This window comes from Aphelocoma coerulescens, chromosome 2 (genome assembly GCF_041296385.1).
Source record: "Aphelocoma coerulescens isolate FSJ_1873_10779 chromosome 2, UR_Acoe_1.0, whole genome shotgun sequence".
In the NCBI taxonomy this organism is placed as follows: domain Eukaryota; kingdom Metazoa; phylum Chordata; class Aves; order Passeriformes; family Corvidae; genus Aphelocoma; species Aphelocoma coerulescens.
Window position 1 is genome coordinate 48297053 of NC_091015.1, and position 288358 is coordinate 48585410.

Consider the following 288358-nt stretch of genomic DNA (forward strand, 5'->3'; position numbering starts at 1 on the left):
CTCATGAATTTTGCAACAGCAAATTAAAATTTGCATTTTTATAGTTCTTTTATCCTGGGATATTTTGCTAAACCTGGTCAAAACTTTATGTAGAAAAAGTTTCCCACACTGACTGTGTGATGACTTTACAAACAGAATCACACCTTTTCTATCCCAGATAGCAAATCAGTATGTGCTTCTTCATTTACAAATACACGGATTACAGTGAAAGTAAATATGTGATGTTTCAATCCTGGTGGCCTTGGAGATTGTGGAAGTATGTGGCAGGTAGTTCCAGAGCACCCTTACTGCTTTTTAATTTTACTGAAGCAATCTGTGCTTTTTAACATGGTACATCACTGGTGGAGGAGGAAGTTATGATCTTACTGATGTTGGTGAGAGAGTATCCAATGACATCAGTGGGTCAGGATTCTCAAGATGTGTGAAAGACATTAATTGCATTCTTTGCAGCAATTCTGCACAGCTGGAAAATGTATTTCATTGAAATAAAACTAGAAGTCAAATACTGGATATAGGAATAAAAGTAATTGTGGTTTCATGTAGATTTGGCTTCTGCACTGCATTAATGATCGGTGCATAATCAATTGGTAGCCAGCTGGCATCATCAGAGAAAGAGGTGTTTGGTTCCATGGCCCATGTACAGCAGGGCAGCAGAAGCAGCAGGGTGGAGAAGTTGTGAAGTTGTGGAACACAAGGACAGCATGGCAGGCTGTCTGCTGGGGGTCCCAGACGAGAGCTGCCTGACTCGTTAAGCATTTGCTTTCCTCATAGATCCCACTGCCTTTTCAACATTCCTTTGCCCAACACAATTAATTGCCTTATTTTCATTTGTGTAACAGTTAAAAAAAGCCTATAATCTTTTACTTGGATCTGGAGGTAAGAGGAAATATTTGTGATAATTTCTATCATATTAAGAAGAATTCTTTGTGATAATTTCTGGCCTCTTGCATAACTCAGGTCTCTTTGTCTTGTACTGTTTCGAGTGCAATGCCATGCCTTGTAGGAAATACATCTAGACTAGGAAATTTATCCTTAAGGAGAAGTCACCACAATCCTTGCCAATGACCCAGAGTACCTATAAATGATGACTTATTACTAGTGTGACCTTGCACACTTCTATCCATTCAATCACTGTGTAATTTTCTTGGCTAACCTTGAGTACCTTGTGTTCATCTGGCCCTCACACTGATGTGTGAACAACTTGCAGTTATCTAAAGGTTTTGAAATCACTGCGTGTCATGGGTTAGCAAGCATAGTCCCAGAAGTGATGTTCTTGCCAAGAGGTGCTTACAGCTTCCTCTGTGACCAGACAGAGCCTATCAGCTGGCCAGTTTGAATATGGATAATTCTTTAAGCCACTTAAAGTTGTGACCGCCTCTGTGATCCACACTCAAGAATAGGAAACTCGGAGGCAGAGCCTCTCTGTCTCGTTTCTGGCGCTGGGACAGGTGGCTGTGGGGCCCCGTGTGGGGGCCAGTGGGCCCGGCCCAGGCCCTGCTCGGGCCAGACCGGACCAGGCCACGGCCATCCTGGAGCCATGGGCCTGTTCCACCCACAGAACCCCCCCTCCACAGCAGGGCTGTGGGCAGCCAGAGCGGCCCAGCTCCCCCTCTCCAGTGCAGCCAAGATTCAGTCAAAAGTTGCCCCGATGTCCGGCAGAGATCATGTGACCAACAGCGATAAGCCACATTCCAGCTGCAAGGCCTGGGTGAGATTAACCCTTTTAGTGCTGTGAAGAGCTGAAAACCTGAGGGAAGAGAAAGCGGAGATGCTTAAAGCTGAAATTCTGTTGTAAAGCTATGATGTATCAGAGTACCCGTTGTGATTTCATGAAGGCATGGGGGGTGGAGCGTTCAACTTGTACTTGTGAGCAAAAGCACCTACGCTGAGATAGGCAGATGCTGACGCAGCTGTAATTTCATGAGAAGTTGGAACAGGGAGAGATGGAAGTGATGAGGACTTTTGCTCCAAATGGAAAAGGAGAAAACCTCAGTTCCTAGAGATGCTTCCAGAGATAGTCCTAAAGATGAAGATGAGGAGGACCCTTTGCTCCCAGGGAAGGAGAAGAGCCTCTGTTCTTAGAGATTAAATGCTCCCAGAGATGGGTGAAGAGAACTTTTGTTTCTGAATGGCTCAACCTTAAAATTGTACCCCAGTAATTCCAAGAGTGGACCCTCGAAAGCAGTTGTGGGAAAAGCTGCAAATTGGGGGAAGGGACTCACATTGTGAGCAGAGAACCAACCCGGGCGGCTGTCTCGTTGTGATAATGTTTTCATAGCATGGGCAAGAGAGACTCCTCTTCCTAAATGGACTGAACAAGGTTATTATGGAAGTGGTAAACAGACTGAATATCTCAAGGGCTGTCTTTTTACATTGTCAGTGGGAGAAGGGAGAAAGGTGGGGGGAAGGAGAAGTGTTCTGAAGGTGTGGTATGATTTTTTTTTTTTTCTTCTTTTATGTCTGTTTATAGACTCCTTTATATTCTTTCAAGTTTGGTGCCTGCTTTGCGTTTCTCCTAATTCTTTTCTCACAGGAGGTAAACAGTAAGGAGTATTTTGGACCAAACCACTACACTGTGTTTCTTCAGGCAAAGTGGACAATGGATCAAACTTGGGTTTGTTTGTGTAAGAGCACAAGCTGGGGCAAGATACCTTGCCCCACAGAATGGCTTCTGATGCAATGGAACTATCATTTAATTTTCAAGTGCATAATTATGATAAAAGTTAACATGCAAAAAAGGTGCTGAAAAATTCCAATATATTCTCACAAGGCTGAGCTTCTTAAATAAAATAAGTAATTAAAGGGTGTTGCAGTTTAACCCCAGCTTGTAACTAACCATAGTGCCATTGCTTATTCAATGCCCCATCCCCTTGGCAGGATGCAGAGGAAAACTGGAAAAAAAGGTAAAAACCCTTGGTTTGATATAAGAACAGTTAAATGATTGAAAGAAAATAAAATACACGGTACTCCATTAATGCTAATAATAGTATTACTATTTTTAATGGAAAAGAGAAAGAGAGAGCAGGGAATAAAATCCAAGAGAAATAAGTGATGCTCACTACAGTTGCTCACCACCTGCTGACTGATGCCCAGCCAGTCCCCAAGCAGTGTTCAGCAGCTCCTGGCTATCTCACCCCAGTCTGTACACCAGGCGTGGCATTCTATGGTATGGAATACCCTTTTGCCCAGTTGGATCAGCTCTCCTGGCTATGCTCCCTGCCAGTTTCTTGTGCACCTCCTCACTGGCAGAGCATAGGAGAAGTCCTGAAAAGCCCTTTAATTTGGGTAAACACTACTTAGCAAAGTCAGTGTTTTATCAACATTATTCTCATACTGAATCCAGATCACAACAGTGTACTAGCTACTAAGAAGAAAATTATGTCTATCCCAGCCAAAACTAGGACAAGATGCTTCTGAAAAGTAAATATAGTTAAGGCTTTATTGTACACAGCTTTCATTCACATTGTTGAACTGGAATGCTCAGATGGGCGTATGTGCATGTGTGGTCTGTATGTGCAGTGATATAAAATCACTATATATGGAGAGAGGGAAGGGTGTAAGAGCCAATAAGGCAAGGCAGGCAGGACTGGTGTCTGGGAGCAAGACAGACAGCTGTCCTCAGAGGTCACATGTTATGGCTCTTGTGTGCATGTGTTACAGTGCACAGGCAGCAGCACCAGGGAAACTGATTTTCTGAGCAGTGCTGAGTCTTCCTGTGGAAACACTGCCCATCTTTGTAAATAAGCATAATAGGAAGACAATGTAAAAAGCCATTTTCCCTGTTTCACCTGTGAAATGGGTCATCAGAGAATGAAAAGATGCTTGTAATACGATTCTTCAGATTTTTATGAGATGTAAGGTAGGATCTGTGCCCCACTTTCACAAGTTTTTTTAATGCTTACATGTCAAGACAAGCTGTAAATGAGCAACATAACAGAGTAAACATGATCACTCCAGACACACCACTCCTACTGCCCAAGAGATGCAATTTATGCAGCCTCAGCGCTGTATTATCAGGTGGCCAGAAGCCAGAGAAGGCAGCTTTAAGTCTATATGAAAAAAGGCATGCAAAAGAAAAGTAACATGGGATGGGGAGTAAGAAGCCCTCTGCAAACCTCTGAAAGTCCTGTTTCCTCAGTGGCAAATGGCAGGGAAGAACAGGCAGATAAACTGAAATGGAAAATAGAGAAGGGGAAGTTGGAAGTTAAAAGAAGGAACTGCCCAGCCCACTTGCTTCAGGGACTATTGAACTGAACTCAGAAGCCAGCTGAGGTGCTCGAGCACATAAGGAAATTCCACTTTCTCAAAAAGCTTTGTAGTACATTTGTTATCCTGTCTTCTGAGTGTGTATTTCATCATAACAAATCTAGATATTGTTTTATCCTCAAATATTTCATTCTTAGTTGTAAAGCTCAGTCTTGAAAACCTGATGCAAAAAAATGCCTCTCTATGGCAGCAGCAATCCTTACCAAGTTAAAATACATTGGCAGTGACCAGTACTATAATCCATTTTCTCTGAAGAGTGAGCCAAGGCGTTTCTGCTTAACTGTGCAAGTTGGCCTGAGAGCTGCTTATACAAATGTTGGGGAGGGAAATTTACCCTTTGGAAGCCAAAGTTAACAGGCACGCTGGTGGTATTAGGAAGTTTGTACCAGCATTGCCAGGAATAGCTGATGTTTCCAAGAGCTGGTACAGTTATAACAATTTACTTTTGAGGGACTCTGCCCAAAAATTCTTTTGATCTTTTAACAAGGCTATCAGCCTCACTTAGTTTTCCTATAAACACATTGTTCCATTTCCAGGTTACAAAAGGGATTTTTCTACCCTCAGCCCTTGTAGCACAGTATGGTTATTAGCCTGAAAATAAGCTGAGCCCTTGGGAAGGTAATCAGAAGGATTGAAATTAGTCAGCATGCAAAAATGAATTAATTTTTTATGAAATTACATATAAATTAAGAGTAGTCTCAGATATTTTTCCAAAGCTATGGTACACTGTAAGCCTGTTACAGCCTGTGGTTAGACAGAGACCCCTGTTAGTATCCCAAAAGGGCTGTTAATTGGAGCATTCATTTACAGGAAGAAATCCATGAATCCTTTGTGATGTGTGTGTCTCTGTGTGTGGATGGGAAAATGTTGCTTACACATTGGTCTTGTTGGCAGGATTTTAAGTGATACTAATATTTCAACTCTGGGCTTTTCCTCTTCCAGAAAATAACTAGGGAAATTAACAAGTAGAATATCAGAGCTTTTATGTAGGGATAAATATTCACCAACTGCTGCTAAGTAAATTCCAAAATAGCAAAATAAATGTGAGTCTTTCTTCCCCCCTCAAAATGACTTCAGAATGGTCTATTCAATATTATTATTTCTGCTATGGAGCACAGTTTTCTCAGGCAGTACTCTGTCTTTTTCTTGCCTACAAAAATGAGTAACTCTCTATTGTTGCCAAACAGCAGCAATTTTTTATCCATCTGAATTTTTTTTTTTTAATTAACCTTAGTGAAATGAAAAGTTCTGAACACAACAACAGCAATAAAAAAGTTTGTCAAAGTACTTCTGGCTCCAGTGAGTTTGCCTTAAGCAGTAAAAAGGCTTGAGTTTCACACGTGAAAGGGAAGGTTTGGGTTGTGGCCATAGCAAGTGACCCCTTAAAATCTACAATTTCTGTGGTGAGGCACAGATAAGAGTTAAAAGATTTAAATAAAATCTGACTTCTTGAAATAATGAAATTTCAGAGCAGCCATTAAGGAAGACTTCTTGTCTGCAACTGCTCCATGCACAAATTTGATGAGACAAAGGCTAAATTTAAGCACAGGGTGCTGGACTTTGGAGCAAGAGAAACTCTCTGGCAGGGATGGCCCAGCTCTGTGGAGTTATTTTTGCTGAGAGCAGCCTTCAGAGATTTGTAGCTCAGCTGCTGAGTAAGCAGGCCAGTAATTAAGCTTCCAGTCTCTTACTGGTTTATGTTCACACTCATCAAAATTAAAGACAGACTAATTCTTTTGAACTTTGGTAAAATAGTCTTAACCTTTCAAGCCACAACAGGAGCAGGGGTGTCTTCTCCTGTTAGTAGGAAAATGCATTTTGTTTTTTTGGCAGAACTAAATCTTGGCAATTTACTTTAGAGTGATGAAACAATGATTTTTCTGTTTCTGAACCAGTCTAATGTCCAAAACCAGAGACAGACTTACTCTGTGATTATATGGAAAACTGTGCATTACAAGCTGCAATACAGATGATTTTCCTCGTTAGTATTTATGCAATTCAGGTAAGCTGATTTTTCATCAAGTTGTGAGTACAGATGTCACCAGATATGTATGACACAAGGTAATAATTTTAAACCATTAACATGTGCTCCCTCTGCAAGATGTTGGCATTCCTTGTTAAATGTAGCTCATGGATGCATTCCAGTTTCTGAAACTCTGGTTACATTTTAAAAATCAAATATTTTTGCATTTGTTTGCTCTCCTTTGTTTTTTTCCTGTTCATGAATATTCAAAGTAAGGAGTCTACTGTCAGGAATACTGGTAAAATACCAAATTTTAAACTAACAGTAGAGGATATTGCAATGCTCCAAGAATGTGACCATGGGAGTTACCTGGGCATGGAAGAAGAACGATTTCTTGCAAGAAAACTGAAAACCAGACAAAATTTCTGGTTTGAATTTTTTTTCACAAACCTTCTTTAGGAAGAAAACCCCTACTGAATCATAAAAAACCCCCAAACTCCACATGCCTGTCCTTCAGACAATCCTTATTTTCAACTAATTCCTGCTGCTATGAATCTGACAACATCTCTGACTTATAAGTGTGACAAATTTTACACAGTTATAGAAATAATGTGAAAGCAAATGCAATGCAGCAACAATATTACATCTCCAAGGGTGGTTTCCAAGGCTGTTCCTTTGGTGTGTGGTTGAAAAGAGCAATAAAAGTTTCAGTGTTCTTTAGGCAGGGAACACATGAGAAGCAAATTCCTTTTCTTTTCCATGATCTGGCTGCACCTTTAGGAGCATTTTTGCTCCCACTGGGTCATATTCTACAACCTCCTGATGTATGATGCAAATGCTGAGGGGTTTTGGTTAGGATCTTTTTCCTCCATGCTGTCTTTTCCTCTACAGGGCCCATTTCCATTAGGTGTTTATACCAGACAGGATTAGTTTTGCTTGATTCTTTGACTCTTTTGTCCCTTTTCACTTTTCATTCTTCATGAAGCTGAATGCTATTGCTTAGCATCTCATTCTTTTTATCATCCTCGCTTCATATCTGTCCATCAGCATTAAGTACAGTCAGGTTTAAACCTTTGAATGATCAAAGCCTTTCAACATCTCTCTGTTGCATCTGGTTTCCTTTGTTAACCATTCTTTCAGTGTTTCTATCATTCATGCAAGATGCAGCTGCTTTTTTAGTCCTTTCCCTGTGCTTCATGTAACTCTTCTGAATTTTCTAGGCCATCTTTCCGTTTGTTTCATGATTCCCACACCTCAGATTTTGGTATTAACCTTGAGTATGTGATATTGTGAAAAATGCTTTCTGAAGTGAAGACCCCTTCATCACATCAGAAGGAAGTCTTCTGATACCTGTTAAAGCACATCATCTGTTTAATCCTGAGGGTGATCATGTTCATCATCTGTATATATTGACTTTCCAGAGACAACCACAGCAATCAGAGAAAAGGATGTTTGAAAATATAAATCTCAAAACTGTGAGTGTCAAATCCCTCTCCCATCCCAAGGAAGCAGAAATGCTTCTTGCCATTCTGGAAATGAGAGCCATTGTTTTAATGGTCTCACCTCTTAAAGCTCTCTTTTCCCCTGCCATCAGGTGTTAGCCCACCTTTTTGTACCTGGACAGTCCTCTCTGTGGGAATCTGCAGAGTGCTTACCTGGGCCTGGAAATCCTCAGTCGTGGAGGGAACCAGTAGGTCTGATCCATAGGATGTTTTGGCACCCAAAACAGTGCTTGAGGCCAGGTATGTCAGGGTGCAAACTGGATGTTGCTGTGGTCTTCATGGAAGCTCTGGGGCAATTGTTAGAAGAAACTTGAAAAACCCGTAGTACAGTCACTTGCTTTGCAGTGCTACATCCCCCTGGCAAGTGCTACAGAGCAGGCTGAAGAGAGACAGGCCTATTTTGCCCTTGAATACCTACTTCAGGACTGCATAATTTACATGATTTAGCCTCTAAAGGTGCAAGATGTGATTTAGTTTTGTTATTTGCTCTTAATGCATAACTGTCCTGCTATGCTTTATTTCATGGTGCTGCCTACCCACGTATGAACAGGATTTAATTTCCAAACAGCCCTGCTCCAAGCCTCAATATGTCTCTTGGCTGAGAGTGGTGCAGTAAAATCCAGTGTTCATAGCAACCTTTCTATGTTGAAACACTAAAGTTTTACATTTGTCTAATATATTTTCACTTGGACCTTAGAACTCTCATAAAGTCTTTGCTCATGTTGCCAATTTTACCTGTTCTCCTAATACAAAGAATCCCAGTTATTACTTTGTCTGACACTTCGGGCAATGAATTTCGTGGTAATTATCGTTCTTACCCTTTGCTTTCTTCCCTCATATAACATTGCCTGACACTTTCTATAATAAACCAGAAAAGCTTAAGTATTATCCATGATTCACTGCTTTCTGCCAGAGCTAAACCCTCCTCTACTTCCCATGTCTGACTGGTTAAGATGCTCAGTGCACTCCACACCAGCATGGCCAGTGTGAGCTGAAAGGGACCTGCCTTGCAGTTGGCCACGAATTTTTGTCACTCAGCACCAAAGGCACATTAAATTAACTATCTTGGACTTACGTGACTGTTTTGAACCACGCTCCTATTTTTCAGATTAATTCAGACAAACAGATGCATTCTTAATTGAAGATGGAGAGAACAAGAACCACTGCTAGATTATGTATTTACTGAGCACTATAAAATCCTCTTTGAAAATTAATCCTTGGACCATCAGTTGATGAGGTTAAACCAAACCACTGCACGCTGTCTTAACAAGACTGCATAATACAGAGGCTTTGCCATTTTGAATAGGGTTCATGGAGAAGGTCAAGATTATTATTTTGCCCTGAAGAAATTAGTATTGTTTCAATCTAGGCATACTGTCTTATCTGTCATTCCATACAGAAAAGGCAAAATTTGTGTGGTCTTAGAATAGAACAACAGGAAGTCACAGAAAATCAATATTTAAAGGGTTGCTGCTGTGGGCAGCAGTTCGTATGAGAAATGTGCTCCGTGTTGTGGGTTTGAGAGTACTTTATGGATGATTTTGTTTGCATACGTGTGGAGAAAGAGACTTGCTGAAGAGTTAGAAAATGTGTAAATTAATGTATTATGAACGTTTTACACAGCAAAAGTGAGTTAAATTTGGGAAATGATTCCTGTGGCTGTTGTTTGCCTGTTAAACAACAGTTAGTTGCTGGAGCACTCCAAAACCCTTGATGGAAAATTCCATGATTGCCTAAATAGTGATAAGAAACGTTTCTTCTTTCCTTCCCTCCCCAAACCTATGTACTCCAGAAATTACACTGGTCAGAAATATAGGATGAATTATATTTTGTATTTGATTTGTGGCAAGTTTAAGATGTAGTGTCTTCTGTAAGCTAGAAATATGACCTTTGTTTATGTAGAAAATAATCTTCATCCGTGTGAGGTACACACTTTATAAAGGATAATGGAAAAATCATTTTAGTGATCACTAAATTAACTATAAACCCTCACAGAAAGACCCTGGTGCAATACTGAGTGGTTATCAGAAAAAGCCTCCCAGCTCAATATTTTTCAGCAGCAGCATAAGCAAGAAAAAGAATAAATGGATGTAAGGAAACTGAAATAGCTGGACGATAAAGAAGAATAAGATGAGAAACAATACTGAAAATATGAGAAAGCCATAATGTAAATTGAACATGTCACTGCCAGCCTCACATAGAACAGTAGGTACAGTTCTACTGCTGTGTCTCAGAAAGGGTTCCTTTGAAATAAAAGACATTCAGGAAAGCAAACAGCCTTAGCTGCATGGGAAACTTTCATAGATTAAGAGAAAGAAAAGAGGAAAAGATTAAAAGTGAGAAATAACAATATCCCCAGGACACAATCAACAAACAATAAAGGACATGTTTCCCTTTCTGTTCACTCTCCAGAAGGTGCAGGAACAAGTAATTGTTACCCAATGAAATTAAAAAGCTGCAAATCCAAAAAGGGCTTATATTTTAACCAATATTTTGGAGAACTATTGCTGCAAAGCTCTGAAGAGATTTTTATTACAATTACCTGAATGTGAAGGGGAAAAAAAAAGAAAGAAAAAAAGAAATCCATATTTTAGTCAGAGAGGCAAAATAATTTTGGGTGGTTTTTTTTAAGGACATCCCTTCCCAGGACAACCTTTTGACACATGCTTTACTCAACATTGTGATAACGTGCAACTTGCAGGAGAGTTGAACTTGTATATACAGCTTCAGAAGTTTTCCTGAATCGTAGGTAGATGAGCCAGATATTACCAGCTACCAGTTGCCTCAGTCTAGGTTTTGTGTGCCTCAACACAAGAATCTATTTCTGGCATGGGTGGCCAGGGCGGATGTGACAAACAGTCACATTTTTATATTTTTTTCAAGTTTGTGGCTTATGAGACATGATAAACCTCCCAGCTTACCAGGCTCCTGAGCTGACTGCCAAAAGCTGGATGGTATATCTGAGCCCATACACTTGCTTCAATGCTGTGGAGAAGACACCTTTAATTAGACCCATAATGTCTGTTCTTACATTCATCTGGAACAAAACTTTTGCTTTCTGTTTATTATTACATCCTTGCATGGAAGTAGTGTGAGAGTAACTTTTGTAGTTAATGCATAATGCCTAGATTTTAAAATAATTGAGAAGGAGGCTTTGTTATTCAAAAGTAGATCTTTTAATATAGTTCTTATTGAATTAATAGTATCTTCATTTGTGGATATATTCACTATAAATAGCTTAATCATTTTTCTGATGCCAGAGTGTCTCTTATCTGATGACTTCTTATGAGCACATTAAAAAAAGAAGGTGGCATATTTGATAAGTCTCTGTGGCTTCCCTAAGGAGGGAAGAGTAGGGAGTGCTGAGGGATTAGAAGTCTGATTAGTGCATAATGAGGAACTTAACTTTCTAAAATAAAATTAGAGTAATTATAAAATGACGTGTTCACATATCAATGCAATGACTTTACTAAGGTTGCCATAGAGCTGGAGTTCATAACATGTGGAACTGCTGTAATTTCTGACACTAAAGTGAGAAATTTGCATGGGGCACAATTCTTGATTTTGCACTTGCTTTCCTTGACACTTGCTAGCTCTACTCCTTTTTCTTCCTTTAGTCTTCCTCTGACTCTTCTTGACATTCTGGTATGTTTTGAGGAGGTGTACTCCAATGACATTGCTCTTTTGCAGCGCTGGTGATCTGTTGACAGAGCCACCCACACAGACACCTGACCTAGAGATTGTGCCCTGGAAGTACTCTGAACAAGGCTGTGGGTTGGAACCATAAAGAAAATACTGGGTCAATACATTCTACCTGCATTATGACCCTGACCTCTGATTTGGATAGGGACTTCTCTTATTCCTCTTTTTTCTGGGGGGCACTGACTTTTAGGGAGACTCTGTGCACAAATAAGCTTACTGAGAGACCCTTGCTGACTTCAAGTGGAGCTGAAGACCCTCACAGACAAAGACAGCATGAAAGGCCAGTGGTGCTGTCCCCAGGAGTCCTGCCCTGATAAAGTGAATTGTTAATTAGTCATTCAGTTGAAATAAATATCGGATCTCCCCCAACATAGGAAGAATAAAATGTCTGCAGGGTCATCTTTTTTTTTTTTTTTTTTTTTTTTTTCCTTTGGCAATATTTCATCAGTTATTCTAAAGCATTAAAACATATTCAGCCTGAAACCAATAAAGGCTAGTTCTGGTTTTGTTACTTGGGTATTTTTTCAAATATTTTCAAATGGGGTTATGTTTGATATAGCAGACTCTCCTGTTTGGCATATATGTTTTGCTGTATGTTTGGCAGGTAGCAGTTTTTTCGCACCACTGTATTATTACAACCTTATTATGTCTCTATAACCTTAAAGTAGGGTTTAGATTTACCAAGGTCTTTATCAGGCAAGAAAAGAGGGGAGGTGCAAAACCTGTTTGTGCTGAGGTTTCCGTTCCTGCAGCCTATCTGCCAGAAATATTTAGAAGAATACTTTTGGAGATGTAATAGATGTTATTTTATAACTTGCAACACCAACTCTAAACCAGCTGTACAATGCAAGAATTTTCCCTGCTAACTACATCGCAAATTTACCACAAGTATAGCACAGAGTAACACACAAATAAACACATGATGAAATTTCAGTCTTGTAAGGTAGTTCTAGCCAAGGAAAAGCTTCACTTAAAAGATCCGGAGCTGTATGGTATTGTTTACGGTAAGGCATATATTCTTTTAGGATAGTTGGATTTGATTGATATTTATAGTTCTTTGCTACTGTAAGGATGATCCTTCCACATTTACTTTCTTGTTTATGCATAAAATCCCTGTATGATTCCATCTGAAAACTAAGTGTGCCAGCACTGAGGATTGGAGTGGTCCAACACCACAAGTATCTTGTAACCTTGACAAAGTCTTGCCCTATCATTTTGTCACTGGTAATTATCATTACTGGTGACATGCAGAGGTGGCATAATGCAGCAGAGGTTACTACAGACTTTGCATGAACATAAACTATAAGACCTTTCCATGATAAAAACCCCAACACATATATGTATAAAACCCACATAAATACATAAAATTAGTGCTTAAATGTATTGCAGCTTCCCATTGTCCCAGCATTTTTCTGCTTGTGCACAAAAGAAAGGTGGAAGGAGATCTTGAGCAGCAAACACTTACAGAGGTACTTCTTTTCCATCTCTCTACAGAGTTAGAAAGCTGGTATTTCTACTGAAAGCTGACAGATATTTGCCCCAGCTATTCTTCTCTTTATCATGGCACCACTTGTTCTCGCTGGGTGGACCCTCTCTGTAAGGAATCTCTGCCCTTCCAGCTTTGCATGTGGAAGAGACTGCCTCCTCCACAGCTTATTTTGCTAACTCCTTAACTCACTGTGACAACTTCCCTCCAGAAAATAATTTTCTTTTTCTTTCCTGTAGTCCATATAGGTCTTGTCTAGAGTCTGCACAGATTCGTTAGGGCAAGACTAGTTTGCACACAATTAACAAGAAGAAATACTTGTGAGTGAGCTTCAGTTGGTAGAGGACCTTCTGTTTTCAGTTATTTCCCTTTAATCCAATTCTTGACTCTGTTCTACTCTTTTGTATGTGACAGACATCCATTTTTTGTGACAGCTGCTTTTTACCCATTCCAAAGTTTATATGCTAATACTCTTGCTGCCCCATGCTAACTAAAGCAGAAGTTAGACGAACCTCCTTAATTAGGGCTTGCATGCCTCCATTTAGCTCAGCTGCTTGGAGGAAATCAGCCCTCCAGGGTGAGCTATCTCCTCTATAGGGTGCTGCCCTGCTCTTTGGATGCTGCTTCTGAGCCAGGTAGGGAAGCTGCTTTCTTTTTTATTGCCCTTTGGAGGTGAGGAGAACTGTTGTGCAGACAAAAGTGAATAGGGGCAAATCAAAGCCTGTTTTAGTTTCTTTCCTCTCCAATTTCCTTGGCTAAAAGGGAGAGGAGGAAGCATTTTCTTTCTTGAAAGTTTTTACTGAGGACTGCTTGGCATTTTCTTCTCAAGACTGAACAGAATAACTCTGTGTCTTTACTTCTTTTTGTTCTAGATGGGGGCTAAGGTTTATGAGGAATCTTCTTATTTCCCACTATGTTTTGAAATAAAACTTTAGAATGCTTTTCATTATTGTGTATTGCAGAAATATTACTTGAAAGTGGTTGTTGTATTAACTTGCATGGATCCTGTGAAGGTGGAGCAGGTTTACTCATGCTACAAATGCAATAGTGCTTGTACTAAAGACACAGCTAAAGCACACGTTAAGCTGAGTAGCACATAAAGTTGTGAAGACTGGTGGGCTAGCCTAGGTACTGTCCTGTTTTTGGCTAGGATAGAGTTAACTTTCTTCAAACAGCTGGTACAGTGCTGTGTTTTGGATTTGGTATGGGAATAATGTTGATAACATATACACAGTTAAAGCAGGCTGGTTTGGACGCAGCTCAGTTAAAATACTTACTGCTATTGCAGCAGGCTTTTCATGGAAGCCTCCTGCTTCCTGGCTCAGGAACATACTTTGCCTATGCTTGGCTTGGTGAGGAACTCCTGCTTCTTTTTCCTTCCCTCCTGTCTTGGATATAGATGTAGAAATGGGGATTCCTTTCTTCACCCCAGCCAAAAGAGAAAGAAGTGCAACCACAGAGCGCAAGAGAGAAAGAAGCGCAACCACAGATTCCTGACTCTGTTTCTGGACAGGGACACAGAAAGAAGGGAAGCAGCTGTAGGATGAGAGGTCTGTTGGGTAGGCAGTCCCTTCCAGGCTATTGATGGAATCATTCTGGGGGATGAGCAAGAAGCAAATCTTGTCTTTAAATAAGATATTGATGGATTAGTTCCCACAAGCATTTGCTTCTTGACATGTTGTATATATCTATATGCTCAATGAGTTAAAAAACAACAGCAAAGTAAGCTGTAGTTCTGAAGGAATTGGAACACAATAATGTGTCACAGAGCTGCCTAATTAACAAGACTGTGAAGTAACTGGAGTAAATTAGCAGAGACAATTAATTTACGCTGCATCAAAATACACACTGGAATGCTGCAGAGCAAATGCATAATTTTCATCTCTGATTGCTCAAAAGAACTTATGGGACCTGTTACTCAATTTATTTTCACCTGATCCCTGAAAAGCGTATGGAGGCTTCTAATGCTTTCAAATTTTAGTGTGGAATGACTGGAATTTTAAGTATTTTTTTGCTTCAAGAGCATGGAGTGTAATCCCTGAGTAGCAGTGTATCCATAACATTAACTTCTTCTCTCCAAGGCTAAGACTATAATCTAAATTTGCATGCAAAGCAGTGGTGATGGTGGGTATTCTTTGTGACCATCTCTAGGAATAAGATTCTTTTAGGTGCAGAATGTAGATAGGCCTTGAAAGTCAAATAGAAGGGTTTTTAAAAAAGGACAGGTTTGCTGTTGCAAGCAAAAATGCTCCGATCCAATGGATAGTTTGAACCCTGTCTCAGATGCCCCCTCACAACAGCAGCTGAGGCAAGTTAGTGAACAACTTGCATTATACTGATATACCACAGACTGGGCCCATGACTACTGTGTGCTAATTACACCATAAATTCCAAGTGCTGCACATCTTTAAAACACCACCTTTCTGGCCTCATAAACTAGCTCTCTGCTACCAGAGGAAGGCAAGCTATGATAATTCTGTAGAGTTCCTTGGTGGTATGCATTTAATTCTGGGTGGAGGATTTAGGAATACAAAAGCTTCTCCTGAATGAGTAATAAAGTGCATCTTAGAAGGTCTTGTAGCTGAATGCAGACCAACTTGTTCCTTCTTCTGCACCGCTTTATTCTTTATTTACAGTTCAATAATGGCAAAATGCAACAGCTTCTCTTCACATAACTCCCTGTGTTAAGAAGCCATGTCTTAAAGGCCAGTTTCAACCATCATAATGAGCAAAGTTAATCTGAAGTGGGTGTATAAGCCAAAAAATACCCACCAGAAGTAAGTGTTGGCTCTGAGGAAACCTGTCTTCAGATTAATGGCTTTGGCACTTCTGTGTACTTGCAGCATGTAATTTAAGGGGCCTGCTGTTGTAATGAGGGCTGGTAACAGGGAAGCAAAACCCCATCCCTCAGTGTATTAAGTGTTTGGTGCTGTAGTGAGTGATGAACTAAGTGCATTTAGCTAGAAGACCTGTGCTACTGTCCACTCTAATGCAAGTGTGCCTTTGAAACAGCTGCTATAAATTACATCAGGCAGCATTCGTGTACTGGTGGACTTGGGTTATTTTCTAAGTGTGAATTTGTTGATGTGAGTATAATGCTTTGTAATTGGGGACATCCTCTTTGGGCATGTCCTACTTACTATATAAATGAGGTGCTTCTGAGAAAGAAAATAAAGAAATGCCTGCTTTTCCTCACTTGAATAGCTCTGCAGAGAATCTGAATGCTGGAGCTATCACTTGCACGTTAATGAGAGGCTAGTACTTAAATTGTACCAGTCTAATCTGAAGACTCCCATGCAAATGCATGTGGGTACCAGAGGCAAGAGAAATGTTAGCTTTGAATAAGAACTCAATCATTTTCATTTCTTAACTGGTTAAAAATAAAATGCACAAAAACCTTATCTGGAAAAGTATAGCAACTGCTCTGAATAATTTTGTAGTTATGTCTTGAAATTGGTTTATTTGCTTTGAGTAAAAAAAAGAGAAAAAGAGGAGACATGCCAAGATATTTTTGCCCTTCTTATGTGACTTTTACACTGTAATGTCAACTGAGAAATGCCTGCTGAAGAGGATGATTGCTATGCTTTAGCAACACTTCTTTAGGAACTGTGAGTCTGAATTCCTTGATCTTTCATTAAGGCTTTGATTCCATCAATGAAAATTACACTTCTGATTTTTTTTCCATTTTTTCTTTTTTTTTTGCTGTGGTATACCTATTTTACAGTAAGGACCAAGCCACCAAAAGTCACAGGAGCATAAGTGGGAGAAGGATTTTGGTTTTCAGAGAGAACTCGCTGAATTTGTTTTTGAAATGGAGATCATTAAGCAGACTTTTTTTCTGGTAGGAAGGATATGGAGAAGATTCAGGATTTTGCAATCCTTGTCTAATTTAATTGATGTTCTAATTCTAAAAGTACAAAAGATTTAATCAGGATTGGCTTTAGTATAATTATTTAGTAAGCTTTGGTGCTGGAGGAATGAATTTAAGTGAGAATGAGACATTACTTCACTCAACTGCAAAACAGAACTCTTGAACTTGATGAAAGGTTTGACCTTGTTTCTTTTTATTAATCTCATTTTGACTTCTGTACTTCAAGTTATTTGGCCAAGAACAGTAGCAAAGGAACCATGATGCTGCATCAGAGGATGTTTCCTGCAGAAAACAGTGCTGAGAAACCACACTGGGTAGACAGTTAATGTTTTTGGGAGGGTGGAAATTGAGAAGCCCACATATCATTCTGTGTAGATTCTCCTAAATCAAAACCCATATTGTGACAAAAGTAGGGAAAATCTTCCAGAGTGAGTTGGCTTGCTATAACCGCCCTCTGCAGAATCTGAGTCACATTCATGGCGTGGAGTGCTGTGCTTTGAAGTGTTGCTGCCTCTGGGCTGTCCTTTGCTGGAGAGCCCATTTTTGTAATGGCTAAAGGGAATGTGTGATTTTATTTGCAGTTTTGGTGAATATGAAAGGGGGAGTTCACCAGAGCCTGTGGCTTGGTGGGCTGGGGACCAGCTGCTCAAAGTGCAGGTTGCCAACTGCTGTGCCTTGGCAATGCAGGGCACCCCAACAGCTCACCTTGGTGGCCACAGCAAGAGAAGAAAATGAGGCTTAAGTTAGATGCCAAAAAATCATAAATGATTTTATGCCTCTTGGAGGTTTTATTGAAACTTATTTAAAAAAATTTAAAAATCTGTAATATAACCACTGTATTATTTCCTCCAGGTCAAGCTGAGAACAGGTGTCATACCAGGGTACCAGAAATTAAACTCCTCTTTTGTGACATTTTCTTTTAAATTTTATTTTCTTTGTAAAATATCCCATCCCAGATGGGACTTTGAGATCCACCAGGCCGCACTTATGGATATTTTGCTTGCCCCTCTTTGTCTGGGAAAACAGGTGGACCTGGAATTAGAAGAGTGAAAAGAGAGGCTGTGTCTGGGAAACCAAGGACACGTGGCAGCCTTTCCAGGGGAAGCCTGCTTGTCAATGTGGAGTAATTCCTGGGAAACTCATTTAGCTCTAGCGAAGCCATTGTTGTAGCTGAAAAAAGAGACCGAGAGAAAAAAAAAAAAATAACAGAATCTTATTGAATATTTCAGATGGAGATGCTCACACAGGAAGCTTCCTAAAAGTCTCTTTTAACTTAAAAAGCTGAAGCCAAAAATAGATCTCAACTTTAATAATCTGAAGGAGATAAAATTGGGCAGTTACTTTTGGGGTTTAATCTTTCTGATGGTATCATCAGAAGGAAGAAGCTTAGTATAACATGAGAGTTTGTCAAGCATTTTTCAAGATGTTTGAGAGGATAGGAAAGGTAAGACAAAATCCCTCAGTGAAAGCTTCCATCATTTCCTTTGTTTGCATTCTGATGGCACCTGATTACTTAACTTACAAAGATATTCAAGTGGCTGTAAGTACTTCACCAAGCCCTTGTGTGTTATAACTGCATAAATAGTTGAGCAATAAATACTGAGCAGAGCTTTTAGGAGCTATGAGATGCTGCTCCTGCAGCAGTTGGTGGATATGTCTCAGCCAAACTGAGATTTGCCTCGATGAAGTGCAAATTTTCCTTGCTTGTGCTAATGAACCTGGGAGTTGAATGACAGGTGGTTTGGGGGAAGACTGGGCTATTTTACTTCCAGGCGTAACTGAGCTGCTTCAGCAGGTCAGAGAATTTCAGAAAGTGATCTGGGCAGCTAATGGCAACTTAGCTGTCTCTTCCAGAAGTTCATTCTAAGTCTTCTCATTCAAGCACTCATTCAGAGGCTCTGTCTAAATCGGGACGTCTGATTAGCTGCTGGTTTCCTTCCAAATATATGTATCTTTTCCGACAGTGGTGTCTGTAGACAATGAGATCTCTGCTCCTTCTCTTTGCACTGACTCAATTTCTGATGCACCCAGAGATCCAAATCGGGTAACTCAATGACGTATTTTAGAAGATTTAATGTTTATTATTATTAGTAGTGTTTCCTCTAGAAAAGCTTCATAGACTAGATTTTGGTCCTTGCTTTTCTCTAGCTCTCTTGTTGTAGTGTGACCCTGGGTGACAAATTACTCTCAATGCGCCTTTAAATTGTGATGTGCCATTGTATAAACAGGTACTTCCATTACAGGTCTTGAGTGTATCATCATCACCTGTGTTTTCTTGATTGTGCCTGAGCAAATGTTCTCCCCCTAAAGGGGTCAGCACTAAAAATAAACATTTCACATGGTGAATTACTGCAATTCAACTGGTTTATTCTATGAAGGAAATGAAAAAGAACAAAAGAAACTACACTGCTGTCCTTGGCCATTACAGGGAAGAATGAAAATCACACACTGAGGAGAGGAACAATGGGGAAAGGCAATAATGGAACATTGCATCACAAACTGAAATTACTTCAAAATAAAATAGAAATACACACTTCTATTTGTGTCTGTCATTTGTGTCTGTCATTAGCTCTATATTGGAATGCAGGAGGTCGGGGGTAAAATTTAACAGAAAATAGCTATCAGGAGAGTGATGAAACCCCTCTTGATCTTAAATTTGTTTGTTTTTCTGGAGGTTTTTTTTGGGGGGGGGGGGGGTTGGGTGGTGATTTTTTTGTGGTTTTTTTTGATTTTTGGTTTGTTGATTGGGGGTTTCGTTGGTTGGTTGGTTGGTTGGGGTTTTTTGGGGTTTCTTTTTGTTTGTTTTGTTTGTTTGTTTGCTTTTAAGTTGACAGATAACAACAACAAAAAAGAAATACCACATAATGGAAATGAACGTCAATAAGAGAAAATTTGGAATTCTGAGTCTACAACTGCCTCAATGGTATGTTCCCAGATCTTCTCCCGGGAAGTTAGCAGATCTATACTGCATCACTTGCAGATTCTGTGTGTTTCTTAAACCATCTAATGGCATGTCAAGCGTGACAAAACATTTGGACACACTTGACAGCATACCTTATTTTATTGTCATCTTTGGTTGCTGGAATAGGCACAACAAACAATAGTACTTAACAGTTACAGTTCAATAGCTGTGAAGGTTCTTCTCTTTCCCATGGGCTTCATTCATACACTTATGAAGAAAAAAGGTCCTTTGAGTTAATTGGAAATCACTCATGCTGTGCGTCAAACCCCAGAGCAAAGAAGTTTTGAAAAATCGGTGGCATGAATGATTGTTTGCACAACTCTTTCTGGTAGTTGCAGTTAAAGAACAGATTGGTAGAAGTCAGGAAAGTCAGATCTTTTAGTCTTCTCTTTTCCTGCACAGGGATAAAAAAATAATGGGTGTCTTTTAGAACTACAGCAGAAGCTATATACAAATTAGTCATGTAAAGCAAAAGTTTAGATCTATCAAAGAAACATTTGTCACTCATTCCTAATCAAAGTTGATACTGCCTGATGAAATGGAGGGGAGAAGATGGAGAGAAACAGATGACCCACTTAATGTTCTTGTTAGGCAGCAGTTTCTGAAAAGAATTCACTACAGCTGCAGTTCAGCTAAGCACTTGTTTGTATGTCCTTTTCATCTTCAGTAATAAACCCACACTATGTATACACTTATGGTCTCCTGCATGCTGAACAGCTCTGCTAAATCAAAGCCTATATTAGAAGGTCTTTCAAAGTGTGGTTTAGAAACTGACATGTAATGCTTCTCTGGATGCAAAAACATGAAGCAGTGTTTATCGGATTTTTGTAAAACTTCTAGCAGTGATCTTTGTGTTAAGATATTTTTGTACACACAAATATGATGATTTGTTCCTTTTTAAATGGACAACTGCTGATTTTTTTGGGTTTTTTTCTCTTTCTGCTTTTGGTTTGGTGTTCCCCCCATTTCATAATTCGTATTGTTTGGAGCAAATGGTTATCCCATCACTTGACACAGCTACAGGAAGAATTGTAGCACAGGATTTGTGCCACTTCATAAAAAAACAGGAAAGAACAGGACTTTCTCTCTTTGCTCATCAGCAGCTAAATAAATGTGGTTCCAAGGGAACAGTATTTGCATGATACAGGTTGTTTTTCTCTAGCTCAGGAGCTAGGAAATTATCAAAGCTGATTTTTAATTCTCAGCCATCATCAAGATTCTTTACACAGGTTGTTTTGAGTACAGTGGCAAACAGGTTATTGTGTGACAAGGCTGAATCTGAAGTGCATGAGGAAAATGCCCTCTGCTACCTACTTAAACCAATCTGCCTGTATAGAGATATTTGGGTCTATTCTGGTAAAATGCTACTGCTCAGTGATACCAAACAGGGATTTTTTTACAAAGTATTGCAGTAGCTTTTCCCCACTTCTATATTTGCATAGAAAATATTCACGTTTACATTAGCTTAAAAATTAAATTTAGAATTCTTTAAGATCTTCTTAAATATTCTGTGCAGACTGCCAGATACTGTAGTATTAGGATTCTTTTAGATCCAACAGCTGCCTTGGATAACACTGGCCATCCAGTGTTATTTATATTTGTGCTCCCTACCAGGAGCAGATGGAATCTCCTTCTAGCAGCTTTGCTGCTTTTCCACGTGGGAGGCCCAGAGAGTCACTATTGGTAGCTACTCATCTGCCCTGCATCCCATTCCATCCTTCCACCTCTCATCCGTGAGCAGGGGTGAAATGCAGGCTCTGCTGAAATCTTACCACTGAGGCCAGCTCAGTGAGGACTCTTTCCGTGATGTGCCGTCCCTTCAGCCTGCTGTTGCTGGAGGTACAGAGATGGCTTGGAACTTGCAGGGAGCTCTCAGGTGGATTGGTGAGAGCTAGGTGGCCAAGGCTCAATTCGGATATGGCTGGGAAGTAGGTGGTGCAGAACACCTTTTCTCAAACAAGCTTTGCTATCACCATACTGGGTACTTCTGCACAAGCCTAAGGGAAGCTGCAGCAGGATCACTCTCTGTGCTCCAGCTTACCTGTGTAAGCACTTCCACATCCTCCTGGATATGTTTCAGTACTGCAGGGAGCCTGGGACTACCATGGCAACACCACCAGAAGAAGCAGAGCTATCTGTTTTAGTTGGATGAAACAAGGGGAGCAACTTTCTGGGAGGGTGTTTTCTCATTTAAAGGAGGTTATATTGATGGCTGTGCCTGGGTGTACAGGTGGTTCTCCTTTTTCCCACTGTGCTTTTTGTCTCTGCAGCACCAGTGAGGCAAGACTAACTTGTTCTTGGCATGCAAGTGTTTGAAGGCACAGACTGATATGGCACAAATACATGCAGTGATTAAATAAGACTATTTTACAAGAGAAAAGTAATTCCTTGAGCTGATAAGCAGTTTGGAAATAGCTTGTGTGTAGGAAATGGCTGAAGCTGACAGTATAGTAAGAGTAAACAAATATGGCTTTTATTTTCCCCGCAATGGTGGGGTTCTTCAGGGCTCCATCTTAGGCCCAGTGCTATTCAACATCTTCAAAAACAATTTGAATGCAGGACCAGAAGAAATACTAAGTAAATTTGCTGTTGATACAAAATTGGGTGGAGCTGTTGACTCCTTCAAAGACAGAGAGGCCCTGCAGAGAAACCTCAACAAATTAGAGGGCTGGGCTATCATCAACCATGTGACACTCAACAAAGACAAGTGGGGAATTCTGCACCTGGGATGGGGCAACCTTGGATGTACGGACTGAGCGGGGAATGAGAGGCTGGAGAGCAGTACTGGGGAAAGGGACCTGAGAGTCCTGGTTGATGGCAAGTTGAGTCAGCAGTGCCCTGGCAGCCAGGAGGGCCAAGCGTTTCCTGGGGTGCATCAGGCACAGCATCACCAGCCGGGCAAGGGAGGGAATTGTCCCGCTCTGCTCTGCACTGGGGCGGCCTCACCTCCAGTGCTGGGGACAGTTTTGGGTGACACAATATAAGAAAGATACTAAGCTATTAGAGGGCATCCAAAGGAGGGCAACAAAGATGGTGAAGGGTCTGGAGGGGAAGATATATGAAGAGTGGCTGAGGACATTTGGCTTGTCCTCCTCACTTGGAGGAGACCAAGGGGAGATGTGTTGTACTTTACAGCTGTCTAATGAGGGGGAGAAGAGGGGCAGACACTGATATCTCCCCTGTAGTGACCAGTGACAGGACCTGAGGGAATGGCCTGAAGTTGTGTCAGGAAAGATTTAGGTTGGTTGTTAAAAAAAGGTTTTTCACCAGGAGGATTGTTGGGCACTGGAACAGATTCTCCAGGGAAGTGGCCACAGCACCAAGCCTGACAGAGTTCGAGAAGCATTTGCACAACACTCTCAGGCACATGGTGTGACTCCTGGGATTGTTCTGTGCAGGGCCAGGAGTTGAGCTCTATGATCCTTGTGGGTCCCTTCCAACTCAGAGTATGGTGTGATTCTAAGATAAAAGTTTACCATAAAATTTATCAGAAAATGATTAAAAGATTCTTTCTCTCTTTTTTTTTTCTTTTTTTGTTTTTACTTTTTTTTTCTTTTTTTCCCCCATGTAATTTAAAGCCTCACGTCAAAACAGTGGGATAACATTCACACTGCAAAGCTCTTGGTGGTTTATGTTTTCTGGGTTTTTTTTATATTCAGCATCCATGAAAGGGAGCTGTTCCCTGAAACCCAGCAGTGGCTAGTTACATGAGATATCATGTAACTCCTCTCTTCATGATTATTTATTGATTAGAATACAATGTACTGAATTGCAAATTACTTTTTGGACAGCTTGAATACCAGATCATTCTTTTATGGCCTTAAAACACAGCAATACATTGGAAACACAATGTTCTGAGTACATCTACCTATTCTCACCATCCATTTATAAATTATAAAGCAGTTGGTTTTGATAATAGTAGACTGCATTTGTCTTAATAGTGCAAAACCTTTACAGCTAAAAGTAAACAGGACATTTAGACTGAATTTTAATTAAATGAAGCTTTTTCTCCTAACTGGGAAACCCTTTCAGCAACAGCTTGAAAACATACAAGGGAAGCTTTCTTAATGTTCTTATTATCTATTCAAGGGTCAAAGGAGTTTTTCCATATTTTTATCCAGCATTTATGTAAACCACAGGCACTTTCAGTCTCTTACTACACTTCTGATGTTTTAATTCAGAAGCCTCTAATTAAATCCTTTTCAGATTTCTTTTCAGCCTGTTAGAAATAATATATATGTTGTCACCATAATGGATTAGGGTATTTTAAAGCTGAAATGACATGTATCCACTGGGCATACTTTACAACTAATAAGTATTTTTTCTAGGGTTCAAGAAATATGGTCTGATGATATAGAGGACCAGACACAGTAAAATAGGCTCTGTGTGTGTAAATGACTTTATGACCACTCATGGTTTAGGAATTTATTACAAGTATTTTCAACAACCTGATTTAAAGCACATTTGAGAGAATGCTGACGAAACACTAAGTAATGGTTTAACAGAGCACAAGTGCATCATTTTATAGTAATGATCTGCATTAATGAATGATTGATAAACACATTTATATGGCAGTGGCCCTGAAGCATTAATAGTAAAGATAGTAATAAATCTGTACCAAACAATGTACCTGTTTTCATAATTCAAGTGATGCTGCTTACAAAACCCTCCTACTGTAAATGCTTTTCTCCCACCAATAAGCAAAATGTAAATTTACTCGGATATTAAGATCCATCTACCCTGTATTTTCACATGACCGTGTGAACATGACCATCCTCATAGATCCTTATTCTCTGGTGATTCCTGTTGTCCCTGCACTCTAACACCCAGGCTAAGTGTTGAGGAATGCATTTAGTGCAGGTAGCTCCGTGTGCAAACTGCAGATTGAGCTCTGGGATCTTCCACTACCTATTGAATGATCATGAGGACCCATTTTCTTGACCTCGTTGATGGTTGAAATGGAAGGGGAGCCAGAAACAGAAGTGACTTGGTGAAGATCACACAGCTACCTGTGGCAGAAGTGGAAACTCAGCCCATCTCTTGATTCCCTTTTCAGTGTGTTTATACTCCAGACATTCAAATATTTTTGGGTGTTGTGGGAATCCTTGTGCATGTAGCTGAAGGCTAGCAACAACAGGAGTGTACAAAAGCAACCTTCAGGAATGATTCTCAAGTCCTGTGGGACATGGGCTGTAAGAGCAAGCTCTCTCCATAGACTGTGTTATTAGATCCCTTTGAAATGCCAGCCTGAGAATACATCTGTATTTTACTGTTATCTTACACAATTACTCTTCAGTTAAGCTACTAATTTCACCCAGGCTAATACAGTATATAAAATGTACTTTTTTCTTTATAGAGATGGAAAAAAATATTTCTCTTGATGGAAAAAATAAAAAGGCAATTTATTATGCATGACTTTTGCCTAAAATGCTCTCTACTCATTTCACCACATGGAAATCCTATCAACAAAATGAGCCATACACCACCTATGTTAATCCTGTGTAAATCTGGAGAAGCTCCATTCAGGTTCATTGCAGGCTTAAAATGCTGTAGCTGATAGCAGGATGTGTCCCATGGCTCACTTTTTGTAATGATATTCTGAACTTATCATATAAATTCACAGTTTTATGTGCTAGAAGTAGGCATTTATATGCAATGATGTTGCCCTGCCTTGACTATTTCTGAACTGAAGAAATAAAGACTTATTTATCCAGAAATATCTGGCAGAGGATGGTAAAGATTTATATTGTATAAATTTGAAGAATTCATCATTATTTTGGTTGGTTAAGGCTACTGGGGAAACAATCATTTTAGATTTTTTAAAGGACTTGTGTTAGAGACCAAATAGGTAAGAAAATAATATTTTAGCTCACTAATGTCAGCAAAGTGTGTTATTTATTTATTGCCTGTAACTATTGTGCCTGTAACTAAAGTTGTGTGGGAGATTAGTGAAAGAATCTTTTCAGTGAATATTCTGTGCTGAATAATCTGAGAGTGTGAATCACAGTGTATCACTGATACTATATTCTGGGGAAGATTGTGTGCATTGGTTACCATAGAATATCTCTTCAGGGACAGGAGGCAGTGAGGTGAAACCATCTGCTGTGTATATGTGTGTGTGTGTGTATGCATATACATATATGTTTATAAAAATAAAATCTCCTTTGACTTTTCAGAAGTTCAGTTTAATTCAGTAGAACCCTTTCTAGTGAAATGGGATTTTTTTGTTCTGGGATTGCAGATTGATTCAGTGAGTTATCAGGATGACTAACAGCATCTCCTGATTCAGATACTTCTGTGGTGATCTTTCACTGGGATAAACCCAATATAGAATCAGAGTCCTGCCTCTCATGAGGCAAAGCATGCAAGAGAAGAGACCCACAGGAAGAAGAGTAATATTCTATTCCTTTGTTAAAAGTACATAAATAATTTTATTAAATTATAACAGTACATCTATTATTTTAAAATAAAAAAAGTATTTGTTAACATGTACTTTTTTTTTTACTTTCCCTACATTTTCTTTCCCAGTTTCCCTCATTTGGTTTGGTGTGTGTCAACAGGAGCACTGTGTGTCAGCACCAGATTTCTAAAATGAATTAGCAAGTGCTTTCTCATGACACTGGTTCTGTCTGGGTTAAGATCTCTCTCATCCTTGTTAGTGGTCTGGGGGAGCTGCTGCTTAGCTTTCCTTCCCCCTCCCCTCCCTTCTAGGATAAGTTCAGAAACCCATTCTTTGTCCCCCATATTTGTGAGACAAACAGACCAGCAGATAAGCTAGTTTTCAACTTTCTGTTTTTCCTAAGCCTCAGTAAAACAGCAGAGAGAGGATAAAAAAGAGACAGCAAATTCTCTTTGGAAGGAATCACACTATTGTTCCACTTGTTTATTCAAGTCTGGCTTCATGTAATTGTAAAGACTGCTTTTTTTTTCTTTTTCCCTTCTTTTTTTTTTTAAGTAACTTTTTTTTTCACTATTACAGAAATGACATGGTGCCTTTGCCAGAAAATCCTTCACAGACATTGATTTAAATAAGCTGTAGTGCTGCATCAGGAACTCTTACTGAAGTCTGAGGTGGTTTTGCCCACCCTTTTCTGTGTTCCTGTCACAGTTTTTTTGCTTTCTCCTTCCCTAGACACTGTTGCTTTTAATTCTTTTCTCTTTTTTCCCCTTATTTTGCAAATGCTGAGCAGAGCTAAATGCAAACCCAGACACTTCTCATTCAAGGTCCTTAGGACTCTTTTTGGTGCAGGTGGGTTGATATTTTATAAGGAATAACTTACCTCCTCTTCCTTCTTTCCTACCTCACTTGAACAAGAACAAAGAAAAGATTTGTTTTAGCAGTTTGATACTGTGTCTAGGAGAGAAAACATTTGCTCAAATGTGTTTTCAAAAGCTGAGTGCATGTGCAAGTGCATTCCAATTATCTGATTCCCTCTTGATCCTAATGAACTAAGAGAAGCTTTATCCTGACAGACAGTGCTTGACTGCCTGCTGCTCTTTCCAAATTGTTGCTCTGTCTCACCTGCTAGAGCTGCCTTTAGGCTGTCTGTGAAGGTTCACAGACTATAATTGTTTGGGTCATATATTAGCCTTTGGTTTACAAAAGAGGCTAAGTATTCTGACAATTTCCATGGCACGCCTGCCAACTTTAAAAATCTATTACTAAATCTGTAAGGATTTCAGGTACTCCTTGATTTACCTTAGTTTTTCTGTGCTAATAAGAGCAAAATGTCAATCCCATGATGACTTTGCAATGGAAATTGGAGTGAATAATGTGTGGGTAAGGCAGAAGCCAGGACTGCTGCCAGAGGGAAAAATATCACCTAATATTTGAGACAATGTGACTGAGTAGCTAGAAAGATGCTTTGGGGTTAGGAAGGCTGGCTGTGCCTCCCTGGATATGCCCTACAGTACCAGCTGTCCAAACTTTGAAGGCTGAACTGTAAGAATCTTTCACCAGGCACTAAAAACTCCGGAGCCATTGGACATTAAAGTCTTGACCTGTCTGAATTAAGGTTTGTTCTCAACTTAATAGGAAGTAGTTTCACACTTTGGTTAAAATATACATAGAACAATGAATTAAGAACATCCTAACATATAGTTACTGGTTTCTTTCATTTTAAGGTGAGTAAAGTATAATCCTCATAAAGAGCTTCAAGTCAAGGGCTTCAGAAACTTTTTGGCATGTTGCTTTCCTCCAGGTCTGTGTTTGAATTCCACAGCAAATGTCTTGTTTGTGATGCCCTCACTGGCTAGGAAGAGGGCCTAGGGACAAGAGAGGTCAACCTGGGATACAGACAGCAGTGATGATGTACCACTCTGATATTTTTAAGTAGTACTGGCAGCAGGTTTGCAACTGGAAATTTTCTACTGTGAGAAGAACACCCAATGTGCCAAAAGCTTCCAAACAGACCCCTCCTGCTCACATTTGGGCAATGAATTTTTCACTGTGAACATATCAGAGATAAACACCTGTGGAAAACACGAGTGGAGAGATCAAAAAGCATCTTGTTTGGGTTTTTCAGTGCTTGAACTTTTGCCAGAATCAGCTGTAGTGAGTAATCAAAGAGCTGTTATGTAGTTGTACTGGGATTATTCAGACCAAATGAGATCAACAGTCCAGAATCCACATTTCTGCTTAACAGGTTATTTTACAATTAAGAGAAGGTCTGAGGAAATCCACCTCTGCTGTATAAATATTAATTATTTGTAATATTTTTGCCTCTCTCCTACCTCAGGACACCTTATTTCATTGTCTCACAGTCTCCCTTTCTGTCTTCCAGAGTTTTGAGTCTTGTGCAATATTTAGGAAAATGGATTTCTGCAGCTTTAGCGTTTTCTTACTGGGAGAAAAAAAAAGCAGGTGGTGTGATTGTTTGTCAAGGAGCAAAATCTTCCTGCACAAAAGTAAGCTGGATCTTAAATCCAACACTAATAATATATTCTCTATCTACTTATAATGGAAGTTTTATCCATTAAAAAGCTTTCTACTCATTACCTGAAGAGGTAAACACTGAATATTCCCTGCCTCTTTCCTTCTGTTTGTTCTAAGATGTTCCTCACAGAAAGACTTGGACCAACCTGAGCTTCACAAGAAGGGAGACAATTCAGTCAGGAGATCCAGTTTGTCCACAAATGTGGGGATGTATTTTCAAAATAATTCAACTCTATGAGTGTTCTTGGGGTTACATCTGCCTGAAAATTAGGTGCAGCTAGATAGGCAGATGTATAGCTCCAGATTTGGCACAAAAGATTATAAAATGCTTTTAAAATGCAAAATTTGTTATGAAATTAACAGAAGCATCATCAGTCATTATGACAAATTCTGAACAATGTGCTTTGAAAAGTTAACCTTTCTTACTAAAATGATTAACATAGAGTAACATGTAAGTTGTCATATTGGAGTAGACTCATTTCTCCATTTGGTTTAGCATCTTGTGTCATAGCATATCATCAGACTCTATAAACCTGTTGTGCCTGGCCTCATCTCACTAAACAAGTTTATTTAACACCCTCGAGTGTGAAGGTGTATCAAATACTTTTGGAGCCCTCTCTGAGAGGACTATAGAGTTGTCTTTGCCTGTGCTGCTTCATAACCATTGTTATACTGACTCCCTGTAAGCATTCATCCTGCAGAAATACACCAGCAGTGCTTCCCTTGATGTAACTTCCACCCCTCGACTGAGTCCTGCCCACTAAACATATGGCCCTTCAGACAGGACAGGATGCACATGTCCTGGCTGACTGGGACACATGGAGTTGCCTGTGCTTTGGAGGGGATGCTGCACAGTCAGGCATGGAATCCATCCAGCATGCAAGGCTGGCCTGAGTGACAGTCCCAGCCTTCTTTACAGGGTCCGCCATGACAACTGTTCCTACTGTGGATATTTGTATAACTATGGCAGAGTAAAAGCCCCTAAAGGTAAATATTAATGTTCTCTACAGCCTTGTACTCTCCTAGAGTTAAGGGAAGGTGCTGTCAGCATCAAACAGATACACCCAGCTCTGAAGGCTATCTATACCAAAATCCCACAGGTTTATAATGAAATTTTTCTTTCTTCCCTTATGCAAACATAGTCTGTTGCTTTCAAGGTTTTCCTTATGGAAGGGGAACACTTCTATTTCATCATAACCCTAGTGCTCTGCTGTGTGGAGAGGTGCTTGTGGCTGCTGGTGGCTCACGCCACAGCCCCTCTACGTTTGTCCTGTTTGTTGCTAGACTCCAACATGGCTGCTTGATATTTCAGGGTTGTGGCCCAAAGTTTCAGGTCTTAAATGATGCCCTGGATCTACATAATGTGAAAAGTACCAATGGCTGAGCAGTCTGTTAGGAGAGGAACAGAAAATGTAAGTGTGGCAGGGAGAAATGAATGGCTGTGCAAGGAAAAACACTGTGAGCTTTAGGTTGAGTGTGGACTTAGTTCTTTGTCGTGACCTGATTTTTGTTCTCTTTTTTTCTGTAGTATTTATAAAGCATGAAATGTTATTGGGAGATGATGCACCTAGTTCTGGGAAGTGCTGAATGCAATCTGTAAAATTCTGACAAGCCCTGACCACCCAAGCTTCTACTTCTTGCCAACACTTTTGCTTGTCATTTGTCCCAGAAACAGGGCTTTGTTACAATCAAATGAAAATACATTTGCAGGAAAGGATGTGAATGTTAGGGTTGGTTTGTGCCACAAACTTTTGATGTACGTATGTTCTGGAGGGGGTGGGAAAATGAATAGAGACTTGTATTTTTATGCTGGGATGTGTCTGCCTTCCAACTGTTTTATTTCTAGTGGTTAATTCCCCAGTATTTTTCAGGATAATGTCAAGCAGATAAGCTCATGCATAGTGTAAGAAAATGAAAGTAATTCCAAAATATCTGGAAGAGATATTTTAATCCTAATTAAAACTGAAGGAGGAAAGAGAAGGAATTAAATGCATTTTATAGTCTTGACTTATTCCCCATCAAGGAGATTCTTTCCATTCTAGAATGCCCCTGCATAATTTCTAATCAGCCTTTCAGCCTTCACCATGAGTGACAGGGAAAGGAGGAGAACGTCTGCCAGTGTCTTGGGAGAATTTATTTAAGGTTCTCCTGAGCTGTGGAAGGGATTTGTCATTGTCAATATCAGCGACGTGGCTGATCAGCACCCTGGTCAGTCTTGTCATCAGAAGAGGAAATAGAGTACGTGTATGTGACAGATAAAGGGAGAGAGAAATTGCTTCACAGAAAAGTTATACTCATTCTAGCCGTCTGTGTGTATTCTAATACACACAGACACAGATGTGTGTTCCACTAATTCTTGGGGAAATAAAAATAAGAACCACCATTCAATTTAATCTCTAATTTACTTCACTGAGCACTTGGGAGATGAACCTGTGACAGGGGAGCATACTGGCCTGGGGAGAAAGGAATGCAGTGCTCATTCCCAAGATAACCTCTTTTATACACTGTGAAATTTTGTCAGTTAATTCCAGGAGACCCCAAAGAAACTCTGATAAGTGAGCCTCTCCTGTTAAGAGGTTTGGGGTCTGCAAAGCATCCAGGATTCCAGGGGCTTATCTGAGCTTATCAGCAGTAGCTGACACTCTTTGATCTGCCAATTGAGTCAGAAATCTCTTTGAAACAGGTGTCTATGTAAGGTTTTCCATTGCATTATGATTCTGGTCAGCTTCAGGCTCTCACTGCACTTCCAATTTGATCTAAAAATACTTTTGCTGATGTGGGCTATAAAACACTCAGTTGTAGGTGAGTTGGTACTGTCTTCCCTAATTGCAAGATTCAGTTATTTGTAATTTCAAAGGTCGAGAGATACATCTCTGATAAAGCAATTCACCAACATATTTGAGCTCTTCTGACACAAGGAGGAGGTTTTCCTTCCAGATCATAGGTAAGTGCAGAAGGTATTTTTTGTACAAAGGAGATTTCTTTTGCTGAAGCCTGAGGTGCTTCAGACCCTCTGTTATTGCTTTCTTTTTCTTGGTGGAGCAGAAGAGCTGCTGCATGTTAGGGAATCATGGTCAGCCTGTACAGCAAATCCCTCCCACGCTGTTCCTATAGTCAAAAGGGTATGGCTAAAGCCAATGTGCAGACAGAGTTCCTCTTGGTTGATTCATCTTCCTTTGAAGCCATTAGCTGGCTCCAAATGGCTGAATTTTAAGTTTATTAAAGGCACGGCATAAGAGGATAGACAGAATATTAGTAGACACACTTAATTTGCCGAGTTTGGGTTCATGTCCTCCTCTCATGTCCTTGGAGTCCCAAAACTGGGGACAGAAGGTATCAGCTGCATATTATCTCTTCATACACTCATCATTCTGTGTTTAGATACTGCTTCTTTGGGTTCTTTGCATGGCATATGGGAAAGCATAACACTGTAAAGCCTTCTTGTTAGCTTGGAGAATATTCAAGGACTAGGATTTAAGTTATATCTAGATTAAAAAAAAATTAATAAGAGAACAGGCTATCAGATAACCACCATGTTTGTATTTCTTTTATTTCTGATTTTAATCACGAACCAGCTGTACACTTTACTATATCACAGGGTCTACAAATGCTCTTGAATCTTTTAGAAAATAGTAACAAAAGCTGCTCTGAAGTTCTTGACTTTAATTTCGTTGGCATATCCATCATAAGAGGCTATTAAGGAAATTAAGCAGTGATAAGAGTGTGAACTAAATTTGTATGAGGCACCAGAAAAATTCTGATGTGCAAAATTGTTTGAATAAATGGCTGGTTTCCAACATCACCAAAGTTCTGTAAAGCCCAAACAAAATTGCTAGAGCTGATGGTGGGTAGGAGAGAGGGAGGGATTTTTGCTTCTTTTTTAAAGAAGGAATTTCCAATTTTTCAGACTTAAAATTTTAATTGGAAACAATTTGATCTCATGACATTGTAATGAAATCTAGTTCTTCATTGTGCTTGCCTATCCAGGACTGCATCAATCTAGGTTTCTAGATGTTATGACTCCAAGACCACTTGGAAGGTGGATTTTCCACAGATGCAGTATTGGTTCTGTTTCAGAAGGGAAGCCATTGTTCTTGGGGCAGAATATTTCAAACAGTTTAATCTTATACTTAAGGTAGATAATGCTGGTCACTGTCTCCTGGGTTTGGCTGGGATAGTGCTAATTTTCTTCCTAGTAGCTGCTACAGTGCTGTGCTTTGGATTCAGTATGAGAATAATATTAATAACACACTGATGTTTTAGTTGTTGCTAAGCTGTTATTCTAAGTCAGGGACTTCTCAGCTTCTCCTGTCCTGCCAGCAAGAAGGCTGGAGGGGCACAAGAAACTGGGAGGGGACACAGCCAGGACAACAGACCCAAACTGGCCAAAGGAATTCCATATCATATGACATCATGCCCAGTATATAAACTGGGGAGAAAATTTGCTGGGAGCAGCTGCTTGGGAACTGGTTGGGTACCAGTTGGCAAGTGGTGAGGAATTGCATTGTGCTTCATTTGTTTTGTACGTTCTACCTTTTTTACTGTTACTATTATTATCATTATTATTATTATCTTCCCCTTCTGTCCCATTAAACTCTCTTTATCTCAACCCATAAGTTTTCTCACTTTTACTCTTCTGATTCTCTCCCTCATCCTGTTGGGAGTGTGTAGGGGGAGCGAGCAAGTGGCTGTGAGATGCTTCGTCACCAGCTGGGGTTAAATCAAGACACTTTCTCTGACTGAGACTTTTATAGAGCACTTTCCACTAAAAATATTTTTAGATCCAATCAAGAGTGCAAATTGGGTGAGGAAATTTGAATGAAACTCGCTTCTAAACTATTACTCATCATTTGGAAAACAGGCCCACAAGGGAAACCAGGCATAGGGATAAGCTAAGCCTTAACCATTAAGAATTTAGAGAAATAATGAAGCTGAATGTGGAAATGACTAATCCTTCCCTAAATTTTAAATTTTGGCCAGCTTCTGTTGAAAACGATACAGCTAATAAAATTCCCTCACTAGAGTATTCTCATTTCTTTGCCTTTTTGTTGTTTTCTCTTTACTTGTTTGGGTTTTGTCCTGTTTTGCCAACCAGCTATTTACAGTTGTGTGAAAAGACAGGTTATAACAAGTGAAAGTGAGTTTTGAGAAACAATTTTGCTGGAAAAATAACTGGATCTGCTTACATGTATTGCTGGATTCTACATTGCTTTTATCTTGGGGGAGGAAATGCAGAGAATCTCTTGGTCAGCCAGCCCAAGCCATTGCTGCTACCCATCAGAATTTATTGCTGAAGAGAATTCACGTTACTTGATTCCCAGTGCAGAGTCCATACTGCTAAATCTGGCTCCTGCTCAGAAAGGAAAATAATATCTAGGCAACAAAATGTTTTGCACAGTTTACCTCAGACATAAAAACAACTACTCAACAACAAGTAGCTTGAAGGCCGTAATCAATTGTGAGAAATTTTATCCCATAAACACTTATGAAAGACAAGAGCTCTGAAAAATAGGATCAAATAGAGGATGTCTTCTGCTATCCATAGGTGTAACATCCTGGGGGTGACTCAATATATATGGAATTTTTCTATATAAAGAAGCACAGTGGCTACATGGATGAGTGGAAGATGGTTTGTCCCCTCCCCAGAGAAGTTCAAATTACTTAGTTGTTTTTTTCTTTTCCTAAACTCCTGGATGCCTCTGATCTCTCCCTCAGAGCATCATATACACAGTGATTTGATTGTCTGCCAGGAAACTGGTGAGAAGCTAATTTACTGAAAGGAAAACAAGCAGTGATTGCAAACGAACAACAAACCTGCAAGTGTGGTCAAGGGCCCTATCATACTTGTGGATTTTTCTCTGTCATGATGGTAAGCATGCTCCACACCTGAGCAGGTGCCAAAGGGGGTCTGATGCTGCTCTCTGCTTGCTGTCATGGTTGCCAAGATATTACTTTGGTGCATTTTTTGCTGACCAGTATTATTTTTTTCTGAGCAACGTAGCTTTTGAGTGCCCCACAGGATGAACCTTATACTGCATAAATCTGCAGTGGGGTTTAATCTGGGAAAGCCTAGTTAATGTTTTCCCCCCTTCACATTTGGCATCAGAAATCAACAGTCACTGAAAATAACTTAGATGCAGGAATATTTGGATTTTTTTTATACCTGACTTCACTTTTACCTCTGGGCCACATTTACCTCATTGTTGCTTCATTTCTCTTGCAATCATGGAATATTGGATATTGTTGATTGTTGACATTGATCTTTCCTGAGTTTAAACAGTTGATTTTAACCAGCCATCCTGCATTGTTCCCAAGGCAAGTCACCCTGTTCCAAGGTGAGCAGCTTAGATGGTTTGTCTTCTGAAGGGCTTGGCTCCATGACTGGCCTTTGACTACCGAGGGAGCAAAGCAACTTGATGATTAGGCTATGCTGGATGGCTACTCTCTCAGTTGGGGACAAATTCTACCTCTCCAGGAGAAAAGCAGTTTTCATGAATGGAAAACACTGGTGATTCTGCAGCTTTAAATCTATCTATGGGGAAATATAAGGAATACTGAAAGTGAGGTATTAATTTGATTTTAATTGAAAGTATAGATCAATTATATCTAAAGCCTGGGGGAAATACACATTTATTGTATGTTTTTACCCAGTTCTGGCACACTCTGAGTCAAAAAAGGTGCAGAAGGTGACAAATTATCTTCTGTGGAAGATTCTTTTGTCCGTATGTGTGGTTAGATTTGATAAGGAATGCAGCTCTTCATGCACTTCTCACAGGAACAGAGCATTTCCCAGGGAAGGGAAAGGTCACCTTCTTTGGGCTGCAACTGTAAATAACCAGAGTGGAGTCCAGTAATTCATAACTAAATCATGTCTGACAGAACTGATAAGTCTGTTTTGTTGTGAGTGTAAATATCAGAGCTGCACTTATTAACGTATGAATTCAAAACCTTTCCAGAAAACCCACTTAAAATCAAGGTAGATGATAACATATTTATGCTTTTTCTCAAAAAGAGAATAGCAATTTGCAAATATATACACTTCTATTTGAGAAAGCATCTGTTTGTGGCAGGAGTTGGTGTTGATATTTTTAATTCCCTTTCTTTTGCTTTTTGCATTTAAATGGCCAAGTTTCAGGTGACACAATCATGACTCCATGAAGCAGGGCAGCACCATGTTAGAAATCCCCAAGCTGTCTCCAAGCAGTGAGCAGTGTCCATGTGGCACAGTGTGACGTCATGAGACCAGGCTAGCACAGGTCCCCAAAGTCGTGTACTTGCCTTACCTGTTCCACACCTGGGAGGCACCAGCACAGGGATCTTGGCACCAGGCTCCATTACTTGCTGTGTTTCTCATTCCATAATTCGGGCAAGGCTGGTGAGCTGCCCCTATCTCACAGTGCTGCACACGGTCCTGACCTGGGTGACCACTGTAGCTGAAGGCATGGACTGAAGTACGAGAATAATGATTTACTATTAAATTTTGATCCTGGATGAGCTGGATTCACAGAGTTACATGTGAGACTCTGTGAATAATGATAAAGCCGTTTGCCACATGAACGTATTACAGTGCCAGCTAAATATAGCCACCCCATTAAAGTTCTATCTATGGCTTCCCTTAGGATCTGCTTAGAGATGAATTTTATCCTGTAGACAATCACTCCCCAAAATTATGTTTAAAAACAAAATTAAATCTGAGCATGCAATTTGTTTATATGCTTTGCATTCCTAAAAGGATGTAAAATTCACTGAATGGTGCTTCTGCTGTGTGTAGCTATGTAGAGACACACAAGAAGAAACTTAATGGAAAAAAAGATGGCAAAATTTCAGTCATGTATTGAAAGGTCTATATACTGGCCTAATTTGATTAAAACAAAATCCAAATGGATGATTTTTTTTTTTTTTTTGATAAGATAGGTGTTGTTTTCCTTCTCCAAGTTTCTCTAAGAAACAAAATCCTCAGCTTTCGAAATGGTGAAGAAAAGAAATCAGGGTTAAACCAACTCTTTCATTTTGAAGCACAAAATTTCTATCACTTCCTTTAGTACATCAGCACTGCAGCTATAAAAGAAAGCAAGCATGCAGTATACTTGGAACAGCTCACAATAAATAATTCCTAGCAAATAAGATAGTTTTGTAGTAGGGCCTTAATTAGGTTTTTCAAGCCAGAAGAGGAGTTCTCCAAACCTCCTTTCCCTCCACCCCTTGTCTGTTGTAGCAGCACAGTAGAGAGGAGCCACTTAGTAGTCTGGGTTTAGTCAGGTCTTCAGGCTCAGTGCAGGGGACTTGTATGCCTTTTGCATATGGATGTAGCACTTATCAGTAACCTCAACAGAAAGACCTGAAGGCCCCCTGTAATTTGTGCCTTTTTGTCAAAGTTAATGTTGTATTCTTACTTGTGTCCTATGAAAGTGCATGGATTGGGTCGAGCTCCTTCTACTACTTCACAGAAGAGGCGCAAAGTGTGAGCAGGCACAACACATTCTTCATTTTGATGCTACATTTATTCATTTCCAGATCCATGGAGAGAATTTAGCTGAGACTCAGATTTAATTACCTCTGACAGTGAACCCCGTATCCAGACTTTAAGTCATTTGCTATTCCTGGCGGAGGGCTGAGGGTCTCACTGAAAGCACTGCTTTGGAAAAGGATATTTTTCACAGTCCCAGGAGCTCCAAGGTAATCCTTAGAATTTTGAGCAGCTAATTTTGTTTCTACTTTGGAGGCCAACAGACTGAATTCATGTCAGACAGTGGTGAAGGGAAATATCCATCTGGGAAGTGAAATGAAGGGCACTGTGAGCACAAGAAAGTAAACCAGGATAAAAAATTGGAGAGAAGAAAAAGAGAGGAAAAAGTGTAGATGTTGGTCTCTTCTTCCTCTCTCCTCCCTTTTATCCCAGGAGTCCTTCAATGCTGCCTCATAGGGAACCAGTGTAACACCTGACCAGGGAGTCAAAGGATGATCCTGTGAGAGATGATTCATCTAAGTGCAGTTAGGTACAAAACTTGAGAGGGAATGATGCCACTTGTACCAAGAATATTGCTAAGGCCAGGGAGCTGGAGGCTTCACTGCTTCACTAAACTGTGCCCCAGGGACAGATGCAGCATTTGCCTCTCATCCTTTCTTCTGTCCATTATTCTGCTATGCAAGATATGCCAGCAACAGTGGGGAGGTGACAAGCTGCAAGTATGCTTTTCCTCCACAGAAATCATATTGTGGGAGATTAGAGAGGCTTCAGCTTCTTGGTTTGTCCAAAATAAGGTAAAAATAATTGATGACAAACTAAAGACTGTTCTTTAATTAATCAGGAAAAAAGCATTGGTAATCCTTAAGATTTTGATGCTGGATATACTCAATGAGAAATTGTGTGATTTTTTTTTTTTTTTTTACTTTTCAGATGAGAAAATAGTGGTGCACCCACACAATTACTCTCATTATTAAGAATAATTATTCACCCAGTATGCCCTATTATTTCCATTATTCTTACAAAATACTTCTTACAAATCTGTCTAGCATTCCTGACTCCATTCTATCGGTCGAGGTGACATAGGTGCAGGTGATCTTGCCTTGGGTCAAGAGAAAGCACAAAATTATCTTACTTCACACTTTATTTTCTGTTTCAATTTTCTATTACTTGTTGGTTTGGAGTAGTATATTCTCATATTTTTGGAAAACAAATCTCTATGAGGCCTGTTCAAGGTAGGAGAGTGTGACCATACATGTTTTCCAATGTATGTTTTGGCTCCCATCAGGGCACTCTGACAGAGTTGCACATCTGAGATATTCTCAGGGGTCTGTTAAAATGTTTCACTGTAATGTCATGGTCATAGGGCAGAAAAACTCTGCTTTTATGGGTGGGTTTGTCAGAGTCTTGTAGCTCCATCCCTGTGAACTGAACTCAGACTTACTGCTGTACTCTACTGATTCTTCTACTTTGATCTTCTATTTTATACTCAACACAGCTACTGAAGTGAATACAAAACCCTCAGCATGAAAAATGGTTTCAGTGTGAAAATTGAGTTCTTCATTTAGAATTTAAAAATGCAGGCTCTCATATCTGCCTCCTGAGGAAGGGAGTGGAAAAAAGAGAGTGAGAGAAAAGGGGAAAAAAAGGAGAACAAATTTTTATTTTGCAAATTCAGTACTGCTGGCTAAGTCCATTGGGGTATCAGTGTTGTTAGCTGGAGTGCATGGGATTTGAAAGTAGTTGAAAAACAAAGTGTATGTTTGTATGGGGCCACTGTGGAATATAAGCACACAGCAATATATCATTTTGAGGAATGAAAAATATTTAGGAATTGGAAGTTATTGTCATCCAACATTTGCGTGCCATCACCTGTCCAAAGCATGGTACATATCAGGGAGTCAGCAGTGAGCATCATGTTTCTGCTGTCTCTGCTGGTGTTTCCATATATAAGAAAAGTAACTTTACTTTTCATCTTTAGAAATAAAAGGGGACTTTTAGAGTATTTTAAAATTGTTTTTTTAAGAGTAGCAGAGAGCTATGAAGAGGCAGGAGCTTTATATTTTTGATTTTTGCAACCTTCATGCTAAAATAGAGCAATGTTTGCCTTACTTCGACTTTTGTTTTCCACAAGTAGCTCTATGCAAGCTACCCACAGTCTGTGTGCAGTCAGCTTGGCTGAGCTCTCTGCATTCTGGTTTGGGTTCTTATTAATTGTCTTTACAGCTACCTTAAATGCATTTAATAGCATCAAGAAAAGAATGTGGAAGTTATTCTCTTGTGTTCCTATGAAAGAAACCTGTGTACTTACCTCTTTTACCTCAGCAAATTTCCTGTTCACAGCCCTGTCACAAACCTTTTTTTTTTTCTTTTGGTCACCTGCTTTCTGCAATAATGATGGGCTGACTCTCTTGAAGCGTCTCATTTCCAACAGATTGCCTGTGAATCCTTACTTTTTTCACCACCAGTTCCATCTGTGATATTACTTTGGCTCCCATAGGGGTTTAAAGCAAGCACACAACCTGGAAAGTGAACCCAAACATCCCAAACATTTAATGCAGCCAGACAATGAAACTTATTTGGGTTTTTTGATAAACAATTATTTAAAATTCTAAAATAGCCACAAAGTTTGTTTCAGTTTGCCTTGCTCTTTTCAAATTCTTATGAGTCCATAGAAGGCAGTCAGATTGAGTGTCAACTGGCTTTATCATTAATAACTATCATCAGCATCTCTCCATAAATGTGGGTGTTGTTTCTATCTTTATGGACTGATATTTACATATGTAATGTATATCTTATATACTGCTCATAATGGATCATTTTGTTCTTTTTGCCAGCTTGAAATTCAGCAGGAACTTACAAAATCTCATGAGTTTCCAGTGCACTTCCTTTAAACTGCAGAGCAACAGAAATCCTAAGTGGTAGGAATTAATGCAATATACACAAAAATTAGGGAAAAGTTTACAATAAACAGGTCAGTTCACCAAATACATCTAGATTTAGGGACATACCTGCTAGCAGCTGAGGTGCCTCATGAGAGACAGTGATCTTAATCCTTAATTAACAATTAATTTATTAAAAAATACTAAAGTTTGCTTAAGGGAAAAAAATAATGGTGAGATGCCTGTCTCATCTTTGCTTAAGACTATGCTATTTTATAGTGGAGAATGAATACTTTGCAATCTTGTTTTCTTCAGAATTTAATAAAGTTTTGTAAAATGTCCTTGGGATCTGTCAGCTCCCCCTGAAGACAGGATTGGGTATCATGTACATGTGAAAAATGGGAGTATTTACTCCAGAATGATAGTTCATTTAGTTCTGAAGTTCTCTGTATGTGTGATAATGGCAGATTTTTGAATTAATCAGCAGGACTAATTAACCAGTCTTTATTCAAACAGAGTTGTATGCTGAAACAGGAGTGATTTGAGGGATACTTGCATTTTCAACATAAAAGCCAAAGTAGATATTTTCTTGCTTTTTGCCAACCTACTTCCAAAGATGTGTATGCAACCTCTTAAAGTACTTGTGTTTTGTTTTGTTGGGTTTTGGGGTTTTTTGTTTCTTTTTAACATATGCAGAGTTGCTGGAGATTTTTACAGAAATAAAGAAGCAGATTCTTTCTTGGAGCTTATAGCTTGTATGCATTTTGTATTGTCAAAGACAATGAATCACTTAGGGTCAGCAGCAATACTGGAATAGCAGCTGATGATGTAGCCCTGCAGGCTTTTGCACTGTGGTTCCTCCAGAGCACAGCATGTTCACAAGCTCAACCTTATATGCTAGATATTAAATTAAAGCTATAGAAAGGCTAATTAGTAGGTTAGTTGTTGCCTGTGTGTTTATAATCAGAACACAACACTGGATATTGGTCTCAAACCCACTGTGTTTGAGATGGAATATGAGATGATCATCTTGGGATTGTAACAACCATGTTCACCCTGTGCTAGAGAAACAGATTCACTTGGTGCTACTTAGCTGACCAATTTTTCTTGAGAATTTGGAGATTTTGGTGAAAGGGTCTAGCTTTTGGGTACCAAGCCACATGCATGGAAGCTAAGTTTTGCCCCCGAAATGCTGCCATGAACACAAAAACAGTGATCCAGGAGACACTACCTATACGCCTAAGGAAAGATGACAATTCCTTAAGGACCCAGTGTGGGGTGAGAGAGAGGGTGATCCCAAGCTCATCCCACCTTGATCTTCTGCCTTTGTCTTCAAGTAGATGTTGCTACACCTGTGGGAGAGGAAGGCAAGTGCATGGAGGCTTACCTCATTACCCGCAAGCAACATTGTGTATGTGGGCTATGCCCATATCACCAGAAATACAGAAGACCCAAATCAAAAATAAGGCTCAGGCAGACCCAAAAGTCCCTGCCTGACCAGGGGTGCTTTGAGACTACAGCCAAACAGCTCTCAGGATTCAAAGGGGTGCCTATAGAGAGTAATTAAAAACTCGCTCCAGTCCTGTAGTACTGGTTCTTGGCTGAGTTACAAACTGCCCTTTGTGTGCTGAGACACTGACCTCAGTCAGCATTCGCAGGATTGCTCCCAGAAGTTTTTGAATCTGCAAGATAACCAATATTTTGGCAGGCATTCAAGACCTGTTTGTGTATATGTGATATTTATTTCTATATCCTGAGTTGTAGTGCTGTGTGAAACTTCTGTCAAGACATTAATATGTGTCAAATTTCAAGTTAAGCAATTTAGATTTCCATTGTACTTGTTATTCCACTGATTTATTTTTTTTTCCTCTGGGTTTCAGGAGAAAATGAAGGCCAAAAAACAGACGCAAAAATCCTCAAGTATACAGAGAAAGAAAATAAAACTCACTTCTTATCCAATTAGTTTCCAGACCTGTTCATACCCTTCACATCAGCGGAGGATTGAGTACAACTGACAGGGATGGAAGAGGAGCTTCAGACAGGCAATAGTTTAGGCTGATACAGGCAGTTCTGCAATTTGGCAGTCTGGGAGCTAAGGAGGTTTTGAGGGGAAGGATAAAAGGCTTGCCCCCATGTCAGCCCTATCAGCACCACAGCTTCCTGTAGGCCCTACACTTACGGTATTTTGCTGGTTGTGTAGCTAAGAAGGTGAAGTAAATGTGGAGTTTTTTTCTGGAGCAAGGCCAGCTCTTTCTTCCACAGAACAGCAAGGCTAATTGTATCCATGACCTTTTTCTGGCTTGGACTTCTGATCACTTTACCAGTCTTGAAGGATGTAATAAACTAAAATAAGTAGCAAGCTGAAAACAATTAAATTATTTGGAATAGGAGAGTAGAGATACGGATTTTCAAAATGTAGAGCAGTAATTAAATAAAAGCTGGCAGGCCAGGTTTGGAGGAGTTTTCAGTTCTTGAATTTGAAAGGAATCCTCTGTGCTGAAGCCAGAACCTTTGCCACCCGTAACCTAGTGTCATGTTCTGCTTTAATATGTCTGTAATGTCTTTGCAATGAATATCTATACCAGTGGGAAGGAACTATGTCCAAAATGATGCCCTGCCTCCTCTTCAGACCTGCAGTAATCTCCACTCTTGAAAGTCACAGTGACTCCCATAACTTATTCAGTGTAATATTTACCCATGGATCTCAATTCTGTTTTGCTACAAAGTTACATCAACAACAGCAAAGGTGGAAAAATCAAACATCCTTTTTCTGCTCTTCTGTTTTGCTGGTATTTTAAATTGCTGGCATCTCAGAGGTGCTCATCTCCATCTTCACTTGTTCTGGAAATTCAATTCAGAAGGTAATTCTACTGAAGAGCCTCTGGAAGTGACAGCCGGTAATGCACCTCGATGATCTCTGGATGTTTGAGCTGCTCAAGAATATTCAACCATAAGTCCTGTCTGAGTTAACAGATAAGGTCTAATTACAAAAGCTCCAGTGATAGAGCCTGTGCTTGAGAGGCAGAAGGTCTCAGGGATGTTTTAGGCAGATAAGAGATTAACCGGAAAGAGAAGATAAAATATAGGTAAAATAGCAAGATAGACAATGTAGGAGGGTGTATTAACAAACTAGTAATTGAAGAGATGTTTAAACTATTTTCTGTAAAGTTCACTATGGGGAAAAGAATAAGAAAGAGAGTGAATTATGTCAGTAACTTAGAAGTTGTGCTGGGGCTGTTCATGTGGTGAGTCCATGATAAGGACCAGAAAAACTTCAGTCAGCAGTACAGGAAAGTGAGGGCTTCACTAAAGGAAAGTCCAGAGACTGAGTCACTGGGATAGTCTAAGAACAAGTCTGCAGGATGATTTTCATTCAAATGCATGTAGCAAGCACAGGTCAGTCCCTAAGTATAACACTTGCTCCATACTCTTGTGGAAGGGCAGTCTGGTGCTAGCTCCCACTTCTCTCCTAGGGATGTCCCATGCTCTTCTGGCCTAAGATACTCATGGGGAAAGCATTGTATGTGCAGCATCTGTCCTGGTAATTTAAAGCAAATAATTGCTGTATTATTTTCTTGTGATTCTGTGTGTTATATGAGCAATACCCTATCTTGCCATCAAGACAGAATTGCTTTCTATTCTTGGAAGTGTGAGTCGGCTCTAGGGACTGTGTTAAAGTTCTGCTCTACTCTGAGACCTGACTGGGCCAGATATATCTCCCTTCCACTGCAGCTGTAAGGGTGAATAACCTTGGCAAACCCAGTCACTGCTGACATACTCTTCCTCTGTGCCTCCACAGCCCCCTACAGTTGGCAAAGTGTTTAAGGAATGCTACACTTCTGAGGGAATAATATCACCCTCTCCTTCGGGACTCCTGACTTACATGCTGAGAACTAAGCACCGGCTTTAGTCTAGTGTTTTGTCCCCTATCAGAGATTAAGGAGAAGGAGTAATGGCTCAGTGCATTACCTGGCCAACTACTCTCCTAGTTCATTCTCTCCACTTTGTTGGCAACTCCAAATGGTTGCCCTAAGCCAAGGGGGAAGCCCCTGTTCTACTTTGTTGTGTTATTAAGCATATTTCTACAACTGCAATGTTCTTACATTAAGTTTGCTCCACTGTGACCTTCTTGAAGGCTAAGTGCAACTTAGTGCAAGTAAGGGTTGCAGAATAGTTTTCAAAGACTCTTTCATGTTGTATTTTTATCTTTGTCCAAAGATAGCCTAGTCATATCTATAAAGCTGTGATTTCTCTTTGATAAACAAGGTTCCTTAAGATTCTCAAACAGCTTAATAACATCTATGACAGAACCTCCTATTTATGGTGCTAATCAAAACCCTTTGGGATCCCTACAGACCAAATACCTAAGCTGCTGTCTCTACATACTTGCTATCTTTATTCACAGCCAGGGTCCCCAAGGCATCTTATAGACATATTCTCTATGAAGTTATTTTCACTTTGTTGTATTTTGTTAGAGCTCATAAAAAGATCTATCAGTAAAAAAGTTGTTCTAACTCACCTCACATAAACATAGTGATGCCTTAGTCCTCACAGTACCCTGCCAGACTTTTAAATATTCCATTATTTATTTACTACTGATTAGATGATGGATTTTTTAAAACTAAATTATCTCTTCTTACAATTTCCATTCTACCAGTTTCCTGTTGATGATGACAGTAAAAATGTGTGTGATGTGGGGTGGAATAATGAGCCTGCTGAATAAAAAATAAGGTCAGATTTCTTCTATGCAATAATATAGCAAAGATAAGAGGTTAGATATCCTTCTTTGCTACTGTTTAAAATGTATTGCCCTCATCCAGGGATGCTAGATTACTTGGATACATGCAGATAGTTTTCAGAGATCATTTCAAAGGTACCATTCCAATAGCAACAAAATATAACTAGTACCAACAGAGTCCAAAAATCAAAATTCTTCAAGCTGTGGTGAAACGTTCAAAGCCTTTTTGCTTGCTGAATTGTCTTCTTGAGATGTGGCTAGCAAGTTACTGCTTTTTCTCCTGACAGTCAGATGGTATAATCAAAACCTACATGACATATTTGTCTGTCTTTAACATTTTATCACATCGGTCTGTTCTTTCATCTAGAAACTAGTACTTGTCCTTCCATGCAAATGTATCTATCTAGTCATTAATCTGTCAGAATGTCTATAAATATTAGATTGTTTTGAGGAGGCAGTGCCTAATTTGTCAAATGAAAATATTTTTCTCCAGCTCTAGCACATAAACTGTGATGGATGCAGTAAAACCCAGAAGTTACAGCTATTTAGCTGGTGGGTGCCTTGAAAGTGTGTCACACAAATTACCCAGCTGGAGAGAATTGAAACCACAGTGAAAATCCTGTTATTATCTTCAAAAACATATGGACAGAAAAAAAATCAACTTCATATTGCAGTTGAGGCCCCTTTTTAATGACTTTTTCAGTCACCCGTGCGTAGGAACTAAGTCGATGTATGAAGCACCCTGAATGATATTTCAATCCTTACATTTCACTAAAGATCTATTTTCTTTCTTGCCCTCATTGAAACCTCCTAGACTATTTAGTTACAAAATGTCTCAAAATATCCTCTGGCAGCCAAGTGAAAGTAGTAAAGTGGTTTTGTTTCTTTTGCCTCTTTTCCAAAGTGGAACCTTTCTGAAATCCATCAGGCAGCATAACAGCAACACGTTGTGCATACTCTGAAATAGAAGAGGTGTAAAATGATGTTGGCAACACAAGTTATTATTAAATGTGCCTGTCCTTTGTCAGATAGCTTTGGAAGAAGAGAGAGGCATTGCAAGGAATGATATTCACACCGATAGCCACATGTCCATTTGTGCTCACACATGCACATTTCAAAACACTACAGTGTGCCCTGACAGCCTGCAGAGGATCGGCTTCAAAAATTTCCTTTGAGTCATTTCTTAGCCTCCAGCAGTGCCTGGGAAAGGTGTTTGTGATCAAACTGAAATGTAAAACTGCAATACTATAAATAGTAGCAAGTTCTACTTGATGGAGAATATCCTTCTCCAATACAACATTGAGTTCTTCTTGAAGAGAGTAAAATCAGTGTTGTATTGACATTTTTTTTGTATCTATTTTGTGTTAAAGGATGTTAATAATGGCTTCCTCTAATCATTTCTGCCTCAGGTAAATAATTGGTATTGTACTGAAAGAAAAGCTTGTTTTCATATTACATTAGGTTTTTGTGTTTTTTCTCTTATATTATTTCTACTCTGATCTGTGGTGATACCACACTTGGATATTTACTGTATAAACATAGCCTTTGTTGACTTCCCTGTGAACAGTACATTGGGTGCAAGTACCCAGAGTACTCCATCCTTCAGAGGAAAAACCTGTCTTTCCTCTCTACATACATTTCCTCTTTTGTAGGTTTCCAGTACCATACCTCAATCTGGGTATCAGTTTTCAGCTCGTCCTTACCCCTTCAAGCTCTACTGCAGCAACATGAAAATAGGAATAAGGAATTAGGGATCTGAGTGAAGTTTGAAGGAGTTTGATGCCTGAATAGTCCAGAGGTCCTAGAGCTGCATTTTCAAAGTCACTTGGATGATACCCACTAACAACCTGCCCTCTTGAAAAACAGTTTGGGAGCAACCATAGCAGCCTGTATCCCACTGGTATTTGAAGTTTCCATTCCTAAGCATGGACTTCAGCTGCCTGCTCACAGGTCTCAGACACCTTTGGGCACGTACCTGGGGTTGGAGGGGCATCTTGAGTGTTGGTTCCATTCCTCTGTGTGTCTAGGATGCCACTAAGCACTTGTGAACTACCAGTAGTGTCAAGAGCTTTTTGTATCTCAGATACAACCTTGAATCCTAGACCTGAGACTTTCAGGGCCTGAATGAGAAATATGCATACTTCTTCTTTTTCAATCCATAGTTCAGTTCTTTATTTACATAAGTCAGACACTGAATTCCGTTCTAGAGTGTCACAGGTTTGCAGCAGCAGCTATCCAGCATATATCTTATTATTCTGGACTGCTTTCTTATTATAAGGCTGAAAAATAGGGAGGATTAAGAATTCTGAAATTCTGTATTCTTCCAAGAAAATTCAGTACATTATGATGGCTTTTTTATTGAAGAATTAAGGAGAATAAAGCTACTTTAAAGAGGGGAATTGGTTCCTTCACTACGGTGCTTACTAATTACCTCCACATTTTTATTGTGAATACTAGCCTTGGGATGATGGAGATATATCCTTTCTTCCTAACAGAGGCTCTGACAGTGATTTTAGGCCACATGGGGTTGCATCTCTGGAGGAAAGAATTTGAACTATGAGTGACCATTCTTCAGATTGTTTCTGATTTTGTGTTGTCAACATTGCTCTTGTTCTTATTTACATGTACAATGCCAGTTGTGCACAGGAAAAATTAGGCAATTACACATGACCACCAGATAAACTACTACTTGTAAGTGCAAATGTTATTTTCACTAACAGAGTGCATGGCTGGGGATCTGTTTGGTATTTGACCTATAAGAGGCAGCTGGTGACAAGCTATTAACAAAGGAGAGTAGCAGATTGGTTTTGTTGGGACAACAGGCTAGGCAGTTTTAGTGGTGCCATGTTTACCCACAGAAGGGAAATGACTGTTACCAGACACCAGAAATGTCTTATTGTGGGTTTTATTCACACCCATTTTCTCTTTAAGGGAGAGGGAATAAAATAGTGGCTGTAGTAACAGTTAAAATGTATTTGGAATGGAAAAGGAACTGCCTGGTGCCCCTATTACTCTTCCTTCATTGCAGTTCTTCCTAAAATCTGTGATTTCAATTTTTTTTTTTCCTTCAGATAACAAGTCTGTACAGTAATTTTCACAGCCCTGAATCCTTAGCAAGCTGGGTACATGAGCCATTTTTGGACAATCCATGATTTAAAAGAGAGTTTAAAAGTTCTAAATAAATAACACAGGCAGAAGAATTATGAATTTAACAAAAACAGCAATGTGATAGAGTAGGAGTGTTATGCATGTTGGTGGTTCCAATAAACAGTTTAAATAAGTAAATCTGTGGTAAATATGGACAAGGAGGAAATGGCAAAGCAAACAAGTTGAGAGGACAATCATTTCAGAGAACCTGAGTGTTCCACAAACTAAATGTTCAGGATAATGCTGTTTCTATATTTCTACTGGAGTAGAAAAGCTGAATTTAAAAACCAGCAAAAGGCTGTGCCAAAGCTACAGCTTAACTCGTCAAACAGCAACTTCATATATCAGCCCTAAGAGAAGACTTCAGTTGGATAAGCATGAGCTCGTCTTCAGGTCAAGATTTCTTTCATGATCATCATGTTGAACACAGCTCCTCATTTTATGGAGAAATGTTGGAGAGCTGTTTAAACAATCAAAAGTTATATGAAACACAGTAAGGTTTTTCAGGATCATCTCTTTCCAGTACAATGTTCCTCTGCCTTCTTTTTGTGGTAATGTTAAACATTCAGAAATTATAGGTGCTGTGTTAGGCTCCCTGATGCTGAGAGTGCAAATATGGAGATATCCTTCATTCACCATGAACCAACGATTTTAAGATAACCAAAAATAAAGTCTAAAGAAGGTTTCTGTAAACCAGCAGGATTTAAGCTGAAGGTGACTAGTATTCATAGGGGCAGCTATTCAAGGGTCATAACTTGAATAAGAGAAAACAAGTGGGCCACATTCAGGACCCAGAAGCCTTTTCTGTCCCTTCTGCAACTGCCCAAAAGGCTGCGGTGAATTATGAGGCTGCTGAAACAGAGGCAGCAAGAAGGCACACGTGGTCTGTACTTGGTCGGGGAAGGCAGCTGTAGGGTGCCACTGGCACTGCCTGCCCTTGTGCCTGCCCTCCCCATGCAGTGCTACAGGCTTGGGGCAGAGTGGCTGGAAAGCTGCCTGGTGGAAAAGGATCTGGGGGTGCTGGTCAAGAGCTGGCTGAGCATGAGGCAGTGTGTGCCCAGCTGCCCAAGAAGGCCAATGGCATCCTGGCCTGTATCAGCAATAGTGTGGCCAGCGGGACCAGGGCAGTGATTGTCCCCCTGTACTCGGCACTGGTGAGGGCACATTTTGAGTGCTGTGTTCAGTTCTTGAGCCCTCACTGTTAGAAAGACATTGAGGTGCTGGAGGGTGTCCAGAGAAGGGCAAAGGAGCTGGGGAAGGGTCTGGAGCACAAGTCCTGTGAGGAGCAGATGAGGGAGCTGGAGGTGTTTAGTCTGGAAAAGAAGAGGCTCAGGGACCTTATCCCTCTCTACAACTGCCTGAAAGGAGATTGTGGCAAGACAGGGCTCAGCCTCTTCTTCCAGGCAGTCACCAACAGGTCAAGAGAACATAGCACCAAGCTGAGCCAGGGGAGGTTCAGGCTGGGCAGAATTTTGTCACTGAAAGAGTGGTTAAACATTGGAATGGTCTGCCCAGGGATGTGGTGGCATCACTGGAAGCATTCAGGAAATGCCTGGATGTAGCACTTAGTGCTATGGTCTACTTGCAGTGGTGATGTTCAAAGGCTGGACTCCATGAGGAAGACTCCATCTTGGAGGTCTTTTCCAACCTTAATGATTTTATGATTCTATTCTATAATTCTACTCTATGGTTCTGAGGACACAAGCTATGCTTCCCTGAGCTGCCTCTCTAGTAACATTCCTGTGGTGCAGCACACCAGGATATCAGCACGTGTCATTCTCATGACAGAATTCCCAAGTACACCTGCCTAACTAATTCTGTTAATTCAGTTAAGACAGATTTGGTTTAGCTTAAAGCAAGACTGAACATGTCTCCAGGAGATGCACTCACAACTTTGAGGAATAAACACATAGGTCAGAATACAAAAATTCTAGAAAAGAAGTGTTCTGACACCTTGAACGCCAGTGAGTGAATGGCCCATACATGATGGTGGGAATATAAGTTAGGTGGCTGGGGAAGCTTCAAGGTGGAAAGTTCTTTTCCTGAAGGAGAGCAGGGCAAATGCAGTCTGAGGAAGAGATATGGTAGCTGCCCTTGTACAGTCAGATGTCCCATTTAGGGACATTATGAGACAACTAGAAGCAATATATTTTGTACTGAATAATACAATAATTTGGAATATAACTTATTTTATTTTATTATTTTATTTCTGAGGATTTCCAGACAAGGCTTGTCTTTTTGCACTGTAAAAGTTTCTCCTCGCAGACTACTCAAACACAATTCTCTCAAGAAATCTGCGTTACTCTTAGATAACTATGAAGTTACTTCAGCTAAACCCACATCTTTTAATATGTATATGGAAGGAATACCACACTAATTTTACTCTAAATTTGCATCTTAGTTATAGTTTTGAAGACTGGCTCATTAGTGATGTCACTGCAGTGGGTGATTCTTTGATATTCTTTACAGTTATGAGTAACAAAACCACAGAGGCTGATTTCCAAAGATAGGGTTTCATCCTCAGGATATGATCAGTCTAGGCTGGTCCTTGTTTTGCAGTTAGAGTTCAGGGTCTCACTTTTAATCCACAGCATTTCAAATAGTCTACTTGAGCCACTCTGCCATTCCCACAAACCTGAGCAATTTTACATGAAGATCTCTGTTTTAATTGAGAAGAGTTTAAATACTTAATATTCCTGTGCTTGGAGTTCTAAACAGTGATGTATGTTCATTTCTCATAATGAAAAATGCATTTAAATAATGTAGATTTTTCTTATTTTGTTATTACTATTGTAAGACTACAGATTGCTCATAATATGTGAGTGCCTATAGCTATTTGGAAGGGTGGCTACTATCATGTTGACTATAAATTAACAGAGGTACATGATTTATGTGCATATGATGTAAGCACTCAAGGGGCAGGCTGTTTGTAAGAGAAACATAATTCTTTTATTAACTTCCAAAAATACTCTGCTTACTCTTTTGGGAATTCACAGAGAACACGTGCATATTTAACAGCATAGGAGCAGTGCAAGCAGGGGTGTGATTATAGGAAACACAATTCTGTTTACTATCTATAACATCTTTCATTGTTGATTATTCTTGTCTCTGTGCCAAAAAGAGTCAGAATACTGCCAGGAGTTAGTTCAGGACAGCAGATCGTAATGAGTATGATTGTGATCCCTTCATATGGAGAAGAAATTATTTTTTTCTTTCTGTCTGCAACACTGGAATGAAATCTTAATTTGCTCTGTATGGAGCAAAATTAACTATCTACTTGCAGCAGAGCCCCTACCAACATAAAGACAGAAAAAAGAGTTCATATTAGAGGACCCTGATTCAACATATTTAGGATAAATCATTGATTTTTCCACTTGGCCTTTGACATGTTCCTTAATTTCCCTGCTGAAATTCCTCTATGAAACTGATTAATAATATTAATGTCTTTAGCTAATTTATTTAGAGAATACACAGAATCTGGAATAGTGGGGGTTAGAATATGCTGTGGGGGAACCACTTTATTACAACTAGCCTGCAATAAGAAGGACCTAGTCCAAAATCCTGCTGTGCCTTAGATTTCTGTTAGTAAACAAGAAGAATGAGGTCTCCTGATCTCCAACACACGCCAGAAAGCCCGCTGATTTAGTCAACAATGGCTCATTATCTAAAGTGTCTATTGGATTCATTAAGCACTGAAAGCTGTGGATAAAAAAGAGGGGCATGCTTTAATTTCCTCATTCCTGCTGCCACTTTTCTCGCTTTCTTCACACTGACATTCCTGCTTTAATTAAATGTTCAGCTTCTCCTTGTGATTTCTGCACACACTGTTTCAACGGCATAAAGTGATGCTTCTTTGGGGCAAAAATATGCCTGGCCTGTTACTAGATCCTCTTGTGTTTTAGAGATTACTTACTGGGAGTCTCCTCCTAAATATTCCACTTTAAGTGTATCTGTCTGACTTCCTCCTCAGAGTAAAAAAGTATTGCCTGGGAAGGGCTAGACAAGCCCACTGTGCAGAATTGATTTTCATGTTTTGTAAGGTACTGATGACTCCCATGCTTCTGTCGCAAGTCATTTGCATCTTGATGGACTCTCTTTCACATTGAAAGCCCAAGCAGCAGCAGCAAGCTGATCTACATTAGAACTTTAGCAATTACAAATACTGAAGCCTTGAAAGAGAGGACAACATAACATTTAAAATACTATTTTTAGGCATTTTAACCAGTGTTGTGTATTTGAGGGCTGATGGTAACATCTATCTTTTATGTTGCATGCCTAATTATTTGACTTAAAAAACTAACCTATAGTGGGATTGACATCCAGCAGAGGGAATATGATTTGAATACAAACCTTCTAAAGACAGATGAGCCAAATTATTTGCTCAATACCACTGAATTCAACCCAAAACAACTTCTCCATTTATTCCTGTACAGCATTTTGAAGAGGGCTGCACTTCGTAGTCAGACTAAATGAGAAAGACAGAATACTCTAGGAGCTGGCAGGAGGTTTCAGCTCAGCTGTCCCTCATCCTTTCCTTTCCTTTCCTTTCCTTTCCTTTCCTTTCCTTTCCTTTCCTTTCCTTTCCTTTCCTTTCCTTTCCTTTCCTTTCCTTTCCTTTCCTTTCCTTTCCTTTCCTTTCCTTTCCTTTCCTTTCCTTTCCTTTCCTTTCCTTTCCTTTCCTTTCCTTTCCTTTCCTTCCTTTCCTTTCCTTTCCTTTCCTTTCCTTTCCTTTCCTTTCCTTTCCTTTCCTTTCCTTTCCTTTCCTTTCCTTTCCTTTCCTTTCCTTTCCTTTCCTTTCCTTTCCTTTCCTTTCCTTTCCTTTCCTCTCCTCTCCTCTCCTCTCCTCTCCTCTCCTCTCCTCTCCTCTCCTCTCCTCTCCTCTCCTCTCCTCTCCTCTCCTCTCCTCTCCTCTCCTCTCCTCTCCTCTCCTCTCCTCTCCTCTCCTCTCCTCTCCTCTCCTCTCCTCTCCTCTCCTCTCCTCTCCTCTCCTCTCTCTCCTCTCCTCTCCTCTCCTCTCCTCTCCTCTCCTCTCCTCTCCTCTCCTCTCCTCTCCTCTCCTCTCCTCTCCTCTCCTCTCCTCTCCTCTCCTCTCCTCTCCTCTCCTCTCCTCTCCTCTCCTCTCCTCTCCTCTCCTCTCCTCTCCTCTCCTCTCCTCTCCTCTCCTCTCCTCTCCTCTCCTCTCCTCTCCTCTCCTCTCCCTCAATGTTTAACATAATTTCTTACTGTTTACTATTTTTTGGCATTCTTCTATTCTACTGCATATAATGACTTGGAGGCAGAAATTATTTGTTCAAGTTTCCCATCATTTATCATTAAAGTCAAGTTACTGGGAAATACTTGTTCTTATAACAAACAGAGAATAAGAGCATCTGGAGCAATTTTTTTTTTTTTTTCTGGAACAGTGACAAAAACGTGAGGTAACCTCACAGAGGCCTGTGATGTCATCAGTATTTTCTTTAAAGTGCAGTGGAAATGCGTATTTTCTTTCTCTTCAAACTGACTTCATAAGACTATTTTTCACAGCTTTGTACTTGTCAAGGCTCATTGAGTAAAAGTCTGAGGCAGTAAAGTGTTATAACTATCTCAGCATGTCCTTCTATCCATCCATCCTTATTTAAGATCTACAATTACTTCTTGCTGTGTTGTCTCTTTTCTTATTTTTAATTTCTTTCTGCAGTTAATTTTTATCTCTATATTCTTTGCTGTATTAGAATAGCCAGAGATCTACTGGGATGAACCACGCTTCCCATAGAGATATGATGGAACTCCATTTATTCTATTGCCAGACCCATAGTTATACCCAAGCACTCCTATTTCTCAATATTTCTCATATTTCTCATATTTCCCAATTCTCCAAGCACACATAAGCAAGCTCCATGCTATTGGGTTACAGCTACTGTTCACGTGGCCTTTAATAGCATGTGATTGGTTACAGATTAATATGCACATGACTAACTAACATAAGTCTTTCTCTTTCTATGGTCAGCATCCCCCTCCCCAACATCCTGTTGGCTTGCCACATCAGCATTGATCTTCTCTTTTTTCCCTAGTCAAGGACAGTTCACTAATATAGCTTGGATTGTGCATGTACACATGTCCCTGTTCACTCAACCATTTCTCTACATATTAGTTGCTTAGAAAGGTCTTGTTTTTATACTCTTGGTGCGTATTTTCAAAAACAGTTCATTAAACACAAGGTAATATTATTTTTAATCCTAAAATTGTCATGGGGAAAAAAATCACTTCCTGTTAATAAAGAGTATGTTTTAGTTAGCTAATGTCTAAGAGGTCCAAGTCTTATTCTCTAGTGCTGGGATTAAAATATTTATATTGTGGTATTAAGAAACCAAGTTCTTATCCCCATATTTTACACAGAAAGCAGATGATCTGTGTTGGATACCAGAAAAGAGGAACAAAAATCCAGAATGCCTTTTTGCCCCTTTTTTCTGTATTCTAGAACATCTTCTTTTCTTTTTCAGATTTTGAAGCTGTTGGCAGGAGTCACTGAGATTACATGCATCCTTTGATTTATGGCTCTTCTGAAAACTTCTGAATGGCTTAAATGTCAGCAGTTTGTCAGCCCTAGGGGAAACAAATTGATCCTCAATAAGGGAACAATAGTTTAGGAAATACTGTTTTAAATTTGGTAAGATAAATCTCTGTTCCTGAGAGTTGCACTGAACATGAGAAGTGTTGATGCTGTATCTCATTTTTAGAACTTAGTTGTTTCTTTTCCTTGTTAGTATTATGTTTCAGAATTATTATGAACTTATTTTAAATTAATATTATTAACAAAATTATTAATGTTTAAAATTCAAGTTAATTAAATTTGTTTAATTAAATTAATTAATTAAAAATTAATTAGAAAGCCTTATTAATTGAGCTCTTCTTCAGTCTTTTCATATCCCCTTGGAAGCCTTTTATTCTCAGTAAAAGCACTTCATGGTGTACGTATTGAGAAAAAGCATATGTGTCCACTTGTTTAGGGGCTTAGAAATATAAAGGTTGTATCAAAAATATGGATATTAGCAAGTTTGAGGAGGCCCCAGACTGAAGTCACTCGGTGTCCAGGAAGCTTTGTGTATTAATCCTGTATTATGTATCTTCTTAATTTGCTGGTTTTAAACTTGTTAAGAGCTTTTCACGTGCTTAAATTACAATCAGTTATGGTTAAAAAGACGATTGCATCACTCAGATGGCAATAGGCATGTGCTGTTTTGGGGTAGACATAATTTTTAAGTATCTCAGATGGGCATTTTCGCTCCTGTCTTCTTTCAGTGGTTTCAAATGTGAAATATTTTTAATGAGCAAAGAATGATGTTCCCTTTCTAAATCCTTGTGGTTTCAGAAATTATGGGCTTATCTTCATCATTTCCGGCCATTATTCTCTTTGTGGTTGTTCTATTGTTAGAAGCTATGTTTTAAAAATATCTGAACTTGCTTTATGATGGGACGAAGTATTTTGGAAGAGTGGGAGTTGATGAGGGAGGAAAGCCTTGACTTGTCTGTGAGGAAGAATGAAAGAATTGGTTCTAAGGAGAATCAAGAGCATAAAAAAAGGTGTTTGGCCTCAGACTGAGGATTAGATCTTTTTTATTTGCTCTTACCAGGAAAAGTCTGACTTTACAGGAGTGGCTGTTGGAAGCCCATTGTTTCAATTTCAGGAGTAATTCAGTAATCTGCTAGAGTGTGTATTTCAGAGTGAGATAGCAGAGATCCTTTTCTTTCACTGTTGCCGTTTTCCTCACAGTGCTTTGGAGCTGGGTTGGGATCTGGGTCTCAGTAGGGAAGACACCAGCCATGCCCAAGTCCCTTCCTGCATATAAATTCTTCCCCTAAACATAAATTTCCCCTCCTTTCTGTTCTTTCCTTGCCTGCCCCAGAGTTACAAAGGAAAGCTTTATATCTCTGTTTCCCAGGTAACTTTTTTCAGCTGTTTCTTATTGTCTTCTCTTCATGTTGGTCTCTTCAGAGGACTGGCATTTCCAGCATGTAGTACAGGTTGTCACTAGCACTGTACTTGTGCTATGTTCCCACTGAGAAGCTGAAAGTTTGCCATCAGGTGGCTATCCTAACTAGGAGATGATCACTGGAGTTGTACATTTTAGCTAGTCTTGTGCTATGCAGAAAAGTTGTTTACGTCCTCTCCTGTGGAGCTCAAGTTCTATAGAAGAGCAAAGCACAGCAGAAATAATTACCAGCTCTGCATTCAAACTGAAGACTGAAATTTCATGCAAACACCCTGAAGGACCATGCTAGGTCCTATTCATAAGCTCAAACAAATCCTCCAATGTGTTACAGAATTTTCTCTCACTCTTTTATTTTTTTTTTCTTTAAAGATGAGGTATTTTAATATTCTGAACTTAACATTTTTTAAATCTTTGTGTATTATGTTAGAAGTCACGATTAGGAAGCAATAAAAGAAAGTAATTGTGCAGTAATATGTACTCGTATTCACTTTCTTATTTCTCTTACTGTTTGCTAGTAATACTTTTTACTCTGGAAATTTGAATGATTTCTTCTATATTTCCTCTAATAATGTTTAGTTGCAATGTGTGACTTGTGTCCTTGTTTTAGACTTTTCTCAACTGCACTTTCAGCAAAATACACAGTTTAAATTGCAGAGAGACAGCCTTAAATAATGAAGTGTCATTAGAGGTTTCTTGCCTGTGTTCATTATAGCTGATATTTTTCAGCTTTCTCACTTTGTGTTGTAGTGGTAAATGTTTCCTTTATGCCTCTGACCTTTAATACATTCATTAAATTTAATGAGTTTAAAATGTAAAAGAAAAATCATCTTGCCAAACAGAATCATCAGGACTCTTACTTAATAGGAAAAAGAGGACCAGATTCACAAAGCAGGTCTATACAAAACTACTTTGTACTCTTTCTACCTGCTATGATATTCTGTTGATACAGTATGTTCAGTCTGATAAAAGCTGAAGGAAAAATAACAGCAGGCACTTGAATACCATTCTCTCTATGTGCTGTAAGAGAATTTGCTATTTTTCATAGTTAGCAAGGCACTATTTATGTCATGACCTAAGAGTCTACTACAAAATGAGAAAAGGTGTCTTGTCAGAGGAGTCAAACCTGGTTTGTCATTTGTTCACTTTTTATTTTATAGGAAGAGTTAAGCCACTGCTGTCTTAGTTGTGATTACCAGTAGTTCTTGAAAATTGTGCCAAAGTAATACACAATGAAAAATTTATTTGCTTGTCCTCCTCAGAAAGATCTCCCCATTGTATCAGGCTAGCACAGTTTGGGAGTGGGACATGCTCCCTGCACTGTGTTACGATGAGAGAAACTCCTTCTACTCCTTCTGCTGAAGAAACTTCCTTCCCAGGCACAGATTCTGCAAACTGCCATCTCTCACTTTGTTGTACTGGAGAGTCCTAAAGACCTCCTACAGACATGCCGATGTTTTGGTGGAGAGAAGAGTAGGCTCTTGCCTAGCATTTTCAGCAATTATTTACCTTTTTTCTGCTGGGCTTGTGAAGAGGTGAATAAATTCAGACTGCAAACCCCATAGCTTCTGTCATTGTTTTAGCAGTTAAAATTTTTGGTGTGTGTGCAGAAACTGCAAGAAGTCAACGAGATGTGGCACAGTATCAGCAGTGACAACGCTGACATTGCCTGGATTCTCCTGGACTAATCACACTCAACATGACACCACTTGTGCCCATGGGCTCTTTGCCCCAGCTTCTCCTCCAACCTTCATGCTTGATCTCCTACCCTCTTCCTGAACAAGGCATCCTGATACAATCATGTTGATTCATACAAGCAAAACCAGAAAAATAGCATGGAGTCGAATTATATTTGCCACTATTGGATTATTCATTCTTTGCATAAAGCATATTTTGATCTGCTTCTCTTTGCCTTGATCATTTAGACAGTAAACCCTTCTGGGACAGGGACTGGTTTGCAGAAAGAAGGATCACACTCAGCTAATTGCAAGGGTGCTCCAGCAGTTGAGATACGGATGAATTATAATCAGTAGATGTGACTAAGAGGCTGTGACTCTACTGGTTATTTCCTCATGATTTACATGCCATCTTGAGAACAACATATTTAAGCACTGCCAATGCATGATGATGAACTGTCTTTTAAAGAAGGAAGACCAGGCATATTCTTTAGATATTGTTGTATAGATTTTCAGACCATAAAAAGAGGTAAGATACAGCAATGGATAAATTAGGTTTATACAGATATTCAAAGGGTTAATTATGAAAATGTTGGCATCCTGTTGAAGCCTTCATAAGAAAATGGAAAAGCAGAGAGGAGAATTACCTCAGAGTAATGTTTTGTGTGGTTTATTTGGTATGGGAGAAATCTGAAGCAGAGCATAGAACCTATGCAAAGCTACTACATAAACATGATTCTGTTTGGTTATGACCAGAGGATAAAGATAACTGCATTGATGATCTCCTATACTTCTGCAGTGACACCTCTGGCCATTTCAAACTGTGAGAAGCCCAAGATGTCTGAACAGAATTTTCTATTACAAGGAAGTTACATAAAAGGAGGGAGACATTTTTTCATTTAACATCTTGCAAGTCCACTGCCTAGACAAATATGCATAACTGATACATCAGCTTCAGGGTCTTCTGAGGGAAAGAAGTATTTTATTTCTCTTTAATCCCACCATTCTTTAAGCTGACACTGTACCATGAGCCAGCACTTAAATTCGGGGTGCTTTTCATGGGTTTCATGCTTTAAAACTCTATTTTCCCTCACTTAAATTCGGGGTGCTTTTCATGGGTTTCATGCTTTAAAACTCTATTTTCCCTCACTTAAATTCGGGGTGCTTTTCATGGGTTTCATGCTTTAAAACTCTATTTTCCCTCTCTAATTCTTATATTCTAAACCTATGACTTCTTTTATTTTAAAACTCATATTTGGGCAAAAGTCACTCTAGCTTAATCTTACAGGAGATTTATGAAAAAGGTTTTTGTATGTATTCAGCAAGGGTGTCGTGAATTGCCTCAATAAAGCTCAAACAGCTTTACAGTAGCTATTGTCTATTCCATAATACTGCTCTGAACATAAACTATGGCATTATACTGGAATTAACCAGCTTGACAGATGACTTTAGTCTTGTTTTGAATACATTGATTGACATGTCATTTTGACCTGAAAATAATAATGGGATGCTGAAAAGAGTCTACAAATTTAAGCATCAAAGTATTGCTCGATTTACTTCAATAGTCTTCAACTTTTATAATACAACTGCAGAATACATTAAAGATTATTTTGGTACTAGATGATCATCTAACTGAAAATATTATTTTTAATAATATTAATATTAGTACAATTTTATAAATTTATATATATAATATATATTTTTATATTTATTCTATATAATATATATAATTTTTATATAATTTTATATATTGATATATAATAAAATATTATTAATTAATATTAAGAATATGAATTATTTACTATTGCCTTTACTTATGCTATTAGTAAAATCAAAGCTGAGGAAAACACTATGTTACATGGAAAATTAACCAGATTTTGTATTAATTCTTACCTCTTTCAGTTGCCCACTGTCTGAGAATGGATAGCATGAAAAGTACTTTTTCTAAAAAATTTATTTTATTAATTGGATTTTACTGAGTACATTAGCAGACAGGAAGCATTAGGATGATCTGCCCTGATTTTGGTTATGAGGTATACAATTTACTTTCCAGTACCTAATGAAATCTGACAGCTCCAGCTTGTCTGTTTCCTCCTCCTTGGAATGGTTTTAACACATGACTTTCATCTTCCTGTCTTTGAGTTGGCCCATGGTATTGTGTGCTCATATGGAATGCCACAACTTGATAGCTGTATATTGCTTTTCTAAGGAGTATGCTGTGTTTAATGTCAGCTTCCTTCTACTTAACTGCTTTGTATCAAGACTATCTTGTGTTACCATCATTATTGTCCTTTGCATTGGTTCAAAAAGCTGAAAATCTTGGAAGTACAAAGCAGATCATATGCCTTTGTCATGGATCTCCTCTGCATCCATCTCTGTTCTCCTTGGCATGGTTTAAGTAGGGGTGTTTTTGGTGTTTTTTTAAGTAGTTAGCAATTTCCTATCACTCAATTTTCTCAGTTCTATCTTTTCCACATCTGTAGCAAGCTGTTCCTTTTTGTAGCATAAGCAACCAAAAATATAGAGTGGTTGAAATTAATTTTCATTCCATTGTGTTGGTATAATTTCCTTTGGGTTACAGTACTCAAAATATACTCACAGACTGCACTGGTATATAACCTGATTTTTTTTGCTGACATTCATGTTGCTCAATAATGGCAATAGTTAGTCCTGTCTTATGGTATATTAAAATGAAGCAGCACTTACCACAACACCTCTTTAAAACAAAAATTAAACCCTTTCAGCTTTCTTATTTCATAATCTGTCCCTATTTCATTATTTAGATGTATTTAATTGCCTGACTCACTTATCTACACAATTCCATTAGTCTGGCCAGTGCATTTTGAGTTTTGTTTCTTCCCACTTCTATTTACTATTTACTGTCCATCATTCTAATTTACATCACTCTCGACCTTCCATTATTCTAAAATTAAAACTTTCATGTTTTTTCCTCACATCAGCCAGAAGTGAACACTTTATCCCATCACACTATAGCAGTTGAATCAGCCTCTGTGGCACTGAGTCCAGTCACACTTACCCATTATATGAGATATTATCACTAGTTTTTATCCTTCCATACCCAAACTTCCTAAGGTCTGATGATATTCCTCACAACGAAGTGAGCCAATGGTATTAGTAGCCATGGTTGTCCAAGGATGTCTTTTTCATTAATTTTCTGGTGGTGCTCTGAAAGTAATTCTCAATTTCCCAGGAATTCTCATTGCTCTTCTTCTCTTTCTCTGAATATTGATTATGAAGATGAAAAGCCATAAAAATTATGACTAGCATTGCCAGCACCACCATCACTAACACAGCCTGCTGGGTAGGTGGCAGTCCTAAACTCAGGCTTTATTAGAAAATTCTCAAGTATATCTGCCAGGTATCAGGGCAGACCTTTCCCATGAAGTATTGCTATGTATCCAGGAAACTGCCTCTGTGGTAGAAAATCCCCACTGCACTGGAGTTATACAATAACTTCAGGCAGGCGTTTGTGCTCCATTTTTCTATAGAGTAGTGACAAGATTATAACTATGCAGTTCAGATTTTATTTAATCACTGATGGAATTTCTTTTAACAGAATAGCGTTTGTTCTATTTGGAAAACCCTGAACAATATAAAATGATATTTTCCTTAGCAAGATGATTGCTAGTGACAGACTGGAAGGAGGACAGCTGTATTCTAGGACTTAATACTGCTCTGACAAAATGAATGGAATGATGCTGGTTGGTCCCAGGACTTGGTTCTGCTGCATGGCAGGAGGAGAGGCAAAGTGTAAAGTTCTGTGAAGGTCAGGGCATAAGTTAAGGCTCTTCAAAAGTGCAGTTGCCCCAATGTCAAGCACTGCTGTTGTAGCTTAGCACCTCTCCAACTGCATCCTCTAGAATTAATCTGGTGAGTCATTGCTGAACTTCTGAGGCAAGTGAACCCCCTGCAGGCAAACACGGGCTTGGAGGAACACAGAGTCTTGCTCCTTGTGCCAAGCCTGGTTTAAGCTGGCTCAGCTTTCCCAGGATACACCAGCCAGTCTGGCAGCAGATCACACTCCTATCCCGTGGGCTACTCTTTAGGTCTCCCCACATCAGGACTTTGTCAGGTTATTACAGAATCCTGCAGGTTACTCTCTATTTTCCTGAAAATACCTCCATACGCTAAGCTTTCGGTCTTAAGCTGTGTTACTCCAGCTGTCATTATCCCAAAGCAGACACAAGAGCAGAATTCTGCAGTGGTTGGAAGCAAAATACTACATTATCCAAAGAGCTCTGTATATTTTCCCTTCCATCTCCACAAATGTGCATCAAATTAAATTTACTCAAAATTTGACAAACTTGTCCTAGATCAAAAGTAATGAAATGGAATGCATGTTTTCAAACGCCTGTAACAGCATTGATTTGCAATTCCTCATGCAAAATAATTTTTATTGGACTTTCTGTAGTCTGTGTCTTTGTCATAGGCAAAAGTAAAAATATCCTATTGGGCTTATTCTCTCTTCTTCGGGTTGCATATGCAGTGAAATAAAGCAGCAGATAAAGCCACAATGAAGGGTTCAGACTTTCCCGACGTTTTTGACTAATAACTGTGAATGTACCATTACATTTCAGCATGATTTCAGGAGACTTCTGAATAGCATTCACTGATAACCTCTATAATTAGAATCTGCTCAGTAATGGTGGTGTTTTCAGCCTGGTGTAAGCTCTCAGAATAAGGACATCCCATCTTTAAGAGTGTCCATTGATGCCTTTTTCTGGTCTTAAAATCAAGAGTCATACATGGTTAGAAGGGAAAAAGGGGTTTTACCTTGGTATTTATTTTAAGGATCCTTAGGTGCACTACATCCAGGTCATATGCACCGAAATGCACACTGCAATGCTCATCCCCAAAAGATCTGGTATAACGTTATAGGTCTTACTAATTAGCATATCTATCAAAGGTTCCCCAATGAGAGGCTTGAATGAGCCCCCCCTTCCCCAAGGAGCCTTCTCCTGAATGGTTCTATCTTGTTTTACAGAATGTGTTCTGGAGAGCACCTTGGGGTCTGGAGCATTCTGATCCCTAGTTATGAAGCTTCTAAAATGTTTAGTCTCTCAGCTTGACAAACAAGTCCAAGAATGTCGGCTAAAAAACCACTAAGAATATAGAAGTTATAAAAAGGTATAAAAGGTGTAAAAGAAAAGGCAAAAAATCATCATGGCATCACCATGTTCATCAATTGAAAGAGAAAAAGCTAAGGTGCTGCATGAAGAAGCATGAAAGCTGCAATGAAAGCAGAGAAGTTCTCTCTTCCACCAGTTTGGTTGATTAGCATATAGTGGACACTGCAGGTAAAACAAGTCTTAAAGAAATTGAAATTGAAAGTGATAAGAGGGAGCCTGTTTTGTGAATCCAGATAAGAAAGGCTGCCAGGAGGTCTGTGTAGGATGAAGGAATGGAGATGGAAGAAAATAAAACAAACTGAATATTGACACTGACTTGGCTTTCGTTCTTCAGTTTTATCTCTAGTTTTTATTTTGCTTTGTTTTTTTTAAAGAAGGCTATAAATAATCTACCATGAAATGTAAAATAAGTGATTCCAGCATAACAGTCCCCTAAATCTTCCTCTAACCCTCCCTTCTTAGTCACTAGAAGTGTATGAAAAATGCAAATCACTGAACTCAAAAAACTTGCAGCCTCAGTAACTGAGGTAACGGGGTTTTGTTTATAAGAATAGCATAGCACTCTGCAGCATAAACCCTCAATTAATCCTTTAGTGCAACCTACGACGATAGACTGCATGGCATTATCGAATTCTGTTTTAGCTGTACCATAAGCACAGTAAGTTAAAAGTGCTTCAGGCAGCTAAAATGACACACTTGAAATTTTTTGTTGTGTTTCTCTGTTCTGCATTCAATTGTGCTAACGGGAAAAAGGTGAGGGGGAGAGAAGATCAGAGAAACCCACATAGGTTTTAAAATAGAATTTGAAAGGTAATGATCTTTATTTACGTATTTTACTGTGGTTTTTTCCATTGTGTATACATACAATCCTTTCAATCCTTGCCTTTTTACGTGGGTGTGGGTACAGATCCTTACCTAATGCAGGCAAACTAGGTGTCAGTGGGAGTGGCATGGTGCCACTCTAAATACAGGTTAGATGTAAAGTTTTGGCTGCCTAAGTTTTGGTGCTTACCCTAGATTCAGGTTAGATGCGTAGGATGCATCTGTGGGTCAGGGAGAAACCAGGCTGCATCCCTGTCTCCTCAGGCAAGGCATAGGTGTGCACCACCCTCTCTTTCCCTGTGTCCTGGCATATTGATACGGGGCAGGGGGAAGCCAGCAAACAAGTGTTCTTACTGAGACACTGAGGATGACCAGGCATGTCATGTTCTGCCCACTGTCTCCATTTGCCTTTGAGATGCAGCCATACCTGGCTCAGGTTTCCTTGATAATCCTCATAGGTGTCTGCAGAGATTAACCTTACTCTGGGAAAGCCAATGCCTTTCCTTTGACTATGAAGGAAGTTAGGACTGAATATATTTCCAACACAGACCACTCAAGAAAATGTCTAAAGTTAGTGGGAAGAAATTACTGAAAAGATCTGTCTTTGGAAAAAAACAATGTATATGGGATGTGTACAGGAAATTATTTGTAACATACCTTTCTTTGTCTGTATTCCTAGTGTGCAGCCTGAATTCTGCTAACACTGAATGGATGTTTGGCTTAAGAATGCACTTAGTGCATCTCAATATGATGGGATTAATTCCTTGTCCTCTTTTGGCCAGTCTGACAAGAAACAGAAATGTGTTTCTTCAGTTTATTTGTACATCCTGTATCTTCTCAGCCAGGTTTTCCATTCCCACCTTTCTCAAAAGCTTTTATTGTTCTGTATTATTTTCTGCCATTAGAATTTTCCTACTGGTATTCACCAGATATACAGGCACACATTTCTGTGAACTGTAATGCAAACTACCTGCTCTACCCTAACAGAAGTATTTGCATGAAAGATGACCAGAGATCTTCAAATTTAATTCTATTCTGAAAAAATCCTGAAGGCCCTGAAGAACATGTGTTAGGTGATTTCCATTCCACTACTTTGAAACAGTACTGATAATGAAATGTCCTATAGGGGTGGCTTTAGAGAGACAAGTAGTCAGTGTTGCAATGCAGTGATGGCAGTGCCTGTGGTGCTTTGGACATGTTATTGCTACTGCATTGTGTTCTGGAAGATAAGAGAAACAGGGTAGTTATGGGCTGTTTGACCAGTATTGCTGGAGGGCAGTGGTTGTGATTCCTGCAGTGTGGGCTCCTCTCAAACTATTCTGTGAATGATAGAATCTAGGAGGAAGCAGTGGCATTACCCAAGAGAAAATGAACAGATTCCTTGGAGTGTTATTTCTGGCAAACAATGTTTTTCTCTTGGATAGCTTTCATATTGCTGGAAGACCCAGCAGGCATCAAAGTGCTAAGGCATGCTATGTTTTCAGGCACCTGTGAAGATAAATTGGTTGTGAATTTTGGGTTTTTGAGTTAAGTGCCCTCAGGACAGGAGATGAAAAATTAGTCCTCCTGTTTGTGAAATGTTTTCTGTGTAGCTAAAACAAATTTTTAAAACCTGGTTTCTTCCAGTGAGGAACAAATCTACATAGATAAATAATTTCCAGATTAACCCCCATTTGTGTGTGGTTTATTTTTTCCAAACTGACGCAGTGTGCTCCAAGGCATTTCATTTTACTTTCAGTATTTCTGAAGAGGATAAACTTCAGTCTCGCATGTGTGATTTCAGGGAAGTTTTATTTTCTTTCAGCATTTTGTGTCTGTGTTAAGACAGGCTAATCAAAGGTATGGATGCACTGCTCTCTCTCTCTCTCCAGGTAGCACCAGGCAGAACAGTGTGTACACCTTACCACCTGCAGTCACAACTGCAGCTAGACGTATGCCCACTCCCTCTTTTCTCTCTCATAAATGATAATTATTTTCTCTCACCCTTTATCTTATCTCCTCAGATTATTAACACTGTGGGGCAACAATATTCCTTCGCTTTGTGTTTTTACTGCACTGAGAAAAATGGGATGCTGATCTGTTATAGTTTCTGGGAAAAATTGAACCGACTGCAATAAACTATGTATGCATATTACAAGGAAAGGATATGACTCCAGCTAGCAGGAAAACCACCACAGACACTATTTTGTCTATTTCAGGAATGGAAAGAAAAGACTCATGTTGTTTAAAAGGCTTTATCTTCCTTTTATATTACTTTTTTTCTCCTCTTATGAGTTGTTCAGCTGTTGCCTAAAGCAGCTTCTAGATTTTTAATCTAATGACCATGTTGTTAAAGGTCTTCTTCTAAGCCCCTGGCTTTTTTGTTTCTTAATCCCATTCATTTTTTCTCTGCTGTTCCCTTCCCCTGGATGACTGGCCCTGGTGGAGCTACCAGGTCACTCCTATCCCTGACAACCAAACCAGCCCAAAAAGTACCAGGGACCCCATTAGTTAGAGAGTTGTCGAGTCCCTTTGTGCTGTCTGTGTTTGGTTCTGTGGCATATACAGACTGGTTTATTTTTTAAAATCTCTTTGTTTTCTGTCCTTCTGGATTTCTTGTCCAAGGACTTCATTCATAGCAGGCAGAGAGGGCTGACAAGTGATAACCTGGAATAAGTCCTGCACCCACAGTCCTTGCAAAACTGGGAAGAGGCTACCTTTTCATTGATGATCCTCTTTTTCCCCCTGAATATGAGAAAGATGGAAAGTGTTAATGAGCTTTTTATCCTCATTGTCTGACTGGCTAGAGACAGAAGCAGGAACTGGCAGTAGGGTAGATGCCTCTTTCCCTGCACAACCCTTGGTGCTGCTGTGGTTATGTGACAGGGAAAGGACAGTAAGAGCTAAACTGGTCCACAAAACTCTCTCTCTCAAATCTGTTCCCTCCTCTTTCCTATGACAAGTGATATCCCTATTGAGAAATTACATTTGTCCTCTCTAGCTCATTTGTCCCACAGCACTGCCAGCTGTGGAAGTGGATTCATGGCTGAATGGGCATTATCAATCCATACCATATGCAGTCCTTTAAGTTTCAGCAGAAAATTAGTTATTTTGGAAGAAAAAAACTGGTTCTTTTGCTGCTACTCAGGCAGGGGTAGATGAAGGCCACAAGAAGAGGATCAGTGAAGTTGGCATGTAATGACATTACTCTCCTTTGAAAACAGCTGAGGTGTTTGAATTTGAAGCCTTTGAATTTCACAGGAAATCCTTGCTGTGGTGTCAGGTGTTGGCTGCACATTTTCATACGGTTGTTTATATTTTTTTCCGCTTGTTAAATCTGTGTACATAGCCTCAAATATTTTTTTAATATGGATATTTACATTTTTAACTTGGGATCACTGAAAAGGAAATGTAGTGATGCAGTAATGTGTACTGTTGTGCACATTTCTTCCTCTGCTGTGAGGAAAAATAGTAAACATGATATTTAAAAATATCCAGAGGTCTTGAATGTCACTTTTGCAAGAATCATTGAGTGCTGCAGATAAAGTCTTTGATCTCTGAGAGGCTCCTTCAACTAAGCTTTAATGAATGTGTTACCTAACTGTCCTTCAAGCAAGGCCATGATTATTACTTTGTTGTGTAACATTTCAGAAACTGAAATGCTGAGATTCTTCACCAGAAATGATTGTTCTCTCACGTGTCTGGCTCTGATTTGCAATGAGGCAGCATCTTCTGTGCTGCTGGAATACAAGTTTGTTAAACGTTGGTTCAGGATGGTCAGTGTACACGGATGGGCTCCCTTCAGGTGAGGTTGGTGTGCCCGCAGACCAGAAAATGTTGCTGTTCACCAGCTGCCCTGGCTGAATCACCGAGTCCCTGACCCACAGGGTGTGCTGACATGCAAAAGCTGTGGTTTTGGAAACCCTCAAAAATGAACACCCCATTTTTCCCTGGTGGATTCTGGGTGGAATGAGATGGGAATGAGGAAGCCTGTGCTGCTCCTCTGTGGCAGAAGTGCACAGGAGACCTGTGAAGCTCTCCTAAAGCAAACTTTGCTTGCAGACAAGGAAGCTCTGGAGCAGTGCAGAGTTACAACATAGCCAGTAGAAACTCATGAAACCCACAGTTCCTGTGGCTCCTGTGCTGAGCCTTGGACACCACCTGAGTGAGCTATTAATGAGAAGTAAGAAAACCTGCCCACCGATGTCAAAATCCATCAAAAGTAGAGTGATCCTCTGTAGAGTTTCTAGGTTTGGGGAATATCTTACAAATAAATGTACGAAGTTGCTTCATGAAGAAACTTCTGTCTACTCATAACATTAGGCATTAATTCCAAGCCTCTGTACTCTTCTCAGTCAATCGGCTTCACTTCTGGCTGATGTTCAGCATGCCTTACACTAAACTCAACAGAACTTTAAATTATAGTTTCTGAAATCAAAAAACAACAACAAAAAAGAAACAAGTTTGGTGGGTTTTGGGTTTTTAAAAAAATTTTCAGTGATTATTTAGTATGTCGTGGTTAGTGCTTTCCAAAATGTTTAAAAAATGTGGTTTAAAGCATCTTCAACTTCAGGGCAAACCCAGAAATGCAAAAGCTGGGCTACCTACAAGATTTATGCTTCTGTTTGCTGCCAGCCAGATGGATTATTGACTTGCAGGTGGGAGAGATTAGGAAAGAATCAATGAATCACAGGGGCAGCCTCTGGTAGAAATGCCTCCAAAAGCTCAAATGAATATCCATAATGACCATCTACTCAGGGCCTCAGTCTGCAGCACTCACTCTGCACAGCTTACTTCATCTTACTTGCTCATGAAGAACAAAGCACTTGGCTTAGCAGATTTGTCAACAGTGCCACACTGCTCACGACTAACCTCCATTTTCTTCCAAATAGGAATAAATCCTTCAAGAGAGCAACAAAATGTTCTCACACATCATATGGCAAATGATGGCCCAAAGTCAGGGTGTGATATTTACTAACCAGAAGGGAAATGTCTGTGTGCACACTCATTCATAAAGAAGAAAAATTTACTGTATTATTTCTCTTTCCTTAGTAATTAAAGACGTCCTGCACAGCCCAACCCCTGCAAAGATTTCAACAAGAACACCACTGTTATCTTCATCTAATGCTCGACAAATGCTTTAATGGTGTGATCAAGAGGAAAGCAAAATTTCATCCTAAAAACTGCATTTGGTTTATAACCCTGATTTTAAAACCAGCTGTCTCTGTCACTGCCATGAGATCTTGATGTGTGTTACCCACGTGGGAAGTCTCAGAGAGTGTCTGAGTGCATATGAGGTGCCCCTATGGATGATACTGGAGAGCTGGTGTGGGACCAGCAGCCTGGCTTTGGTGACGCTGCAGGACTGGAGCTCTTTGCTCCTCTCCTCTGCCTGCTGCTGTAGGGTCTTCATGAAAGAATGCCTTCAGGTCGGATGGCTCACTTTAAATGTCAATGAGACATCAACAAGATTATTTCTTACAAAAAAACCCCAAACACAAAACCCTCAGCATGTTATTTTCCTATAGAAAATACCACAGAGAATTACAGGACTTAAAATAAAAAATAAAAGAAGGGGGTTGGCAAAGGGGAAAAATAAGTTTCAAGGGGCTTTAGGTTATAGACTAGTTTCTCTAGATGGTGACAAAGTATGAGCTTTCAGGAGTTTCACTGACCCACTGGCAGCAGCTACTTGGGGGCTGCTCTGCCCAGGTCTGGGTCTCACCATCAGGCACCCATTAAGTGGCAGTGAGCGCACAGTCTTTACTCACAGGATCCTGCTTAGACTCTGCCCACTCATTTCCTGGAGTCTACCCTGCTGTTCTGATCCCTATTTTGATGATCCTGGACTGCATTCCCATTCATTTCACCCTTGGAATCGATGTATTTTTTTTATCTTTTTTCACTTGCTCATCTTGACCTGTCTTGATTGTGGCCTTTGTCACTTGCTTCCACCTGATTGTCAATGCAGCCTACAAAATAGATTTATTGCCTTGTCTCTGTCAAAAGGGAGAGAACCTTTCTCTCGTTGTTCAGTAATCAGGAGTTTTTGTGCCTTTCCTTGTCACAACAACCACTAGTTACTGGTCATAAGGCAATGGAGCAGGCAGACCACAGAGCTTTGATCAGTTATAGAAATGCTTTCTTTCTTGCTTTGTGTGGTTTGTAACTGCTATAATACTTGAAGTCAGATAGAACTAAAGGAATTATAACTAATATGGATATAAAGGAGATGTGTTATTTAACTAGAAATACCTTGTACTCTAAAGAGAAAGTTAGACTGTTGCAGATGGAACTAACCTGGGAGTTAGTTCCAGTGCTGAATCTGGATTAAACTGGTAGAAGGTTGAGATTACAACATGTAACTGTCTATATTCATGACCTTTTCTTGATTTTGTACTTCACATATAACATGATTCATATCTTTGTACTCCACTGTATAAAATGAATATTTGTTGTGCTGGAAACACTGATTCTCAAATATCTGACAGTCTGTTTCTCTGCCGCATTGTTCTTCTGATAAAAAACCAAGATGATAAACTCCTTTTACAAGGAATTTCTGAGAGTCTTCCTGGCATACACCTTGTTTGGAATTCAGATTTTTGTATTATTTCATGGGATCAAATCCTGCTGCCCTTATTCAGTCAAAACTGCCACAGATTTCAGCAATAGCCTAGCCTAAGTAGGGTGCGAAAATCAGGAAGGAAGGTCTAGATTTTTGCCAGTACAATATTTAAGAAGTGACAAATATCTGTGTTACTTTCTGTTTATAACATCTGTGGAGAGGATTTTTAAAATATTGGCACTGTCCTGGGTATGTGGGAACAGGGATGGAAATACATATTGTGCCATGGTGCCCAGTTTCTTACTTCAATGATGAGCTTGTAGGTCTCCAGCCTACTTCTAACCCATTGCGATTTTGTTACATTTGAAGGCAATATCCAGGTTACTGACAAAATGGGAAGTGCCAATGATCTCTAGGTCTGCTGTTTTCCAAAAAATATTGAAGAATTTTGTGATTGCAATTATTCGATAAAATTACATTAGAGATGTGAGATATTTACAAATACATTCAGAATGGGAACTTTAGCATGTTGGAGGAGGACAGCTTAAGGTTAATATGCAAGTAACCTTCATTCATTTATGTCTTGCAGTGTGCTCAGGTTAACCCACTTCTCTTGCAGTATCCAAGATACTTGTTCAATTGCTATAGGCAACTAGAAGTCTGAAATAACTAAGTATTTAATTATTTAATTTTTAGTAAACTGGTAACTATGTTAATCAGCTTTGACATTTTCTCTTTTCCTTCCGGGTTATTTTTTCATCTCAGGTTTTTGCCTTTAGGAGGAGTTAGAATGAGCAAACTAGTTGGACACCTGAAACATTATAGTTTAGCACCAACAGAATTGTTCTAGTCAAATTTCCCACTCAATCCAAATCCCCTGCCACTTTACTGAGGAATAACGTAGCACAGAAAAAGTACTCCCCGGTCTAGAAAATAGACAAAAGCTGGTTCTGCTGGAAAGAGAAGCAGAGACTGCAATAAAACTCACTGTTTCCAAGTGAAGAATATAAGTGAGAACACTCACTATTTCTGGCATTGCCAAAGAAAGATCTGGTCTTTAAAGCAAATCTGACAGTGATAATGCAGTATAAAACTACTTCAGTTTCGAGACCATTGCAATTTCCCAGCTAATGTGTGTACAGATTGCTTATGAGGCACTCCTGTGAAATGCATTTGCCTGAACATCAGGCTAGACTGCAGTGTATTAAAGGGTGCACACAAATGAATCCTTAACAAGTCATCCACCCGACACCCTCTCTTTCAGCAGTAGTGTTATAAAAAACTGAGAGTGAAGATTATCATCTTCTGGTGACCAAAAGTCCCATACACGCACAGCACTTCTGGGGCAGTTCAGTCCTGGCTAATAGCATGGGCTTTCCAGACACACAGTGCCTTTTTGTTTGCACATGCTGTCCTCATTAAGGAATCTTTTTACAGACTACCACTCTTTGTGAATTTTGCCAAGGGCAATACAACAGGGGCTTCTCATGGAACACAGTGGGGTGTCTTATGAAGACTTCTTTATTTTTTCAGGCTAGTGAGTCTTTGACTTTCATGATTTTATAAGGGTACTTCAAAATATAAACAAGAAAAAACAGAAGAGGAGGAGTGTACTTTTTGCTATCACATTGCTAGTCAGAGTCTTTAATGATTTACAGCAAGGAGCTTGTATTTTCATTATCTTCCTTTAATGAAAAACTACAGGAAACAAAATTAACAATGTTGGGCAAAAGGTCATTGTCAAATTAGCCTGAAATCTAATAATGAAGAGTGACCACAAGTTCACATCAAATAGTAATGGCTTGGTTTCTTTTGCATTAGTAAAATGTTCTATAGGTAGGTGGCTTGCTCCTCTGAGATACTTTTGGAAAGAAGAGCAAATGGGCTGTGATGTCCCCTCCTAAAAAGAGACAGGTGTGCAGTGACAGGTAGGAAAACCTGAGCAAATATATGACTCCAGATGCAAATCTGGAGTTGGGATATTTCATTACAAGCAAACCAGGAAAAAGAGAAGGGTTTGTTTGATGTCCTGCTGTATTTACCTTTTTCCTAAGACTGAAAAATAGAAGTTCTTACGCCTGTCCTGTTGTTATGCTTGGTGCTCATCTATTAACCTGGTCCAGATCCAAGTTGTGGTTTATTAAATTATAACTGCAACAATGATTCTCCCCTGTAAGAATGCAGAAAATTAGAATAAAAATAGATTTTCTTTTCAGTAGATAATCTGCATTAAAGGGAGACTTATACAGCACAGTGAGAAGCACAGTAGTAAATTATTCCACTCTGATATTTATCTGTCCAAATACACGTGTCTTGTATAAGCGAAGTTGAAAGGAAACTCTGGCGCAGTCACTGTCCATCACTGCAGCTCAGGTGCTGAGCTGTCAGCTGCAGTGTGGAGAAAATGAGAACAAACTCTTCTTCTGACCACTATAATGGCTGTTCATATATGAATGTTATGTGCACAGATGCGGTGTTCAAAGGGGACTGGTGTCTGTCCATTTGCTGGTAAATCAGCACCCATGCTGGCATTTTTTGTGGAGGGAGACGAGGGTAGGAGAGCAGGAGGCTGGACCTCAGAATTTTTCCATAGGTACTTCAGAACTCACAATGTGAGCACTGGGCTTGTGTATTTGGCACCCTACCTGTGCTAGTAAGAGATACAAGAAAACTTGCTTTGCTTACATATTTTGACCATCATGGCTGCAGCAAAATTACTACTATTACTCTGATGCACAAACACCACCTGTCACCCACACCCAGAGCTCATTTCTATAGATCACATTTGTAAAATAAGTTTTTCAAGTGTTTTCTGAGACCTAGAATCATTGCCAGGTAAATAGTAGCAAATTATAATAATGAAAACCAGTGATGAAACTCCTAGGCCAAATTTCTATAGACGTGAACTTGATCACTTTTCAGTATTCATATGAAAACAGATCCTAAAAATATAAAAGGATTTTTTGGTTTGAATTTTGGAAACACTGAGGAGCACAACAGAAATGAGATCCTTACTATGCCAATCAATAAGAAACAATTTGCAGAGCTGCCCCTCTGTTTGGAGAATAGAAAAGTGAATTAAAAGCAAAACATTCTTCCCCTCAATTTTGCTAAAGAACACAGACATGGAGCTATTAATTGGCTTGCCCGGCGTCACACAGGATTTGTGTGACTGATCAAAGAACAGAAATCAGGTCTCCTAAGTCCTGTTCTTCTGCCTTGACCACAAAATAATCCTTCATTTTAAATGCCTGCCATTTAGCTCTCCTGGATATAATGCTGGCTGAAGTGTTACCACTGCAGTATGTAAATGAAACTACTCAGTGTTCATCAAAGCTGGACGAAGAGATGAAACTCCCATTCCCCAGCCTCAGGACTTTAGGTACTGCTTTCTTAGCATTTAGAACAAAATTAAATGGGACAAACTCTGTGAAACTAAAAAATTCAATAAATCCCCCTGATGAAACTGGGCAGTCTGAATAAAACACAGCCATGAACAAGCGGATAGCCTACTTCTATATCACTCCTTCAAGAATAATTTCATTTTCAACAGCAACTGTAGATCTCTTTGATTGGGTTTTTCATAAGCCCACGGTGGAGCTGTCCAGATCTGCTCTCTTTGCTATGGTACAGCTGTTCCCAGTGCCAGAAGGACCTGCTGTAGGGAAGGGCTCTCCATGCTGCCATCTAGGATGTGAATTTGCTTATTTCATTGTGCTCAGCATCAACACACTGGTTGTGGTATGTGCAACAGCATGAGGGAGGAAAACTGCCCATGAGAAGATACAGGCTGCTCTCCAGTGTGCTGCATCTGTGTCTTCTCATGTGATTTCCTCCCTGTAGAGACCTGATAACTCGTTTAGGGGAGAAGCAGAAGAGCTTTGCATGTTTAAAAGGAGTCCACAGAGCTGAAAAGATTCACTGACTTGGCAACTGCCTGTAGTGTAAGCCAGTCCCTGTCAGCTCCTGTGTAATATGAGCTAAGAGCATCTTCCCTGCATGGGAAACCTCAGTTAATAATTCCCTGGAAGTAAGGTGTCTAGCCACAGCCTGAGCACCAGTATGATGCAACTCTTTAAGGAGACAGGAGCAAGTTAGCAAATTAAATGTAGAACTTTAAAAAAAACCCATTTCAACTATTTGTGTTAGAGTTTTTCCCTTAAAAATGAGGCCTGAGACCTGAGGCTTCAAAAATCCAGCCTTAAACCCCAAATCCTCAAAGGTCTTTGGACAGCCAATTCCCAGTGGTATAAATTGCTTTTGAAAAGATATTTTATGTGTCTAGCACACGTAAATATTTTTTTAAAAGAACTTGCAAAGGCAGCATTGCTGCGTTGATAATGGAGCTCCTGCATGTATAAATTTCAAGAAAATTATCTTTCTGAGTGAGGAAAAAATGTATTTCCTAAAAAAAGCCACCCCAAACCCTAATGTTTTGTCTTATTTATTTATTTATGCATTTATTTATGTCAATTATTGAAAAGTGAATTTCAGTCCAAGCCTACAGTATTTATCTGATTACACACATAGTTGTAGGATGGTGTCGACAAATTATAGGCTTTGGTCTGCTCACCCAAGAGTAATGATGATACATTTGGCTAGCTTACCTGGAAATATTTTATTTGAATTTTGGACTCCTTTCAGACAGCTGCACGCTTTTCCTCCTCTGGGTACCATTCACTAATAGGTAGCTTTGAACTGAAAATTAAAATTTTGCTTTCTGTGACCAAAGTTAATTTTTGAACTGTTTCTCCTTACCCAAAAAGCTCCTCCTCTGAGAGATAAATTGCATTTTATGTTAAAAAGAGACAACGAGAATCAATTTACACCAGCTCAGTGACTACAAAAGTGTGATGTGTCATGAGAGCTGGCAGTACTGCAGCTGCCTGGACTTCCCTTGCTGAAGCTGCCGCACAGAGTCACTGAAGAAACAGGAATATCTGGTCCACAGTGCTCCCGCTCCTCACCCAGGGCATGCTGCTTGTGTTCAGGAGTTGTGCATGTTGCTGCTACCCACAGGTGGTGTCACAGCAGCTCAGTCCTTCTCCTGTCAGCACTAAAACCTCGAGTGCTTTAGCCTTGAGCAACTGATGTTGAGCAAATATGTTGTTTGTGCTCATGTGCCGCTGAGCTCAGCACAATATGCTATTAGGAAACGCTGTGTGCCTTTGCAGCTAATTTCTATTGCTAAGGTAGCTGGGAGGGCAGTGAGCTGTAGACTGGTGGTTTTGCTTTTGTGGATAAAACCATGATGTATTTTTCCTACTAGATCAAGCCGACTTGGGAACCCTGGGAAGCTCAGTGAGGCATTACAGACACTGCTTGTACTGTCGTTCCTCGATTCACGATCTCTAAACCAGCAACTCAGCTTGGCATGCTGAAGTCCTGATCCCAGCTGCTGTATCTAGCAAGAATTAGTGCTGTTTCACTCTTCTGGCCCTTGATGCTGTTAAGCTCTGGAGCTAGTAGGAATCCTTTTACTACTGACTTTTATCTTTTCTAACTATATGGTACTAGAGATTGTAATGAGAAAAAGTATGTGTTATTAGTAACACCTGTATTTTCCTTAGTACTAAATACTCAATAGTATTTGATGGTCAAATATATGCTTCTCACTTCATTAAAAGGGTAATTTATTCATCTTAGAGCTAACTTTCAAGTGTGGGTTATGATATTTTTAGCTCCAGACAGTGTTTTCTCATTGCTGTATCATATTACCTCCTTGTACACCTTAGGTGCAAATGTCAGATGTAAAGGATAAATTCTAATTGATAAGAGAGTTGCTTTAATGTAACTTCATCTGTTGAAATAACTTATTACCTGAACCAATGCTTTGTCTTAAAAAACAGACTATACATGCAAGAGACAGACTATATACGCAAGAGAGTAAAACATTTTTCAAATGGTAGTCTTTGCTTCATCACATGTCAAAAGATAATGTTTGTTCCTCAGATAAAGTGAATCAAAGAATGCTACAAACTTTCTATTTCTGCCCTTTCTAGATAGCTTAAATTCATGCTAGAATTTCATGCTGCATGGTGCATTTTATTAATTGATGTTGTTAGTTTGAGATTTCATTGATAATGAGCCTGTTCAGATCACACAGGTATTTTACTCCTTGCCCTAATTGCACTGTTCCCCCAGAGTGGCAAGACTAAGCTAGCTATAATTGTTCCTCCTTTGTCTTCATACAGTACCTATGGGCACTGACCTACACCTGGGCTGAAAAACCACTTGAATCTCTGGTTACTTCATTTTTCTGTGTCATATTTCTGCATAAAAACAAAATGAAGAATCTTTTAGACAGAATTATTGTCCAATAAAATATACCGATGAGTATCATCTAGGCTTAAAAACCTTAAATCAGACCTGTTTACATGTCTTCCCTTCCTATTCCACCCTCAAAAAGACTACATAATTCCTAGTCAAAGGCTCCAGTGATGAAGATCCATCATATCTATTTCTGTGCCCCATTTTCTTAGTGACATAGAATAGTTCCTAATTTTGCCTCTGAATCTTCTTTGTTGAAATTGAGTTGCCATTATGTCACATCTAAACAGACAATAACAAGTTGTTCCTTTCCCCTTTGCAATTGTCTTGTCTGTATTTTAAGGCTTCTTTTGAGATAAACACAAATTAATCACTATTCAGGATGTGTTCAGGAGTTGTGACATTTCTTAGATTTCTGGTATTATGGTGTTCTTTCTCGTGCTCTCTAGGTGCCCAGATCATTCTCCAAATGTTTGGTCCAAAACTGGATGTACCACTCCAGTTGAGATCTTACCAATAGAGTATCTTTCAGGTTTTACTCCTCTTTTTTATAATTCAAGGTGATGTTTTCACTTTCCAATAGCCTTGACTCATGCAAACATTATAATTCATTGTAATTATTAGACATTTTTCTAGAACTTGCTGTCCAGCTCAATGTATACTCATTTGCTTAGTTGACTGTGCCTGTCTTGGTGTAGTACACTGCACTCACCCCTGCTGAGAACCATCTTGATGTTTTTCCAAAAAGCTTTTCCAATCTATTGAGAGCATTTTGTATTCTAATCATATTCACCCATCAAAAACTTGCCAAATATTTATTCACCTGACTTAGGCTCACCTTAACAATTCAAATACCTGTTTAAAAGTACCTATGTTTTAAAAATTAAAAAGTGTCTACAAGATTACATTATCAGAATGCTGGTTATATGAAATAGCACAGTTATATACCCTGCTTCCTCTTGACTTGGAGATTTTTCTCAGTTCTATCACCAGAACCATCCCTTGGGAAGAAGGAAAGTCAGAAAGCATTTCCTAAATCCACCCTGATTTGATCCCTAGACCTAAAGGCTGGTTTACACCAGTTTCTGCTGCCAGCATGACTGCCCCAGTATTTAACTCAGAGTGGGCATCTCCAGAGTGGCTGTGGATGAGAGGGCACTGGGTAGCAGTGGGAAAAGGACATGGATAAGATTTTCCTTCAGAGATGCTCTCAAGATGGTGCCACTCGTTGCAAGGGTAAAACAACATGGAGATTCCAAGGCTTTGTGCTGTAGTGCAGGTGCAGGGCACAGAAAGCTGCCATGAAGTTTTGAGCTTTTGCCGCCTCTGAGCTACAGCGCAGCTTGCTGTGTGAACTTACCCTCAGTTTATGGACTTGAGGATGAATACAGACCATTTCCCACTTGGCTAGGACATCCTCATCCTTACAGTATCCCTGGAGAAATTTCACCGATTCCAGTGGTATTATTAATTTTCTCTAGATGACTCCTCCATTCTTTATACCTGAAGGCCTGGCAGAGCGGTACTTAGCAGCTGCGTGGCTGCTGGGGGAGAGCAAGTCAGCCCCATTCCTGCCGTAGGACATGGGTCATATGCTGCATCAGCCAATGATAGCTATATTAATCTTCTCTCTTTTTCTTGCCTCTTTGACATCTTCCTCCCCCTTCTCTCCTTTCCTTTATTTTTTTTTTTTTTAATTCCTCCCCCAGATAAAGACTGTAAAAGTAAAAAGTCTAAATAATGAAAAGCCACAAGCATTTCTGGGTAAGATCTCAGGCTTGTCTCCCCTTCCTCTCACCTGTTCAGCAGGATGTTTAGATTACAGCTCTTAATATCAATTTTGTCTTCTTGCTATAGACTAATGAATTTGCTGAAAAGGTATCATAAGTAAAGCACAGGTAGAGCTTTATGAATGATGTTCAGAAGCTTCTCTTAAGCACTTCACAGCTTCCTCCTTCCCTGTCTTCTCTCACTGTGAAAACAAGCTGTGTTTATGAGCCATTCACTCAAACATTTTTCCTTTTTGCATTCATGGCAGAGAGGAGTGTGGGGACAGTGAATGTTCCACAGCTACTGTGCAAACAGCAGCTAATACTCGAGTCTGCCAGGATGGGGGTATATTGCAGCTTTGAAGCTGCTTGATGGGTTGGTTTGTACACTCACATTTTTATATGCAAATTTATTGCCTAGAAGCCCACACAGTCACTTCATTGAGGAATCTGGAAGATAAATGTTAAAATGGCACAATCTCAGCATGTCCCCATGGCAACCCTTACATGTGATGAGTTCAGTCAGTGGATTAGAGATGTTTCTCTGGAGAAACACCAGATGTGGCAGACAGGACTTTGACCCAGGCAAGAGGCTCTCCTCTTTACAGATGCTGGTCTTACTGACGCCCTAGCTAATGCTAAGGAAGTGTTTATAGGCCATTCAAAGCTGGTTTGATTTCCTACCTGAAGATGTTCTAATTTGCACCCTGATCCAGCAGTTCCTCTAGACTAAGAACAGCAAAGGACTGCCCTGTCTTCTGTTTCTGACAAGTCTCCTGGCCTGGTTTGACTCCTGTGGAGAGCCTGTGGCTATAAGCACTGTATATGACTTCTCAATTCCCTGGTTTTACTAGTATTTCTGAAGCTTACCTTGTGCTGGCCTCTGCAATGGAGCAGGGTGGCTGGGGAGCAGTGCAAAGTGCTACTGCCTATCACTGGTAGTGACTGAACTTCTAGTCATCAAATATGTACTGAAATCTGTTATTAATGTAAGACCACTCTCTTCTGCCTCCAAATTCTTCTGCTAGCAGCTGGATGAGAACAGATGCCCAGTAACATCTGTTGAATACAGAGATTTCTTGCCAGCATTGTACAAAGTGTCTGTGTTGTGTTAAATGCCCTGGTTTTGGAAAGGATAGCATGAAAGCATAGGGTGCCAAAGGAAATTATACATTACAGAACACACTCTCTGTATTCTCCTGCTGTCCTTGCCATTGCAACAGCTATAGCCAGCAGCAGTACCTGTGCTGGAGCAGTCTGAAATGTGAAAGTGTGGGCGTCTAGTGCTGTTTCCCTGCACGTCTTAAAGAAATTGTCCTCATCCTCAGGAGGTGAGCAGAGGGCAGAATGCATGAAGAGACCTGCACTGGAAAGGATTGAAAGGGGGAACATGTAAAAGTCTGACTTCACTGTTGGGTTGTTTGATCTAATTGGAACTGGCATTTTTGTCAAAGTATCTTAAAGGACAGTTGACAGTACCTGGAGTCCTCTTGTCAGGTACTTAGAAAACCTAGGGAAAAAATAATAAATAACAGCAGGACCAAGGAACACTTTAACATATATAAGAAATCTGGTCCAATCAAACCCTTTACATAAATCCAAACAGAATTCATGGGAAAACAGCACAATAGCCTGTCAGAATCAAAGGACAATTGCAGCTGCTGTGAGACAAAATAAAACAAGATGGCAAAGCCTCAGAGCACAACAGACCCCATCTGACTCTAGTTCTAGATTTAAACTGGGTATTTATGAAATTCATAGCCTTTTTCTTCTTTCCTGGAGATCTCCTTTGACGCTGAAAACTAATTTTGGTTGCTGTGAACCACATCTTTTGTTACACTTACGTACCTGCTTATAGGGAGCAGCTGTACCATATCCTGGGGTGTTCAGCCAACCAGATGAAGCAGTTAAGTAGGCCTTTATAAAATGACAAGATGTCACAGGAAGTCACTGCTCACCAGGCATCCTGGCAGCAATGAAGCAGTGGATCTGAGGAGGGTTCCCTAAGGCAGGTGACAAAGGCAAAAGTTTGGGAATTGCTCTCCAAAGTGGTTGTGTGAGGAGGAAAAAAAAGAACAGATATGCAAACCAAAGTAGAGAAATCAGAGGAAATGAAAGCAGTGATATTTAGCACAAACCCCTTTGGGAAAGCAGAATCAGGAATCTCTGAATATGGTGATTGATTCTGTTTTGCTCCTGCTGTTTTCATGGAAAAAGCACTCCCAGTGCAGTCTTTGTAAATAGAGGAGGGCACCAAAAGAAGTACTTGATTAGCATCATCCATTTATCTGACATAAAAAAAGAGAGCTAGATCCAAAATATTGTCCACAGCCTCAGGCAAAAGTATGACAAAAATACATGTGTAATTATATTCCTCACATTGGGCTTTGCTATTATCAGAGGGTATACAACTGCCTCTTCCTGCCCCCAAGCTCTTACTGAGATGAAGATAGAGATTATGTATCACTAGCACTCCTAGTTAATAGTCTTCTCATCAGACAGTTGGCATTTATGAAGGAAATGGAAAAGCTCAACAACAGCAACACTGCTCAGGAATAAAAAGTTATTGTACAAGCATAAAAAGCTTATTGTTTTCATAGAAGTTAATTTTCATGCAATTTTTCAAATTTAGCATTTTTTTAAAACAACACTTCTTAGCTCTTTTTGGTAGGTAAATACTGTGCAATATATAATTCATAGTTATTAAATAAGTAGATATTAATATTTTCATTTTGATGATAGAAGAGAGGAGCAGTTTCTTTCTTAATGTCATGTATTGAGTAATTATCTTGGAAGTGCTCAGGCATGGATGGCTGGAAAGGGAGTTAAGTTCTCGGTTGTGCCACGAACCAAACAGTCTGATTTTAGTCTTCCTGAGTAGTAGCACAGCAGCAGAGTAAACATATGTTTGTTCTCAAAATGGGAAGAACAGAAGTGAATCAGGCCTGGCCACCACTCTCCAAAACACTGGCTACCATCTGGCCTATCAAGATAAGACCACAGTGATGATATAGGCCAGCTAACAAGACTACTCCCACAACGAAGCAGAGGAGGAACTGCCCTAATCCTGGATAACAGGATCTTTCTGAGGTTCTTCTTGGTTGGTACTTTTTGGGTACATTTTCTTGGTCCTGAACCCTGCCTGATTCATAAGGTAGTCCCTAAGCAAATTGACCTAAGTCAAAACACAAGCTTGTACTGCTAAGGGCTGTAATAGGGCAGATGTGTGGCATCTGGGTTAGATGATTAGTTCTTAACTCATTAAATTAGGATATCATCACAGAAATATGTGCCTGTCTTTTTGGTGGATAGTGTAACAAGACTAGGCACCTCCACAGAAACAATTCAATGCGCCCAGGAGTGAAGAATTAGATGCTTGGTTTGCCAAAGACAAACAGCAAGACAGGTGTGTATCTTAATGGGCATCTAAATCAGGTTTTCTCATTAAATATATCTATCTTTAAATCCATCCTTTCTGTACTTAGTCTATACCAGAGGGTGGCTGTTTGCTGGAAGGAGAGGAGACCCACACCTGGGACGTGTGGGTACTTCTCAGCCTGAGGGCTTCCATGCAACAGCTCCCGTTTCTAAAAAAAAGGGAATCTTTCCCACTAGGCTGAAATGGAGTTTCTTGCCACTTCTGTGCAGATAGGCCACTGTGCAGGAAGGCAAAATGAAGCAATGAGGAAGATCCTACAGCGGCACAGGGCCAGGTAAGGGACCGGCTAGAGAACGGCAAGGAGAATATCATTATAATGGTAATTTTCTTGACCTACTTTATTCAACTATAGCACTTTGCAAGAAGGAACCCTAGCAACAGCACTACAGTCCTGAGGCTTCCTGATAGGGGCTTGGTGTTTGTTTTCAGCTGCTGTTCCACATCCTGAGCAAGGCAACTTGCCAACAGCTTAAAAAGGACATTGCCAAAGAACCTGTCTCTCTCACCCATGCTCTCTCACCCGTTCATTACTTTACAGTGTTACAGTAACCATGTTTGGGATGAAAAATCAAAGAAAACTTTATGCTGTATGAAAAAATTGGTGAGGAAAAGGATGCTGTAGGCTACTTGTGCTGATATGAAGGCTGCTCTGTGTTTCTGAGCTCATGATCCTATGGTTAGATACAGATAATGAGTCAGAGCTGAATGCTTCCCATAGACGTACATTTTCCATAGCTCAACTGCTGGGGTGGTTTTATTAAGTTAAAAGCACACACAGACATACACCAACGAATAGACAGTCTTGAGGGAATAGGGAGGGCCCTAAGAGCATTTCATGTGTTTGAGAGTCTGCTTAAGTAATGGCATTTTCCTAGCAAAAAAATTCATATATACTACTGGGATTTCTTTTATTCAGACATTTGCCTCCTTGTTACTTTTACATTTCCAGGAACTCAGAGAGAAAATAAAACATTACCAAACCTTTTACCGTGAGGATCCTGCTGGCCATCATATTGCTCACGTAACCAGATGTGGTGTCTATACTGTATAGGTTATATGAAATAAGCCCTCAGTCCAGCCTGTAATAGACTGGAGTGATACTGAATAGGGTACAGACACGCTCGTCACCATCAAGGTTTGACAGTACCTCAAAACCCTGTTAATTCAGATGCAGAAGAAAGCTGTCATCCCCATCTGCTCTCTCCCACTGCTCCATGGCCTTTCCTTCCTTTTCTAGGCAGAGACCCAGAGCAGGATTTGTACCTCTCATCCATGCTTCAATCTCTAATGGGTCTCTGCAAGCAGCAGGAGAAGCATTTCTGGCCCAGAGGGATGTTAACTCTTAAAAGAACTGGCCCCAGACCATCTCTCTTTTAATAAACCCAAACAGTTACTTAAATTTTCCTCTCTGTTAAACTGTTCCTCTGAAGCCATTTATCTAACAACCTTTTAGTACCACAAATGCATTTCTATTTTCAGTTCTATTTTCAGTTCTAGTGACTCTAATAGTTGCCAGGTCCAGAGCCAGTCTCAGAAAAAGAAGGCTTTCAGAAACCACCTTGTCCTTCCTGAGATACAAATCCATCTTACTACAGCTGGCCAGCAGCCTGAAGTATGTATTGCTGCTGCTGGAGCTAAGCACATTGTGGGTGGAAGGAAAGACAAGCAGTATTACCTGCTATGAACAGCACATGCTAGAATGTCCATCTCATAGCACTTAAGGAAACTGAATCCCAAAATATCCATATTTTATGGTTCTACATAGCATAACCCTCCCTGCCCATAACTTTGACTTGAAGCGATGAACTGAAACTTTGCAATAAAAGGTTCAAATGCCAGTGTTAAAACTTCATTTTCCAGACTTGCACAGAATCACAGAATATGCTGAGTTGGGAGGGACCAACAAGGACCATCAAGTCCAGCTCCTGTCCATACAGAACTAAAAGAGTTTGTATAGTTCATGTGGGTTCTTTGAATAGTTGTTCATAATTTGTTTACATGGATCCAAGTCAGATGCCAGGGGCACTGGGCTCTGACGCTTTCTGTGTTGTTTCAGACCTGGGGCCACTTAGTACACAGCTGGGACACAGCACAGCAGTCTATCACACTCTGTTGGCTCTTTATGGGGCGCTACGTTGCCTCCTGGGTTAGTATCCAGCTTGATTTGCTAATCCTCTGAGGCAAAGGAAGGAAAGGAAACATTGCCTGAGGCATGCAAGCCGAAGCAGCTGTGTGTGAGTGAAGACAGAAAGGTGGAGCTGGCAGCCAAGGGGTGTCACAGAGGGAGACCAGCACTGTGGTCACCTGGAGCTGGGGCTGGAGGCACACAGAGCCTGGGAGGATGCCAGCAGTAGTTACAAGCTGCAGGCCAAACAGCAGACTGAGGGGGTTACATCATTCTGTTGCTTTTGCCCAGACTGCCTTTGGAGGCTGTTTTAGAGACAGGTGGCATTTCATCCTTGCTGTGATCTATCAAAGTCACCCATCAAAATTCTGGCTACAGGGAAATTAAGGAATGAAACGTCATGAAGGGGAGTCAAGATTTCATCCATTGCTACCAGGATATCAATCTCCCTGCTTGCAGCAGCACTGTGACATTTTTTCCAGAATGTTGTGGGTGTGCTTGTAGGAATCCCCTAAAAGGGGGTAGAAGATGCTCAGCTGCCCATCTGGGTGCCCTGGTCTCACCACACAGCTGCTAAGCTCCTGATGCTACAGCAGAGCCTTAACAGGGACTGAAGCCACCCCTCTGAGTATGGGTATTTACAGAAAACTCCCCTGTCCAGAAGATACTGTGAGTTATATATTGAGTTAGTCCCTCTATATGCATATATGTAACTCCCACTAGTTTCACACAGAAGTAACAGGGATCTTGACCTACTAAGTGAGACAGGTCACAGCTACCTGTTGGTAAAAAAGATCTGGATGTGTGCTACTACCTCTTCTCTTTGCTTTATATGGTTTGAAGACGTGAAAAACCATGGCTGGCTTTGCTTGTGCATAAGGAAAGCTTTTTCTTTTTTTTCTTTCTAAATAAGAAGAAAGGAATCATAGCATTTCGGGTTTTTTTAACAGATAAACAGCTTCTTTGAATCTGTGTTTTACCTTCCAGAATTCACTTCTTTCAAATGCACCACTGAAAATGCTTTGTTATAAACCATGCAACAGTGTGAGTATTTTATTTGGGCTGATACAGATTGTGTTGCTTTATGCTACTACTACAATGTGAGCTGTGCTCTCCTTGTTGTGGGTTTTTGCATGTCCTGAGGTATTTTACCCTGTTTTAGAAGTTCATGGCAGAACCTTGATTGATTTGAAGGTGCAGAGGATTGCAGGATAATGAAAAATTACCGGAGGTTTTTGCAGAGGTCATGGGTCTATGAGCAATAACATACTCATCACTATTCATAAACTGTGAAATACAGCATACTGCTTTTCAAGGATTTAATTGCAGTTGGCATTATAGACCTATTGCTGCTGGCAGACATCTTGCTGAAATGGGGTGTTTCTGGGGATATCTGCCATGCGGTTCCTTCCCAGGAATCATTGTCATCCAGTTTCCAGCAGGGCTAAAAAGAAGCTATCTGCAGGTACAAGAAAATTTTACACTTTTCTTCTAGAGATGCATTTAAACTAGAGTATTAAATTTGAGCCTAGCTTCTGTTAGAGTGACTTTGGAGGTTCTGATGCCTGCCACTGAGGAGATGACAGCTGAAAGCTGTTTTGATGCATGAGCTTGGGTCTGGGCAAGTCTATGTACAAAAATATGTGGAAGTCATAACCCAATGTGCAGAAGATCCTCCTCTCATATTATCAGGCCTTCTGAAGGGATGGTTTCCCAACATGTTTCACTTCAGTCAATGCTAGTTTTCTTTGTTGTCTCTTTCTTTCTTTCTTTCTATTCATCTCCTTGTGAACGCTACTTGTTCAACAGATTAACCAGAGTTGTTTGTTGCTTTGAAAGTATATGAAAAACTGAAAGTCGCCTGGGGTCACCCAGTTTAAATGTAGACCTCCTTGGTATTGCTTTGATGACCCTGAAGGGTGGCATAACTAAATGCAAAGTTAGGCATGACTTGCACTCCCTCCTCTGCTGGCAGAAATGCTGCATGAACATGATGATTTGAATAGGCTGGATCAGGCAAGAGTGAGGAACAAATGCAGAACAATAACTCCACAAACAAGGTCCTGTTGGCAGAGAGATGCAGTTTGTGGTGAATCTTTGGGGAAGCATGAATATTTCCAATAAACAAATGGGCCATAATCTTTGAGAGTCGGCAGAGGAGGAAGGAAAGTGCTGTCAGCTGTAGTCATGTTCAATTAGTGTTGTAAAAGTGACATTTGCTCAGTGTATTCTTCTTAGGATCAGTGCTGAAAATACAGTTCATCTATTAGCATATCTGACAAGCCACAGTGTTTAGCCCAGTCTCCCAACATCTTGCCCAGGAGAATACGTCAGTCTGTTCACTGAGATATTTTTCAGCCTATTTTTATACCATTACTGAGAAAATGGTCATATTTCAAACAGTGAAATTTCAGAATATGCAGAGCACTGCCTGTCATGTCAGCCATGGATGGGTGGTTCACTCATCAGCTAGTGTAGGATGGCACAGCTTGTGCCACAGCTATGAAGTAACTTGTGATGGGTAGAAAGGAGAAGCTTTCTTCCTATTCAGAGGTTTATTCATAAAAAAAGAGATATAATCAAATAAGAAATCTCTTCTGTCCTTTAGAAAGTCTACTGCCACATAAACAGTTAAAATGACCTCCTTGTGCAGGACTTCTGAAGTTCTCACCCAGCTGATACACTCAAGCTTTCCTGGAAAATACATTTTTTTTTACTGCAGAATTTCTGTGTTTAGCCAGGTGAAAAATAAAAACATTGTTTGAGCTCTTTGGAAAAGTATGGTTGAGATTTGAACCAGATAGAAGGGGAAAATTGCTGAACTGCATGGTGATATGACATGAAGGCAATGGGAACATGTAAAGTTGCTGTGTCATGACTGCAGCAACAAAAGTATTTTAAGGGGGTGATTTCTGCTAATTGCCTTGAGCCCTTTGCTTGTATCTGGTGTCCCTTACCAGTGTTCCAACAAGATCTTTTCTATTTTGGATTTTGTTCTGTAGGGAGAGATTAGTGTCTTCATGTTATTTGGAAAGCACCACGCCTGGGACTGGGCAGCCAATAATGAGTAAATAACTCATGTATTTTGGGAGCCTGTAACAGTAGCTGTGTGGAAAATGGCAAGTCTCTCTGGCTTGCACTGCTGTCTGCGTGTGCTGAGAGAGTGTCTGTACACAGCACCTGTCTCTCTGGCTAATGTGACCACCAGTGACTGTGCAGATTGCGCAGAGTGAACTGTACAAAATCAGGAGTGAACTGCTGGGAAATAAGCGAGCATTTCACACAAAGCAGATCTGAGAAGACCTTGTGGCCTCTGCAGCCACCAAAGCTGGTGTGTTGTGCTTCTCTGTCCCCATTTTCAGCACTGGCCACAACAGTACAATAGCATCCTGACTTGCTGGGTCAGGATATGCTGCTCTCCTGCACAACAAGGGTTATAAAATGCTGGTTTTTCCGCCCTTTCATCATGTCTGGACAATAGTCTCCCAGTCTTCTTTCAGGGGCTCCTTTTGTGCCCCATTTCCCATTCCTTCCACTCAGGAAACCCTGATTCACCACCCATACAGCCAGCCTGAGGAAGGACATTAAGATGAAAGTATGATACCATCAACTAAGCCAAAAATCTCCTGACATAGTTTATCTAACAGAATTGTCTGTGCCTTCAACCTCCTGCTGCCAATGTCATAATTTCTTTACTTTCAGCAACGTGAGGATGCTAAAGGCAAGTGCTTAAACTGGGTCACTTGATTACCATCACCTTCAAAAATTCAAAGGTGTGGGAAGGCAGTGCTTCCAGTTCAACGCTGTACCTGGGGCAGGCAGCAGATATCTTTGTTGTACTGGGCTGTAAAACGAGTTTTTCCTTGGTTCAAACTTGTAAGGGTTATTTTGGGGTTTTTTTTAAGTTTGATTTATTTTGAATTTAAAAGTAATTCTTGACAATTTGAGGGAAAAAAAGGCACATTCCCCAAATCCCATGCTGCATTAGTTCAGCATGTATATTAAAAATTTTCCTTTTACAGAGGGCTGGAAGGTTAGGAATAGGAATAGTTCTGCTAGGATTGGCTATGGGAAATGGGAAAGGCTAAGAGGCTCATTGCCTGATATGCTTAAAAAAAGGCTGACTGCCCAGTACCAAACACTGGAATGGATGGTGAACAGCAGCCCCTGCCACCAGAGGGAAGCAGACTCTCTGATCTTTTGGCTCTTCAGCATCTCCTCCGACTTGAAGTCCATGAGAAAAATCTATGTGTAACGTGGTTTTACTGGGATATATTTTGCTTCTAACACATTGCCTACATTGCCCTAATCCCTTAATCCCAGTTTAGTTACTTAGGGGAAGGCTTCTAATTTCAGGGGCTGACAAGTCTCCTAGTACAAAAGGCACACTGCTGCTGACACATTTGTAGTCATGATCTGGCCACACAACCTTAGTTTTTTCCCTGGTCTGGTACACAAGTAGTGCCTGCTGGCCAATTGCTGTTAGCATTTAGTATTAACACTGCAGTTAGAGTGAACTTTCCCAGAGCCCATCTATGCTAGGTTCCCAGTTACAGGAATTCAGACCACTTCTGGTCCTTTAATCCTTGTACTCAGCTTTTCTCACGTCCTCTGTGGATGTTCTTCTTTCACCTTCACCACACAGAACTGCAGATAGAAACTGGTTTTCCCACCACTTTGGATATTCAGTCATCTTTTGGTGTATTAATGCTGGTTCTTACAGAAGCCTTGCTGAAGTTTTAGAAAAATCTTCCTTTTCCTTTTGAACTTCTTGATGCTTTATGTGAACTCTTACAACTAAAGCAGATTTTGATCTGTGGCACAATATTTAAATAGAAACTTGCTGCAGGGTATTATTTTGGTTTATTTTGTGCAACAACAAAAAGTATTCTGGCAATTCCCACACTGCAGAATTTGCAGGATGAGACAAAAACTAATTACTCTAAGTAATACAGCCACTGTACACATCGGTTTTATAAAAAGAAGAAATAACCATCAGATTAAGACACTGAGCTCATCTAGAGTTACTGCAGTCAGAGAATTCAATTCAACAGAGACATTTCTCATGCAGCACAACACACACTTTCTGAAAATATAAATCACAACAAATGAACTAGGGAAGGCACAGCACTGACACACATAAAATTACAGAACAAAAGAAATCTCTCTTGGTTTTCTTTGATTACAAAAAGCTGAAAGGCAAAGATTTGTTTATCTCATTGCACAGGGATACAGCAAGATTAATCTATCAGGCCTTTACGCTCAGGGCTGTTTCATGTTTGTGGTCATGGCACACTAAGATTTTAGGCACACTATTATTTCTTATAAATACTTGTTAGGGACCTATGGTTGTACTCTGGTAAGATCAACACACAAGGAACTCGGCAGTGATTGACTTGAACAGTAAATACCTGTGGGGACAACCTCAAAAAAAAAAAGTTCCCATCAGAAGCTGATTTGGAGGCTCAGAAGCTTTTGTAGCTTCTGAAGAAGTCTTGCAGAGTAAGTTTTAAAGCTTTTTTTGGTTCAAGTGGCAATAGTTAGTGGTTCAAAACATGGCTCAAGGCAGCAATTTCATTTCTCTGGATTTCAGCAGGAGAAAAATGTAATAGTTCATGTAGTTGTACTTGACTTGCAATTGAAAAGGAGCTTGCATGCTCTAAATGTATTTCAAATGCCGAGACAAAGCAGATGTGTTCTTATAAACAGCTTTGTAAAGTCAGGTAATCTGTTCTCTGTATGTATTACAACCCTCCTGGTCTCATAAGTCATGAGATATGCATAGAGAGTAGTTTATAATGTGAACATTCAGAACTTATGTGTCAGATATTTACAGGTTGGCACATTTTTTTAAAAAAATTGATGTATTAATTTCTTGTATCTGTTTCAACTCTCTTAATCTGAGAGACAGATTTTAAAGGAATTCCAGATGTAAAGCAAACAGTAAAAACTCTGAAGACTTTTAGGCACCTAACTTTTTATGGAAATGTCCAATGGTATTTCCAAAACACTAGGTCTGTTTGGCACCTAATATACATTACTTCTCAAAATTATATAGTCGTATACCCTGCATAGGCTTTTTTACAAACCTTATTTGATACTTATCTGCACCTTTAAGTATCTAAATGCCTTTGTAAATCTGGGTTCAAACACTTTAATACTATCTCAGAACTTGATAAGGAGAGTTTTGCCTAAGAAAGCATTTCAGTATTCAGCCTTGGAATTAATCAGGTGCAAGCCAGGAAGTTTAGGTTCTAAATAATCCTTCCAAAAATTAATATCTAAATGTACTCTGTGAGTGCTTAGTCCCATATACTGTAATACAACAAGGCAAAGATATACTAGACATCTTTTCAGCAACTCAGTTATTTTTTCTTTTAACAAAGGGAAATAGATCAACTTCAGCCTAAGTCAACTGAGAAACTAGTGTCAGATTTTGTTTAACTGGAGTGAAGTTCCCAAAAATGGCTACATAGAAACATACTTCAAGGAGAAATCTTTTTTATATTACATTTTCTTTCAGACACTTTAGTGAAAGTTTAATGTAAAAATCTTGTACTGCCATCCAGTTTGCTAGAAAGTGCTTTGGAGAGATACTTACTTTTTAGGACTTTTTCTTTGCTCAAAGAAGTACTTGAAAACCAGCACATCTCAAATGCAAAGCTATAGAAAAGTAACCTCAGTTTTCTAAATGAGGAAAAAGATCAGAGTTCTTGCTGTTTATCTTGCTTGCTCTGTAGCATCTAATTTTCTAGTTGATATCAGAAAAAAAGCAAAAACAAAAATCAATTTTAGAAGTGAAGGAAGACGTTGAAAGGAATACTGCAATATGTTAAGACCATAATGACCCCAGATCTCTTTGTCTTTCCAAATGCTATTATTTTCAAAACTACACAGATTGCAGCATGAATTAAAAAAATAAAGTGGGACATACACATGCCTTTATGACCTCTTGCTGTTTTCTACAGAAACAAATAAAGGTCAGAATCTTCTTTTGATACATAAGTTATGGATTAAGTGCCAGACAGGTAGCCTTTATATAATATTTACATGTTTAATGACAGAGATATCTAAAATTAGCCATCTTGCTCTTCCCTGTAGAAACCCACACACTTTCTTCCTGTCTGTAGTATTTACTCCAGTATATAGTCTAGGCTCTTGAAAGATTGCTAATAAATACAGGTGCCCAAGAACAGAAACAGAGAATAAATGAACAAGTCTAATCATGGTTGTGGTGGTGACAGCCTCTAAGTAAAACTGATTTTGCTAGCCCCCAAAAACCAGGGACAAAGAGGAGCACTGTCCAAGAAGGCGGGACCCTACCTGCGCTTAGTTGAGTTTGCATGGTCACAGTGGACAACAGGTAGTTAAAATGAGGAGTTATACCTTCTCGTTTTGTAGAAAACTAACTTGTGAAACAGTGGATTTAACTTTTGACTATGAACTTAGCTAAGGAATATTTTGACATCATACTTAGTGTCTTGAGCATGCTGAACTGGAATGTCATGCAGCTACCTGGTTGCATGTATTAAATCCACTTACCAGCCATTCTTACAGACAAAAATCTATATATATTATCTCACAAACACCACTGCTCCTGTAGAATCCATATTTCCATAGGAGCTCACTGAAATATAGGCACCCAACGACATTTCATAGAAAATAAAAAAATCATCAGGTTAAATAAAAAAACTTTTCTAGTCACTGGACCAAAGCCAGAGGCATTTGCAGTGTGTGGGATAAAATCAGAGCAGCCTGGAAGTTATTCTGTGAGAAATTTGAGGACGAAACTGAAAATGCAAGTTGACCAGCAACTGCTTGTCATGATGGGAAGGGAACTTTGGCATTGTGACATGAATTCAGTCAAAATTAGTGAAGTATTTATAGTAATGATAAAAGTGGTTGTAACTTGACTAGTTGTCTCCTAGGATCATGAAGGATAGTTTTCCCTCCCATTGTGGGTACACATTTTTTTGTTTTGTTTTCCCTGTTCCCCTTCAGGTTCTCATAAAACCTACAATATGTGAATATCAAAATCTTGTTTGTTTCAGCTGGTATAAATGATCTCATTTTTCATCTTGTTTGCTAATAGGCTAGAACTTTCTGCATATGCCACAACAGAGACAATCTTCTTTGTGAAATGAGCAACATTAATTCTGATCATTTCCTGAAGCAGCAGAGCTTTTCACAGGAGCATTATTTTTAAGTGCTGTTACTGGAATTACTCAGGAGAACTTAGTTTAAATTAGTGATGCTTAAATTAATTAAAGAGAGCGGCCTGTGAATTTTCCCATCTGAGTTAGGATTCAAGATTTTATTTGTGAAGGGGGTTTTTTTTGTGTGTTTATTTTCAGCAGCAGCAAATTTGAAGAAAATCTGATTTGAATGTTGTCTGCTGCATAGGAGATTACATTAACATTTCAATTAAAAATTACATGCAGGCAATTGCTCATTTATCCTGAGATTCCATATATCTTAGTCTTGTGTAACTCAGCATAGACCAGCTACAATCAGTGACATTGCAGTACTTGCATGGGCAAGATCCTAGAGAGGACATATTCGGTAGTGAGAAAAGGGCACGGGAAGTTTGGACACCTGCCTCCTTTTTTGAGTAGTGCCCTCATTGCACTGGGCCTTCATGGAACAAAGCAGGAGGAGATGCACTTCATGGAGCAAATGCATGACTGATGAGTCATTTGAAAGTGCATGAGCTAATTCAGCTTCCACTGACTTCAGGTGGATGGGTTAAATGCAAGAATGAAAAGTACAGCATCTATTTTGAAACATTAATTAATTTATCTAAAGTTGTCTGCTGTGTCTGGGTGCAATAGAGATCAGTGGTCTTTAGGTCTCTAGCTAGCATAGGACTTGTAGCTTGGCAGTGGACAAAGTCTTGGTGTCCCCATTGCAATGTCAGCTCTGGGTAACAAACGCAGTATCAGCTGCTTGTACGTTAAGAGAAAATTCTGGTTCCAACAGAAATGGCCATGTAGCCCTCACAGAGTCCAGCAATTGAGAGCGGGCAGAATCCCACCAAGCTTTGTTACCCCTGTTTGCTCTTTCCTTGCTTCAGGCTGTAGCCCAGCCTTGGCTTGGAGCACTCATGCTCTGCTTCCCTCAGGACAGCTGTTGGAGCCTGGGCTAGAGGAAGCTCCTGCCAGCTTGAGCTGTGCTGGCCAGGCAGAGCCACAGGCAGGCTCTTCTCTAAAGAGCACTTGGATTTGGGCTGAGCTATGTCACAGGCACCTTAAGCTCTGGATGCTACATTTATCAAGTTTTCAGCTCAGACTCCTTTGAGCCAGAGCCAGCATGGTCCAAATCTTTGCTCAGAGACCAAGGCAGACTACTGTTGAACAAAAACAAAGTCAACTACATCTCAGATAAATTGTCTTCCCAAAGCAGTAACTCATGAATAGCTTACAGCAAGTCCCGTGTCATGCCCTTTCCTAGCAGCATTTACATTGCTGGACAGGCATGAGATCAAATGGAAGTTCAGGCAGGAGCTGCTAAGGAAGAATATTACTGCAGATGACGTATGGATAGTGAGAGGCAGTTTACAAAATGTTATGGAAATGTTTCCAAACATAAGCTCATGAAATTTTGTTCTGAAATTTGTAAAGCAGCCTTCTAAAAAAAAAGTCATCTTTGCAGTGAAGGTCAAGTTGGCTCGAGCTGACATTTATTTAAATAGCATGAGTTGCTATCCCTTCTCTCTATCTCTCACTCTTTTTTTCCCCTTCTTTTTTTAAATAATCAAATCCCTTTGAGAGAAATGGAGGGGTTAAAATTTTTACTTTAGGGAAGCTGTTGGATTGACAAAGCCTACCCATTAAACCTAATTTATTTAATAGAGATCCCAAAGGCTTTGCAGAATGAAATAAATCAGAAGCTCTTCCAAAGGAATGGTGTTGGACTCCTGGGATGTATGTATGTGTATTAAACATTTTCCATTCATAAGAAACCATTCCTTCTGAAGACTTTGTTTTTTGCTTGCTGACTGTGACATAATTTTCTTTATTAACATAGGTGGTGCAAACCCCTGTGAAAATAATACAGGAATGTTGAAGATGTTAGGCTAGCATGATGAACTAAAAATGGAGTAATCCTGTTTTACGCAATCCCACTGCTCCTCTGAAAAGCAATTAGATTTCTGATTGTAACTGATTTAATGGTAAGATTGTCAGTTTTCAAGTCCAGTTTTTTTGTGATCTCTCCTCTCAGATAAGAACACAAGAAAGAGTGAAGAGGGCTTGCTTCATATAAAGTGTTATCTGTAGAAGCAAAAATAAAACCCACCTCCAACCATTACAGATGTGTTTATTCCTTTGAAATTTCTTTCAGGGGCTTGGCATCTCTGATGAATAAGAAAGGCAGTTTGAACATGTATCTCCACATTTAATTCCTCAGTGCATCCGCTTTAGCAGCAATCATTACAATGGGGTTGACACATCTCTGAACCTGAGAGGTGTTGTCAGAATACGGAGGAAAGAGCACGCAAGATGAAGTCAGAGCATTTGTTCCTTGACAGCTCAGAGACACTGGCAGCCAGATAGGGCTGGGAAAAAAGAGAAGGCACTATAGTTCCTCCTCACTGATCTGAAGCCTGCAAATAGATCTCATTTCAGACATAAACATGCCGAGCAGTATGGTTTCCTCAGAGGTTGTTGCAGGAATGAAGCATACTTATGCCTTCTCTGAAGGTTTATGTTTCATGACCCCATTTTAATGACTGTTTTTTCCTAACACTCGCTCCCTGCAAAGATTCACAGTCAAGTAACCCATTTATGTTATGAATGAGAGGGTTTTTGGGGGGATTCAAACTGAAATTTATCTCCTTATCCTTACAGCTTGAAAAAAATAAAGTTTAATGTCTGAATTGCTACTGAATAATTAGATTTTACATTCATCAAGGAAGGTAAAACCCATTTGACATGCTTACTTTTTAGATTATTAACATATATAACTTCGTGTCTGTAGGTCTTTTATACTACAGCTGAAAGTATGCCTAGATTACTTTCAAGTAACTCGCCTTGTATCAGTATCAAAAATGTCACAATAATGTCACCATCGGAAAATATTTTGAAAGCTCAATATTAGAAGCCCAGTAGTTTCTACTCTCTTTCTTTTTCTTTCTTTTTTTTTTTTTTCCTAGAAATGCAAGGTCAGTGAATTTGAATGTTATAAATATTCAAGCTGTGATGTGTTTATGCTTTTGTATCCAACTACTACAATGGCATGCACAGAGATGCATCCATTCTCAGCTGTTTTCCAAGCCAGAAAGCTTGTGCTATAGTATGACATAGTTAGTCTTTGGAAAAGAGAGATTCCAATATTCAGTGATTAAAATTTTAGAAGTCTTCTTTCTTCTCTGCTATAAACCTAAAAAGGTTGTTCAGGACTGCTCCTTCTGCAGCTGGTATCCCAGTGTCTGTTCTACTTATGGTGCTATTTATAACGAGTAATAGTGTCTTACAGAACCCTACCCCCAAGTTATTGCAGAGAAAAGCATGAAGAAGGGGCAAAGATGAAACCCAGCCACTTGTCTGCCTAATCCAGACAGAACATGTCTTTGCCTGTGAAGAGACATATCAAATAGGACATTGGCTCAGCCAAAACTGGAGAGCTGTGTTGCTGTCACTAGTACACATGGCATAACGTGGACTAAGGTTGTTTGCTGGTAGACCACAGGCTTCTGTGGGTTCAGATTTGTGAAGTGAGTCTTTTCCTTCCACCTCTGGGATGAGGCCAGCTTTTGGATGCAGTTGGTAGCAAGGAGAGATCAATTGCCTGGGTGCCAGGCACCCTGCCATACAGCTGCCCACATGCCAGAGCAATTCTTCACAGCACAGGTCTCCTGAGAGGCAATTCAGCTGGCATCACTGAAGATAGAGACAAGGTGTCCAATCACAACTCTTTGGTATTTTAATTCTGCAGTCCTCATTCTGTCTCCTAATCATACATGGGTATTATTTAGATTCACAGTTTCAAAACACATCTCTATATGTCCAGCTCCAAAAATAGGTCAAAACACCCATCCCAGCACCAGTAATATAAATTCATAGGGTAAGCATAGAAGAAAGGCACCCATAAACATACATCCTGCAGCCCATCCTGCCTGACTTGCAAGAGGGAAAGTGAGTGCAGAGCAGGATGCCTCAAACAGTAACAAAGCTCATGGCTGAGAGCAAGATCTAAACCTACGACAGAGGATTTCGAGCCAGCACCTCCCTTTATGAATCTGCTTGTCTCCCCAGTGGCACTAGGATGTGGAAGAGCAGGGCATTTCTCAAATTCCAAACCATTTAGGGCATACAAGGTTAAAGATGGCCTCTTTAGTCCCATCAAGAAGGTTGTTGGAAACAATCAGTGGTTTTGGAGCATTTGTACAAAGCATTTTCAATAGCTGCTCTGTGTAAGAAAGGGGCTAAGCATCACTTCAACTACACTGGCAAGCTCTAGCCCTGGTGCTGATGGGTGGCACTAATGACTAAAAAAAAAAAGGCTGTTCTATTTGCTCTAAGATTAAGAAAAAGAATCTTTTTGAACAACAGTTCTAAACTCCAGTCTACTTCTTAATACCATGCTCTTATGGTTGGAAGATGATTAGCTAGTATTCCCATGCATTTTATTTAACATTTATTTACTCCCAGACTTGAATAACTTAATCATAATAAAAATAGATTTATTGGTCTGTTTCTCCTTCTAGCCCAGTTAGGGAGAGCTCAGAATTTTATAGAAATTTGAGAAGCAGAAGCTGAATAATAACAGCTAATCTCTGTTCATTGTGATACAGCCCAGAACAGCTTCAAATGATGGCCAAGCTCTGTTATCATCCTAGATTGCATGAAAATTAGAGATTTCTTTGAAGTACCTCCTCTGCAGTACAGACCCATTTTCATTTCCTAGTTAGTCCTCTTCTCCCATATGATCAAACTCCCATGACTTGTTATAGATGCAGAATAGCTATTCCTGGTCCTATGTTCACTTAGAGGGAAAAATTGTGGACTATCACAACATCTCTTTTAACAGGGCCAAAAAAGTCTGAGGTTGCCACAGGTAATTCCAAGTGTTCCTTCATTTATGCTGATTTTACTAAAATGTAAGTTTAAAAAATATGGTATATACAAACCCAATATTAATGACGAGGCCATAAGTGCTTTTTGGGGTTATCTATATAACCGTGTCTATAATTATCAATGAGTCCACAGAGCACAACACGTGTTAAATATGGGGAGTGTCCAGTCTACAGGAGAAATAGTCAAAATGCAATAATCCTTGTTAAACTGGTGGAGGGTCACACTCTTTCAGCAGCCTTTGTGGACTTCATGTCATGTAAGACACTACAGCATAAGGTATTCCTTCCCAGGTCATACACTTGTCCTATGCAAGTGTATCCCCAAGCTACTGTTTCTCAATCATTCTATCTTCTCTCCAACAGTGCATTTTTCTTGTCCCACCACTATCTGCTCTCCTATTCCCAGGAAACTGAAATAAATACAGTTTGAGAGACTAAATTTCAGTAGAAACAGTGCCTGGAAAAATCTCAAGGGTGATACCACCCATCCTGCAAGCGCTGGTAGTAAGTCATGGCAATTAAAGTGTTGCTTCTTAATGAAAGTGATAGATAGTAGCCCTGGTTTTATTACATCCCTTGCTGCTTTTTGAAGGGAATTAGACAACTCTAAAAATAGATATAATTGCCAGGCAATTGCAAAGGAGCCTGTTTGTGAATGCCGAAGAGATTTAAAGGTAGGTGCATTTTGAAAACATTCAGGTGGAGTACCTGAGCTTTCCTTCATCCCACACATTGTTTGGGGGGATGCAAGAGAAGAGAGTGTCCACCCATGATGAAGTACAGTTCTGCCAGCAATCCACAGCAAAAGGGACAGTCAGATATGCAGACAGTAGAAATGGGGCTGTTTCATAAAACATATGCCACCTGTATCAATACAGAATTCTCCTCCAAAACAAAAATTGCAGTGGTTTTGTGCATGTGGTTCAGTGCTTATGAAAGTTACCAGTTGCAGATACTGGTATAGACTGTCACAGCTTTCCTGAAAGTGGCTGAACTTAGACAGTTTAATAATTGCCTATTTTTTCCAGAGAAGTGAAAGAAAATGTGCAGTCTTGCTACCTCATTTTGCTCCAACTTGATCCCAATATTGAGAAGTGACCATCTTGTTCCAAAAGACAAAATGCTTCCCTTGTCCCACTGTGCCTGCTGCCCTTACGACAATCAGCTGCTGATGACTTAGAGGCAACAGACAGGATTTGCTAGACCATGAGGATTAATGAAAGCTTGGGTGCTGCTGATGGCATGGGAGCCAGGGCAGCTCAAGTGCAAAGTCTGCCCAGGAATATTTAGGCAGTTAGCACATGCATACTTTGTAGTAGCCACAAATTATGTCATTTGAAGGGCTGCATAAAGGAGCAATGGATAAGTATGGCTTATGAGAGGGTTACCTGGTGCTCTTCACTGCTCTGCTTTTGTTGGGACTGGGAAAATGATCATGCAATATCCCCCAGATGTGACCACTCACTTGCAATGTGGGGAAGTTTACACTTGGACCCCTGGTCAGACTGGTGACTCCCCTGCAAGGCCTATTTGGTGACCTGAGACCTAGAGCAACTCTAAGCAAGTGTTTCACCACAATTGTGGCTGAGGAGTATATTACCTGTTGGTAATAACTAATGGCCTATTATTATTTTCATGAGTCATCTGCTTATTTGATCCAAAGCCTCTAAATTAAATGTTCAGTTGCAAGACTTTTAGCAGGATACCTCCCAATATACTTCCTTCTCAGTTCTGAAAATGTAGGGAGTAACTGCCACAGGGAAAGAAAAGAAAAGGGGAAAATGCATTCCCAGTCAAGTGTATGCAGTATATGATGCATCTCACATGTATACTGAAACTGCTTTCAAATTCATCTTTCTTGAAATAATTTTAGACTCAAAGTTTTTTTCTGTGACGATCTGTAACAGCCAAAATTGTTTAGTTTTGTAGTGAATTATACCTTTCTTAAACAATAACAATTACATGTAGTAAGGTGTGAAACACGAGTTCTTTGACACATCTCAAAACACCTCACAAAGGAGCACAGAGTGCAATTCATCATCATAGTCCACTATGTCACATGACCCATGTTGTTATCAACAGATATTTAAAACCAAATTCCATGAAATTTCAACTGTTTATTGCACTATCTCTGAACATTATTTTTACCCACTAGTATGTCAGACGTTATTGCAATGTTTCTTGCCTAATTTGGCATGGCTACTACCCCAAATTATGAACTCTCATCTTCTTGAGAAGTTAGCTTTTAAAAAACAAAGATGCCTTGTGCAATCTGAATACAGTTTCTAAAATCTGAAAACCTCCACATGCATTTTTGCTTGTCTTTGAGCTGGGTAAGAGTTGAGCTATTTAATTTTATCAAACTGTCCAAATAAACCATTACTCTTGTACTGGTGGTGTGTGCCAAATAGTAGCCTAGAGCAGGGCTGCTTGGCAGTGTTAAAGTCCTGAACTAATAGGCTCATAATGAAAACAATTCAAACCAACCTGTAAGAAGCATGGAAGGGCCTATGCATCCCTCATTAAAATGAATCTGTTGTTTCATTGCCACTCTGTGGTAACAGGGACCATGTTTTGACTCACCCTCCAAAGTGGACACGGTCTTCGTGCACACAGCCTCTCCACAAGGAGATTCCTCAGTGCATGTAAACATAAGGGACAGGAAACAAGGAACCAGATGTAAATTAGTGCTTGACTTAAGAAAAACAAAGATCTCACTTCAGTTCTGTCTTGAAGGCTTAAATGGCAGAAAATTGCACAGGCCTCCCTCTGCATCAGGGGTGGATGCTGTTCTAAAAGGTAGTGCAGTTTAGCATGCCCAACAGTGAACAGCGGAATGCTGCATAAAAAATCTGCTTCTTTGTAGGTCAGACACAGATACATGTCTTGGCTCATATGATGACTAATAAGAACTTCAAATTCAGCTTTTTTCTTTTCCAGTATACAGTTCCAAATGAATTAAAGGATTCCATTCCACCCTGTTTTTTACTGAATCATATTATTTCCAAGATCATGATCTTCTGATCTCATATATACACAACAATCTTATCATCAAAATGTTTTCAAGCACTCATCTCCCTCAAATTAATTTTTGCACATATTTTCATAATGCTTCTGTATGATCTAGGGAATATTTGTCCTAAAATGGAAAACAGATATACAGCTGACTCTTTCTTTACCTGTTCTCCTTGACTTTTGAAATGGATCTGTCTTTGGTTTTAGACAAACAATGCTATATCAGAAATGTCTCACTAGTAACAACAATAATGTACTTGATGTTTTTGTCCTGAAAACGCAGCATCCTAATATATCCAATATTATTGTGCTCATGCTGCATTTCTACAAGCACAAGCAATGTATCATCACTGGACAATAATTTTGCCAGATGAAGGCTGTGACTTTGTCCTCTGAGGGTTGTCTATAAGCAGATAATACTGTTGAACCAGACAGAGGGATTTACAATGGAACTCTTTTTAGTTTTCATGCATAAGTCCAGGGAGCTTTTGAAAATGGTCCCTCTTTGAGTAATTTTAAAATGTTTCTAAAAGTGATATAGGCTCAGTGTCAGAATAATATGTATGGCTATTTTTAAATGGTAGTGTAAAACCCCAGCTGCACAGCTTTGTCTGTATTCATATTTTATTAATCAGTCTGTTTTAATGCCCTCACTTCTCTCTCTCTCATTATCTTCCTCTAAGTCCCTACCCAGCTACTTCCCAGAGACCATTTTAAAATTAATTCTAATGATTTTAGTCACTTTTAATATGACTTTCATAATAAGACTGTTCTCTTAGTGAACCGAGTTGTTAGCTGGCAGCAGTATTATTTGAGGACCTTGCCTTGCTGTTTCCCCCAAGCTAACAAGAGTCAGGCCAAATCCTTGGTCTAATCTTGTTTACTTATTTACAATTTAAATCAATTTAAATGAATATGCCAAGGATAATTGACTCCCTTAAAATATAATAGGAAAATAAAGAGGGTCTAAGCTCCAGCTGTTTTTCAGAGAGGAAGACAACTCAGACAAATGCTGTGACTGGGCTCATTCCCAGCAACCAGAAAAACCCTGAGCACATGGGGCATTTCTCTAGCCTATTGGGCATCTGGGGCAATTTCTGCCCTCTGGTTAATGATCAGTATGGCTAACAGCTTCAGATACCCCACTGAGCCTGCAAGAGTTCTTGGCAGACCACTGATTTTAAGTGGGATCTAATGTTTCTTTGGGTTATACAGTGGGTGGCAACCTTTAGTGCCTTTCAAGACAATGGTTAATGAGAAGGCTAGCCACAATTTGTGCACTTGACTAGTTAAACAAGAGCAAAAATGTCTGATCTTATTGACATCCAGAAGAAATGAGACAATTATGGTTCAAAGATTTCTGGTTACTTGAACTTCTTTTCTTTTGTTTTACCCTTGTTCTTGTGGATCACTGTGTACCTATCAAGAGTCAGTAACTTCAGCTTTGGCAATTTGCCTAAGATCAGTGCCTTGGAGCAAAAAATCTTAGTGGGCTTCTTTGCAGAAAGTCATGCTTCTCCCATTTCCTAAAAACCAGAAAGACAGTGTCATTTTCTCTGGACTTCTAGTTCTTTTATGGTGCTTCTCTATCTCAGCTGTACTGGCAAAACTTAATTCACTGGCAGGGTTCACACTGGACTGTCTTCTGTGAAATTCTTCAAAAAGGAGACCATTGAAAAGTGTTAATAGGAACCACAAACTGTGTTAAATCTCCACCAGCTTCTTTTCAGAGTTTGATTTATTACTGTGGAGACATGCACATCTTTTTAAGGTTTCAATCTTGGTACTCCCTGATGTTCAGCACCAAAGAAAAATAATAACAAGGGATGGCTGATATCTGACAAGAGAGGGAAACCTTCACACACAGGACATATATATATGTTACTACAGATCATGTCATTTCCCCTGTAATACCTGTTATTACACCATAATATATTTGTCTATATCAGAACACACCTGTTATTACACCATAACATAATTTTTTTGTGAGACAATTTCAAGGAAGGTAAAAGCACTTTTTTCAATGAAGTGGCTGCAGAAGAACAATAGCGATCTCATAGTAATAACTGCTTTTATGGAGCATTTTTCATCTTGTGAGCAAGATCTACCTTGAAAGTAAATTGCACATACATTCCCATTTTATCTAGGTGCCTAAGCATGAGGTATCATTTAACCTACATAGTTTGTTCTCCCAGTGTTTCTGTAGGTATTTTTACAAGTGTCATTCAACAAGACTTAGGCACACAGTTTACTTTAAAGTCTTTAAAGGCTCAGTTGAAGTCAATATCAGTACTCTTGGTACATTATATTGAGCAGATGTGTAAATACCTGCAGGATCAGTATCTTAGGCTGGCAGCTTCTTTGGGGCATGTCATACTTCTACTAATGTACAAGCACCATGTAAATGTGTGGCAAAAGATGCATGTTCAGTAAATATGCACAATATCCTAGTAAACTTTCCATTTCTGTTCCTTTCTTTTTCTGCCTTTGTCGTGGTTCTTCTACTCAGAGTTTGGATTGAAACGCAGGAGATGCAGAGTTGTTCTTTGGACTCAGATGTTTATTATTTCTTATCTATGGCACAGCTGCATGGAATGTGTCTCTAAGTTAACAAGGTGGAAATGGCCCTCGAGTTCTAACTTCCAAGGTCTTTTAAAGCCCAATTTACCCAATTATGGAATGCCAACTAATCTATTTTTACTTATAATCCAGTAACTAATCACTCATGTTCTGCACTGCAGGTTTTTTGAACCAATACCAGATCACCCATACTTGTGGAGAAGAAGTAAAAAGAAAGAAGAGCTAACCGACACCCAAAATCCTCCATCTTGTTACATGTATATTACTATATCCCAGAACTACTTCTATATCCCTAAATTCTCTGAACCTAGGGTTCCAACAATATCCCAGTGAATTTGACTAACAGTTTTCTACATAAAAATAACAGACATAATTTAAAAAATTCAACCTAAAACCAATCAATCAAGCCAATTATTCTGAAAGATTCAAGACAGCAGATCCTGGGTACCATGTGAACTCTTCCAGAGCAATCAAGTTTTATAAATCTTCATGATATTGTACATAAAGAAAGAACTATCTTCAATATCCTCTGAACATATGTACACATCTCAGATGGCTGAACTGAATAGCTGTTATGTTATTGTTAGTTGTTGCTGAACTACATTTTAAAAATATTTTTTTTTCCATTTAAGGAAGATAATAAATCCACCAAAGTTTCTCATTTTCTGCCCAGACACCTTGCAATCTGCTTCTGGGATAGTGCTGGTTGTTTCTTCTATGTCTCATCATAAACAGCGATTCTTTATGGAAACTTCTTTTCCATCTAGCTATTAAAAATGACAGCAAAGATTATGCAATAGAGGAGTTGCTTGGGAAACATCATTTGCAGTCTGTACATACACTCAATGACACAAGCCCATTTCTTAAATAAAATTGTAGTTTAAGAGAAACCTGTGATAAATCTAAACTGAGAAGAATATCTTGAGAGCTGAGGCTATAATGTGTCCTTTTGTCCTACCCTTCAGCAACAAAAAATATCCACTTTCTGTGATGATAAGCATTATATGGAGCTATACCTACTGTGATTTTGTAGGCTTCCAGGTGCAAACATCTTGGGGATCTATAATACCTTTTTTGTTAATAAGTAATTTGCAGTGTCACACTGTTCATCACACTTACTAGTGATATGTACAACACTTATTTTACAGTTATTTTTCAGATGCAGTAAGTAATGAAGATGTGTTTCTACCTTAATTCACCAGTCTGAGTTGGTTTTCTTTCATTCCTTTTCATGACTCTCTGGGTAAGATGTTAAAAAAGTTTCTACTAATTATGTCAGTCTACACAGAGAAACAGCTAATTTATGTTTATTCAGTAATTATTTTCCTGGATGCAGCCACTCGCACCTCCCAACCACACCAAAACACCATGGTGTGTTTATAAATGTTTTGCCAGAAAAGGTGTTAAATATCCAAGTTCTCATGCAGGGATGCTGAGCACCCTCACCTGTCATGAAGACAGAACACCTCATAGTTTAGGGCTGGAAGTCTTCAGAAACCTGCTTTCAATAGGGCTTTTCAACAATCAAGCTGCCACTTTCCTGCAGTTGTGTCCTGTCAGCCCAGGCAGGTTGGGACTACTGATGGCAGAAGCTATGAGGCCAGGCCTCTTCTACAGGCAGGTACTTCTGAGAAGTTCTTCTGATGCTTGCATGGTGAAGAATGGCAAGCAATTGGCCATATTTTGTGCTCACATATTTTTAAATTTTGGTGGGAATTGCTTGGTTTTTGGATTCTCAGTGAGTTTTTCTATCTCTGACCAGTGGTACTGGAGACTATTTGGTGCTTGTGGCTCATGGTGTAACCATGTGCATTCCCGAGAGCCTGGAAATTAGAGGCTGTTGTTATGTACAAGTTTTACATTTCCTTACAATTTAAGGCCAAGAGAGATCATCAGACTGTCTAATCTGTCCTGCATATAGGTGCCTCTTAAATGTTGTACACGTAGGCCAAGCTGAGACAACTACTTTCATTAGCCCATAGTATTTTAGTCCTTGAGAAACCAAACTGTTATGTGTCTAAAACAGTACCTGAGCTTCCTATGATACTTGAGAACTGATAAGGCATGACATGCCCAGACAACCACAGAAAAAAATCCGTGCAAAATATCCACCATCCTTGCCAATCTGAGCTATTAACATTTCTACTGTTCCTGGACTGGGCTTAATTCAAACCAAAGCATCAGATGTCTAAAATAATTTTCTGCATCAGTTTAATCTCTTCCTGGCTACAGCAAGATAAATAATACATGGTTCAAGGGAAGGCAAAAAGTTCTTCTGCAGAATATATGAGACCAAATATCTCTCAGAGGAGTGGTGAAGAGATTCTTCCTCTCTGCTGTACGCAGCCAACTGGAGCTCTCAAGTATGGGATTTGATTATATTTATTACCTTAATGCCAGCCTGAAAATGTCTGAGTGGGCAGGGTGCAATTCAAGCCATCTTTTTCCAGCCATAATGGAAGAAGTTGCACAGATGCATTGTTCTAATGGATATAGGGCCAGAGGGATCACCAGGGGATCTAGCCTGATGTGACCCTCCTTCCCTCCCTGAGCCTGCTCTGTCCATTAGAAGTTCTCCCAGAAGCTGAAGTAAAGCTGTATTTAAGACAGACAGCCTTTTTTAGGACAAGATCAAGCAATGGTGAGTGCACCACCTCCTTTCATAAGTTGTTACAGAGTTTAATTACCTTTACTGCTAGGAAATTGCATCTGATTTCAAGGTTGATTACATCTAACCTTAAACTTCCAGTCACTGGATTTAGTTGTGCTTTTGTCAGCAAGAGTGAAAAACCTCACCATTGCTATCTATTCCCTGTATCCTCTCACTCTTTTCTTGAGTAAGTGGAATATGTCCAGCTCTTTAAGCCTCCCATCTCAAGACTTGCACTAGACATGCAAAATATTTGGATTTTTTCCAACATTTTCTCATCTTCTTGAAGTGCAGGCACCAGAACTGTGCTTGATATCTTGGAAACATGCAAGGACTGTGCTGAGTCCTCTCCTCACCAGTGTACTGATACCTCATGTAAGGGGTGATTAGGATAATCACTTTTTATCATTCCCCGAGTCTCTGCTCTCTGAGACAGTGTCCATTCCTACAAGCTGTTGGACTGTAGCAAAATGAATTTATTGTGCTGCTTGTTGGACAGTGATCATTTAGCCAAATCAAATTACTGCAGAAGTAATATATCTTTTTTATTTATTGTGCTAAAATGCATTGTGCTACATGCAAGCCTTTAAAGCAAACATTCTATCTCACGGTCTGAAGTGCTGAAAACAACAGAAAACAGTATCAGGTGAAGACTGTTTCTGATTCTGCTGGGAAAGATCCTCACATTGAATGAAATCTCCCCATTAAAGGGATATATTTTGAAATTTGTCAGTGAGACACTTCCTAATCCTCCCAATAGGTGACCTGTTAATTCCATGTAATGCAAGACTTGAAATCAAAATGTCATGTGGTATTAAGTTAACTGCCTTGCAGTAATCCAAGTACCTCCTATCAATACAGATGCTTTTCTCATGCAGACCTGTGTGGTGACCTATCTACCCACTGCTTTTCTGACCTCATATTCCGCCCCCCCCCCCCCCCCCCCCCGCTTTTCCTTACCTTAGTCCTGGCCACTCCCTCGGGCTTTCCCTATTGGTTTCTGTACTCCAACTCCGCCCATGTACCGCCCCTGAGCCCCTGAGAAAAAGCCCCTGCACCCGGATCACGAGGTCTCTCTGCCTCTGGGCATTGCTGGGACAAGATGTAACTATTAAAAGATCCTCTTAAACCCTCCTGAGGGGACCCTTCTTCCCTCCTTTGCCATCTCTGGTTGTAACACTGATAGCTACCAGAGCAAAACCGCAGAGCTGTCCAGAATGGACTACGGGAGGGTGACAGTGGTCGCACTGCCCTAAGCAGCTCTGCTGAACTCTCAGGGAAAGCTGCAGCTTGCCAAACTAAACCTAGCATTACAACAGGCCTGTAGTCTTTTATATAAGTCTTCGAAATATCTAAAAATTGCACAAGTGTATCTGACGAGACCTAACTTCCACTAACCTGTTTTGACGAGGATTAAATAGATCTATTCTTTTTTTTTTAATATTTAAGTATCCCAGAAAAACATGCTATTTTGTGAGAAGACCAAAACATCAGTTTCAACTAATGGATGGCAAGTAGCAGAAAAATATACTTCCCTACTTATATTGTTCTCTAAATCAGAGCTAGGTGGAGCATGAGCTGAACAAGTTGAGCTTTTTTACAACCACTGTTTTTCTCTCTCAGTTAATGAATTACTGACAGACTAAGGATCTTCTGTTATTTAAAACAGAAACTTGCACCTAAAAGTCACTTCATCTTTCCTCTATGTAGAAAAGAGACTAAGTACAAGACCAGTAAGAGCTTTCAAATGACAGAATCTGCCAAATACAGGGGCACAGAAACTACTGGTGCTTCTTGAAGAGAGTGTTTAATGCCCAGTCCTCAAAGCCTTGTGAGAGTAGCTGTGCTTAGAAATCAAGATGGTCTCTATACTGCCAGCACAGGGCTTAAGAAAGATTAAGAGACAGAAAGGATTTGTACTGTCCCTCTGTAAAGAGGACTTTGATTCATTACTAATCTTCTCAGGGCAAAACCTCATCACCTATACATGCAATAGCAGTGCCTATGGGCTAAAAGGAGAATGAAGTCTGCTGGTACCATCAAGCCTAGAGAAAGAGCAGAAACAGGTATCCAATTTAGGAATGCAGCTATAGTGTGAACATTGTGATTTGTGTTGCTTTTAGTATTCCCAGGTTGCAAAATTTCATGCTTTTTGCTGTTCTTGTGGCTCAACACAGACTACTGCTCTGGGCCCTGTCTGTGTCCTCCCTTGGAGTACGGAGTAATTCCAGGGAGAATGTGCTGCTGACATGTCTTCGCACTGCTCTCTACGAAAAATCACACTCTGGCCCATGAACAGAATACTCCCCCTAAACTCCTAAGCATGTGCTACTAGAGCTAAAAACATTGTGAGATTTAGCTCTTTAATGTACCTACATCTAGAATATTAATTTCATACTAGTGTTTGCTATGAAAATAATTGATCCTGTAATGAAAGGAATATTAGTCAATGGATAAAGAGAAGGTCACTCAATTTATCTCAGCACTGGAAGAAGTGGTATTCTTTGCTGATTTTTGTAAAAAGCTGTTAATATCTGGGAAGATCAAAGGAATAGATAGTTCCAGATGATTCTTTAATCTAGCCATTGAAATATTTTGTTAATATTTATAAAATTTTAAGGCTCTAGTCCTGTAAAGTCATGTTTATATGAATAATCCTTACTCACAAACAGTCTTGCTGAATTATGTAGGGTTTTTTGCATTAGAAAAAAATAATTTGTGTAAAGACCAGTACTACCGGGCCCTTAAATATTTACAAACACTCATCAAAATTATTTTATGAGGGAAACTGAAGAACCATCTGGTATCCCCTGTTATTTAATGCTCCCTGATTTTCCTAACCATGTGTAGAAGTCAGCAAATACTAGCATTTTCTTTCTTATCTGAGGGCAGCCAAATTACCTTCTCCTTATCCTTTAAACTTACACTCCTTCCTAACAGAGGACTAATCCTTTCACTTCTACTTATGTAAAATGGACAGGTGATGCCAGTAAGCCAGTCAGCAAATCTGCTGCCGGGCTTGTTCAAGGACCAAAGTTTCTTTCACCTAGAATAATAATATAGTCTTTCTTCTGCACACAACCACCATGACATCAGCAGTATTTCAGTCCTTAAAAATCGGCGACATTTTTAACAGCAAGTAGCTGTGCATCCTTTTACAGTAATTTTCCCCAGAAAAAGTACTTTATTCTCCTTTTCAGAGATATACTAAACACCCACTTTTCAACTGAAGTTGTAGATGCTTAGCTGCTCTCGGGAGTGAGTCTTTGAATACAAACCTGCAAACCAGCTACACATGTGCAGCTGGTCAAAAAACTTTTATGAGGTGCAATTTTACAACAAAAACACGTATTTCTGTCATTTTTGTGAGGTTCTGTTTTCCTTGGCAATTACACTTAAATCATTAGGATGAATAACATCATGGCTAATGCAGTAAGTGAAGTTATGCACGCTAAGATCAGTCTTCTCTTATATTGTTGAGATATTTAACAATCCAAATAGTTAATTCCACAAAGTACCAGTAGAGGTTGAATTTTAAAGGGAAAATACTGCATTTTTATCTAATTTTGGTTTCTTGGGTGTTTAGCCAAATGAAAATTAGATCTGCTAACTCTTTTTTTTTTTTCGTTAAAAAATATTTAACAACGGCAAATCACTCCAAGGAAGTTTGCAATGCTGGTAATGTGGTGTATTGCAGCCAATACATTCTGGGTGCTATACCCAGTTGTCAGATATCTATATGTCGAACACTAAAAATATGAACACAAGCTGTACTTGAAGAAAGGGCTGCTGCACATTAGATTTTGGGTTATCAATAATGATTGATATTTTTCTACTTCCTTAAAATGAATCTGAGTTGGTTTCAGCTAAAGGAATAAAACTCACAAAGCCTGAAAATTGTTTCCCATTGCAAATAATACAGGGCTGCAGTGCAGTCATGGCTTCTTCAGTCAGTTTCATCAGCTTTGTGACACAATCAAACACTGCAAAAAGAAATTCATGCTCATGTACTGTTTTTATTTTTAAACTGATTATTTCTTCAAAGCTGGTTGAGTCAGTGTGAGAAATGTGTAAGGAACTCATGAAAGTGATTTTTATCAAGTTTCTTTTTGTATTTGTTATTTTCTCATACTAATAAGAATATAAAATGATAGGCTTACATATAAGTGTTCATGAGCCAATTTGCAAATATTCTTAGGAGAAAAAAAGAGCAGGTTTTGATATAGCACAAAGGCCTGGTCCTGCATTATCTTGCTAATATGATCCAGACAGATTACTCAGGGAGGTAAATATTTACTAGGTAGAAACTCACAGGACTGAGGTTTAATGATGAAAAATGACATTTGGCAATGTATTAGTTGCATGCCTTTCCTTTCTTCCCTCTTCCCTCAAAAGACCACCTGTGGTCTTTTGGCACTGGTGTGTGTCTGTGGCCATGGCACTGGTCCTTCTGAGCTAGAAGGTTTATACTGACAATGGCCTATACGGAGATAAAACAGTTTTGTATAGTTAGAGGCAAAAAAAAGCAGCCCAGAGGAAATCAATGCCAATTCATTTTCTGTTCCACGCAGCATCTTAGGCAGCTTTCACCTTAAAGCAAACCAGCTAAGATGGATCTTTCTAAAACCCATCTACTCAGGTGCTCTCAACTGGAGACAGGCAGCAAAATTCTTTGCTGCATGAAATGAATAGAAAGTTTACTTTGCAGAGCCAGAGTAGAAAAGTGCACAACAGAGAATGTATGTTTGAGTGAGAGAGGCAACCAACTGGTGATGTTTCTTAAAGTCTGGGTTATGACAGTCCATGCAACTGCTGCAACACAGAACATTTTACAGAAACACCTCTTGGAGAATAAAGTCACCCTCACATGAATAATGATAAACCCGAAGCAGGATCTGAATAACTGGATCATCACAAAAGGCTGGTGAGGTTGAGCACAGCCTAAGTTCACCTATTGTAGCAAGTATCATACATTGGCAATGACAGCTGCTCACTCAGATGGGCAAAACAATTAACCTTATTCCTATTTTGCTGGGGAACCTGGTGGGCACTGGGGGGAGCAGAAGCACCCTCTGAAGGCACCCCACGGTGCTCCTGAGAGGCAGGGCTCTCTCTCTCCGTCAGCCCCGGCGCGGGCGGCCACGACCCTGCCCCTAAATCTAGCGGGTGAGAGCCACAGTGAGCCCCGGGAGGGAGACGGGCAGCATCACCTCTCTCGGGCAGCACCTCCCCGCTGTGCGGTGGGAGCGAGAGGGAGGTCTCCTCCTTCTCTCCCTCCCCGCCCCGCTCTCTCCTCCCTCCCTGCCCGCCTGCCTCCGTGCCTGCAGCCGCAGCGCAGGGGCAGGAGGAGCGGCGGCGCGGCAGGCACAGCCTCCCGGCGGGCGCCCGGCGGAGGCAGCAGGGCGGGCGGGCGTTGGCTGCTCCCGGCCCCGCCGCCCCGGCCGCGCCGCCCGCAGGCTCCGCCCGGCGCTCCCATGGCGCGGCGGCCCCGCGCCAGGTGAGCCGCGCTGCCTGTTGCGCCGAGCGGAGCGGAGCGGAGCCGCCGGGGCCACACGCCGAGAAGTTTTGCGGGAAGGCGCCGCGATGTGAGTTGCGGCGCCCCGCGGATGCGCTGGGCGGGGGGCGGCAGCGCCGGGAGGAAACTCGACGGGGAGGGAGCGGGGGGAAGGCGATCAGCGCTGCTGCCTCCGAGGGGCTAGCGCCGTGCCGTGCCACCTTGCCGGGCACCGATCGGCGAAGGCCAGCGGAGATACTCCCTCCCCCGGCCCGTGCTGGCGAACCTCCGGTGTCCGTGAGTGCTGGGGTGTGACGGGGTCGGGATTCCGCCGAGGCAGCGGGAGATGGGGAGGGAATCCGGAGGCGGAGGCTGCGGGAAGGGGGCTGACACCCCCTCGCTTGGGAGCAAACGAGGGATTTGAGACCCGCGGCCCCCGATCCCGTACCGGAGCGACATCAGAAAAGGGGGTGGAAGATAAAGCGCCCCTCCCATCCGTGTGTGTTCCCGGGGTGCGTGGCCGCTGTCCCTCCCCGGCCGTGTGCGGGCGGGCTGCCGGAGGTCGGTCGCGCTGCTCAGCGTGCGGGCGGCGGCCGGGGCGCCGAGCGGGGCTGCCGGGGAAAGGGGGCGGCGGAGGCGGGGACGGGTGGGAAAGCGCCGGGTGTGTTGCCGTGGGATTTTTCCACTTTGAGACCTACCAGAACCAGTTGCTACGGTCCGGGCGGCGGTGGCCGCGATGCGGGGGGAGGGGGGCATCTCTCTCCAAAGGCGAGCAACAAATGGCAGCGGCGGGCGGCAGCCGGGCTGCAGGGCAGCGGCGGTGCCTGCTGCGCCCAGGTGAGATGCGACGCCCCCGCTGCCCGGTGAGGCACCGGGCGGGACCGTAGCGGGTGGCGCTGGAGCTGCCCCGGGGGGGTGTGGCGGGGTGCCCCCGGCCCGGGGCAGGAACGGGGGTTCGGGGGTCCCGGGGCCGCGGGGGGTCCGTGCGACCCGGCGCTCCGAGCGGGGCACGGTAGCGACCTCAGAGCCCGCACAGAAATGTCATGATCTCTTGCAGCAAGCGGGTACTGGGTACTGTGTGTCTGTGGGAACCGCGGGCTCTTCTCTCGCCTTTCTGGCAAGCTACGCGTCCAGAATTTCCCTCGCCAAAAATTTGGAAAATGCCTCAGATGTGCCAGCGAGAATTCTTCTTTCCTTCTTGGCTTCTGCCTTCAAAAATTGGGAGGTTTTAGAGTATCAGTTAGAAAATGTGAAAGTGATTCAGGCTGCAGGTTATCATCCAGTCTTTCTGATTGTCCCTAGACAGCAGAAACGGTGTAATTACAGAATGAAAACAGCCAAATAACGTGAAAAGCATAAATAGACCAACTGCTTAAAGAGTCAGAATGAGAACCAGGCAAACAACATTTAGTGCTCTCCTCAAAAAAGTAATCCTAGAATTATTTACATAGATATGAAAATGACAGAATAAACTAAAGCTTTTGAGATTATTGGAATTATTTAAAATATAATTGCCATGTGAAAATGTTACAGATTTGGCAAGGAAAGGAAAATGACCCTTCTTCAAGCTGAAGACTCTGACTGGGGTAGCCTTTTCTGAATGTTGAAAAAGACCTGTCAAAAATTTCTTCTTGTGGTAACCTGTCTAATAATTTGTACATTTAAATTGGAAAGTGTGCGTCACGCCCTACTGAAAGTGGTAGCTTGAAGGCTTTGATATAGAGCACCACAGTGTTCATATGGCTTACCTATTGATGTTGTTCTTAGTAATTTAGTTAAAAAGGATAAGCTTCTAGTTTGGTTTAGAGGGAAGGAAAATAATCTGTAGAATGAACTAAATTTGCAAAACCTTTGCTACGTTCAGAGTCTCATTTTCTAGTTTAGTTTCTAAATAGCAAATTTGCTCAGAATTAATTATAACCGTGATTGCGGCAGCCCTTACTTGTGCAAGTTGGCTGGGTTTCTGTGGGATTACTTCCACTTCGAGATAGCAGGATCAGGCCCATGGTCAGAAAGTTCCAGTGTGCAGCACTGTGTAGGGTTGTGCCCATTGGCGCTAATGTTTTGGACTTCGGCAAGAGAAGAATGTGAGCTTGAGTCCAGATCTCTTGCATTTATTCAGCTATTGCTGGCGGGGTCATTGAACCCTGATCTTGCCTTCCCCTGAGGTCTGCTGTAAAATTTGCGCTGACTTCAGTCCAACCAAAATGAGCTTCTCCTGTGTGCTTGTAGTTTTCAATTGCCTTAGGGCAGGTTGAAGCTGCTGAGTGTCTTGGAGATCAGGGCCTGCATGAATGAGGACTGTACGTGCAACTATGAAGAATCAATGTGTTTTGCCTCAAATGTGTGATTAATTGAAAAGTATCATTTAATAGGCATATAAGTCTGTGCTCTGGATCCAGTCCTGAGCTCATGAAGTTCATGAGAGCTTTGCCATGTATAAATGGAATAGCAAGACTTAAGGGTATAGGTGTGATTTGTCTTTTCCTTGTGCTTTATGGGTCCGCATTTCAAATATTTTGGGAAGTAGGAAATTCTTCCTGCTCACACTGAAGCAGCGTTAGAGTAACTAGAGTAACAGAGCAAGTGCATGATATGTCAGCTCAAGAAATATCCTCCGGGAAGAGAACTGGAATTTATAAAATTCAGCTGTATTCAGAAGTGCTAACTCAAGTATCTAAAACCAGAGAAAATGTATTGCTTTATTTCAAAAGCACCTTTAGATGTTCAGTTAAATAATAAGGTACTTCTGAGTCTTGCTTTTAAGGATATTTCCTGTCACTTCACTAGGAATATTTATGAGAGTAACACAAGGGATACATGGCTCACTGGCAGGAAGATTTTAAACTTTTTAATGAAGTGGATGATTTAAGCAAGAAGGAATATGGGTAGAAATATTTTTTGTTGCCACTTCAGTTAATCAGAAGATGAACTAAGGAAGGTACTTCCTCTCAGAGTGGTACACTGCATTTGTGATGACTTACAGGATTTGCATGTAACTTCTGTCCTTGTTGTCATCTGCATGCCTGGTCTTTGAATCAGCACTCATTATAGAATGCAAATTAAATTAGTGTTCTGTGGCTAGCAAAATAATACCCCTAATTTTGCTTCATTCAGTAAGCTTTGTTCATAAGCTTAGAGAAAACTCTCGTGAAGCAATTTAGAAACTTACAATAATGTTAAACAGAACCTTATTTCAAAATGGTGGTGTTTTGAGCCAAGAGTAAATTATTTGAGTTCATAGAATATGTAGCATTTGCTTTGGCTTGTTTGGCCAAGCATTTTAAACTAATATTTTATTTACTAAAAGTAATCTCCAGAAAGTGCAGTTTTGATAAAGCACTTCAGTACTGGTATGAATCAAATGTCAGTATATCTACAGAAAGTACAAGCAAAAAGAATATAATAATTTCTCAGCACCTTAAGTAAGTATTTTTAAAGGGATTACAATCTGTGAATACATGCATGAACAAGGTATATCTTCTGCTCTTAAATCCAGTGTGCTGTGGGTGAAGTAGTATCAAATTTAGAGATGTTCTGGTGAATTTAATCTCTGCTTCTAGTTTCAGTCCAGCTCTTTTCATAAGTCGTTTCTGTGCTTCCGTCATTCTGGCACAGTTTGTTGGTCTGGATTTACAGCGGACTTGTGGGTGCATCCCAGAGGGAAAAAGAGTGTGATGTGCTATCGGTTTTACTCACTGCTTCATCAGAGCTCATGGTTCAGATAAACAATTGCTGTGGAACCCACTGTGGAGGAGGATCTCATTAGTTCACATTGCTTAAAGATGCATGATCCTGCTTCATGGAGATTTCTGTGGGTAACTGGTGCCTGTGTCTGTACTTGTCACTGATGACCTGCACTGCTTATCCCTACAGACTCATCAGCACCTGTATCTTGCTTTACACACTTAGTTTGAACTTGGAAATGCAAATGCAATGCTTACTGTTACCGAACAAGAAAGTACCTTTTATTCCTCTCTCCCTGGATGTTTCAATGCTCCATTGAGTATCTTCAGCAAGCAGATCTTTTTTAAAAACAGGTGTGTTTCTGACTGACTTCCACTGAGGAAGTCCTTTTACCCTTTTATCCCCATCCCTACTCCTTGGTTCTGTTTTCCATCAGCAAGGAAAAGGCAATGGTTGCCGAATTAAAATGGTATTTCTTTCTCTGGAGGGTATGAACTTTTGTAGGGATGAAAAAAAGAGGTAGACCAGTGGGAACAGATGAAGAAGGCCAGATGCCATCAAAACAGGGGAGAAGTAGAAGACAACAGGGAGAAAGTAGTGGCTGATCTGAGTAGTTTGGCTCTTGAAGCTGAGGTGATCAGGGCTGTACCATAGCCCTCTGGCTCGGCTCCGTGCTGTTCCATGGATTTGTCATGGGCCTGCCATGGGCCTTCAGAAAAGATGTGGTGGTTGGTTTCATTGTGACTAGAAGCCTTGGTGAGGAATTGAATTTGGCTTTTTTTATCTCAGCTCCACTGACAGAAAGGAGATAAAAAATGCCTCTTGAGGAAATGGTACTGGTAAAAGGCCTTTTCAAAGACACATTGAGCTGGATAATTGGACTTTTTACTTAAACAGAGATGAAAATTAGCACTACAGATCTTGATGTACTTGATTAAAGTTTACCTCTGCTTTTCAGGGTCAATTCAGTTAGCTAGTTGTGTGTGTTTTAAATTAATTTGGCACTTCATTAATAGCAGTTTCATAAAGCTGCTAACCTATCCTTTGAAAAGAAAAGTTATTGTCTGCTTGCCAAATAGCACTATAAAGATATGCTCATAAGAAAAAAATGAAAGGTGATAGAAGTGGGTGACAACACATAAATGGGATGCTACTCTGGCTTGGAAGCAGGAAAGAAAATGGAGACTATTTAATTATTTAAGGAACAATAAATGAAAAGTCCAGTTCTCAAGTGACAGTAAAAGGAGAGACAAACAGAATTTTAAAAGGTTAGGAAAGGGAAACAATGCATAAAGAAAGTAGAAGGTGGACAGGAAGGGACCAAGGGGTCAGGGGATGGACTTAAATTTTCTGTGGAGTTTTCAGCTAGAAAATATTACCTGTATATTGTGGTGCTTACATAATAGCCAGTATTTTACTCAAATTGGGGAAGTTTAACACACAGTGTTCTGGGGGGTCACTTTGTGTTCCCACTTCATCCTTTGGATGCACCACCTCAGTTACAAGGGCATGTACTTTTAAAGACGGCATGTCTTAGGTGTTGGGCTGTCGTTTATGTTGTGGATGTTGTTAGTTTTAATGGTGCTATCATTTCCTTCTGTCAAAGTTGTTTCCTCCACCAAATCATAGCATTGATTTTAAATGGAGTGTTTTTTGCAGTTTACCAAAACTGGGTTACAAACTTCTGCAACTGTACTCACTTAAGATACTTTGTATGTCAGGATCATGAGTATTCAGCATTTCATTCAAAGTGTTTAATATGCGTGCACTGGGAGTTAGTGGGACACATGAAAAGCATGTGAGGGCCATTTCCCTCATGTAGATTACAGATGTGTATTGTTTTGGCAGAATTTGCTTCATTAAAAATATTCTTGTAATACTTACAAAGTATCCATTTTTATATGCATGTGAATAATTTGCAGCGAAAGGGTGAAGCCTTTGGACATTCAAATGAATCTATGCTGTTTGCCATTGTAAAGGCATTATAATTAAAAGAGAAGGAAAAGCTCTGGGTGAACACTGTTGAGTTCCTGCAAGTACTCCCTTGCCTTTAAGAGCAGAGACAAATACTTCTTTCTCTTTAAAGAGGAACTGCAACAAAATTTTGTATGAAATTGCTTGCTAGGTCATCTATAGTTAAGCAAGCAAGGCTGGTTATACATATTAGTGATGAAAGTTCATCTTATCAACCTTAAAACCAAAATAAATTTAAGTTACTGGTGTTTTAATTCTTGGCTTTTTAACCTGTTTCTGTTCTGGGAGTGGAAATAAAAATAGGCAAAATCTCTTTAAACTTTCATTTCAATTATTTTCATTTTTAATTCTTCACATAGCACTGTTTGTACATCATTTTCAGTACACTCTTTTCTTAAAAAAAACAAAACAAAACAAAAACCAGAAAACCTTTTATTACAATTCTAAAAACACTTCTGTAATGCTTTTTTCACTCTGAAGATTTATTTGGAAATGTTGATATTCTGTTATACTTACCTCCATTTAGGCAAAAAATGGTATTTGCCAGGAACAAAAATCATAAAACCAATATGTGCAAATATAGGAGTTGTAGAAAGTCCTCAACGGCAGGAGACTGTTCACAAAACTGGAAATTGGTAAATCCAGGGGTCAGTCTTTATAGTAAATCTTGCTAGAGCTAAGTTTGGTTTTATTGTTTGGGGGTTTTTTTGCCTAGATGTACTGCAAATGCTCTTTAAAATTTATCTCGATTCTTATGTTTTATTAGATGTAATTACTGTTATTAGTGTCAAAAGAGTGACCCTTAGTTCTTTTCTCCTAAAATGAAGTTAACAGGCTAATTCTGCCATTGCAATTTCAAATAGTGATAATGTTTCTAAACGTCCTTTTTGCCCTTGTTTTCAGCTTTGTTGACACCAAGTCATTGAGATGAGAATTGGTGACTTTTGAACAGTCTATTTTTAACGAAGTTTGTAATAGAGTATTACTGCTCGTGAATGTGTGTCAGTCCCACTCTGCACAAGCACTAAAAGGGAAGGTATGTATCATAGGAGATCTGTTTCAAAGTACTCATTTGCAGGTTTTGTTGTTCTCTGGGTGTGCCTGGTCCCATTCTCTAGGTGGGAGTACCAATTTTCACTCTGCTGCTACAAGGACATCTCCTCTATTAAAGCTTAGAGATTCCAAACTAGAATCTTTTCCAGAGGAATGGTCTACATCATGTTACAAAATGAGATACAAGTGGGAAATTTTAGTTTCTAGGATCCTTTAACTTAGAGTGAAACAGCTCCTCAAACTTCAGATCACAGTATTTCTCAGACCTTTAGTTGTTACTTCTAACATACTGCATGTAACCAAAGCACACAATTCAAATAGAATAAGAACGTCTCTGCTTCGACTGAAAAGCAGCACATGGGTGACAGCATGCAATCCAGGTAATCCTTTCTTTCCCTGTATGTTTTGAGGCTGCAGAGCTGACATGTCATGTCCCTATACACCGGATTTGTGATCCCGTTCTTGGTTATAAGCAAGACTGTTGTCATTGAAAAGTTAATAATTTCTGTTCAGAAAACGTATTGGTTGTTTCCTCTTTTAGAGTCTTTCACAGGTTTTGCCCTTTGACAGAAGACACTTTATCTGCATTCTGCTCATCATTTTCATCAATTACTTGGTATGCTCGTTGGCGTCTCTGATGCATAGTGGGTGTTAGGAATAATTTCTTGACCTAAAGGGTTATGAAGCATTGGAACACGTTTGAGTCACCATCCTTGTAGGTGTTTAGAAGATGTATAGATAAGGCACTTGGGGACATGGTTTAGTGGTGGACTTGGCAGTGCTGAGTTAACAGTTGGACTCAAAGATCTTTTCCAACCTAAATGATTCTATGATTCTATAAATACTTATTTTGCTAGAGTAGGACTTGACAGGATTTAGACATGCAAGAAACCTAAATCTTTGGCTCAGGAAACAATCCTGATGGATACAAATGGTATTTCAATAACTTTCGATCCAAAAATGTTTCTTGCAAAGCGACAGGACTGTGCTTCTTGCCAGTCATGGCAGGTACTCCATCTGTACAAATACCACCTAATTTGAATGAGTCAAGCTTAAGGTATTTTTTTTGCACTACCTGCCACATTTTCAACAAATTTCTCTCTGTTCTCTAAACAAGCGTGAGGCAGCAGTGTGGAATGAAATGGACAGAGGCCAAACAATTACTTAATTATAGTAGATTTTTTTTAACACATTGAAAAACAACAGTCAGCTGTGCAGTGTCAGTAGCATTGCAACTTCCCTTGGTTGTGAGCAAAAAGGAGAAAAAATTGCATGAATCTGTTAAAAATTGAAATTTTGTATTGTCTCGTGGTGTTGTATTGTCTAATGCCATCTCAGCCCTTCCCATTGTCATGCTGCGTGAACAACTATGAACATACCAGTTGTGTGCTGTTCTTTCAGCCTGGTTTGTGCAGCAATAATTGATGTACCCTCTTGTATTCAGGCTTTGTTGTCTGAGAGCAGCCCTTTCTCACAAGCTTGCCATGAGGGATATTTGCTGTTACGCCTTTGTCACTGATTTCAGCTCACAGATGTGTATTTATTTTTTCCATGTAAAAAGCTGTCGTGCTAGGGATCTTTCTTGAGATGAAGTCTGACCATAGGTCATATCCAATAAAATACATTTTTCATTACTTTCACGATTAGTTTGTATAAAAGTACCGTTCCAGTCTGGACTTTTGGTGTGACTGTATCACCACAAACATAGTTCTACAGGCCCTGTCCGTTCTCCAAAGAACTTTCCTGAGAGAAACAATCTCTATGCAGTGTCAGCTCCGTGCACTGTCATCTTAGTATTTTTTTTCACTGTGGCATGGCATGACTTGGCAGGCAATGCTTTGATGATAAGTAAATGGATTTAAAAAGCTTATGGTCATTTGAGTTAACTGGAAAATCATTAGAAAAACATAAGGTGAGTGAGGACATTGCAGGTTGCACAGGTCCTTTATTTCCCCCATGCTGTGGGGTTGCAGAGCAGGTGTTCTGTGGGCTCCCAAAAGGAGTCTTGTTGACTGGAATTAGTGTGTCTTGGTTCTTGTTTCATTGAAGCAATTTTTAATCTGTGAGCTAAGACTGCTAGTTTTAAATTCTGATTCTTGAAGCTGTGGAGTGCAGCTTTGAATACCGAGTAAATGCTTGGGCAGCTGCAAAGGGAGACTAGAATACTATCAGGCTTGCAGAGCAGTTCTTCATTAATGTAAAGCCTTGGTGAGCTAGGAGCTGATTCTTTGACCTCATGTGTTTTTCCATTTCCATTTACTTGGAAGTAGCCTCCTCCATTTCCTATGCATCCAGTTTCCCCAAATTATTTTTTTTGAAGGTATATTGTTGCCTTTCTTCTAAAAATATTTAAGGCAAGGAGTTAGACTGTTGAATTTAACAAATAATGGTATTGTAGTAGAATTGACATTCTTGTAGATGTGATGTGTGTAGGAGGAGCTAATGTGACTCTAAAAGCATTTGATTTCAGCCCTTCCGACATTGTTTCTGCATTTTGGACCAGTCAGCTGCAGGTGAAGGGCACTGACAGGGTAACATTTTAGTGACTTTAAATACCACAGCTGACAGAGAGAGATTGAATTTTTAAGGATCAGCTCTCAGGGAAGTGCGCTTCAGTATTGCCATCTAGAAAAGAAAACCCAACATGTTTGTTTTTAATTACAGATACTGAGCTTATTGTGGTCAGTTGATGAAGAGGTAGGCTGACTGCAGAAGTGAAAAGTTTGTGGTAGTAAAAATTGGAGATTGGTGAGAGGTGGGCTTCCTGCTGTCACTGACACTACTCGGATTCACTGTTTTCTCTTACATGCCTGACTGTTCTTGGAATCACCTAGCAGCATTTTGCATGGAAGAGTTACTCCTGGAAACAGTTTCAATCTGAGAAATTAGTCATAAACTTTGACCCTTTTCTGGTATAACTTAGACTAGATGGTTTTATTTGACAACTTAATAGTTGTACCTAAGCTGCCGCTAAAAACATTTTGCACTTGAACTTTATTAGTCTTGAATATATTACTTTTTCAGATGAATTTTTATAGTTCTTACTAAAGGATGAACCTGGAAAAAGGAAATTAAAAGCGAGTGATCTGTGTCTTCATTTCCAAAACAAATACAATATAAATAATTACATTCTTTTCAACATTTTCACACCAGGATGGGAAAAAAGAAAAATCCTGTCTGTGTAAACCTTCTGAAACCTGTTTCCTGTGCCATTGCCTGTACTTCATCGGGTTGGAGAGAAACACTGTATTCCTCAGATGCTGTAAGGAGAATATCGCCATTCAGTGATTGTGGCAACAAGCAAAGAAAACACTGGGCTGAGTTCCAGGTGCCCTGCCCTGAGTCTCAGTGCCAGTGTTGCAGAAGGACATGGGTGTTCACAGGCTCTCTGTGAACCTCCTCACCACAAGGACAGGGTGTACCTATGGCTACATCAGACCACAGCTTTGGGGTACCCCTCTTTTCTTTAGGGTCTCTGCAGGACATTGCAAAGTTCACCTTGCATCCTTATGCTGTGTTGTAGTTCCCCATAATGGTGAAAGCCTTGAATTTTTCATTAGGGATATGACCCTTGGTTCATTTGAAGGGTGAACTTGATTTCCTTGCCCCTAGAGAAAAAAACCCCAAATAAACAAACTAAGCAAAAGCACCAGCCACTGTCAGTACTAATTCATCAGCTGGGATGGGGTTGGTGTTCTTCCGCTTGGTTTTGCGTGTCAGGATTTAGGGAAGATGGAATGAGAGGGAAGTGCTGTCTATAAGGAGCTGGCAGGGATGTACCAGGTAAAATACCTATATAAGAAAGCTCATCTGAAGAGATGAAAGGCAGAAAATCAGAACACACTGAAACGTTTCCTTTAAGGTTTGTACTGGTGAGAGGTAAAAGATAAAACACTCCACTAATACTACAGCATGTCCTTGCTAGGCCTGCAGCTGCTTTCTTGGCAGCCCCTATGGAGGCATTTTGCTGGGCCCTGAGAAAACAAGTGTTTTGGACATGCATAGGTCATGAGGATTTGTCAAGGCTGAGACATGAACACTGATACAAAGGGCAAGGCACGGAGCTCTTTATGCATCCAGGGAGGCATCTTAGGCAGGAGCTCACAGTCTCCGGGCTCACAGACGTGTGGTGGGCTCACAGCTGTCAGCAGTGCTGGGTGTCCCTTAAGTCTGTTCAAGAGCTGAGCTTTTCTACAAAAGTGGAGTTTCTTTGTAGGTTGTGTGGCTGGTCCAGGGTGAAAAAGGAATGATGGCAAGTTTAGTTATGCTGCTGCTGCCAAATTTAGTTATGCTTACTGCACTCTAAAATACCAGTTTGCCTGTTAACATGAATATTGTCAGCGTAAGTTGATGGTGTTTTTAATTTGTATTGTTTGATAAGGCGTTCAAGGTTGTGATTGAGGACTACAGGAGGGCTTTTCCAAAACCTTACTGAGGAAAAGTGCTCAATTCTTTTTCCTTAATCAGTGGCATGGTGTAGGGGAGGATGGTTAGGTGAGATTTCAGTGTTCTCAGCACTGGGTGGAAGGGAGTCCCCATGTGATGTTTTGCAATATGGGTTTATATTTTCTAACTTACCGGGCATTTCTCCTTTATTTTGTTTTGCTTCCTCAGTACTCTTAAAACCTTGTTCTAATTTTCCTCTGAACCAAAGTGATGTTTAAATAACAAAGTCCATGAGAGATGTTGGTACAATAAAGAAAAAAATTCTTAGAAGAGGCTTAGGAAGTCTGAAATGGGAGGTGAATAGTTCTTTTCCTTTCTCAGGGGAAAATGGTCATTCTAAGTAAGAAGGTAAAGTGTTCTCAGATGACAGAAGAGTCTTCAAAACGCTCAAACAAGTACAACATCTCTGCATTTCCCGATCACGGGAGGAAAGATGTTTTATTGTAACATAGAACTGTAGTAAGTTAATAAAAGATAAATTTTGTGTAATTTTCCTTGAAAGTATTTCAATACTAATGGAAATCCTTACAGTCTCTAAACTTTCTAGTGTTTTCTTTTTATCCTGCTGTCTTCCCTTTTCGTTGCTGCTGCTCTCAGAAAAAGCTGTTTTCTCCTCTTTTTGAGGTGTCAGCTACACAGGACTCTTCCCATGCACCAACTTGACACTTTATGTGGGCTAAGGCTTGCATGAAGCAGGACAGCAAAAATCTTTCAGTGCAGGTGCCTGGAGCTGGCCTTCCTGTACTGTTGCTGGAACTGATGGATGGGTCTGCTGGGGAAGAAGCTGGTTTTTATGAGGAGAGGAAACCACAGGAATGTGCCTAGGTTCAGTCCTGAGACTGGGGTTGTACAGAGGTTGTGATTAAATTGGTATTTGGTTTGGAAACATCAGTATTGTGGATTTATTTTTCTTTTTTTGCTTGAGAATCACTCATATTTAAATATTTCAGGTAAACCTGCATCTGAGCTTGGTGGAATTGCTTTGATTTATGTGGGTGTAAGGCATAGTAGATTTATGTCCATAATGTGTGTGCTGTCCCAGTTTTTTACAGACTTATGCAAAATCATAATGAAAACATCATGCGAATGGATGTTATTTATACTGATTTGAACACAGCATATTTCCAGATGGGAAGTGAGGTATTGTTCCTAACTTGCAATATAAAAATACTTGAAATAACTGTTTCTGGGACTTTGATATTATCTATTGAATTCACATCTACCCTTGTCATCTGACAGGCTACTAAAACAAGATTCTGCTCAAAATGATAGAAGGGACAGTCATACAATGCATTTCATTCCTGCTGAGCCCTGTTATATGGTTAGTCTGGGGAGATTTGGATCTTGCTTCAGTCATTCAAGGGCAGTCCTTTGGAAGCGATTTGCAGAATATGTAATTGTGCCCATAAATCCCTCACTGCCCCCTGCAAATAGGTAACATTTCTGTTGCATCCCTACTGTGTGGAGGAGGCAGCACTTTTCTTTGGTTTTTTTTTTTTTTTTTGGCTTGTTCCCTCCTTTTTCAAACCCCAGCAGTTGCAGTGAAGTCCCTCTGCCACTGGCTGTGCTTTCCTTCCTCTGCAGTGTTGTTATGTAGAATTGCTTCTGTGTTCTGTCAGTATTTGACCCCTTCCAGCTGGCAGTGAATTGAAGAAATCGTATGTATGGACCCAAACTCTGCCCTCAGCTACACTTGTGGAAGCCTGTGGCATTAAACGGTTGGCTTGGAAAGGCTTAAGAAATCCCCTGAGATCCACTCTGTTGAAAGTTGCTCTGTAAATGTTAGACAGGGCTGTTGTTTTTGTTCTAGTACATTTTACTTTAAAGCTGTATTTGAGCTGCAGTCGATGATACTGTTTCATAACGTTGGAAAAGAGGGACGGATTTGGAGTATGAGATGTGCTGTCAGTGGAGTTTGTCACTGAAACTGTCGTAGCTGGGCACCACGGCAGTGTCTGTGCTGCGAGGAGGACATGCTCAGTGGCCTTCTGGTTCCTGGCAGCGTTCAAGCCACTGGTCACCATGCACCCATCCTCCTCAAAAGCCCGATCTCCTTTGGGAAAGAACCAGGGCCATCTGCTAGCGGGGCTGGCAGCAGTGATGCCCAGCACCCTGAGGCATCTTGGTGGATGCTGACCTTGCGCAAGAGTGAGTCCCAGGCAGCAGAGGATGTTTCTTCTGGGCCAAGAAAACTGTGTTTAGGTCTGACATGTTCCTAGCATCATCCAGTATGGAGGCAGCACAAGGCTGAGGAACCCCTTTGGTCTTCAGGCTCTGGGGAAACTCTGGGGAGTGGCCTGTGGTGGTGTAGCTGAGCACCCTGCGACTGTGAAACACAGTGTACATGGAGATGTATGTTGGTGTATGGATGGGCCCATATGATCCTTTTGCTTCATGTTTAGTGCAGAACCACAGGAAATAATGTTCAGCCTGGAGGCAGATACTGTATGAACACAGCATCTTTGACTCATGCTGGTCTTTGCCAGTGTGGAGGATACTTCATGCAGCTGGTCCACAGATAACCAAAGAGCTTGAATAGTTGTATAATTCTTCTTTTAAAAAGTGTTACAGTGATAGACCCGAGCAGACTGAAGTTGCAGTCAAAAAAGCCCTGCCCTGAGTCTTTACTTTAATTCTTGGTTTCTGTGTCTTGGGATCCTATGGAGACAAGGAAACAAATTATGAGATGTGAGGGAGGTAAGCAGAAGATACAATGACAGATATTATACACACCTCCAGGACTGTCGTTGGGTATTTTTAATCTACTTCTAATTTTTGAGAAATTTTCAAAAAGAAGAGTTCTATGTATTTTTTTCCAGACTGAATAGAAATTTTGCCATTGGTTAATATAGAAAGGAAGTCGGAAATGTCAGAATTACATGTGAATTATTTATGTGTCCAATTTGCTGTTGTGAACAGAGGAACAAGGGTCTTAAATGCTGTTAATAAATACTTAACAGTACTTAAATACTGTGGTTTTTATTTTACTGGCTGTGGTTGTAGCTGCAGGCCACGTAGCCTCCAGAGGTGACGTGGTGCCATGCAGTTTAAGGGCACTTCTGGAAGGGTGGAGGGAATGTGCAAAATGTTCATTGCTGGGTAGTCAGGTGACATCTGGATGTTTTATCATGTTAGCAGAGAAAAGTGATATTTTTCCTTCAAGTCCTAAAGATGAACAGCTTTATTTATGTTTCCTCTGGTGTGTCCAGAACAGAAAAAATAATAGAAAAAAAGTTACAATTCTGTACTACAGCATCTTCACATTTTTATTCTGTGCTTCCTATATTCAAGGGATTTCCTAGCAAGAATAGAAACATCTGCAATAGCAGCTCCTATTTATGTTAATCTTTTCCAATCAGCATGCAGCCTGAAATAATTACAATAAATGCACTGTCTGCTCCAAACACTCACAACTTCCATTTATTTCAGGCTTCTTTGCTTCGGAAGTCTGAGAACATAATCCTTCATTCTGCTCTGCTTCATCTCCTTTTCATGAATTTATCCAACAGTATCTTTTGTGAGCTTCATTAACAATGGTCATGCCATAATAAATTACATAAATTGAGAAGTTTTTAATTAAATCAGTTAATAAAACAGCCCCACAAAGCATAATAAATTTAATTAGGTAATATTTTCCTGTAACAAGTTTGCACACAAGGTGTATAATGAAGTAGGCCAGAGTAAAATCTGTAATCTGAAGGTTTTTAGACTTCATAGCTGCAGAAATACTTTCCTTTCTTTTTAAAAAAGGTATTTTTAAAAGACCATGTGCTAAACATACCTTGTTGTGCAAAGGATTATGCAAACTTGGCAGAAAAACAGTAGTTACTGACAAAGGCATGACTAAGAGTATATTTGAACAGAAGAAGGCACATCTTCCAGTTTTTCCCCCTCTGTTTCTGCCAGAGCTGCTCCCCAAGTAAGGGTCATTTTCTCCAGCTTGGCAGTGGTGCTTTGGGTCTGTTTGGTTTGGGTCTTTTGGTGCTGGGCAGAATTGACAGGTATTTTTGGTCAAATTGGCCAATGTAATTAGTATAAAGAGCACATTCAGAGCTGAGTCTCCTTGCTGGTGCTGTGTGTGTTTAGCTGGGCTGCTTGCCTAGGTATGTGGGAAGGAAAAGTAAGATCAGCCTTGGCTCATGTGTGGAGGGCTGTCGAGCGACTTCTCAGGTGTCCTCTGCAGCTAACAGCATCTGTCTTTGCTTTCTATTTCCTGAACTTGCATCCAGAAATACTAAGATTGTTATCCCCCACCTCCTACCCTCTTACACAGCCCAGCCAGGCTGCTTTCGCTTGGGCAATGCTCTTGTCTAAGGAATTTGGTTCAGAAAGAAGAGCTTTGTTTTTCCTTTATGTCCAGGACAGCTTTGTGACAGTAAATGGTGCTCTGATTTTTGATGGTAAAACCACAAAGGAATTAAACAAAAACCAGTGGGAGAGGACATAGAAAGGAAGTATTTAAAATGATGAATATTGGTTTGCGTTTTTCCCAGACTCTTCTGTAGTCACAAAGAGCAGTGCAAAGGGAGTACACTGGTACATCACATTTACTGTTTTGGTTTGGTGATGCATGAAGTCAGAGTCATGTTTTGTAATTGTCTTTCACAAGTGCAAATGAGTGTGTATTGAAGGTTGTGAAAAATAGTTACCAGTATTTGTTATCTCTGTGAAGCATCCTTTTGATATTTTAATTTGGGGCTGATTTAGAGAGACAAGTTTGATGTCAGCAACATCAGTTTACAGTTTGGAGTGGATCTCTGGTTTTTTGAGCCCACTCATATTGTTTACCATCAAACGCTGAAACCAGGGATCAGGACTTTTGGACATTCTGTGAAAAATACATAGCACTATGTCATCTGATTTGTGTGTGCATATAGTTATTCTGCTATCTCCAAGAGATATGTAGTATTTGACCAGGTGAGGTCTTTTGTGAAGATGGAATGGCAACTTACCTGAGCTTGTGTATAACTCCTAAAACTCACCAGAAATGTCACAAAGTTGTGAGCAGGTGGATCTCTTACAGTTTTCTGACTCACAGAGTACAGTTAATTGTCCACCAGAAGACATTATAAAGCATTTCAGTGTGTCTATATATCCTATCTCTCTCTGTTCCTGCCTTTTTACAATTGAGAGTGAAGCAGCTGTAATTCTAGAGAAGGTAGGAGGGCATAAAGTTTATGTAGCAGAAGCACATCTATTTTACAGAAAATGTCACACTTAAATTTTAGGGTTCTACCTGAACAGTTTGAACAGATGCCAGACAGCACTCCTAGGCTTGTAGGGTATTGCACAGAAATCATGACTGTACTCCTTTGCAGAATTTGAGATAACTTGTAGCATATGTGGTAGTCTGGTGGTAAAGAGGGACACACAAGTCTGGAGAGCAAAACAAGGTGAAAGGAAAGAGTTACTAGGAACAAAAAGTAGAGAGGAAATTAATGCACAGAAACAGGGGGGAAATCAGTGAAGGAGTTACAGGAATTAAAATGCGAAGTGTTGGCTGAGAAAAGCAGCTCACTAGCAGTCACTTGCTAGGGTGAGAACATTGTATGTTCAAGAAGAGATTCAAGCAGATCTTCCACAGAGGTTTGTAAATCTTCCATGTGAGGGACCTCGGGATGAGCAGGAAGACACTTTGCCTCCTGAAGTGTTACAAGTTAGGTAGCTGCGGCAGAGGAATTTTCTAATAGTATCTGGAAAAGAAGATATTAGAAATTAAGGTCTTGATGACAGGAGTATGTCAAATTAATGCATGATGTATTTTTGGAATTATACAATGTGTCATAAGCCAATTTTGTTCGAGGGGAAATGTGACATCTTCTCCCTTGTGAGTGAGGTTTCCAAAGGGCTGAAAAGCAAGGAAAATGGAAAGCAAAAAGTGAAGTTGTCAGGTGGAGAAGAAAAGCATCGCCTGTGCTGTTTAAATTGTATAAATTGGTGTTGATGTATCCTGCTCCTCAACCCCTTCTGATAGCTCTGTGTGTTTCAGCTACTAGACCTGTTTTCCATTTTCGGTCTGTTTCAGGACAATAGATTTTACCTTGACCTGTGAAACCAGTCTTACCCTTTTGCATAGCAGTGACTTCCCAGGAAGCAGAAACATAAATCTGTACTGTTGCCATGAAATACATGCTGTGCCTCACAGCAGATCTGTTTTTTAACTCACAAGAATGTGTGCAAGAGGATTTTGCTGGGCTGCTGAAAATATCTGAGCTGCAGTTTTACATACTGTATTCTTGTTTCTTCTGTTTTCAGGATCTGGACTGTGTAGAAAGGAAATATAGAGTTAAAATCTGCAATCTGACATGGTCTCCCTTTTCAGAAAAACACTTTTTCTGGCATTCATGTTGGGAAAGAGGAGCCATCCTTTCCAAGACTTTCGGTATAGGTATGAAAATGTTCAAAGAGCTGACAGTTAGTAATTATTATTCATTGGTGCTCCTTTGCTTCTAGTACAGTGAACATATTTTTGAAGTAGAATTAAATCCAAGTCTCTCCAGGGGCTGTTGGTATTTTGCTAATGCTAAATTAAAGCGTGCCATGTGCTGTGCACTAGAGGTGGTCAGTGGTGGCTTGACAGAACTTAATTGTGTGTGTGTCAGGGGTGCTCTGAGTCACTGCGTGGTAGGTGTGATGCAGCCACAGTCTGGTACGAAGTCAGTCTTTCAGAGCCCCTTGTGCTGTCATGAGCAGGAAGGAGACATTCCCAAGCTGCTTTCCATCCTGCCTGCAGGTCAGGTGATCCATCTCCTGGAGTGGTTATCCTGCCTCGCCAATTTTTGTTCTTCCTGCTTGTCACTTATCCCTTTGCTTTTTCAACTCCCAAGCTGTAAATACTTAAAATGAGAAACTAATTAGAAGCCATGAAACAGAGATGGAAGCTGAGCTATCTTAAAAAATGAGTAAGTGAAGAAGCAGGTCCAGATTGGAGATGAAGGGATGTAGTCTTTATAATCTTCAAAATTATCTTCTTATTGAGATGTTGAATCATGGGTTTGGAGGTATCAATATAAAAATTTAGTAGTATTCAGTCTTTGGGACATGTTGGTATATGTTGGAAGTTCTTAAATGGCACTGCCCTTTTTTAAGCACTCAGCCCCTTAATACATTGGTAATATTTTTCTTGATGAGGTCCTCACCCTTCTCAGCCAGACACTTGGAGCATGTTCACACTGCCCAGATGATGCACTCAGTGCACAGAATGGTGCACCATGACTGGGCTGAAGTGTTAGCAGGAAGAGAACCACCACAATGAAACCTGTGAGTGGTGCACCTGAGCCAGCGGAGTCACTGTGGGGGGAAGTTTCCTGAAGAGCTGAGCTGAAGGTCCTGTGCCCAAGCTCTCCTTCTTCCCACTCTGATTTCATTCTCATTGGGGGCTAAACTAGCTCAGGCAATCTTGCAGCAGATGTGGATAAGGTTCCCTGGAGACGGTAGATACGATCTCTTGTAGCATGCAGTAACTAAAGGGGAAATAAATGGGATGCAGTGCTCAGTGAGGTACAGGTGCAGGTGAAGGACTGGGGGGAAAATCCCCCTAATGTGTACTGCACCCACAGTGATCCTCACTGGTGCCTTGGAGTAGGGAAGGAGAAGGAGCTGTGGCTGCCACTTGGTGCGGGTGCTGTGGTTGGTTAAATGGAGACAGAGCAGAAGAGTTCAGGAGGAGAAAAAACATCTGAAGATTCTTAGGGCTAGCATATTTGGGTATTGCTTTGTGGAATGGTGGCATTTTGTTAATTTATTTTGTAATCTGTGATGACAGTAAGCTGAATATTGAACAGCTTAAATCTAAGCAACTGTCATTTCATGCTTTAGTGAAGAGGGAGTGGGTGAGTGAGATAGTAGGGGTAAATTGTTAATAGGAATGAAACCAATATGTGCAGCTTTCTCTGAACCTGCCTACCTCTTTTTTTTGTGTAATATTGAGCAGCTGGGGCTGTGCTATCTCAGCTTATCATCACTAATCATGCTATAGATCTCTAGGGATATGCTTTACTCTCAGTTGATCTGGTAGAAATTTAAACTTATTACCTAGATTACTTGCATATAGACCAGAAAAACCACATAAACAGATTTTGAGCCTTTTTTGTCAGTGTGGTTCACGAGATGTACTCTCATTTTTGAGAGTGCTATCTTTAGTCAAAGAAGAAACCACTTGCACTCAAAATGAGAGAGCATTTGCACTATTGCCTTTTTTTTCTTCATCAAGAAAAATTGTACTGCTTTTATTAGAATTTAATGGAGTTCACTGGAAATTAATTAAAATTATTTACTTTGTTTAAAAATGACATTTTCCTAGTCCATAGTCTTTATGCCTACCTGTAAGAACTTAGGATACAACACTTGACCAACTCAGTTACAGAAGTGTATGCTGCTGTAATTGAATTTCTTAAGCTATTTCAAACATTTTTCAGGGAGATTTTCCCCCTTCCTTGAATTCCATGGAGTTTTTCTCTCAAGTATCCCACTGGTGACCCTATATATGCTTTATAATGCTAGGTTAGGTAGGTCTGTTTATGAGTTGCCGTTCTAGGCTGCCCTCTCCAGAGATGTAATTTAGAACCTGGTGTTTCATTCATTACTATGCTTACCTTGGTCTGAATCTATGATTCTGTCTGTTGCTTAACTTTCAGACTGATGACTCATTCCTTTGCTTCATGGGATTGCTGCATGTGATCTTACCCCAATCTGAGATGAGCTTTGGGAGTGAGCTAACAAGAAATGTTTACAGCATTCAGCATAAATCACAAATCCACAGAGAAACTTACTTTACAGGAAAAAAAATAAAAGGGTTTCTGTAACTTGGAGGTGAATCTATACCTAAGGAACTCGGTGTGTTCTCCCAGGTGGTCAGTGACAGGACCAGAGAAGATGGCTGTGGCATGCTGTGGCATGTGATGGCTTGGGGACATGCTTTAGTGGTGGACATGGATGTGGCCAGGTTAACGGTTGGACATGATGATCTTAGAGGTCTTTTCCAGCTTCAATGATTCTGGGATTTTAAACCAGTATTTTAATAATTTATCTGTTTCATTATGACTCCCTTGAGTCTTGGTATATGCTAGAAGATGCTCTCTGCCCCTTTCTAGCCTTCATGAGAAGGTGTGCAGAAGCAGACTGGTGCTTCCATTCAGGAGCAGGGTGTAGCAAAACCACCTGTGGGAATCCATGTAAAGAAAGAAATCTTAGTGGGATGTCCATTGTATTTGCAGGAGTTTTCTGCAGAAGAGCAGTTCCCTGCATGCCATGTCCCCGCATGACTTAGCAGCATCCTGTAGGTGTGAATGCCTGTCTCTTCAGAGCAGGATATGCAAAAGATGAAGAGATGGGTGGTGGAGGTAGACATGGTGACTAACTCTTTATTCCTGGAAGTGCACCCTCTGCGTGGAGGACGGCATTAAGTGTGTCCCAGATAGGCTTCTCACACTGCGTCATTGCTGGGGAGCAAGCCATTTTCCCCATGGATTCTGTACTTGGCAGAAAGCTCTGCAGGAAGTGGTAGTGTGCCTCCAGATTCAAACATATCAATGCTTGCATAATAGGTTTGTTCTTTATTATCCACCTTTTCTTTTTCTGTTCTGTGGCACGGACTTCGGATACTGCACATGATGACTTTGCTCCTGCTGCCATGTGGTCCTACCACATGGTGAAGGAAGGATGTTCAGACTTGAATTATTTTATCTCACAGAATCTGTCAGTTTTACATTGCCACTTCACTTTGGTTTCTTCCTGGTACCTCTTCTGGTATTTTTATTTCATTTTTAAAAAATCAAACACTGAGTTTAGGTTGTTACCATGAAACTGGTTGTTCTTGTTTCCTACTAAAAGATAATTAGTGAACTGAAAGAATTATCAGAGTGTAATTTTGCCTTTTTGGGGAGGCTGGAGAATTTGCTTACATCAATCTTTCTGCTTTGCTAGGTCTATGAAGACCACAAGGTTTCACTTCTCTAGGTGATTCTAGGTGATTCTAACTTGTTCATGCTGATTTTCATGCAATAAAGACTTGTCATGAAATTTGAGGAGTAAGTACCTTTATGCTCAAGGTAAATAAATAATCTCTTTCCATATTTAGGTGCAAGTCTCAGCCAGCTCTCTTCCTGATGGTATCCTTTAGAACTAACCTGGGTTATTGTATGTGCAGAGTGCAAACAATGAAATGATACCAGGCAATGTTTTTGTGGTTATCATTTTTAAGGGGTGTCATGGTAGCTAAAGGCAGCATAGAGTTTACATTGGGCACGTTCAAACTGTCTTCCAAATGCTGTGTTCATACCCCTTTGGTACCAGCCACCTGGGACCTGTTTTCACCTAGTAAATGCTTCTTGTGGCCATTTGGAGGGTCTGCATGACCACAGTCCACAAGATCTTTCTTCAGCCTGGCTGCCAAACCATCTTTGCACAAGTCAGTAGCTAGGTGCTCAGGGTCAAAACTGGGACTTCTTTAAGGTCTGTGTATTAGTTTCCTTCAGAGAACAGGAAAAACACGAAAGAGGAGCGTGGACTAATTCTGTTTAACAGCTTGTGCAAAATATATGTAGGAGTGTAAAGAGGAAACTGTCACTACTGAGTCTCAGAAGAAGTAAATGTAAGAAAAATGTTTAGAATTTAGGGAGGAAGGAGAAGATGATGTGCACAGATATAATGTGAAGCATCAAGTTCTTGTTAATGTCCTGGGGTGACGTTATGAAGCCGCTTTATTCCTTACCCGCCCGCTCAATGCCCAAGGACGCGGTGCCTCTAAGATGGACCCGGGGGCGGGGCCGGAGCCAGGGCCTGGAGGGGGCGGTTGAACGGTTCAGCCCAAGGGCTCCAGGGGCTCGGCGGGGCTCGGCAGGGAGTGCGCCGGGAGCGCTGTGCTGCTTTTTGGGTTCCTTTGTGTGCCGGATAGCTGGGAAAAGGTTCTGTTGGTTTCTTTTCTTGTTCTTTTTTCCCTTTCCTTCCCCTTGCCTCACTGCCTCCCTTCCCTCCTCGCTGGTCCGGGGAACCTGGTGGGCCTGCAGGGTGGTCCCAGCTGGTCCGAGCCCATGTGTCTGTTCCCTCTCTGGGAATTTGTTGTATTTTGAGGGGGCTTTTTAACCTGTTCTACCCTGTTTTGTTCATGTGTTAATAAACAGTTTGGTTTCTTTTTCCCACTTTCACTCCTTGTGACCCATTTGTCTCATTGACGGAGGAAAAGGGGAGGAACACTCATTCTGGAGTGTTTCCTCCTGAAGTTCTGTCTCAAAAAGCGAGACATAAATTTGGCGCCCAATGTGAGGCACGTAAAAGTGGGAAAAAAAACCCCAACAACATTTTGGTTTGAAGCGCTTCATATTGAGGTACAGCAGTTAAGACCATGCTGTTTGATTTATTAATTTTTCTGTGGAACCTAGCCATAAGTACATGTCCACAGCTATGGGCAGTCGAGTCCCTGGCTTACACTTTTTGTAAGTCAGGAATAAGAATCAGGACTGCCATTTTGATATGCCTGGTGCTAGTGATTTCTCAAAGTTTGATGGAACTAATGGAAACCATCAAGAATGTGTATGTCATGTTGTTTTTACATTTTGGCCTTGGTAGTTTCCTTTTGGAATGTATTAGCAATTATACCCAGTTTGTTAGGGGAAAAGCAGAGGATGATAATTCCCAGCCTTTCATCTCCTTCTTCCCTTCAGCTCTGGCACGTCACCTTTTGAAAGTGTCCAGTTTCCCCTGGATGTTAAAGATACCACTGTCTTACTATGTTATCTAGCAGGGTTTCTCTGTGTGGTCTTCAGCTTGTCTAAAATAAGGGCTGAGATTTCCAGAGGGGTTGCCCAGACACCTGCCCCAGTTGTAGAAAATCCTAAGTGGTGTGGGGTATGGGAGGACACAGGCCAGACCCTGAAGCAGTTTTCTGACCTAGTAGCCTGGAACTTCCCCCCTGAAGAAATTCAGAATCCAGCTGAGGTGGGGAAGTATCTGAAGGAAAACTGCAATAACAACGTGGATGAAAAGAAAAAGCTCATTGCCATGTGCTGGGTCCTGGCTAACACTTACTGCACGCTGTTAGATACTGTAGGGCAGACGATACAGCCAGAGGAGCAAGAGAATAAGCCTGCAGACACCCCAGTCACTCCAGCTGCAGAGTGGAGCCTAAACCAATAACAATTGCCCCTGTCCAGAGAAAGAAACACAAAGCCAAATCCATTCTCCCAGTGGATGATGATGGGCAGCCAAGACCTTCACAGCCAGATTGGAACCTGAAATCATTACCAAGTCCCTATCCATAGAAAGCCTTCGTACCCTGAGGAAGGATTACACCCGACAGCCTGATGAAACTATATTAAGTTGGATGGTCCCAATCTGGGACACTGCAGGCGATGGTACAATTCTGGATGGCACTGAAGGGAGGCATTTGGGATCCCTGTCACGTGATCTAAGTATTGACCAAGGGATGACAAGGGGGCCTGAAGCTCTCAGTCTCTGGACATGGCTCTTAAGAAGTGTGAAGGAAAGACACCTGTGTAGAGAAGATCTCCAGCTGCAGCTAAACCCCTGGAAAAACATGGAACAAGAGATTCAATGCCTGAGAGAACTGGCAGTGATAGAGGTCATATTCTCAGGTGACCAAGCAATTAGTATTGCTAATGACACGGTAAAATGTACACCAGTGATATGGCTGAAACTTGCACAACATACACCACCAGAATACATCCCTGCTTTAGCAATGATGACATGGAATGATGGGGACAAGACAGTGAATTCTACAGTGAGGAGGCTCTGGGTGTATGCAGACACTGTGCACGGCCCAACACAAGCAAGAATTGCAGCTGTCGAAAAGAGTCTGTCAGAGACCATAGAGAAGATGGAAGACAGGATGGACAAGACTCATCAGAAACTCAGGAAGGAGCTGAAAGAGGGCCTTCTCCAAATCACATCAGTGCAGACCAGAGCCCCTGTTACCAGAAGCAGACATCCCATGGCTAGGGAGAGAGAGTACACCCCAAGAGCTGAACTATGGTTCTTCCTGTGTGACAGTGGGGAAGACATGAGGAGGTGGGATGGAAAACCAACTTCTGTCCTGGCAGCATGGGTGCATGAATTGAAGGATGGTAATTCTGAGAGAGGGAGTTCTACCAGAAGGGAAGTAGCTCGAGTTTCAAATGATAACCAGGACTAGAGGGGCCCTGCCTCTAGCCAGGGAGAGGCCAGGGAAAATCGCGTCTTTTGAGCAGTGTGGGTCTAATGGGCTGGCACATCAGAACCACAGAAATATGAAGCCTTGGTTGACCCGGGCGTGCAGTGCACCTTGATTCAATCGAGACATGTGGGGGCAGAACCTGTTTCTATTCCTGGAGTGACAGGGGGATCGCAGCAGTTGGCACTGCTTGAAGCCAATGTGAGCCTAACTGGACAAGAGTGGAAGAAACATCCTATCGTGACTGGCCCAGAGGCCCCGTGTATTCTGGGCATAGACTTTCTCCAGAATGGGTATTTCAAAGACCCGAAGGGACTCAGGTGGGCCTTTGGAATAGCTGCTGTGGAGGCAGAGGGCATTCGGCAATTGAACACCTTGCCTGGGCTGACCGAGAATCCTTCTGCAGTTGGGCTCCTGAAAGTGGAAGAGCAGCGAGTGCCAATTGCCACCTCAACAGTGCACCACTGGCAGTATTGGACAAATCGAGATGCTGTGATTCCCATCCACACAATGATTCGTGAGCTGGAGAGCCAAGGGGTGGTCAGCAAGACCCACTCACCCTTCAACAGCCCCATTTGGCCTGTGCGCAAATCTGACGGGGAATGGAGATTGACTGTGGACTATCGTGCCTTGAATGAAGTGACTCCACCACTGAGTGCTGCTGTGCCGGACATGTTGGAGCTCCAATACGAGCTAGAGTCCAAAGCAACAAAATGGTACACCACTATTGACATTGCAAATGCATTTTTCTCCATTCCTCTGGCAGCAGAGTGCAGGCCTCAGTTTGCTTTCACCTGGAGGGGTGTGCAGTACACCTGGAACTGACTGCCCCAGGGGTGGAAGCATAGTCCCACCTTTTGTCATGGACTAATCCAGATGGCACTGGAAAAGGGTGAGGCTCCAGAACATCTCATGTACATTGATGATATCATTGTGTGGGGGACCACAGCATCGGAGGTATTTGGGAAAGGAGAGAAGATCATCCAGATTCTCCTGGAAGCTGTCTTTGCCATCAAAAAGAACAAAGTCAAGGGACTTGCCCGAGAAATTCAATTCCTGGGGGTGAAGTGGCAAGATGGACGACGTCAGATCCCCACTGAGGTCATCAATAAAATCACCGTGATGTCTCCACTGACCAACAAAAAAGAAACACAAGCTTTCCTAGGCACCATAGGCTTTTGGAGGATGCACATTCCTGAATATAGTCAAATTGTGAGCCCTCTCTATCTGGTTACCCGTAAGAAGAATGATTTCTACTGGGGCCCTGAACAGCAGCAAGCCTTCGTCCAGATCAAACAGGAAATCGCTCACGCTGTAGCCCTTGGCCCAGTCAGGACAGGACCAGAGGTAAAAAATGTGCTCTACTCTGCAGACGGGAACAATGGTCTGTCCTGGAGCCTCTGGCAGAAGATGCCTGGTGAGACTTGGGGTCGGCCACTGGGATTTCTGGAGCAGAAGCTACAGAGGGTCCAAAGACAACTACACTCCAACAGAGAAGGAAATCCTGGCAGCCTATGAAGGAATCCAAGCCAGCTCAGAGGTCATTGGCACTGAAGTCCAGCTCTTCCTTGCACCCTGACTACCGGTGCTGGGGTGGATGTTTAAAGGAAAAGTTCCCTCTGCCCACTGTGCCACTGATGCCACAGGGAGCAAGTGGATTGCCCTCATAACACAACACATCTGTATTGGAAACCCGAATCACCCTGGGATCTTAGAAATAATCACGAGTTGGCCTGAAGGTGAAAACTTTGGTTTCACTGATGAAGAGGAACAAGTGACACGTGCTGAAGAAGCTCCACCATACAACCAGCTGCCATCAGAAGACACAAGCTGTGCTCTTTTCACGAACGGTTCCTGTCGCATTGTAGGGATGAACTGGAAGTGGAAAGCAGCCGTATGGAGCCCCACTCAACAGGTTGCAGAAGCCACTGAGGGAGAAGGTGGATCAAGCCAACCTGCTGAACTCAAAGCCATCCAGTTGGCTCTAGACATTGCTGAGAGAGAGAGGTGGCCAAAGCTCTACCTTTACACCGATTCGTGGATGGTAGCCAATGCTCTGTGGGGGTGGGTGGGAAGGAGGAGAAAGGCCAACTGGCAGCGTAAGGGAAAACCAGTCTGTGCTGCTGAGGAGTGGACAGATATTGCCACTCGGGTAGAGAAGGTGCCTGTTAAAGTCCGTCATGTAGATGCCCATGTCCCCAAGAATCGGGCTGATCTGGAACACCGAAACAACGAACAGGTAGATCAGGCTGCGAAGATAGAGGTGTCAAAGATAGATTTGGATTGGCAGCACGAGGGAGAGTTGTTCCTAGCTCAATGGACCCATGATACCTCAGGCCATCGGGGCAGAGATGCCACCTACAAGTGGGCACGAGATGGAGGGGTGGATCTAATCATGGACAGTATCTCCCAGGTGGTCCATGATTGTGAGACATGCACAGCGATCAAGCAGGCCAAGCGGGTGAAGCCCCTGTGGTATGGTGGGCGATGGTCCAAATACAAGTATGGGGAGGCCTGGCAGATTGATTACATCACACTGCCTCAAACCCGCCAAGGCAAGCGCCATGTGCTCACAATGGTAGAAGCCACCACAGGATGGCTGGAGACTTACCCTGTGCCTCATGGTACAGCCTGGAACACCATCCTGGGCCTTGAAAAGCAAGTCCTTTGGAGGCATGGTACCCCTGAGAGGATTGAATCTGACAATGGGACTCATTTCAAGAACAGCCTTATCAACACTGGGGCTAGAGAACGTGGTGTTGAATGGCTTTACCATATCCCTTACCATGCACCAGCAGCGGGCAAAGTGGAATGGTGCAATGGCCTGCTCAAAACAACCTTGAAGGCACTGGGTGGGAGAGCTTTTTAAAACTGGGAGATGCATTTAGCTAAGGCCACATGGTTGGTGAACACCTGAGGCTCCACCAACCGAGCAGGGCCTGCCCAATCCAAACCCCTGCATGTAGTAGATGGACACAAAGTCCCAGCAGTGTACATCAGGGGACTCTTGGGAAAATCTGTTTGGATTACTTCTGCATCGAGTAAAGACACACCCATCCATGGGGTTGTCTTTGCTCAGGGGCCAGGTTGCACATGGTGAAGGGATGGAGAGACACGTTGTGTACCGCAGGGAGATTTGATGGTGGGTGAGCACTGCTTGTAATGTTGGAATGCCTATATATATGTTTGTTGAATGTTGCTGCCACTGTTTGTATATAGTTATGTATATATGTATAAACGTGTGTGTTTCAAGTTGAAATGTATTAATTTGGGCATTGAGCAGACAGTATGGAATAAGGGGTGGAATGTCCTGGGGTGATGTTATGAAGCCGCTTTATTCCTTACCCGCCCGCTCAATGCCCAAGGACGCGGTGCCTCTAAGATGGACCCGGGGGCGGGGCCGGAGCCAGGGCCTGGAGGGGGCGGTTGAACGGATCAGCCCAAGGGCTCCAGGGGCTCGGCGGGGCTCGGCAGGGAGTGCGCTGGGAGCGCTGTGCTGCTTTTTGGGTTTCTTTTGTGTTCTGGATAGCTGAGAAAAGGCTCTGTTGGGGTTTTTTTCTTGTTGTTTTTCCCCTTTCCTTCCCCTTGCCTCACTGCCTCCCTTCCCTCCTCGCCAGTCCGAGGAGCCTGCAGGGGCAGCCCCAGTGGGCCCGCGGGGTGGTCCCGGCTGGTCTGAGCCCATGTATCTGTTCCCTCTCTGGGAATTTGTTGTATTTTGAGGTGGGTTTTTTAAATCTGTTCTACCCTGTTTTGTTTGTGTGTTAATAAACAGTTTGGTTTATTTTTCCCACTTTCACTCCTTGTGACCCATTTGTCTCATTGACGGAGGAAAAGGGGAGGAACACTCATTCTGGAGTGTTTCCTCCTGAAGTTTTGTCTCAAAAACCACGACAGTTCAAAAAGGGAAGCTATTCAGAGGCAGTTTGGGAAATTTGGGTTGTTTTCAGTGGGCATATTCTGTTGTATCTTGCTACCAATTAACAAGTCTCTTAAATTTTGGTGCATGTTATAGTTTTACCACATACCACTGCAGCTTGCTGACTAAGGCTAGTGAAATTTGTTTTTACTGAGGATGGGTATCCTCATAGGACATGCATAAAGAGGTTGGCTGATTGTATTTTCACCTTTTGAGAGAGCTGAAATGTTCATTACAAACAACTTGTAAAAAAGCGAAGAGCATTTCATTGATAGTGTTATGTGAACACAAATTTCTTGTATGATTTTATATGAAGCAAACAGAAAAAAGCGCAGCAATTTACCCCACACATTTGGCTTCCATCAATATAGAAAAATATTTGCTTAAATGAATGCGACTTCCGTTTGGTGTTGTAAGGGAAAATATGTTTACACTTGTTCTCTTTGCCATACTGTTTACTCTTGCTTACTTAATGTAGCCATGTTTGAATATACCATATGAAGTAGTATTTTTGTGACTTATCTGGACATTTGAACTTCCTATGCATGGCCCTTTTCCACCACCAGAAAAGCTGTAAGCAGTGGTTTCCAGTGCTCAAAATTAATGACTGTGGGCAATTATGTGGTGGGCTTCCATTTTTAGGCTTAGTACCTAAGGGAGCTTCTCTTCAGTGTAAAACAGAAGTAGAAATTAAACTTGTTGTCTTGACACGTAAAACCAAATTGTTCAGGGTGTTTAAAAGGAATTTGTCTGCTATCAGTGCTATTAGTACATGAATTTCAAAAGTATTTCTGTTACCGTGAACTTGAAAATTCAGATGGTGTTTTGTTTTGTTTTGTTTTTTTTTTCCCAAGGCAGGAACTGCATGACTGTGTGATGCAGCTCCTTTGCTTATGTGTGGAGGTTATCTTCATGGATGACTCCCTCTGTGGCTTTGGAAAATATCTGGTCAGCAGAGGTGCCCCGCTTCTCACCTGCAGATTATCTGGATGTGTAGAAGTATTGAGCAGAGGTGGTATGCCTTGCTTCTCCAGTGTCTTGTGGTGCTTGAACTTTCCTCCAGAGCTTGGACTCCTGGGAGGCCCTGGGATTTCCAGGTTAAGCAAATGGCCTGATAGAGTGTTTGAGTGATACCAGGAGATGAAAACAGCAGTGCTGGCTCTGCTGGAAGATAGCAAGAGAAGAGCACACAGAATCCCTGAGTGAGTGCAGTGACAGATACCAAGCAGACCTAGGGGCTCTTTGTTTGGCAAGCTGGGGACCAGCATAATAAAAGCCTTTTTTCCTTTTAAGGCTACAAAACCCAACAGGAGGCTTCAGGGAAAACCTTGGTGGCTTGTTCCTTCAGAGCTGTTTTTTTTCTCTTGGCAAATGTCATATCCCTGTAGAGGGATGTGAATTGAACTCAGATGTTCTAAGAGAGTATTGTAAATGAAGGATGGAAAAATGTATTTCCTATTACAATCCATCTGACTGACATCCTAAAATTAATAACAAATGGTGGAATTTTAGAAAGCTTGTTCAGTGGGTTTGTTTTGTTTTGAAGCTTTCTAGCTACACTTTGAGGACTTTCTTCTGTAATTTGTGTACAGAAAACAGAATGAAAGTTTCCCCTTGTTTTCTTGCCAGCTTGACAGTCATTTTGGAGCCCAAAAGCATTTTAAAAAAAGGCTCAGACTTTTTTTTCTCTCTCTCTGTTTTTGTTTGATTTCTTTAAGGGCAGTATTTATAAAACAGCTTGTATGAGAGTAAGCACCCAAGTTAGTGTTTGATGCATTGAATTCAGTTAATCACTTAATTGGTCCATTAGGTTCTTAGGAATTTATTTACCTAAATAAATGGACTGTGCGTGACTTGTTGTCATATAAAAATCTTTGCCTTTCAAGATTTTCCAGATAAGTTTATGCATATTTATTGGGGATATTGTCATGCTATCAATTCAGTAACTCAATTTGTTGATTTCAGTTACAAAAATGAATAAATATTTGCAGTTTTGGTCCTTTGCTTTTGGATTTGATATGAGTTAAAAAAGAATACTACTTTGATTTAGTGTCACAGAGCAACACAGTAATTGTGTCTCTTGAATGTTAGCTAGCTAATATAACCATTTCTCAGGAAGTGCTCTTCTTGTGGAAAGAAACATAATTTCGATTAATGCTTTACACTACAGAACATCTGTAATTGGATCTGTTTACTTGCTGTAGTCACAGTGGAAACTATACTCAGTGGTAAGATATTTCATAAAATCTAAGGGATAGAAACATCTACAGCCAAATTCTGGTTTGGGGTATAACACATATCCCTGCTTCACATGAAGTACCCCATGAAATGCCTCTCTTCTTTACAGACAACACAGATTGTACAGTCATGTATAACATAAAGAGGGAATAAAAATGTGCTTCAGTAGGATTTAAGCATTATGCTGCAAAGCCTAGAATTACCTCTGTCTTAAGTTATGCTGCTTTCAAGTATTTTCTTCTTGAACTGTAGTTCTTTCAGCTGTTCTGTTTAACTCGATTGGAAGTAATCATGGAATGGCTGAGGCTGGAAAGCATCTCTGGATATTACTTAGTTCACTCCCATGCTCAAGCAGGTTGCTCAGTTATATTCAGCAGGCTTGGATGGAGATGCCACAACCTCTCTCAGTAACTTGTTCCAGGTGTGACCACCCTCACAGTAGGGAGAGAGTAAAAAAGAAGAAGAAATTATTTTCTTACTTTCAGATGGAATTCCCTGTATTTCAATTTGTGCCCATTGCCTCCTGTCCTTTTGCTGGGCACAACTGGGAAGAGTCTCTTCATTATTGTCTCCCATCAGTTGTTTATACATACTGGTGAGTCCTGCCCTGAGCTTTCTCCAGGCTGAACAGTCCCTGCAATCTCAGCCTCTCATAGATCAGATCTTTCACTTCTTTTATCAGCTTGTGGCCTTTGCTGACTTGTTTCAGTCCATGCTTTGTGTACACCAGGAGGCCCAGGACTAACCCAGCTCTGTGCAGGTGTGTCACCAGGGCTGAGTGGAGGGGGAGGATCACCCTTAACTTGCTCGTGATGCTCTTTCGAATGCAGCCCATGATGCTGTTACCCACCCTTTCCCCAGGGGTACACACTTTGTGTCTGTCAGGACCCTGATGTTGCTCTCTGCAAGCCTGCTTTCCAGCTGATCATGCCCCAGCATGCATGCTGCATGCATGGAGTTAACCATACTCAGGTGCAGAACTCGGAATTCACCTTTGTTGAACTTCATGAGGTTCCTGTCAGCATGTTCTCCAGCCAGTCCAGGTCCTTCTGGATGGCAGCACACCCACCTGGTCTAACAATTGCTCTTCCCAGTTTTGTATTATCAGCCAACTTGCAGAGATTCTCTCCCACCCTCCAGGTTGGTTGTGAAAATGTTAAATGATGCTCATCCCAGTACTGATGCCTGGAGTACTCGACTAGTGATGGGCCTCTAGCTGGACTTTGTGCTGCTGTGCACAGCCTTTTGAGCCAAGCAGTTCAGCCAGTGTTCTCTCCACCTCACCGTTTACTTGTTTAGTCTGTACTTCATCAGTATGTCAATGAGGATGTTATGGGAGACAGCATCAAAAGCTCTGCTGAAGTAAAGCTAAATAACATCCACTTCTCTCTCATCTCAGCAGGATGAGCCAGGCACCTCATTGCAGAAAACTCTCAGGTTGGTCAGATGTGATTTCTACCTTCATAAATCTATGCTGACTACTCCCAGTCATTGAATTTTACTCCATATGTTAAGGGAATTGTTCCCAGATTTATTTGCTCATCACCTCCCCAGGGTTGGAGGTGAAACTGACCTGCCTGTAGCTCATGGGATCCTCTTTCTTGAAAATAGGACTGGCTTTCATGCAGTCCCCAAGAAATTCCTCTGATCTCTCTGATCTTTGAAAGATAGTTTAGAGTAGCCTTCTGTAAACTTCAGCCAGCTCCCTCATGGATGCACCCCCTTTGGATCCATGGGCTTGTGTATGTCCAGTGTGGTTAAATGTCCCTTAACTGGATCCTCCTCTGCTGACAACAAGTGTTTATGGCTCCAGATTTTCTCACTGCTTTCAGGGGGCTGGGATTTCTGAGCATGGAATATTGAAGAAATAAGTAGCTTTTAAATTTATGGCCTTTTTCCTGATAGTAGTCTGTCTTTCCCAATATCAGAGGTACACTTAATGTCCTTTAGACACAAAGCAGTTCTGTGCAGAGTGTGTGTATTAAAAAAATTTAGTCTGTTGATAGACCTGTATTTAAATAAAGCTAAAATGTCTTTCCATGATTACATTAAAAAGAAGAATTCTGCACAAAGCAGTAGGAATCTACCAAAAAGGTGTGGATTTTTCCTGTGTGCTTCTTTCCTGTGTTGGCTTGGCTGAGTGCTGACTGTGCAGAGATGTGTAACAGGAGTGACTACAGACAGTGCAGGGATTTCAGAGGCTTTTCGTGTGTCAGAACAACAAGGTGAATTAGTCTGCAGTCACATTCGTGTTGCCATCGGGAGCTGTCATCTGTGCCTAAGCAAAGTTGTTTTAAGCTTGTAGGGGTGTAAGAGTCCCAATCTACAAGTGTTTATGTACAGTTGTCAAATGGGGAAAAAGAAGGAGAAAAAAAAATTGAAGCTTTTATTTCCAGCTCAGCAGGAACCTGACAGCTCCTGAGCTCAGCAGGACCATAAACTGCTGCTTCTTGGGTGGAGCCACCAGTGGGAGGCAGGATTCTGGCTCCTGGCTTCTTGTGAGCTCCAAATTCAGCAGCAGCTTGTGCTAATAGGGGTGCAAAGCACAGATCATCCCTTTCTGCTGAGCATGTGCCACTGATGGGGAGCATAGTTTAGTCAGCCCTGCCCTTGAAAGAGATATTGGACATCTGCACTGACTGAGAGCTGAGGAGCCACTCATCCTCAGCAGTGTTCATCTACCTTTCCAGCATGGCTCCATCAGATTTAAGTTCATAATAACTTTTTTAAAGCCTTTCCATTCCTTAGATTCCATAAACAGCCAGTGATTCTCAGGGGGTTGCACAGCACTTAGGGCTCAGCCTAGCATCACGTGGAGGTCTGCTGGAGTTGCTCCTCATCCTGCATGTAAGCAGGAATGGCTCTGCATGGGAACTGTGGCACTACCTCAAAGCCAGTGGGAGGCTGCAAGTGTTGCAGTAATTATTCCCAAGAGTACCTGTACCCGCTTTTGGGATGCTTTCTGCTGGCACTGTTACACAAAAAAGGTTGTTTATTTTCCTCAGCATTTCTGCTGTTGTCATCACATCTTGTGAAGTCAGAATTGCAATGTGTGTGTCTGTTCATGGTAGGCCTTTCATAACATAGCCCACATCGGGTGTCTTGTCTGAAAAACGCATTGCACGATCTCACCACCACCATTTGACCTTCTGCTTCAGATCATTGCTAAGTTCCTGAGTGTGAGCCCAGCCAAGCAGCATTCAGTGGGGCCACCTTGTTCATCTGTTCATAAGGAGCTGCAACCTTTAGTGCACTGAAGAAGTACCTTCTCTGTTTCGCAGAGAGCTGACTGAAAGCTCCAGGAAGAGGAACTGCTGAAGAAAAAGTAGTCTTTTTGGAAAGACAGAAAGATGCCAGTATTGTTTAAATTCTGTCTTTTGATTGAAATTTTTCATATTGTATAACATTTTATATACATTTTAAATTTTTTCAAGTTTTTAAAAATTCATATTTAATAAAGAAAACATGTATGTTCCAATAACACTAAAATATCCATCAAAATTTTAGTAGCAGTATTGATACAAATGCTATGAAAAATGCAGAAGAAATAAGAAACTACCTAACTGAAAGAATGCCACTGTATAGGGAAATATATTAAATTATTTTTTTCCTCTTCATCAAACTTTGAGCCATGTCCTATTTTAATGAGTAAAGGTAGGATGTAGCATTTTTCCTGGGAAATACTTGGATAACTTTAAATAAAATATGTACTAACATTAAATAGAGTCTTCTTTTCCCTCTCATTTTACTACTAAAATGGATTTTAAGAGAAGCCTAGTTATTTATTTTATTATTAATAAATGATTGCCTTACTAAGGTAGATGTTGCAGTCATTGATGGAGAACTAATCATCCATTCTTAATGGAGCTTTTTGTACAGCCATGAAAATAACTTTATAATATGAAATGATGATCTGGTGGGTTAATATTGTAGATAAACCTGTAAGAAACCTCCTGGATTGATGGTTGACTTGCCCACTCCTCCCTGTTTGCAGAGGTCTTTGCCAAAGTACACTTCTGTGTGCAACTTTGAAGAATTCTAGGGTGGTTATTGCAAAATGACAGCTTTTTGGTGGAAAGAGAAAGGACTGGTTTAATATCCTAATGAAAAGTAAAGCAGACCCATCATTGTATCTTTCAAGGGCTATTGAGGCTCGTGCCCCAAGGAACCAGTGTGTGTGGCACCACTTCATTACAGAAGCTTAATTTGTTTTGTTGTGCTTGAGCTAGTCTGTTATCCTTATTGTCCAGTGAGGAAGGGCAGGATGGAGCTGGAGGACACCTTTGCCAGACTGAAAGCAAGAAGGGAAGCAGTCAGGAGTGCAAGAGTGCTCAGATCTGAACCAGCTTATGAAGATGGCTGCCTGTTGCTGCAGCACTGTGGCACTGCATCTATGGCAACTAAGGAAAGGAGAATAAGATAATGTTTCCTGTGATGGGAAGCATGAGGAAAAAGATTTGAAAATGCTACTCTCAAGTGATACAGTTTGGTTTACTCTTTGTTTTGCTGTTCTTCATAGTATGTAGCCTGGGACAACAGCGTTGTTTAGGCCATTCGGACTTCTTTGGATGTCCTGGATTCTTGACTTGTATTTAGATGTGGGAATGGAATGCGTAAGAGGTAAAGGTGCCTTTGAAAAAAGGAGGACAGTTAACAGGGTGCTATTTATTATTGACTCCTCTGTGAAGATGTGCAAATATGGGGAAAGATGACGTTTAGTTCACCATACCACTGCATCTCTCTCTATTACGTTACTCAGTAGAACGTTGATGCTGCTGCTGGTGGGCTGTTTCATGCTTTGTCGTGTAGCTCCCAGAAAGATGGTATAATTTATAGAACTTGCTAAGGCTTGGCAGTTTCACTGGGCTCCAGGTTGTAAGGAGTTCACCCATCGGCTTGTGAGCCAATGTGGTCTCTCATGTGAAACTCCCACATCTGGCTTCCTCCCTTCATGGTGAGTGCACAGCCCTGAGAGTAACTTCTGGTTCTCTGTCTTCTTTGCTCTTCCTGCAATTCCACAGGCTCATCTGTCAGCCTTAAACTTTCCTGTAGGTACCACTGCTCTTCTAGTCTCTGTCTTTTTGTCCTTGAATTAGTAGTCCTCCCAGTGAGACAAAGACTTTCTTTGTAGCTGGGCCATCTCTATAAAGAGTCCCTAAATCCTAATGTTTGCTTCTGACAGAGGAGAAAAGTGAGTGAGTTGCTTTGAATTCATATGCTTTTATTTGGAGTAAACAAAAGGGCAAACCAAAGAAACAAACAAAAAAGAGGCAAGTGACAAATAAAGCAAACAGATAAAAAATGTCTTAATTTCAAAAGAATATCCATTATGTTTTGCCATTATGTTTCATTACTTCTCCATTACTCTTTTTTTTTTTAAGAAATTGTTTCAGGAGAGTAAATAGAAGTCTTGTTTTACCAACCAGTGCCCAGACCATTTTAGGAAAGTGTGACACAAGTGATGCTTACTGGCAGATAAAGCCACCATCATAGTTGTGCTCAACACACCTCACTGAGAGTAGCTGTTACTTCAGGAACTCGAGGAGAAGCAGGGAAGAAGGAGGGTGTATGTGTGCCATGTGCCAGGCCCAGATTCCCTTTGCTTTGATTTGACTTTTATACATTTTACTAGAAATGAGTGGGTTAGTGACTGGGCAGGGATCACAGATGACACACTGGGGCTTGGCACACCAAGGAAAACCTGAGGCCACTTGGACTCCTGTACTGAGTGAAAAAATTCAGCTTTATGGCTCTCCTGGAGTCTGACTGAAATAAGACTGGTAGTAAACAACTTATGTGCTAATAGCAGGGTGCCTTAGCGTGCAGGTGGTTTGGAACAGAAGTGAATGCCTTTAAGCATTGTTTTATGGTGTTGTGCATTTCAGACTGAAAAATGGCCACAAGCTTTATTACTTTAATATTAACACTTTTTCATTACTCTCTCCCTCCTTGCTCCTGCAAACTGCTGCACTCATCCATTATAGTGACTTTTTTCCCTTTCACCTGGTGTTTTTCACAGCGTGAGAGACATGGGTGGTAGGAGGGACAGTTGAGGACGTAATGGCACCTCATCTGTTGCCGAGTGAAGCCAAAGCCCAGGCTGCCGCCGGATAACCTGTTGAGGTAACTTGCAGAGCCCTCAACGATGACAGCATCCCTCCTGCCTTTGCTGCTGCTTTCCAGTGACCTACAAGGGGACTGCACCTCCTGTGAGACCTTTTCCCATTAGTTTTTCCATCCTCCCTCCTGCTCCTTGGTGGCAGAGCCTTTGCAGTGCAGATGTTGTTATCCATCCTTTCCCAACCCTTGCAATCAGCTATTTTCACTGCATTTGCCGCTGAGGGCTGTGTGCCAGGATGTTTTAAAATTGGGAAACAAGCAGCAGTGATTCACAGGATCGAATTTGCCCTGTTTTCTCCTGCAATGTGGAAAAATGGTGTTAAAAAGTTTTTTTAAAAATCCTATTCTTATATTCTCTTTCCCATTCCAAGTATGTCAAGTTTATCTCAGTGCCAGTACCAACTGTAACCAGAGTTAAATAAGCCTTCCTGTTAGCTCTGCTTGAGTTTCACTTTTCAACAAGCCTTAGTAAAATAAATCATGTCCCACACATCTTTAAATTTCATTATCATGACCTAACTTAATTTGCTAGAAATTATTTCTACCTGAGCTTCTTCAACTGTGAACTTGCAGCCTTGAGTGTCTTGCTTATTGGATCATTGCCCAGGTAATCAAGATTTTTTTTTCCTTCACAACTCCTGCTTTTTGTATCAGCTAGGTCTGCCAAAGTCAGCTTGGCTGTATAACCTCAGAGGGGACACACAAAGACCTGATGTGTTCAAGAACGGTTTTATTGAACCAAGTTTCGGTCTGTTCCTGTTGTGCTCTAATGCTGCTGATAAAGACCTCTTTTCCCTTAGAATAAATGTGAGACCTCAAGGGTTTGTTCTCCTCTTGGAGGTAGTCATTGCAACACTTTCTTTTGGCTCTTCCTTTTGTTTTCTGCTTGGGAAAAGCAACTGACTGACTGGAAAATCTCTGCACACTCAGTGACAAGCAGCTGTGCCTTGTTTTTTGGTTTTTTTGCACATCTGGATTCCATGTCTGATAAAGGCTGGTATTTATTTCCACTGAGAAAAGCAGATTTCTTTTTTCTTTAGAGCTGTTCCTTTCATTTAGCAATTGGTGATAACTTTCATTTCAGCACCGTGAACACTGAAGGGTTGCTTGCCTCTCAGCAAGCTGATGAGTTGCAAACAGGCTGAAGATTTTTGCTGAGTAAGGGTCAGAGAACCCTTAAAGAATTTCAGCCTGCAACCTCAAGTTGTAATAATGACTTGCTATCGTTGTATGTCCTCAGAAGAGAAACTTACACAGCAAATTTTTTATTACTTTGGAAAAGTACTACATGGTTTAAAAAAATTAAATAAATAAATTACCTGACTTCCTGGGAAGCCTTGGGGATGCTCCAGAGCACTTATTTCAAAATGAAAACATGCTGATTGTTGCTTAGATGTAACACATGTAATTTCAAAAGTTCTTTAATGGCAGCTGAGGGCCTGATGTAACTCACCAGCAGATTAGAAAATAGCCAGTTTGTCTGACTTTCATTTGGAGAAGTGGTAACATGCAACTGTTTATGATGAACAGTGGAACAGTGTCTTTCAGTATAGCCTTTCTTTTGAAAACAGACGATCTTGCTTGGTGGCTGGATCGTGGTGGAGCAGATATGTCTGCTAGAGTAGTTTGACTCTTATGGTGGATGTTGATACAGGATGGTGAAAGAACAGTGGCACAAAAGGTAATGTCCTGGGCACACAGAAGTCTTCTCAGTTCAGACTTACTTCAGTCTGACCTAAATTTTTTGGGTTCAATATGAGGTTTACTGGTAAAATGACACGTCATGTGGTAGGCAGGGGGTCAGATTAGATGATCTAATGGCTCCATCTGGCCTTAAATTCTTAATTAGGGAAGTGCTGCCAGCACAAAATGGCACTGAAGCTTTACACTGCTAGATTTTGCTTGCTCCGGAGATCCTCACCTGAAACAGGGCTAGAGAAGATGTACTTAGGGTAGTTTTTTTGCTCAGCTTCTAATGGTAGTAGCTGCCAGCAGAGCTAAAAGTGGGGGTCCTGATGGGAACCCGGTGATCTTGCTTTTCATGGAAGTACAAAAGCCCTGTGTCTTACTATTCCAGAATACCACATGTTGAGCTTTTAGAGTTATAATGATATCTAAATATAGAAAGAAAATCTATTATTAGGATTTAAAAAAAAATAAAAGAGGTAAGTTTCTCTGGCAAGCTGATGAAAAAGAAATTACAGTTATTTGAAGCTGCTCATGGATTGAAATATTAAAAGTGGGGATGTGTTTTTTGTGGTGGGTGGTTTGATACAGTAGACATTTATGATACCTTTGCTTGACACCTTTGGTGCAGAAATGGGAAGTACATTTTGTGTACGTCTGGTGTTGTAGATGTGCTCTTGGCTCTCTCATTATGCAAGTGGCAGTGTGCAGGTGTAATACCCACTGGCACAGCAAAACCAGCATCACTGATCAGCCAGTTTCTTTGGCAAGCCTAAATGGCTTGTAGTTAACTCAGTGTGTCGCTTGATTCTGGAAGGTCACTTGAATGTCTTTTAGAGTTGCTTAATTGCTTATTGATCTCATAATTATTCTATACTTGTCTCTTTTGCTATTTTCTAAATTGTGCTGATAGGTCACAATTTCATTTGTGGAAGGTTGTGGTTTTGTGGTGTTAAACATTCACTTTTAAGTTTAGAGCTTTTAATTGGAAGTTTCAAACTTGATTGGTTTCTTTTATATGCTGGTACACATTCTATTTTTCTTTCATTTTTCTAAATGAGTTCTCTACTTCTGCATGCTTCTTTAAGGTCCTGTTAATATACAGCTAGTGTATTTCAAAGCACAAGGAGCTGAATTAAAAACTGCTGAGGTACTATATTTTAACTGCTGTCCCCTTTTGCTAGTTTATTGTCAGCGATTGAATCTCCGACCCAGACCGCCAGGGAATCTGAATCGTTTATTCAAAGGAGTGAGTTGGTTTTATACACTTTTCTAAGGCACAGCATTTCCTTGTATGGCGTGACCTATCCCGTGTTGCCACATCAGCAGCACACTTTCTCAGTGTCCTTCTATGGGGTGGTCACTCGCTGCTCACCCATCTGTCAGCTCCCGGCAGGCTCCTCAAAGTAGGGCTCTGCCACATGAGACCTCCTCCCCCCAGGGTCTGGTGGAGACAAGCCTCTGTGTGCTGCCATGTGCTCCTTTGTGCTGCCATGTGCCTCTGCAGGCAGGTTTTACAGCTCACAACCCAATTCTACCTTATAATTCCCCATAGTTTATTTTGTGGGGTTTTTCTCCTCTTTAAGATTATTTCAGAGTAATTGCTCTGGAATTATGTTCTTTTTCTTTCTCATCTCATCTTGTGTATTACTATCATTCAGGTTGCTTCATTTTAGTAATAGCTTCTACTGGCGTCTTTCCTTGCAAATTCCTTGTGCAATGGATTACTGCTCTATGTTTGTGTCACTGGGCAGTTGTGCAGGGAGAGAAACAGCCTTGGTTTCCTGGGGTTTAACACAACAGGGTAATCTAGACCCACTTAAAAGCAAGAGTTTGTGAAACCGGGTGCTGAACTGTCACTGTGGCCCTTCCTCTGCTCAGATCTGTATTTTCTGTTGAACTGTCTAACCTAAGAAATGGTTTCATCTGTGGTGACCCGTTGTAGTTCCTGGGAACCTCCTCTGTGACAGAGCGTCAGCTGGATAAAGCAACTTTCAGCCATGCTCTGCTTCGTTCTCCTTCTCCCCATGTTACTTTGGAGTCTGCAGCACCTCTGTTGCAGGACTCCCTGGTGCCCAAGTGTCTGCTGCCAGCAGCTGTCTTGCTGCTGCTTTGGGCAACTGATGGCAGCTTTGCAGAGCTCCAAGTATGCTCCTTGCTGAACGGTCCCCTCAGGTTTGCATGCTTATTTCTGCCCTGCTGACTTTATTCTCAGCACAGCCTCCGCAGCCTAATTACAGCTTCTCTCCTCTACTAACTTGCAGGAGCATTTGGATGAACCTCAAATGACCCTAAGGATCACAGTACACAGAACCAAATAAGCGCCCTTAAAAGTGGAAGAAAGGTCTCTAAGTAGTCCTAATCTTGCTTATCTTTGCAAGGTGGTTCCTTAAAGGCCTATCAGTTTCTGATAACACAGTTTTGTTACCAGGGGTTAGATTTACACTTTGCAAAAATAGAATGAGATTTTCAACTGGGCAAGGACACCATCTGCAGTCACCAGATGCAGTTATCAAGATTAAATTGCAAGACTTGCCACTGATTATGCTGGTAATCATTGAGGTAATCAGTGTAATTATCTTGAGATCAAGACAACATTTTCTCTGATCTGATAGATTCTGCCAAATGAAGTTGAAGGAGCATCCATCATTAGCTACTGGAAAGAGTATGGCTCCAACTGGGCACTTGTCTGTTTCACTTTGATCATGTTATTTTATAATATGGGAGAAAAATAAATCGGCAAATATTGTGAAATTGACGTTTTATGTTGAAAACATTGTCCATTGGATTATATCCGATTTCTTGAAAATCTACTGCATTGCTTATTCATGAAAGGCTCCTAGGTATTCTCTTCATAACCAGACTTCAGAAAACACTTTAGTCTTGATCTCTTTACCCAAGGAAGATGAAGTATTTCCACTTCAGGTTATTTTAAGCTTTCAGAGTATATATTTTTTTCTACTATAGATCATATGGAGGATTGACTCAGCTGCAATTGGAAAGGATTTTCTTGCCAAACAGAATGGTTGTTGATGTTTTCTCAGAAAATGTGACTGAGACTTGGTAGAATGTAATCCCAAACTCTTAAAAATGTTTTTTACTCTAAAGCACACTATAATCTAAAAACAAATGATGTGGCTTTGGAGAACTCTTCACAAGTAGTCATTTGTGTGTGTTGGAGCATTTTCCTTTAGCATCTGTACTGTGGTTCTTCATGTTCTTATATAGTGGTAAAAAAATCTTTTTGCAGATGTGTTTGCTGAGCAGTAACTGGCATAGCTTGAGCCTTTGTTCATTTCTTCTATAGGTTGTCAAGACAATTTCCTCCAAATATAGTGATAAATGAAGTCAAAGATTATAATGTATCTTATATCTTATGCCTTTCATTTTTAACCTGCTTTATGTTGCCACTACTTATGCACTGTAAGTGTATGTAATGTTTTCTTTGCTTTTTCAAATGGCATAGATGTGCATACAAAATGCTGTTTATATTTCCCATCAGGGTATTGCTCAGGGAAGGGACGAGAACCTTCTGTAGTCTGTGTCAGATGAAGAGGATGCAGGAGATAACAAGGAAAATTAGGCAGTACTGAATACCTTCTAAAAAGCAAGTGATTCAATCTTTGTTAAGGCTCAAAAGAAGGAGGTCTAACAGCATCCCCAACAGCTGTTTCTTTAATTTCCAGCCAGTTGCCAAATTTCATTCCAAGAAATGTGTTGCCACAGAAGACTTCCAAGAGCAAAGCATCATAGGAAAGTTAGGAGATGATTGGTAATATTTTTCTGTCATTATATCTGCTAAGCTTCACACGATTATTTATCAGCTGAGAGTTATGAAATCATTCCTGACTTGACGTGAAAAGGATAAAAAGTCAAATACATTTTTTAACATGAACCCAACCCATCAGTCTTAAAGTGCTGATTCATTTGCCCACACAGTATAATTAAGATGTTAATCTGTAATAAGGAGTGATACATTCAGTGATCTCACAATCAGAAAGTAATTATAGCTTAAAATGTTCATTTGGCTCTCCTCAACCATTTTATTACTCTGTGACAGTTAAGGGAGGCCATTCATAGCTCAGGATCTATAAACCTTTACCTACACACTTTGCTTCTACAACTGGAAGTGGTTTGCCATGAGCAGTTATATATAGATGCCTATACTCGAAGTTTTTTGGGAACAAAATGTTGATTGGCATTCTGAGAATAGGGGAGGATATTATAGGTTGAGTACATTTGATGTTTTATTAGATAATGAATCCATTATGTAGTGTAAGTTCAGGCTCACACTGATTAATCACGACATTTCAATTATTCATAGAATCAGTGTTCTTTTGCACCCCTTTTTTTCAACCTCATTTGCCATTGGCTTCTATTAATTTCTCTTTTTACTGCTTTAGGATTTTTCATCTTGCCATGTTCTGAAATCCTGGAACTTTTCCACTGGTGCAGATTTTCATCTGGGAATTTAAATCAGTGGGCACCTTGCAAGCAGCTCGTGGCACCTCTCTGGTTTGGTGCTTCATAGTGTGTTAACTGCCTACCTTCAAGGTAGCTGAGCTGTGAAGCAGCCAGGCCTCCACGACTGAGGAGTGACAGGGAGAGATGCATGAAAGACACAGGTTGTCCTGGGACTCCAAACCAGGTTCTTGTTTCATCTGCTAAATGGAATTTCCTCATGTTGTCCTGGAGCCATGGAGAAGGTTGAATTGCCTGGCTCAGAGTCCGTCTGTGCAGCTAGTGAGATTGCCCTTGGCCGTGGTGTGCTGACAGTACACAAGTGGCATTGTTTTAAAGGATTGTACTGTTTGTTTGGAGGAATTCACTTGGTACCCGTGAAATTTGTTGTTCTGTAGTGCACAGACAGCACAGGGGTCAGAAGTGGCTGTTGTGTTCTCCTTTGGGTCCTGCAGCTCCTGCCCAGCTCCAGGTTGCAGGTGTCATCACTTTGCAGCTCAGTACCCACTCAGTCAGTCACATTACCGTACTGTAGTTTTATTATATATCCATAGGGAAGTGAAAAAAACCTGCAACTTCTTATTTTTACATCAATCTTCTTGAGTTTTTAAAATGTGTGGGCTGATTCAGCCTGCAGATGTTGGTGGAGCCGGCAGGATTTCGTGGAGGTTTTTCCCCAATGTGCACAGACTCTGTTGGCCTCCAGAGGTTCAGCTGCTCTCAAACCTGGCACACAGGTGCACAGGACAGTTCAGTGTGCAGCTTACTGGGAGGTCTGTGTTTACCAGTAGTGTAAGATTCATCAAGGGTAGGATATATAAAAATAGTTTTTTCTCTACATATCTTCTCTGATTTAACTCTTCTTAAATATGCCATTAGCAATTGTTTGGGAGGAGTGGTGGCAAATCTCTTTGTTCGGGTTCAGGTAAAATTGTCCTGTCCTAAGTCCTCCAGCAAACTGGATTTTTCAAGTTGGATAATCACCTGTTAATTTTAGCCTATAATCTCCATCTGATGGCCGTCTTGTCAATACTAATTGCAAGGTAATATTTTTAGAGACAAAGTAGTATGTGTTTTTTTATGACAATGGGGAAAAAAAGAGGAGTAAAAAGTCATAAAATACAGCTCTATGGATGGGGAATAGTAAGGTGGGGGGTGTGTGTGCGTTTTGTAACAAGCAGACTGGCATTACAGGAAGTGGAACTCATGGGAAACAATGTATTAGAAAGGAGCGTATTTTCTATTTCAATGGTTACTTTGCTAAACCTGATGTAAGCCAAAAATACTCAATATGGCAAAGTTAAGACCTGTTTTAATAGAAAATAGAAAACTAGATTTATCAATGAGCATCTTTTCTATAAACCAACATAGTCAATGTCTTAAAGGAGGGAAAAAAGTTATAATAATGTCAGGTCTTTCAAAACTATAAAACATCTCAGTAATTTTCTGGAAGTCAGTTAAAATAATGATCTTTTTACAGTGCTCCATTTAATGGATTTTTAGTTATAAAATTTTAATGTTTATTCAAAGTGCAAGTTTGCTTTAAAGATGTCTAAAAAAAGAGCCCTGTAGGAGTCTTATTTCCTGGACTTTTCTAATTCTGTATCAAAATTCCGATGCTGGCATGCAAGAAAGTTGTTACTCTGAAGGGTAGGACTTTACTTAGACCAGGCTTGAAAAGTTGAGCTGATTTTCAGGGATCTCTTGAGGGCTTACTGGGAGCTTATAGCTTCTTTTGAAGGCGGTAGAGCTGCTCACAGAAATAGGAGCTGTCTCTGAGTTCATATATGAGTTGTATGGGCTGTACAGGAGGAGGATGGGAGGCACCCTGACATGTGCAGTGCATCTCTGATGTGGAGGGTCAGCAGTTTTTCTGAGGAATGCCTTCAGTGTTGACGGAGGACCCAGTGATGTTTGTTGTGGACTCTGTGATTCCAAGGAGTGTGGAGCTCTGCGGTGCCATTTGGGATCCATTTTGAAATGGGGGCTTCTCTGGGTACTGTGCCTAAAGCTAGTAGCGAGGTCACTTAAGCTTTACAGTGGTACATCCTCAGAAACATGGTAGGCCTTGGCAGGTGAATTGTGCATAAGTCCCTATGATCCACATTCTTGGGAAGGTGGGTTGTACATAATTTTTTCCAATTTTTCTGGTGGTTGAAAAGTGACAGACCAGACAGATTGAGTACAGTCATGATGCAGCCAACAGCTCACCCCCTGTGGTTGATCCGTTGGCTTCTTCCTTTTCCCTGTTCTGATCTTGCCTCCTTGTTTGAGCGCATAAGCGACAATAACAAGAAATTCCTTTCTTATCATGGAGCCTTCAGTAACCTTAAGTACAAACTGTGTGTGCAGTTGCCGAGTATTAGTAGTTAGCTGTAACCCCTTTGACATTGCTGGAGTAATAGATGCAATCTTTTTCATCAGTGGATCCAGCTTTGAAGAGGAGACATTTTTCTAGTACCTTATGTTATTGGTAGGGAAAATGGAGTTGCTGTCACTGCATTTCCTTCACAGTGAGACGTCTGTGCTGTGTGCAGCCTTTTTGCACGTGCTAGAGGATGGTGTAGTTGCTCAAATGCCAGTGAAGACATAATTTATTATTATTATTAATTGTGGGATCTGCACCAGTGATCATGTATGAGATGGAAGTATCACTTGACATAAGAGATCAGCAGTAAAAACCCTTTGTAGCCAGACTTTCTGACCCTAGAAGCCACATAAAACTCTATAGGTTTATCGGCTGCTAGCTATCCTCTCTCACTTTCAGGACTGTGCTTTAGCTGCAGCTTGATGCCACAGCACCTTCAGTCTTTTTTTCCTCAGCATCCCATAATACTGTATCCCACAGAAAGAGCAAAAGAACATCTTCCAAAATATCTGCAATGTTTATCCAGTTGTTATTGCTAGGAGGGTGTGTTCTGCACAATGCCTGTACTTGTCAGCTTATGGAATGAAGATGCTTTTAGGATGAGATCTTTTTCCATTTTCCCATTTTTTCTTGTTTGTGAATTATAACTACAACTCTCTTGTCACTGAGGAATCCTTACAGCCTGTGATCCAGTGAAGGCCAGGGTGCTACTGACAGCAGAGAGCTGCTGCTTCTTCTTCCCATCAGTGTTTGACAAGCAGGCAAAACGAATGAGGATGCTGTGTGTGAGTCTGGTGGCTCTTATGCTGTTGGACCCAGTTCTACAGACTTAATTTGTGGCCTTCATTCTGTGATTTACAACAGGAATCTTCCCATAAAGACTTCCATATTAAATACTTTGGATCATGGCTTTGTCTTTATCGTGTGAGATCTCGCTTGATGAAGAGCTGTCTGGAGAAGGGTGGTGGTCTTGATTTTTCCTCAACAGAAATGTTTGGGAGTTCACCTGACACTGTCTGAGAACTCAGTTGAAATTCCACTTAGAAGCGTTGTCATATTGGAGCGACTTGAACAAAGATACTTGACTGTCACAGGTAATGTTTGTAATGCTAGAAGGTAATCTTTGAAGTACCCTAATAAAATGTAGATACACAATGTGTGGAGAGGGCATCTGATGAACAAAGAGGGAGTAAATCCCTTTCTCACACCTGAAAGATACAAATTTGCAGGAAGTGTGTCATCAACAAGTGGCTCTGCTGATGTCACCTGAGGGCTGAGGTGGTTGTGTGTGTGTTCAAAATACTATAGGCAGAAAACCTCTCAAGGCTGGTTGTAGTCTCTGCTTTTGACTCATCTGAGAGAAGTGGCTGGCCCTCAAGTGCAAGGATTTGGTAGCTGTTCCATTCTCACATTTTATGGAGGGAGGGGATGTATGAATACTTGGGTAATGACCAAAGCTGCCATGTGGACTCTGAAAGTCTCTACACCACAGTAGAAACCCCTTCCCCTAGTCAGACATCTTTAACTATACGTATGTGATCGATTCTCTTTTTATGCACCTTTTATTGTCTTAGTATTGTTCTAAACAACAAAACTTCTCAGTCTGTGTCATTTTTCAGCTGTTCTGTGTGATGGTTATAGGATTTCCTATCCTCCTATATCTTTCTCTGAAGACAAAACAGCATAAATTAATATTGCAGGCAGTCTTGTCCTGGGCTTTCTGTGTGACTTTGGGCCCGCTTTCTGTATCGGTAGTTGGAAGCACTAATGCTTCCTTCCATCACTAGTTTCTTGTGGGGAGAAGTTATTAATCAAATAGATAATTTAGTAGTGTTGCATTCAGGAGCTAAGTCTCTGCACCTTGTTTGCAGTAAAGACAAACACTTGCAAGTACCTGATACCTGAAGCTCAGTAGAAATCTCACTGTGTATTAAAAGCAATGTGCTTTCCCTGGGGATTTCAGGATTTGTACATTTTCTTACATCATTGGATGTTAGCACTGAGTGAATGGTCTTGGGGGAGCTTGAGAAGAGGAAGCCTTGGAAACCTGTTTAAATTGCAAGACTGTAAAGAGCTCTTCTGTGCAATCTTCCGTATTATTCCCCTGCAATATTTGACTTGGCGTTAGGTATTCTATGTTTGTACTTGTGTTTTAGAAATGTACACAAAAAGCCTTTTTATACCATGCTGCTACCAGTGTTCCTGGTATTGCTGTCATTTCCCTGTGCCTTCATTCACTTTTTAATTTATTTTTTTTTCTTTATTTGCAGATTTATAATTAATTCATATATTTATTTTAATTCTGTGTCTTTCATCCCTTTGTCTGTAATCATTGGTGTTTCTGTCTGGTATATCTCTCTTATGTTTGTTCCAACTTTGACACCTTCTTTATTTATTGTGTTCCAAGCAGCGGAAATTAGATACAGCTCAAGAAGCCACAGATCTTCCTATATGCATTAGAAATATGTAGATCCTAGTTTTCTTTTCTTTTTTTGCAGTCATTAGAAGTAAAGAAAGTTCTTGTTATAAGTTTATTGTTGAAACCTAAATCTCAGATATCCCTTGGATTGGATATTCTGAAGCAAACAAAGCTCTGTTTACCCTGACTGATGCTCAGTCCCATTGGGTTTCTTCTGGTTGATTTACTGGGAATTTGCTGAGCTTTGTTCTTATTCAGACAAGTTTTGTTGACTGGGTTGTTAATTACAGGTTTAAATTTGTATTTGCTCTATCTAACATCTTAAAACATTGTGAGATTTTCTCCTCTCTATGTTCATTGACTTAGTTAGGCCTTTAGAAGAGGCATTGCTTCATTACACACTATCCTGCTTAGTCTGTAATGGGTCTACTTCTTCCACTCTAAACACATTAATACACTAAATAGTTTCATTTGTCTTCAGTGGGATGAGGTTGTTCCACATTGTCTTTGGTGCTTGGGGCGTCTTTGATACATGATCTTTGGTGGCATAACAGTATTGTGGAGGACTGGGCAGAGTCCATGCTGTAATTACAGGTTGACAGGGTTTTTTAAGCCTGTAATGAAGCAAATTTGATACTTATTTGTCACACTGTGATGAGAACAGTATGAATTTTATGCTTCTATAAAATTAAGCACCCGAGACTACTTCAGGTCTTTGCTCTTCCCCCCCCCCGTCTCTTCCTGCAGTAGGACTCCAGCGTCGGTGGTGGGAAGCCACTGCGTACAAGAAGTAGGTGATGAGATGATGCTCATTCTGTGGTGATGAGCTGGACCCCTCCTCTACTCTTTTGGTGCAGCAGCACAGTAGTGAGAACACGTGAACATGAAGGGAAAAGAAAATAGGTGTCTGTTTTTCCAAGGGACAGGCTGTCCTGCCACAGCACCCAGGGCTGCTGGAGGGAGCAGCAGATTGCCAGCACCGAGTGCCAGGGGGAGCAGCTGCCAGCTCCAGCTTGGCCTCTGAATGGGCTGCACATTTTAGCAAGTACTTAGCGCTTCTGGGCAGGCTGGGAAAAAACAACTTCTGGAGCTTATCTCCTTTGATAGCCGATTTCTGTCTGGTCTGAAGAGCAGGCACTGCAATGAACAAAGAGCCAAAGGGAGAAATGGGAAGGCTGCACCCACTGCAACAGGTCTCTTTCATGTAAACCTTGTTTTTTCCAGAGGTCATGAAGGATTTTGTTGACTTTGGAGGTGCTACCTCACTTCTCTCTCCTCAAAGGGAGCTTTTCATGATCTGCTTGGTTCCCTTCTAAATAGTTTCATGTTTCCAGGATTAACTTCATAATACCTCATTGCTAACAATTACATTTCATTTTAATTTCAGAGTAGAAGTTTTATGGAATCCAAGTGTAAGCTTTCTGTTTAGGTTCTTGGGCAATCACTGATTTGAACAATAGGTAAGTTGAAGATTAGTGGTGATACACTACTCTCTGCAGTAGTTGCAGTGAGAGTATGCGGAGCTTCTGCCATTCCCAAGCCGTGGAGTAATCACAAGTAATGTACATGCTGTTAAGTCTGGTTTGAGTTGTTTTATTTTTCTTTTCCTATGGGGTTACTGACATACTGAGCCTCAGCAAAAAGGGTTAAATATAACTTGAGCTATGAGTTTGAAATTATTGCTTGACACATCTGATCTATATTATATCTGTAGTGTGTCAGCAGCTGCAGTCGGTATGTCAGTTTTGCAAGCAAAAAAGTGATTGCAATGCAATTTCTTCCTTTTCATGTAAAATCACACATATCCTCTGTGCAGAGATTTTCTTGTTCAGTGGACTACAGTGTGGATTTAGAAAAAAACATAATTCATTTATATGTAAATACAACCTGAAGGCTACACATATCTGAGCTTCTACAAAGACAGAGAGCATGTACATGAAAACAAATGGACCTGTTGTTGTTAGAAATTCATAGTTTACCATAATTGGGGGGGCGGGAAGGGTTGTCTTTGAAACCAAATAGGTCAGCATTTCAGACTTCTGTATTTGTGTTCCAGTTAAAGGAGAAAATGGAAAAGCTTCTGGATGTTTGCTATTTTAAAGCCAGCTTGAGGGGGGAGAAGCAGAAACAGTATTTTTCATGTGTGCTATTAGCCAATGACATGCCGTGAATAAGACATTTTAATGTTTGGCTCCTATATAGGTTTCATGAGTTTTACTTGTTTTGGAGGGTGGGGTATGTGAGTTTTTGGCAATTTTTCCATTTCTTTTTCTCTTTGTTACATGAAAACAAAATTTTCAAAAAAACTGGAAGTCAAAATTACATCTGTGGGTCTCACAAAATGCTGGGATGTACAAGAAATCCAGCATCCTAAAGCAAAAGAGAAGGAGGGGGAGACAGACAAGGAGATGGATGACTGTGGTGTCTTGCAGTAGCATTTGGTTTACCTGATTTTTGTTCCTTGATAGAGTAAAAATATTTCCTTGCTGAGGTACTTTGACTTGGACTTAAAATAGCATAAATTATTTTGAGAGAAATTCACATTAACCACCACAAACTCCTCACTTAACCTGTCATTGTTGCTGGAGATACAAGTCTTAGCTCCTGTCAATGCATCTTCTACTCCAGCAAGGAAAGATGCAATTTAGTTTTATAGCTGTTTTAGAAGAATCTGTGATAAAAGCAAACCAGTGCCTTCTCTAATAAGTATTAAAGACCAAACCTCTGCAATTTGTTGTAAGTGTAGTCTGTCCTCTTAAAAATGTCCTGGGGATTTATGCACTAAACTCAGATTAATGCTAATAGGAGTTACCTAAGATAATAGATCATTTAATTAGTGTGGCATTTCCCTTTAACATCTTTTTATTTCTATTTTTTTAATGAAAACAGAGTTAGGATTGGAGTTTATGGTATAAAGAACTTTTTTTCCTTCTTCTCTGTAGGCATGCTTCTAAGAAGTGTATTGACCATGAGGAAGCCCACGTGTTAGTAACCAGTTTTTACTAATCCCACCGAAGAAAATGAAGCCATGTTTCAGCTTTGCCGAGCCTTTTCCCACCCTGTTGGCTGAATGAGAAATGGTCGTGTGATTATGCTGACAGCCCAGCATGCATTTGGTAGACCTGTGGTTAACTCGTTCCCTCTCCATGTGTTTGCTCTTACAAAGTTTTGTCCTCATGATACTGTGCTTTCATTCTGCCAGTATGTGCCCAAAAGGCTGCATCTGTTCCCACTCCGGAGGTCTGAACGTCAGCTGTAGCAATGCAAGCCTCAAGGAAATACCCAGAGATCTTCCTCCAGAAACAGTCTTACTTTATTTGGACTCTAATCAGATAACATCTATCCCCAACGAAATTTTTAAGGACTTGCACCAACTGAGAGTCCTCAATTTGTCAAAAAATGGGATTGAGTTTATAGATGAACATGCCTTTAAAGGGGTGGCAGAAACCTTGCAGACTCTGGATTTGTCCGACAACCGGATTAAAAGCGTGCACAAAAACGCTTTCAACAACCTAAAGGCCAGGGCCAGAATCGCCAACAACCCCTGGCACTGTGACTGCACGCTGCAGCAGGTGCTGCGGAGCATGGCCTCCAACCACGAGACGGCCAACAACGTCATCTGCAAGACCTCTGTGCTGGACGAGCACGCGGGGAGACCCTTCCTCAACGCTGCCAACGATGCCGACCTCTGCAACCTCCCTAAAAAGACTACTGACTACGCCATGCTGGTCACCATGTTTGGCTGGTTCACCATGGTGATCTCATACGTAGTTTACTACGTCCGGCAGAACCAGGAGGATGCAAGGAGGCACCTTGAGTACTTGAAATCCCTGCCAAGCAGGCAAAAGAAACCAGACGAAGCCGATGACATTAGCACTGTGGTATAGTATTCTGAATACAATGACTGCCTTTGTGATGGAAACTAGAGTCGGATGACGCTAAAACCAGAGGTTTACTTCTAACATTCATTGTAAACATTAAGACTTTTGGGGCTTTTTTTTTCCTGTTTAACTGAATTACGCCACTGTTGAGCTTTCTGACAGAAAGTTTTGTCCAGGTGGTATACTTCAATTATTTCTCTGGTGGTACACTAAAGCAAGTGAATTAATATGTAAACATTAGTTTAGACCCATTCCACTATTTAATAACGAAATTTATTTTTTTAATTTAAAAACCAAATAAAAGCTTAAATTTGAACCATGTAAAGCAGAGTAATTTATTGATAAGAATTCTGTCCAGTGCCGAAGCACTCTTGGTTTGTTCAGTGCTCGCGATGTAGAAGAGAGGAGCGATGATGAAGTGGGCTGTGAGAGGTCCAGGAGTGGAGGGTCCCTGAAGGGCATGTCTCACCCATGGGTGCAAGGTGAGCAGCTGGTGGGCTGCCTGCCACGATGGGAAGGGGGCACAGTGTGGGCAGAGTGTAAGGGACTGATGCTTGGTTAACCTCTTGGAGGGCGTTCCGGCAGTGCTTGGGAGGAGGCAACCTGGAGGAACTACTCCTCAGGACATCGAAGAGAGGTAAGCTGGGGGCATGTGGTGGGTTTTCATCTTAACACCACTTACTGCCTTGTATGAGCTCCAGGTAGGTGACCTTGGCACTGGGGAGTACAGCAAGAAGGCACCACCAAGCTTAGTATGCTGTTCAAACTAGAGTACCAGTAGTGATAATTAATAAATAAATCTGGTGGGTTTAAGCTGTATATTAGTTCATAACTAAATGTAACATCTGTTTTTTAGGGAGCAGCCTTTAAAAAAAAGTGAAGGAAATAAATGAATGTATAGGCTAGGTATATTCTACTGTGTGTTAGGATATATGTGTTTTTTATGATTTTGTGGCTAAGCGTTTGGGAAAATAGAAAGTCCACATGTGGTTAAACTCAGCCTTGCATATGAAATGGATATTTTAAATCTCTGCTGTCTTTAAAAACACAGTGTTTTTCTCTTTTCATAGATAAAGTTTTCAAAGGGAACAAATTCACAAGAATGTATTCCTCTTGTCCTTTATTACCATAATAAAATGATGCTTGTCTCTGGGTCCCCATAAATCCAGTCTAACTGACATTGGAATATGTGTTACAGAAGGGTGGATTAAAAAATGTATAAAATGCTGCTTTGCAAGAAAAAGTGCTAAAGGTCAGCCTTAAAAAATTTTTAAAACCCTCCAGATTAATCTCTCCCATTAGTTTATCCATTATTTCTGTTACAGTTCTGTTACTAGGGCAGAAGCTTGTTTATCTTGCTTTTTTCAGCACACTGTGAAAAAATAGCTAAAATTTGTTTCAAAGCAAGTGAGAGAACAGGAAAAAAAAAAAAAGACTTTTTTTTTAAATGGACATAGAGTCAACTTTTTATGTCATCTTTGCACTTTTATGTCCTCTTTGTAGGGTGAGTCCTTGTGACCAACTTAGCTGTTTGCATATCTCCATGAGCAGTTTTTGGCCAATTGAGACAATGTTAATGTTTGTAAAGGGCACAGTCTGTCCATAAAATATCCACTGTCTGATATTTCCGTCCCTGCCACCAACTCCCTTAATAAAAGTTTTATTTTCTAAGGAGAGGCAGTTGTTGATTACACATCCTCCTTAGTTGGCACTTTGTACTTTCCTGTTTCCAAGCTCTATGTGAATACCTACCCCAGCCTCCCAAGCTCTGTATGGCCTCGTGCAGGACCCAAAAGCAGTAGGGTTAAATACACATCTGAATCTGAAGACAGCAGATAAAATGTTATACTGTACTGGCAATGTAACAAACTACTTAACAAGACATGTAGTGTCTCTGTGTAGGCTGAGCAAAATTACTTCCTGATGTAATTCCCCTAATTTCTCTAAAATTTCCTTTAGAGTAAAATTGGTCTCATTTCTATTGCTGTGTTCCCCAAGCAATACTTAGCATCCCAGTCAATATGCTGCTTTTGGAAAAAAGCAGGGGAAACTAGCTAAAAGATGGCTCTAAGCTAGAGGTACTAACAATCAAGAATTTGGTGTTGTTTATTCACAGCTGAATGCAGGAATTTTATCAGAACATTTGGACAAAATTATTTACACAACATTTAAGAAATTCTGATCAGTTTTAAAACACTTTAAAAACACTTGGCAGGTTTTAAAAATTTGATTTGAAGCAACATTTTCAAAAATAACCCCTTTTTCCAGAACTAACTAACAAAAATATAAATAATTTATCTTTAGATTTTCTGGTTTTCTATTTTATTACTTGATACATGAGACAGGATCTAGAGCTGGTGCAGTTTTACCACAGCTGAACTTCTGGCTCTACATCTTTAAATTCTGACCCAAACAAATTTAAACTAATTTAAGCATTACTCTGTAGAAATGCTTTGGAGGGATGGTTCCAAGAAGATAAGAAGATGCTTGTTTTTATTGTGTTTACTTCACACCTTTCTTTCCAAAACTACTGTCTCTAGAAAAGCCTAACTGCTGCCCTTTGAAGTCAATGGCACAAACTTTTAAACTTTGATGAACAAGGAGTTATTTCATTTACAAAACCAATTTTGCTGAGAAATGAGTAATTTGGTATATTTTTATCTGTGATACTTTAAGCATGTAAATACAGATGAGAGGAAATGGGTGTTTCCTTATTCACAGGAGATAGCATATGATAGAAAATAAAAAGGGACATACATAACAGTGATTTTTTTTTTTTCAGTTAAGATGTTTCAGGAAAAGTAGAGCTGGGGCTTAATAGCTTAAATGTGATTAATTTCTCTACCCTGATTTTCTTATAGAAAACATCCCTATTTTTGTTTCTAAGTGGTGAAGGATAACTCTCTCAACATTAGTTTTTTCTTAAAACTAAGGGTGATTTTTCTCTGCTAATTTTCTAGTGTTATTATGCTCTGTGGGTAAGAGCTGTGGTAGTGCATTTGGTCTGTGTGTATTAAGGCTTAGGCTCTATGTTTTAATTTATTCTCAGTTTGGTACACTATTAGATACAAATATCTTCACTGTTAATGTACATTATATTCTTAAGTCTTTGGTAGCAAGATTTTGCACTGCAATTTCAATAAATTTCAGGGGTTGAGTATGAAGATATGGTGATCCATTTTCCGGTCTTCCCAGGGAGAAAAGAACAGAATTTTTGTTTACCAAATAGATGCCATGCAGAAAATCTACCACATTTGTTTTTCAGCTTGAAAGGGGCAAATCGTAAGCATTAGAAAGCAAAAAAAGGAAAGGAAAAGGAGCAGCTGGAGGCCTAAACACTTGAAGGTGTCATGGAGTCTTGCAGCATGTTTAGATGTGCAGTGGAGTCTTGGAATGAATCTAAATCGATTTTAAAAAGGGTGTCCCTCTACTTCCACACCTGGAAAAAGAGTTAAACAAGCTAAACAAGAGTAAATGAGATTTGTTTTAAAAATGGTCTTTAAACTTTAGGAGGGAAGTCTAAAGAAGGAAAATATAGGAGGATATAAATTCTGGTGAGATTGCATGTAAAGCCATAGTATGGGCAAAACAAATGGGAGCATTTTTTTCCTAAGCAAGTGAGAAACAGGAGTCCCACTTTAGCAAGAGCCTAGAGTTAATAGGGATCACTGTGATTAGATAAGGCAAATGTTTTGAAAGAAACTGGGCTAGCATTTGAGAAGGGGAAAAATGCATCCTATCAATTAGTTGCTGGTTAAAAGATAAGAAACAAAAGTAAGAAGAAATCATGTGTTGGCTTGAAGGAGAATGGTTACTGAAATTTTTGAGGTGTCCCACAGAAATCAGAATGGGAGCAATGCTGTACAGTGTATTCCTGGGTGATGTACAGAAGGGAGTTGATAGTGAGCTGATAACATTTGTGGGTTATAGACAGTTATGGAGGGCAGTCCAGCCTACAGCTAACTGTGAAGAAATACAGAAGGTTCTCACATTTCTAAGTTGGCAGATGATGATATAAAAAAGTTCAGATTTGGTGTGAATAATTACAAAGTGCTGCAGATGGCACATCTGAACATGAGGATATTCTCTAAATTGGCTGTAATCAAATGGAAAAAAACATCTTGGAGGCACAGTGGGAAGCTCTTCAATGACAAACACCAAAAATTATTAGGAGGGAAATAATCACACAGCATGTTGGAATGGCATGATAAACCACTGAATAAAATCTGCAATGAACACACATCTGGAGTATTCCATTTCAGTTCAGGTTCTCCTTGTCTTCAAGAAAAATAAACTTACCTCTGAAGTACTGAATATGTAGAAGAAGATAATAAGATAATCAAGGCTATGAAGTTGTTTCCATAGGAGAAGACATATAACATCCCCAGCCATGGAGGTCAGATGCCATTAGAACTCATTATGGTAACTGGAGTAGTAAACAAAAGAGAAATTCAGAAGACCTGATCTGTGTTTCTTGCATCAGAAAACAGCAGTCTGGTTAGACAGTATCCGGCAATGAATGCTGGGGGTTTTTTAGACATTTTTGTAGAGTACATGCATTTAAATGATAAAGTACAGGTTACTGTAGAGAAGAAAACATATTCAAAGGTAAGACTGCACAAATTCTTGGAAGTTAAGCTTGTTAGCAGTTAACAGTGCTAACATTCTATAGATACAATTCTCCACAGGGAAAGTCCTTGCTCATCCCAGGAAGCAGGGGTGGTTTCCCTAGGAAAGGCTTACAGGTTTGTGGTCCTCTTACTCTCTGAGGTGCTGCTGTGGGTGTTTGTTGAGGAAGGGAAGGTGAGCTTGATTTGTATGGCACCGATGCTCTCTATATGTCCGGTGGGATGCAAATCAAGCTGCCTCCCTGAGAAGCAGGAGAAGGCATTTGTAGTGCAGAGGAGGAGATTTCCCATGCATGGAGTGGGAATGAAGTCCAGGAAAGGCAAAATCCCACTTAAATGTTGGTGTCTACTCACTGTGAATTGCAGCACTAGCTGCTGGACAAGGTTCGAGCACTCTGTGCTGAGTTGTGCCAAGACTGTGTTAACTAAAGGAGTGACAGCTTTCCACTGGGAATCTGTGGAAAAATTAATTCAAAGACCTTGCCTGACATATCAAGGCAAATTGATACTACTCTTACAGCTCACCTGGTGGTCCATCTAAAAAGGATCAGAATTTCTCTGCAGGTTCTTCATTAAAACAAGTCTAAGGACTTGTTTTTCATGAAGAAATCCCTTCATCGTTGTTTCAAGTGAAAACTGGTGTGATGTCTTCTTGAAAGTGTAAGTACTTCAACAGTGCCACTTAAGACAGGGAAATGCCCTGGAAGCTTTGGTTTTGTTTTGCCCAAGTCAATCTGAGGAGTGAAACCCACCGAAAAGCCTCAAACACAGCATATCCGTGCTGAACCATAGCAATATGTGGAGGAGGTGTTTTTTGCATGCCAGTACATCCATGAGTATGTACATGTGCCCAGCATCCATACATCTCTCAAGTTCACTCATATTTCCCTGTGGTTAGTTGTATGCATGACTGTGTCAGCTGTACATACACATGCATGCAAATAAAACAGGATCTCCCTTGGATGCTTTCATTTGCCCTATTTAATCATGAAAAAGGTTGCTTTGTTGCTTTGAAGCCATGATTCATGCTGCATTTAAGCCAAGTACACCTCCATCCTCAGCCTTTCACAATGCTTCCTGATCCCAGTACCAGCTACACAGAATGTGGAAGAAAATGAGCTGACACTGGCACAGCTCATCCTCTTTCTGAGATCCTTAGTCACATCCATTGGCTACCATATAAAGCTATTACAGACCTTTGTGAACATCCTTTTGTTTTCCTGCTGACTCAGAAAGCAATACAACTTCCTAGAGAGCAAGATATTTAGGTGGATGATGTAATGCCTTCTAGCTCATAAGGAACAGCCCCGTTTGTGAAAAACAGAGGATGCAAGTGCAGCTCATGTTCCTGGATCAGTTCTCCTCTTCTGCACTTGCAAATGAGTAGGTTCTTGGCAGTACAAGTGTGTTTGGCTGTGTTTTTCTCCTAGGAGATAGTTATGGCCCTTGGAGGAGATTCCTTGAGATGGCTGTGAGTCTGAATACAGCTGCTAATTCCAAAAGCAACTCCAGAATGAAAAATGAGATGGTTTTAAGCTTTCCCTGTTGCAAGGAAACTTGAGAAGCAGTTAAGTATTTGGGAAATCAAACATCTGTATTATTTTTAATGCTGTTGTGAGGTTTTAAAAGTACATCCTGAGCATCCTGCTGCTTTGGTGGGGCAGTCTGCAAGCATATTTCATAACAAAGCAGCAATCTCCATATCCTGTTAGTGGCAGATTAAACTGGACATTGAGGAAAAAACCCCAAAACCAAAACAACACAACAACAACACTAACCACAACAACAAAACCCAAATAAGCAAAAAAACCAACCAAACAAAAAGTCCATATGTTAAGCCATCTGTTTAGGTATCTTCATCCTTCACAATTAGTAGTCACTGCCTCATAAACAAAGAGTTTGTGATCTCCTGAATTCTTCATAGCTCCGTCTTAATTTGGAAGAATAGGTCTGCTTAAATACATCTGCCCTAACACTGGTAGTGTATGACCTGACACTACTCATATTTAAATGGAGATGGAAGTTGAACGTATTAGCTAAACCTTGTCTGCACTGAGGTCTGTTTGTATGCCTGTCTGCACATCTGTAAAAAATCCCTTTAGGTATATATTAGAAAAATACACATTTTATTTACATATATGTGGTTATAAAATTATGCTCTTTCAGATATGATTTGGAAGTCTTTAATATATAAAAGCAAGGAAAAAATTGAGAAGGAAAAACAGACTCCAGAACTTTCAGGTTGCCTTCAGACATCAAAGCTGGACAAAAAGAAGAGAAAAAAAACCCTCTCAAAACCTATTCTTTTTTTCTTCCTTTGAGGATTAGCTTTATGCTCAATGCTGCATTTCATGGTTTACCAATTTTTTTTTTTCTGTACCTAAGCCAGATTAACATTCACTTTCAGCAAAGTTTCCTATAAATGGAGTTCTTAGCTACAAAGAATACTGAGACATCATGTTGTCTGAAAAAAAAAAGCTGTGACTGCAACAAATAAGCCCTCTAGGCAATACCTGTATATCCTGTTAATTAAATTTAGTGGCAAAGAATTGTTGAATTAAGGTAATACTAGAGGGATTTCAGGTTCTCGAGTAGATGCTGGCTTTTATGTTCTTAACGTGACTGTATATGGGGCAACCAACACACCTTTTCGTTATTCTGTTTCAGAAGTGATGGGTCTGGTTGCTGTTACAGAACACAAAACCCATTGACCCTTTCTTTGTGTAGCCTCTAAGGACAAGAGCTTTGGGGAACGCCGTATCTGGGAAATGCCACCCTGAGAGCAGTTTGTTCAGAGTCTCACCTCAGCTGTGTTGGTTTAGGCCACCTGTAAAAGGAGGGATCCTGCTGTTTGGATGACATCTGTGAACCCTCTCCCTCCTGAAGTGACTTGGCTTACCGCTAGTAGCAGATACATCACAGGTCAGGATCCCAGACTGCTCATCCTTTAAAACCATAGGGAGCTTCTTTCCTTCAGAATGATACAAGTTCAGTTTGGTACATCAAACTCTCCGGTGCTATAAACTGAAAACCACCAGCACAGCCCATTTGATTTTCAAGGCAAGGGTGTCTAACCACGTTGCAGCTGTACTCAAACTAGAATATTTTACCCTGTCTTTAGTCTTTTTTTGTTTAGTATTACATTTGTGGTTGAATAAACTTCATGGCTCTTCAGACTGAATCTTCAAGCAAGCTTGTTTTCACTTATCAAAAATTACTTCCTTTTGCTATCAGTGGTCAACCTGACTGGGAAATGTATGCACGGGCCAGCAGAGATTTGTTCTTTTCTCATGTTTTTTGCAAGATTCATGAACTGATTAATATATTAGAGATTTTTACAAAGTAAATTAGATACGATATGTATGCACAAGCTTTTTGTTAAAAAAGGGGCTAATAAATAAATGAAAAAAGTTAAATTTACTGATTCTGTTCTGTGGATGCTAAAATGCTTCAGCAGCTGGAAAATTCCTCTGCTTCTGCCTTTTAGCATCCACACTGTTCTGAAGCTCTGAAGTAGAAAAAGATGATCTTTTTAGGAAAGCTGGGTAAAGTATAAAGGCATTCCTTCAAACAACAAGCCCTGAAGTACATGGAAACATCTATTTCTTTTCAAAAGCTGTGGCAACCCTGGAACAATAGTTGCACGATAGTAGATGCAGAATGCAATGCTGAAAATAATTTATTTTTAGATTATTAAAGAAAATCAATCTCTCTCTTGGGTTCTCATGTTGTAATGTACCAAAATTCCTGGCTGAACTTGAAATTGTGCTTTCTTTGTTAGCAAACTTTCTTCCCAAGTCCAGGAATGTCCTTCGGACTTTATGTGAAACAGAAGTTTTGATACTGCCTTCAGTGGGATCAGCATTTCTGCAGTCAGTGTTACTGATTCAGGGTGAACTGAGCGACCATACTGGCAATTGCTTTTGTACTTTCGAAAGGGTTAATTTGGGTTTAACATCTAAGTAATGACATCACACAGCTCTGCAGTGGTGCACCCTCAGACTTCCAGCATGGCAATGAGGAGCTAGCCTTTCCTTATCTTGGTGGCAGATAGCCATGACAATTGCCTTAATTTTTTATTGCTTATATGACAAGAGACATGTAGTGTCTTTTTGAATTTGGCTGTACACAGACCTCTGGAATTTCTTAAGTACGTATGTATGAGGACAGCCTTTTAGAGTGAAGAAAAAAAGGTATTTAAGAGGGTTGACTGCATGCTATTAGCTTCCAGTAACGAGTCACAGTTCAGGCAGCATCACCCACAAAGTTACTTTATAGCAAAATCACTGGAGTCAGCAGGCTTCTGGAAAATACCCACCACTATTGTTTAAATGCTTGTGTTCTAGTATTTTTCCACAATTAGTTTTGTTTCTGCAGCATTGTGTTCTCTGTGAACACCACTGTGGAGGTGACTGTTTTGGGAGGAACGAGCTCTGAATTTCCAAGCTGTCCTGAGGGTGTGGAAGAAAGGTCTTTCATGGAAACTACCTCAGTCAAAAATATGACAGTACATAATTGTGGACCTGAGGAGACCTGACACACATTTCATGCCTGGCCCCTGACTACCTGAGTAAATAGATGCCGTACTTAGCGCAGAGAACAAATGGTTTGGGCTGAGAAGGGTGAGTCATTCAAAGCCGAGTTGCTTTTCCTGAAAGCACACGGAAATGCAATGATTAAATAGGCTTTACATTTGGAAAATCCTGCAGGCATGTCTTTAATCAGTCTTGAAATGCTTTTCCTTGTGCTGCCAGTAGGTTTGTTTTGACACAGTGTGGTGATGACTCTAGGTATGGCAGTCAGTTTTAGCTGGTAGAGGCGTATGGGTGACGACTGCTCACGTTACGTGAGCACAGTGTTGGGTGTCTGACGAGTGTGCTCCTTCTGCTGCAGGTGCTGGATTGAGCTCAACGGAGGACCAGCTTTTCCACACAAACTGAGAAGATGCCTGTGCTGCGTGGGCTGCCTGAATTCAGGGAGAGTGAGCAGATGGCATCCTTCACTGCAGGCCTGATGATGCTATTGCTGATGAACTTAGTTTGAAACACCGGTTCTCACCCCTTGTGGAAAACCACAGTGGTTCATGACACATGGACCTCAGCAGTCCCAGCTTCCTGCTCCCATACACGTGTGTGTGCACTTGCATGGGTGCTGCAACATTTGACTCAGATAGGTCTTGCTGGTGGTAGAGCAGGAATTTCTGTGCTGGATGTTGTGGATTACTGTGTATACAGATGATGAACTTGGGTGGCAACAATATCCCAGGGAAACTATCTGCACACTTGTTGGAGAGTGGGTGGGAGAGGGTCAGGGGGTACTTGCCATGATCATGTGCTATTGCAGTATTCATATAAGTGGTTCATATTTATTTTGTTTTTTCTTACTGGTCTAATACTGGAACCTTTTCTGTAAAAATGAACGGGTAATTAAATAATTACTTATTAGTAATGCCATAATGTTTCTGCCATAATGAAGAAGTGCTTAATTACTGTGTGCTACATGTCACATCAGAGCCTGTCATGTTGCTTTTCTCTGGGAGACTCCCCGGGGAAGGAGTCAGCCAAGTTCTTGGTACATCCCTGCCTGACTGCAGGGCACACGACTCTGAGCGAAAAACACCTTGTTCACCTGGCAGCTACACTCAGGGGGGTTCTCTGTGTCTGTCAGAGGCAAACTATCTACTTGTGTCTCTAACATTGTGCAGTTCCACATGTAAACTTAATTTCTTGTTGGAGAAAATATGTCATTCAGAGGAGATGGGTGAAGGGTGATGAGAATCTTCGACTTGTGCTCCCAGGGAGAAAAGAGTGGCTGGAGTGGATGAGTGAGGACACCTGACTTGAGGCAAGGGGTTACAGGAGTGCCTGGAAAAGCCAATAAACCCCAGAAATTTGGCAATCTATGTATGGGAGAAGCCCTGAAGCCCTCTCTGCAGAGAGGGGAGGAAGAGGAGAAAGAAGCTGAGGTAAGACACCTAGCTGGAGAGGATGCTCTTCATGGAGATAGGCCTTCATTCAGACAGGTGCTGGGGAGGGAGAGGGAGATGCAGAGAGAATTCCCCTGTTCAGTTGCCCCAACCCTTGCTGGTACTGTGACTTGTTTTCCACCTTCCATGACACCACTGATCCTGCTCTCTGCTCCAGAAAGGCTGTCTGGGGGCAAAGCTGAGCTAGGAGAGAGAGGTATTAGGATGTTTATGCTTCTGATTGTCAGTTCCCCAATCCCGCCTGGGCTGGCCAGAGTGTTTCTCCCTGGCCACCTGCAGCTACTGAGACCTGGATTGGTGGAGGACATCCCACTGCTGGTGCTGCTCCTGCTGTGAGGCTGTTTCCCACTGAGTGGGGTGGGGGAGAAAAGGTTCCAGCCTCTGGTGGCTGCTGAGTTGATCTGCCTGTGCCATATTGCTACCCCACAGCTTGGCTCTTCAAGCTAGTATTTAGCTCTTCTGGGCCCAGCCCTCATCAAGGGCTGAAGAGGAAAGATATTTTTCTTTCTCGGAAGTGAATTATAAATAATGTCCATGCTCTGCTTTCCCACTGAAAGGTGTTTAACCCAGCTGCATGTGCCTTTTGAAACACAGGGAAGATGTAGTGTATATAATCAAGTCATCCCTTGCATGCTTCTATCTGCTCTGTATGTATTTTTAAAAATTTTTAAGATGGGACACCACCTATCCTGCTGTAATATTTTCCTGGGTGAAATCCAAAAATGTAGAGGATCAGAGCCTTACCTGCAGTAAGGTAAGGTAATGTAATTCCATTAAAATCAAAGGAGCAGTTCTCATTTATCACAGTGAAGGTCCTCTTGCAGAAAGGATTTTTAACTGCTGGCATCCTCACTGAGCACGAGGGAAAGAAATCCATGGTAATCTGGGGGGAATCTTTAGCCAGTCTACTTTAAAGGTTCTCCCATTTCAGTTGTGCCTATCAGAGAAAAAGATACTGATAAAGGGGATGGTTTGGCACAAGTTTAACTCAACATTGACTTAAGCTGTCAGGGCTAAGTAGATCAAGAAGAATAGCACTCAAATTACAACAGCTTCAAGGCTTTGTAGATAAGAAAGAGAATCTAATTTTAATTACGATCTTCACTGAATTTTGAAAAGATCATATTCTTTCATCAGTGCTTAGAAGGACAAGAAGCATATACATGAACTCTTCCACCTTAAGGGTAGGAGCAAACCTGTCTTTTGTTTTAGCCCAAAGCCTGTGAAGGCCAATGTAACTTTTGTTCCTTTTCCTGGAATTGTATGGTATAATATTATTGTTGCAAGGTTATTACTATACCGCAAATGTTGTTGCTATACTGCAAGGACAGTAAAGCAGACTTTGCTAAAAGCAAGTATTTTCTTTAGTTGACTCAAGACACGCCTCCTTCCCAGTTTAGAGGTACCTCCTTCACCCAGTAAGATTTTAAAAAATTAAGCTACTTTTAAAATATGTCTCAGGCTTTGTCTAAAGTGAAAAACTTATAAACCAGAGGTTTATTAAGTTTAGTGGTTATAACGCTAGTATTATGTCCCCTGCTTTTATGAGGAATTTATGAGGAAATATTTTACAAGCAGGCATCCTGCATTTAAAAATAACCTTGTTTTGCCGGTTTATATAACTCGTTTTAGATACAGTTGCTGTCTCTACCTAAGATCCTTATCATTGTCAAGGAAATGAGAATTTCTCAGGTCTATTATCACTCTTAATTCCATTAAAGATACTCAAGTATCATGAATGTAAACCCTTGTCTGCTGCCAGCCTTTTCTAGGACCTCACCATTCTTAGATGGGAATGGTATGGATGGGAGACCGATCTGCTGGGGTGCTTGATATCAACAAAGGCTGAGAAACTCCAGTTGAAATAGAGGACTAGTGTTCAACTTTTAGACAAATATACCTGGGTGAAGGTCGCCTGTGAAGGAAAGAATCTATGGAGCATGCATGGAAAGGTGTTCAGAAAACAGTTCACTTTTGAAATTGAAGTCCTACCCGGCCTGTACAATTTTACAGTGATTGGAGAAATAGCACAGTAGTGAATTGCCACAGCCAAATGAGAGGATGTTTAATAGGACAAAGGAACAGGGTTTTTTAAGTCAGATTGCCTTAGACTCTGCTAGCATGTAATTTTTTTTTTCAGTGGCTAATTAACTTCAGATAAAAGAGATTGTAAAGTCTTTAATATCAATTTCAGTTCTTCATGAAGATGCAAGAACTCAAACATCCCTGATGCGTCCTTTATCAAGCCATGGAAAGTGTGAAAGACTAAACTCTTGATCTTTCAAATAGATCTAAAGTAAAAGTAAAAGAAAACCAAGAAGGTTTTAGCTTTATTCTCTTTATCTGCCCTTCACCCAGAAGCTGTAATTTAGCCACCAAACTGATGGGGATGACAAGCTTCATACAAAATATATATGTTCTCTCATGTCAGTTACAATGGAAGGAATATTTGGTGTAGAGGTTTTAATTTCTTTTAATTTCCCAAGGTTTCAAACTGATCTGTGCAGCTCTAAGTATACAGATACTTTGAACCAAATTTGCAAAACCTCAAGCAAAAGTCTGATTGAGTTTATAAATCTGGCCTTAATGAGGAGACTTAAGGCTGGATTATTCAGATTGTTTTGAAAGTCAAGGTGATTAAAAATTTCTCCTAAAGAAGAAAGCTTCTTCAGCATCTTCTTAATGAAGACCCTAAGTTTGGAAGTGCCTGTTTAGGGAGATGGTAAAAGTCAGAAACCAAAGCATCTTTCTCTAATAAAAACAGTTCTTCATTCAAAAGTGCAGGGTAGCCTGGGAGAAAGCAGTCAAGCCCAGGACCCCTCTTTTTGGGCTGAGCTATGGTATTCACAGATGCTGAGTGAGGGTGTGTGGGGATACTGCTGCCAGTGGGGTGGGAATCAAGCGGATAAGAGCTGTTCTTTCTGGCTCTACCTGGGGCAAGGGCAGGGTGTGGCTTAGCCAGTTTGGTGGGTTGTCAACCTGGTCATCAGCAAGAGTTTGCACTGCTCCTGCCTCCATGCCTTGAACGTTCCCTGCCATGCATGGCACTGGTATGGTGCTCACCCAGATAATCTCCCATATGACCCCCCAGGTGTGGGGATGTTTGTGACAAATGTTTCTTCCCTTTCCACTTTGCTTTTTTCCCTCCTGTCAGTTACTGAAGGCAAGATTCAGTCCTCTGTGTCAATACAGAACCTGACATACCCCAGCAGGGCCTAAGGGCTGGGAAGTGATCTCCAGATATATCCAAATCCAAGCCCTGCAGAACAGTTTGTCTTCCCCACTCGTGATTCCCATAATGGGAGGAAGTGTTTTTAGAAAAGGAGTTTCATGTTTTGAGAGTGCCGTTTTCTACGTGCAGTGTGCTAACTGTATCGCTTGAGCACAGGGTTAGAGGGGCTCTGGCATTGTGAGAACAAAGCCTAAAGACCTCCTCTAAAACACATGCAGCTTACTAATAACCACTTTTAAAGAGACGTCATTGCTTTTATATCCTGTTTTCTAAGACTGTCTCCAGAGGAAAACTGCATTTACTTCAGTGTCTCGAATGAGGATGAAGGGCTCGGAGTATCCAAATTCCTGGCCACTTGTTAGAACTAAAGGTCTTGGTGTCAGACATCATATCCTAATGGAGTATGAATTAATCATCTGGCTGGGAAAGTCTGGCTTTAGAAGTACGTCACATACTGAAGTGCTTCCACTTTTACTCATCAAATTCAGCATGAAGATCAATTTGTGCATCTGTAACCTCTTCAAAAGTAGCTGACAACAGAATGGCTTGTTTGCTCAGAGACAAATTTCTGTGGCTTGTTACATGGTATGGAGTATCTGAGTTTACCCTCCTGTCTTGTTTTTGCAGTTATGCTAGAAAAAGGGGTTGGGGAAATAACAGAAAACCTTGAGGCGGAGCAGGATAAAAAATATATACTCTGTGACAGAATTTTAGGATTGAAATAAGCTATGTTTTATGTCATGCCCCCATCTGTCTAAACTATTTTTGCTCACCTGAGACCTGTTCCACTGCTGGTGTTGGATATGACATTCAGCAAAGCAGTTGGAAAATTTTATATATAGGGTAATGCAATATGTTTTCCCTGATCATCTCTATTTACCATTAAAAAACACTAAAGTTCACACAAGGATTTCCAGTTGGCTGGTTTTGAATTAAATTAACAAAGACCTTACATTTCTCTTGAATTCTCTAGCACATTTGCACTTGCTCGCCCTTGCTTAATGTACTTGTTATAAAAGTGAAAAGGTACTGTCTTTTCTTAGACTTGTGAATATAGCTGAGAAAAATGGGGGTAACCCAACAGACAAGAGCTTTTAAACTGCAGAAACTGAAAAAATTCTTGTTTGGTTTTTTTTCTCCCAATTATGTCAGTTGGCTACAAAAACATGTCAGCTTCTCCCACGTATCTTGCCAGAGGCCTTATGACAGTAAAACAATACCATTGCTGTTTAAATGGATGCAGTGTTTTCAACTGTTGAGAACAAATAATATTCATCATCCCACTAATACTGATAGAATCCATAGAAGAGACCACTGGTTTACCAATTAACTGCTTATTTTACAAGCCTGTCTCAAAACAGCCCAACACCACTGTCCACTTTCCAATATAATCTTGTTCTAGCCTGCTGACAACATTTGAGACTGAGTTTTCTGTCAAATTGGAGAAAACACGGACTGGTAAATATGGAATAAATGGGATTTCAAACAATCCAAATGTAATGATTTTCACTAGCTGATGAGAAAGAGTTTGCCTATTATTAAACAAAGTTTGGACAGATTTGCTAATCACATCTTGCATTGCTGCAGACTTGGTCTGCAATTTGTGTCACCACAGAGCCTGAGACACCCTTGTCTCTGCTGGGAGAGTGTGAACACACAGTGAGGTTTCCTTAGCATTTCAGTGCCACTGCACCATCCTAAGCATATATCTCATGACCACTTGCAAGGCTAATGTCAGAATTTCCAGTGAGGAACAAGAATACTCTTGTGCACAGAAGGCAGAGTATACTCATGTACCAAATGCACAGACTCACTCTAGAAAAGACTTGAACAAAGTCTACATTAATAGGATGTAATAAAAGAAGAGTGGTGAAACAGTGTGCGACTGGTTGCACAGTTTCTGATATTTTGGAAGTGATTAAATATAAAAATCATGAGAAAAATATAAAAACCATGAGAACTTTTTTGCTGAACAGAGCACATCAGCAACAGATTAGTATTTCAAGCAAAACAGAACTAATGAAAAAAGAGTCTTTGGGACACTTCTGGGCAAAAGAAACTACGGGGAAAATATTAAGAGAACAAGAAGAGTTATATTATCCTACTGAACTGTATTTTGTGATGTTGCAGCACAGAATTGAAGTTGGTGCCAATTCTCTTCTTGTTTCTTAGAAGAGATTTCTAAGCATTTGAGAAGAGTTGGTTCAAACTGATGTGAAAAAGTTGACTTTTTCCTTTTTTGGAAGTTGTTGACATTTTGCAAACAGGTCCCAGTAGTGTTTAAATTTTCCTGCTTTTTTTTGTTTTGTTATGTTTTGTTTTGTTGTTTTTATTCCTCTGTTTGAAAAAAGGTGTGTCTTACTTTACTACTCCATAGAAAAATTATCTTTTAACCTTGAGGCATTATTTAATTTTAGCCTATTCAGCTGCAAAGCAAGTAGAGTGAATCAAAGCTGTTGGTTTAGATGTTTTATAATTTGTTGGCTTCTATCTAAAGCCAATAACCCTAACACTTCCATAACACTTTCTGGCTGTGCTAGTTCTCAAAGAAATAACACACTCATGCTGCTTTCATTGATCTTTGGGAAGGCTGTAACGATATTCTGTTAATTTTAAAAGCTGTTAAAAGTTGTGCTATCAAATTAAGCCTTAACCTTATTGATACAGATAAGAGAGCCCTTTCTGCCAGTTGTCATTCCTCTGTTGTGTTGAGGTGCACCATTCTGAAATGGTTCATAGGAGGCTGCTCAGCTATGAATGTGTGAAATGGATGCAATGACCCAGCAGTGCGTCTGGGGAGCTGGCTCTGCTACAGGGCTTTGCATTTAGCCACCGTGGGAGAAAACCGCTTCTGGATGCAATTATCCCAGTGCTGCGTGAAGTCTCAGCAGTCAGACAGTCCTGCTTCTACAGGAGCCACAGTCTCTGGAGGTTTAAATCAGTGTAGTACCATGCTACACTGATTTACAACGACAAGGGTATCGCTCCTCACGAGCCTGGCAAGGGTACCGCTTGGCTTCCTGGAGCCCAACAGCATTGGAAGGAGGCAATCTGGCCTCAGCTCTCCAGGAATGAAGTTGTTCCTTCAGTGGATGGGAACAGTTAAGCTCACTTGCACAAAACATATGTTGCTTGCATAAGATACATTTTGGGTGAAAACTCTGCTTTTAATTATAGACGATTGCATAAAATGTCAGTGATTAAAGCCCAGATTTAGCAGTATTCTTGGCCTGAAGGATACCAGCCAGAAAGCGTGTTTCTCCTCCTGTTTACTCCTCTTGGAGCAGAATTTTTCCAACTTTATGAAAGTTTTCTATTTAAGTGAAAAAAAAAAATCAACCAAAGAGGAAAGTAGCTTTTCCTCATCTATTCTGTCTCTCAAGTTTTCTCAACAGTGAAATTTTTCAGGGGCTGAGCAGGGCGGTTTTGAAACAGGGAAGATTGGAGATCTAATATCTCATTTCAAAGCCAGAAGTCTAAAAGTCAGGTTTATGTTGTCTGAGGCAATCTCAGCCTTTGGTTTCCTTTTGTCCACAGGCTGATGGGGAATGCCCATCCTTTAAAATCACCAGTTGCCTCTGGTAAGTAAAATTCCTTCAGTAATTCTCCAGAGTCTGAGATAATTATATCCAAGGCAAAACTGGCAAGGTCTGAAATGTGATCAGATATATACCCAGCTGAGCAGGATCCACTTAAGTATTTGTTCTGACTTAGCCATTGTCATTCCAAAAATACTGCCATGGAGGAAAATATAAATATGATCCCTTCTTTTTTAGGATTGTTACCATCTGTATCATAGTTACCAAATGTTTATTGCTTAACTTGCATTTAAAATTAACTGAGTCTATGCATTGCCTGCCTTTACTGTAATCATAATATAGTAATCACAGCTCTGTTCACAGAATGTGGTCTACTTCGATAAGCATTTTGCTTCAGCTTTGAGTACTGTTTTTTGACAAGTGCTATTTTTGCCACTTCTTCTATAAATATATAGGTTATTATTATTCTGCTGTAGTGATTCACTTCTGCACTCATTTCTCTGGAAGTACATTGAATTACACCAGCTGAGATTATGGCCTCTACTGTGCTTTTCAGAATGTTTTCTTTTAGTCTCCTCTATTTTTAGGTCAATTACTGAGTTCAAATCACATTACATGACTGAAGATAGCACCTGTCCTTTTATTTATATCCTCATATTTTCTGAGTTCCTGTTGCTGCTTTTTTTGATCTCCCTTCTCCATATAACTGCTTCTCATTATGCTATTTCCTGACTTAACCTAGATTACACAATATCTGTGTAGATTCAATAATCCCTTTGAAAGAACTAATTGGGCAGAAAATGCTAACGGGAGACCTGTGGGTTAACCCCAACAAAGGCAAAATCCTCAAGCACATGAGGAGGATACTTTCCTTTTTAAATGAGGTGATTAATGCTAAGATCCTATTTTACTCTGAATGCTGCACATTAATTACTTTGACAACCTTTGCTGAGAGCAAAATCATGCTTTAAGGAGTACTTCCTGGAAAGCCAGGTTCTGGCAGATTCTAAGAAGGATCCTTATCACCAGGAGGGAACACAAAAGGCTGCCTTCCCTTCCTAACCTCCAGTTTCTGCATTTCTTGAAAAGTCTGACAGAAGTCATTTGATTCACAAGGTGGTTGCCAGCTAAGCGTTGCCAAGTGTTGGGGAAGTGGGGAAGAGCCACGCATGTGGCTCTGGTCTCTGTCTGCAGTCAGACTGGCTGCTTCTGACAAATGTGGAAAGCGAACCAAAGCAGCAACCATCTGACCCTCAAAGAGCACTCACTTAGAGTTACCAAGTTTGTACTGTCAGATGTAATGGCCAAGAGCCAAGGCTCTTCTGTGTGAAGTGCCCAATTAATAGCTGAACGACTATTTGGAGATCTTGGCATACAGTTAGGCTTTGTTATCATCTGACCTTTTCAAATCTAATTTGTTATATGTCATACATAACTTTCTTTGTGTAGTGTATTTTTTGTCTTTAATAATTATACTTTATCCTTAAAAATAAGCAGTACTGATATATTTATGGCAATAAACTAGATAAACTATGGGTGAAACTGGAATTACTCACAAGTGTGGCAGGTTTTAAGCGTATTTCCAACATGATTTATAGAGATAACTTCACATGCCCAAAGAAACTTAAATTTCAAGAAAGGACAGCCCTAACCAAAAATCTGCTCTTGCACTAGGATGGGCTGCAGTTTGATTTAGGTAATTTCAGGCTACTCAAGCATCAGAGTTCTCCACATCAGTATTCAGTCTATATTTTAAAATGATCAAAATAAGGCTATCAGTTTCTTGTGCTCTATCTTTCATTCTGCATCACTTTACATATACAATGCCATTCCTGTGGGTTTCGAGCTGAAATTTGAGCCATGCCAGACTTAGCATAACTTCTTGGATCCCACAATGAAATGGCTATTTTCCCTGAGAGGAAAATAGGAACAAAACAGTAAGTAGTAGGTGAAGAATTTATCAGTAATAGGCGAAGTATTTTTCCCAAATATGGCACTGAATTTACACATTAGGAACATTGACTCCAATTGCCTATTTCTCAACAACATTAGCAGCTACAGTTTTGGTTATGAAGATGTGTCTAACATTACACAATGAGAGTAAGGTTGGAGGGAGTTATGTGGCAAGAGTTAACAGTTCAGTATGAGTTTCTGAAGAAGTGCACTGCTCTCATTTTCCAGTCAGTTTGAACTAAAACAGCACCTGAAGAACATTTATGATTATGGTGTTTTGAGCTCCCAGCTCTGGTGTTGCTGGTACTGCTGTTAATTGCGTACTTGGGTTTCTTTTCACTTAGTGCTGATTCTTGGCCCTGGTAGACTGACTCACTGTAAATTTACTGAGAAAGAATTATTTCTTTGTCCTCAGCAAATCTGAATAATTAATTTTTATTTTAATCATTATGCTCCTTAGCCGACAGCCTCTTCGTGAAAGAAGGAAAGAAAGGGACATGTTTAATTAAAACAAGAAAGTGCTGAAGTTAAACAACATGTCAGTCACTCTGATAGTTGAATAGCATGCTATTTTTTCAGGGTTACACACTTGCCTTATCAGCACTATTTACTGTACCACTAATGCTCCCAGAACTTCTTTTTACAGCAATGATCTGCCAAAAGCTAAATAATTTGCAATTAGCAGAGAGGAGGCTTTATATTTGCACCTTGAAAATATTGGTAATAATTCCCTGGCCTGGGAAGTGCCAGGAATGGAGGCCAAGGGAACACCCAGAGCAGGGGTCAGAGCTGTGCCCTGGGCAGCCACGTTCCCCACACAGGTGTTCCCAGTGCAGGAGACTGAAATCTCCAGTTCAGCAAGGTGGTGCATTATCAGCACCTCATTAGCTGCTGTCCTGCAGGGGACCTGCAGTACTTGTGTGGGTGTTATGACCAGTGCCAAACACGATGTAGTTTGTAGTTGCTTCAAGGTGCAACAAAGGTGCGTGCAGAGGAATTCACTGTGCTGTTTATAAATGAGCATATTTTTTCTCCCTGCTTGGCATTTCCTTGGTCTAACAGTTTGGCCTTTGTGACTAAGATGCTCCAGAACATTGTCTTTATTGAAGATCTAACAAGCACGAATTTAATCTGTACTGGCTCTTCATGCTCAGTCTCAGATTTATGTAAATCTCTTTGAAAGACACAAGGAAAGATGTTTCACATCCCAGGATGTCTGCTTCAAGAGCAAAACCGGAAGTAAATAAAGGAAGCATTAAAGGGGTTCAGTTAAGCATTAAGCTAAATTGTTTAAAAGTTTCAATGTAAATTTGAATATTTATGCACTTTTAAAAAAACAACAACAAACCCCTCACCCAAAAAACCAAACCAAAACAAAACAAAAAAAACCCACCCAACCAACAAACAAAAAAAAACCCCACAAAAAAACCAAACCAAACCAAACACCAAAAACAACACTCCACATGATCTGTGCATAGAAATGGTATTTAAAATGTCTGTCCTGAGTAAACATGTTTCCTGGCCTGGTTTCATGTGAATAAAGCATTCTTTTAGACAAGTCAGTTGATGTGCTGAAAAAGAGTCTAAACACTCCTTTTCAGTGCTTAGTATTGTTACAGTGGGGATACTGCAACACATGTATAAGACAATGAGGCCCGTGCAAAAGAAATATCTATGGACCGATTCTTGCTAGATGTTTCAGAGATGTTTATTTCTCCAGCCACATGGCTGAGGATCTGCTGAGGAACTGAGGCAACCACGGGACCCGAGGGTCCTTGCCCGTGCAGGGGAACACAAACCAACCAATGGGGAACGAGGCTGACCTGGAGCAGGGAAACCCCGTGTCTCCCCCCCAGGGCCCCTCTCCCAGGACCACATGGCAGGGGGGAAGGGACCCCGACATAGTATATATGTGTTTGTATTTCCATCATGGATAACTGTACAGAGCTCATCACTCTGATCACAGAAATTACCCAAACTGGAAGCTGATCACTTTGAGCAGGTCCTGCTGCTTATGCAGAGCAATGCACATAGCAGCATCCTGTTTTCAGGTCGGCATCCACCCAGCCGGCAATGGTAGTTTGGTGTGCTTTCTCCAGTTTGGGGACAAAAAGCGGTATGTACAAAATTCTCATTGGTGCCAACATTAGATCATTTCTTCTAACTGACTGGGTAGTTAGAATGGCTGCAAAATCCATCTGTGCCAGGATAACTGGATTGGGATAGAACAGGACTTGCCTAGGGCAGAAGTGCAGGGTGCATAATGATCTGTGCCAGTGGCTGGAGAGGACGTGTTTGGTATGGACATTAATGTGATGGATAGGTTTAAAGAATACTGAGAACCTTCAGGATTTCCAAATCAGGAAACCAAATTACAGTGTGATGTGGGTGAACTTAATAAAAAAATAATGATGCCAGTGAAACCGTAGCCCTTCTTCATAGCACTCCATCAGAACTGCAAAAAAAAGATCTTAAAAGGAACAGAGGATCAGTGTAATAAACTTTAGTGCACATTTCATTAGGCTTGTGCCAGAAAAAACAGCAGGACATGCTGTAGCAGTGATTCCGTTTCAGAATGGCAGCAAGGGTGCTAGGAGCTGTGCTCCCATCTTGTACCAGTAGAAACTCTCCTATTCCACAAGTAAGGCAATAAAACCCATAACCATTAGTCTCTTGTCCAAATCTCTCTTCTGACCCTAAGCAGATTTCTGAAACAACTGTGGAGAAACCTGTATGATCAGCCCAGATTTTTCATCAAATCCAAGAGAATGCAGAGGAAGAAGACTCTGAATGGATCCTTTGGCCAAAGTGGAGTTATCTCCCAAGAGGGAGAAAAAAAGACTCTTTAGAGCAAAATTCCTCCTCTCCTGAAGGCGATGCCTAAGTGACAGATAGGCCATGCCTTGTTTTTTCCATTGACTGGAGGGAGACTTATTGTTATAAATGTCTTTGCTTTAGATGTCTAAGATTGGATGAGACCACCCTACTTGAGGACTATCCAGTAAATATGCTCAGTGAAGCCTCCTCTCTAATACCAGGATGAAGAGCCCACTATACATGCCTTGAAATATATATATTGGTTGGGTGCTTCTGCAAAGTCTGTAGAAAGAATTCTAATGAGTTTCTAAAAACTGGACCTGATGCTTTTAAAATTATGTCATGTACCTTTTGCTGTTCAGTTTCAATGCATTAAATTTTTCAGTTATTTTACACTCCTTAAAAAACAGTGAAAAAAATGGTGTAGTCATATGGTTCTTACCTACAATCAAGGGTACCTGAAGGAAATTAATTTGTGTTTGCTTGGATGCGCTGAATCTTTCCTAAAAAGACAAAATTCACAATACATTTCCTGATATCCTATACATCAACATTTATGTTACGCTCATTTTTCAGTGAAAACAGGCTTTATCAGTCCTGGTCATGCCTCTGTCTTAATTTGTAATGATGTTTTTCAAGGCACCATAATCTGAATAAATTGATGAAATGTCCCTGTGTACCTCAAAAGTACTTCTATCTTTTCATTACAATATAGGTGCTCTAGAGCATCCATCCACGCTAAATTAAGGTCCTGGATTGTAAAACTGACCTTACCATCTGCTTTGGGCATGGAGTTCAACCAAAAGCCTTCAGAGGCTACCCCCCATCAAAGAGTAGAATCTGTCTTCTAATACAGAAACTTGGCCCCCAGACTGGCACAGCAGATGAAAGCACAGGAATCAAAGCCAATTTGGGATTCAAACATATTAGCCAGAAGGAATAGATTGAAGAATACAAGAGCACATTTCTCTAAGGCTAACATGTACTCTGATTTGTATCTTGCACTTATCTCAGTGAGACTTCACAAGCAAGGTATGTGCAAGTACAGAATTTGTTGCTTTGCATTTTGAGCTGTACTTTTGATTCAGTTGGTGAGAAAGTGCGAAAATAATTAAGGAAGCAGTTGTTTGGGCTGGTGAAAAAGAACAAAGAAAATTATGGTGACAAACTAAATGCTCGCTTATGAGCAGGGACAGATAGTCTCACCCGAATGTTCTTAAAGAGCAGGCAGAGATAATTACAGAGGCATTATCAATCATTTTTGACACCTCATTAAGAGCAGATGAATTGCTAGTGGACTGAAGGACAGAAGAGCCAGAGAACAGCCAATAGTTAAGTAGGTAATAAACAGGAGAGACAGATGTGGACCTTTGAGGCAAGCTTCAATACCCAAAGAAACTATAAAAGGCTTTATTCCTATTGCTATGGCTTCCAAATGTACAGGTTTCTGTGCCTGCGGGAGGAAATACTCTTGGGTTCAAAGAGAGGCAGTAAGATGGGCAGGAATATGTCGAGCTCGTAGTTGCTGACTGAGAAGTAAGACAACCCCCCACTCTCCCCCCCGCCATTCCTCTTATGTCACCACCAAACATTACATTTTATATTTAGAATATATTTGGACAGAACACCGAACAAAGAAACAGTTATGATCAATAGAAGAATCCAAGTAAAGGATTAGACACATGGTTGCCCAGTGATGGTTAATCTAATTTAGGCAATCCTTGTACTGGGGAGTGATTTTGAATACTAGGACTGGATTTAGTTTAGTAGACAGAAGCATGCAAGCATAGAGGCTAGAGGTACAAGAATGGGCAGCCATATCCTGGCAGAAATAAATTAAACCATGCCCTGAATCTTCATTTTTCTTTCAAACAAATCCCAGGCTGAATTATTTGCATTGTTTTGGAGCCCTTGAATAGCATTCCAATATTTCTTTCCACTATGGGGTAAATTGTTCTGCTCCATTGATTTAACACAGCTCTTTTGGGGATTTCTTTGTTAGGATATGTATGAATGTCCATTAAGAAAGAACAGCAACAGAACCATTAATAAACTGGGGCAGATGTTAAACTAATATAAAGGCAATGATGCTATGCTGATATATGCAAACTAAAGATCTGTCCTACTGAATACTCTGAGAAGTCACTTGCCAAACCATATTATCTGTTCTTCATTGCCTTATTTTCTGTATGCCTGAGAAAAGCCAAAGAAAATTAGATCCTTCTTATACCACTCACAGCCAGGAAAGGATCTGTCATCATCAGTCACGAAAACACTTGAAATATGGATGCAGTGTCTTCATTGCCATGGTCTTCCATGTCTAGCTTATTACCTTGCTTTAGAGGACAGAGCATTTTTTTACTGTGCATGGGTTTCAGACATTTTTGTCAGCAGAGCACAGTGGGGTGGTGGAGAGGATAATGTATTTTACTGAAATCTCTTCTTTGATTTAGAATTTTATTTACTTCATTTATTTTCAGGTACTTGATTTTTCTATGTATGTCTCACTATTATGCATAGACCATTAATCCATTCTGAGACCTCCAACTTTCAACTTTTGGTCATTCATAGCATTTTCAGTCATCTTTTGTAGCTATTGTAGTCTTTGAACTGTATGTTACTAGATTTTTTAGAAATGTCAGGATATGACATTGGCAAGTGCCAAGTGACCCTCATTTCTTCCTCCAGAAGCCCGCAGACAACCAGGTCTGTGATATGTGAAGTCTCACTCTTAGTTAGGACTGTTTTAAGCCCTTATTTCATTACAATTGTAGCTACTGATTTCATTTTGTATCTAGGATGGGCATTAAACTAAAAAGTGCAGCTGCTTTCAATTATACTCTAATTTTCTGTTTCAAGATAGCTTTCATTTTTTTGTGGCATCACTTAGTTGCCCTGTCCCCTTCCCCTCTGTTTTCTGCATTCAGAGCTTTTAACCACTAGGGAGTTATGCAGGGATAGGAATTAACAGATGTCATTTGCCTCTGCTTCTGGTAGCAAGACCAATTTCACTTAGTGAAAAAATTATGTTCTTACAAGTCAACTAAAAACTTCTGTCTATGGGGAAATTCTGGAAGAAGTTGCTGAAATTAATAGGATGCTCTTAGGGAGGTGCCACAGAGAAACCTTTTGTAGGCCTAGTCCTCCCTTCTCCTTCTGTATCTCTCAGTCCGGGGTTGGGGTTGCCTTAAGAGAGGGGGACATTTGCTGGTGAGATGGAGGAAAGGTAGCAGACACAGACTGCACCAGCAAAGATAGCATTCCTGCATGGAAGGGAAGGGTGTCCCAGCCCCATGAAGTCAGTATTAGCAGGAGTCATGAAGACCCAAGTTAGGAGGGAGAGACAAGGACCCTGGCACCTCTGACTCAAACCTGGCAGACACTGAAGGCTTCCTATGATGCCCTCCCTTTCTGATGCCATGGTTAGGCTGAGCTTGCCTGTGGGAAGGCTGAGCTGCCTCGGGGTGAGACACCATTGCAAAGGCAGCAGGGGAAACAACACAGATCCTGGGAATCACTGGTGTAGCTATAAGTGAGTGTGCCTTTATGGCAAGCAGGAGACAGGCTTTCCCAACCTCCCTCTAGTGAGGATGATCTCTGTGCTTGTTTGATGATGGGGTTTTGTTAGCCTCCATCAAAATGAATAGAAAGAAATGAAGAGCAATATGTGAAAGGCACGCTGGTTTATTGTGTGGTGATCCAGGATGCACAGGTGAAGAACTATGAACAAGGACAGTGGGGGTGGTAGCCTCAGTCTGCTCATTCTTCATTGTTTCCTCAAATTAGTTAGAAATCATTCCTCTTTGTTAACAGGAATTTCAAAGTGAGGGCAGCCTGCTCCCATACAAAATATCCACATGAGCCAACAGGCACCCTTTTGGCAGATGAGGAGGTTTCCTCTTACTTAGCAGCTGAAAAATGGAATCTGATGAATGAAACTACCTCTTGTAATTAATCAACTGGCTTATTTATGCCTCCTAAACTCAAATTTGAAAGCTATCTGGAAACCTGAAGTACCTTGGGGATAAAATAATGGGCATTAAGGTTATTTTCTAGCAAATGAAACTTTGGGAGTCTGCCAGCAGTAGTCAGGCTTATCGGACCATACCTAATCGAAGCAGGGAAAGGCATGAGCTGAAGTCTTTGACTACCTGAAAGTTAATAGAGTGATGAGCAAGAGTGACCTCTCTCAAGATGTGAGATAAATAATAAATGGCCAGAAAAAGAGGTAAAGAGCTAAAAATAAAGTCCAACTACACTGTGGTCCCTAGTAGCAGTGGTGAGGATCATTTCACATTTCAGTGTCTCCTCCACTTCATTGCAGGGAAAAATGTGTTCACAGAGCACCTCACTAAGCAGGTTTTGTGCCCCTTGCTGTTCAGCTCCAAGCTCTCTGTAATGAATGAATCAGCATTCTAGCAGAGCCGGGAGGGGAACTTGCACATCTTGGCTGGAAGCCATATGACCCTGAGGAGTGTGGTTGGTCCTTCACATCCACACTGGGAAATTCCACTGACTCTGAGGAAGCAGTTGCCAAGCAAGGGCTGTGGTATTAGGAGGTGAAAATGTATTTGTACCATCTCCTTTTTAGAAGGGAAAAAAGAGATGTCTTCAATGAGAAATAGTCTGAAGAAGGTGTTGAAGGGGTTTATTTGACTCATGCCAACAAACTCTTGGACAAAACAAATTGGTTTTAAATGGAGGAGCTGGACACACAGTCCAACTGACCTGAAAGAAAGAAACCACAGGCAATAAGTAGGTCTGTAGAAGAATGTGGGACTTTATGAAGCCTTGTGGTGAAAAGAGAGAGATGTGGGGGCAGGTTGCTGAATCCTCTGATTGCTGCCTTCAAGCTCATACCTCAATGTGAATGGACACACACATATAGTCACATGAAAGGCATTTACTGAATTTGACCAATGTAGGGAATCCATTTTCCAGATTAAAGCAGGTGAGTTTGGTGACTGAGTGAAATGTGACAGAAATGTCCAAACCCCAGGGTCCAAAGCTGAGCTGAGAAATAAAGAGCCCACCTCAAATTGCAAAGGAAGGAGTGACTTAACAGGGAAGAAACACAGAATCACAGAATTGTTAGGGTTAGAAGAGATCTCTGGAGATCATCTAGTCCAACCCAAAAGAAAGAAAACATTCTGCACAAAGCTATTGCTTTTAAAAGAGAATAATAAGATAAAGCTGTCCCACTTGCTATGCACTGAGTAACAGCTCTGAAGGTACCTTCAGTCAAGGAGCAGGGGGAAACAGATTAGATTCATCAGAGAACTGAGACTGAGCAGCACGGAGCTATGACAGGAACTGCAAAAAGGGAACAAGTCAGAGGCAACACAGAGAGACAACGGTCTCTTCACAAATCCTCCTTCATATGAGAATTTCCTGCGAGTGGCTGTCAGGAAGAAAAGACAGACAGGATAATGTCGGGTATGATCATGCTGGGGATGTCAGAGCAATGATACTGCAAAACTTGGGGGAGAGAGAAGAACACTGAGGCAAATGGCAGAGCAGGGCTTTGGGAACATGAACTCAGAGGAAAACAATTCCAGCACAAAGGGAAGCAGTGTTGCAGATGCACAAGCATCATCTTGGCTCCAGCAAATGCATTTGGGAATAAACACAAATGGTAAAGGCCATTCACCTCGGTTGCATTAGCAATCTCCACAGTTCACAAGAGTGCAGCTTTGATTAATCAGTTGTGCTTGCATGTAACAAGGCCCAGGCCAACATCAACTTCCACTGGAACAGATCCTGCATGTCACTGCTGATTTGCCGGTGTATTCCCTCCTTTGCCTGCTGACTTGGTCTCACTTCACAGAGTGTGGGTTGAGACATACTGTGCTTGCCATACATATTTGTCCCTCTTTATTTGATACTACCACCAGGATGCTTCCCTCTGCTACTACTATTGCAGGCTTTGTTTCACTGCAGAAATAATGCATGTCCTTGGGTTCTTTCCTCTTTCCATCACACGTCTTCTGTGTCTAGTCTCTGAAGGTGTAAGCACAGTGCTCCCTCAGCATCTTCTGGCCGATGTGACATGTGAGAACAGAAAAAGGATATTTACTATTGACTCTTAATTTGGTCTTAGACAAGAGGTGAAAGCAAGAACCACAATGAAAGGCAGAAGACACATATTGGAAAGATAAAAATATTTAGTTTAGGCCATGTGTTATATGCATAGGAATCTAAGGTTCTCTTTCATGTAAAACTTCATGGCCGTCTGGGTTTTTTGAAGTTGCTCAAATAACTGCTTTTGATGTCACCTACAGCGCCATTTTTTCACATGGCCACTTGTTAGCCTATTTCAAGCATTGTTGGCATTTTAAGAGGCTTACTGGGCAGTTTCTAATTTATTTGAACTGTGTAAATCAACGAGTCAGAGGCTTCTCTTTGGTATCAGATTATTCTCTGTTAGTCTACTGCAAATTCCTCTCCTCTTTTCCATCACATTGTAACTACAGTCTTCCATTAGCAGGGAAATAATCTCACACAAGTAAAATTCTATCCAACTCCCAAAAATGCCAGGAATCTTGAACTAAGCTTTGCTTCTCTTACACTGCTTCACAGTCCATCTCTGACAGAGACAATATTTTTCCCGGTGAACGAAATAATGAGAGGCTTTCAAGTCACTTGATTAATTTTACAGCTTTCAAAGCCAGGACTGCATCCCACAGCATACAGGAAGGAAGTCCCAGAGCTCTGTGCAAATTTTCCATTGATGCTGTTTTCACCTCCTAGCACTGAGCTGCAACAGGACCCAGCCCATTGCTCCTCCTGCAGCCCTCTGATAATGCCACTGGTGACAATTTTGTTCTGGAAATGTGACAGCCCCACCTTAACTTCAGATTGTAGTTTATAATCAGAAGAGACAGAAAAACTGCGCCACCATATTTTCCATGTGTCACTGGTGCAAAGTTCAAACTGACTTTTTTGGTTTGCCCTCAGTTGGTATGTGGAATGAGCCTGTCACCTTTTGATATCAATGTTGGATCAGTCCTCATTTGTAATGAGCAGAGAAAAAACTGAGAAATCACTTTCACTCATTTATAAGCAATATCCAAAGATTGCCAAAAAAGACTGGATGAACAGAGCCTGGACTGCCTCCCTGCACTGCGTGCAATAAGTGCTCATCAGCCAGTGTGAATGTGTGTTTTGTGCATGTGAAACACAATGAAAACACATCTGCTCCTTTTCATGTACACCAGAAGTGTGACTGTGGCCCATGAGGGCCTTTTCCCAGTGCTGACAGGTGGCAGAAATTGAGTTGGTTGTAAGACCCTAAAAGTTAATGAAGGCAGACATCTGCAGCAGAGCAGTCTGTAGCTGAGCCACTTAGAAAACTCCCTGTGCAGCCAAGAAAGAGAGAAGACACTTCTGTGGAGCCTTAATTTAGATGTCTATTTTAGGATGGGCTGAATCACACTTTGATGCCCATTCAGTCCTGGCCTCCCCTGGTCACCATTCAGCCCAGGTGACCTACATTCAGGTGAGTGACTCCCACCCCTGCTTTACCCAGGCAGATGAAGTGCCACTCCTGAAGAGCACTTTGGCTAGGTGATGTCTGTAGTGGAGCCGGCTCTGCCTTCCCTCTTGTAATCATGACTGCTTGAGAGGTTATTTTGGGGCACTCAGGAGCAGTTTAAGTTTGCTCTCCCCAGTCACAGGCAGTTTCCTCTGTCTGGTTGTGAGCTCCATCAGCTACTGCTACTGGAAATGCAGTTTGCACCCCACTGCATCAATAAAGGTGAGTCAAGCACAGTAAGGGACTCTAAAGGCTCATTTCATTGATGTTTGCTATTATTGAGTACATACATAACATTCCTGCAAGCTGGAGACTGCTGTAAGAAGGCCAATCTCAATAATATGGAAAGGCACCCTTCCAGGGAGAAAACACAATGGCTCACACCTCTTTCACAAATTGTTTCTTACTTCAAAGTTTCAGAAAACAAAGTTCTGTTTGCAGGATGTTTTCCTGGTGTTTCTTCCCTGCCTGGAGGGAACCTGGGGACAGACACAGACAGCTCTTCTCAGTTCAGAAAAAGAAGACTGTGATAACTGTGATAACCAATTCAACATGCAACAAAAAGGATGAGTATGACCAGTGTTGTTAGAGCACAGACATCCCCACAGGTGGGGGTAAACCCTATAGGCATTTAAACCAAAAACATAATCTCAAGTATAAAATTACCCTCACATGCGCATGCATTGGACATCTCCAAGAGACCTAAGTGGTAACAGGAGGGAAGATCTCAGAGTGACTCTTGTCTGTTTAATCAACTTAATGCTTAAAGAGTTTTTCATCTATCACACCAAGCAACCTCTGTCTGACTAAAACCTATTTTTCAAGGCATTTTCTTCTTAACAGAGATGAAAATCAGAAACAGATTCACCATCCCTTTTTAAAAATTTGTTTCAAAGATTCATACCCCAGTGTTAAAAAAATGGTGGGTCTTCTTGTCCTACAACCCTTTCTGGCTTCCAAAATTTGAACTTGATAACCCCTGTTCTTGTTCCTTGCTGAACTCTTCTCAATAGATTAAGTATTCACTGTGCCCTACCTTCCTTTCTTCCCTACTTCAGCTGCTATCAAGCCACTTCACAATAAATAGCTCAAACCCTCTACGAATAAACCATTTTCTCAAACTCATCAGGCTTCCAATCATCTCTGCACATTTTCATTTTCCAAAATGTTTTTCAAGATGCCTGCATCAGAGCTTCATGCAATAATTCAGTTCCAGTGAAATCACTTCCCTGCTCCTACTTGTTTATCTCATGTTTATGTAGCTGGGCATTACATTTGCTTGTATTGCCAGAGCATCACAGGGGGATTCTGCTTTCCCTCTGGCAACTCTGAGACTCTTCTCAGCATTGCTCCTTCCCCAGCTCTGCAGATACAGCCTACGGCCTGTGTAACTCAGCCATATTAAAAAGCTCTGTTTAATTACACTCCCTACACCTATACTCCCTACATCATTTCATATAGTTATCACGTCCTTATCATAATTTCTATTCCAGCAGCACATGTGATATTTACAGATTTGTTTCAAATCAACAGGAAAGCTGCATTTAATTCCAGATCACTGATGAAATTGGTTGGTCAACACTGTTTCTAGTACATACCACCATGGGATGCCACTAGAAACACACTCATTCAGAGAAAATTTCATGTTAGCAACAGCTTTGCAATCTGCCATTTAGCAAATTCTAAATTCATCTTATCCAAGCTTTATTGACACTAATTGCTCATTTTTGCAACCTTGCCATGCAGTTGCTCATTTTTTAAAAACTCAGATTATCCTATGCCAGCAAATAGTACACATTAAACCATAGAATTTTTTTATGTCTATATGACAGTGTTTATCAGCCAAACAAATAATTCATAGTAAAATCAGGCTGTATTGACAAGATTTTTTTTTTAACAGCATCATATTGACTGTCTTGAAATGGTATTCACACATTTTACCTCTATTTACATCTTCCTTAATTAACTCTTGTTAATTTTTCTCTTATTTTGCAAGGGAATAAATCAGGATAGAAAGGTGATTGCCCATATTAACCCATTTTTATCTTTTTACTGTACCATCACCAAAGGATTGAAGCAATTGGCTGTATATTTTGATGCAAGTTACCCAGGTCTGATGATGTACAAACATTCTTCTTAAAGACATGCTAGAATTTTTCTTACTTTCCAGTGGACTGGAAAACATTTGAAGTGGCATAGGCTTATCACCTGCTTTTCTCCAAATACAGAATATCTATCGTCAACTTCTTTCTTTTTTTGTCTATTGAAGTTACGAACAGTCCTATTTTCACTTTGCAAAGGTGGTCTTTTATAACTTCATTTGTTTGTACTCTGATTCAAAAAGTCCTTCTTGTGCTAAACCTGGCAGACCTTTTTTTCTGTAATTTCTTTACTTTCCTTCATGTGTTTTCTACAGTGCTAAGTTCTAACTGGTAGCTGTGGTTTACCCCTCTCTAACACTTACAAAGCACCGACCCTGTGGTTTACATTTACTTCTTTACTTACATTAGGAGGTTTAAAGCAGAGAACAATTATACCCGTATAATAACAGCAACCCAGAGGGTATGAAAAGAAGATTAACACCATTTCCTCTGTCACAGTCTGGAAGAAAAGAACCTCTTAGACTTCTCCTGGTACCCCAATCTTTGACTTTGCTGGATGCCTAAGCCAGGTAGAGCACACAACACTAACTTACCCTTAAGAGGACCAATGGCCTGAGAGCAGGAGATTTCAGGCTTAATATGACACAAGCTGGGAACAAGTTTCTGAGTTGAAACCATCTTCATGCTCTCTGCAGCCCTGACCTGCTGTAACTCTACTGAAGACATTGAGGTCAACATTTTAGGTTTGTCTCCTAAGAAAATAAAAATATTGCAAGGATCCTGGAGCTTGGAGGCTTGAGCATTTTTTTCTTGTGGTTAAGAGTTCATGTAGTGGCTGTTAGTTTTGGGTGACAGCTGAGGTGTAGTGAGCTGTGCAGAGCAGCCATTGTATTTAGTGGGATGGAGGGGTTGGTAATCAGGATCACAGAGTAACTCAGGTGGGAAGGGTCAGGAGGTCTCTGGCTCAAACCCCTGTGTAAAGCAAGGTAAGCTTCAGGCCATGTTGCTTGAGGGTTTATCCAGCTGGGTCTTGAAAATCCTCCCAGAGTGGAGACTGACTGCACAGCTTCCCTGGGCAGGATGATTTGCTGCCTGACTGTCCTTGCAGTGAAAAACCTTCTCCTTAAATATAGTGAAAATCCAACTGTCTGTGGTCCACCTGTCATGCCCAAATATGAACAGCTTGGTTCCATCTTTTCAGTGACCTCCTTGTACTCACCAGGCAACTGCTGTTAAGTCATTCCAAAGCCATTGTATCCCCTGATGGAAGAAGCCCACCCCTCTCAGCCTCTCCTCACAAGGCAAGTGCTCCTGCCCTGATCACCTTGGACGTTCTCTGATGAACTTGCTCTGGGTCATCAGTGCCTTTCTTGTGTTGCAGGGGGCAAAGCTGGACACAGTACTCTAGATGTGGTCTAACAAGTGCTGAGTAAAAGATTTCTTCATCTAACAGCTGTTTTTCAGCCACAGTCCTTTTGTTTCCACAGTTTTTCCAGATCCCTTAAGTGGATTTCTCGTACCCTGCCTCCATTTTTCGTGTCATTGCCACTTCAGTACAACAATTTGTTGCCCCGCTTTTGAAACTCTCATAGCTCTGCCTTGCAGTCTGCCTGAATAATCAGTATTCAGAAACAACAGTGATATTTTGAACAGATGAGCACGGATCTGGTTTTGCTAATGCTGGCTGCTGTGGCAGACTATACAGCAGAAAGCAAAGAAAATCAAAAAGTTCTTGTGTCCCTTCCCAGAACAGAGAGTGACAATAATGGATCAGTTTCCTACAGCAGCCATGGGAGCCTTTTCTTTGCTAACAAAGTATGCCCTCTCTTCCCAGCCTACAGCAATTTGTATCAAGGAAAGCCTCTCAGCACTGCCTTGTTATTTATTCTGCCTGCATGGCCCCTCAGTGCAGTGGCTGCCGCCAAAGGCAGACTCAGGATGAGGCATTGCCAGAGAATGTTAAAAGCAGAAAAAGTCCCAGAAGCCACACAAATGGATGCAAAAAATGTACGTTCTCTTCTCACTCCAGGAAAAAAAGCAGCAACTGTTAGTTGTACACAGACTTCACGGAGCATTTAGGCTAAAGAGCCCTGAAAAGTCAGGGGAATCATTCCAGAAGTTGTGAAAATGGATGTGATTCTACACACAGAATATTGAACATTTCATTTTATGAGGGTTGCCTGCATCACTTGCTACAGTGGCCAGATAGACCCCTTCAAGATCCGACTTTTTTATTAGGCAAGGAGCGAACCTCAGCCATGGCTTCCAGGTTGGGGAGCTCTGAAGCAAATATGCACAGGAGCACCCAGTATGCTACAAAAATTGTAATTAATACAGGAATTAGGTACCCCTGCAAGGAGAGGACAGAGTACATAAAATTCAACAACTAAAGGCAAATTTTCATGGCATTCTAAACTTGTTTGTTCTTAGAATTTCAAATTACCTTACCTGCCTTATTCCACATGCTCCGTCACAATCCCTTCTCAGACCCAGCCTTCTCTGTCCTTCCCAACCGGTGATCCTGGAAATCACCTTTCTTTCCCAGGGTCTCTCAGATTCTTCCTGGTAGCGTCCATCTTGGGTCTCTCCACCTGTGTGCTCTGAATCAACAGCCACAGAGCAAACAAGGTTGAGATTCATCAAGCCAGTGGGAAGTTGTGCAAAGACGGAGGTTTTAGTGCTCTTTGACAGCGTGATTTTGAGTAGGGGAACAGAAAGTTTTCTGGGGGTAATTGGCAATCAGTTATGGCACTTAACAGCGAGACCACATATTGACCATGTTGGGGTGCCTGTGGAATAGGTGCAATAAACACACAAAAATGAACCCATGTGATCAAAATCTGCAAGATATCCTGATGTGCAAATAGGAGGACAAGCAAAATTTTGGGGTTCTTATTTCTTATGAGTATGTTTTTCCCATCCTTCAGCTCAACTCATTCAACTGTTTTCGAAAAACAACAGTCTTCTCTCATCTATGATAACTCAAGGAAGTAGAACACAAAAAATAGAGAAGCTGGTGACATGGTGATTGGGGTGCTCCATTTTAAATCAAGGCTGTTGGGCACTTTCAATACCATAATTAAGGATAATGCAAACCATTTTTGCCTACTGGTTTGCTGTGGTAGATCAGGATTTTCCTCAAAATCTGGAAGAATCAGTAATTGAAAAGATTATGTAAATCTGGTCAGCATATCACCACCTGGGAATGTATTTAATTTTAATCACTGAAACATGTATATTGACAGTTGTAGGAACAGACTGAAAGCTCATTAAGGTCTGTTCTAAACTGGAAGCTTAAAGAGGAATTTAGACCTGATCCTCATTTGCCTAAAGTAGCAATGAGGTATTTCAAGAAAATACTTTGTTGAGAACAGTGAGGTGAGAAACTCTGCTCAAATGAAATGGCTTTTTTATAAGATCTATTCCATACAATCCAGTGCACATGGAAGGTCATTCAAGCTCAGGGAAATATTTTTCCCATCACACTGTTGCTTGTATCCAATTTCTGGAATAGAGCAGTGTGTAGTGGTTGTGCCAGCCACTGGGGGAAATGTCTGCCCCAAACATGCACAGTTTGAATGCATCAGAAGGCTAATAAACAGCAGGAGGCTGTAACCCTCGTGTTACAGAGGCTGACCCAGAGACACTGAGTGACTGTACTTGCCAAAGGTGACAATAGGAATCAACAGCAGCACCAGGCACTGTCTCACGGACTGGTTTATTGTCCCTGAAACTATCAGTCTCTGAAAGGACAGCTTTCTCTCTGATTATTTTTTCTGAACATGCTTTGCTTTTTAACGGGTTGTGAAACATAATCAAAGAACATGTTCATTACTGATGTTTGTCCAAGAAGTTTCTACTAACATCAGCCTCTTTTTCTCCATACAATGCCAGTTTCACAGATCCATTTGCATAACATTGGGGAAGTCCTATTCATGCATCATTTGCAATATGAACCATCTGTTTTACTCAAAACAGAGATAACAGACAATGCTGTCTCAATACTGAAGGGATTCATTTTTTAATCTTTGTGCACATTTGTTAAAATAATCTACCTTTGAATTTCAAGCTTAAAAATACTGTCAGAACATACACTGGTCTGCAAAGATCATAGTGATTTAATTAAAAATGTATAAAATGTCAAAGTTGGCTTAATGCTCCTGTGGGAAGGAAATATGGCCAAGTTTCCACCCGTCTTGAGTGCATACTGGCTTATATGAATTGCACTGGAATGAAAACAATTTTTCAATCAGAATTAATTATAAATTAAAATTAGTTAAGCTATTTACCTTTGATGGCAACACTGGCCCATACAAAGCTATATACAATCTCTATTGTAATGCTGAAACTGTTCTGTGGTCCATTCTCAGGATTTCATGTCAGAGGAACGAGTAGCTTCCTTTTCAGCTTCAGTAGAGTATTAATATATTCACACCTACAATAGTTATTCCATCTCAGCAGAGAAGTAGCCAATTTTTCCCTAATTAAAGCCTCATTATACCATCTTAATAGAAACACATAGCTCTCTTCCACCTCAAAACACTTGCTAAGTTTTAACAGTGCCCAAGGACACTCCATAAATCAGTAGTGGCAGTACAATTAGTACTGAGGATTTCTTGGCTCTTAGGTCTATATTCAGCTGCTAAGCCAGCTCTCAGTTTCCATCCCCTGCCCATTCTTTTTGGTCTATATCAAGTTTTGTAGGTCATAAATACATGCAATGTCAAATGAAGTACCCCTTATCACAGCCTGCCCAACTCACTCAACAAAAAAAATATGCAGAAAAGAAGGTGAATGAATATTCCTTGTCAAGGAATAAACCATTGTATATTTACCAAAAGAGATAATGTGATATACTTACACCCTGAGGGTTCATGGGCTCTTTTCTTCCCCTTTCTGACAGTATATTCCTTGTGCTATTCTGACAATATAAACTACTCTAAATACAAAACAAGGAGCTAGTTGATTTTTTTTTTTATAAATGTACCATGTTTTTATTTAACATCCAAGCAACAGCTTCACAGATGGGGTTGAATTGCAAAGCAAGCTGTTCCCTAGCACCAGTGGAAAGACCTTCCCAGTAACATTAAAGGGAGATCTTCATGGACTTAAGCTTGTCCCTGGTTAACCTGGCACACAGTACAGCAGGATGGCTGCATCCCTCTTACTGTGTTGGTACTAGACAACAGGTTAAGGGATGGGAAGAACCACTCATGTCTTCTCTCTCTGCACCCAAACAGGCATAACCAGACAGATACATTTATTGGTATTAACTCCCAAGGTTTTCTTCCCTTAGATTTCTTTGCACCACCTGTTTCCACATTTTGTAAGGAACTATTTCACAAGGCAGTGTCATACAACATGCTTGGTACTTCTCTTGCTGTCTAACCTAAACCTTTCTCTTACCTATTTTCAGCTATGACTGTGCATTTCTTTATCATTCTCTTCTCCAATTCTACAGCAAAATAAACTTTCCTTAGATATTGAAAGGCTCTCCTTCATGAATGAATGGAGTGGGATGATCATGTCTCTGTCTCTGCTCATAACGTCCCTGAGCATGGAGCCCAGGATCCGATTTGCCTTTGTGACTGCAGCAGCACAATGGGGACTCGTGTTCAGCTTGTTGGCCAACAGGACCCCCACAGGAGAATCTACTTCTGCACCAGTCAACATTTCCTATAATTTTCTTCCAGGTTCAGCTACCTGATCTAACTCTAGTAATGAGCAAATCTTCTTGTAGTCTCATCTTCATGTAATTTTAGATGCTCTTTCTCAACCTCACTTTCAAATCCTGATGCTAGGAAAATGCTTATTTTTAAATCTATTTTGCATTTAAAACCCCCTATATTAGTACCTCACTCCTTCTGCCATCTCTATCAAAATTGGCATTTATTTGACTACTGCATGTTTGATCTTGTTCAGTAGTGTCCTTTGCTGTAATTTTCTTTCCAAAAGTCTTGGTGAATTCCAGGGGAGGAAATGCTCTCATCATCTGCACTGGGATTTTGTACAGAATCAAAATGAACAACTGTTCTCTCTTGTGTAGTGAAACATTAATGCCAAATTTCTCTGCTTCATCTCCACAGATCTCCTTGGTTCTCAAATGACCCATAATCTGTGGAGCAGGAAGGATGAGCTGAAAGCCCTGGTACAGCAAAACTTTCCTGAACCCTACAGATTGCAGTGTCCCACTTGTGTAATCTGAAGATGTCACTGCTACATGGATAAAAGCAGCTTAGTTTAGAAGCATAGAAATGTTCAACTCATTAGATTTACCAGGCCTTCAACTGCCTTTCAGAGGTAGTTCAAAGTGCTACCTCTAATCAATGTCTGTTGGTAATTGCTCTGATATCCAAAATTTTTACTGAACCAGATATTATTTTGAGTCAAAAGAACAATTTTCTTTTTTTTTTCCCACAGGCACAGAAATGAGACAGATGCCCACCTACCCTCTGGCTCTTTCCCTTTTATTAATTTGGTGTTTTAAGGAGTGAGAGTCAGGGTGAGGGTGTGTGTTGGGCTTCTTCTCTTCTTTGCCCATTTGGGTGTCTCACTGAGAGAAACTCTGTTTTTCTCCTCTAGTTTACAACTGAAGAAGTGTTCTACCTTCTGTATTGTTTTCTTTCAGTTCAATAAAAAGGATTGAATAAAATATGACATAAAAGTCTTATGATTATCTCATATGGTTTTTCAGACAACTAAATGACTGGTAAGACGTAGAAGTGAATGAGGAGAGAGCTCACTTTTATACCACAGCCCTCAGAAAAGTTTATTTTTCTGACAGAAGTTAAATCTGCATTTATCTGTAAGGCTACCTTAAGCATAACCATCGTAAAGGGCTTATATCATGTTGTAGCTTCTGGGTATTTCTGTATTGTTGTCAGAATAAAGGTAACTCTGATGTCATGAAATGCCAGTAGCACCATGCCCAGCATAATGCAGGTAAGCTAAAAGCAATGTAACCTTTAAAAAAACATCAAGCTGCTATTTAGCTACTGCACATATTAGCTATCTGGCACCTCAGGCTAGAAAAGTGGATGATGCAAGTGTCTAACCTTTAGTGCAAATATATTTGTTTGTGAATTATCCAAGCTTTGTGACCTGTGGCTTCCTAACCAAACTTACCTTCCAGCACAGAACAACATGGATGGGATATTTTTCAAATCACAAGGAGGAAAAAAAGAAGGAGGTTTGGCTAGAGAATGGGAAACAGAAAAACCACGTAGCAGGGAACAGGGAAAGTGATTCAGTCACTGCTTAATGAGAATGGGAGACATGCAAGGAGCTGATGCAAAGCATGACAGCAAGAAATATAAGGGAAATATAATGGAGAGTTGTTACATCAATTTAGACCTAGTCAGGCACCATGGACCTAATGCTTTTAAACAGCCTGTGAGTCCACATCCCCCTTCCTAATGTCCAGTCAGCTGTAAGTTGAATATTGCAGGTCAAATAAATACGATTGTAAATGACAGCGTTTATCTGTCTAATTACCTGTTTGTCCGTGTAATTTATTTGGCTTGCAAATCTATCTTCAGGAAGGTGGGAATAATTTAATTACTCGTCAAATGCAGGAAAACTTGGCAGGCACAGGTGCTGAAAGTGTTTTCAAGCATAGTATAATGAGGTATTTTATTCAGGTAGTATTCTGACTGGGGGCTCCTTGTTGGATTCTCAGTTGAAATTACGATATACTGTTCTGCTCCATATTTGTTCAGCTCCATATTCACACACACAACATATACTTGTTTCAGCTTTTAAAAACAACCTTTTTAACCAAAGAAGCATGCAAGATACTGCATGGTTGTTTCACTTGAATGTTTGTGCACACCGTGCTTTTTTTTTGAGTCTGAGCAGAAGGCAACAGCCTATAATTAGTAATGATGGGAGATGTATAAATATGTAAAATATTCTTTTTGTTTTCCAGGAGATTGTGTGACTTTGGGTTTTTTTTAGCAGGAGAACAGCACATGATTCTAGTAAATGATATTAATGACAGACTCAGCCCTGCTCTTCAATAGCAAGAGATACTCTCCTTAAGACAAGGTAGGATAAATAGGAAAGGCATGTAGCTATGTCCAAGGGAGATTGTGATTGTGGAAAGTCAACTGTCTTTGGGCTTTAAAGTGTTTCTTTATAGGATTGAAAAACTGAAAATATGAAAATGGAAAGTCTCTGCAGACTAGTGGGATGTAGGCAATGGTTGTTGTGCAATTTATTTAGTACTGGCAGCTGCCTTCCAGACCCTCTCCTGCCAGAACAGAGATGAGTTTATAGGGGAAAGGAACTTAATTCCCACAGTGGCATGTAGAGGTGTGGAGAAGCATTACACACACTTAACTGCATTATATCCTGCTTTCCTTATGTGTTAATCCTCACACTATGCATATACGTAAATAGGTATTTGTTTTTAGCACAGCCTTCTTATCAGAAAACTATTTTGAAAGCCCCTCTAAATAATTTTCTAACCAGCAATTTATCTTCTTTTGATATAATGATGATTATTCATGCAAATGCAACGCGAGCCGAACAGGGATATCTCTCCAGGATTAGAGCTGCTGAGTGTCCAGGCTGGGAGACACCTACAGTAATACCAACACATCCCTGAGCAGAAGGATAGCACCTGGCAATGCACAGAACACATGATAACTCTAAACCCCAGATTACAGCCTTCTACACCCTCCTTGTTCACCGTGTACACATTGGTGGCTCTCTCAAAAACAAGCCTGAAGCAACCTGACACACAGATTAGGAACCCACTACCTCCATCACAAACCTCCATTTCAGATGTAGGCAACCTGCAAGGCTTGTCCTTCTGTTCACATCTGTAGAAAAACACTTAATGGATTTGAAAAACAGAGGAGTTCTTTAAGACCTCTGTCTTAAGTATTCATAGTCCTTGGGCCATTAGTTTGGAAAAACTTCATTGCCACCAATCTAAAAACAGTTCCGCTATTTAAAAGTTTTAAGTAGTCCTTTCTGTGCCTTTGTAACTAACTGTTTATTTTATATCATTCACCTTACATCATTTCAGTTATATTTGGCAGGTGACCAGCTCACAATTGTTCCAGACTTTCTCTGCAATTTATGGAAATAAGTAAAGATTTCATTATCCACACACAGAGCCCAGTGGAGTAGCTCAGGCACGTACCAGAGAGAGGTAAAGATGCTGCAATTATCCTGCTACAAGGCACGAGGGCCAGAAATCCTGAGGTTGGGGACCTGCAGACACCCCCTCCCCCCCCCTTTCCCTGCCTGTGCTTTCAAAGCCTGCTTAGGACGGGCACCAGCTGTGCTGCCTTACACTGGGAATGGGACAGTGTCATTGAGAGCATCCAGGATGAAGCACCAAGTTTCAGCTAGTGTTGGAGTGACACCGACTGCACTCAGACACAGTTCTCTCATTGCAGCCTGTCTGGTGCCTGGCTATAACCCGTTAGAGTATCCTTTCCAGCTTGGGTCCCAGAAGGAACCTGTTCACACTGCCCTTGTGCATCCCCATGACAGATATACTCAGCATGGGCTGGGTTTTTTTAATTCCAAACTGCTTCCAAGCTGCTGTGTAAAGCTGCTATGTGTAACACAGTCTGTCTGTCACTGATACCCAAGTGCATCCTGATCCAATACTGGAGGGGGCCATGAAGCTTCAGAGAGGTTGACCAGAGAGGTTGTGGAGTCTCTCTCACCGGAGACACACAAGAAACATCTGGACACAATCCTGTGCCATCTGCTCTGGGACAACCCTACCTGAGCAGGGAGGCTGGACCAAATGACCCCACTTTGGTCCTTTCCAACCTGACCCATTCTGTGATTTTGTGATTCAGTGAAGTCAGTGTTTGTTTGAAAACAGGCCAGGCAAGGAAAAGACATCACATTACAGCTCACTTAGCATGACTATATACCATTACCATGACCAGGGACATTTTTTGCTGTGATCTCAGTGATGACCACCTGCCAGTGGGAATATGTCATGGAAGTGAGAAAGACACAGCAGAAAAAAAACATTTGAAGGAAATTACAGTAAGAGAGGAGCATAGGCTATAACATGTAGTGCATAAACATGAAGTACTTGGCACCATCTGCTTGCACACAAAGAGACTTACTGTCCCCAGTCCAGTGCAGGTCTGGCTGCTGGTGGTGGAGCAAGAATTCTCCTCCCACTGGCACTGGCTGCTGGCACCTGGTGAACTGGTCAATCTGACATCAGGAAATGGCAGTGACAGATCAGTGTTTGTGCTTGATATGCTTACAGCCACGCCAAGCCAGCTGTTTTCCACGTCTCTGATATTTGCTCTCTCCAGCTCATTAGCTGGTGGTCAACACGAACAGCAGTGGTACAGGGCACAGCTCTGTGTGACACTGCTGGTCTCATATCTCACCTGCTGAAGGTGAGGTCTCATGTCTCACCCTCCACTGCTGCCAGCCCTGCCCATAAGGGTGCTGTCCTGCCTTCCTTGGCTCCCAGGCAGAGCAAAGCCCAGGGAGGTGGGGCAGAGTTATGTCTCTCCCCATCTGTGTGAGGCTGAATACGCTTAGCCATAGCCTGAAACTTCACTCTAGGGACACCAGAAGCTGCACAACAAGCTTGTTACATGCAGATAAGGCAAAAGTCACATTTAATTGTGCATGAAATAAAAATGGACCCCCAGGTCGAGGTGGCAGGGTCAGGCAGCTGAGCCAGCCTTAGTGAGGCTCTGGCGCTGCATCCTAATGCCAGTGCAATTTCCACAGCCTCCAGCTCCACAATCACTCCTTTGATGTGACTCAGTGATCTTTTCAGGTGGGTAATTCCACAACCTGATCTGCTTTAGCACTGGGAAAGGTTTATACCTGACCTGAATCTCTGCATCTTTACACAGAGTTGATGAGCCTTCATTTTATCCCTCACAGCTTTGTGTAAGGGGAACTGCTTTTCTCTCACTTCTTTTCACATTTCAGATGTTTTTACAGCATTATTATATTCCTGTGTATTTTGGCTTTTTATTGAAGTGATATGATAGAGGGGAAGAGAGGGCATACCAAGAAAAGGATAGATAGAGATATCCGTATTAAATTATGGGGGAAACTGAGCAAATATTTAGTGTGTGAATAGGCATATGTTGAGGTAAATACTTATAGGAGGATGCTGTATTTTTGTATTCGTAACAAAATACATAAACATACATAACTAAAAATTGATTTTCATCATAAAAATGTTTTCTTAGTTAGCTGCTCTTTAAATGCTACATGAAAATTCTTCCTCCCTTAAAAAAAAGGAATTCTGAATGCCTCTAAATACAGCCAAGCTCAATTAAAACAAAGTCTCTGTGAGAGAGGACCAGGGAGAAGTTTATTCATTTACATGTCACTTACTGAGTTTTGTGAGCATTTTTTTCAGAGCAGCTGATCCCAGAGCAGGATACTGGCACAGATGCCTCAGCGGCCTGATCCTATACAGCAGGCTTTGTCTCTCTGCTTTTAATCTAATTTATAGATCATCAAGAATACAAACATTATCTGAATACGCAGTAAAGGAGTCACAGAGCACAGCAGTGTGGGCCAGTGCATGAGCAGAAGCCCTGTAATCTCCAGTGCCCATTTGTCATAATGTCTTTAGCTCATCTCTGTGCTTCTGCAGCCAGTAAAGCTGGCTATCTCTAGGCACCCTACCAGACACCAGATACCCAGTGCTTCCCACAGGCGTGGGATAAGTGATGACAGCTTTGGCAGTGGCTCATATCCTGATCACACAGAGGTAGGGGATGGCACAGCCCTGGGCTTTACTCATCCTGTCCCTGCATCTCTGCTCTGCACAGAGCACTTGTGCCCAGATACTTCTTAATGGGTGAATAGAGCTCAGACCCACACTAAAAATGGCTCAGGCATACACTGGACAGGTGCTAACGCTGCTGTGTTGGGCTTGTGCAGGCTACACATTTTGTGTGGCCAAGCAGGGCTTTGGGTCGCAGATAGCCAAAAGTCCACCACCTCCCTCGGGGGCCAGCTGCTGACCCATGAGACTGCTGACCCCTTTCCCTTCCCCTTGCAGAGTTTACCAACAGAGCCTCTCTCCAAGGCAACTCATCTCTATGCTCTTAGCTGATCTTCTCAGGGTTTACACTGCAAGAAAAGGTCACAATTGCGCCATTCCCTGGATATGAAGAAAAGCTCAGTGGTTTTCTTTCTGTGAAGCCTGAAAGGCATTTCAGATCTTGAGCTGCTGGAGAACCAACAGCCCTCCCCATGATTTAATTTACAAAGGCACTGACTTAATTCCCAGAAGGCAGTGATAATGCTGGCTTTAATCAATAGGGCTGTGCCTAAGAAGAATAAGAATTCCCCTCCAACTAATTTTTACTGCCTAGTTACATGAGAGCAGAAAGCCCTGCTGAGAGGGGGTAGGAATGGTCTCTCCCCCCCACCCCTGAGACAACCAGATCTGTCCTAGTGGGACAGATCTATGACTGCTTCCCACCAGCTTTACTTTAATGTAAATGTACTGACCAAAAGAGCTCATCTCTTCAGTCTCAATAAGCTTATTTTACCTGTACTTCCTGCAGCTAGTTCGTGTTTTAATGCTACAATGCTAAGCCTAAATGACAAAATGATCAGTAGGGAAACCTGGGGGAAAAGTAATGATTTCTAGCTACTCAGAGTCTCCATTCTGAGGGAATCATTTGCTGTGTTTGGAGGTGCAGGTTTCCCATATGGCAGGGAGATAGGGGAGAGCTGGCATTTCCAATCATCAGCTTCTGAAAGGCAAACTGAGTGCAGCCTGTCTGCTAAAATCTGGCAAGGACTGAATTATGCAGAGAAGAAAGGAGGACTGTATCATTTGCACAGCATGCTATATATTTTCTTTCTCTGTGTTCTCGTTATGCCTCAGCAGTCTTCTCCACCAAAATACTGAAATACAATCCTTCCTTCTGAGAACACAGTGAATAATTCTTTTCTAGATAAATTCAGTCCCAGGAAAGCCACTGATCTTAATGGCAGAGTAGCTGATTGAGCTAAGTCTCAATCCACTTAATGGCCAAATAATCCGAAGTCTGCTATTAAAATTTTCATCAAACGATGCTGGCAGGGAGAGACAGACTTTTTATAACAGTTATTGCATGAGACCATTCCTTTAAAAACAATGCTTTTCCATAGCCAGGATGCCTCTCTGGCTGGTTGGACCTTGCATATTGCTGCAAGTGCCCCTCCTGTTAGCACTGTGGCAAGTGAGAGCTGCTGGCAGCGCGTGGGCCGGCCAGCAGCGTGTGGTGTGTGCAGGGCAGACGGCTGCTGTTGTCAGCCACCTCCAACGCCTCTCCCACAGCAAATGTCACATAAGGGAGAACTGGAAAACACATTTGACTTACAAAACTATTCCCATTTGCCTTCTGTACAGCCTGGTGCTCTACCTCCTCTCTGCTAGTGGCCTGTATTTACTTTTTCTGCCTTCCATTCCCACCCCACACCAAGAGGAAGGTGACCATTCAGGCCTGGACTGACACTACACCTACTTTATTACCTGTTTTCTGCATTGACAAATGTATCTGTATTAAGACATCTTAAATACTATACAAATATAATACATCCATTATGTTTTGTATTTACTATTTTAAGTTTTAAATTTGTCTATATTAAATATTTATTTTCCCTAAGGTTGATATATTCCTCTGTGATTTCATCATCCTACCTGCATTTCTCTTGTTTCTTCAATAATAAAAATTGTCAGGACTGAAGGGAGAGTTTGGCCACTTAAGGAATGGCTTCAGTATTGCTAAGAGAGCTGCTGAGAAACAAATTTGTATTTGATATGATTCCATATTAACAGAAGTTGACCTTATCTGAGCACAACCTTAAAAGGAAAGTCTGTTCAGTCTCAGGCTTGAGAGTACACAGACATGTGGACCTTATGTAAGTAGTAATAAGTGTTTACAACATTGCTCAGATATCTTCATTGTTCTTAGCTGTACTTTTGCAATACTTTTGTTTGTTCAATTTCCTTTCTCTCCTGTAATCTTAATGTAGTCATAATGGGTTTGATTATATGTTGTTGTTCTTTCTTGGCTTATTACAAACTGCTGGCAAACAATCCATGGCTCAAATGGGCTCCTGCAAAATCGGCTGCTTAATAATGCCAAATAACAAACAGGTCCTTGGTGAAGAATCTGTAAACTGAACAAAAGGACACATCTCTGCAGTATGCTAAACAAGCCTCTGCCTGCAGTTAGCAGCATGACTGACAGGTGAAGATAAAGGGCAGCAGTAAAGAAAACTGTTTTTTGAAGCTTACACAAAATACCTCTTTCTACAGAGCATGCATCACAAATGTAGCAGAAATGCTAGGGACTAGCACACAGGATGCATGAAAACTTCTTTGGCATGACCTGGATATCTGATTTCAGCCCCTCTTAAGAATAACACCCTTATCCCAAACTTAAAACTATACAAAGCCTCATAGTCTGTTTGTGCTCTTCTCCTCCTGGGAGCCAACAGTCTCTACAGAAGATGCCTATTTGTGAGTCACTGGATAAAAGAGACACCAACGGGTACCAGTCTGGGATTTATAATAGCTCTGTGAAAAATCCAGATCCTCATTTCCTTTCCATTTTTTCAGGCACTTATAACAAGCTCACTCTTGGGTCAGATGCAATACTACGTTCAATCCTGAGATTTTATTTCCTTTAAAAAATGTCTTAACAAAAAAGTTAAAATAAAGCATCTATTTATTAATTTCACTTCTGAGACAAGTTTGACATCTCCATCACTTTCATCTGCCATCTCTTGCATTATGCTTAGCTTGTAAACACTTTGGGCCAAAGACAGGTTTGCTCTATAGTGTTTTCGATTGCCACAGTAATAGGAATAGAAAATAGTAATTATAATCTGCTGGTGTTTGTTCATAATAACAAATAAATGCTGAATGTTTCCTCAAGTGAAAAAAACCACCATGTCTTGCTTTATAAATCCTTAGATTTGAACTAGTCACTCATGGAGTCATTTTCTCTGCATCTATGTGATTTAGACTTGCATCCCTGTGGAGGACACCTTGCAAGCACAGACCAAAGTTTATTTGGCAAAACACAAGCATGTGTACTCCTAGTGCTGGACTGGGCCTCCAGGGAGCAAGTGATGGCTGCCCAGACACAGCTGGGTGACTCTGTGCTGATTAAATTGAGGGGTATTAATGCTAACTCTTTCTTTAATCTGCTCTCATTCATACTGAGTCTGAGCAATGGTCTGAAACATCACTGCACTCCCTGGAGCAGACAGCCCTCTGTTAAAGGACTGGGATTATAGGTCCAAAGAGGGATTTCTTCAGCCTTACCTGTCTGAACCAGCCAACACCAAATCACTCATCAACATAAAACCACAGCACACTGATTTTACAGACACTGATACATTTCCCAAACAAATCCATGCAACCTTTTCAGTTTTCTCCAAGTCTTAACTGAGTTGTGTTATTGTGGCTGTAAGCAGCACAATGTGTAAATATTAAAATGTCACCTCACAGGAAGCGGAACTCTGTGGGACACTTGGCCATCAGTAGGACAGAGCTAAAATCATAAAATGGTTTAGGTTGGAAGGAACTTTTAAGGTCATCTCATACAAACCCCCTGCAGTGAACAGGGACATCTTCAACTAGTCAGGTTGCTCAGAGCCCCATCCAACCTGACCATGAATTTTTCCACCACCTCCTGGGCAATCTGTTCCAGTGTTTTATCAACCTCATTGTAACAGACTTGTTCCTTGTAGCTAGACTAAATCGACCGTCCTTCAGTTTGAAACCATTGCCCCCTGTTCTATCACAGCAGGCCCAGCTAAAGTTTTTCACCCATCTTTCTTGCAGGCCCCCTTTAGGTACTGGAAGGGGCTGTCACATCTCCCTGGAGCTTTCCCTTCTCCATACTGAACAACACTAACTCTCTCAGCCTGTCTTCCTAGCAGAGGTGCTCCAGCCACTTGATAATCTTTGTGGTCCTCCTCTGGACCTGCTCTAACAGGCTCATGTCTTTCCCACACTGAGGCAATGTAGACATGTAGAAGGTCATTGTGACATGTAGAAGGTCAGAAGAGTCAGGTAGTTTCTTCCTATTTAAAATATTTTGGAATAGAGGTAAGGTATACAGTCACTTTGAAAAGAAAATCATCCAGATCCCGGGATCTGAGCACACTATCCACTGCCATACAATGCTGGCACAAATGCTGGCATGTTCCTATATCCCTAGAGTTTAGCACATAGAAACAGCAAATGTGCCATGACCAATGGCAGAATTTACAATACCTGATGGCAGCATTTACAATACCTGATGCTTTTTCGCCACACACAGTAATTTCTTACCAAGGCTGTCACTGGAACCTGCAGAAGCTGAGTATACCTAGCAGCTGAAAACACTGGAAACAGACCAAAAGAACCTTTTCTTCTTACAGGGATGCTGGAGACCCATCTGAAACACAGAACTTACCTTTTTAGGTGTGTCTGTCTGGATAGTGTGTTCCATCCTGCCTATGTGTGCACAGTCTTGTTCTTCACATAATCAAGGGTAGGTAGAGAGCAGATGACCCATGTGGCTGATCTTTGCCCAGCATAGCAGCTCATGGTCCTTCAGCCTGTATGGGGTAAAGTTATACTCACTGACACTCAGTGGAAAAATTTAAGCTTGTTTCCATGAGATTGTTACTCCTTCACCGTATTTTCCTAAAATCACAACCAAGAAATCGTACACAGTGTTCTACGTATATACAGCAATGCCTAAAAAAATGCAGTACTGAAAAAAAATGAAGATCTTCTGTCTCAGAAATTTTTCTGCAGACTTTGCCTGTTCTATTATTTTCAGCAACTGTCATCTGATCAGAAGTACAGCTTTACAGACTAAAATGTATAGAATTGAAGGAAGCCAGCATATGCTATTTTAGTGATTGTATTATCTAAAGTAGGACTTCCATCTGTTTCAGACCTAATTATTACATCATCTTTATGTAGCTCAATTTACAATGAGTGAATTAAATACTTATGTGAGTGGTTCATACAATGTGAAACACAGCTGTGTCATTTTTATAGACAGAATAGGGCAAAATGTTCTAGACACACTGAATTTCATTTTTCTACTGTGTATACAAAAAAACTCTTTTGTAGCAAATATTTTTCCCACTCTCTTAGCAATACACAATTGTATTTTGGAGAACCATACAGCATATACTCTTACTGCAATAAAATCCCGGATATTTTCATCTGCCAAAGAAAAGACCGTGAGCTTAGTGATCAAAACAGCAGTCTCTTTGAAAAGCATTCAGCTGGTTCTTCCTAACCTAGTTGTTGCCAAACAAAGACAGATTAAGATTAATTGCAGTAATTAAGCAAAGAGACAGGCTACAGCATTAGTAGAAGCAATGTATCACATTCATTGTTCCCAGATACTTTATTCAACAGGAAAACAGAAAATCACATGAGCTCTAGTCAACGTAATTCACATTTTCTATAAGGATTAACTCTTCAGCTGATACCAGTTACAAGGCATGTGCATGCATAGTTTCGTATAGCATGTCACTCTTCAAAAATCCCCTCAGCTAGTAAAAGTGAGCTAGATTTAGAACATTTTTTTTACTAGATTATAACCCTCTAAAATACTTTAATGGGAGCAATTTTTTTAAACTACCAATTTTTTACTTGCATTTCAAATTTCATCTGACACACTGTAGTGAAAAGAGAGGTAGAATATAGTTTAAGGTCTAGAAAAAGCCCTTGTTTCAAACCAGATAAGGAATACCCACCCTTTTATCTTTGCTTTGCTTATCCAAGATTTTTACTTGCTTTTCAGTTGGGGTTGGGTTTGGGTTTTGTTATTGCTTTTTGTGTGTTTACTTTAGAAGACATGCACTCTGCCTGAGGCCAGTTTTGGTCACATCAAGGGTTCAGGTTACAGTGTCACCAGGCTCCCAGCAGGACACTGCAAATTAGCCATATTGCATTCACAAGGCTTGGCTGTATATCCATTCTGAAAGCCAGGGTATTGGTTGTTGTTTCCTCAGAATGAAAAATGAAGGACTGCTGGATCTCTCAAATACACAACCTATCAGGGTAGAAAGCTAGATTTAGAAACTATGTTCATATTTAGGGCATTCTAAGGTATATAAATAGTCTTTGACCAATAGTTTATGCACTCAGCATAAATTCCATGTGCCTCCAAAGCTGCTCTCCCAAGACTTTTCCCATCCATTTTGTCCCCACAGATCTGGACATAAAAGCAGCCTCTGCTTAGCAAGACACAATCAGAGATTATTTCAATTAAATTTAAAAAATTCCCCTTACGTCCACTTCAGTGTGGCACAGTCACAGCCTGTTTTGCCAGGGTTGGCACAGCTTAAGGCTTAGTCATTAGTCATTAGGACAGAAATACACACGTTAAGAAATCAATAGGCAGTTTTGCAAGCAGAAAGGTAGCAGAAAATAAACAGAGCTGTACTCTAGGAAGGAATGATATGTTTTCATCATTTAAGCTTTGAATTGGAGAGTGAATCTGATGGTGGGAAGAAAACATTAAGCACAACTGAGGAGGGGAGAATGTGTCCCTTGCAAATAATTTCCCATGAATAGCTGCCTGCTCTGACATCTTTTGATTGAGCTATGCTAGAGCTAACTCTCTGCTTGTAAATACTGATGCTAATCTTGTTTCAGAAATGTTTCATCTTGGCAAGGCATTAATAAACACTGTACCAGAAATGTTTGGAGTCCAGCCAAGCACAAGGCCTTGCTACAACAGATCAATCAACAGTGGAGGTAGGTGAAGACCAGAAGGATGTTCAAATGTGGTCTTTGAGAACATTTTGATTCAGCCAAGCCCTGGCTTGGCTTTCCCTTTGCACGAGAAAATTTCAACTTGTGTAAATGCTCACAGAAAACAACTGCTAGTTCACAGGCTGAAGTTTGCTTGATGAGAAAAGAAAATTTGATTTGGTGGAGAGATCAAGACCCCTATAGTGCAGTCATCCATCAGGACAGTACAGGTAAAGCAAGGGGATACCTACTCTCACTCCAGCTACAAATTACAGGAGTAGCCATTACAGACCACTTACTAATCACATATGGAAAGGGGGTCCATTGTATAGGCCAAAAATGATTCATGTTTGCAGATTTATAAGTCTCCTTCAAGGAGTCAGGTTTTCAGGAACCAAGATCTTCAAGACAATCTCATTTTTCTATTGTTTTTGAAAGCCATAATGTATATATTACAGTCTGTTAAATAACAACTGAACTACAGGAAGCTGGCTCTTATTGCAGTGAATTATTACTACTATTACTTGCATTGCTGTTGACAAAGATTGGCAGCCTGGGCTAAACAACTGGAGACAGGTCCCCTCTTTGTAGACAAACTCAGCTCTAAATATCTTCCACTCTCAATGATGCATTAACAGGAGAGAGAGAAATAGTACTTTTCCTTATTCAGTGCATAGATACCATTGAACTTTCACCACTTATCTGAGGCTAAAGGCTGTCCTCATTTATGCCAGATGAAGGGTATTAATAGCAACAAGTGTCATTGGATGAAAGCAGTGAGTGAGTCTTTGGTACAGCCTGTTATTGATAAGACTCTGATCCCCTGCCCAGCTGAAGAACGAGACTACAGCTGCCAAACAAAATGCTTTTGTTTGATGTGGTAGCTGCAACCATGGAGGGAAAGGTGCCAAGTATGATTCTGAAGTAGCCTTTTAATAGCAGATAGCTAAAATGAGAGGTTGCTCTGAGTGGGAACACAACACACATGGGGGGAGGCAGTTTTGCTTGATGTGTGAAAGCTTACTGTTTATACAAGCTGATGCACATGGCATTACATAATTGTAATTGGATGCTTTTTTGTCTCAGAAGACATCTGAATTGGAGCCTAATCATTTGCATGTGACATCCTGCAACCCTTATTAACAAAACAAAAGTTCTGAATCGTACTAAGATATCAAAAATCCCAAAGAGAATTTAGTAGGAACCATGTTCACCTTTTCTTTCCATAGCTTTGCCTTAGACCCCTATAACCAGCAGGATGTTTACAGAAATATCCTTCAGGGTAAGTTGTTAACCATGCAGACAGTAATGTTGTGATTCTGTTTCATTCCAATAAAAAGAGAAACGTGCTGCAGGATAAAAGTCAACAACTCATTACACAAGTCACCATCTAGTGGTATGTAAGAACATGAACTACTATTCTTTAAGTTTAGATGTTAAATAAACCTTGGGGTCTTAGGGACTTAACATCTTTGGTGCTGCTCCAAATGAATTTGTGAATATATATATGATACATATGTGAGTATATATTATTTTACATACATGTGCAGTATTTTAGAGGTATGTATTAGTATAGAGAGATATTTTAAGCAAATTTGGTGTTACTCTATGGAAAGTTTAGTTGAAACAAAGTTTTATGTAATGTATTTAAAATGTTGGAGCATTACAGTTTGTAGGGTACATGTTTTTTTAGCCTTTTTCTCTTCTCTGTGTGCATTTATATGTGTGCTTTTCTTTATGTGCATCTGTAGCTGTATTCATGTGCCTGTAAGTGATGCTCCAGAGCATACCACGGAAGGGGTCTGTATTTCTTACTAGCCAGCCGAGTTGCAGTGGCAAACTTGTGGTTTACTAGTGCTATTTGATAACTGCAGGAAGAAGTGACATCTCCCCCACTGCAGCTATCTGTTCAGAGGGAAAGCTATTAGGACTGACAGAGAAGCTCATTCTTGCTCATTATATTCCCAGCCCTTACAGATGAGGCAATTTTTCACTCTTCTCAGTTGTGATAAAAGCTGAGGACAAATACAGCATTATACTCCATTCAGCCTGTATCTAAAAATGTTCTGAATTTATTTATCTCTGAAGAAAAGCTGTATGCAAGCCAGCACTTTTTCTCTCCCCCAGTCTACCTTTCCTATTTGCATTTATATTTAGCATTATTTCACTTGGGGCCAAATCTTTGAGACATTATTTGACTTTTACCAAATCTTTCTTCCTGCATTTGTCACCATATGAGGTTTGTCCAACAAGGGACTAAATTAAAAGTTTCAGAGAGAATGTCCACTAGAACTTCCTGATGAACCAAAACCACACAGCAAACACGATATGACATCAGATAACAAAGGTGCACTGATGGCGAGCCATAACATTTCTGTTCCTGGGCTTCCAAAATGTCAGAGGATACATGGGGTGGAGCTGGAGGCAGAGAAATGAGATAGGTTTTGTGTAAGGAAGGATGATCTGCAAATAAACAGCTATGATTAGTACTCGGCCATGTGCAGCACTTGTTGCTTGGACTCCCACAGAAAGAGCAGTATGACCTGTCACAGAAGCCAGTACCAGGTGCTAACAAAGGCCAACTCACCCTTTTCCCCATAAGGCTGCTAAGAGCAAGAATTTAACCATGCCATGCTATTCCAACTATCCTCTACTTTGGGGAGATATTTATTATGGAGATCTCTAAAGTTAAGGCATTGTGGTAAGAGATCTTTTACTGGTGAGCACTGCAGTAATTGAGCCAGACTTCATTAAAGACAAGAGCACAAATAAATGACATGAAACTATCTTATAAAACACCAGGTGAGCTTTGGGAATGCATCTTTCTAAACCCTAGTCTGCAAAGGAGGGACTTTTAAACACTTTTACAAGTTTTCAGTTCCTGCCTCCTTGTATAGAACTGGAATAAGGGGAAGATAGAGTATTTTCTATGTGGACTCATGCACTGGATTTGGTTCCCTCAGTGGCAGGATACTACACGTCAGCTTAGTCACAGGACCTGCCTATACCACTTATACTTCTTTAAATGCAAATAAAATATTTTACCTTAAATTGCTCCATTTAGCTAATGCATTTTAGCTCATGTTTATTTTAGCTTAGGAGCAGGCATATGGCCACTTACTTCAGCTCAGCTCAAAAGGGGTTACTGCTTAGATCTTGGTTGTCTTCTTGAATTTTAAAGTCTGCCTGTGTAGTTCTCTGTGGAGTCTGGGAAGGGGAAGAAAGCTGAAAGGATAGGGTCTTGGACTCAGTAATATCCTTGCCTCAGATATCCTAAGAGCCCTGATTCCAGTAGGAAAAATGCAGTTTCATACTTCCCCAGATTATGTACTACCCTTAAAAATTCAATTCAGTTCTCTCCTGAAGGAATTTCCTGACTTCCTGTACTATTTTCTTTTTAAAGGCATGCACCATTACAAGTGGCCAAAGGCACCTCTTGCCTGATGCCTACTTTTTACCTGTGCTTTTAAAAAATGGCTTTTAGCAGATGGTGCCTAAAAGGCAAGTTAGAACATTTGAAGTTGGGGCTTTGTAGCACAAGCATAAAAGAATTAGAAACCAAAACACTCCAGAAGAATAGGAAAGAACAAAGTGGATTTCGGAAATGCTAAGGCCCCACTTCAATTGCCGGAACAACGAGGAAGACAAGTAATGAGGATAAGCCATCAGACCTCACGTGGTGCAAACTGGCATTGCTGAGGTAAATTCAGGGGCACTACATTGGTTTTCACCACCAAGGACTGAGGACTGTTACTAGGAAGGAATGTGTAACAGCTTTGTGAGGCACAGATTTTACTTTCTGTGGAGAATATTGTTTCAGTCTCTCCCACGGTTTGTCAGTGACTTCTCCATGGTGAGAACATGAAGAAATTGTCAGGTCTATTAACCTTAACAAATGTAAATATGAACCCAAAATGTGGAAAAAATGCTTGAATCTGAGATGAATTTCATTCTAACAGACTGCACAGCTAAACAGTCACTTATGCAGCCAACCCAGCAACAGCAGCCACTGAGAAAGAAAATTGTTCACCCCGTTGCTTTCAGGTTGTCCTTCCTTCCTGTTTCTTATTTTGGTGGTACCCCATGTAAACAGCTGCACTGAAGGAGGTTGGAGTCACTCATGTGATTGATCCCAAATAAATTACCTTGCAAATACAGATCTTTCTTCTCCAGTCAAGAATGTTGCTCACAATTTTTCTATACAACTGCAAACAAATCTTACCCACCAATTCACTCACAAAGCTGCTGCTAGAAACAAGACATATGCTCAGTTCTTGCAGCATCTGACTGGAACCAGGAGCTGTATCCCCTTATTTCTGTTCCCTGAAGGAATGGCATGTCCCATGTCCCCTGTCCCCCAGGGAAAGAGGTATTCTTTTGCCTGATAGAGACTATTCCTGATCATGGGGAAGTGTACGGCATCAGACTAACACAAGTGCTGCAAGACTGTTTGGAGCATGACTTAGTTTGGGATGGAGTCCATAGTGTTTGCATTTCCCATGAAAACTGTTGCAATAAAAACAAGTAACCAGAAAGAGACTTAGCCCACATTTCCATGTCTGGACTTATACAGGAGGGCCTGAGGGATCCCCTTGTACTGGGTTGGGATGCCAGGAGCTGTGTGAAATGGCCTGTTTCTCCACATTGTGAAAAATCTTCTACAAAATTTCTTCCTGCAGAGGACCATTACCCGGGAGAGGTTGGGATGGGGCTAGAGAGAGAATTGGACTAGGGAATTCTTTACTTGGCAGATCCCTTGCATTTCCTGCCAACGTACACAGACATGCCTGCAAGAAACACAGGAAAAACTCCCACGAAGTTTCAGTCTGTGCTTTAGGATTGGGCAATACTTGCAAAGGAACTCTGCAGCCCATCTGCAGCTTAAGGAAGAGAGAAGCCAGTGTTTGGTTAATGCTCTCAGATTCCCTTCTCCAAGGTCCAAATTCATACAGAGACAGAAAGCTGTGCACTGCAATTTTTAAGGAATCAGAGGCTGGGTTCTGCTTGGTGTTCCCATGGCCCAATTATGTACTGAATAGGAGGACTCTCAGGTTCAGGCCTACAGGCTGTACAAGCTGAAAGTGTTCCAGCCCAGGGCTGTCCACCTGTGTCGCTGCATCTCCAGCTGTGCCTCTGCTGCCACATCAGCAGCATGGCACTCACTTCTGCATCTCAGCAGCTTCAGTGCCAACCTGATGTCCCAGGTTAAGCTGCTGGGCAGAGAGGATGGAGTTAATCTGAAGGACTGGGTACTTGTGCTCTCTCAGCTCTGTTAGAGAGGTAATGCCTTCCAGCCAGGGGTAAAAGTTTGTCTGTCAAACCCTCTAAGTGCTGGGGCTGTGGCTGAGAACTGGGGTCCAAACCTGGAGTCAGTAGATGCTGAAAGCAGGTAGGGGAGAGAGACTAAAATTTTGTCTTTCCCTTGCCTGGATCATCAGTTACCTGTGAAGGTGGGTTTCAGCCTCATTGAGGTCTCATTGAGGGTTCAGGCACAGGTTCTGAGCATTCAGGCACTGGCAGGAACACATCTTCCTCATAATGCAAGGTAGCAAGAGAAAACAGGATTCCCTTTGCTTAACAACTAAGTGTACTAGGATACTTGCCCAGACAGCAGACTTTGAACTTCTGAGTGAGAAAATAAAATAAATAAGAGGGAACTCAAAAGAATTAGGAGAGTTGCCTTTATATGCAAGAATATTAATAAATATTTTCCATGCCATAGTGGCACAAATCTCAATGTGCCAAAGATAAAAAACAGAACTAGATTTGTCAGAATAACTTTAAAGCATACACAGACATTTGGTTCCTCTAGCTCCATTTATATTTGGATCAAAAAAAATGCATATTTACTGTTCTTTTCTTCCCTTAAAATAAGTCATTTAAACAGCAATGGAGATTTTCTTTAGTTTTGGAGCTTTCTTGTGTTTTTCAGCTTCCAAGTCAGACGTAAAATGAGTAGCCCTTCATTTTATTCAGCATGAAATGAATTACAGGAAAGTGGGACCTCTAGGAATAAACCGTCTTCAGTCTGTATGTTCATGTAAGTGTAAAATGTATTGCAAGGCAGATTGCTTCTCCTATTTCACTACACATTTGTAATAATAAAAAAGTGGACTCTCAGGGGAAGTAAGCCATGAGCTGTGTGATTTGAACAGCTACATTAACACACAAAGCAAAAAAGGTGCAAAAGTTCAAGACAGTTCTCTATTAATAGAAAAATAAAACAGCACCCAGAAATGCATAAAAGGGCAGTAAATGAAAGATTGGATGATATACATGGTAAGAGCAAATCTAGACAGATTTCCATTTGAAAATTAATAAAGGCTCCCAGTTGCAACTAAATCAGGGGAAGGGGAGCAGAAATAAATGAGCAGAGAGAGGAAGGGAGGAGGGATCATACACATTGCAACGTGCAGTTATTGATACTTGGCTGAAATACAGCGTTGGAATGAATGAGAACCAATACCAAGGTTCTGATTTACAATACAGAGGCACAGAGAACATTCCATTGGTGTTTGGTAGGAGGGAAAACTAATGCCTGAGTCATTCAGAAAGCACTGATAGTCTGTTTATAATACCCACATCTGTCACACCACTCTCTGCTGTAATTACACTCCCCTTGATGGGAAAGAAGAAGATTATGTACATCCCCAGGGAAGGATGTACTCATGAATCTGCAGACAACATTCAAAGAACAATCTACTCAGAACTTGCCTAATTCAAGGAGCAATAGAGCATACCGAGCCACTGAGCCACATTTCATCATAATAAAGCTAAAAAAAAGAAGAGACATACTTAACACTGAGTAGACCTTTGATAGTAAAGTAAAGGAAAGGAGATGGAAACTGAAGGAAAATACCTAACTAATACGTAAATAACTCCTTCTGGGCTGTCTGCAGGTAATCAAGGCTGGGTCTTAAGGACAGAATAGAATAAAACATCTTAGAAAGAAGTCTTGCTTGTTGAATGTCTAGCAGAAAAAAACCCAAACAACTGTATATCTGTAACTCCCACTTGAAAACACCAATCTCAAAATATGTATCCAACACGGAGCAAAAAGATAACTTTTAGCACTCAAACATACTGAATATTTGCAAATATTTCCTGCTATTTACTCTACTTTGAGACAACTGAAAACAAGCTATAGCACTTCCAACTTAAACTTGATACTCAATGATTATATTATAGGTTGTCCATGTAGCTCAGCCTTAGAAAAAAGATATGGAGAACCAATAGGATTCTATGCTAATGATGAATCTGTAATAGCTCAGAGTAGCTTGTTCTCTTCCACTGATACCATCGGTGTAACAGCAGTGCCAAGGAAATGACACACAAATTATTGCAAGATAATGATCACATTTCCCCACGTTAAGGAAGAAAAAAAAGGATTAAGGACACATGGTTTTAGCAGTACAGGCAAAATATCATGTTACTAAAGCTCTACTAAAAAAAAGGCGGGGGTGTGGGAATGAAATTGGAAACAAATATTACTGCTGAACTAAAACCATGGCGATTTGGGTGATCTGTGACTTGGTCCCTTGAGACTTCCTCTGGCCCCCACACCTTCCCACAGGTACCTTTGCAAAAAACAGTTTAGAGGTGCAGCTACACGGCTCCACATTTTCTTGTTTCAAGGAGAAAATCAGACAGTACCACCTCTTTGCTGTTCCACCTTTGTCTCTCTGTGGAAGCATAAAAATCCACCACACACCAGAAACTGCCCACACATCTTCCCAAAACAGACAGGGGAGCTATGTGGATGCAAGGGCAAAGCTGGAAATCAGTATTTTCCTTTAGATGAAGGTGATGTGGCCAACTCTGCAGTGTGTGGTTAGGGCATGAGTCAAGACCTTGAAATGATGCATGTTTAGTTCCCAGTGGTAAAGTGCCAGGCCTTTCCCTATCACCACATGAACATGTAATGTGATTTTCAGAGTCCTGCACCTTGTAAAATTAGGGAATTGGCCAGCAAAATGGGGATATGCAGACAGGCACCTACCACATGTGCCTTTAGGACTGCAGGTGCACAAGTACAACATTTTACAGCATTGTTTTTAATTTTCATGCCAGATCCCCAGCATCCCATATGGAAAGGGTTCATTGTAATTAAAGGGTACTCCAGCTGTTTCCAAGTTGCAGCTTTGTGGATTTGCTCTGGTTTATGCATACTGCATCTGAATTAATGTACACTTAAACTAATAGGGGATCTTATGTGTAAAGCATCACAGAGAAGCTCATACATCCTCTTTGCACCCTGGGAGAATAACCTATTTACATCCCACAGTCTTTTTTGTTTCAGACATACCTGCACGGGAGTTTTACTTCTCTCAGGCTTCCATTTGCACTTTGGCCCTTATAGTTCCTCTTCACTCCTGCAGCTGGCAAAAGAAAGCTGTGGCATCTTTATACTTTGTGCCTTGCCTGTAAGATCTGTGACAGTGTACCATGTTTAGAGAATTTTAGGCCAGAGGGGGTCTTTAGCTCATCAGCTACTGCTCTTCAAACTGCTCTCTGAGTAACTTGCCACTGGCAAAAAATGTCACATCTTCAGAGAACATGCCTTCTCTGGAAATCAATGAAAGATGGAGAATCCATCATTTCACCAGATAGTTCATTTTAATCACTCCTACCAGAACAATCTATGTCTTGTTTTTAGTTTGAATTTGCTGTCCTTTATCTTCACATTCATGTTTTTTTCTGTACCCTTGCTAGCTATATTAAATAGACAATTGACTCATAGTATTTTCTCCCTAGTATGTGAGTATTCTGTGACCAAGGAGTTACTTTTCTTATAAATTCATTCTGTAGTTCCCAGCACCAAATCCATGATCAGCCTTTATACTGTTCCTTGGAGAGAGACAACTTAGATCACTTCTACCCTCTTTTTTTTATTCATTTAAACATGTTTGTTACCAAAATAAAATCAGCTAATTACTCCCTGGCTAACTATCCTTCTTGACTGCTTTTATAGTTTCACTGACGTGTCACAGTGTGCTGCTACCTGGAACAATATGCCAGTAGTTAAATCAAGTATTAACCAGCAGAGACTGATGTTAAATAATGTAAAAGTATTCATAATTTCAGCTACTATCAAGGAGAAGTCTGGACTGCTGGTAACAGTAGTTACCAGAAAAGTTTAAATCTGCAGGCCATTTTTAGAACTTACACTGAATGACATGCTCACTGTGATGGCTTAGTCGAAAAAAATATGTTGTCTAAAGCACAATTGTGCACTTTTGGCATAACAGCATTCCAGAGCTAGCAACTGGGTGGAAATATGAAAGCACCTACATGACCCTTTTAGGTTTCCCTGTAAAAGTCAACAGCCAGAGACAGCTTCAGAGGCATTCTCATCTCCCTGTCAAAGTCAAGGGAGTAGAAGTCTGCATGGTCTGAGTAAAGCTGAGGGTGCTGGGAATACCAGCTGTTTCCTCCATCACTGGAGCTCCAGGGACACTGGTCTATGCTGAATCTTGTCTCTCAAAACAGCCCTCAGCCTTGCCAGGTGCCTGCAGGCAGGTCTAGCTCTGGAGGGCAAGGCTGTCATTCCCCCAGAGAACATGTCTGTAGTTTGTTTTTTTTTAAACCAGCGTCATTTCATTGATCCTGCTTAAGGGCAGGTCACTACCCACAGTTACATCAAGAAAACTGGGAAGGCAGAAAAATGAAAGTGAGAATGTGGGAGCTGGTGGAAGTACCTTTAACAAAAGAGCAAAAAGTTATGTTAGATGAGACTCAGTTATCTACACAAAGTGGTCGGGTTTACCAGCTGTACCATGAGTCACTTTTAACATCAGAACACCTTAAATTCGCTGTGGGTTTATTCTAGTACGACAAATGGTTTCATTCCTGATGATAATGCTGAAAGCAAGAGTGTATACACAAAGACAACACAAAGTCATCCTGAGCAGCACTTTACATTTGAAATCTCTCTTAACTGCTGCCTGGATTCTTTGAAGAATATTACACTGTCATTCTAACTTCTAGTTCTTAGATTTCAATGATAGTTTAAAGATTTACAAAGTCCTAGCCCCAGGGGCAACCACCTGAAAAAAAAACCAAAACAAAAACAACAAAAAACCAACCCAAAAAAAGCCCCAAAAAGCCAGTAAGGAACATTTACAAAAACACTGTTTCATACCATCTAATTTTGATCCAATGTACATTTGATGCCCTCATCTAAATAATTCCATTGCCATAAAATTCAATTTTTAAATTTAAAAATTATATTTTCTTCAGTTCATTAAAATCTGTTCATGCACAATTGAAACTAACTTATTTGAAGCGCTGTCTTAAGAGAATTGATATTCAGCATCTTTTTTGTAAAATGTCCAAGTTTGTTCACAAAAGAAAAATGTTTTTTCTAGTCCTGCATTTCTGGTTGGATTGAAAAAAATAAACATCAGCGATATGAAACAACTATGAAGGAAAGGCAGAATGTTAGTTTATTCCAGAACACAGTTTTCCACACATGGCACTGAAGTGATGACAAGTTGTTCTGTTTGCAAGCAATTTGCATCTGGATTTTTCTTCGGTCTTTCAGAAATGCTTAGTATTTTCTGAACCTTATTTTAAGGAAAAAACTTTCTATATTTCATCAACTACAGCATTAAATCTTTTGTTATTCTAGTTTTAAGACATCATAAAAGTCATCATTGTAATAGAAGAGTATAGAATGAAGTATCAGTTATTCAAAATGTCTTTTCATCATCCCTATCTTAGTCAAATAAGTAGCTGAAGCCTAAAATACGAAAACAGCTTCTAATATAAGATCGAGATTTTCAGGCTCTTAATTTGTAGGGTTTTGGAGATAAACACTTTGCAGAGAAATTCCTCATTTCTGTGCACTCAAGGACAATAAAATGAAAACTGCCACGTAATTCAAAAACACATTTGGCAAAAGTGGAAGAGATAATTTAAATTTTCATCGTATACATTCAAGGCTGCATAATGAGCCATATACAGCTTCCCTTTTTGTATTATTCAGTATGTGGACTAGGAGATTATTTAGAATAATATTCATTTTCATGCTCTAATAATATGCACTGCTTTATGGCTAAATATTTTTTGTATCTTCCAACATTCCTGGTGTGATTCCACATTGCCTTCAAAGTAAGCAACAAAGTAGACAACAATTAAGGGACTGTGCACCTACATATCCAGCTAGAAACAGCTATTGGAACATTCTAATATCTCTGTGTATTGGGATATCAGTGGCCTTTTTAATTAGAAAAAATTATAAAAACCCTTTTGCGCTTACAAATTACAGCCTAATTCTAAGTGAACCTTGGAAAAATTATTCACAGTGCAATCACGATGAAGTGACCTGACATTCTGCATTTCTTTGCTTCTGAAGCAGTCACTTCATCACTTTCTGCACTCTCCTGTTTTTTAGCAATAAAAAAGTCGTTCTTATAAACTATGCTGCACTTATGTTTGTTATGGATTCCATTTTTATGGTGTTTTTACTTCTGATAATGTATGTTGAACAATTGAGGTTCTTTGCATAAACTACAATAAGCCTTATAACAATTATTGCTACCTTTACTGATCCTGCAAAATTATTTTTCCATTCATTTGGGAAATTGCAAAGCCCTTTCCACTTAGGGAGTGTATTGTGATTTACTGAAGAAATTACTACGGCCATCAGTGCCACAATTACGATCTCTATAAGAATGTAGTTCAGCCAATGAAAAATGCTATGGTAGTTAAACTCAGACTTAATCTGCCTGGTCTGTACTGAGACAGATATTAGGTACTGTGTTCTATATATAACAAGCATTTTTTGGTTATAATAAATATCAGCGATAAAATGCTCTTTATCTTCCGGGAGCTTGAATACACAGGCTAATCTTAGCAGTAATTCTTCAAGGTAGATTTCAACACTACTGAAAATACATGTCTTTTTTTTTGTGAGGGTTAAAATTCTCTTCATATAAAATAAAGATGGAAATAGATGATTCTGCAGTTTAAAAAGTTCTAAACAAATATAAAATTATTATTTGGATGGAGATAATACCTAAGAGCTATCTAGGGAGAAATGAAGCTTCATTTTCAGGTTTGACTCAGTAGTTCAGAAGGTCCCCCATGTCAGAGTGCCCTGCCATCCCCAAAGGAGGGGATGGAGTTTGCAATAAGCCCTGCTGTAATACCTGTCTGGAAGCTTCCAAGACCTGTCTGAAAAATCTGTGCTTCACAGCTCTGTTATGCACACAGTAGGTACTAAAATTCAGCAATAAAATACCCTTATGTCTCTTTGTATCAAGTATTTCATTTTTCCATAGCTATTAAAAGCACTTCACAAAAGATGGCTTTTTTTCATCTTGTGAATTGATCCTCATCTGTATTACAAGTAGAAGAAACAGCAGAAGATATTTATGCAGTGCCATATCTGTGGTTTTACTTCAAGGTAGTATTGGGAAAACTTAAAAAAAAAAAAAGTAATGTCTTTGCTTTGTAAGCTTTGTCGATAGGTTTTGTTGAAAGACCTGATTTCTGCAGGCTGAATCCTACAATGCAAATAAGGCTTTATTGAACAGTTGCTTCCTTAGTGTAGTTCTGCAGAGGTTTGATAGACTGGCATCAAGGCTTCTGCTTATGCCTGCAGAAGACCAAAATGGGAGGTGGTCTTTTAATCCAAGAAAGAGCCTTGGGAACACCACCTTGCACTACATTTCTCTCTTTTGTTCAGGAATTCACTTTCCTCATCTTTCTTGGCTCCTTACTCCATAACAAGGGGGTTTTGATAATAGAGAACTCTTTCTTAAACATTTGTCTAATTATTAACATCCCTGTCCTACTACCTCACTTTCTGGAGTTGCACTCTGAAGTATCAAGTGCAAAATGCCTCTATTGCCACTCTGGGAATGTCCTGAACTCATAGTCTAGGCATGTTCTTGAAATAGTATGTTTTCTCTGCTTAAAATGCCCTTCCTGGAGGTCAGAACCATTCTAAGACAACTTCAAGAGACAACATTCCCACAATGCTTCTTAAAGTCTATATCATAAATCATGTTCATCGCATGCATCCCTTATGCAATGCAGACATGGTGCGCTAGAAACGCAGATGACCGAGCACTTTGTCAAAACTGCCGTTCCTCTCTCACTATCTTTTCTAGATGTTCATGGCATCATGGAGACCAAACCAGACACAGCAAGATTTAGGAATTTTTTTCACACAGAAAACATGAAATTCTGTGGGGCTTGGTGAAATGTCCATTCTTCTGGTTTCGTTGCTTTTTATTTCTTTTGGAAGAATAGATGTTTTTCTACCATGTGTAAGGAATTTATATTAGTTATGTTTTCTTCTCAAAGCTGAGATATGCTTCCCTCAAGAGGATTTCCTTTGAGTAATTGCCTAACTGGTGGCCATTGAGCTGTAATTACTCCAGATGAAACCAATTGTCATCATTCCTTACAGTGCAAACTGCACTCCAAACACTCCAAATAGCATTCCCATTAGTCATATCTCCTGCACATTTTTCCTGCTGAAAACAGATATTGATTTGACACAGTGCTGAGATGATATGATGTATAACTGATTGTACATTTCTGTATAGTATTGGATTAGACTAATGCACCCAGGTTTTCAATCTAGTTACGTCTGCTTAGCAGATGGAGAAAGTTGTACCCTGTGCAATTGCCTTGGAAATTGCCAATATCACTTTATGATAATCTACTTAGAGTAAAAGAATCCTAGCAAAACAGGAATAGGCTGAGTTTCTTTCAGAGCTTTTCTAATGTCGCTTGCATTTTAAAGAAACATTAGATTTTTCTGAATTGGTAAATAAACATTTGAATCCTACACATGAAAAATCACAGAAAAAAGCAGTCAGCATTTCCATGGTCTTTGAAAGAGTGTATCACATTGGCTGTCTATCACTGTTCCATAAATGCACTCTGGTATGATTTGGTCTTGGAAATTTATGATGATAAATGCTTTAATTGTGCAGCTGGCCCTGGATGTAGACTCAAGATTTAATATAAGCTAATATATCTCTTTTTACTCCCTGAACAGTACCTGCTTGGTAAGGCATACAGTCACAGTCATCTTAAATTCGGCAGAAAAACTAGGAGGTAAACATTTCTTTAACATCCAGCTGGACAAAGAGAGGAACAAAAGCAAAATGAGCAGGAGACAAAAAGTGCAAATGGTCTTTGATCATTAGTAGCTCAATTTTTAAGAAGCGAGGAATTTCCAAAGTACCACAGAGTATTTTTTTTTATGTTTTCTGTTATCCATTAGAATGGACATCTAAGTCCTATCACTTTGCTCTGCTAGTTCTTGTCAAAAGGACACTAATATAACCTGGAGCATGTCAGGGAAACAGGCTCACTTGAGAGTCTTTTGAGTCTGTGAATGATCAGGATATGAAAAGAATGCTCAGATTCCATGAGGCAATTGCCAAGAAGCTAAACAGCACCTTAGCATCAACACACAAACCAGAAAAAATAAGAACAATTCCTCTGCTCAGACTTTTTTTTGTGGGAAACCTCATTACAAAATCTGTGTGATACTGAAGTGACTGTAAAACAATTGAGGTTTTTTTGTCCTTGAGAAAATAGACAGAAGTAGCAAATTTTCAGGATGAAGATAGTGTTCAGCCAATAGCTCAAAGAGCTCACCAATGAAATGGTTTGATTACTGAAAGTGGTGGATAAGGTTCTTAAATCTGCCTCACACACCTGAAGACGTCAGATATGATACTAATTGAAGAAAAATCAGTTTCAGGAAGGACCAATTGAAGTCCAAATATGGAATCCTGATGCCTGTCCCTGGCTTCAACAGAATGTTAATATTACAAAGAACAGACACCTGGATAAGTATGATCAACTAGGAAAGAGTCCATGTGTTTTTCTTTAAGACTATGCCTTACCTTGCAGGCTCAGTGAAGTTATTTGAAGAAGTCAGTAAGGAGTTGAATTGGGTAAACTGGCTGGTATGGTGTATCTGTCCTTCTAAATCTACCTTCCGTAGATTTCCTCACGTTTAATTTCCTGAGCATTCCTAATAAACATTAAAAAATGAGAGAAGAGTGAACAAACTTGATGGTGGGCAGAAACTAGAGGGATGTGTGCAGGAGTCTGTTCTGGTTAGAATATTGATAAATGAGCTGTCTGTGAAAAACTGCACGACTTACAAGACTGACCGCCTGTGTAGATCACAGCAGCTGATAGCTTTCAGTACAGGTAAATACAAAGGGATGAGCACTGGACAATAGTACATCTAATGTCACATCTTAAATGATGGGCTCTAAGCTAAGCACTAATATTCAGAAGTGAGATTGTTCCATGAACACATCAGTGTATTGGTCAGTAGCAGTTAGGGGGAAATAAAAGCTAAAATTGCAGGCATTAGTAAGAAAAATAGCGCAATATACAGTGTTACTGTGTATGGATTCATGATTTGCCTACAATTTGGAAAATATGCAGTTTGCATCTGCCTGTGCCAGAAAATTTATATTAGAAATAGAAAAGATCCCAAGAAAAGCTGGAAGGATAATCTGAAATGGAAAACACCTTCTATACAAGAAGAAATTGAGCAGGCTACGACTTGTGAGTTGGGAAAAATTATCCAGAAAAATGATGATTGGTATGACAATGGTAAGTAGAAAGCAACTATGAGCACTGTTGTCTACCACAAGAACTGAAGATCTCCAAATGGGGCTGGTGGGAGCCAGACTCAGAACAAACAACAAAGGGAATGGTTCTTTGTGTGTCACGTACCTGACAAGTTGAAATATTTGCCAAAGGATGCAGTGGAATTATGGAGCTTTTATATGATATCCTTTTGTTCAGCAAGCACTTAGTAAGTGAGAATTTGATCTTGGGTTAGGACAATCATATGAATCCATATGTCCAGACCTGCTTTTTGACAACTACAGGTTTGGTGTGTTGATTAGGACCTGGAAAAAGGAAACGCAAAGCCATAGCCAAATGACTATTGAGAAAGAAATAATGCTGCAGATAAATCATATACAGTATGCTATTTTTCTTTTTCTTTAATGGCACGAGTATTTTCTGAAGAGGTGGGAGTCCTATTGTCACACTCATCATCAAGACCATCAGCATCAGAGAGCTGTGTATCAGAGTACAAACCTGCAGTCTGGAAGCCAGTGAATCACTGATGTTGTGTTCCAGGTGGTTTTAAGTGGTAGAATAAGAAGTTCAGGGCCCTGGAGAATTAGTACAACCAACTGCCTGCTGTGCACTGTAAATCAGGGAAAGCAGCTTGCAATTAACAAGGAGTGTTGCAGATCTTGTCAATATACTCTGTTTTACTGATTATCAGAAAGGTCCAAAACTTCTGGATCAGATTGTTAGTGAATGTAAATCTCAGTCAGTTAAAATTAGACTTTCAAAGTTTCAGAATTTGGTATAAAAAAAGTCCTATAAAAAGGGGAAAAGCAGTCGCAAAACCCGGCTGAAAGGAACAATTCCCCCTCTACCTCTCCTGACTACCACATATGACTGCTCCAGCTTCACAGAAAGGGTGAAACCTCTCCATCCAGTGAAACAGTCATTGGCTACATAGTAATCTGCTCTACTGTCTTGCATTTTTACAAAAAAATGTCCATCGTTTTTACAAAAAAAAAAAAAAGGCATTGATCTTTTACCTTATGTCATCACATCCAAGAACTGGAACCTCATCTAAAACCCCTTGAAGTCAGTGGGGGCTGTCATTGACTTCAGCTGGCCTTGGAACAGACTCTGAGAATGTAAATCGCCTGCTAGCAAACTAAATAAATATCTGGGTTCAATTCAAGTTGAACATAGATAAATTTAATAGTACAGGCACCAGTGAAGTTATACAGGTCTACAAGCACACCAGGCTTCATTCTGGTTGCTGCTGTTTAGTTGACTTCTATAATTTATTGCATGAGGTAACACATCAAAATGGCATTTGATAATGATTTTCACTATCAGTGAAGGCATGAAGCAGAAGATTAAGTAGAAATCAAAGTTTCCAAGGGTTAGTAATAATATCTTACAAATGGGAAAGGATACTTTGCACTGATTATGCCATGCATAGCGTTTCAAAAATCAAAGCCAATCACTTTTTCTAGACAGCATGATGTCAAGACCTATCTAGAAAATGGCACATGTATTAGGATTTCAAGAAAAAGTGTTCTTGCTATTATCTCTGGGATGAGATAGACTTTGCAGGAATGACATAAAAAATACTCTTGCCTCCAGTGTTTGATTGGCATAATCTGTCCACAGCACCTACAGAATATGATACTATGTTGCAGGAATGTGGCATCAGTCTTTTCTAGGAGCAAATATTTGGAACATCTTGAAATATTTCATTGTCATATATGTGTCTGCGTGTATGATAGAAAATAAATTCCGCTGCTAGTCTCTTGGGATGTGTCTTCTTGCACACAGAAATGCTAATTGTAGTTGTCATCATAGCATAGAGACATAACTTATTGCGGCATCTGGACTGGAGAAGACAAGGAGAAGTAAAACAGAAAGGGGAAAAAATCATTGTAAGTATTTATGTCATCTGAATAATTGCTTTGAAGGGGAGAAAACAGGACCTGCTTACAAGTTTCTATTCTAATCTTTTCTATTGCTATACAACAACAGTGTCACAAATTCACACGATTTACCACTGAGTTTTGGTTGGGTTTTTTGTTGTGTTTTTTTGACTGACAACTTTTTTTTTCCCTGTATCTCAAGGAAAACCCACCAGTGTTGTTTTTTGCAAAGATTACATTAACCATGCCATATTGGTGGGAAAGAAGACAACCCTCAAGAAAACCACTTGGAACTGACCAGTTCTTGCTCAACTCTTTCATTCTTAATCACACAGTGAGAACCTCTAATGGGTTCTGAGAAGCACTCACACAGCATTGCATCTACTCACTGAGATATTTTGCATAATATCTCATGCATAAACATTCTTGGTCATGTGGGGAATCAAATCTCTCAAAGAGGATGGTCAGTTGCTGTCTGGATGGGAGTCTCCATCGCAAGCGTTCTTGCAAGAGCAGCTTCTACAGGATCAAGATGGGATACCACAATTTGTTCTGATGATTTCTTACAGTCCAGCTGCTCTGTGGTCCTACGTGATGGCTACAGTACATCAATGATCCATTTCTACTTATTATTTTAAAACCATGCACAGAACTTCTTCTAGTTTTCCTACTATGTACGAAGTGTCCTACCTATAACCACAGAACTAGAGAATGATTTAGGTTGTAAGGGACTTATGAAGGTCATCTAATCCAACCTCCCACTGCTCCCCATCCTGCCCTTAATTAGTTCAGGCTGCTTAGGTAGTTATATGTTGCTGACTAGTTAAGTCTAGAACATTTCCAAAGACATTTCTGCACCTGCATTTTGCAGACTGTTTAAATTTATCCCTGTGGAGTTTGGCCAGTTCCCTCACCTGTCACTGGAACTAACAGTGTCGCTGGGACTGCCCAGGATTCCTCCACCCAGGGACTTCACCAACACACCGAAGCCCACAAGTAGTGCCTAACTGATCTAGGCACAACATGCAATTGTCTGAAATCTCCATCTAGACTGTTGCTAGTCCATGAAACAGCACAGATACCAATCTATTGCCTGTCTCAAGCCAGTCCATTGCCACATCTACTCAGAGATCACCAGGAGACTTAATGGATCAGCCATGGAGCTGAAGACAAAATGCACTGGCTGTTTACACAGACAGAGTGCTGGTACCCATCTACATCAAACTTGAATTTAATAATTTATCACAGCTATAGCTTAAATCAAAGCTTGTCAAAAATGCTTCATTCTTGGGTCTAACCAGGCCTACCACTTCACTGAATGCAATACTAACACACACATAATTATGGGGTAGGAGAAATTTTTCCCACTTCAGCACTTCCATGCATTCAGCCATGTGATAGTCACATTTATAAAGCATGATTCTATTTATATGTTTAAGTAGCTGTCATAACAGCCTCAGCATCAAATAGTTGCCTCTGCTGGAGTGAGCAGATAGTTGCTAATGGGAAATGTTGCAGAGCTCCTGTGGACGAACCTCATGCTAAGCAGTACTGCTTACTGTAGGAGTAAATTTAGAACAATTTTGCATCCCTAAAAAATTGTCCCCACATAAATGGGTGTTTTTAGCTCAGGGTGGTGCCACCAGGGAATTATCTAGATACATGTACTTCAGCAATTAATTTTAGAGAAATTATTAGGAATGGATGTCCATCTCAGACATACAGCTACCTCACAGTTTTCACCTTGTGTTAAAATAACTAACTAACTAACTAACCACCTAACAAAACAGTCATGACACAGCACCAGTATGATCTTTTGATTCTCCCTGAGATATACTGGTGATTATTTCATCAACAAAGAAAACTGAATGTGAGACTGAAATGGGAAACCAAATCACATAAACTAATCTAGAATGTATTTGTGTGTCCCATATTTCCATTTCCACGTAATTCTAATATACTAATACAGTACTTGCTGGTACTGAGCAAAATACAGTTATATGTATTGTGCTTAGGCATTCCTCTTACACAGTTCAGAGGAGGAACCATTTTTTCAATTTCATGTGGTGTTTTTCTTTATTGCGTTCTGCTGACTTTTTATAAAAAAATTATCATTTCATTCTAGCCATGGATATTTTATTGAAAAATACTGCCTTCAGTAATCTTATAATTGACCATGATTTGGAACAGAACAGTGTTTACAATGCTTATTGTTTTGAATAGGAAATGTTTACCATCTTAAGGCAAGAGATGCAATCAGGCACGACTTTGGCTTACAGGGTCAGATCTCTACCGCCTCATGTATAATTCAGAATTAAATTAACTAAAAAATTATTAGATTTTATTCTCTATTTTTTCATAAGAAGATATAAAATATTTTATATATTTATACATATACTACATATATCAAACCCAAATTATTAATTATTAAGCGTATTTCTTTATTTTAAATTAATTAGAAATAAAAATCCATAATTTTATTATTTTGGAATGATGGCCTTATAGCCAAAAACATTAACAACTTTTAGACCAAATCTGTGAACTCACACGATCATTTGCAATAGAATTTCCATACTTCCCTTGACATTTCCCTTGAGGGAAAGGCTTCTGCAGCTGCCCAAGCAGGATGGCTCAGTGAGATGAGGGCTGAGCATGGCAGCAATTCCAGTGGAAAAGCACCACTGGTATCTTAGCCCCATATGCCCCTTTTTTAGGGTATCAGGGTACACAGAACACCAAGGCATGTTCTGTACACACATACCTGCCTCAGAGCTGCTTTCTGCTCCTTACAGATCTTGTCATCCACTCTCCTCCTCTGTCAGCACAGATTGTCCAGGAGTGCCCATGTCACTTGTAGCACTGCCAAGCTTAATCTGCCTGCAGAGGTCGCTGGAAAAACAATTTGTATACACACAAAAGTACCTGAGGAGTTTGAACACACTACATGTCTTAACACTTCTACTTCAGTTGAGGCAAGCAATATCAGCAAATACAGGGCATGGAAAGGAAGTGTATTTGGGTAGTCAAAGTTATCAAAAGAGCCCAGTCAAGATTTGAGTCTTCAGGTAGCCATGAACCCACATCCTGACTTTACCTGGAGTTCCTTGCTGAGAGTGAAGCAGTAGTTGGATGTGCCATGGGAGCCTTGGCACTGAGGATGTGCCAAGCTGTGGTCTATATCACTAGGATTTACTTGCCAAAGGGTGAGTGCTCCAGGATGTCAAATTGCCATTTGAGAAGTGATTAACTAGAGATACGTCACCATTCATCAAGAAGGAGTGGAGACTTTGGGACAAATTGAGATGCTATAAAACATTATTCATTAATTATACTGCATGAGACTCTACCTCCAACAAGGGAATGCCATGGTGGTCAGCAGATGCCTACTAGATTCTCTATTTCAGAGTCCTTTTGACTCCTTGGTCTTTCTTCACAGATTGACCTTAGGCAGGCCTTGGGACACCTTCACGGCCCTGTACCTGCACATTGCTGGCTCATGGTCTGTACTGGCTCACGAATTCACAGTGTGACCCATTTCTACCTTTCAAAGAAAACAAAGAAATAGTTCTAAAAGAAGTCTAAGGATAGAGGGGTAATTTCCTGTTGCAACTCAATGGGCAGCTCCCACCCATAACAAGCTGTCATTACAAGAGCACATTTTAGCACCCCTGAGTGAGAGAGCAGCATCTCATGGTGACACAGATAAGATATCAACAGGGGCTCTAAGGAAAGAGATCACTCTGTACTGATTAATGCCAGGAGATCATCTGCTAGTATTGCAACATGACTTTATATCCTAGCTGGAGTCCAGGCTTTGTTACAATTAGCCTATTAGCTTCAATTATGTGAGCCTGCAGCTGGCTTTTAGCTAGTATCTGTAATTTACCTGGGAAGAAGTTTGATTTTGTCTGTCTTGTTCCTGATGTAGCTTGATTGAGAGTGAATTTTATGCAGAATATTTCTTCTCTGGCTAAGATGCTGCCTATTTCTAGAAGCTTTGGAGTCAAGATCCTATTTCACATCTCAGGAAATCTGGCATGGGTTTCCCTGTGTACACAGCCTGGGTGCCAGTTGTTTGAAGATGCCCAAAACATCCAGAAAAAGCCTTAAGTTTATATCTCATTCCAAGGTAAGTTTCAGAAGGGACTCAACATAGAAGAGTCATGCCAAGCCTTTCAGTGTGCATATCCTGTTTGGGAAAAGCAGATCCCCATGAGACAAACCACTGGGAGAATTGGGAGAATGGTGTCATATTAAAGTATTGGCTGGTTACTCAGACTTGAAACAACTTCTCTGCTTGATTGTAAACTTAAGGGACATGATCTGGAAAAATTTAATTAATATTTTGCATGTTTTTATGGGGGGGGATTTAGCAGCAATGACTTACAAAGCTGACTGTAGCACAGTAAGAATAAATTCACAGGTAGTTGTGAGGCACTTAAACACTGCAGTGGAAAAAGGGCATGGATGTGCCTGGCCAAAACTGTCAGGTCTTTGCTTTATGTTAATATATTAACCTTCCCTCAGCAGAATAGAGGCCTACAGATAAATTCATTCTCTCTCCTTAAAATAGCCTAGACATAGCTGAAGCAACTGAGGAACAAAAGGCTAAAAAACAGTTGGAAAGCTGAGAGCTGTTTAAACTAAAAAGGAAATTGTTATGAAGGATTAAAAGGAAGCGTAGTGGCCCTCCTGGGCCTTCAGCTTAGCAGAGCACAACCATGATCAGCTCTTTTGATGACCCTGAGAGATTAGGAGGAGAGCAGCAGGTCTAGGATTTGTGTTCTTACATCAAGTAAGACAAAGAACATTACATTAACTCATGGCAATGTGGGAAAATGGAAGGGCAAATATTGATTGACTGCTTTTTTAAAGTGAGATATGAAATGAAACACTTATCACCAGAACAATCTCTGATAGATGAGATCAGAGAAGAGGTGCCCCAGCTAAAGAGAATTCCTGGGACTTTATCTGTGGATAATCCACATCACTCTTTTCAAAGAGCTATGATTTGATATCTAATTTTTTCACCACACTGTGTTTTTGGCAGGATGTTTTTACTATCTCACGTAAGAACCAAATTGTTTTGTAGCTTTAAGATGACAAACTCAAACTCTTCTTGGGGTAACACTAAAAAATGCAGAGATAGAAAAAGACTTCAGTGATGCACAGCCCTTATGTGTTGTTTTGTTACAAGACATGTATCATCAACTTCCCACACATTTTTTTATGCAGGAGATCTATGGGATGCTCAGCTTGGTGCTCCACAGTATGCCACCACCATCAAACAAATGACAGGAAATTGGCAGCATGCTGTGGATTTACTTTCTGCAACTGAATGGAAAACACTGTTCAGTATGGATCTAATACCCTTCCCTCTTCACCCACTCCTGCTGTGCCTCCATTCCTTCAGGTTTCCCAAACAGGTCACAAGTTGAAGAAAGCCTCAGTCCTCCACAGGCTGAGTGTAAGGTTTGACAATGTACAGCAAAAATGACACACTCCTTGGGTGTCACTTGGAAGCCGTACAGCCCCTCCCTCCCTTCCCCAACAACACTCCAGAGAACAAATATTTTTTCATAAAGGGGAAAGCTGGGAGAGAAAATACTTCATTAGGAATTTCAAGAAGAATTAGAGTGGGTGGGACATTATCACTCCATCTGTGTTTGTGTTACAATTTCATCTGGAAACTAAGCAGTCCATTGCACATGCCACTATAAATGACAGCCTGTGCCCCAGGCTGTTCACCCCACAGACAATTAGTAATTATAGCAGTGCTCTCAAGTGGCCAGCTCTGAGTCACACCTAGTACTTCTAGTGTGTACATACACCTTAAATGTTCCACAAGCTGCTAACAAGGCATTTGCCTATGTGGCTCTGAAAGGCTTTGATTTGTGCATCTTTCTTGCTTTAGATGAAGACTAATACAAGTTGAGAGGAGTGTTGTCAGTGCCGTATTCCCCTATCCCTTCATCTCCAGGGTCACCCCTCCCTGCACACAAGCTGAGTGCAGCTGGCTGACAAACTGGCCCAGCAGTACCCTGCATCCCCTTCAAGTCAAAGGCATTGGCACACAGCCTCATTGCACCTAAAGAGCTGCAAGGAGCTCCAAAGACAAAAGTGTCATACTGCTTTTAAGAGCCCTAGGCTGAACTGATTTCCTTGTGGATCAAGCTTACAAATACACAGCATGACTAGACATGACAGCAACAGTACAGAATCAGTGCTTGTATTATTTGCTGGACTATGCCTATACAGCCACAGAGAGTAGTCCTTGGTACACTCCAAGCTGAACATCCTGTCCACAGGATTTACCTGACAAAGCAAGCCATCCCCAAGGGTGGCATTGATATTTCTTGCAGGACTTTCAAGATGATTCTGCCTGCTCTTGAGCCGGGCCTGGCACTGGGCTCTGGCATAGTGTGGACACCCATCTCCATGTCTGTGGTTTAAAGACAGAATTGATAAGGCAATTTCCTTTTCCACAGTACCTTTTTCTGCTCCAAAGCCAGGTATAATTACTGGGTTACCAACCACAACTAACCCAGGGTGAATTTCAGCTCCCTAAAAGAAATCACAGAATAAGAGAATGGTTAGGGCTGGAGAGCTGTTTAACCTAGAGAAGGTTCAGGAGAGGATCAAAAAGCATCTCATTAATGTGTACAAATACCTGAAGGGAGAGTGAAAAAAAGAGGGAGACAGGTTTTTATCAGTGGTGACCAGTGACAGGACAAGAGGTGACAGGCACAGACAAAACCACAGGAAGTTCTATCAAAACATAAGCAATAACTTTTTTCTGTTTTTACACCACTGAGAGTGATTAAACTCTGCATGTTTCTTGTACTGGGAGGTTATGGATTCCCCATCCTTGGAACTATTCAGAAGCTGTCTGGACATGATCCTGGTCAACCAGCTCCAGGTAGCCCTGCCTGAGGTCCCTGGATAAAATGTGTACATGTGTTGTTTTCCCTCACAACAGATTATTGGTAGTAAGGCATGTAATTTCCATCAGAGCTAACCAGAAAAGGAAGTACAATTAAGACAGCAAAAGACAGGAAAAATCTAACCCTTATAGCAAAGAGCTGCTCAAAGCAATCCTGGTTGTTACATTTGGTAAAACACGTGAAAGGAGAAGCTTGAGGAAGGACAGATGTGACTCCTGGATCTTAAGGCAAATGCAGGGTGGCAAATCTTATGCCTACCAGATGGCCCTATGATTACACAACCTTTCAGCACAGTGATGCAGTTTGAGATTTTTTGTCTTGCAAGAAGTAGCTTCAGATGAGTTTCAGCAGAGTAAATATGCACCATTGACTTTTATTCAGTTTTAATAGACTTTTGCAATACAGTTTTTAAAACATACTTCTACTTTATGACTGCTACTTTCTCATACTCTCCTCCTTAATCCCTTTCCTCATAGATGTTTAATTGTGTAGAAGAATCATTGTGATGTATTTAACTTCCATATAATTTCCCTGTTTGGTAATAATACCCCCAATTAACTACTGCTCTCATTAACCAATTTACTCATTTATAATCAAGGGCAATGGCTTTAACAGTTCTAATAATATGCCTTGTTAATAATGTCTTAATGAGGATTACCCTTATACTTCTCTCAGAAGGTTCCCTTTTTCCCTAAAATGAGAAAAAGCATATTAATGAAAAATAACCTTGTATCTCCTGGCTAAGTGTTTTGTTGCAATGAAAAAAAAATATGGAAAAGTACTGTAGATTTTTTTACCTCCATAGGCTGCCATTTAGAAAACCAGTGAATTACAGTAGGTGGAGTACATGATGCACTAGTCCATAAATCAGTTCTGGCCTCAGCCCTCTTTCTTACTTGCTATAATTAGACACCGAAGCCTCCTTTTATATCCTCAGCTGAATCAGGATGTAGGCATTCTTATCAGCTTCACTGGACGTAGCAAAGAGAATATTGTTAATTAACTCAGGGAAAGAAGTGAAATGAAAATGAAATATCTAGTCAAGCTTTTATCAAATTAAACTAAAAGATCAAATCTAAGAAAATCTTCTCCCGTAGAACTAAGGAAACATAATAAAACTGCAATGACTGAATATATGTTCTGCTAGCTGTAGCATCAAAAATTTATTGTCTGGAATCAACAAATAATGAGACAGGTTTACCAATGATCAGCAAAAAGAATCTGGAATGATCATGTTAAAAATAGAAGCTCCCACATTTACAGGTAGAATTGAGAAGCTGCCTAAGAAAGCTTGCATTCAAAATAAAGGGGAAGAGCAGCATAAATCAATACATGGTCAGGCAACCTTGGAAGTTTAAGTGTTGGAGGAAGAAGCACTTGGTGAAAGACAGCTCTATAATACATCTAAACTTACAGAGAACTGAATGCATCTTTCCTTTTACAGTTTTGCCAACACAGAGCACCCACAGGCTGGTCTAACAGTCTCTGAGGAACAGGAACCTGCTCACTATCACCTGTGCAGTGCACATTATGCTGCATTTTGTACACATAAAGGCCCACTGACCTCGGATGTTTATGATATTTTAAGACAAAATTATAAACCCCTGAAGCCCTCCATTTTCCAGCATGTTACTCAGATGTCTGTGTATTCCCCATTCCAGCACTGTTAGTGTTTGAATCTAGTGATCAATTAGGATCTTAAGGCATATTTAGTTGAGGAAAATAGTTGAATTTCATTAGTTCTAAGCACTGAAGACATGGCAATTGATATGATAAGCACCTATGCTGAGATGGGGAGAAACTGATCTTCAGAAGTCAATATTTGCCAGCATCTGGAAATATAGATTTGCCATAATCAGTTCTTTTCTTGCCTACATTTTGGTTTTAATGGTGGAAATTAAAAAGATAAAAAGAGCAATGTCCCAGCAATATTTCTGTTCCAGAAAAGCCATTGCAGCTACAGCTTTGAAGTGTCCAAATACATTCATTCAGTTTGGGATTTAGAACAGTAAAAATGTAAATGTCACACTGTATTTCAACCTTTTGCAGAGACGTCAGATCAAGGCCTGTTCACCCTACACACCTGACTACACCTTTAACTTATATTTTTGATCAAGCACAGAAGTTGGAAGTAGCCTCAGCATTTTTAAGAAGAGAATTTTTAAGAAGGGAATTCTCTAGCAAAAATTGTATTAGTTTCCATTACTTCTTGGAAGGTTCCCATGATAACAAGAAACACACATGGATGAAAACTTGTTTGCACTAAACTAATCAGGCATTATCCAACAGACTTCATCAGAGGCAATATTTTACCTGGTATCTTATGAGGACTAGATTTTACTTTCCCTTGGGGAGTCACTGCTTTTACTGGTAGCAGGCAGTGTCCTTTATACAGCAATTCTAAGGCAGCTCATGCAAGTGATAAGAACTCACTGAACAAATTTTGATGCATTCTGAGACCATATGAGAAGGTAATTAGATAAAGTCATAGAATACAGTTTTCAAAAAAAACCAGAGATGATTTTGTTCTCTTCCTTGGGCTTCAAAACAATGTAAGTCCTCTGATTTGGTACTGAATTTAACAATGAGCTCCTTGCCCTTGACTGTGTACAAGCTACTTCTAAATCACTGGCATGCCAGTTCAATTCCATCACTTATTTATTTTTTAGGCTGGAAGAATTTAAAGCCATATTTAATTAAGCTTCTGACATTGTGAGATGGCATACAGAAAACGGTTTAAAATACGAGCCTTGTGTGACTTGATTCTTAATATCAATCCCATTTTGATTTCCTACATTATCATTGTTTGAAAACATGTCTTAAAGCTGTAGGTTTTTTTCATGGCTGGGGTTTATCATCAGTTGCACAGATCTATGCCTTCCTTCGCACCTAAAGACATGCATGTTCCTATGGAATATGTTATATGCACTTGGCTGGCTCTTGATTACATCTTGTTTCTCCCCAGATGAAAATACCTGGGGTGCAAAAATGGACAACTTCACTTTTCTGTATATTGTGAAAATCAGGCTGAAGCTAGAGGGGAAGAACTGAGGATGGAGCCAATCAGCACCTTGTCTGACATGTTTTACGGCTTACCTGACTGTTAATGAACAATGATATTTTTCTTCCTATTTTTGCAGAGCTGGCTTGACTATGACATAAATAGAGATGAGAGAGGCCATAGGAAAAAAAAAAAAAAAGATGGAAAGAAGCTTGCCCGAAGGATGGGAGTAAAAAAAATATGCACAAAACATGACAGAGTCATAAACCAGGACATTGGACAAGTAGAAACCGTGACCTCCTTGGTCTAAACTCTTCTTGTAAACTATTACTCAGCTTAGGTCACCAGCAGACTTGGCTAGCTTTGGAAAATGGAGCATTTTTTCATATCGTCTAGCTAAAATTTCAGTCCTATTAGGCTTCAGTGTTTTACAAATCACTGGGATTTCAGTGCTAATGAACTGCACTCCAACCATTTCACTTCTTCGAAAGCCTATGGTTCAGCCAAAATTACTAATTTATATAGTGGTAGCTGTTCATTCACTCAGAGAGAGAGAAAAGTCATATGAATGCAAAATAACCTTCTACTTCTACCTCCTGTCTAAGTGTTTTGTTGGAATGCAAAAAAAATACACTTAGATTTGCCATTTCATTATGGCCTGGATGTTAAATCACACTGAAGTAATGTGATAGACTGAACTTTGTTTACATAAACTGGTTGAGCCTTGTGATAAATTTCTCCCTGATAACCCAGGAAGAATGCCTTAAAACATTTACATGCCAGATGAGGGAAAAGGCAGGTAAGAAGCAGATCCTTTGGAGGTGGGGTAATGCCTTTTATCATGTCGATTTTCTCCCTCCCAATAAGGCACAACTGCATCTGACAGAGTAAAACTCCCTGCCATGGGAGATATTGGGTGTTCACAGGGAAGCCAGAAGGCTTCCTCCCTCTCAACAAGGCACAAATGGCACAAGGAAAAGTAGGGCCAAGCAGCAGTTGTGTCATTAGAAGGGGCCACAAACTTTCAAAGAGCCCCAAAGTGCTCCCCAATTTATTTCCACGGTGTTGCTTCAGACAGTGTAAAATCCCTGTGCAGGGGAGGTGTCAGGTTCCTGCTGTAGCCTAATTGTTTTAAAATAAACCTGGCTCATATGTACACAGGTCATTCACTGTCGTTTCACTCTGATCCACCGCAAGGGATCTATTAACAAGAACCTCAGTTACTCTGCCTCAGAGGTGGGCTGTAACAATTAATAAATACAAATCTAAGGAACTTGCAGGAGAGGCCAGAAGTGTCAGAAGTGGTCATATTGCCATTTTAAATCCTTAGCTGAAAAATTAAGAAATAGTCATGTTCTGTTCAAAGCATATGAACAGCATATAAATGAGGAAGATATGTTTATACGATACTGACTGCTCCGATTCAAGAATCAGTCAACCAGCTGCCCAGCTTGAAAGATGGATTGCACTTTCACACACCACAATCAAGGTCTAGACAGATCTCCACCATTTCATGGTACATAATATTTCAGACTTGAGTTTTTAATCATTGGCTTTTTAGACACAGTTACTGTAACCCATTTAGCATCAGCCTGGATGTGCTACCTGAATAATTCCAACAAGTTGTTCTGAAGGGCTGTGGCAGAGACAGGAACTTATTCCACCTCTCTTCATTGCTAAAGAAAACTCAGGTCTGTGCTAAACATATCTACTCTCAGCCTTAAGATCCATTTTCATCTGCTGAGGTAGTATCTCTGTTCTGGCCTCCTGGGCCAGATATTGCTTCTTCCATCTTGTGATGGAAAACTGGTAAACCATAACAAAAGCTAAAAGGCCATTCTTCAGTGGTCTCTGGAAAAAAAAACCAAAAAAAAACCTTGAGGAAGAGACCTAGCATAAACTACACAAATTACAGGTTAAAAGAAAGGGCTGTCCTGGTGAGATGCTGTGGCGGCTCAGTATCTGTTGGGATCTGTGCCTTTACTTATGAAAGATAAGCCCAGGACCCCCCTTCCTGAGTCAGCAATAACGTAAAAGTAATTGAACATCCTGCAAGGAGAGATCTGTCATGTTCCTGTATTTCACTGGTTCAATAACCTGATGTTATTAACATTTCTTGCAATCTTCTTGCTATTAGGCAGTGCCTTATTTGATCAGATGATTATGAAAGATGGAGGCGGCTGTTAGCTTATAGAGTTTCCTTCTGATAAAGAATTACATGGTAGGCTGATTCAACCTGTGTGTGAAAGTGAAAATAAGAATTTCTTTGTCTCCTTTCTCATTTTTCTATTTTGATTTCCTTATATGTTTTCTCCAAGAATGTCATAAACTAGTAATATTCCATGACTCCATTTCACACTTACTTAGCAATGGTATTTATGACTTACCTCTGGTAGCAATCTGCTTCTGTGAAGGTATGTAATATATCCTGGGATCAGGCAAAACCTCCTTTTCCTCTTTTTAGATGATATCCTTATACACTTTTATCTAACTGTATTACCAGACTTTCCACTACTTTTCTGCAGCTTTTCCCACCTTCACTTCTATACGAGACAAATATCAAGATGAATGTCTGCTTTTACAATGTATTCCTTGGAGGGGGAGAGCACAGGAATTTGCTTTGACATCCTCATGCTTATAATTGTCTGGCATATTCTCAAGACACATCAGTGTATCATCTTTCCTAATTTCCTTTTAATCCTCCACAACAATAACCTTCCTTTCTACACAACTCTCTAAAGAGGTGGAGTTGAATCTCTCGCTGATATCCCCTGATGTTAGGATGCTCAATGCATATTCCCTAGCAGAAACAAAACCATGCCCAGCCTCAGCCCCAGAATGCAGCATTTTTAGACCAATACATGGATAGATTTGAATGTTAGGAATATCATGTCTCTTTATAGTTATTGTTGCAATGTCCCCCCCAGCAGATGACATGGAAATGGTCTGGGCACTAAAAGAAAAAGCCCACCACTCTGTTAGAATCTAGTTTTACATCACATCAGACATTTCCATTACCTTCTCTACTATGCCATAAACATCGAACTATGTGTTTCCTCCTGTTCTCCATAAAATCCTGTGAGAACCCAGAGCATGGTCTCAGTGAACAAGCTTCTGTAGCAAAGAACAGCCAACTCACTGGCAGAAAAGAGGCTTCAGGAGGCAAAACTGTGTGACAGACATGGCAGGCCCTATTGCTCTTGACTCTGCTCAGCTTTCTTAAGCGGAGTCTCTTTGCCCCCATCTTTGCCCTGATGATGCAGAATTTGCTTGCTATGCCAAACAAATAAATTCTGATATCAACCAGAACGAAGCAGTCAATTTAGAAGCTTATTTACCAGAAAGATTTCCCCCTCTCTGTAAAAACAATTAGAGCTGTTACCATAAATCCTTTGCTGGCAGATGCTACTGCTGTGATGATATCCATCAGTCCCATTCATTCCTTGCTGGACACAGTACTCAGCATGCCCTCTGTCACATCCATGAATAATCTCTCTTCTGACATGCCATGCCAGAGCTTGGACACACTAGCTGCATCCTGAGCCTGCTGCTGGCTCTGGGAAGTCCTTCCTGGTGCTTGCACAGTTCTTCATGCTCTGTTTCACACCTTTGGAGGGAAACATTAATTTTACCTAAAGTAATTGTAGCTGTCTGAAAACCAGGTTTAGACTAAACTAATTGACTATATTGATTCTGTAGGCCATGGAGAGAAATAGGAATCTACTAAACACTGATGCTCCCCACCCATCTCAGGATGGAAGGACTGCTTTCTTCACAGGCTTCAGTAGAACAGAGAAGTGTCATCAACTGACTGGGCAACAATTTTGAAATCCTGATGCAGGCTGTGATAGGCAATATTGTACCCCTATTTTATGGATTTTAGTTTTCTAAGCAAGCAAACAAGAATTAGAAATACCACATGTGTAACTGTGATGTCCCATATATTACAATAGAGTGACATTTGTATCATTACAGGACATTGAGACGGAGTGCAACTGTTCAGAAAGCTGATATGTATAGCTGAGGTACCACAAACATAAATCCATGTTAATTCACATGGCATGGTCATAGCTGATTTTGAGTGTGTTATGATGTAGCTGACTATAGATTGACAATTCTGCCAGCTTTTGCAGGGCATTTCTTTCCCCTTTCCCAAATACATCTGCTTAAACCATGACTAGGAAACTGTCACAGGCCCTCTGTACCAGGGAATAAACTGAAATTATGAGAGTAGTAACTACATTTTCCTGTTCTTTATATTCTTCCACTAATTCATCCTTTTCCCAGCTCTCCTCTTCTGTACTGTTTTTCTGAGTCTTTATGTTCCTCCCTTCCCCTTATTCCCTTTAAATTATCTGTCCATTTAAAAATTCTAACAACACAGTAACCATTTCTCACACTTTTAATGACATCTCATAATTGCCGACAAGAAAGAGAAGCAAACCATGTGAAAATATGTATGCATAAAATTGTCATAATGTCATACACACTGCTGAGATCAGTAATGAGGAGGTTGGGCCTTAGTTAAGACAGCTAGACAGCAAATATATACCAGGAAGAAGTGGCAGAATATAAAAATGAATTAAATAGTGGCTGTGGAAAGATAAATCAATATTGTAAGGTGAAGTATGTTGGAATCAGACAGAAAGAAGCCGTTCCCTTTATGTAGCATAGATAACATGGCAAATAACTTTGGGAACAACTGGCAATGAGTGACATTTGTGGGACCTAACTGGTGCCATTCTACTCTCATTCCATAGGAGAGGTGGTAACTCCCTCAAGATTCACTGCCTTCCTTGCTGTGATCGCTGCCACTGAACACAGCACATGTTGGGCTGATGCTATGAACACAACCACAAAACTCTTCCACAAACTGCGTTCCTGGGACCATGGGTCATGCAAACACGTAAACTTGTTAGTCCACCAAAGATAATTTCTTGATTTATTTTAGCACTCCTGCTTCTCAGCCCATGCTGTTTAATTGAGGCAACTGACCAAACATTTCAGAGGCCTCGCCTTACCCAGAGGAGGACAAGGTGACAAATTCTGCCAAGGATCCTGCTGAGTGCAGCAAGAAGGGATTTTATGGGAGGGGGAGTTGGGAGTGTATCATGGTTTGTTTGTTTCTGGAGCAATGTTTACAGCTCCTGCCTCTATTGGAACCTTCTAGCAGTGTTCACTTTTAGACAGAAACATCATGAAACCAGCACTGTAATCCAGTTTATTACTGGGTTTATGGGTGGAATCGCAGTCCATCTCTGCTATAAAATGTGGCTTCAAAAAGGCCAGCTTTGCTAAGGACTTGGCAGTCAGTTCACTAAGACAATACCTTTCTGTATCTGCTGCTCACTGGAAAAGGCTTTTAGAGGAAAGAAGGTAAAAGCTGATGCAGTGAAGTTGAGAAGAATTCACCTCTTCACATTTTTATGAGAAAAAATTTCTTTGCACTTAAAAGTAGATTTAAATTTACGCCATGACAGTCAAACCCAAAAAAGTCCCAGTGCGCAATGCTGAATATCCAGTACTTACCACAAATCATCTGCTGCTGAAAACCTGATCATGTCTCCTGAGGTTTCCATAAACGGTTCCAGTAATTGGGGTTGCAATTGGCCAGCTGCCGTTTAAGTCAAGCTCCCTTAATTGGAGAGACCTGCCTGTGCTCCCCGGGGAATTGCCTCATCAGGACATCCAAATGTATTTCTGCAGACCCCCTCAAACTTTTTGCATTCAAGGTTACCTAGCAAATGTGCTTCTCAGAAACACAGAGTGATTCCTGGATCAACACAGATATTAATTTGAATGTATTCACTTTGGTTAGGATAAACTGGGGGTGGGGGAAGGGGGTAGGCAAGGGGAAATGACAAGAAACTGATAATCTACTTGTGATCTACGGAAGTCAAAGAGGGTGAGATTTTGGGTGGGTTTGTGTTAGAGCTTTCTGGTTTTCTTCATTTCTAAGGATGGATGAGCATTTTAAGGGAGAGAGGTGAATGGCCCAGGTGTGTTTTGGAGTTCAGAGGAGAAAAGGAGGTGCCAGATCTCAAATCCAATACGTTTTACACAGTAGAGGAGCTATCATGCAAACCTATTTCGGTGATCTGGGTGTGTGTGTGCAGGAGGGATTCCACAGTCCAGATTCCAAAGTCCCTTTTAAAATAGCCTGCACACAGCAGTGGAGCTTCATAGGCAAATGACCCCCTTTCATGTGACAAGCCAGTCTTAACTAACTAGCTTTTATAGTCAATCTGTAATGTAAAACATATAAAATACTAATTAAGCTTAAATTTTCCTTCTTTCTCACTTTATTCTGATCTCAGCAAATCAAGTTAGTGGCTGATTAGTCCCAGGCTTTACTTATGGAACACAAAACAGTTGTTCTCATGCAGTATTTCCCTTATTAAATTCTTGTTTGAGGCAGGAAAAAGTAATTTTCTTTCTGGAATCTCTTTGCTGAACAAGCTAAGGAATAAGTGCTCCTTGTGCTGGGAATGGAAGATAATACAAAGTGTTCAGGATGAGGAAATGACTGAGTCTCACAACTCCCTCAGTACAACTGTGTGTCTCACCAGCTTCCCATCACAGAATGCTCTGGCTGGTGCCTAAGGTACTCAGATGAGTTTCAGGTATGCATTTCTTTGCTCCAGTGTTTTTCATACTTAATGCCTATTCTCAGAAATATCCCATTAACATTCTCTTTGCTGTAAATATCCCTAGTGGCTTGACATTTGGGAATAAGCAGCTTACGTGGCCTAAGATGTCAGTTAATTTTAGCAGTGGCAAGACTTGAGATGGCTGTCCTCCCCCCACAAAAATATGGGTGGCATGCTCATAAATCCAAATGTTAGTGGTTTGAAAAGGCCGACTACTTCTCCCCCTGTTTCTTGGAAAAGAAAAAGAGGTGATTTCAATATAAAAAGAGGAAACTGCACACATTCGCCATGTGAGTTCACTGGCACATATCCTGCCAACACTGCCAGCTTTATTAGTATCTTGGTCAAATACTCAAATCTGGCATATTTTACTGCTTCATGCTCTTTGTCTTCAAATACTGTTGCTATGTCTGGAGTGCACTGCCAGGGCAAAAATAACTTACTGCACATTTCAGAGCACTGCCTTCAGTGTAGCCTGCATTCTGTCAAGCAAAATTTCACCTGGTGAAGAAAATGAGGGAAAAAGTAACCCCTTGTAGTCCTGAATTCTTAGGTCACTGGGATCTATCTTGTGACAAACTACTTATGGGCATCACCCCCACACAGAGCTGGTGGTCTGGAGGAAGCACCCACAGTGAGGCTCTGCCCTTAGGGAGAGCTGTATCCACATACACCTCTCACACCAGAATCAAAGCTGCAGAGGGTAAATCATAAGCAGTCACCATGATGGTCTTGGGGACCTGCAGCATGAACAGCCTCCCATGACAGGACTGACACAATACACTCTACTAGAGGATGCTGCTGCAAAGGAAGAAAGAGAAGAGGAAATCCTTTACCTCCTTTGGAGTTACTCTGTGCTTGAATATCTGCAGGAAAGATGTAGGTTACTGAATCCTGCAACAGAAGAAGCCTGGTTTCTGCAGGTTGAAGTCCTGAGGCTCATTGATGTTGCTTTATAGGATGGTACAAGTTACAGCTGAAAGTCTTCCTGGAGCTGGGACCGGAGTAAGGCCAAGAGCTCTGCTCTGTGGGGTCCCACTGCACTCACCAGCAGGGTGTTTGCAACAAGGTTCCTAGTCTTCCTCCTTTGCTGTCTTCCAGACCTTTTTCTCCCTCAAGCTTGGGTGATATCACAGAGTTGGTTAAAAAATTACTGTGGGGAGAGACCAAAAACTGCATATGCCCATAAGCACAGGTTTTATAGAACACCATGTGTCTGCATGAGCTCTATGATTATTCCAATAGAAAATCTTTACACTTTAAATAGAGAACTCTGAAAAAATAAAAAACCTTCTGCCTGGAAGTGACCTTTTTGTTATTCTGAGTCTCTCTGACAAATCTGGCAGCAGGTCACACTTATATCTTTGCTCAGTGCAGCCCTGTCCTCCTTGTCCCTACACCAGAGAAGTATTCCCAGAGCTGGCTGAACCAGAGTTGCCTGAGGTCTCCTTAGCAAATTCCAAATTGCATGCAGCACTCTCTTCCATTCTTATTAACACAAACCTTGTTTCAGCTCTCCAAGTTCCCCAAAACAGAGGTCAGGCCTAGAAAGAAAAATCATCTAGACCCATATTGTTAGTCCTGTTATTTATGATGTTGTGAGTTCAAAGACTGTTTGAGGTGATGCTGAAGACAATTGAGGGTGTTTTTGCTTTATCCCATAACAAAGAGAAATGTCTAAATCTAGGCATGTGGGGAGAATGTAGGCTAAGTGTATTCTTGTAAAATCTGTAAGAACTGATTTGCTAGCCAAGGACTGCATTTTCAGAGTGGGCTGCTCTCACTGGCCATACTGGGGCATTGGCTGAAACAGGTTAGCTCTCATCAGTGTTTCAGGGTTCGGTGGAAAACAGTAGCTTCCAGGGAACCTAGGTATTTCAGAGCTGGAAAAGTCTAACAGCATGTTCTACACTGCTGGAGCAAGACAGAGGGACAGAGACACTGATTTCATAAGGAGTTCAGACATAGTAAGTGGCAATAATAAAATAAAAGTTTTCATGGGTCTCCTTTAGGATCACCCATTGTTAAGTAAAACTCTCATTAAAGCAAGGCAGAAAAGAGCAAACTCTGGACAGAGTGATAGTTTTAAAAGTGGATTTTCCAGTTTTTGTTAAATTTCACTGCATTTTTCAGCCATTTATACAGCAGATAACCTGTGTCTGCTTTGCACTGTGGTGGAGGATTACAGCAGCTAAGGCGTGCTTTTTTTTGTGGACTTCTCTGCACTTCAAACATTGGTAATTAAAATGAGAAAGGCTCATTTTCCTGAAGAATTTCAATTGCAGAAGAAGTACAGGAGAATTTTATCTCCCATCCTAATGTTTCTGCTATCTTTTTTGAGATCCAAGAGGTTATTTCTGGTGACTGTAGGAACCTAGGACACTGCCAGTTTTGAGATAAATCAAGACTTGATGACTTAAAGCCTGTCCTCCAAGTTCTGGGACACAGACTGAAAGGATCAGCTTTTGGAGGAAAAATAGTCCTGTAATCCTAGGTATTGAGCACTGAAGTTTGGCTCTGATTTACAGTCCTGTTGAAAAATTATAAACCCCAAAGTATTCAGGAGATATAAAACCAGGTCTCTTAGATCACTAAGGACCTTAACATATCATATGACCACCTCCTTATTTGACATTGTGCATGTCAGAGCTCTGTCAAGTTTAGGTAGAGGCTATGCCAAAACATCTGGTGCACAATGAAATGAAGACTAGAAAGACTGGGCATGAGCCTCAAACTCTACTGGGGGACACTGGCCAGAGGGAAATTCACAGATTCATTTCACTGGGCTTTGTTGTGTCTTAGGTGGGTTTTGCAGTGTGTGCCTTAAGTCCGGCTGCTAATTCTGACTCCCTTCTCTCTCTTCTTGCTACAATCTGCTTTCTTTACTATAGGTTTATCACCTGTCTCCTGGGTAACAGCTCTCACTACTGAGGACTGGTTTCTTGCCACGGTATCCTTTCATTTCTTTTTCCTGCAAAATCATGAGGACTAATTGAAAATTACTTTCCCCATTTACTATTGACTTACTAATCTATCTGGTCTGCAATTTGATCCCTAGAACATTTCTTTCTGATCACAGATTATCATCATCATCATAGGAAATATGTCATCCTTGGCCTGAAGAGAAACTACAACTGACCTTCCCCCTTTTCACTTGTATAGCCAAACAGAGGTCTTTAACACTAAAATTCCCAAATATTACATCAGATTTGGAAGTGATGAGCCAATAATATGGAGATCAGCTATCCTTGTGGTTTCTGAGCTTAGCTTAACCTCAAAGTGATAGAATAGGGCAACACAATTTCCCTTTATTCCAAGTATGGTTCAGCCTGTAAACCCAGCTTCCTTGTGCACATCAAATAGAAGGAAAATCATACGATTATTTGGTCACAGAGTCTTGGTATAAAGTTACCAGAGCAGAACCAGAGTTCAGTGACCGTCATTATGGGCGCTATTGCCAGCTGCAGAAGAATGGAGGGGCATGGACAGACTCGAAAGTCTGTCAAGCTTTATTGCTACATTTGATTTTGAAAATTTCTCAAAGTCTCTCTTTATAAGCAAGAGACATACTGCATAATTCGAAATATAATGTCTCAGTCAGAAAGTCAATCCAGTGAAATTCCAAGTACCCTTTTCTCACCTGTTCACCCACTACATCAGCAGCCTCTTCTTGCGGTACTGTGAATCATTTCATTGACACCACTGTTGTTCCTGGGCACAGCTCCTACGGTGACATCTGTGACTTTCCAAAACCAAGGAATGGAACAAACAATTAATTTCTTCATGGCTTTACTTCTCCTCATATGCTACATTTGAATTTTCTCTCAAATCCACTGCAGTGTGAAAATAATACTGAAGAAAAAAAATCTTTATTGCATAAATTATTTGTCTGCCACATTCCACTGGTTTACTTTCATCTTAACTGTGTACTCGAAAATTCATCAGCATGTTGCTTTCTTCTTTTTTCTAATATGAACGATGGTAAGGAAGAGAGAAGCAAGAGAATAAATACCAAGGGCCAATATTTCCAATGGAACTCCAAAAAAGTCACAAATAGCATGTGCTAGTGTATTGCTTTACATGACAGTGGATATCTATTTACATATAGAAAATACATTGTTAGCCACACAGTGTTCTGTGAACATGGAATGTCCCACCGCCTGTGCAAACACAAACACTCACAGATACCCTGAACATATTTCTCCAGAATGACTCATAGTTTGCCTTGAAAAGGCAAGTGGAACTGGAAAGACTGGGCAGATATTTCTACCTAATTAAACTTTTCCAAGCACAGAACTCTCACCTGTGTTCCTTCGGTATGAAACCCAGCAAGTCTGAAGTTGTAATTGTAAGTCATTTCTTAACGACCAAAGAATCACATTCTGCAATAAGGCAAACTTTTTTTTGGGGGGGGGTGGGGAAATCAGTTTTGTTTGTTTGTTTGTTTTTAAATGTATTTCTCTCACCACCACCAAAGAGCATTGTAATACTTTGTAAAAACAAATTGCTTCTGCCAGGAGAACAGAGCATAAGGAGAACAAAACATAAGTAATTTCAGCCCAAAGGGTAATTTTTCTGGAAAGTTTTATGCATCTGAATAGAAGGCTTTGGCATGAGAGTGTTTTCTCACTCATAACTATAATGCTTTGTTATAATGAATGTTAGAAGTCAATCCTTCACTACCCAGAGAACAGAAGTTAAATAGAAACCCAGCAGATGACTTGGATTTAAGACTCAGTGACAATGTATTTCCATCAGCCCAATTTCTTTTTACTGTCAGGTCATTACCTTCTGAATGTAAATCTGGAGAGTGTCTCCACAGCCATCTTTGGGAATATTTGAAAGTGCATTAGTAGGCATCTAGACATTCCAGTTACAGTAAGGAGCATTAATCACTAATCCATATGAAAATATCTATCTGATGATAGTGTACTTAGAATCTTCTTCCTAATAGACAAAAGGAATATGGAGAGGGATCACAAAGGTCTCTTTATAATTCATAACGACATAATGAAGGGCAGAAAGCAAAGAAAAACAAACTATTTTATTTATTACATAGAAAGAGCATTACTTTTTAGAAAACCATTTTTTTTTTCATTACCATAGAGCTTATGTTCTTCTGCTTTTTATTTCCTATGGGCTTGTCTGTGCTGTATATTCCATTTTTGTGGTCCATTTTAAATACCAAACTGACACAACAAAAACCTGGTTTTTAGACCTGATCTCATGAAGGGAAACACTTTCTTTTACAAGGGATGTGGAAAGGGGAATAAGGTAACATCATTAACGTTATTCTAAATTTCACATACTTGCCAAAGCAATTAGAAGGCCCCCATTGCTATAACAGTTACACTGAGCTCTGGGCCACTGGTCTCCTGGGAAAGGGCAGCATCCAAAAACCACAGGAGAATTGCCGTGGCAGCTCTCACATTCAAAGACCTTCCTTAAAAAAGACTGTCTGTGCACTTCCTAACTGCTGCTCCCTTACGCTCCCCAAGCTCTAAGCCTGGAAGAAAACACCAAATTTTAACACCATTGAGGAAGACCTGTGTTGAGATACAGAGATTGCAAGTAGAGATAAAACTGCAAAATATTGGAAGAAAATACATTCTTTCCAAGCTTCCTAACTAATTTAGCAATTTAGCTGCAATACAACCACAGCACACTTAAGGAAAATCAGTACATGTACTCTTCAACTCTGCTTTTCATTACAGAAATGCCCAGGGCAAACATCAGGGAATCTAACAGCCTGTAACACTGAAACCTCCAAGCTACCTTTCTGGTTTTTAAAAAGTGAAGGCTTCTTTTGCTAAAATATACACAAAGATACATGTCTTTATGGACTGACTTAGCAAGAGAGATGAGCAAATCTGGAAGACAAATAGGAATTTTTACACAACAGTTTGTGTAATATTAGGCAAGCAATCATATGTGACCATAGGCATATATCTCTATAGCCTGAGTGGTTGAAGCTGATCTCTGATCTGCTGAGTGAGCCTTTTTAGTTATGAAATAAACCTTTTTTTCAAATCTATTTTCCATCTAAGTCACTTTATAAATTCAGATCAATGTTCTGTAGTAAAGACTCAGCTCCTGGTTGAAATAAACCAATTCTAAAGAGTTAGAAATGCACTTGATAGCAATCCAAACCATTAATCTATACTAAAACTGCATTTAGCAGACAGTTTTGAAATATAACAAAGAGCCTTAAAGTAAAATCAGATTTTGATTAAATATTTACAGGTCATCTACAAAACTGAAGTTTACCTAAACTGTAGCTTGGAACACAGACCTCAGCAAGTTTTAAGCATAATTTTAAAGCACAGAGAAGTCAGCTTCCTTTCAACAGAGACTGCCCAACATATGGTTTATAGCAAAACCTACTATTTGGTCTGTATTATCAGATGCTTTAAATGGGTTTACAGTGTAGCACTTAGGATCTGCAACACAGCATTCAGAATAAGCCCTGAAGACAAGTGATGCCAGCCTATGGTGGGACCCAAGCACTTTGTATCTGATCTGGGTATTCATCAAATCATCTCAAAATCAGCTGTTAGGAAAGGTACGATGGGAACAAAGGAAGACTGAAAACCAGTGACTTCTGAGCCAAAAAAATATTTTTGTGTGAATCTAACCACAAAGTCTTGTATACCTCCAGATGATGGTGTCACTTCTCCATGCTGAAATAAACTGCCAGGGGACCACTATGTTAATGAAGTATTGTCCATAAAACTGTTGTTGTGAGGAATAATAGCAAATAAGAATAATGGGGGCAAAAATGTGACTGTAAGGAAAAAAAATCTCCCTCACACTTTTCACTGCATTTACAATTTTTTTTTTCAGTTTCCCTGCACCATTTTCTTCAAACTACTCTTGTTTTGACCCCATTCAGCCTTTTCCTTCTGTAGAAGCTTAAGAGGTGTTTTAGCTGAGAGGCAATGGGAAGATACCTCAGAACTTTTATGTGCATGAGGTGGGGAAAGGGGAAGAAAAAGAGAGGTGAGACACTTGAATTTCGATCGCTTTTAACTGCAGGTTCACTACCTACAGGCTACCACCTATTCCTTGGGCATCAGGGGCATTTTGATGCTTAAAAAAGAGGGCTGAGCTTGGAGCATGCTGAGTACCAATTTTAGTCTAGCAAGGGAACAAAGAAGCATTTAACTGTTGGTCTCTCTGTGAGCAGCATCTGGGAATAGGAGCTTGGAAATACTTGTTATTTTTCAGTATTGTGATTCCACTCCCAGCACAGAGTCTCCCAAGAAAAGCAGGAGTGTGTGCTAAACAGGTGCTGTGCTATAGTTTGTCAAGAGTGCAAGATAAAGAAAAGAGCAAAACAAAGAAATCTTTGAGATCCAACTCAAAGGAGATTTATTAGGGGATTGCAAATTACACTACAAGATTGCTCTAATTAGTTGGTTCAAATAATGTCGTGATCAGATCTTAAAAAACTAAAAAATATAAAAAACAACTGAACACTTTTCTAAGACATTCCTAAATTTTCTATAGCATTTTTAAGCATTAATCCATTAATCTTTACAACTCATGTATCATTATTTGTATATAATGGGAAAAGTTAGATTCTGAAATAAAACTGAGACAGTTTTAGAGTCATAAAAGCATCCAGCTCTCCAGGTGGAATTCAGAGTGTCTGCAAGCACAACTGCTAACATTTTAGCAAATGTCCTCCCAGCTATCCCAAGACATTAAAGCTGGAATCAGGGAAAGGTCTAAAGCCAACATCAAAGCTTTGCAACACCTTCACAGAGGATAACTTAAGGACTTGCATTAATTCCAAGATGAAAAAGTTCCTTCAAGTCAGTGGCATGTCACACACATACTGCTGCCTACTGAATTGCATGGCTGCTTTTACAAAAGCCTCACTCAAGGCTAGACTAGGTCTGGAGTTCAAGTCTGCTAAATTTAGCCAACCAAGCTATTGGCCTGGCTTCCACAACCCACACATAACATAAACACCTCCAACAGGGCAGTTCATTCAGTGTTGAAGTGAGAGTTGAAAACATATTTTTCCCATGGACAAGAGTGATACAGCACTGAAAACTGCCCATCTACCTCTCAGGTGGCTGAAGGCAGGAAAATGGGTCTGACCATTAAACAAACTTATGTCATTTCTCATCATGATTTTTCCACTTCTCTGAAATCTTTCTCTCTTTCTCTTTCTACCTTTTAGTCTGTAAGTTTAACATAAATCTTCCTGCAATTTCATGCCATTTTTCACCAGCCCTTCCAGTGTTACCTATGTACAACAAGAGAAGGTTGGGGTTTTGAGAAAGTGCTACATCCAAACTGGATTTTTATTTTAAATTATATGGGGTTGCCACAGTGAAAACACATTTCTGTACCATCCAGAGTTAAGTAATTCTCATTAAAACATGAAACTAGCTGTGGGTTGATGGGACTAATGGGCGATCAAGAGATCAGTTCGGTGTAATGTGTTATTAGAGAAAAAACCCCGCCTGTTATTAAGCCTTATCTTAACTGCTATGTTTTAGCTTGATGATGAAAACTCACTTAAGCAAGTCATCTATAAGTGGCCGCTATTATTTCTTGACCAAAAATGTCTTAGCTGACGCTACTCTGCTTTTGTTCAGAGAGAAAAGATTCTCTCTCAGAACTCAGCTTGGTAAATTATACAATTACACATCCAGGGATTCATTTTTGATGCTTTTATTGCCTTCTGCCTTTGCAACTTAGAGAGCCAGAAGCAACTCGGAGCTGAAAGCTGACAGGAAAAGGTTTATAATCTTTTCACTGTAGAGAGAGTGAAAAAAAGAAACTTGAAGGAACAGTATGAACTGACTCAAGTGTTCTCCTTTCTTAGAAAGCAAGAAGAAAGAAAATGAGACCTGGAAGTCATGAAGGTTGGCTCTGCTGACTCAGGGAGAAATCAGCTGGCAAGCAGAGATGCTTTGCAGACACTCTCTCAGGGCACTCCGATCTCCAGGGAAGCACAGGCAGCCCTCAGTGTTCCACAGTATCCCTTCTCTTCAGCCTTTCCTTGTTCACCTGTGCTGGAGGCAGATGGAGCTGTGGAAGCACCTGGAGCAGATTCAGCCCCCTGACCTGACCAAGTGCAATGCCTACTGCTGCAACACAAGGACTCAGCCTAAACTGAGACCAGCATAACACAAAGAGAATGTTATCCCTACCCTAAATTCCGTGTTTCCAAATATTTCTAAGCATAAAGAAAGCCATCTGTAAGTGCTCTCATGAAGAGCTGCATGCGATGCCCTGCTCCTGTGCATTCTGTTTTAAGCTGCAAGCTCTCTGGAGGCTGTAGTTAGGCTGTAAGAAGGAGAGATTTTGCCTGAGCTCACTCCTTGGGCCCCACCACCACACAGCATGTAGCTCCTGCTTCTCAACCTGCACCTGCAATGCTCACTAGTGTCTCTAGTTCCAGGGAATAACCGTGCATTTGTAGCAAGGCACCAGATGCTCCTGGGGGTAGCTGTGAGGGCTACCTCAGTGCTGGTACTCCTGGCTTCATGCAGCCAATGTTCCAAGCACAGCCACCCCGAAAATTAATGATGACAACTGACCATGTCACTACTACACTATTACATCCCTCTACACAGTTCCTTTACACATGCAGTTACTGGCTTCCAGATGCAATATAACCAAACCATAGCCCAGCCCAAAGCAAATATCAGCAGCACAATCCCTGCTTTCCAAAATGCATCAGTCACTCAGCTGCTCTACACCCTGGCCTACCCAGGAGTAAAGCAAGACTCTTGGGTTAGTTTAGGTCATAACTGATGCTGAAGTGACTACAGAAGCAGTTGGGAAAAAATGATATAAAGAACAGTAACACATTGCCAAGACCAGATGGTAATCACTCATGAGTTTTAAAGCAATTCAAGGATGAAATAGCTGAATTGCTGGAGACTTGTATAACTTTTCATTTAAAGCAGTCTGGGTACTTAGAACTGGAGGATAACATATGTGATGCAGAGGTCCCAGTGGAGAATTACAGGAATATCAGACTGATGTCCATATTGGACGAACTAAGAGAAGCTATAAAGGGTTAGCAGACAACTGCATAAGCCTTGTACCATAAATAATACATACTGATGGAGTCAGTGAAGCTTCATATAAAAGGTCATAATCCCGGTTTTTTTGTGAAGTCAACAAGCTTATGTATGGGGCAGGGTTATCTGACCAATACAGCCTATTTTTAATTCCAGAAGGCTTTGAGAAAGGCCTTCAGCAAATGCAGCTCTTAGAGGGAAGGTCTTGCATGGTTATAAGATAGGAAAGAGAACAAATCATCAGTTCTTTAAATGGAGGGAAGAATCAAGAGGAATTTTTCAGGGGTCTGTGATGAGACCTCTACCATTCAACATATTCATAAGAAAACCTGGAACTGGTTGAATAGTGGAACAAAACAACTTGGTGACAGCACCTTTAACAGTCAGACTGCAGGCTGACTGTACAAAGTTTTAGAGAAAGACTGAGAAACAAGGATGTGTAATAAAATGACAGAAGATGTTTGGTACAGCTAAAAGAAAAGTGAGGTGCATGGAAAAAGTAATCCTTACTTCACACAAAGAATGATGGACTTTAAACTGGTTTTCACCGCTCAGGAGGTCCTGGGGCTCTTGCAAGTGGCTCCATAGAAACAACATTTTGATACCCAGCAGCAGTCAACAGAGGAACTCACATTTTTGCCATTATTAGAAAGTGAATGCAGAACAAAATGTGACACTATTTTGTGACTGTATAAATCCATGGTTTGTTACTTCAGCCTTAGAGAAGGTTGACAGAAAGGCAAAAAGGATAGATAAGCAAGGGCATGAAAGCCTTGTCATACTAAGGCTAAACACTGCAGTCTGGAAACAGGATAACTGGGAATGATGTGGTATACAAAAAATAATTGTGTCAGGGATAGATAGGGATTGATGTTCACTGTCTTTTAGTACAAGAACTGGAGAGCATCAAATAAAGATAACATCAGCCAGGTCCAATACAAACACAGCATTTTGCTTATTCACACAGTAAACAGTAAACTGGAGAATTTGTTGCTGAATTACTTAAGGGTGCTAAAAATTGGCATGGGTTCAAAGTGGGACTGCACATCTACATGGAAGAGAAATACAGTGACAATTATACATATACTGGAAAAACAGGAAGTCCCTGAAGTGGATTTGGGGCCTGAAAGAGATTTAGGAGGAAGTTTCACAAGTGATTGCTGTTTCTTATTCTTCCTAAGAAATCTGCTCAATCTGCTACTTTCAGTAGCAGGGTACTTGGGTTAGATGGATGGGTGTTCTGACCCAGGAGAGCCATTCAACTGATCTTAATATATTCATATCCCCTTCTGACCCATGGAATAAACAGATGAATTCTAAGCTTCTGGTGAATGAATCCCCTTTGAAATGCACTATCCCAAATGAACACTCCAGGGAGAAAGCCATCCCACACATCAATTGCTTTCCTTTAATCTATGTGCAGTTGACAAAGGTTTTAAGCTTCTTTGAACATGAGCCTTCGATGCTGGAGGATCAGGCTTTCTTGTGGAAATCAATAGTATTTCTGTGAATGTTGTGTCAGGTATAGGTGTCTCATCTACTCCTGCCTCAATAAAGTTAGTTTCTGGTAGCCACAGTAGAGATCAGGATGTCTCAAATTAGAATTATAGGAAATAGCCCAGCTAGAGAGGAATGTTTTGAGGTATTTCAGAGTGATCCAGGTCTCCCTGAATGTCTTGAGACTAGGTAAACTCTCTTCAACATCTCATCATTTCCTTGGAAAGGAAAAGGAGTTGGGACAAGGAGTCAAAGAATGGTAAACCTGGAGGGTAGGGCAGCACGAGGAACACAGACAACAAATGCAAAATGCAGCATGGCAGCTGGCAGAAAACAATCAGTGGTGACATAGAAAAAGACTATAAAAGCCTAATCCATTTTCAAGAGGTTTCAGTCAAGATTTTAACCTTGATACAGACCCAGATTCCAGTGCTCTTACTCACATTAATAACATTTGTTCTGTCAGATGCTATTTAGAAGATATCTCCCAGAAATCACTGAAGCCACCCAGGTGCAGAAGCCATGGAGTTGGAGATAGGGATCTCACCAAATTAACACAGGCCAGAATCAAGCTCTGTGTTGAAGCCAGTCTCTTAAGAGAATGGAAAACTGCTTATAGGCACTCATTCTTCTGAAATAAAACTGGGGGCTCAGCTAAACTCCTTGTTTAAATATCATGTCTCATTTCTTCAAAGAGCTTATAGTCTTCCATATTCAGAATAAGGAAGATTATTAATTTTTAAGGGTATTTTAAGGTAAGGGCAATGGAGCAGGGTGTGTGTATACATTGGGATGATAGGTCAGAGAAAAGGAAACTGATTAAACCTACAGGATTTCCAAGGCTTGAATGAAGTAAAATTTTGCTGAAGGAATCCTGTTCCCACCCTGCAGTCAGCTCTTCCTTGTATGTAAGTGTTTCTAGGATACCAGCCCTGGTGTGCTGTCGCTTCTTAGCCCAGATCTCTCACCTACTGAACTTTGGAGCTTTATTCCTATGGACATCTGAAATTTTTTTTAGGAAAGGATTTGAATAACTTTACAGCAAAGTCAGTGGTGATGGGACCGGGATTCCTGGAAGATGCAATGCATTTCCAAGATCTCTCATAGATGTGCAGCAGTACATAAAAATTCATTATCTAAGATTGTTCCTATTTTCAGTTTTCTGCATACTTGCTCCCATGAAAGTTGCCAACTTTATAGTAGCAGCTTTGATCATGAACCAGCTCCTGAACTACCTAACATAAAACTGGAGGAATTTTACCTATTATCTCCCTTCCTTTTCAAGTAATTCATGTTTCTTTTAACTACTATTTTCCTTTGTGCTGAAAGAATTATGTATTAATCACTTTGGTGAATTTACATCTGTTATTTGCTGCAAGAAACCTGAATTCTAAACACAATACTCCAATCTGCAAGATTTTACTGTCTTGAAGTTTTACAAAGGAATCGTTATACTGGGAAGTATTGCATTATGATTAAGGGTTGGCTGTAGCTTTTGAAGGTGAGGTTAGGGGTACAACTGCATGAAATGCCCAAGAAAACAGTACTTCTCACTGATCTCTGACTTTATCCTTATCTCATTGTCAGAGGCCTCCATAATGCTGCTGTTTGCTTTTAACATTTTTCTTAAGTCCTCAGGTGCTACTAATCCACAATGAGACCTAAACAGAATGTGAGACAAGCACAGGCTGCTGCTGAAACAGGTGAATATGTGACCTGACAAGGCCCTGAAGTCAACAGAATTGCATTGATTTTTGTGCCTGAAAGGCCACAGCAAACATACATGAGGACATACAACTGCCTGGAGGTACAGCTGTAATTTCATACCATGACAATGCCCTGGAGAATCTTCTTGTAAACACATGTTCTTGGATATGTTCTGTGAATCTGGAACACTCAAGGAAGGGAAGAAAACACCTTTACAGCAACTTCCTAAGCTACATTACCTCTGTGAATCCCAAGTGAATCTGATGTACTTCTTCCTATTAACCTCTGAAATCAGTGGCTGGTATCCTTTACAAAACAGTTGCTTCAGTATATTAATCACTGGAATTTCTGTTTTATATGAGCAGGTCCAGTAAAAGGGCACAAAAAGTACTTAGCACATCCTGCTTGTAGATTGAAGCTAAATACCTTTCCTCTTCAGCACCAAACATAATTGAGGATGTAGTGGACAACTGAGTCATCCAGACTCATCTTGGGCTGAAGCCATCTGTGCAAGAACAATACTAATTTTTAATGATAAAGGCAACCCTGAAAAGAAAAGCCTGCCCATATGCTGTTTAATATGGATGTATCACACATGGCAATCACAGGCCCAGGTGTATCTGAGCTGTTAGAGCAAAGAGTTTGTTTCTGATTAACAGTTCATTTTTCTCTCTTAATTGCAATCATGTACTTTTTGGAAAAAAACACTTCAAAGACCATTTTAGGAAAGGCAGGCAGGACTGAGGAAGTCGACACTGGTTACCCACCCATAAAGTGTTTCTTCCATGTCTCTGCTTTTGGAGATGTGGGTATTTGAGGCATTGCTTGCAAAAACAGTGTTACAGCAGCACAGCCGACTCATTGGGATAAAGCTCTAAAAACACACACGTTTGTGCTACCTGTGCAAGGCAGCACTTCCAGGAGAGGAAATGCTGCACCAGCTTCTGCAAAGGAAGAAGGGCTAGCCCCTCTAGATAATCTATCACAATTTTCTTCTTAGCCAAAATACAGACAAAAAAGACAGCCAGCATGGATGGAAGAACAACCAGAAAACTCAGTCAATTAACCCAGCAGATAATGTTTAAAACATGCCCAGAGATCACTGGCTCCTTCTGTTACAATCCCACCTCTTAATCCCAGAAGCTTTGTGCTCAGGCTGTGCTGGGGTGTCTTACACTCAGTAAGAGCCTCTGAAGAGGATGTGCACAAGCCCTCCCTGGAGAGGGAAGGGAGATGTCAATCAGCAGCGTGCAACTACAACAGAGGGCCAGATCATAGCATGAAAGTCCTTCCCTAGCTTCAAACAGTGAAGTACTGAAAGAAAGATGGAAGGAGAGGGACATTTTCCATGAGAAAAAGGTTTGACAGTAAGCAGAATTAATGCTAACACCTCTTGTTTCACAAACAGCTTGCAGAAAATGTGAGTTATGAAGGATTGCAGGGATCTCCTTTAGAGGAATATCCATACTTAGATGCTTGCCTCTGGTGTGCATTACACAGCCAGTCACTAACACCAATCTCTTTACACCCTCCTCCACACAAAGCCTATGCCATCCCTATCACTGCATCATTGCTCGAACAGACTGTTTCACACAGGTTGTCACACGTGAAATTCAGGTCACCAAAGGGGAATTACACCATCAAACAAAATAAAGTCTGTCTCAGGCTGTAAACACATGAGATGTCTTTTCTTTCAGTTTTGGGGTTGGATACTTTTGTGAATAAGGGCAGAGGGAAAGAAGCACAAAGGGAAGAAAAAAAGAGATAGCAGGGTAGCTACTATCTCTCTGATGGGTTTTGTTAATTGCTGTATTTAAATTTGAAATCTCTCCAAGACAGACAGTGACTGGGCCCTATGCAGGGGGCATTGTATGTAGACCTACAGAGAATTTATTTCACTAGGGCCTGAAAAGGTTGACAGTGCCAGCAGGAGGGAGGTCAGCACAGTCCTTTCAGTATAAGGCAGGCAGCACTGCACTCCACTCGCACGCCTAGACCTAAGCCAAAAAGACTGGGCTAGGATGAGGAGCTGGGTGACCAGACAGAGCCAAATGGCAGAATGAGAAACAGCACAGAGACAAGAGCAGACCAGGAGCTACACACCAGTCACACCTGAGTATCACCAGGGTATCAGACTCATGGAAGCTGCATGAAATCCACCCAGGTGACCTCTCGCATGTCTGTGAGGACTGTGACAAATAGAAGCAAGAACATTAAAGCTTTATAGCCCTGAACAGAGACAAATGAACAGAAGATTATGACCAAGAATAGCCAGTAGGTCACTTATCTTCTTCATCATATATTATTGATAGTCTCTGTATTTTTCATGACCTATGTTCAGTTCTTGTCTAACTTTTTTCACATGGTCTTACTGCACATGCAAGCCCAGGGCTTCCAAGTTTCTGAGCAGTTGCCTGTGGTGGCACGCACAAGGGGAACATTTCAGGAGCAGCCCATGTTGAAAAAAAGGTTCCCAAAACCTTTCTCCCCATGTGTAATCCTTCATGACCTGCATAGATATTCTAACATCTTGTCCAAATATTTGTGTCTCTGACCATCCTCTATTATATCTCCATGTCTTCCCTGGAGATCTGTCACCTCTTGTGGGAGCTGTCCCTCAGCCTTCTTCTCTGCTGTCACCTCTTAGTCTGTCAAGGGGACTGGTTTTTTGGATAAAGTGAAGGGGAAGCATTTCTGGGATAGTTTTAAATCCCTTGGAGGGACCTCCTTCTGTCTGAGCTCTATGGGTGCTATTGTGTAAGGCACAGGGGTTTTGGTAGAAAGCGTGGACAAATCGTCCGCTTCCTTTGCTAGTGCTGAGTAATTTGCTTTCAGAGATTTCGTGTGCCCAGCACAGGAGAGCATTAGGCTGCAAGATCAGGAGTTAGGCCATACATCAGCTTGAATATATGCAGAATAGCTGGTTTTGTTTATGAGTATTTTGGGTACTCTTTGATTCCTTTGAAATTATTTTCACAACCTTCCTTTTTAATACCTCGGGGAATAAAAACCAATGCAGTGCATATGAAGAAGACATGCAATAAAAAGCATATAATGTTTCACCTTTTATCTGTGTCTATCCCTCCTTTCTTGCAAGAGGAAAAACACAGCTTAAAACAGAATGATGCATGACCAATTTTTTATTCATTACATCTTGTTTCGTGCTTGCAAGAGACCCGTCATGCTTTAAAACCCCTTTGCAAACTCCCCTTCCTTTCCTTAGAGAAGGGAAATGCTGGCCTGCAGTCAAGGGGAATGCAGGTTCAGACAAGTCCTGGAGTGTAAAATTACACTGGGTTTTGGCTCAAGTTCCATGAGGTAGATCCAACAGAGCTGGAAAAGATCTACATTTTCCCTGGAAGTTTTGGTATCCCCTTACAGAGTTTCTTTAAGCCTTCCCTGATGTTTCTCAGAATAATGAGCATGCATGAGAGCACAGATGCAATTCAGAGAACTCTGTTGCCTCAGACCAGTCCAAGGCTGTCTATTCCAGATAAGTGATCACTCTAAGACCAAAAAAAGAGGAGAAAATTGACTTTCAAACTCATATAGATGGGAAAATCCATCAAAAGATTGACTAATTCTGCTTCCCTGGCTCTGATCTCTCCAGAACTGAAGAACTGAGTTCAGCTTTGCTGTCCTGAGACGAAGCTTTTGGAAATCAAAGATTTCTATCAATTTCTTCAGCCTTAAAAAACTTCTTTCTCACTTTTCTGCAATACTTTGTCTGAATGGCACGAGGGTGACAAGAAAAACATTTTCTTAAGTCCCAAACGTCCCAGAGATCTTAAACACTACAAAGATTTTGGATATATTATCTGGCATAACAGAATTAAAGGTAGGAGGCACAGTGTGCCACAGCTTACCATTCTCCCAGGATCATGAAGATGTGTGTAGAAGCATCTTGGTCCCCAAGAAATTTTGTGGTTTCCATTGCAGTTTCTCCCCAGAGCTGCAGGTTCAAAGCTGTGCACTCCAGAAGCCCCAGCCATGCCACTGCTGCTTTGTGTGTCCTCCTTACCTGTTAGTAGCAGCATCCTGCAGCAATCTCTGGGCCTACATGCAAATCACATGCAAATCACAGACTTCGCTTGTAAGGGATTGCAGGCGTGGTTAAGAAAAAACCCAAAACATTTTGTTCGTAAAGAATGAGAAGGTAACCGAGTAAAATGATATTTCAAACATCTGACTCAACTTTAGCTGTTGCAACAATGCAAACAAAGCATCATTCTGTCTTTTCTTGTGAATGCTAAGTCACCAAAGGCACATAAAACCGTTACGGTGGAAGCAAATGGGAACCAAAGTAATTGATCCTAGACTTACAGAGGTAGAAATAACCAGACACCTGGGCAGGTCTGACTTCAGCAGAAGCCAATGCTTAGGAGCAAATTGGATCAACAATGTCTGGATGTTTAATTACACAGATCTGTACTGTGTTTGCTTGTCTGCTTGATTTTTTGCCATTTCTTTTCTCTCTAGGATTTTCAGAGGCTTCAGATTTCCACTTTCTGCATACCACTTCTTTCTTTCCAAAGAATTCCTGCTCTTTTTTCATGTTCCATTTTAAATCAAGTCCCACCTACAGCACATTTTGATATTTCTGAGCTGTCACTTCTACCTATGATTCATTTTTGCGTGTTTTGTCATTCCTAATTTTGCAGTTTCTAGAAGTGGCTGAGGAAGATGGCAGGTGATAGAAAGATCTACAGGAGAGAAGGAAGAAAACATCTTGTATTTCTTAGTGAGCTAAATTGCAGGCTGTGACATTTTCAACAGTCCATATGGAGGTGATCAAACTGCCTCCAAAGGACAGCAAATGCTTCTCCACAAAGCCTGTAATATGCATATATAAGACATTTCAATCACTTCTCATCTTCTATCGCCTGGCATTTCTTCTTAGGTTCTGTTTCCTATGTTCCCATGACTTGGGGATTTTTCAGTCCTTCAAGGCAGAGCAGGAACTGGGCTGATGGAGGTGGTATATTCCCCATTGGCAGAAATGGCCAGATACAGGGGAATGTTGAAGAATATTTTTTATTGCTGTTGTAAAGCTTAAAAGAAAGATCAATTAATAGAATCAGACTACCCATAAACCTCTGGATTAATGTCTCCTCAGCTAGATCAATTAACCAAATAATTACATAAACTAATTTCTGAGTTGAAATCAGATAAAAAACCCTCAAATCTCCAAGATACAGAGAACTAGAACATGAAAACATGATACTGCAGGCACTGTGAATCATCTGGAAATCTTGAAATAACTCTACCTTATTGAGACAGCTCTAAGATGTATACACTTGTATTTGGGTCCATTTTCTTTCCTTCTTTTTTTTTTTAACTAAGGGGTCTCTACCAACGTCTCATTTGTCTGCACTACCATACTGAATCGTAAACTACTTCCCTTCTTTCATCTGCAGACTGAGAGGGCACTGCAAGGATCCAATCAAGCCAGATATTAGTTCAAATTCATAACTCTCAACTCATTAGCTAGTCCCACAGTAATCTCATTTTGATTTTTAGATGCAAGCTCTGATGACGGCTGCTTAAATTTCACATTGCTTTCTTCACTGTCAATTACTATATACCTCTTCTTTCTGACACGTCTTGGAACTGTTTCAATATGAAGTGTAGGCAGGGCTGTCATTAGCAGTTTGACATATACACACATGCTACTTCTGCTGCATGCTGGTCTGTACTATTCCAGCATAATTAATCAAACCTGGCATGTCTCGGCAGTAAGGAATATACAGGGATTGCTAGCATCTGGAGTGCACCAGTCAACAGCAGCTTCTTTTCAGGACTATTCCCATTGAAGTTAATGGGAATATCTTGTTGTCAGCCTTTCTGAAAGTCAGTCTGCTCATATCCTTCCTTTTTAACAGAAGGCCTTAGGAGCAGAAGCAGCCACGAGACAGGAACCCAGGGAACACCACTGCACACATCTGCATGTAGGTCCCCACTTAGCCCGCACCTCTGGAGAAGCAGCCCTGCCTCCAGTGCTGTGACATGTGGGGCAGTTCCACCTGTCCAAAGAAAATCCACAAGAGATCTGCCTCCAGGATTAGAAAAGGCAGTGGAATATCAAAGCTGTGCTGCTCCTACACTACAGAGACCTGCTCAGAGATGTGGTTTATTAGCCCAAGTGCTGCACTGCACTGACAAGACTGTATTATAAAGTTTCCAACAGCTGACCTGGATTTTCTGCACACTTCCCCTGGAAAGCAGCTCTTCACAGATAGAACAGGTCCTTGCAGAGCAGGTGATGGTAGCTAAATTGGTTATGCTGCCAAGCTATTCATGAGTTAAAAACCAGACTCCCAGCCGTGGTCAAATGCTAGTGTTATCCATCCAGACAAGGCTGCTGCTCAGAGCTGGAATGAATTGAGCAGAAATAAGTAAATGCCTCTCACAATCATGAAATGTTTGAGAAAGGAGACTTTGAAAAGCAATCTCAGTTGCTGTTTTCGAGGTGAGTTACTCAACCTGAGACCTCCTACAAAACTGAAGTAAGTAAAAAATTTTTTCTGCCTGTCAGCACATTGTATTAGAACAAACTTTTACTTCCCAAGTATTACACAAAAGTATTCCAAATTTATTTAGGTAAAGGTCAATCTCCTACAATGACAGACAGTTGTCAAACACATTTGGTTCCCAAGGATTGAGATAGATTGAGGTAAATAAGGTTTTTTAAAAAAAGAAATAAAAAAAAAAAAAAAACAAGACCATTTTGCAGGAGAAGAAAATTATAAAAATCTCAGATCATTTCTGGAGAAGTAACACAGCCATTAAAGGACCACAGCTTCCTCTATCGTATAAGGATCATGAAACTTTTCCAGAAGTTGAGTCAAAGCCCTTTCTTGTTTCTATGAAAAAGCTGCAGCCACACAGCATCCAAGGATGCTGATTTTAGTTGTAAGGTTAAAGGCAAAAGACTTCTTTATTTTGCTGAATGCCACAGTGCCTTCTTAGTGCATTAAAGGTTGCTTCGTTCTCAAGCTGCAGCAACTTCATAATGGTATCTTTAAACCATAATGTCCTATTTTTAACCTGGAAATGTCACTCAGCAAGTAAAACTATATCAACCATATCCAATTCTGTCCTTGTGATTAGTTTTCATAGCTGGTCTTTCATACTGTGCTCAATGCCCTGGACAAGAATAATCAAACCTGCCTAACCCATCAAACTTAGTGGTTACACTAAAAAGCCCAGTAATGTAACACACAGAGAACTAATATGAGGTCAGGGTTGAGGAACAAATATGCATCGATTTGATGCAGAAATCTATCCTTTATCAGCAGCACTCTCATGAGATTGACAACACAGTTCTAATGGAGTGCTAGTGCAACAGAGGGGCAGTGCAGAGCAGAATGTGCACTGCTTTTTGGCCTTTGCTTATACACTTCTTATAAGCTCAGTTCATCTGTTGCAGGGTGACAGTTACTGGAGATAATTCTACTTTTATGATAATAAGTAGATTTCTTTCCAGGAAAACCTCATTCAGTGCTGTTGAAGGACTGCAGAATTTTTTTCTGGGGAAAAAAGTCTGGTTCATCTCATCTTGCAGAGACTGTATCAACAGACATGCACAAGATTCAGAAACACTGTTTGAAAAGAAACAAAGCAAATTCCAACCTCAGTTTTGTTCTAAGGTTTTGATATGAAGGATCCCGACTCCAGAATACTAGAGTTTCAAAAATCTTTCTACCTTTTCAGTGTCAGTGAACTGCTAACTGGGGGCATGAAGCACCTGCCAGAAACCTCTGGAGAGTCACCTATGTAAAGATGATATTTGAAACATGGTTTCTCTAGCAGTCAGTCTGTCAGTAACAGCCTCCTCTTTATTTCCACTTTCTAATGCATCAAAGGTGCCTCTTAATTTCCATTCCTTTCTTTCTATCTGCCCTGTGCTGGCAGCTCTTTAAATAACCACATCTGTTATTTGGTGGCTTTTAGCAGAGAGAGCTGAGCATAATTGGCAATATATTTCCCAGTAAATTCATTAGGCAAGAAGAATACATTTTTTTCTACTACATCAGCTCTTACATACAGGACCATCACTTCATTTTCCATTTTACATTTAAATCTGCTTCAAAACATTCCATATCATATTACATTAGACCCTGTTGTTCTGTGCTACTTACAAATGGCAGGAGGAAATTGGGAGTAGCAGGCTAATTTATAGACATGGCACGACATCTGGAAATCAAGTTTCTACCAAGGCCCCTCATCAGGGATCTGTTATTAGGTCAGATCCTGAGGCAATTTTCTGGAACTTCAGGACTCCTTCAGCAAACACTGCAGACTCATCCAAAACCAACTTCCTGGGCCAATGCGTTTAACACTTGGTAAAGTTCTCTTCCACACTTGGAAATACTCGGTTCTTCTCAGTGTCCTCTCATCAAATCCTCAATCTTCTCGCTCCTTCATGGGGATGTTACAGGTAGGCAGTGAATACATCTGCCCCCACCTTCAAGACACTGGGGACAGCAAAACTGCAAACTACAGATATGTGCCGGCAGTAATGACTTCCTCTGAAAATGCCCCAAAGTGCAAGAGTGAGAAATAATCTAATTCTCTTCACACTTTATCAGATGCTGAAGACATTAAGTTGGCAAAGAAGGCATTAGGGAAGGCAGAACTAAGCACTGATGCCTGTCCTAGGAGGCTAAAACTGACTGCTCTGACTCATCTCAGCTTCCAGCTCTGCTCTGCAGGGCAGTGTTACCTCCACTTTTACCCACATTAACAAGAGAAGTCTCCTGGCATTGCTCTGCACGGGACACAACCTGCTAGAGCAGTGGGATGGATGCCCGGGATGTAGGGATGTAGTGACACAACAGAGAGTTTCACATTTCCCAGAGCAAGGACTTGGAGGTGCTCTTTGCTGACGTGCCACGTGCTGGGGAGCCTTCCTAGTTATACTTCTCCCAGACCCAGCTTTTCCACTGTCAACCCTTCAACAGGCTCACATGGTTCTGTGCCAACCTGCCCTAGCTGCTAGCAGGTACCTGAACCTGGAATGATATACAAGGGAGCTGGGTGTTCCTTCGGGCATTTCAGAGCTTTGACTTAAAGACTAACCTCATCTGTGGATGAGAAATGTCTTGTGTCAATCACTTACCTTAAAAGCACCTTCAAAGCAGGGTAAAGTGAAATGAATTTTATTTCCAAGGTGATTTATTTCCAATCTACAAAATAAACGCCATTTCAAAACTTTATAAAAAATAAAGGTGAAGAAATGAAAGAAAAGCCTGTACATGCTGCCACTATTCAGATCACATCTGTAAGGTCAACTATTTGCCTTCCTGACTCATTTCAAATCATCTTCCTGTTGAAGCATGTTAACCTTAACAGTTTTTTCAGCCAGCTTGTCCTTTGAGATTCTCCAGCTCCACCAATATTCCACCCTGCTTCTGGGTGCCTGTCAAATTTATTTCATTCTGACTTACCCAACAGATAACAAGAGGAGGATTAAAACTAAGGAAGGAAAAAGAAATGTTTCTTTAAGGGACTGAGTACTTTTTGTTGTACTTGACTGGCCTGTCAGCAATTTCTTGGGTGAATGAGAGGTAAAACTTCTCTCTGTCCAACAGTCTCATGTCCCTTTATGCACATATTTTAGTGTGACATATCTTCATTCATTGAACCCTGCCACAATTTGGACATTAGTAAACACAGTTGCTATGAATATTCTCATATGTGTACCTCTTACTCTGGCCAGGTACTGAAGAAGTCGGTACTGTTTCTGGGAAATAGTACACGTGGGCTGACTGGATCCCATTCCTGGCTTTGAAGGGAACCATAAAATCCATTGACAGCGTAGGTCTTCCACGTTCTACACTTCCAAATTCAGTTTCTTAGCATGTGTATGGATACCCTGCATGCATAGCTCAAAATGCCTGTGTCACTTTCCTTCTGCCAAGAGACTTTTTAACTCTCACAGCATTCTGTATACAGACTTTGCTCTGTTTTTGCCTATTAAAGGCCAGGTCAATCTTTATCTCCAGCAGTATTGTTGGCTGAACAGCCCTTTTCCCCCAGGCCACCTGGTCACATCCCTGTGCTGCTGACACCACTGCTAACAAGGTTGTCAGAGAACCAGAGCATGGAAAGGATCCAGCCTAAAACTGTTTTCCAGCCAGCTCTGTGATCAGGTGTCCTGACATAACAGCGGGAGCAGCACAGGTCTGTAAGGGAATGTCAGGGAGCAGGACTCTTTAGGCAGCCTGGCCCCCAAACACTCATGTGTCAGTCAAGCGGTCATCACATCAGCCAGCGAACTCTGTGCTGTGTCAGGGAGGGCTCTCCCCACTAAGCACCCATGTCATTTATTCAAAAACAGGAATCCAGAGAAGATGGGATCAGGGAAGCTTTGTGATTCCAGAGGAATGACAAAGGGCTGTAATTGTGGCGCAAGATGCATCCAGAACTGAAGCAGAAACCAGGAGTTTTGTGGTATATGGAATACTTCTCTTCACAGATTTTAAGAAAAACTGGTTTTAAATTTTGAGGGGCAGGACCATCCACTGCAGAAAGGTGGAGATTGTCTCCATGTCCATCTCAGTGTTGTCTCTGGCTAATGAGTACCCCCAGTCCTGCACAAACTCCCCATTGGAACTGTTCGACACAGAGCAACAAAGGAAGCTGTGCCTGGGACTGATCATGGACCAGAACTCAAGAAGTACAGCTTATTTACAGCTGTTCAAGCATCCTCCACAGTACAACCAAGTTAGTGTGCATTCTCCTGTTAAGTCTCCTTATTCCTTCCTGATCTACGGCCACTCTCTACCTTGGGAAATGAAACCTAGAAGCACAGGTGATTTTTCTTCCTGCTTCCATCTGCTGCTGGAAACACATGCTGCAAGTTAAGGAGCTGTGAATGATGGAGTGTATATAAATTGAACTTAATGACAGCTGCTTAAAGAGTGATGGGTTAGAAAGGAGAGCACAAAGGCCTTTGTGTGGAGTATGTAAATGAAGACAGAGTTTGTATGTTAAGGACTATGTGTTGGGAAAGAAAGAACTTGAGGAATAGTGGAGGTTTTAAAGGGTGGGAGTAGGATCAAAAAGGTTTTGTAGGTCTGTAGGGAGGCAATATCATTCTTCTGGTGAATCAAAGAAGATACATGTTCTCAAGCCCACTGATCTACAAAGCCTAAATTTTAGGTGAGATCCCTGAGAGCAGAATAACCATAAACAAGTCCACGCTTTTCTAAATGGGACACTGCCTCAGAACATGGCTATATCATTCTCATTATATGGTGCCTCAGAAAACACTAAAACATGCTTTTTTGATGAGATATCCACCACTCACTTGGATTCCAAATACTGTAAGTGAATTACTTTGCCTGTTCAAGGGGAAAAGACCACTAAGAATGCTATTACTAGTCATGACCCATAAACACTTTTGTTCACAGAGTAGGCAAATTACCTGTAGACAGATTGGCATCCCTCCAGTTATGATCTTTCTTCTTGATTTATTCTTGGCTCCCAACTTAGAAACATTAATCAGAATCCAATGAAATGGACTCTAAAAGAGGGAGGAAAAAACCAACAAAACAAACATTTTAACTTCCTGACTACTCCTTATTTATAGTGAAATGAAGACTGGCATGTATCTAGGAGTTTTTCCACATTACTTGCTGTAATCAGTGAGTTTCAATGCGTGGTCCTACAATGACAGCTTCACCAAAAAGAAAGATGACAGACACTGTTCAAGACAAATAACTCTGCAGGCAAAAATACAGAAAGCTTGCCTAAACATTTTTGTTATAATGAAGACTCAAAACTTTACCTCCACAGTTTCTTACAGTGCTTCTATCAGAATTTGGCATGTGACACTAAATAATTGAGATGCTAGTAGTTAGGGACACAAGAAGTGACAGCAGGAAGAAAAGATGTCACGTCACCATTGTCACAACCTGTTCCTGCTGCTGGCAGTTTATTTAGCTCCTGTGTCCTGGCAATGGATTTTACAACCTTAATACTACTCTAACTGCATTAGGAGTTTTTAAAATATGTATGCTGATCTGTGTTGAATTCAATGGAAACTGTGCTCCTACAATGCCTAATCGTGCACCAAAATGCATAATTAAGAACATGATTTAGCTATCTTCTGGGAAATGTAACTCATAAGAGGACTGGTTCTGAGGTCTGCTAAACTGTCCTCCCTGAGGACAGAAGCAGAGCCTAACAAGGTCAAGCCAAAGCACTGTCCATCATGGACATGTATTTAGTGCAGCTGAAATGGCCATCTAGGGGCAATTTCTATGCTGTTCTCTGTACTTTTTTTCATAAGAAACTAGAAACATGGAGCTGTGGTTTTATGAAAATTGTAAAAAGCTGATACCAAGATTCACTTCCAGCAGAGCAATAGCCCATTTACAGCCCCATCTTGCATGGCTACTGTGAGGGTTATTTTTTCTTTAGGTACATTCACCATTCATTTAGTGGGTCTCTCAAGCAAAAAGTTCTCATGTGTACAGACATTCCCAGCAACTAAGAAGTCTCAGTAGCCAGCTGAACATTTGGTAAGGTTCTATCTCTATTTATACTTGAAGAAAAGAAACCATTTCTAAGTTGCCAGGCTTCATCATCAAAGCACATCTATACTTAGTTTTTAGTGACAACCCCAAAGGTTAAAAAAAATATGAGTTACCCTCACACAAAAAATACCACTGACATTGAAATAGCAAGATGCTTTTGTATGGGATTTTTAGACTTTTCTTTGACAATTGGGACAGCTGACTCCACATATTGATTGAAAAGATCACAGAAGCGGTAGAGAAGTGGGAAGAAAACATCTACAGACGTCATCTAGGTCAATGCAGTCACCTAGAACAGCTTGCACAGGATGTTGTCTGGCTGAGTTTTGACTATCACCAAGGATGGCCCCTCTGGCCAACCTGTTCCAGTCTTCAGTTAACCATAAAGATTTTTTCCCCCTTAGGTTTGAGTGGAATTCCCTGCATTTTAATTTTGCCCATTGTCTCTTGTGTCTTTTTCCCGTCATCACTGAGAAGAGTCTGACTCGACCTTTCCTACTCCTCTCTTACTCCCTAATATGTTGGTGTCTCTCTTGTATGGGGGAGCCCAGACCTGGACAAATCACTGCAGATGTGTCTCACCAGTGCTGAGTACAGAGGAAGAGCCACCTCCCTCAACCTGCTGCCAAAACTCCTCCTAAAGCAGCTCAGGCTACTGTTGGTCTGTCCTGCAAAGGCACATTACTGGCCCATATTCAACTTTGTATCCAACAGAACCCAAAATCCCTTTTCTGCAAAGTTGTTTTTCAGCCAGTTAGCCCCCAACACAGCTGATGCATGGGGTAATCCATCTCCAGATGCAGGACTTTGCTTTTACCTTTGTAGAACTTAATGAGGTTCTCGTCTATTTCCCCAGCCTGTTGAAATTCTTCTGAGTAGGAACACATCCATCTGGTCTATCATCTGCAAATTTGCTGAGGGTGTACTTTGTCACATCCTTCAGGTCATTAGTGAAGTTTTAAACAGTTCTGGACCCAGTATTGACCCTTAGAATACTCCATTAGTGACCAGCTTCCAGCTGGACTTTGTGCCACAGCTGCCCTCTGAGCCCACTGGTACAGCCAATGTTCAATCCACTGCAGCAACTGATTACCTTGACCATCCATCACCATTTTGTCTTAAGGATGTTAGGGAACAGCGTCAAAAGTCTTGCTAAAATCAAGATAAACCACAGTCTTCTTGCTTTCCCCTCATCCACCAAGCCAGTCAGTTCACCACAGAAGACTATCAGGTTGGGCCAGGTACAATTTCTCCTTTATAAATCCATGCTCACTTTCCTAATCACCTTCTTGTCTTGCAGCTGTCTGGAAACAGTTTATTCAATTATTCATGCCCTCAAGCTCCCAGGGATCAGGGTGATGCTGACCAGCCTGTAGTTCTGCAGATTTCTTTTCCTTGAAGATAGGAGTGGCATTTGCTTACTTCCAGCCGTTTCTAGGGAGCCTTATTGCCCTTCCAAGCAATTTCCAGGCAAAAAGAGCCTGACTGCTGTTTTTTTCCCAAGTTTCGTACCTTCAGTTCCTACCTTATGATCCATACTCCTCCCTTTCAAGCCTGAACATTGTAAAAATTGACCAAATATTCATGTTACTGCAGGGTGACATGGGGCAGGAGAGGCACAAGAGAGTAGAGCTGCAGGGATTCTCCTGCACCTTCCTGCCGTTCCTTCTCTTAAGGAAAGGAGTAAGGATTCTGCTCGTTTTGCCTGTCTGCTCTTCTCCAGGAGCTGGACAAGTGGAGAACACATCTGAACAAAACCTGGGCTGATCATTCATTGGAGGCTGAGGTTTTTCATCTCCCTAGAAACTGGCTCTTATCACAGCAGAATCATCATTACCTTTGGCCTCTTCCCAAATAAAGCACAAAGCTTGCAGACTATTGTCAGAAGCAGCTTCCAGCTTTGCCTGAGAAGTGGTTTTATACAGCAACAGAAACATTACTGAAATGCAAATTGAAGCAGTGAGAATAGGCATTATCAAAAGGAGAAATTAAGCAACGTGGGGAAAGCATATTTTCTGATGAGAGATGACCAGCCTTTCTCCTCTTTCAAGTACATGTCAAACCCTTAATATGTTTAAAGAACCCTACAAGCACATCCAAGTATCTCAGACCCAAAGGGTGACTTTCTTGGCCAGCTTGGAAATAATATTTTTGGAGCCTATGTTTCCTTCCCTGCTTCCACATCCACAAACCAAGCTTTATTCCAAGAACTCCATGTCAGCCCAATCTTGAGTTTACGTGGTATAAACCTGGCACCAGAGGCCACATGCAGTTACAGAACCAGCTTGGCCATCTCTCTATTACAATGCTTTTCAAGTAAAATTTTCAAGTCACGTATCTGTACCTACTTTCAGTTTGACACTCTTGAAGTATGCAATGCTGATTTTTTTTTGCTTGAAAGTATTTTGAATTAAAAATAAATATTAGATTTTCTAATTTATCCTGCTATTTGCTTCACATTTTCAGGCTTTCTTCCACAACAAGGTTTAGGTGGACTATGTAAACAAGCAAAGTAAGACCTACAGTAAATTGTGAACTGGGCAATTCTACACATTCTACCTCAATGGGTGACTTATTTGAGACAGTGACTAAACTCTGACTTTGGCAGCTGAGCCTATCAGGCTGCTGGGGATCAGACTGTACAAAAATCTATCCTCTCATCCTTTCTAAAGAGCCCAAAAGATACATGAGATAAATAATCGTTTCTTACCTTTAAAGTTTAAGCGTAAAAGAGAACAAATGTTGGGAAACCACCCAACATCTTTTCAAAGGTGTTAGCTGTGCAAATTCACCCACACGCTGGCAGAGGAGGGCATCAGGAAAGAAGAGAAATGTTCTTTTCGTGTGTCAAATACAATTCTGATTTCTTTGAAAGAAGATTTTAAGAAAGAAGACATAAAAGCAGAGTTTGGTTTGTGCCCTTCAGATCCATGTCTGGCAGTCTTCTACAACTGGAGTTTTTAACAGAATTGGAGATAGCTGGGATTGGATTCCTGTTACACTGGGCATTTGCTGTATGGTATAGAGTACATGGAAAACTATACACAGATACAGAAGACTGGTAGGTCTTCTAGGAAACTGCAGGATCTTAGAGATCTCCCTTCCACCACCTCCCAACACCACAAGCAGTTGACATGTTTCCCCATCCTGTTGGCCATTTTCCAACCCTTGCAGCTTTGGGCTTTTTTCCTAGTTTTGCCTCTTGTTGGGGTTTTAAGAGTTCTCCTAGTTTGTTTTTTTTTTTCTGTTAAAGGAATTTTTCCCCCTATACATGTTGCTAGGAGAACAAATGGCCGAGTATTTAAGAAAAACAAAGGACCTGGCTGCTCTTTTTGTTTCACCTGAGTGTGTGGGTAGTCGGTCTCTGCGTTCGAGAGAGAGGGAGTCTTCTTCTTCAGCTGCTTTTCCTCACTACTGGAGAAGCTCCGGGATCCCAAGCCCGCCTTCCCTACTCCGAGCCAGGCTGTGGCCACCCCGCCCCGCCGCTGCTTCGAGCCTTCACTACGTTGTAGCCGTGCTCACCCTGCCTGCCCAGACCTCCGGGGGAAGAGGGAGGTTCCCCATTTGGATACATCTCGTCTACCATCCGGGATTTGTGCTCATCCCTGCCATTCCAGTCTGCCTTTCCAGCCTGCTGTTTGTGAGGGTCCAACCGGACACCAGGATCAGCTGCCCAGGGGTTTGTGAAGCTTCTTTGTTCCATCCTTCCCCGGATCCCAGGCCGCCATTGCCGCGTGCTCCCCGAGCTCGCTCCGGAGCGCCCCCTGCAGCCGCGGGGGAACCATCGCACCTGCCCTGCTCACCGGGAGCCGCCAGCGCCCCTGCCGGCTGCGAGCGGAACTGCACCCGAGGGGAAAGGGCCTGACAGCCGAGAGGGCTGGGACTGGGTTTGGGATTGCTGTTACTGCCATAGTTGTTGTTGTTTGTTTGACTGGTTATACACATATAGATATATAATAGTAAAGAACTGTTATTCCTATTTCCCACATCTTTGCCTAAAAGCCCTTGATTTCAAAATTATAATAACTCGGAGGGAAGGGGGGTTGCATCTGCCATTCCAAGGGAGGCTTCTGCCTTCCTTAGCAGACACCTGTCTTTCAAACCAAGACACCTCTGTTAGGCATAGACACACAAAGCATACACATACTGAAATCTCACAGGATTAGTCATTCTTTGTTTTTCCATTCATATCCTAAATAAACATCCATGAACGAAGTTATGTATCCATGTACATAACAGTATCACAGAGCCATAGAAATATTTAGGTTGGAAAAGTCCTTTAAGACTACTGAGTCCAACTATTATCCCAGCACTGCCAAGTTCAACACTAAACCATCTCCCTAAGTGTCACATCTACAAGTCTTTTAAATACCTTCAGGGGTGGTGGCTCAACCACTTCCTGGGCAGCCTGTTCCAATGCTTGACACCCTTTAAGTGAAAAAATTTTTCTTAATGTCCAATCTAAACCTCCCCTGGTGCAACTTGGACTATTTCCTCTCATTCTGTTGCTTGTTACTGGGAAAAGAGGCCAACCCCCACCTGGCTACAACCTCCTTTCAGGTTGTAGAGTGCAATAAGAACTCCCCTGAGCCTCCTTTTCTCCAGGCTAAACACCCCAGCTCCCTCAGATGCTCCCCACAGGACATGTGCCCCAGACCCTTCGTCAGCTCTGTTGCCCTTCTCTGCACCTGCTCCAGCACCGCAATGTCCTTTTTGAAGTGAATGGCCCAGAACTGGACACAGCACTCAAGGTGTGCCCTCACCAGTGCTGAGCACAGAGGGACAGTCATTGCCCTGGTCCTGCTGGCCACACCATTGCTGATACAGGCCGGGATGCCATTGGCCTTCTTGGCCACCTGGGCACACGTTGGCTCACGTTCAGCTGCTGTTGACCAGCACCCCCAGGTCCTTTTCCACCAGGCAGATTTCCAGCCGCTCTTCCCCAAGTCTGCAGTGTTCAGTGGGGTCGTTGTGACCCAAGTGCAGGACCAGACACTTCACTTCGTTGAACCTCATATAATTGGCCTTGGCTCATCATTCCAGCCTGTCCAGATCCCTCTGCAGAGCCTCCCTACCTTCCAGCAGATCAACACCCCTGCCCAGCTTAGTGTCATCTGCAAACTGACTGAGGGTGTACTCGATCCCCTCATCCAGATCATTGATAAAGAAATTGAACAGGTCTGACCCCAACACTGATCCCTGGGGAATACCACTTGTGACCAGCTGCCAATTGGATACAAATCCGTTCACCACTGCTCTCTGGGTTCAACCAGCCAATTTTTATTTGGCAAAGACTACATCCATCCAAGCCATGAGCAACCAGTTTCTCTAGGAGAACGCTATGGAAAACATACCTCATGGCTGTGCTGCCATAGTTAGAGAGCACCTCTTTTTCACTGGCTTAGATACAACATTAATGCAAAGCTGTAATTCTTTTGTACTCTTCAAAAGTCTTGAAGCATTCCTATCTCAGAAGCAAAGCATAATTTTTCTGCTTTCTTTCAACAAATATCCAGCCTGCAGCCTCAGCTGCCATACTGGTCATGAAGATAACTAGACATTTGCTTCCAAGCTGTCTTTGCTCCATATATTAAATTTTCTACTGCGTTTGATCACTACCTTAAATGGAATCTCCCTCTCAAAATCTGCAGAATCTCCTCATCATTGGCTCCAAAAAAGAAAGATATAAATATATGTATAATAGACTAACATATAGTCTACATAATAGTGAGAGATATACAGCATTTTATATCTATACATATATGTATATAGAATGATATGAAAGAAAAAAAAATTATGTACACTTTTTACACAAACCACATACCCATTTTTTTCCTTACAGAAATATGACCTGAGGTCTCAGGAAAGAAAAAGTATGAAAGAAGGAAAAGGTGCTCCCTGACTGAGACTATTTGCATATGTTAACATATTGCTGGAAGTTATTTAGGTACTGTAGTGATGGCTGAATACCTGTAGAAACAAAATTAGTAAAAATATATTCACTGACATGAACCTTATTTTTCACTCCTTTGCTATCTTTCAACATACTATTCTTGGCTATTTCCAAAACCATTGGAATGTCTACAGAAGTTGTTAAGCTGATGCCCAGTGGAACCTCCTTTCACCCATAGAAGGAATGCAAGAATTTCTGAGAAGTTCCCATCTGCCCAGGGCTGTAAAAACCGTGATCAGCAAGGAAGATGACTTATCAGTGCAACTGTTCTTGCAACCACCTCCTGAGCTAATTTGGAGATGTCTTATCTACAGTCACAGACTAACCTATGCACCCTGAAAAGTGCCCTGAAGTTCAGCATTTCAATTTTTCCACTACACAGTTGGGTGCGCCATCCCACCTTATGCCCTGATTTTCATGCAGGGTTTTCATACCAGTCTCTGACTAAGAATAATGAAGACTTAGTGGAGTGAACTGCAGAATACATCCTCTCCAGGTATTGCCAGATACACTGCAAAAATATTGCCAGATTCAATTCACAGAAACCACCTCACTAATCTGTAAATAGCACTGACTTTCACATGGTGGCCTAAAGATTCTGTATCCTATTAGCAATGCCTCGATTCATCCTCTTGCTTATTAAATCTGATTAATATTGAATTATATCAAATTTAGAAGGCTATGCCGTGATTAATTTCACTAGAAGTTCTTCAGATTTCAAAAATTAAATACTTAGCTGTTGCTATAAAACTTACTTGTGGGTCTTGGCAAGGTGATGCCGTGCACACACATGAAATGTAAACCACATTAATGATACTGCTTTATGTTAACAGTAATAATAAAAGGACAGACAAAGAAGTGAAACTCAAATGTCTTAAGTCTCAAAGCCGTACAAAGACTATGTTCTCAGGGTTTTGTTTGTGCCGGCAGGAAAATCCCTTGCATACTGCAGAGCTCCTCATCCTGTCAGCAAGAGCACAGGGCCACAGCCATCACACTACACAGCTGTCACAGCACATTTGAACACTCTGATCCCTCATGGCCTGCTAGGCTCAATGCTTCCCCAGTGACAGAAACAGGTGACAGACATCAGTCTATGTAACCAGTTTCACGGGCACGGATCTCTTGGCAGTGGCAGGAGAAGTTCAATAGCCAGTTCACAACAAAACATTCAGAAACAGAGCTCCAGAGGCACTGACCAGTGGCAGTGATGTTCTGATAGTGGTCAAAAAGGTCACATGTGCAAGTGAAGCTTTGTTGTGAACTACAAATGCCTGTTATGGTCAGGGGCTCTCAAAAGAAAAGCCAGGCAAATGAACCATCAACCTTATTTGTCCTGAAGAAACATAAATCTTTTCGGCTATTGCAAGGGTCAGTACATGTAAACTAGGGATAGGTTCAAGCTTCCAGACTAAGATGTAGTCTGGATTACAATTTAGAATCATCCCTTCTTTCCTGATGAAAAAATGTCTTTTCAGATTTGTTCAGGAGTGTGAGGCCGGGCTTATCTCTATTGCACAGTCCTCACAATGCAAGAAAATGCTTGTCTGAAGAACACTGGCAAAAATACAGCATGTGATTTTGGGCATTTAAACTGGAAAACTAGTTGGCATCCTGGCAAACAAAACTTGAAGGTTCAGAGTTTATGATCTCAGGAAAGCAATCCTAAACTTCTTTTGAGTGTTTTTTACCATACAGAGGTCTTCTGAGGCAGCACTGCAAGTGAAATTCAAGACAAGCAACAAGGTATTGACATCCTGAATGCTTTTCCTGGATGTGCAAAAGATGAGAGATTTTTCCCTTCTTTCCTGTATACACAAGTGAAAAACATGCACTCCTTCCTCAGCACTGACTCAGATGATGCATAAGGATTATTTGTTCCAATTGCAGTTAAATCTCTTCAACACAGACTTACTTTGGGCTGTTGCCAAGGCTTTAATGGAAGCTTTACTTAAGCAGCCATAAAAAATCATTTCATTTGTGCTAAGATGCCCCCTGAACCTGAGCTTGTCTGCCTAGCTTGACTCTCGGTATTGCCAGCTGACTCCTGGGTCTTAGATCTCAGTTACAATCTTCTAGAGCTTTCTCACACTCCCCCAAAGATTTTCTTGATCTTTCTATTTATCCATTTTCTGTATGTTTCCATCTTCCTGGTGAACTAAATTCATTTAGTTGGCAACAGACCTAGAAGAAAAAAAAAAAAAAAACATGTAATAAAGGAATTATTATGGGAGCAATAAACACAATTAAGTCAAGGGATGGTATCTCCACTGTTGGCTCATATCCCAAGTTGGACAGCCAGCAAAATACCATTTTTACATGAAACTCACAGGTGGAAAACACCCTACTACAAGCTTTTCTGCCTATGCATATTATGCTAAGAGTATACTGGCATAAGCTAAAAATAAGTAAACTAATGTGGGAAACTTTGATGCAACAGGAAGTGCAGTCAGGGGAGAGGACAATAAAATTATAAATCCTTGGGCTGTGGAAAGGGTCTACAGTGCAGAGAGAAGGAAGCAGATGGGAAAGAGTTGTTCAAGGCAACAGCATAACTACTACAAGGCAATTCAAGCCTTAGATCCCTCTGAGAGCAATTTTCTGAAGTGTTTCTTTTGTCTTGACTAGAATCAGACAAAGAGAACAGGTCCCACTGAGTTAGTCAAGGCATACTTCAGAATACAGTAATAGACAGAGTGGGTTTAATTTATTGTGACTTGGGAAATCTTGGGATAGATGAGCCTACAAAGAAGGAAATGTCTCACTCTACAACAAAAATAATTTGTTCACAGCTGAAATTAAAATCAATACAGAACAGCTTTTTAAGACTTAAAAAAAGCCAACAGGTGTGAAAGAGAACAATACAATATGTTAAAAGATATGTTAAAAGATATTTAAGGGATTAAGTCATTAAACTAGAGATTAAATTTTCAAATAAAGTTTAACATAAAAGTTGATAAAAATCTAAGAGGAAACAGTAAACTACAGTGTCAACAAAAAAATAAAATTTGTTAAGCAGGTCTACAAAAAGAGATGATCAGGTCAAGATCATCCTTTCAAATACTTTTCAAGAGCCTAAAAATAAGGTGGTGGTCTGAAATGCTTGGCTCTGTGTGATAATAACATAGCTCAAAAAGTTGGTGAAAAGTCCAGTCTGTCATGCATGATAATACTGAAGGTGAACTAATTATATAGGAATGATATAGTAGTAGGGACATCTGTGAAGGAGTATTTACATATTAAAGAAAGCCAATAGTCAAATAGGACACAAAAATTAACAATGTCAGTAAGAAACATTGAATTCATACAGACTGAATTTTCAATGCCCAAATTGAAAAGGATTATTATTTTTGTTGTTGTTGTTACTCTTTTTATTACATTCCTAACTATCCAGGGGAGTTGCTGGGAAAAGAGAGTAAGTGTAGAGGACTAATAATGGAAGAGCAGTTTTATCTTTCTACATACTGAGTAAATGTCACAATGGCACATAAGAAACAATTTTACATCACTTAAACTACATTTTCTTGGAACAACTGACATCCAGAAGAGGAGAAGCAATGCTTGATTGTTTCCTGAGTACACTATTAGATTTGGATCAAAATGGTACTGACATAGTGACCATGATTATTAAAAAAAGACAATTTCCAAGAGAGCAAATCATATCCATGCCAAAACCCAGCATTTAGTATTGGCACATTAGAAGTATAGAATATGATAGAACAGCTGCAACCTGCTACTGGCTAATAACATCTTTCTCAAGAGCATGAGAAACAGGAGGATTTTGGGTCATGGAGATGCAACAAAGCACACTTGTAGGGGTACAGATGAATGAACAGTTTGCACTGATGTTTGCTATCATCAAACAGGAGCTTTCTTAGGTGTCTTCAACAACCCAGTGCTCTGCAGGGGCAATTAGGAGAGCTGGATCAAACTGAAGAGACAGCAGAAAGGTTTTAGAACAAATCAGCAGAAGTTGCATTAAAAAATGCACCAAAACCAAGTAACTCTGAAGAGTCCTAGAGGACTTGAACTATTAATGTAAACCCTCAGTGAAATCAGAGGTATTATCTGAAGAATGGAGGAAAGGAAATCTGATGACAATTTATTGAAGGATTTCCATGGATAAGACCAATAAATCTAACTTCTTTCCAGGAAATCACAAAAAATAAGAAAAAATAGAAGCCTCTTCAAACCAGATGTAATCTAGTCCTTTTAGGCTTGGGTTGTGACACCTCTCAGGATATACAGGGACAGGACTCACACTCCTTCATATTTTAGAGTATACATAGCATTTTCTAACATAAGTGAACAATTTTCTGATTCACAATAAAAACATTAAAGCTTAACTGCTTAGTTGGTGTGATCTAGATCACCAAAACAAATTAAAAACCCCATCAAATTACCAAAAAGCAATCTTCTTAGACTTGATTGATAAACAAGAGTAAATAGTAAAAACAACTGATAATCTGTGTACTTAAATTGATTATGTGGTGCCAAGGAATGTACACTGATTATATATTATCAACTTCCACAGTCCACAATCCTATGCCATGTTTCATGCAATTGTTTTTTGCAATGTTCCCATTTACTCTCCCTTACCTTGTTCTTACTCCTCTGATTGATTTTTCATTTCTCACCTACCCTTTATCTCAAGCCCCTATGCGGGCAACCTATTCTGGCCTATGCCATTCCCTGTAATATCTAATTATTTTCCCATTCTTGATGCTCAGCTAGTTTACAGTATGTTTTCTCAACTAAGCACGAAGATCTTTATTACTTTTTGTATACCTTTGATCACCCTCTTGTTTCACTGGTGTAGGAACCCAGAGTGCTGAGAATATTTCTCTGCCTGTTTTTAAGGGTTTTTACCCCCCTGGACAACACTGGTATAGCTTTAAGCCTTGGAAAAAATTACCAACAGTACCTGGACAACACTGGTATAGCTTTAAGCCTTGGAAAAAATTACCAACAGTTAGACAACAGCTAGAAAATACAGTGGTGTGAATTAGGTGATAGACTACTATGTAAGATTGTCTTGTAGTGAAAAATTTAGAGGTTTTAGGCTTCTCTTTATAGTAAATAGACAGGAGTAAGAAATATCAAAATGGAGGATTGTTGTTGCTCTCTAGACCTTCTTCTCCTTCTTCTACCACTCCATATTCTGCAGTAAAAGTAGTTTGGATTGATTGGATAGAAAATTCCGCAGTTCCTAGTCGTGTTACTGAATAACTGGTAAGAAAGTAAAAATAATGTACGTTTTTAGTAACTATTGGTAAAAATATCTTTAAAAGGCTGTGTAAATCTTGATAATCAGTCTTTCTCGCTCTCACTCCTCCTTTGCCTCCTTTTTCCATGCTGTACCTGGGTCACGCTAGTGGCTCAGTTTCTCTGATAAGACTTAATAAACAACTATCTAGAAGCATTGAAACTACAGAAGATGTCTCACTTTATCTTTTAAACTCCTTGCAAGGACTTTCAACAAATCCTCTCCCATCAGGAGAGACTCAATTTATGGCACGTTAAAGTGTCAACTGGTGTTTAAACCTGTAGCCTACTCCCCACAGCTCTAGTTTCACCTTGTGACAGCAAGATACTTTCCCATAACTACTCAAAACTGATTTTTTGTGATGAATTCTGGCTGTGATCTTATTATTTAATCAATAATAATTTGACGAAGGAGTTTTCAAATATTTAACATGGCACATTGCATTTCATCTTGCTTTTCCTAGGCTTTTAGTTTCCTGAGCTTTGATCTTCATTCAGATTGCTGGGCTGTGGAAAGCACTGATCATATGGTAATGTTCTTTTTCACTGTAATGACCGTGACCTAATCAATTTAAAGACAATTTGTATGCAACAGTCCATCAGTTAAACAGGTTCTGCAGCTGCACAAGCTTCCTGAGAACTATGTACCAGTTTACTACAAAACAGAAGCAGTGAGCTCATATTTTGATGTCAAACATCACCCTGTGTTATAATTCACATACAAAAAAGTTTTACAATTTTTAACCTTAAAAAGATCTTTAACCTTGTTTATAAGTTTCTAGAATCATTCTTACAGCTTGTGAGCAATCCAACCATGCCGGAATACGACGTGCGAGGCCAAGTAACATATTGCTGTAGCTACCAAATTAGAAGACATTAGCAACACTATCTAAAGTCATGAAGCCATAATTATCTGCAACCGTGTTGAAATGATGCTCCTGAAACTAAACAATAACTCTGTGTCAGACTATCTAGCAACAATCTGCTAATGAAAAGAGACAAGTGCACCAACTAGGTAGAACACAGTGTGTACAGTTGGCACATCATGTCATTACAGCAGATCACAGCTCTGAAAGCAAGATTTAGCCTGTAAGCAAAGCAAAACAAGCTAAGATTACTTCAGAAGTTGAAGATTATGACCACTAACTTTCTCCTGTTTTTTAATTATGTATCAGAAGCTTAGGTCTCTACCTCTTATATGACAATCTCTACATGGATGTGTAAGGAGGGCTTTTTTTTAAACAACTATTTAGTGTTAAAATCAATTTCAAGGGCTAATTGATATCCCAAATATAACATTTTGGTAGGATTCTGTACTTCTTTTTCCAGAGAAACCAATGGCAAAACTTGCATGGAAAGGAAGAATTTAAGTACATTCATATTCTCAGACAGTGGGTTCTAATAAAAAATTAAGTCAAACTTCTTAGTCTAAAGATGACCCAGAAGAACACAGAAAGAGAATATAAAGGGTTTTTCCAAAGAGAAAATAGTATTCATTAAAAAAAAGGATAACAAATAAGGAATCTTAACTGGACTTTAAAATGTGAAAGCTCAACTTAAACCTCAAGAAAAATCCATAATGTTAACAATTGCAAAACTGTGGACTGGGGCATCTGGACAGATTTTAAATTTTGTAAGATCTTCTTACAATGTGACTTTCTTGGTCACATGACTACCTCATGGGTTTTGACAAGATCCAGTGTAACTGCAAATATTAAACAGCAACAGTCAGCAGCAATTCAGTAACCCCAGATGCAGCAGCCTGAGTCCTCCTGACTGAGAATAGAGCAAAACTGCTGGCTGTCAAGTGAATTACCAAAACCATTAGTCCATGAATTACCAACACCAGTTCAACTAGAGCTAGACAGCAAATAAAAGTTATTAAGGTAGCAGATAGATCTGGTTGTTTCTCTATCTCAGAACTACTGAGCTTTTGGTCATTTAGAGACTGGTAAATGGTTGACCTTTGAAACTTGCAAAAAAAAAAAGTAAAAATAATAATTGGTTACACATAATCATCTGTGAGAAGTTTAACAAGTCTAACTGATCCTACCTTGGGGCAAAAGAACTAATGCTCAAATCGTTTCCAACCTTATTTTCTGTTATTCTAACGATCCTATTGGCTTAGAGAAAGAAAGAAGAGAAAATGTGTCTTGCACCAATTGCACTAGTAAACAAGCTGCAGGATATAATTATATTTCATTGCTTTTATGAAAATGGATGTTGTTAAAGCTATTGTTTTCCAGATACTTTGAACTAAAAGAGATCAGGGACTCCTATTCTGCATTAACAAGAGTCCATACATGCAAGTAATCCAGAGTTTTCTTCCAAAGTAACTATAATCCTTAAAATGAGCAGTATGAATACTTTAAACACTGATTAAACATTTCATTTAATGGCTTGAGAAATGGTCTCATGAGTTAAAGACCAGACAACAGTTCTATAGATGCTCCTACCTGTTGAAACATTTCACTTCTTTCCATCTTACTCTGCCTGTTTAAGAGACAAGCATTCACTAATCAAATGTGAAGACAAGCTACAATTCAGACAGCCAATAGATAAAGAAAAACATTTCAGAGGAATGTTAGAAAGCTAGAACCATCTCAATCCAACACTTCTGTTACAAAGAGGATATCTAACCCTTCCTGTAAGAATAAACAGGAAGGAAAAGAGAAGGATCCAGAGCAGATTTGCTCTGACAGACAGGAAAAATTGCTGCAGAACCTGTTAGATTGCAGTGAGAACAAAAAGTTGGCATATTTCTTCTGTTCTTTGCCCATAAAAACAAGATTACCAAAACTAGGATCGTTTCTTCACTGATTTTTTGTACCATTTTATATTAAGCAAGAACATAACTTTTCTAAAATTTTGAGAGAACACTAATGGCTAAGACAAGGAATGGATCCTTCAGTATTTTATGATTAAACTCCTTGACTTTGTTCCAGGTCTTCAGGAGTTTGCTTTTTTTCCTATCGCAGTCAAAAACTTACCTGGATAATAATAGTAGTCAATTTCCATCACTGCTCTCAGAAAATTCACTTAATTTTAGGCAGCACTTTATGGGACACCAAGGCTCTCAGTCTGATTGCTTCCAGAATACTCATTACTCCTGCATTACCTGACATGATGCCTTCTCAATGTGAAACAAATATTACTAACATCTCCTGCACTTTATGACCTATGTGCTTAGATAAAGATCAGCATCCAGTTCCTCCATTAGGAATTCCTCTTGAGTTTGTTGCATCCCTATAAACCCCACCCCCTGCCACATTTTTACAATGTATATAGAGTTTAAAACCATGTCATGCAGATGCCCATTGCAGTAATTGCCTGTGGGCCTTAAGGCTGGATTGAATTCTATTCAAAAAGCAAGGTTAAGTCCCTTAAATCATTAATGTTAGAGCACAACTGCCAAATCCTTCTCATTTCTGAGAACAGAAACAAATGAAACTCCAAATTGATTTTCCAGCTATGCTCTGCAGCAGTTTGAAGATTTTGAGCCATTAAAAACACTTTAAGAATGTTTCCTTAGCGTCTGTATTTTTTTTCTCCCAGGTCACTCTAATTTAATCAACAGTTGCCTAATTTGCTGCATGAGTTAGCTTCACATACAAATATGAATGTAGGGGAATCTGAAAGCTCTGCAATTCCCTAAAGTGATTCAAGGCATATTTTTTTCTGTAGGGATACTGGTCCTTCCAGGGTACAAGGAAAGACTAATGGGTGATAACCAAAGGCTGGGAATGGAGCATGACAGACTGGAGGCTCCAGACCTCAGAAAAAGACCTTATGCAGGTCTGCTGTCCCGGCCTCTGAGTCTTCTTGGTACCTCCTGCTGAGGCAGGGTAAAAGCAAATATGATGCTGTTTGTCCAGCACCCTCAAGGACAGGAAATCTCTCCTTTTTTTGTGGTGTCTGAACAACAGGAAACCCTTCTTTTGTCAGTTCTGAACTAAACATTCAACTTCAATGCACCACTAGCATTTCTGCTGTGGTCACGGTGTGTGTACAGCATAATGAAGGGCTGTCTCTGTAAATCAGGCAGAGCCAGAGCATAGATGCAGTGACAGGTTCACACTCTGGTAAGTTGCCATGATCTCTATATAAGCTTTAAAAATTGGGTTCACGAATAGGTTGAATAGCACGAAACTAGGGTAGGAACCTGAAACAAAGCCCAAAGGTAAAATATAGCTGAACATCTACAGAAAACATCCTGACACTGAAATAACACTATGATACTTCTTCTCCTGTCCCCTTCTATCTGTGTTCCAGACTACTGTCAGGCAGGTATAATTGGCAACTGGTTATTTAAATGCCTTCATATTGTCAATTAAGTAAAATGTGGAGTTATGAACACTTTGGGCCAAAAGGTCCTGTCTGGCTCTTTGGTGCAATGTAAATGTGTAAAACTAGTTTTAAAAGAGTCATAGCCAAAAAAGGAGCAAGTTCTTTGGAAATGCTGAAGTCCATCAATATCACACAACTTGAAAATGGTCTTGCCCTTTACTCCTCAAGGTGGGAAAGACCTGGTTTGTGAGAAGCATGTGAAGCTCTTGTAAGAGAGCTGAGCAGCCAGTCCACCTTTGGTGAAAATGATTACAAGCTCGCTACAACAGCCAGTGTTAGATAGCAACAGAAACAAAATTTAAAATAGACGGGGGAAACACAGCAGGAAGCACCTAAGAGCCAGTGCAGAACGATGTTACATGGACAGAGGCAGGATTCACACATACAAACAGTACATTATTAGCGTTTGAATAATGTAGAGAGGAAACTCAAGAATTTCAGCAGTTTGCCAAGAAAATCGATGCCTAAGTCCC

General features: G+C 40.5%; 1 protein-coding gene and 2 long non-coding RNA genes across 5 annotated transcripts; 1 reads left to right on the forward strand and 2 right to left on the reverse strand.

Annotated features, from left to right (window-relative positions):
* Positions 1-13477: 13477 nt before the first annotated feature.
* Positions 13478-162245, forward strand: LRRC3B (leucine rich repeat containing 3B). 3 transcript variants are annotated; one of them, XM_069005824.1, is made up of 2 exons: positions 13478-13554; positions 160970-162245. In XM_069005824.1, the coding sequence occupies exon 2, from the start codon at positions 161135-161137 to the stop codon at positions 161912-161914; it is 780 nt and encodes a 259-aa protein (XP_068861925.1). In that variant the 5' UTR covers positions 13478-13554; positions 160970-161134; the 3' UTR covers positions 161915-162245. The 3 variants fall into 3 exon arrangements, with proteins under 3 accessions (XP_068861925.1, XP_068861926.1, XP_068861924.1); XM_069005825.1 differs by lacking the exon at positions 13478-13554 and adding an exon at positions 110475-110497; XM_069005823.1 differs by lacking the exon at positions 13478-13554 and adding an exon at positions 110505-110585.
* A 26706-nt stretch (positions 162246-188951) lies between these two features.
* Positions 188952-194548, reverse strand: LOC138106551 (uncharacterized). The gene is made up of 3 exons (XR_011149022.1): positions 194293-194548; positions 192005-192076; positions 188952-190098 (listed from the first exon to the last, which is right to left on the reverse strand). It is a non-coding gene; the product is annotated as an uncharacterized lncRNA (long non-coding RNA).
* Positions 194549-236403: 41855 nt separating this feature from the next.
* LOC138105722 (uncharacterized) lies at positions 236404-245456 on the reverse strand. The gene is made up of 3 exons (XR_011148641.1): positions 245402-245456; positions 243255-243479; positions 236404-236491 (listed from the first exon to the last, which is right to left on the reverse strand). It is a non-coding gene; the product is annotated as an uncharacterized lncRNA (long non-coding RNA).
* Between the last annotated feature and the right edge of the window lie 42902 nt (positions 245457-288358).

Bases quoted from the DNA above. Each gene is read 5' to 3' on its own strand.
- LRRC3B (XM_069005824.1), top strand. From the start codon at position 161,135: ATGCATTTGGTAGACCTGTGGTTAACTCGTTCCCTCTCCATGTGTTTG.